Source organism: Urocitellus parryii, chromosome 2 (genome assembly GCF_045843805.1).
Source record: "Urocitellus parryii isolate mUroPar1 chromosome 2, mUroPar1.hap1, whole genome shotgun sequence".
NCBI classification, from domain to species: Eukaryota; Metazoa; Chordata; class Mammalia; order Rodentia; family Sciuridae; genus Urocitellus; species Urocitellus parryii.
Window position 1 is genome coordinate 80,793,917 of NC_135532.1, and position 288,358 is coordinate 81,082,274.

The 288,358-nt window shown below is 35.8% G+C and overlaps 5 protein-coding genes, 1 non-coding gene and 1 pseudogene across 11 annotated transcripts; 2 read left to right on the forward strand and 5 right to left on the reverse strand.

Annotated features, from left to right (window-relative positions):
* Positions 1-29,370: 29,370 nt before the first annotated feature.
* Positions 29,371-36,932, forward strand: Sap18 (Sin3A associated protein 18). Its single transcript, XM_026394936.2, has 4 exons — positions 29,371-29,499; positions 29,689-29,798; positions 34,169-34,291; positions 34,652-36,932. The coding sequence occupies exons 1-4, from the start codon at positions 29,371-29,373 to the stop codon at positions 34,806-34,808; spliced, it is 519 nt and encodes a 172-aa protein (XP_026250721.2). The 3' UTR covers positions 34,809-36,932.
* A 3,664-nt stretch (positions 36,933-40,596) lies between these two features.
* Positions 40,597-59,715, reverse strand: Ska3 (spindle and kinetochore associated complex subunit 3). Its single transcript, XM_026394961.2, has 9 exons — positions 59,613-59,715; positions 52,231-52,292; positions 51,962-52,127; positions 50,783-51,194; positions 48,323-48,405; positions 45,989-46,074; positions 43,867-44,070; positions 41,785-41,912; positions 40,597-40,647 (listed from the first exon to the last, which is right to left on the reverse strand). Exons 1-8 carry the CDS (start codon positions 59,713-59,715, stop codon positions 41,787-41,789), a joined length of 1,242 nt encoding a protein of 413 aa, XP_026250746.2. The 3' UTR covers positions 40,597-40,647; positions 41,785-41,786.
* A 154-nt stretch (positions 59,716-59,869) lies between these two features.
* Positions 59,870-60,767, forward strand: Mrpl57 (mitochondrial ribosomal protein L57). 2 transcript variants are annotated; one of them, XM_026394937.1, is made up of 2 exons: positions 59,870-59,954; positions 60,172-60,767. In XM_026394937.1, exon 2 carries the CDS (start codon positions 60,177-60,179, stop codon positions 60,483-60,485), a length of 309 nt encoding a protein of 102 aa, XP_026250722.1. In that variant the 5' UTR covers positions 59,870-59,954; positions 60,172-60,176; the 3' UTR covers positions 60,486-60,767. The 2 variants fall into 2 exon arrangements, with proteins under 2 accessions (XP_026250722.1, XP_026250723.1); XM_026394938.2 differs by having other exon boundaries at positions 59,881-59,954; positions 60,169-60,767.
* Positions 60,768-69,015: 8,248 nt separating this feature from the next.
* On the reverse strand, positions 69,016-147,692 carry Zdhhc20 (zDHHC palmitoyltransferase 20). Of its 3 annotated transcripts, XM_026394924.2 has the most exons (13): positions 147,424-147,692; positions 115,746-115,772; positions 111,799-111,902; positions 105,496-105,616; positions 96,861-96,930; positions 95,671-95,703; positions 94,804-94,924; positions 87,851-87,983; positions 82,020-82,146; positions 77,499-77,585; positions 75,985-76,100; positions 74,392-74,468; positions 69,016-72,801 (listed from the first exon to the last, which is right to left on the reverse strand). In XM_026394924.2, exons 1-12 carry the CDS (start codon positions 147,539-147,541, stop codon positions 74,431-74,433), a joined length of 1,095 nt encoding a protein of 364 aa, XP_026250709.1. In that variant the 5' UTR covers positions 147,542-147,692; the 3' UTR covers positions 69,016-72,801; positions 74,392-74,430. The 3 variants fall into 3 exon arrangements, with proteins under 3 accessions (XP_026250709.1, XP_026250710.1, XP_026250711.1); XM_026394925.2 differs by lacking the exon at positions 74,392-74,468; XM_026394926.1 differs by lacking the exons at positions 69,016-72,801; positions 74,392-74,468 and adding an exon at positions 76,461-76,505 and having other exon boundaries at positions 76,021-76,100.
* LOC113187223 (U6 spliceosomal RNA) lies at positions 78,204-78,305 on the reverse strand. Its single transcript, XR_003301391.1, has one exon. It is a non-coding gene; the product is annotated as a U6 spliceosomal RNA (small nuclear RNA).
* On the reverse strand, positions 80,861-81,198 carry LOC113187186 (large ribosomal subunit protein eL30 pseudogene; annotated as a pseudogene).
* Positions 147,693-169,044: 21,352 nt separating the features above from the next.
* Positions 169,045-278,564, reverse strand: Micu2 (mitochondrial calcium uptake 2). 3 transcript variants are annotated; one of them, XM_026394916.2, is made up of 13 exons: positions 278,319-278,564; positions 238,678-238,819; positions 220,616-220,666; positions 215,070-215,101; positions 214,753-214,828; positions 209,074-209,121; positions 207,937-207,980; positions 195,252-195,317; positions 178,462-178,559; positions 175,023-175,194; positions 171,306-171,414; positions 170,571-170,728; positions 169,045-169,699 (listed from the first exon to the last, which is right to left on the reverse strand). In XM_026394916.2, exons 1-13 carry the CDS (start codon positions 278,526-278,528, stop codon positions 169,595-169,597), a joined length of 1,311 nt encoding a protein of 436 aa, XP_026250701.1. In that variant the 5' UTR covers positions 278,529-278,564; the 3' UTR covers positions 169,045-169,594. The 3 variants fall into 3 exon arrangements, with proteins under 3 accessions (XP_026250701.1, XP_026250700.1, XP_026250702.1); XM_026394915.2 differs by having other exon boundaries at positions 207,937-208,019; positions 278,319-278,563; XM_026394917.2 differs by lacking the exon at positions 220,616-220,666 and having other exon boundaries at positions 207,937-208,019; positions 278,319-278,561.
* Between the last annotated feature and the right edge of the window lie 9,794 nt (positions 278,565-288,358).

A 288,358-nucleotide genomic window follows, 5' to 3' on the forward strand; every position in this document is an offset into this window, starting at 1 on the left:
TAATGATGTTGAATGTTTCTTCACATGCTTATATCTTCTTTTGTAAAATGTTTATTAAAATCCTAGCTGGGTATGGTAACACACGCCTAGAATCCCAACAAATTAGGAGGCTGAGGCAAGAGTATCGCAAGTTCAAAGCCAGCCTCAGTAAATTAGGGAGGCCCTAAGCAACTTAGCAAGAACCTGTCTCAAAATAAAAAATAAATGGGCTGAGAATGTTGCTCAGTGGTAAAATGCTCCTAGGTTCAATCACAGTACCAATAAATAAATAATTATCTTTTGCTCACTTTTCTATTTTTTCATCTTGCTTAACTCTCTTATAAATACCAGTATTTTATCAGTTTTTAAAAAATGTTCTACAAAGACCATCACATCATTGACAAATGATTACAGTTTGGGCTTTCACTTTCCAATATAACTCTCTTATTATTTTTCTTACCTTATTTCATTATCTACAACTTCTAGCAAAATGTACTCTCACTATAAATTATAGTAAGTATGTTCATCATGTTTCTGACTTTAATGAGAAAACTTTATCATTTTATTATTTTGTTTATTTATTTTTGGGTAGTGGGGATTGAACTCAGGGGCACTCAACCACTGAGCCACATTCCCAGCCCTACTTTTTCTTTTATTTAGAGATAGGGCCTCACTTTTTGCTGGGGCTGGCTTTGAATTTGCGATCCTCCTGTCTCAGCTCCCTGAGCCACTGGGATTACAGGTGTGCACCACTTCACCGGCTTGTCTTATTATTAAATATGATATTTCTGTATGTTCCTGATGGCTATGCTTAACTGTGGGAGGCCTACTAGCACGTGACCATGTCTGACTCCCCTGATGAACAGTGTGGCATCCGGCGGTCACGCTGTGATCTGGATAGCCCCAGTCTTCTAGGATGTGAGCGACTGTGTCTTCGTGCATGGGTGTGCCTTCCTATATCCCCATGGGTCGAGCTATGCTCACCTGTTCCTGTGTAATATTACCCCTTACCCTGTTTAGGATAGAATGTTCCATGGAAACATCCTTTGTGTGTCCCCTTCTCTTACTCTGCCCTTGGGTGTGGCCTACCTAGATGTCAGGGCCTCACATATGCCAGGTAAGCACCTTACCTCTAAGCCACAACCCAGCTCCAAAATTTTTTTTTTTTTTTTAATTTTGAGACAGGGTCTCCCTAAGTTGCTCAGGGCCTTACTAAGTTGTTGAGACTGGCTTTGAACTTGTGATCCTCCTGCCTCAGCCTCCTGAGTCTGCTGGGATTACAGGTATATGCCACCGTGCTCAGCTGAAGTAAAATATTTTTAAACTTCCCACCTGATCAAAGTAATATATGTCCATTGTATGAAATTTGAAAGTTACAGAAAAGAGTAAAGAAGCAAGAAAAACATCATCCATGGTTCTACCAACCCGGGGCAACTACTGCTAACCCTTGGCATATTACTTTAAACTCTCTCTTCTTCTTTTTCCATAGATTGAATTACCTCCCCCAAACCCACCCCTCCACCAGGGATTTAACCTAGCAGTGCTCAACCACAGAGCCACATCCCCAGCCTGTTTTTTTATTTTTTATTTTTTTAAGACCAGGGTGTTGCTAAGTGGCTGAGGGCCTCGCACAGTTGCTGAGGCCGGCTTTCAATTTGCGATCCTCCTGCCTCAGCTTCTGGAGCCACCAGGATTACAGGTGTGCCCCAGTGTACCTGGCTTGAAATACCTTTATTATTTTTCCAGATAATATTAGATCAAAGATTAAAACATGAAAGATAAATCCTCCCTTGGACTAGTTTTTGATTCCAAGGAGACCAAGAGGGCCAAAAAGAAAAGTACAAATCAAGGAGCTGTCCCACTAAGAACTAGGGAGGTACTAGAGTCCCATGATAGCATAAGACCCCCCAGAGCCAAGGCATGCAAATCTTTGGGCTTAGACCTTCCTGCAGCTTGGCCGGTAGGTGTCCAGGGGCATTGTTGGTTTTTGGCTGAGAGAACCCCTCTCACAAGAACGTCAGGGCTTTCCAGGAAGGACTCAGAGGATTGTGAATGGTTCCAGGTTCCCACCAGTATTTCATAGACTTCTTGCTCTCTGTGGATAACATTTGAGCCCACCCTTGGGAGTGGCTGACTGTGATCTATAGTCTGGAAAAAAATGATGAGATAGGCTTAGATCTTGAGAACATTCCCTTAAAATATCAACCTGAGATGATATTACTCAGGGCTTCAAACAAGGGAGAATACATCTCCCCAGACGAGAGAGGAGAGGCTGCCACAGCTGTCAAAAAATAATTAGTGAAAGTGAGAAATTTGGAGTACCCACATCCCTCCAAACGTGCCCAAATGCCCCATCTCAATTCAGAGTCCCTGCTTTCTTCATCAAATCCACCAAGTTTACAAACAACTGGCAGGCAGTGAATTCAACATATTCCATACTTGTATAATCCACTGGTTCCATTTTCAGGTCTTTTGCAGGGGCTATTGGAAGAGGTATTAGCTCTGCAGCTACAAGAAACAAAAGGTTGCAGTTCTCAGGGGCTCGGGAGGCTGAGGCAGGAGGATCGTGAGATCAAAGTCAGCCTCAGCGATTTAGCCAAGACCCTGTCTCTAAATAAAATATAAAAAGGGCTGGGGATGTGGCTTAGTGGTTAAGCATCCCTGGGTTCAATCTCTGGTACAAAAAAAAAAAAAAAGAAAGAAAAAAAAAAGCAAGAGTTTCTTTTAGGGTAATTATTGAAGAACTCTGGTTTTCTGATTGTGCCTCAAAAATTACAAGCTCTGAGCTTGAAGTTTTCTTTTTCTAAGCTTTTTGTGCAGCCTAAATAGGTGTCACATGCAGGGGCTCAAACCCAGTAAACAAGGTTGGGGCTCAGCAGGTGGAGAAGGATGCAACATGCAGTTAGGGTAGTAGATGCGCTTTATTCAGAGGTAGTAACAGCCTCCAGCTTCAGCTTTAGCCCCGAGGCAGTTCCATTTTAGCCGTCTTTTAGCCCTTATTTTGTCCCTAAATCCATAGGCCTTTTTAAGAAATGGGTTTTTTTTAGTGTAGATGGACACAATATCTTTGTTTATTTATTTATTTTTATGTGGTGCTGAGGATTGAACCCAATGCCTCACATGTTCCAGGCAAACATTCTACCACTGAGCTACAACCCCAGCCTCTCCATAGGCCTTTTTTATATGCCAAAGGCGGCATGCTGCCAATAGATTACATAAGGGGGTGCATGCTCACAGGTTAATGTTTATGACCTGAAGTCTAAAGCTGAATCAGAGTGTTTCTGGCCTTGAAACCATAACATAACATAGCTGATTCCAGCCCTGGCTACCCACTATAAACATCACACAGCAAAGTCTCAACGAGGAAGCCTAACTACAGCCATGGGGGGCCTGCCCCAACGATAGGCAAGCTTACTCTCCAGTCCTTGTAGGCCCCATTCCCCTCATTGTGTCTTTTGGAGGTAGAATCTTCATGCTCAATAAAAAAGAGCAGTAACCATTCTAGATGTTTTAAACAGAAAGGGATGTCATTTACAGAATCAGATACTTTAAAAACTGTTGGAAGCCAGGCACGGTGGCATACACTTGTGATCCCAATGGCTCAGGAGGCTGAGTCAGGAGGATGGCAAGTTCAAACCCAGCCTCAGCAACTTAGTGAGGCCCTAAGCAACTCAGCAAGACCCTAGCTCTCTAATAAAATATAAAAAAGAGCTGGCGATGTGTCTCAGTGGTTAAGTGCCCCTGGTTCAATCCCTGGTCCCCAAAACAAACAAACAAAAAAACTGTCAGAGGCTGTCAGCACGCCCAAATCCCAGCAGCTTGGGAAACTGAGGCAGAAGGATCATAGTCCAAAGCCTGCCTTAGCAATTCAGCAAGTCCATAAGCAATTTAATGAGGCCCTAAGCAACTTGGAAAGACCCTGTTTCAAAATAAAACAAACAAACAAACAAATAAAGGGCTGGGGATGTGGCTCAGTGGTTAAACACCCTTGATTTCAATCCCTGATACCCGCCCCCACCAAAAAAAAAAAGAAAAAAGAAAACATGCTGGAAAGACTAAAGAAACAAAAGGCAGGGAAGCAGGTGTTAGTTAGCAGGTTCATCATGGCAGCTGAGACCAGCTCAGGAAACTGCCTTGAGAAACCCCTTGTTTCCTGGTCAGGACCCCTCACAGCGGTTACACCCCTAACAGCAAGAGCAGGGTGCCTCCTCGGGAAGCCTGGGCTGCAGCAGAGCCTCAGATGGTCTTTGCTCCTCACACCACCCCTGCTCCTGGCTTCTGCATTTCTTTGCTCTTCAAATAACTCATGAGTACCTGTCCTTGGCAGAATGAAAGTCCTACAACCTAGCACCCAGGCATCCTAGGAAAGCAGCCACTAATGGTGGTGGGAGATAAAAAGAAGGAGAGAGGCTGAGGCTGGGGCTGGGTGGTAGAGGGCTCACCTCGCTCGCACAGGGCCCTGGTTCCATCCCCACATCCTCAAGCACTGGGGGGGGGGGGGAGACAGTGGGGAGGGGAGAGAAAGCCCTATAAAGTCTCCCACCCGAGCAAAAAAACCTTTATAAGTCAGGAATTCGGCTTTCTTAACCCGCTCTTCCTGTGGAAAGCCCCTGCCCTGCCCATTGTCTGGTGTTTCTCAGTGATTGGTCCACAGGCCAACTTCGTCCCACCCAAACCTATCAAAAAATATTCTCTGGAGGTGACCTTAGAGGGACTTTAAGTACATTTACTACCCAAACTAGTGGCAGTCCATGCTGTCTCTGAGAGGCTTTCCTTTTCTTTTGATGGTAAAGCTCAAGTTTCAGAAGTGTATTGTTTGGTGCAAAGTCCCCAAACTCACTGAGCATGTGTCTGCCCACTCGGTGGGCTCTGCCCAGAGCAGCAACTTGAGTGGTAAGTGTGTATATGTGTGTGTGTGTGTGTGTGTGTGTGTGTGTGTGTGTGTGCATACAAAGCAGGAAGTGCTGGCTGCTGTCGCTCCCTCTGTCTAAAGACAGACACAGGGTTCACAGTAGGGTCCCAGCTGCTACCTAGTCACAATTCATATCCTCTGTGTAAATTATGAATCACTCTAGATACCATAACAGAGAAAAAAAATGAGCGGAGTTACAAGCTAGGTGTTATTAAAGACCCAGAGATTATGGGAGAATTATGAAGAAAAATATACTCTTTTAATTCTCAAGCTGAATCATTTTTCAGGACATGAAATTAAAATTTAAAATTGTAACAACAACAAAAATAGAGGCATTTTATCCTACGCACCAAAACAGAGTAAGTAAAAAAAATGGATCTTAAAAATTCTTGAGCCTAGTCCTGGATAAATAAAGAAGAGGTCATGTGCAAGGCCTTGGTAGCCTTACACAGAAATTAGCTACCTTCTCCAGGTACAGTGAAACAGGTCTGTAATCCCAGCAACGAGGGAGGCTGAGGCAGGAGGATCAAATGTTTGAGGCCAGCTTTGGAAACTTACCAAGTCCCTATCTCAAAATTAAAAATAAAATGAACTGGGGATGTGGCTCCGAGGTAAAGTGCCCCTGGGGTCCATCCCTAGTACAAAATAAATAAATAAGGAAAGAAAGAAAGAGAGAGAGAGAAGGAAGTTGCCTAACTTCTTGCATTTAAAAACTTGTACTTTCCCCAGTCAGTGAGCATGAAGCTTGGGTAGTGATTCCCAGTCCTGGGAGCTCATGCAGCTGCCCAGGCCCAGGGTTCCCCCCAGATAGTTTCTTTTGTTCAGCTGGTTTTTATTGGTGTTGTTTAAAGTTTCTTAGGTGATTCTAATGGACGACCAGTATTGAAAGACCTCTGGTTTAGAAGTTTAAAAAAAAAAAAGCATCTAAATGAAAAATGCCACTCACTGTTTAGATAAAATAGGTCTCTTAATCATTTTCCTATTACTACTTCACTGCAGGTACAACTCCGAGAAATAACCTGGCGGCTCTTTCTGGTGAATCACCCTGATGCCAGATAAAGCTGTTTTCACGGGGCCTCTGACTACCACCTGTTGGTCTCCTTTCAATAGTCCAGGATTACAACTGATCTCTGTGACTTTCCTTAGTAAACAGCAAGTGTGCCCATTAGAGTTATTGTCTCTCCTGGTTGTTCGTTTCTAAATATATTCTGTATGCAACCTCTTTCCTTTTTCCTCTCTTTTCTTGGCTCAGAACAGAGTGGGTTTTGTTGGTTGCGGTGGTGTTGCTTTTTGGGAGGAGTTCTCTCTCTGTTACCCAAGCTGGCCTTGAACTCTTGGGCTCAAGTAATCCTCTGCCTCAGCCTCCCCAGCAGTTGTGGGACTTACAGGTGTGTAGTCCCACTGAACTAAGCATTTTGGAAGAAATTGTTTGAAAGAAGTATTTGTCTGAATTTGTACTTGATTGCCACAAAGGTAAGTCACAACCCTAGAGAGAAAGACTCAGCAGTAGGGAAACCAGCTCAATGGAAATGAGTCCTCAGATGTCCCTACCAGAGCACATTTCCATCCAATAGGTAAGTGACTGCTTCTGTTCTAAATAAATTGTCTTCTTTCTATAACATGCAACATTTTAAAGTGTGACATAATGTTTAGTCATAGAATAAGAAAACACTGTGACCACCAGTTTGGTATTTAAGATATGAATATGAACAAGGGCACTCATAGCTGCTTTCCGTCGTCTTCTGTTCACTGTCTACAAAGTGGATAAATGACTCAAGTGGTCAGTGCATCATGATTGGCCTAGTGTAGTTGTAGTTATGCTTAAAATGCCCCAGAGGCACCTTGAAGACAGAGACACCAAACTTTTAGCAATCCTGTGTTTGTAGACTCTCTGGGCTCCAGGAGATGTGCATGCCAACCCTTTGGAATCGATTCCGGTGCCACAGCTGTGACTTTCTGCTCTTGTTCTGGGAGACAAGTCTGCATATCCTGCCCAGCCTCCCTGGGTGATTGCTTGTCTCCCCGCCAACCCCCTGCACTTCCCCACCCCAACCCACCCGACATCTGGATCTCTAGATGCACAAGTTGTTCTTGAATTCACCATCCTCCTGCTTCAGCCTTCTGAGGAGCTGGGATTACAGCTGTGGCCACCACACCCGCTTGATGGCACATTTTTCAGGCTGATTCAGTCAGCCTTTGTGGCAGTTTTGTGAGTTTTAACATCTTTTCAGGCAATGGCTTTTCTTAAATCGACCAGAGTTTTTCCTTGTTTGTAGTAAGAATCCCAACTACTACTACTGTCATTCTTATTCCATCTAAATTTCAAACTCACACCAGGGTCTCTATCAGGCAACCTGGTCTCTGCCCACCTCCCAGGTCTCAGCTCATCCTTTGTCCTCCCTACTGCACCCACCTGACTATTTTTCATCTCCCCACATTCGGTCTTGCTCTAATCAGCCCCTACCCAGAGATTGATCACCTTCTGCCTGCAACCAGCATCTCTCAGACCTTCTCCTGGCTTCCCCTTCTCAGCACACATTGCCAGGGCTGGGGATGGAGCTCAGTGACTTCTTGCCTAGCATCCTTGAAGCCCTGAGTTCTATCCACAGCACCGCCACCCCCTGACAAGAAAACTCCAAACCAAAAATCATTGTCCTATTTGTTCTCTGTCAAAGGTACCCTGGTTTGAAATTAAACACATGCACACTGTGTGTACATGTATCCCCACTGATTAATGATGGGGCTACATTCTGAGAAATGTGTCATTAGGTGTTTGTGTTGTGTGAACATCGTGGAATATACTTACCCAAACTGGAATAGCTGTGACTCCATAGGTAATATAATCTCATTAAATCACCATTGAATGTGTGGCCTATACTTGACAGAAACAGTCCTTATGTCACTGATTACATGTACAAATGGGTGTGCTGTTTATTTTCTGCCTCCTTGACCCAAATGTCCTTACCACAAGGGCAGAGAATTTGTCCTTTAAAAAAAAAAACAAAACAAAAAAACCAAAAAACCTCTTAAGCATATCATGTAGTAAGTTGCAGAAGTCCGGCTGGGCAAATAACCAGGAGGTGACAAGCAACTTGAAGGTTGAAGGGGAATTACTTTATTGCAAGTGAACTCAGCGGGAACTGAGCGAGAACTCAAAGTAGTGGGCACCTGAGGTAGCAGGAGCCGCTTCTCTGCCGGACAGCAGAGGTATATATACTTAACTAATTACACAATTAACATCATCTAGATACAGCAGTCAGCCAATAAAGAATCCTCACCATCTTAATGGCTCACTGGCGTTGCTTCATAAACCACTCCTCCTGGCAAAGTGCCAGGCACCATCTTGACTTGATTTGCATCCCCAACATCTCCTCTGTTTTGTTTTATTAAACAAGTATGTGCCTGCCTTAGGTTGTCCAATACTACATATGGTCCTTACCTGTCATTGGATGGTCTGACCTCAAATCGTCAGCCTACCATTATAATTGGATCTTACCCGTCTTTGACTACCAGCCCAACACACTTAGCCATACTTAGTGGATAATGACCATAGTGATTTTTACACCATAAACAACCTGTTACAAGCAGAAAGAGGAGGATACAAAATGCCACGATATCAAGCCATTGACGGCTGCAAGTGAGAAACCCCTGAAAAAACTGTACCACCGATGACACTGTCAGCAAAGATACCTTGGTACTATTACAATTTGTTGTATTAGTTCATAATGCATGTAAGTGATACACAGTCCAGGTAAGTTCTGTAAGCAGCTCAAAACAGAGAAGTTCATTAATATGTCTATTTCATCTCAAAGCAAATCAACTGTTTGATTGATATTACTTGTTGAGTTACATTATACATTGATGCATCAGTTTATACAGTTTGTATAATAGCTATCACAGAAGCTGCAGTGGCAGCAGCAGAAACAGCAACAGCTGTGATGATGGTAGCTGTAATTCTGAAGTCTCATTTAGTTTTTCAGTAATACTGGAAATTCTTCTATTTTTGTCTTAAGGTAGGAATTCTGGCAATAATGGCTAAAGAAAATTGTGCAGCATTCCAGCAAGCATTAAGAAAACAATTTTCTGAAAAATTTAGTATATTATTCTGAACAAAATTAATAGATATAATGAAAAGGAAAGGTGAAAGTAAACAAACAGGTCTGTTAACTTCCATTTTTGTTCACATATTAAAACAATACACAATTTAAATTAAACTATTTAAATCATGTGAATAAAAGATATTTGGATCCAATTTTTTCATGAGCACTCCTGATATATGGACATACGCACATACAAACTTACAACACATAACACAAGTTTGCACACATAGCACAATAGTAAAGGCCTTGTAGCTTTTCACAGGTGAAATCTCCATTGCAATGTTTAAAAACTCCACAGTTGATTAAAAAATAAAACTGATCAGAAAAACATTAACCTAGGTCTGTATGAGCTCAAAAAATAAAATAGAAAAATTCTTCTTGTAACTTGCTTATGGGTTTGAAGGTATTCCCACAAGTAAGCCTCAAGGTTTTTTGCATTTGAAATAGGCCTTAATGGTGCTATTATTCATTAGCCTACAGGTGTGGGAACCATTGTTGCAGATGTAAAGATAGCTAAACTGGAGTTCTGGATATCAGCTGTTATGGATTTTGAGCCAAATCATCTTCTTTTTGGTCTGTAGAAATCGCTTTAGTTAGTCTCTCTGGAATCCAAATTGGCTGCTGATCTCCCTGTGGAAACACACAAATAGACCCCCAACTCCAGACAATCACTGGGTCAGGACCTTTCCATTGTCCAGTTAGAATATCCTTCCAAAGTACCTTTGGATTATGTACATTTTTTGGACAATGTGCCTTTCCACAGCACTAAGTCCTGATGAATCCAAATTTTAAAAGTTTAATGTAAAAAGGGTTATGTTACATTTATCTTTGGGGGATTTATATCCCTTCCCAATTCCCTCTTTTTGTTTTAGAAAGTACATTTTAATAGTTTGATGTGCTCTTTCAACTATGCCTTGTCCCTGTGGATTATAGGGGATTCCTGTTATATGAGTAATGCCAAATGATGAGCAAAATTGTTTAAAAGAAGCAGAAGTATAGCCAGGGCCATTATCTGTTTTTAACTGTTTTGGAATGTCCAGAGTGGCAAAATTTTTAAACAGTGAGATATAATATCTTTAGTTTTTTCTCCAGTATGAAGGGAGCCCATTAAATATCCAGAAGAAGTATCAACTATAACATGTAGATATTTTAATTTTCCAAATTCTGGCAAGTGTGTGACGTCCATTTGCCATATATGATTAGGTATCAGTCCTCTAGGATTGATTCCAAGATTAACTTGTGGTAAAAAGGTCACACAATTTTGACATTGTTTTATTATATGTCTAGCTTGTTCCTTAGTTGTTTTAAAACGCTTTCGTAAAGTATAAGTATTAACATGGAAGGATTTGTGAAAATTCATAGCTTCTTCTAGTACAGAAAAAATATGTATATCATGTGTTGTTTTATCTACTAAATCATTGCCCAAACTAAGGGCTCCAGGCAATCCTGTATGTGCCCTTATATGTCCTATAAAGAATGGATCTTTTCTGTCCCAAATTAGAGTTTGTATAGCAGAAAACAAAGAGAAAACACTAGAGGAAGGGGAAATCATACCAGAATCTTCAAGGGAATTTATAGCATTAACTATATACAAACTGTCAGAAAGTAAATTAAATCCGGAATCTTTAAACATTACAAAAACTTGTAATACTGCATTAAGCTCTACCTTTTGAGCTGATTGTTCGGGTACTAAAAATGTAAAAGCTTGATCAGGGGTAATTACTGCTGCTGTACCATTATTTGATCCATCAGTGAATATATTTGGAGCATTCATGATAGGTGTTTTTTTTGTCATTTTAGGAAAAACTACAGGATGCGAGGACCAAAAAGACAACAAAGGATAAGATGGTAAGTGGTTATCAAATGAAACATTAGATTTGCACATGATTATTGCCCAAGAATTTAACTCATTAGCTAACTCATCAATTTGATCCATAGTATATGGAGTAATAAGTTTATTGGGAGAAATTCCAAACACTCCCTTTGCTGCTTTTATTCCTTTGAGTATTAATTGTCCTACAGCCTCAGGATACCAGGTAAGAATAGTGTTAGGAGAATAAGATAAATGTATCCATAATAATGGACCTTCTTGCCAAAATACTCCTGTAGGAATATTTTTTGTTGGTAGTACAATAAATAATAAAGGCAAACTTATATCAATTCTATCCAAATGCATATTTTCCATATATGTTTCAATGAGTTTTAATGTCTTTCTTGCTTCAGGCGTTAACATGCGGGGTGAATTTGGATCCAATGGACCTTTTAGGATATCAAATAAAGGTCCCAACTCTCCTGTTGGTATGCCTAAATAAGGCCTTATCCAATTTATGTCTCCTAACAACTTTTGAAAGCCATTAAGTGATTTGAGTTGATCTACTCGTATTTGAATTTTTGGTGGATGGACCATGGTTGAGGATAATAGAACTCCTAAATAATTAATCAGAAAATTTAATTGTACTTTATCTATTGCTATCTCTAGATTATAATTTTTTAGTAAGTTTGTAAGTGTGGCATAACATTCTAGCAATCTGTTTTTATCTTTGTGTGCTAAAAATACATCATCCATATAGTGAAATATTTGTAGTTTAGGATTTTGATTTCTAAGTGGCTGGATTGCTTTGTTAACATAAATTTGACACATAGTTGGGCTGTTAGCCATCCCTTGAGGGAGTACTTTCCATTCATATCTCTGATCAGGACCTTCATGATTCAGTGCAGGTATAGTAAATGCAAAACGTGGACTATCCTCAGGATGAATTGGAATTGAAAAAAAAACCCAATCTTTAATATCTATAACTAAAAATACCAGGTTTTTGGCAAAGCAGACAATTGAGGAATCCCCGATTGAGCAGGTCCCATGAAAATCATCTTGTTATTAATAGCTCTTAAATCTTGTAATAATCTCCATTTACCAGATTTCTTTTTGATGACAAAATTGGGAGTATTATGGGGAGATACGGAAGGTTGTATATGTCCCTCCACTAATTGTTGTTTGACCAGGGGCTGCTTGTATCTTTTCTTTAGTCAGGAGCCACTGAGGAAACCATACTGGCCTTTCTGATTTCCAAGTAATTTTTATTGTCTAAGTGACCCCTCCTGAAAACCCAATCCATGTCTATCTGTTTTTGATCTATTTGTATTGGTGCCACTATACCTTGTCCTTGTTCTCCTAATCCTTTTCCTTTCCTAAAACCTTGTCTAGCCATAATAGTGGGTGCATTTGAATTGATGTTATTTGTTAATGTTAATCCTAATTGATCTAGAACATCTCGTCCTCATAAATTTATAGGAAGATGATCCAATACATATGGCTGTATAGTTCCTTCACATCCTTCAGGATCCTTCCAATCTAATACCATTGCACTTCTATGGGGATTAATCGCCACTCCTAGGCCTCGAAGCATTTGAGTGGCTTGTTGTAATGGCCAATGTTTTGGCCATTCTTGACAAGAGATGATGCTAAAGTCTGCACCTGTATCCAGTAGCCCATTAAATTCATGTCCTTGAATATTTAGTTTTAGCATTGGGCGAGAATCTAAATTTAAAGAAAGCATAGCCCAATCTACACCTGTGGAGCCTAATCCCCTGGAACCTCTTTCTACAGTACGACTGGAAAATTTATCATGTAGGCTGGGTATTATTAATAACTGTGCAATTCTATCTCCTGGTGAAATTACTGATATACCCTTTGGAGAACTGGCTATAATTTTTATTTCCCCTTCAAAATCAGGATCCATTATCCCAGGACTTATCATAAGTCCTTTTAGAGTAGAAGAACTGCATCCTAATAATAAGCCTACTGTTCCTTGGGGAAGAGGTCCTTTTACCCCTGTGGGAATGATTTGAACTCCCATCTCTGAAGTTAGTACTGCTCTGGCAGAGGTGCAGATGTCCAACCCTGTGCTCCCTCTGGTTTGTCTAATGAGGGATCTAATGGATAATGTGTCTTGCGCACTACCCTGATGGTGTTGCTGGGTTCCTCCAGTGCCCCATATATTTGTGGTCGTGCGCCCCGGAGCATTGGGCCCCCCTGTCCGTTTTTTGGCAATGGAGTCCAATGTTTTCTTCTATGATATCGTGGGTAAACACCTGGTCCTTGTCCGTTTCTTGACAACGGAGCACCCTCTACAGTAGTCTGAGAACGGCACTCATATGACCAATGTCTTCCTCTACGGCATCGTGGGCAAATACCTGGTATTCTACCCCTTTGATATCCAGTTGCCTCCTATGGGGCAACTCCTTTAAAAATGTCCTGTTTGTCCACAATTGTAGCATGTTTTTGGCCTGGCACCTAAAGCCTGTTGTACTGCAGCTGCCAATTCTTGCCCCTGTTCATTAATGTCTCTGCATAATTTAATATATGTGTTTAAATCTCCATGTTTCCATGGTCTAATGGCCTCCCTATACCATCTATTGGCTTGTTCATAGGCTAGCTGTTTCACCAATGGCATCACTTGTTCTGCATCCCCAAAGACTCTGGCAGCTGTTTGTATAAGCCTGTCTACAAATTCAGCGTAAGGTTCATTGGTTCCTTGTATTACCTTAGATAAGTGACCTTGTAAATCTCCATGTCCTTGTAAAGTTTTCCATGCCCTAACTGCAACTGAAGCGATTTGTGAATATATCGTAGGATCATATCCAATTTGTTGTTGCGGACCCTCATAAGGTCCTCTCCTAGCAACATATCTAGATTTCTCTGAGGATAACCGGCTGTTGCATTTTGTCTAGCCGTCTCCATACAAAATTCCTGATTGGCAACCTTCCACAGCAAATATTGTCCTCCATTTAGCACAGCTTTGCACATGCTAACCCAATCTGCCGGCATCATATTCAAATTGGCAATGGACTCAACCATACTTACAGTGAAAGGGGCTTGAGGACCATAGGTTGTTACAGCCTCTTTCAGCTGCTTCACAATTTTGAAATCTAAAGCATGGTGAATTCGCTGCCCTTCCTCATTCTGAAATACCGGGCATGCTAATCTTCGAGGTCCTGTCTCAAGATCCCATCTATCAACCATAGGGGTTGAGGGCCACTCAGCATATGTTGTCTCCATAGGTGGAGCTGTAGGTTGAATACTTATGCCCTCTGGTGATAGAAAGGGGTTAGTAGCAACCGCCTGTTGTAACTTCTCCCCTGATAGCCCTTCCTCCTCTAAACTTTCTTCCCTTGTTTGACTAACTCGAGAGACTTCCTCTTTGACTTGATGTAAGATGTCTTCTCCTAGACTAAGCAAACAAGATTGTACCAACGTCCATAATGGTAATGTGCCAACTGGCAGAGTTCCTGGGCTTCCTTTTCTATTTTTTTAAAATCTTCACCATGATGGTTCCCTTGTGATATATTTAACAACCCCTCTTTAATGAACCATGGGCTACACCTTTGTATTGTCTTAACGTATGCCCTAACTGTTTTGATTTTACTGAGATGCCTCCTTCCTCTAGCAATTTACTTAAAGCCCTTTCGGTTTGGTTCTTACTAATTTTTAATTCCATGTTTCTGTGACGAAGATACCCCTCACTAAGATAATGCAAAACAAAACCGAGACAAAATGAAGCAAAAATGGAACAAAAATTCATTATATCAACCTTTGTATCCTCCTGAAATGTCCATCCGTCCTTTCTCCCTATCTGTTCCTCAGACACAAATAGTTTTTCCTCAGATGTGAGCCGCTTTTCTTCCATCCCACCCATCTCCAGGGACAGGCAGCTTGAAACAAAAATGAAACAAATCGACACAAGAACACACTGCCCCCTGAAATGGTCACCCATCTTCTCTTCCTGTCAGGAGCGAGCAGCTTACCTTGTCACTCACTCCTAGGCGTGGAGGTTCCCCGTACGGGCCAACCATATGCCGCAGTCCAGCTGGGCTAAATAACCGAGAGGTGACAAGCAACTTGAAGGTTGAAGCGGGAACTACTTTATTGGGAGTGAACTCAGTGGGAACTGAGCGAGAACTCAAAGTAGTGGGCCCCGGAGATAGCAGGAGCCGCTTCTCTGCCAGACAGCAGAGGTAATAACTAATTACACACAGCTTGAGTCAATTAACATCAGCAGTCAGCCAATAAGGAGTCCTCATCCTCTTAATGGCTCGCTGGCGTTGCTTCACAAACCACTCCTCCTGGCAAAGTGCCAGGCGCCATCTTGACTTGATTTGCATCCCCAACAGAAAGTGCTGGAAAATATTTATTTAAATAAGTGTCACATTCCTTTTATTTGATCTTCACAATAATCCTGTCAGGTAGCTATGTGTCTTTTTTTTTTTTTTAATCATCTCCATTTTTCAGAGAGGACATGAGACTTGTCTATGTAAAGGTAAAATTTCTAAGCTGATTCTAAGCTGCAAGAGTCTGAGTTAAAGTGTAAAAGACTGGGGATTGTAAGGTTTCTAAATTGAAAGGCTTGGGCTAAAAATAATAATAATAGGCCAGGTATTGTTAAAATTCCTCTGCTACCCCCGGAACCTGTAATCTCTGTAGCTGTTAGAACAATACCTGAACTGCCCAGTAAATATTTCCATTGATTCCCTGGTTGTTTATTAGCTAAGGGCTCCAAATAGCTCAGACGTAGGCATTGCAGGACCTAAACCAATCAGTTTGAATGTGTACCCCACTTAGGAGCACCAATCACCCCTGTCCAATCTGTTCCCGCCAATGTATGCACTAATCATGGCTCAGGGTTGTTGTTCAATTTTCCCGCGCCTAAAGATGATTTGTTCTGATGTATGCAAAGCCCCCCACCCTCTCCAAAAAGTGTACTTAAGCTCTGCTTGACCTCTGCTCTGGGCTCTGGGCTGCTCTCCCTTCCTGAGTGAGCCTTGAGCCCCAGCATGCTGGTTCAATAAAACTTCCCCCCCTGCAATTGCATGAGGCTGGTCTCTTGTGTGGTCTCTCGCTCCGACGCTCCGCCGGACCCTTACAGTCTACAGTTAAAAGAAGAAAGAGCCAGTCTCAAATTAGTTTCTATTTCATTATTTTTAATACCTTATGGAAAAAAATCTGATATTCTTTCTGCCATACTGTTCTTTATAGATGTTGAATATTTGAAATCTACTGAGATTTTAAAAAGTAAAAGATGGTATTTTTTTCCTTAGAAGTGTGCACTTCTTAGCAAAATAGCTAAGCACCAACTTCACTTATCACAATGTCCATATAGACAATGCCCACTGTACAAGCTGAGACCTGCGTATTTATTAGATTAAAGTGACAGTGCACGTGGAAAGAAGTGGATGGAGCTGGAAATGAGTGGCAGGATCAGCATCACTCGTGTTGGGCACAAAGATGAAAGAGAGGCATGAAGGCTGCGTTCCTGGGTCTGCCTATTTCTTCACAATAATTTGAAACTTTGTTTTGAGTCACTGGTTGGCCTCTTGTTTTTGATTGATTATTTTTTTCATGAAAACATGTATATATTCTAGAGCTCACCAAAACTCTTAGCTCTGCCTTTTTTGCTTCTGATACTTGCAGTGTAGAAGAGAGCCCATGTGGAATGCTTAACTGCCCAAACAGATAGGTGCAAGCTTTGACTTAAAGCAAGAGTATATTTTTTGTCTAATAATCTTAGATTTTTAATTGTGGTGATAGTGTTAACTGCTTTTAAATTAAACTGTTCGATAAAATGCAGACAATGATACTAAGATTATGTGGGAAAGAAAAGAAATTTTGACACATTTACAAAATTTAAAAATTAGATATGAAGTACAGTAAGCATACCTAATTTTCTTACAGCACAACTCTTGTCTAAAGATTAAAAGTAGACTACTCAGGAGGCTGAGGCAGGAGGATAGCGAGTCTGAGGACAACCTGATCAATTTAGACCCTTTTCCAAAATAAAAAGAGCTGGAATATAGTTCAGTAATAAAGCACTTGCAAAAGGCCCTGATTCTATTCCTAGTACTGGAGAGAGAAAGGGGAGAGAAGAGGAGAGGGGAGGGGAGGGGAGGGGGAGGGGGATAGGGGGAGGGGAGGGAAAAGGGAAAGGGAGGGACAGGGGAAGGGGAGAGACAACGTGGAACTATGCTTCTAAATACTGGAATTAATTTCACAATTATTTCATGAGATTCACAATATAAATTGTACTTCAGGAAAAATGTAGTAAAACAGATTTTGATTCAGCAAATGAATGTTGGTGAATAATCCGAATTACTTTTTATGATTTCTTTTACCTCATTGAATTGAAACTCATGAGCTAAGAAATATTCTCCTTTTTATTTTATCAAAGAAATTATAGAGAATTGATATGGTTTTTCCTTTAAATGTTTGATAGGATTCAGCAGTGATTCCATCTGAGCCTGGTGATGTTCTGGAAGATTTTAAACTATTGAATCAATATAGACCTATTCAGATTACTTTATTTTTATTTTATTTTATTTCTTGCAGTACTGGGGACTGAATCCAGTGTCTCACAAATACCAGCTAAGCCCTCAGCACCTGTATCACCTATTATTCGTGTGAGTTTGTATACTGGTGTAGATTTTTTCACTGGTGTACTTTAAAAAATATTACCTTTTAATTTCTTTTTCTTTTTGGAAAGTTTTAAACTATTGATTTAATATAAACCTATTCAGATTGCTTTTCCTTTTCAGTGCTGGGAATTGAACCTAGGGCCTCACACATACTAGGCAGTGATTTATACCCCCAATGCTTACTTTTAAATTTCTAAAGATAAATATGTATTTATTATGAAAAATTTGGAAAATATATTTTAAAAAGGAAATTACAATTATGTATTATCCTCTGACCCAGAGGATTTGGCTAATATTTTTAAATATTTCCTTCCAGAATGCCTGCATGGGCACGTCTTTAAAATATAGTTGAATTACTTTATACGTAATATTTCATTTTGCTTTTTCACCTAAGATTCTATTGTTCTGCTATTGATACAGTTTTATTCATTAAGAACTCTTAATAAACATTTCCTTTATTAGAAACATCAAGTTACATCTCTGTTTCAGTTTTCTCATTTAATAATAGTCCCATCTGATGGGTTAGTTGGGGAAATTAAATGAGGTAATACAGGCAGAACATGCAGTAACTACCTACAGTGTAGACTGTGAAAAAAATGATCACAAATTTTTCTCTGCTTTGCATGTATGCCCTTTTGCAATGTGTCCCAGCTATAGTTCCTACCAAGAAATGGTCTCCACTTTTCTTGGCATGGCTTGTTCTGATCAATAGAATGCTGCACAAGTGAAGTTGAATAGCTAATGAAACAAGTCTTTAAGATGCTTTGCAGCTTCTGCTCTCACTTTCTTGAAACCCTGAGGTTACAGTGTAAGAGGTAATTATCCTCTCTATCGCACCACAAGTTAGGCTTTCAGATAACTATATTTGTATGCAGGAAGCCAAATAATGTCAGCAGACCTGCCTAGCTCAGCCAAGCCCAAATAAAATGGCTACTGTCTTAAGCTTTCATGTTTTCAGATGTTTTGTTACACGGCAAACAAAAAAACCCTGAAAGAGTGATCAATAAATATTCACTATTATTATTACTATAAAAATTTTAAGGTGAGAATATGATACTGAGATCATTATGTTAACATACTAAAATGCCTTTAAGTCATTTAACACATTTTAGTGTCAAGTAGCTATAAGGCAGGTCCTTAGAATCTTATTCATGACAGTCAATATCAATGTCACAAAGACATCTATTCACGTTCATTTCCTAATCCCAAAGAACTGCAAAATTATTGCACAACTTTCTTCATGTGCAGCCTTTGAAGCAGGGCCAGAAAAGCCACCCAAGCCTTCCCAACAGTTGTTCTTTACAAATTTAATAGTTAAATGCCTAAAATAAATAATTTCTATTTCAATTGAATGAATATGCCCTCAGTATTTTGCAATGACTTTATTTGAACATGATTTGGCAAAGGTTTTCAATGAGTAATTATGACAACAGTGACTTTTTTTTTTCAGGAAGATTTCATGGAATCAATTAATCGAAGGCACTGAAGGAAATCATCAGTCTTTTAATTTGACTCTCTGGCCTCATTTCAAAAAGAGAATCTAAATGATGATTTCTACATGATGGTTATAATGGCTCTGAAATTTCTAATTGATTGATCAAGAATTCATGACCCAAGCCAGGCACAGTGATTCATGCCTGTAATCCCAGCAGCTCGGGTAGCTGAGGCAGGAGGATTCCAAGTTCAAAGCCAGCCTCAGTAATTTAGCAAGGCCCTAAGCAAATTAGGGAGACCCTGTCTCAAAATTAAAAAAAAAAAAATTAAAAAGCTGGGGATTTAGCTTAGTGGTTAAGCACCCCTGGGTTCAATCACCAGTACAAAAAAAAAAAAAAAAAAAAAAAAAAAAAAAGGAGGGGGTGTAAATCAGGCCTAGTTGTAATGTGCCTGTAGTCTCAGCTACTTATCTGCTGAAGCAGGAGGATCACTTGAGTGTGGCTAGAGTTCAAGACCAGACTGGGCAATGTTAATCTTTTCTTCCTGCTCTTCCTCCCTGCTCTGTTCATAGTCGCTCTCATTATATCAAAGAAGACATTTGGTATTTGTTTTTTAGGGATTGGCTAGCTTCACTAAGCATAATCTGCTCTAGTGCCATCCATTTCCCTGCAAATTCCATGATTTTGTCATTTTTTAGTGCTGCGTAGTACTCCATTGTGTATGACTGCCACATTTTTTTTATCCATTCATCTATTGAGGGGCATCGGGGTTGGTTCCACAGTCTAGCTATTGTGAATTGTGCTGCTATGATCATTGATGTGGCAGTATCCCTATAGTACGCTCTTTTAAGGTCCTCAGGGAATAGTCCTGAGAAGGGTGATAGCTGGGTCAAATGGTGGTTCCATTCCCAGCTTTCCCAGGAATCTCCATACTGCTTTCCAAATTGGCCGCACCAATTTGCAGTCCCACCAGCAATGTACAAGAGTACCCTTTTCCCCACATCCTCGCCAGCACTTGTTGTTGTTTGACTTCATAGTGGCTGCCAATCTTACTGGAGTGAGATGGTATCTTAGGGTGGTTTTGATTTGCATTTCTCTGACTGCTAGAGATGGTGAGCATTTTTTCATGTACTTGTTGATTGATTGTATATCCTCCTCTGAGAAGTGTCTGTTCAGGTCCTTGGCCCATTTGTTGATTGGGTTATTTGTTATCTTATTGTCTAATTTTTGAGAAAAGGGAAATTTCATGGAAATGAAGGGAGACCCTCATTGCTATACAAAATTACATATAAGAGGTTGTGAGGGGAATGAGAAAATAAACAAGGAGAGAAATGAATTATAGTAGATGGGGTAGAGAGAGAAGATGTGAGGGGAGGGGGGATAGTAGGGGATAGGAAAGGTAGCAGAATACAACAATTACTAATAGGGCATTATGTAAAATTGTGGATGTGTAACCAACGTGATTCTGCAATCTGCATTTGGGGTAGAATTGGGAGTTCATAACCCACTTCAATCTAATGTATGAAATATGATATGTCAAGAGCTTTGTAATGTTGTGAACAACCAATAAAAAAAAGACCAGACTGAGCAACACAGTGAGACTCCATCTAAATCATAAACAAATAAGGGGCAAAGTGAAAGACATTTCAATTCTCTGAAAAAGCAATATGATCCCTCATTTAATTTCTTGAGTTAAAATGTACTATAAATAAGGACAACCTAAGAAACCGGTTGCAAAGTGGATTCAAAATCTCATACTTTAGAGTCTATTTTAGTGGGAACAGCCTAGTAATTTACCCATCTGTTCATTCATATTCTTTAATAGACGTTCACTGAGTAACATCTATGTGCTAGGCTCCGAGGACTGGGCTAGGAGCCGGGAGGTGCAGAGGTAGGAACCTCTGCTCTCTTAGGGAGCTTACATTCTAGAAAGGGAGACTGACAGTAAGTAAATCAAAAAAGCATACTATGAGAACTACGTGGGTGACTGCTGAGAGGTAGAACTTTACCTTAAGGAAACCAGGAAATGCCTCTCTAAGGAGAGGACTTTGGTCATAATGTGGATGAGGACTGAAGGTAGGGCAAGGGTCTTGTTGGGAGGCCCTTTCAGGCTGAGGAAGTGAGAGTGGGAATGTCTTAGGGTGGTAGATCCATGAAGCTGCAGAGCAGTAAATTCTGGAAATGGTATGGCAGAAGAGGAGGACTGAGGGGTTTGCAGAACCTTAGCAATGAAATTGTTTTGTTTTGCTAAATTGCAATGGGATGATTTGAAAGTTTTTGATCAAGGAATTAGGAAATTTAAAGACACTACCCCTCCAGCGAGTATGAAAAGCTCTATAAGGGTGACATGGAAGATCAATTTGGAGCATCAGGGCCACGTGTTACTTACAGTGCCAATGCTAACCAGGCATGTTTGCTCACAGTGGAAATACAGAGATTTCCTAGGATGATAAAAAGCAACCTATCTTTGAAGTAAAAATAATCTACCAGTAGGCTTAATTCATCTAGAAATATAATGAGAAATTACGTATTTTTTTCTACTCTTGGTAACAAGCAGATGCTTTCCTGAGACTGTTCACACACACCTCTTTCTGAAACAGAACTCCATAAATATTGTGCTTATAAATTCTGTATACTCCATCTCCCACAGATATACTTTAGGCGTGTCATTTTAGGAATTTGAAAAGTTTTAATAATCACTCAGAAAGTGTCAAATACATAATCCATAACTTCTATTAAGAATCAGAAAATTGGGAGGCTGGGGAAATAGCTCAGTTGGTAAAGTGCTTGCCTTGCATACACCAGGCCCTAGATTCAATCCCCAGCACCACACACACACACCCACAAAAAAAAAAAAAAAGAAACAAAAATTGAGGATAGGAAAGACGGTGGAATGAGATGGACATCATTACCCTAAGTACATGTATGAAAACTTTGTGTACAACCTCAGCAATGGCAATGCCCTAAGCAACTTAGTGAGGCTCTGTCTCTAAATAAAATACAAAATAGGGATAGGGATGTGCCCTCAGTGGTTAAGTGCCCCTGAGTTCACTCCTCAGTATCAAAAAAAAAAAAAAAGAAAGAAAAGAAAAAAATCAGAAAATTCTATGAATGATATATATTCTGTGGCAAGGGTTGTAGCTCAGTGGTAGAGTGCTTGCCTAGCACATGTAAGGCCCTGGATTTGATCCTCAGCACCACATAAAGATAAATAAATAAATAAAGGTATTGTGTTCATCTACAACCTAAAAAGTTTTAAAATATATATTCTATTAAAACTTATACAGAGACACATTTTACATGGTAATCATGAATACTTTTTTTCCTGCAGGGGCACTTAACCCCTGAGCCAGGATCTCAGCTTCCCAGCCTTTTTAAATATTTGATTTGGAGACAGGGTTTCCCTGAATTGCCTAGGGCCTCGCTAAATTGCTGAGGCTGGCTTTGAACTAGCGATCCTTCTGCCTCAGCCTCCTGAGCCTCTGGGATTACAGGCATATGCCACTGTGCCTGGCACCATCCTTAATCTTAACAATGCCAGGCTACTAGCGACTGACTGAGGCATAGTATGTAAAATTTCACACTATATATTTAGGATTTTTAATTAAGATAATCTCCCTTTCCCAATTTATAATGTTCAGACATGTAAAAGAGGGAGTAGAAAAAGAAAAGTGAAGAAAGTTTGATGGCTTATTTTCATATACTTTAGAAGTTCACTTTTTTAATTTTTAAAATCATGATAAAATTTATAACAAAATTTATTATTTCAGTCACTTCCAGGGGTACAATTCCATGGCATTAGGTCTATTCACAATGCTGTACAACCAACACCATAATCCAGATCCAGAATTTTTTCAAACACAAACTCTACTCATTAAGTGGGAACTTCCCACTTCCCCCTTTGACCCCACCCCCCTTGATAACCTCTATTCTACTTTCTGTATATCTGAGTTTGCCTATTCTATGTGCCTCTGTTCTTTTATGTCTGGCTTATTTTACCTTGCATAATGTTTTGATTGAAACATAATATCTGTACATCTTTCTGGGGTAAGTCACAGTCATTTGATGCATGTGTGATGTGTAGACTGTGTGATGATCATCACCAGGGTAATCAGCATTTCCATGTCTGCAAACATCAATCATCTTTGTGTGTCAGGATTTTCATACTCTTCCTTTCTAGTTATTTTAAAATACAGAGTGTTTTAACCTGTAATTACTCTACCATGCTAAAATAGTGATTCCTCCACTCTGTTTTGGTCCCTCATTGAACTTCTTTCTGCCCTCCCCCTTCCCAGTGTCTAGTGACTGCTATCCATTCCATTCCTCTGCAAGATTCGACTTACTCGTTTCTCACAAATGAGAACATGTGTTGTCTTTCTGTGTCTGACTTAGGTCACTTAACATCCATGTAGCTACAAATAGCAGAATTCCACTCTTTTACAGTCCGTTTTGTAAATGTAGCACATTTTATTTATCCATTCATACATTGGAAGGCATTTGCATTAACTCCATATTTTAGCTATTGTGAATAGTGCTGCAATAACATGGAAGTACAAGTATCTTTTCTGTATAATTTCATTTCCTTTGGATATATTCTCAATAGGGCAGTTGGTGGATCATATGGTAGTTCATTTTTAGTCTTTTGAGGAGGAATGGCTTAACATTTTCAAAGTTTATCTGTGTTGTAGACTGTGTCAGAATTTCATTCCTTTTCAAGGCTGTATTATAGTCCATTGTGTTTGTGTTGTTTCATCTGTTGAAAGACATTAAGACTGTTTCTACCTTTTAGCCCTTGTGAATAATGCTGCAATGATCACTGATGTAAAAAAAAATCTGAGTTCCTGCTTTAAATCCTTTGGGGTGTATATTCAGAAGAATAATGCTTTTCTATTGTTGTAAATTCCAAATACTTATAAATTCCAAAGAAAATTGGAAAAGGTATATATATTTAAATATAATTTGTATTCAGAGTTGATCCAAAGAAGCCAAGTAGTAGACTGAGGGATGCTGATAAGCTACCCTAACCATTCTAAAATATACTTGCACTGGGCTGGGGATGTGGCTCAAGCGGCATGTGCATGGCGCTGGGTTCGCTCCTCAGCACCCATAAAATAAAGATGTTGTGTCCACTGAAAACTGAAAAATAAATATTAAAAAAATTCTCTCTTTCCTCTCTCTCTCTTTAAAAAATAAAAATAAAATAAAATATACCTGCAGTTCTACTGCCTCAAATGATTGGGAAATTCCATTTTGATAAGAACTGGTTATTTGGAAAGGTCCTGCAATGAGAACTTATGTCTAAGAAATGAAATCTTCCCAGTAAAATTTTCCTAGTTTATTTTCAGTTTCAACGTTTTTCCCCTAATTGATTGATTAGAGTGCCCTCGTGTGTCTGCATGCTAGTACTATGGAGGTTTTGACAAAGATTTAATATTAGAATCACAGAAATCAGAAGGGAATTTAAATATCTCTTTTAAAAAGTTGAACACGTCAGGTCGCATCCTAAGCACAATTTAAAAAACAAAAATGTTTGAAGGTGATCTAAATTGAACATCCAATAATGTCTAAAATGTATAGTTACAATTTAAAGAATGAAAAACCATATCCCTCCTGAGGGATATGTATTTCTAGTGTCTTAGAAGCCTAAAATGCCCTTCATTACATTGAATTATCTGAGCTTATACTTCAAGATGACACTAACCTGAGTTTTATCTTTCTCTTATTTCCCTTTATAGTTTTATCACTTGTGGCTTTTCCCCCCTAAACAATATTTTGGGGAGTTCTCTTTTGTGTATATGTGTGTGTGGTACCAGGGATTCACTGTGGTATTGAACCCAACAGCTCTTTGCCCCTGAGCTACACCTCCAGCCCTTTTTATTTATTATGTATTTTGAGACAGGGTCTCCCAAAATTGCCTATGCTGACCTAAAACTCACAATCTTCCTGCCTCAGCCTCCAGAGTCTCTGGGATTACAATCATGTCACCATGTTTGTCTAAGTTCTTTTTTTTTAAGTCATTTTTTAAATCTTTATTTTCATTTATTTATTTTTTATGTGGTGCTGAGGATTGTACCCATGGCCTCATGTGTGAGAGACAAGCTCTCTACCACTGAGCTACAACCCGAGCCCTAAGTTTTACAATTTTTAAGGTTTGCATGAATTGAATCCTATTGTATGTATTCCTCTAGGATTTTCTCCTTTTATTTAACGACTGAGCCACGTCGCAAGCCCATTTTTGTATTTTATTTAGACACAGGGTCTTGCTGAGTTGCTTAGGGCCTACCTAAATTGCTGAGGCTGGCTTTGAAATAGTGATCCTCCTGACTCAGCCTCCAGAGTGGCTGGAATTACAGTCATGTTCCACCTCACCTGGCTCATTCATTTACTTTCAAATCTTTAAGACAGTCCTTGTATGATAGTCCTTGATAGTTTCTAGTTGTCATGAAGAGATGTTAGAACATTATCCAAAACGTCACCTTGTGCTTATAAGCAACAATTTTTGTAAGGTACAGGAGAGAAATTCCCTTTTCTTCGTGTCCTTGCTTGTCAAACATCCTCGTTTGGGCCAATCTAGAAAAAAATGTTGTCTCATTGTGGTTTGAGGTTTGTGAGGTTGGGCATTTTTTCAAATCACTTGTGTTTAATCTTCTGCAAATGCCTGTCCATGTCTTTTGTCAATTTTTCTACTAGATCGTCTCTTCTCAATTCATAAGCATTACTTTTTCTTCAGGGGGGCTATCTTTTTAGAAAATAGCAAAGTATAGCATTGTGACAGTAAGGTAAACACAAAAATCTGCTCTTTAAGAGTAGTTTTAATTCACACAACTATGTAACCACCACTTAATTTAAAAAACAATATAATGTTGCCAAAGCTCTCCACTTGCCTCTTCCTTATCATAATACTATTTTACTATTTTTAAGGTTTGCATGAATTGAATCCTATCTTCTGAGTCATCATTCTGACTTTTGTGGTAATTATAATTATTTCAATACTTTTTTAGAGTTTCATCATATGAGAATCTTCCTGAACAATTTATTTTAGTATTGCCTGTTTTTGAATATTATAAAAATGGATTCACACAGTATATTCAGTTCCTTCTCCTTCTCCTTCTCCTTCTTACCAGGGATTGAACCCAGGGGTGCTTAACCACCTAGTCGCAACTCCAGCCCTTTCTTATATTTGATTAGAGAAAAAGTTTCACTAAGTTGCTTAGGGCCTTGCTAAATTGCTGAGATTGGCATTGAACTTGAGATCCTCCTGCCTCAGCCTTCCAAATTGCTGGGATTACAGGCATGTAATCCTGTGGTTTGAGGTTTGTGAGGTTGGGCATTTTTTCATATCACTTGTGTTTAATATTACACATACACACACACACACACACACACACACACGCCTGTCTCACAATATATTTGTTTGTTTTTGGTTACTCATACACACCATTATGTTTCTGATTCATGTTGTTTCATGCACCAATAATTTGTAAATTATTGTTCCTTTATAGTATTTCATTATTGTTTTGTAGTTTTGTGATTCCCCCCCCCCCCACCTTTTTACTAAAGATTGAACTTAGGGGTGCTTTACCACTGGGCCACATCCCCAGTGCTTTTCATTTTTTATTTTGAGACAAGTTCTTACTATGTTGCAGGAATTGATCTTGAACTTGCAACCCCTCTACCTTAGCTTTTCTGGTCAGTTGCTGGGATTTCAGACCGGCACCAGGCTCATTTAGTAGGTTTTTGTTTTTTGGTACTTGGTATTGAGCCTAGGGATGCTTTCCCACTGTTTTAGTCAGCTTTTTCACTGCTGTGACTTGACAAGAACAATTTTAGGAGAAAAGTTTATTTGAGGGCTCATGGTTTTAGAGGTCTCAGTCCATAGACTGCCAGCTCCATTCTTCAGGACTGGAGGTGAGGCAGAATGTCGTGGCAGAAGAGTGTGGCAGAGGAAAGTGGCTCAGATCATGGCTAGGAAGCAGAGAGAAAGACTCCCCTCACTAGAGACAAAATACATACCACAAAGGCATTCCCCCCAATGACTAACCTCCTCCAGCCATACCCTACCTGCCTTCAGTCACCACTCAGTTAATCCCTATTAGAGGATTAACTCACTGTTTAATTTAATTCACTCATAACCAATCATTTCACCTCTCAGCCTTCTTGCATTGTCTCACACATGAGCTTTGGGGGGACAACTCATGTTCAAACCATAACAACCACTGAGCCACATCCCCAGACCTTTTTTTTTTTTTTTGTATTTTATTTAGAGACAGGGTCTTGCTCAGTTGCTTAGGGCCTTGCTAACTTGCTGAGGCTGGCTTTGAACTCGCAATCATCCTGCCTCAGCCTCCCAAGCTGCTGCGATTACAGTGTGCATCACTGCCTGGCTTTCATTTTTTATTTTGAGACAGGGTCTCCCTAAATTGCTGAGGACCTTGCTAAATTGCTGAGGATTCTCCTGCCTCAGCCTCCAGAGTTGCTAGAATTACAGGTGTGCACCACCACACCCAGTTTGTTTGGTATAGTATGTCACAGTTGAGTTATTGCACTGCTAATAGACATGTGGCCTGTTTCTAGATTTTGTTCTTGAGAACTATACTGCTAAGCACATTCTTGTAATGTCTCTGGATACATTTGAGCAAGATTACACACACACACACACACACACACATGTGTGTATACACACACAAAGGAGAATTGTTAAAAGTATGCATACTTCAACTGTACTAAATAATCCCAACCTACTTCCCAAAGTGGGTATACCAGTTTACATTCTGACCAGCAGTATGTGTGAATTGTTTCATCTATCAACAGTTGCTACTGTCAGAGTTTCTAATTTTTTGCCAATTTTTTGGGAATAGTTTTAAGCCAATTAATCTCTATGGCTTTAATGTGAACTCCTGATTAATAATGACCCTGAACATTTTATATGTTTATTGGTCTTGGGGACTTCATTTTTAATGCACCAGTTCAGTTATATGACCCATTTTTGGACTGGGTTGTCTTTTTCTTTAGTTCTTACCTATTCTGGATAGTAACTTTTTTCCATGGCATGGCTCACAAACATCTTCTCCTGCTCTGTGGCTCATGATTTTCTCTCTTATGATGTATTTTGAAGGTTTGATTTTTCTTTTCCAGTTTTTTTATTTTGATTTTTTTAGTTGTTGATGGAGCTTTATTTATTTTTATATGGTGCTGAGGATAGAACCTAATGCTTCACATGTGCAAGACAAGACCTTTACCACTGAGCTACAACCCCAGCCCTCTGATTAATGAGTTTTGGAACATATATTCCTACCCACAGGTTAGGAAATCTTGGAAATATGGGAATGAAACCACCATTTGACCCAGCTATCCCTCTCCTTGGACTATACCCAAAGGACTTAAAAACAGCATACTACAGGGACACAGCCACATCAGTGTTAATAGCAGCACAATTCACAATAGCTAAACAGTGGAACTAAACTACATGCCCTTCAATAGATGAATGGCTACAAAAATATGGCATATATTCACATTGGAATATTATTCAGCAATAAAAGAGAATAAAATCATGACATTTGCAGGTAAATGGATGGAGTTAGAGAAGATAATACTAAGTGAAGTTACCCAATCCAAAAAAAACCACATGCAGAATGTTTTCTTTGATATAAGGAGGATGATTCATAGTGGGATAGGGAGAGAGAGTATGGGAGGAATAGACAAACTTTAGATAGGGCAGAGGGTTTGGAGGGGATGGGAGTGGGCATGGGGTAATTAATGATGGTGGAATGTGATGATCATTATCCAAAGTACAGGTATGAAGACACGAATTGGTTTGAATATAATGTGTATACAGCCAGATATATGAAAAATTGTGCTTTATATGTATAATAAGAATCGCAATGCATTCCGCTGTCATTAAAAAAAAAAATATATATATATATATATATATATATATATATATATATATATATATTTTCCAGTACTCTCTTGAATTTCGTGTGTGCTACATGGGGAGAGTCCAGTTCATTTTCTTTCCCAGTACAGACTTTCATCACCACTTACTGAAAATCATATTCTCCCCACTCTCTGCAGCGCCTCTGTTCATAGCCCAGAGGTCCGTTTGAATCTGTCATTCATTTCAGAAAGATCGACTTTTTGCTAAGCTGTTGCTGTTAATGCTTGTAATGTTCTTAAGTGTTTTGGGTTCGTTAAGGTATTCATCATTGTGCATGAAAACACCACTTTCACCTTAGTCCATTGGTGAGCGTTCAAAGTAAAAAACAGCTCGCCAACTAACCCCAGAGACACATCAGAAGCACTTCCCTCAGAGGCTCCGCCTTGTCCCAGACCGCGCTCTCCTTTCCCTAGGCTCAATGCGCAGACGCGCCCGTCTCAGGTTCCCGAGCCGCACAATGAAGTGCGCCTGCGTCTGGAGACGCCCCGCCCCATTCCTGGCGCTCTATAAAGCCTCGCGCTTCTCCTCGCGAGAGACTTCGTGCTCATGCTCGCTGCGGGGGTCGGAGGTCAGGGCGAGCGTCTCGCGGGCCGAAGAAGGAAGATGGCGGTGGAATCGCGCGTAACCCAGGAGGAAATTAAGAAAGAGCCAGAGAAGCCAATTGACCGCGAGAAGGTGAGGACCCCAGTTCTGTGGGGTCAGGGAAGAAGTGAGGTGGGCCCGGCTAGGCATAGAGATGCGGCCTGCGTGCGGAAGAAGGCGGTGTTTTTGCTCCCGGGGCAGCCGAGAGGCCGCAACGCCTCCTAGCTCCGGATTCACTGCTGCTGTTTTAACTTTTGCCCTTCTTTTTCCTTTCTCCTCGAGACATGCCCGCTGCTGTTGCGAGTCTTCACCACCAATAACGGCCGCCACCACCGAATGGATGAATTCTCCCGCGGAAACGTACCCTCCAGCGAGCTGCAGATCTATACTTGGTGAGCTCTGCGGGGGTGGGGTCAAGGAACCTCTGTCTCCAACCCGTAAGGTTCAGCCTTTGCTAGGGAACAGCTGATTTTCCTTCATCTAATTTCTCATTTCCACATGGGGCCTTTAGGGTGACTCTCAGAGGTTTTGACTGTAAGGTAAAAGGGGATTTGTGCATCTTGTAGTTTATATGATTGATATTGAAAGTTTGAGGTTGCTGAAAATTGACAGACTATTGCTATCAGCATTATGGCTGCCTGGTACAAAACCGATGTTTAGATCATTAAAATGCAGTAGCGCCCTTGAGGGATTCCCTTGAATAAATGGTGTTGCATGGTAAGGTGATGATGTTGAGCGATATTTGTTATGCTCAAAAATCGTTTCCATTTAATAACACTAGAAATGTATCACCACCGAAAACCTAGTGATATCTGACCTGGAGTTTAGTGGAAAAGCTTTTTGGAGTGTTTAGTGAAAACTGGCACCCGGATGTTTTATATCATTATACCTCTCCTGTGCCCTAGTCCAGAGTAGGACTTTACTGTAAGCCCGTAATTGGTGCATGATCTGAACAGTTGGTAACATTTACATTTTTGTGCATCTATCACTGCTAAAACGTTTTCCTTCCAACAGAAAGTGTATTTATTAAGCATTAACTTTCTGTAACCTCTCCCCCAGCACTTTAATTAACTTTCCATCTGTGTGAATTTGGCTATTTTAGATATTTTATAAATGGAGTTATTACAGTGTTTGTCATTTTGTGACTGGCTTATTTCCCTTACATTGTTTTTAAGTTTCACCCATTAGAATTTCCTTTTCAAGGCTTAATAGTATTCTATTGTTATGTGTACCCCATATTTTATCTACTCATTTGCTGAATGTTCAGTCTTTTTTTGCAGTTGTAAATGATGCTGCTCATAAACATTGGTGTATAACTATGTGCTTGCACACTATTTTCTATTCTTTTAGGTTTATACTTAGGAGAGCATTTTTGGAAGAGCTTGTTAAATTTATGTAGTAGTATGATTCTTTTACATCAGTGTCATTTAAGGGTAAAAGTTCCAGGAAGGTTGATATAACTTAACAGAGAAGAATTACTCAATAATGGCTTTATGGAAAACTTTTTTTCCAAGATGAAATTTTTTCCAGTAAATAAGGTTTCTGAATTTCTAGGTACTGTGTTGATGTTATAAAGAAAATACTTCCTTTCCTTATAATGAGTTCAGTTTATTAGAGGAGCATTTCATTCCTCTGTATCATATAAAATTGCATAGTACTTGCATAAAATCTCCACACATTCTTTGGCATACTTTAAGCGATCTTTAGATTTTATAATACATAGTGAAGTATATAAATAGTTGTTATAAACGGTTGTTCAAAGACTAACGATGAAAAAGTAAGTCTGTGTTCAGTATAGGACCCAAATATTTTTCTGAATATTTTCAGTTTGTAACTGGTTGAATTGTGGATGTGGAACCCACAGATAAGAAGGGCTGACCATAAAGTAGGCAGTCCCAAGACCAGGTAAGGAGAAATTGGTAGAAGAGGATCCTAACAGAGGCAGTGCTGTGTAGAGTTTAAAGAACTAGCCGACACTACAGAAGTAGTATATTTCCTGTGCTAGGTGCTCATTAAACAGGTTATTGGAAGAGAATTACACTTTTCTGTAAGTCATAGTTAAACCAGAAAACAGAACCAGTAGGAGAGAGAGGTTAAGAGGATTATTGCGGAGATTTGTCTTAATTGACTGTGGGGGCTGGCTAGACCCCTGGGGCATTAATTTGTAGGGCAGGCCCTCTCCAGAAAGAAAGGCTGAATCCTTGAGTATGAACATGAGCTGGCATTGGTTTCCATAGCCAGAATTTCTTAGGTCTATTCTAAAGGTCTTTCTACTGATTGAATCAGGTCTACCCAGAAGAATCAGGTCTACCCAGGTTATATAGGTTAGTCTCCCTAATTTGAAGCCAACTAGTTATAGCCTTTAATCACACCTACAAAATATTTCACAGCAACACCTAAATTGGAATTTGGTTGAGTAATTGGGGGGCTATAGCTTTGCCAAGTTGACACATAATACTGAGCCTCACAGTCACCCAGCAGACATAAGCTCCAAGGGAGCACTTTGGCATTCTCTATCTTTGTCCTCAAACTTTAGACTACTAGTTAGAGAGTAATACATGGCACTTCACTTGTTCCTCTGAGAAGATAGGCCACGGAAGGTGGAAAGCTGTTCATGTTGTCAGAAGTTATAAAAGATGTGAACCATATTCCCCAAGTTGATTGTAAGTACTGTGACAGTATAGACAATGTTTTAGAAGGAAAAAGCATGATTTCTGGTATATACGATTAGTATACGCTGGGTGTTCAAGTCATTGATACAGAATAACATCCAAATATCAGGTTTAAAGAAAAGTCACTCCCAAGACAGGGTCTGACCTCAGAGTTTATGCTTATATAAGAGGAAGGATAACTATGAATAACTGTGAATTTTTATCTGAAGTTTTGCCTACTGCTTCAATTTGACTTTATTTTCTTCTGGCAGAGTAAAATTAATTTTTATTAAAAGCATAATGTTAGCCCAGCATGGTGGCTCAACGCCTGTAATCTCAACCGCTCCTGAATTCAAAGCCAGCCTCAGCCAAAAGCTAGGTGCTAAGCATCTGTGAAATCCTGTCTCTAAATAAAATACAAAATAGGGCTGGTGATGTGGGAAAGTGCACCTGAGTTCAATCCCTGGTGTCCCCTCCCCTCAAAAAAAGCATAATGTTTATAGCATGAATTATATTTTTGTTTTATCTCAGCATTAAAACATGCTCGATATCTTAGGAATTTTTTTCCTCTAACACTATAATATGTATATGCATGAAAAATGCCTCACAATGATGTTAATATTACTCGTTTTTTCTTGATTGAGATTTGGAATATAATTTATTGCATATTTGCAAATGGCTTTTTCTCTTCTTTAAACAATAGGCACATATCGAGTTAGGAAAAGTCATGCACAGCTTCTCCCTGCATGGCTGCAATAGTTTGGCCTTGTCTGAAAAAAACAAACTTTGAAAAACACAGATGGGTTGGAGGCAGCATATATAAGGTTAAATAATGAGGTTGAAATTAAGCAACAGGCAGGGATGGAGGAAAAATTAGATGTTGATCTGTATTTAGGTAGAAAAAGAACTGTAACAGGAAAGAGGTGGGAAGAATTGAACAGGCTCAGGATGATGACCTGGCATCTAAATGGGTGATTTTTTTTTTTTTTTTTTGTACTGGGAATTAAACCCAGGGTGCTTAAAATCACTGAGCCACATCCCCAGCCCATTTTTGTATTTTATTTAGACAGGGTCTCTTTGAGTTCCTTGGGCCTCACTAAGTTGCCGAGGCTGGCTTTGAACTCAAGATTCTCTTGCCCTAGCCTCCTGAGCTGCTAGGATCACAGACGAGCACCATCATGCCTGGCAGGTGGTAGTATTTTTGATAGGAATATCAGAGAAAAGCATGTGTTTTGGGGAGAAGACTATTGAGTTCTGTTGTGCAGATATATTGAGAAAAATTCGGGAGCAATAGAAAATGGAAGATGATGTGGTCATCAGTATAGCTGAAAGCCAGTGCTTTGGTGTGGTGGTGATTTTTAGAGTACAGAGCTAAAATCAAATGAACTATTTGATTTGATTTCCCTGCTTGGTGCTGTACATCATAGTACTCATTCTTCACAACTGTCCAGTGTCTTTGTGCCATTTTCTAGCATTCTTCTGGCATTATTGTTTCAAGTCCCAAACCATTTTTCCCACTTGTCATGGAAGAAAACAATATAAAAATGTATACTGGATGTTTTTTATTTCTAAGATGCTTAAGATTTTTCAAGAAGGAAAAAAAACCCGCACATTTTTACTAAAATGCTTTCTTAGTACATTGATTCTAAAATGTTTTCCAGTTCCTGAGATTCTAAATGTGGAAGAGTACATGTCTTAGAAATGACAAAATACAATTATTTTGTGTATTTGAATTTGGACTAGCTGCTTTTAAAGAGGTAAATCACTGAATCATAAGATATTTCATAGCAATAGAAGATAGCATATGACCCTCTTAAAATCTCTTTTAGTATACACTTATTTATGTGTATTAGGCAAATGTTCTACCACTGAGCTACATCTCTAGCCTTAAGAGTCTGACTTGACTTTGTCAAAAACAACATTGAGCTAGTATAGGGAATATTTGAGAGCAAATAGTATTTTTAACTGCTTTAAAATTAACCTTTAATATAAGACACTGGCATTTTCTACCATAAGTCCCAACTCAGACACATGTAATAACTCATTGTCATTATCCTTGTTCCGTTATTGATGACTAATCATATGTAATTGTCATTTTTTAAAAAATTCAGGATGGATGCAACTTTGAAAGAACTAACTAGTTTAGTAAAAGAAGTTTACCCAGAAGCTAGAAAGAAGGGAACACACTTCAATTTTGCAATTGTTTTTATGGATCTTAAAAGACCTGGCTATCGGTAAGTAATTCCTCACTTTTAATTCTATTTTTTGTTATTGATAAGACTTTTATTTATTTTTATGTGGTGCTGAGGATTGAACCCAATGCCTCACACATGCTAAGCAAGCATTCTACCACTAAGCCATAACCCAGCCCCGGTTTTGGCATGTTTTTACAGATAGGGATAATTCCTTTAATGAATTCCTTTCAGTATTGTGGGAGGGAGAGTATTTATGTTATCTTAATATCTGGTTTAGCTACATTAGTACTTTAATTTTTGAACTGTTACAAGGTAGAGCAAATTCAATCCCATATTCAGTTTTGTAACACATACTCAATTGATTTATGGTCCAGTAACAGTTGATTTCTTTTCCTGCAGAGTTAAGGAGATTGGCAGCACCATGTCTGGCAGAAAGGGGACTGACGATTCCATGACCTTGCAGTCGCAGAAGTTCCAGATAGGCGATTATTTGGACATAGCCATTACCCCTCCAAATCGAGCACCGCCTCCTTCAGGGCGTATGAGACCATATTAAATTACATTTACTATCTCTCAAATTTATTTTTCAGCCAGTTATGTAAAATAAACTTACATACTCTTTCCTCCCCTGATTTTTGCCATTAAGCCTTTAAATTCTAAACAAATTGTAATGCATCTATTTAGGAGTTAGATTTGGATATACTATGGGTATAGATATTAATAGAAAGTCTGTATGTTTCACGCCTCTGTAAAATATGAAGAAAAGTGCTCTTAGCATTATGTGTACAACTGTTAAATATATATGTACAATCAGTCTGAATGTGAAAGTCAATGGAGGCATGGGAATAGGGTTTCATCTCTTATGAAGTTTATACAAAGTAGTGCAGGCGGCTCTTCCCAAAGGTGAAGAATAAAAATACTGAGATTATGAAATTTAGCATGAGTTTGGGCTGTAGACTAGAGTATGCAGTTAGAAAAATGACCTATGACAATGAGGCAGCAGAGGCTTTTTGGAATGGTATGAGCTTCAGCAAGTTGAAGGAATTGTGTTGGAAGACATGGCCTGCCTTGGTTTGGGTGCTAAAGAATAGTGTTATGGTGAGGATTTATATGCTTTAAAATGGAGGCTAGGACATTTTGAAGGCAGGAGCCAATATCTTTAAGATCTGAAAAACTGAGAAAGGGACAAAAAAAGAACCTCTTACACATCCTGTGCTGGGGGTTAGTGTATGATTTGAGAGGCATTATAACACAGTGATTAAGACCAATGTACAAAGCATTGAAATTCTGATTGTACCAGTAGCTCTGCAACCTTAGATGAATTACTTGAGTCAAGTGTGGGGGGGCAGCTGGTGGTGGTTTTCAATGGAGACACTAGTCTATAGGGTTATGAAAGTTAAAAAAAGACCTAGGATAGTGCTTGGTGGATTAGAAACAATAAATACTGGTTATTAGCCAGAAAAAAAGAACTTAGTTAAAACTGGAAAATTATCTTAATGCATTGTTTCTCATTTTGAAGTTTATGAACTAGATAAAAATGTGTAGAAAGCCTAGTTATTTTTAGTCTGACAGTAGAAAATTGAAATCCCCAAATGATAAAAGTGCTAAAAATGTGCAAGTAGTCTCAGTAAAGTTTTATCTTGTGCATACAAAATAGTCATTTAAAATCTGATTCTGTCAGATTGGTGTCCCTGTTACAGTGAGTCCAGAATTTCAGATGACTAGATCTTAGTGGTTCTTTGTTGTAGCTTACTCCAAACCCTTAGCTTATATATTCATTCAGACTAGATGGACCTGAGTTACTAACCTTTTGGAGAATAGCCATGATTATCTTCCTGTTTGTGGGACATGAAAAGGGGGATGATTTACTATTTAGATCCAAAGGGTGGGAACCACATTAAGGACCTTCAGAAGCCAGTTTTTTCATATGGTGTGATCTCTTATCTTACAAGGGCTCTCCTGTTAATTCATGTTATTTTCTCACTAGTTTTAAAATAAAGTGGTTTAGCTGGTTTGCCCAATTCTATTCTTTGTTGGTTCCAACATGAAATTTTTCCTTTAAAGATTTCAGTCTTTTCGGGGCTAGGGATGTGGCTCAGTGGTGGAGCAAGTGTGAGGCACTGGGTTCAATCCTTAGCATCACATAAAAATAAGTAAATAAAGATATTGTGTCCATCTACAACTAAAAAATGTTTAAAAAAATTCAGTTTTCTACCAAAAGCATAAAGTTCAAGAATATGCAGTGAGTTTGTTATTGGCTATACTAAGAATCAAGGCTTAGCCCTTGTTTTCCTGACTTTGCTAAGAAGGTATGGTTTTAAGTAGTAACTGAACTATTTTCTCAGAAATAGAAGTGGTTACCATTACAGCATCTTTCTCAGTTCTTTAGTGTCTTTCCTAACTGCCGCAATTGCTTATAGGTTTTCAGAGTTGAAATTTTTCCTTTAGAACGTGTGAATTACAGTACGCGACATTACCCATGTCTTTTTAGTGTCTAAAACTGGAATGGTTATGCCCATGCTCATTGACTCAGGTAATGTTTCAGAGATAAGTTGTGTGTGTGTGCATGCATGTGCATGTGAAGGGCAAGTATGAGTGGGGGGAGAAAAAGTGATTAACTGTTAGGCCACGTTGGAAAAATTTTAAACTCTTGTTATTCTTTAATAAAGAGCCAAACTCAGCCAATCTATTGTGTTCAATCAAACACAAATTCCAAACTTGGTTTTTGTGAAACTAAAAAGGGAACACTCTAAAACCAAGCTTGTCGTCATAATTATTTTACGTGCTTAGCTGTGCCAAATACTTAGGGAACAACTTTAACCAAGCATTATCTCATTTAACCCTTACAACTGAAACACAATGACCATATGGGTTCCATCTTAGAATGAGATTGATGCCTACTTCAATATCTCCAAAGTAGGTAGCCAACAACAATTTGGTTGAAACTTTTCAAGAAATAAGTGTTCTTTTACAGTTTCTTTTATCCTTAATTCTTTAGTCTGTCTTCCACTCACTGACATGGTTTTTGTAGTGGAGTTATCTTCAGTGATAAAATTCTGCCAAGATAGTCATTGAAAATAAATAGACCCGCTTTATTCGACTTTTATACAAACCACAAATCTCTCTTTAAGATATCCAGGGTTTCCAGAATGAGTGGAAGAGTAGCCAAATGACATCTGTCTGCTTTGTTTTTTATTGATTAGAAACAGACCATTCAACATGGCGTTTATTGTACCTGTTAGTGCATGTTCTCTTTTGTGCAGTAAGTTTATGACCATCAGTTGACATATGTGGCATCAGGGCCTTCATAGCCACCTCTCCAACCATTGTTCCTATGAAATTCTGCTTTGGTTCCACAGTAGGAACTTTAGTTGTTTTTCATCAACCTCACAGCCACTATAGCCAGGCACCCACCTGCTTAAGGGCTGCCGCCCTCCCCATCTCCAACCTCTCTGCCTTTGAGAGTTCTGGGTCAGTAAAATGAATTACTTCTGCTGGGTCACAGCTGCTTTCCAGTATTTCTGTCCCCTTCCTTTGTGCCTTTGGCTGTTCAGACTTTTTAACTCTACAGTTAAAATTACCCCAATTACAACCAACTAAGACAATCTTAACAGAATTTGATGAAATTAAAGCAATTTAAATTGTGAATGAGGTGAACTGCCTTAGGGATTTTTAAAATCTGAATTCTGAATAGTAATTATTGGGAAGTGGCAGAGAATTTACAATACTCCTGAATACTCTAATCCCTGTCCTCTCAGTCTTTCCAGTAGCATGACTATCTTAGGTACCAGGTGCTGTGGACCAATTACACAGATCAGATACAGATTTTTCTTTCCTCAGAAAAAAACTTAGTCTAGCAGGGAGGAAAAAAAAAAAAAACAATAAAAGGTGGACAGAAAAGTGTCATGAGAAACATTGCTACTGAAAGTAGGATAACAAGAGATGACATTTGAGCTTGTCCAACTCCTGAAAGACAAGTGGGAATTATACTCCAGAATAAGGATACAGCATGAACAAAAGAGGAAATGAGGTTATGCAACCTTATGTACTGTTGTCGGTTCAACACAAGGAGGTAGGAATGCCAAATGCTGTTAGGATGATCAGGATGAGAATTGGAGTAATGGCAGAGCGTTAAGGTACATCTGAGATTAAATTGGAGATTATCAGGAAGACCTGGGTGGGAAATGGGAAAGAAAAGTGAATCATTAAAGCATCAATTTCCTCATCTGAAAAGTAAAGTGCCTGCTTCAAATTTAAGAATTAAATAGTAATTCAATTATTACTCAGTAATTGTTTAATGTTATCACCAATTCATTCAATAAACATGCTAGATACCAGGGTAATGAACACAGCAAACAAGGTCCTAAGACTCATAAAGGTTGTAATTTAGCAGGGCAGAAAACATTAAATAAATGTATATTCAAATAAATACTACAGATTCTACCAAGTAATGTGAAGGCCAAACAAAAACAGGTGTTAAGAAAAAAACTTTCATAAAAGGGGAGAAACTGGGGGCTGTGACGCATGCCTGTATCCTAGTGCCTTAGCAAATACAAGGTGCTAAGCAACTCCGTGAGACCCTGTCTATACATAATAAAACAGGGTTGGGGATGTGGTTGGTCCAGTGCCCTTGAGTTAATCCCTGGTACCAAAAAAAGGGGAGGGACTCCTTCATAGTGGCAGGATACATAAAGTTTTTGATAAAATGACATTTAATCTGAGACCTGATAAACACATCATTCAGAACTCTTTCTTACAAGTTTGAAATAACCAGAAAAGTTCAGCTAGTTTAATCATAAGGACTTTTATGGATCATTTCACTGGAAAGTCCAGGGGTAGAGCTAGCTGGTGTTAGTTTGGTTGACCATGGGGGTCCTCACACCTCATTCTTCTTGTTAGGGGTCTTGTGTAGGGTGCCATGCTTGGCAGGCTGTTTCTATAGTAAAAAGCAGCTCCAGGTGTTCCTCTATCTCCAGAAAAGATATTGTGCTGCTCTTTTCTACTTTCTCTAGGCTCCTTTGCCGTCACTGACTGGCAATGCTAAGGGATTGAGATTCTGCTAAATGCTGGGTTCTAAATTCTAGTGTCTGCCAAGGTCCTGATGCAGGAAGAGTGGGGAAAACAAAAGATGGTGGTGGTGTGGCTAGGGTATCACACTGCAGGAGGGAGACATCAGCTGGAGTCAAATCAGGATACTGGATTTCATTTGAACAGTAATGTGAAGACATGTGCTTGAAAGATCCCAACATTTGAAGCTGGAAGCATCACTATTCTAAGTAACAAGCTAAGATCATGGAAGGTAGTAAAGATTCAGAAAAAAATAAATTTTGAACAAAATAAATTTGAAGGCCCAAGGCCATCATAAAACAAATGCATTTCCCTTACAGGCAAATGCCTAAATCTTTTTTTTGCTCATTTTTAAAAAGTCTTTATGCTCCATATCCCTCTCTAGTGGCACTGTTTCTCTTCCCCTCATTAACAAGTCCTCAAAAGAGCAGTCTAAAGCCATTGTCTATTTCCTCACCCCTGTCCTCTTAGATCCACCAGACTTCCCTCACTAGTACTTCACCAAAATTACTGTTGTTGAATCAACTTTGCCAAATCTAGTGATCAATCCTCAGTTCTCTTATTACTTGACTTGAGTAAAGTATTAAAGTAATTGACCACTTTTCCCAACCCCCTTATGCTGTATCACTCTGCCTCTTTCTACTCTCTTTCTACTGCTTCCTCCTTCAGCAATCTCATCTGGTTCTATGGATTGTTACAGTGAATGAAAAGCTGATAATAAATTTCAGTTATCAGCATACATAAAGTGCACTAGAGCAACTTTACCTTGAAAATAATATGTTGAAAACTTACACTATATTTAGCAAAAATCATACTTAAAACTGTAGTAATTCCTGGCCAAGAAATAAATCAGGTTTTAGTGACAATTTTCTGACAAAATTAACACAGGTCGTCAATGTCACAGGTCTTTCACATGACTTTCAAAACACAATTATAAGAAGGCAATTTTACCATATTGAATTTCTTAAAGCCGAGCCTTTCAAGCACCTAGTCATAACTGTCAACTAATTTCAAGTTTTTAGCTGATCTCCAAAGTATGGTAGGTCCTCCTTTCCTGTTGACTATAATTTGAAAAGTTCTTTGCTGTTTTTAATCAGATGGATCTTGAGCTTGATGGATGGGGCAGTTTGAATCTGCTAGGTAGTTTTAAAGGCTCCTGTGGCCCTAGCCAATGGTACATAGGAGGCCTGTGGGCCCAGGTCCAGACCTTGGAACCTTCCAGAGAGTGAGGTTCAGGATCTGCTGAGTGGCCAAGCTGGAGAGTAGAGCTTGAAAGATCAGCTGCCATGTGATAGAAGGAGCTGATGTGAGAGAATGAAACCAAAACCCTGTAAAACATGGGAGAAGAGAGAAGAAAAACACTGTAACAGTAGTGAATGTCTGACTTCAACTAAGACTTCCTTCCACCTTCACTGATGACAGTGCAATTACCTAACCTGGTAATTTCCGTCTTTTTCTAAGTTTCAACTGTGTTTCTGTTATGTACAAATAGCAGTAGTCTTAAAAGAGCACTGATTAAACAAAAGATATAAATGACTTTGAGAGTCACGAGATGACAAAATGGTAACAGCCACCTGGCCATAAGAAGATCAGGGGTGATGTGTAGCAAACTAGCATTTACATTTCTAAAATTACTTGTCCTATACCCTGCTATTACTTAGTCTATTCTGGTAGATTAAGTGGGGCAACTTAACATCAGTGACTGAACTAACTACATATCAATCAGACTAATCTTAAACCAAATCAAAATTTCATAAAAAACATATAATGACAAATATCCATATTCCTCTTTAATACTGATCAGTTTTTAAAAAGGAAAGAAAGAGAAGAATTAATAAATTGAGTCCATCTCTGCTTCTACCTCATTCTGTTCAGTTTCTAAATTGGATAGATCCACTAGAGATTCTACAAAGATACAAATAAACATTAATAGCTTCCAACAAGATAGATGACACAACACTGTGGATGCATATTTTAATAATTATAAGAGTTTGGGATTAGATTCCCACTGATATTATCAAACTTGATAATTTGGGAATCTGAGATTCAAGAATCACAAATTCTATGTCAAAAAGACAATAGGCTGGGACATAGCTCAATTGGTAGAGTGCTTGCCTTGCATACACAAAGCCCTGGGTTCAATCCCCAGCACCACATACACACACACACACACATATACACACACACAGTAGAGACAAGCTATTAGCCTAAACTAGCAAATGTTGATTCTGAACTATTTAAAAAAAATTTTTTTTAGTTGTAGTTGGACACAATATTTTATTTATTTATTTATTTATTTTTATGTGGTGCTGAGGATTGAACCCAGTGCCTCATACATGTGAGGCAAGCGCTCTGTCATCGAGCCTCAATCCCAGCCCGTAAACTATTTTTACTATCATTCTATGTTAGTTTTAAAATGTCCTCTCAAATAACACATATTTTCTTTAGAACAGTAGAATACTCACTTTCACCAGTTTTCTTTGTCGCCAGCATCTTGGGTATTCTGTCTTTTGTATTTGAGGAAACCTCTCCCGGGTGGCACTGCCTTCATTGCTACTGGAGTAGCTATGTTTGAGTTGCATTTTGACAAAATCTAAAACGAGCAAATTTTTTTTCTGTCAAGTCATATGAATAACATAACAAATATAGAAAATGTTAGAAAACATTCAAGAAAAGCCATGGAAAATTAAAGGTTATTTAAAACACTTATTTAGCATGCCTGCAGACATTCAACAGCAATGAAAACATTGAGATATTAGAAATTTAACTGGATGTAAAGGTTTGAAAGGCATTATCCTCATTAACTGAGGATAGAGCAAGTAAGAGCAAGTAAGCCTTTACAAGCTGAAGCTGTTAGGAAAAAATCTGAAACAATATTTAAAAGAAAGCTCATCAGTTATAAAGATCATAAAAGTAAACTCTGAAATGTCAGCATCCTTTTCCCACACAAAGAAGTGACATTAAAGCTGGGCATGGTGGTGCATGCCTATAATCCCAGTGACATGAGAGGCTGAGGCAGGAGGATCACAAGTTCAAAGCCAGCCTCTGCAAAAGTGTGGTGCTAAGCAACTCAGTGAGACCCTGTCTCTAAATAAAAATAGGGCTGGGGATGTGGCTCAGTGGTCGCATGCCCCTGGGCTGAATCCCCAGTAAACCCCCTGTCCCCCAAAAATAAGTGACATAAAGGGGTTGGGTTTGTAGCTTAGTGGTAGAGTGCTTGCCTGGTATATTGAGGCACTGGGTTTGGTCCTCAGCATCACATAAAAACAAAAGAATAAAATAGTTATTGTGTCCATCTACAAATAAAAAAATACATATTATTAAAAAAAGAAGTGACATTAAATACAAGGCTTTGTTCCTTTCAAATAGAATTGAGAAGAATGAACCATGGGAACATGCTATACTCATTTCTCATTCAACTATTGTAGGTATTGCCCAGAGAAGCAGAAAAGACAAGATAAGAAATAATTAAATATCTTATCCTGGGTCAATTCTGATGACATTTGGTTATTTTCCCAAGTAGCTCAATTCTGATGACATTTAGTTAATTTCCCAAGTGGTTATCCTTCTTATGGCTTTTCTTAAGCCAGGAACCTTTCTAGAGTAGTTACTGAGACTTCTGTGTGCCAGCTGGGCATGTTGGTGCAGGCCTGTAATCCCAGTGGCTTGGCAGGCTGAGGCAGGAGGACTGCAAATTCAAAGCCAGGCTCAGCAGCTTAATGAGACCTTGCCTCAAAATAAAAAATAAAAAGGGCATGCGGGCGCGGTGGCACATGCCTGTAATCCCAATGGCTTGGGAGACTGAGACAGGAGGATAATGAGTTCAAAGCCAGCCTAAGCAATGGTGAGGCACTCAGCAACTCAGTGAGACCCTGTCTCTAAATAAAATACAAAATAGGGCTGGGGATGTGGCTCAGTGGTTGAGTGCCTCTGGGTTCAATCCCTGGTACCAAAACAAACAAAATTCATGTGCCTAAGCAATACCAGCCAAACACTCTGTTAAAGAAGAGGATTGTCAAAGAAATCAGACTGGTTATTTAGTACAGTTGGCAGTTAGAAATCAGTAGTAAGACTAGTGGCAAATTGACATTCAAGAATCAGATATTTACATGTAAACCAGTGTTTCTTAGGCTGATGCCCAAGAAGCCTCAAGTTCAAGAAACTGATATGTAATTAATGATACCCTGCTCTGAAGAATTGAGGGTGAAAGACATTTCTGACTTTGTCTGCAACACTTCTAATGGAATAATGGTCAATGTGGAAATCATAGCTGAACAATATTGATAAGAATACATTTCAAAGGTAAAGACAAACATCCCCCATTGGTATAACATCCCTAAAAATGTGGGAAGCTCATTAAAATATATGGGAAGTCACTAGCTTATACTAAACTCAGAAACCAGGTGTTCTTAGGAGGGCCTATCTGCCTAGAATTTAGATTGTGTCAACACTAAAGCGCCAGCACATTAGCCAAATGACAAGACAGCTTACATGCAGTTTCAAGTCTTTAATATCAGAAAAAAAAAAAAATTGTCTTAAAAAATAACCTGGAGAATATCCTCTGGAATTGCAGTTATTTCTGGGGGCGTAGGTGTTCTAAGTAGATTCTCGTAAGAAGAAATTGTAGGAGAAAAGGGATCCATAAAATTCTCAAAGCACTCATCTGATTTTAAAACTAGTGGAGTGTAATCTTCAACTTCCACATCATTTGACGAACTATTTATTTTTGGTAATGGATAATTTGTGGATACCTAGAAAATAAAAATAAATCATTGAGTTATAGCAGTAATTTAAAAATTAAACAGTGATAGTTCTGTTGGGGCCCCTGAGTAAGCCCCCAAATGACCCTCTTCTTCTATAACTGTTCTAAACAAAACCGAAGACGACAAAGAAATGGCATAAGCTGGACAAAATACCATCTTCGTTACCAATAAAAGAACCAACGTAAGAACTAAATGGAATGTTGGCTAAACTCCAGATTTAGATGAAATGTTGCCATTTCAGGCAACACTAAACTGGGCCAGATGAGAATCCTAGCACTATAAGCAAGTGTTTCCACACCCCCTAGCAAACAGGCTCACCCCCAAGAAGAAGAAAGCAGATATGAAGGAAGCTCAACTTGCAGTTTTCATGCTAAATTAATTACCTGGGTAAATTCCCCAGGGCCAGAGTTATTAATAAAAAAAAGAAGTTAAGATTCTCAGGTCAGGGTGCCTTCCACATGAATAGAAACATGAGAAGTAAATTCATTGTAAATGGCAAGTGCCAGCAGACAGATAACCTGACACTTCAACTGATAACCCAGCACTGCGTTTGTCTACAGCTGCACTGGCCAATATTTAAGTCACAGGGGCTAAATAAATATAAATTAACTAAAATTAAACAGTCTTAAGAAATTAAAAATTAGTTCCTCAGATCAGTAGCCACATTTTAAAGCCCCCAAAACTACATGTAATTAGTGGCTACCATATTTAACATCATAGATTATAATTTCTATCACTCCACTTAGTTCTGTTGGATATCCCACTACAGTAGTGGTTGTCTAAAGTGTTCATACTGACTCTAAAGAATAATAAGGTTGGGGGGCTGGGGATGTGGCTCAAGCGGTAGCGTGCTCGCCTGGCATGCGTGCGGGCCCAGGTTCAATCCTCAGCACCACATACAAAGATGTTGTGAACTGAAAAATAAATACTAAAAAATTCTCTCTTAAAAAAAAAAAAAAGAATAAGGTTGGGCTGGGGATGTAGCTCAGTGGTAGAGCACCTGCTTAGACTGCGCGAGGCCCTGGGTCTGATCCCCAGTACCACAAAACAAAAATAATAAATTGATGTGGTTTGATTATAATAAATTTGTTACCTAGAAAAATTTGGAGAGGAAAAAAAAAAAAAACCATTAAAACACTCATAAACCTGTTGCCCAGAGAACTATATTTCTACTCATTCATTTTTTTTAAAAATGTATACATCAATGTGTTGTATAAACACATACATGTAATTTTTCATATGATTAAATATTTCTTTCTTTTTTTTTTTGATTAAATATTTCTTGAAAATACTCTTTAATCTGTTTTCATCTGGTTTTATGGAGATGCCTTATTGAGTTCTTATCTTTCATTTGATATTTTAAATTGTTTCCCTTTTTCGTATTTCTTCCTATAACTTGTTATGAATCTTTATCCTAGGTGGCTTTAGGACAAATTCTGACACATGATTAAAAGGTATAATTTTTTTTTTTTAAAGTTCTTGATCTATGCTGGTAAAATACCCTCAAGAAATGCATTGTAATCTCTCCTGATTTATCTAAGTTTCTACAGTAGACTGAAATGAGAACCTCTTGGGAGTCAGGAGAGGGTTATCAAGGAACACAAGGAATCTTTTAGGGATGATGCATATATTCTTTTTCTTTTTTGTGTTGGTAGTTTTATAAATGAATACATGTGTCAAAATATAATTCTGTACTCCAAATATATGTAGTTTATTTCATGTCAATTATTCCTTCCTAATGCTGATTTAAAAGTAAATAAAAATCCTATTTCTCTTTAAGGAAGGAAAACAAAAACCTAGGTTTTATGTGAGTTAGAAAACAAACAAAAACAGACCGTTGGAGTCTGGAAGTAGTATCTGAGTCATTAGGAGAAAGATTAGAGCTTTCAATTCTATAGGCATTTACCACAGCTGTGCTGTTCTTTGTGGAAGGAATTTTCAAACCAGGAGTGCAGAATGTAGGTGCCAATGGGGAATTTGTGCACTCGACATCTAGAAGACACACAAAATGTTCATGAAAATGAAGATTTGAAAACAAACAAGATTTCAACTTTTAAATGGTAAGTATTGTCAATATAATTTGTGCTTTTGTGTGTGTGTGTGTGGTGCTGGGGATTGGAATTCAGAGCACTGTGTCATTAAGTACACCCCCCATGTGCTTTACTATTATTATTTTTTAAATATTTATTTTTAGTTTTAGGTGGACACAATATCTTTATTTTATTTTTATGTGGTGCTGAGGATCAAACCCAGTGTCTCATGTATGCTAGGTAAGCACTCTACCACTGAGCCACAACCCCAGCCCCATGTGCTTTACTATTAATAACTTAAAAAATGTAAGTGTAATCTAAGCATGGTGGTACACACCTGTAATCCTACAAACTCAGGAGGCTGAGGTAGGAGGACTACAAGTTTGAGGCCAACCTCAGCAACTTAGTGATACCCTATCTTAAAAAATGGGCTAGGGATGTAGCTCAGTGGCAAATCACCCCTAGATTCAATCCCCAGTATTAAAAAAAGAAAAAAGAAAAAGAAAGAATGCTCAGCAGCATATTAAACACAATATTGAAGAAAAATAACTCTCAATCTAATGATCTTTACCCAACTAAATTATCATTCAAGAATGAGTTTAAGCCAGGAGTGGTGGTACATGCCTTTAATTCCAGCAGCTGGGGAGGCTGAGGCAGGAGGATTGCAAGTGCAAAGTCAGCCTTATGAAAAGCAAGGTGCTAAGCAATCAGTGAGACCCTGTCTCTAAATAAAATACAAAACAGGGCTGAGGATGTGGCTCAGTGGTCAAGTGCTCCTGAGTCCAGACACCGGTACAAAAAAAAAAAAAAAAAAAAGTTAGTTTAAACCGGGTGTGGTGGTTCACATCTGTAATCCTAGCAACTCTCAGGAGGCTGAGATAGGAGGACGGAAAGTGCAATGCCAGCCTCAGCAATTTAGTGAGAACTTGTCTCAAAAAACAAAAAGTGTTGGGGATATAGCTCAGTGGAAGGGTGCCCCCTAGGTTTGACCCCCAGTACCCACCACCACACACAAAAGGCAAAAAACCCAGCTAAATCCAGAAGAAGTGAGTGGGCTATAGCAAACAATGTAAGCTATAAATAAACTACTGCATTTTATTAAGTAATGGTAATGAAAATGGTAATAAAGATACTCTTGTGGGATAAAAACAGGGTCAAACCAAAATACAATAACTTTAATAAAGTTCCCTTTAACTAGATTACTTTTTTCTATTCCCCCAATAAACACATTACCTGTGATTTACTACAGGATTTTAATAAGCAGTCTATTCTTTAATAAATCCATTCCACTTTCAGTAGTAGTTCTTCATTTTCTAAAATGTTTACATACTTCATTGGGAATTGAGTTGAGCGTGATATGAGGTGATGGCTCAAAAAAATTTTTTTTTTCAATCAGCAGCTCTTTAATACAATCATGCTCTTACAAGGTGAGCTATAAGCTACTATGAGTCAGTTATATTTTTTAAACCTGTTTAAGCGAACAGTACTTATTAATTTAATAACATAATTTAATTACATGTCAGTGAAATTAGTACAATAAGAACTTTTCTGAAAATATGTCCAAAACTTTGGAAAGATCGGATAAAGATATTTTAAAACTCTACCAATAAATTTGGTATAGATCAGACAGCAATAAATAATTATTCAGAGAAATCATAAAACTCTAGGATTTATTTTGTATTTTCATAAAAAAAAAAAAATCAATGTTTTTCTGGGTTCAATCTCTAGCACACGCGTATACACACACACACACACAAAACAAACCTGCATGAATATTTTCTTTAAGTTATTGAACCATTAAAAAAAATTTAAAATGATAGCTGGTGTATTCTGGGTGTGACTTATGTAAGAAAGATAATGTATAACTCTAACCAATAGGTTCAAGCTAAACTAAAAAAAAAAAAAAAAGTACTACGGCTCTACATCAAAACATTGGTGAAAGAATACATATGTCTTAAGTTAAAACATCAGAAACAAAAAAGCTGACAAATACTAAACATAATCCAAAATAATACTAAAAACACACCAGAAAATTTTATATTTCTCTTGCATGAAATCATGCTTACCCTGAATGGGATGGTATTTTTATAAAATTCGATATTACAAATTAAAAAGATATGGAAAACTATAAAGTGTCTAAGGTGACAGAACCATTTCTTTTTAATACTGTTTAAGTTGTAGGTAAAAGTAAGCTTGATGTTTGCACTCACCACTTTTTTCCAGCTGCTGAATTATGGGGCCAGGGGTACCAGAAAAATTATTGGTCATGGGTTCTCTTTCTAGGGTCTTCTCACTGGTGTGGTTCAGAGGGAAATTATAAAGTAAAAAAAAATTAACATTAAACCTCTGGGATAAAACTTAATTCTTATTACATAACATAAATTTGGACTAGTTCAGTTCTCTTTTATGGACAAGATGCCCCATGGAACATTTTTCTTTCTCTTTTATTCTTCTATTGGGGAATGAACTTGGGGCATTTGACCATAGAACTACATCCCCAGTCCTTTTTCTATTTTTTATTTTGAGACAGTCTTTCTAAATTGCTGAGGCTAGCCTTGAACTTGCAATCCTACTCCCTCCTAATTCACTGGGATTACAAGTATATGCCACCTGCCTGGCCCTTTAAGAAAATGAACAACAAAACTATTTAAGTATCCATCCATCCATCCATCCATCGTCCGTCCATCCATGCCCATGGTTCAAAAGAGGTTAACAACCTCTGACTTAAAGGAAAGCTATAAATTCTCATTACTTCAAATAAAGGAACTGCATACTTCATAACTTCAAAATCATAAAGTAGAACTTTACACAGATACAGATTAAGAATTTGTTGCCAGGCACAGGTGGCCCATGCCTGTAATCCCAGCAGCTCAGGATGCTGAGGCAAGAGGATTACAAATTCAAAGCCAGCCTCAGCATCTGGAGAGGTGCTAAACAACTCGGTGAGACCCTGTCTCTAAATAAAATACAAAATAGGGCTAGGGGTGAGGCTCAGAGGTCTAGTGCCCCTGAGTTCAATCCTTGGTACCCACCTCCCCCTCAAAAAAAAACTTGTCATTTTTTTTCAAGACTAAAATTACTGGTAGATCAAGTGTATTTTCTTTGATTGTTTAATATATAAAATTGCTACTTCTACTTTTTAAGCAAATATTTACTTTTGATCTATCTATAATTTATTTTGACATGAGGTAAAAATTACTTGATCTTTTTCCACTTAACCAATTATCCCAGAATAATTTACTGAATAATCTTTACTTCAAAAATACCTTTATTATATATTTATATTATTTTGTCCTTAGATACTGTTTGCTATTTTTTTTTATTTATATTCGACAGCAGAATGCATTACAATTCTTATTTCATATATAGAGCACAATTTTTCATATCTCTGGTTGTATACAAAGTATATTCACACCAATTCATGTCTTCATACATGTACTTTGGATAATAAAGATCACCACATTCCACCATCATTAATTACCCCATGCCCACTCCCTTCCCCTCTAACCCCTCTGCCCTATCTAGAGTTTGTCTATTCATCCCTTGCTCCCTCTCCCTATCCCACTATGAATCAGCCTCCTTATAGCAAAGAAAGCATTCGGCATTTGGTTTTTTGGGATTGGCTAACTTCACTTAACATTATCTTCTCTAACTCCATCCATTTACCTGCAAATGCCATGATTTTATTCTCTTTTATTGCTGAGTAATATTCCATTGTATATATATGCCATATATTTTTTTATCCATCTATTGAAAGGCATCTAGGTTGGTTCCACAGTTTAGCTATTGTGAATTGTGCTGCAATAAATATTGATGTGGCTGTGTCCCTGTAGTATGCTGTTTTTAAGTCCTTTGGGTATAGACCAAGAAGAAGGATAGCTGGATCAAATGGTGGTTCCATTCCCAATTTTCCAAGAAATCTCTATACTGTTTTCCATGTTGGCTGCACCAATTTGCAGTCCTACCAGCAATGTATGAGTGTGTACACCCCACCCCATCCTTGCCAACATTTATTGTTGTTTGTATGCATAACAGCTGCCATTGTGACTGGAGTGAGATGAAATCTTAGAGGAGTTTTGATTTGTATTTCTCTAATTGCTTGTGATGATGAACATTTTTTCATGTATTTGATGCTATTTTAATCAGTGGCGTGTTCATTGTAACTCACATGGTTTTAATTAGCATTTCCACACTAATCACATTCAGATCTTTTAAATCTAGTACTGAATTCACATTAAGCTTCAAATTATTATTAAAATATTTAAGAGGAAATAAATATTTACAGGCACCTCAAAAATCAACATGCACACACATTGCCTTTTCCCACAAGCTGCAGGTATTCTTACCTTAGTTGCTTTCCCTAGCATCATCCCAAGGCAATAAACCAGAAATCTGGGGTTTATCCTAGACCCTCCGCTCTAACCAAAGCAATCACAAACTCTTATTAATTTTACTCCTTTAATTTTTTTCCGCTTTCCTATTTCCACAAATATCTTTTTTCAGGCTTGTATCATGATTCTTTCTATGTAGCCTCTCATCTAAAGAAACCAACAGTTTGTAGTTCATTTTAAATGAAAAATGTTTGAAACATTGCATCGAGGACAAAAATTAATAAATACAAAATATTTAGGAAATAAAATAAAAATGTACCTTTTAATAAAGTTGCTTACCTTTTAATATTCTTCACATTTTTAAGTCCCATTGTATAATCTTCATTTAAACAGAAAGTATGTTCAGAGATACCAAAATGTTCTACATTAAGAGTTACACACTCAAAATCATCCATTTTTAGAGCACATTTTGGAGTTTTTAGTATTTTAACTAGTGACTGACTGGTAGGTGGAGTTTGAATTTCAGGCTCTTCCTTATGGTTGTTTACTGCCTGTGGAGGGTTTGGTAAAACTTGGGATACCATATATCGCTCAAGTCCAAAATCCGAAAGTTGTGGACTACGTGGAATCTTCTTAGAAACGGAACTGCTTGGAACAGAAGGATCAAACATATCATCCTTCACGTCAGGCTTTTCAAAATTCTCACATTTAGCCATCTCTTGGGTAGAGTTAGTGAGTTCTTGCTCACAAACTAGGAGAAAGAATCAAAGAGGTAACATTCTGGTAACAGCAGAACAGAACATCTTAAATTCTATTTATTACAGACATGAAGACAATGAAGCATATTAAAGTTAGTCATTTGTTCATCTAGAAGTATGAGCAGAATAATAACAGCTAATAATTGAATGATGTACAGGCCAGGCATTGTTCTAAGCAAATTTTATGTCATTTAGTCTTTACACAATGCAAACTCATAAAGCACCCCTGCCTTACAAATGAAAAACTGAGACACAAGGTTAAGTAATTTGCCAAGATAATACAGCAAGTAGTGGCAGAATAAAGATTTGCACTAAGGTAATTTGGCTACAATATGCTATACTACCCTGCATTAGAATTTTAGAACTAAAAAAGGACTTTACTGATTTATATAGCCAAAATCGCTAGATAGAAAAGGAAACTGAACCAGAAAAATGAAATAGCATGCTGTAAAGTTTCTCAGCTATTTATTGGCAGAATCAACTAGAAATTATTCTAAGTTGTACTTCTTCATTTACTAAGGTCAGAGGTCTTTCATGTAGCATGATGCTGGTTCTCATTTAGCATGGTGAAAAAGAGAGCAAAACCCATTTTTCTATTGTGTCACTGACCAGCACATAATGAGTATTGAATAAATGTTTATGAAATGATATTCATATAACAGCAGACTTAGAACTAAAAACTATGGCCAAGCCTACAGTTGTTATCATGTTGCCTTTTTAAATATTAAGCCATATTCTATAAAACAAAAGTCAAACAAACCTGAACTTTCCTTGACACGTGGATTATATCCATACTTCTGGAAAAACTCTCTTATTTTTATGATATCTGTTGAATTTTTTTTCATCAATATTTTTGCTGCCTTTATGAAATCAATGTTTTCTTGACTTTCCAATCTTGCTTTATCAAGAAGAATATTAACATCATCCTTTCATGAGGAAAGAAAATATATTACAATTTCTCTAAGTTCTACTTAAGCTAAAAAAAAATTACCACAGAAATACAACAAATTAATATCCTAGGATTAATACCTTTAAAGTCTGGACTTCTGAATGAAGATCATGTAAAATTCCCACTGGATAATCATCAAAATCTTCAATACATATGTTGAAAGAAAAAAAAGTTCAATAAATACAAGAAAAATAAGGAAGAAAAAATTAAAAATAAAAAGATTAAATGTAGTTTCTTAAAATCCTTGTAGATATTTACTTATAATTTATCTCTTGTCAACTGCTAAAAAAAAAAAAAGACTATTCTTTAAAACCTTTATTGAACCATAACATAATACAGCTTTAACAAAAAATCTTAAGTATATAGCTTGAGGAACTTCACAAATTGTTAGCTGGATAACCAGCCCTCAGCTCAATAAATAAGAAAAGAAGAGAAGGGGAAGGGAAAGAGGATTACTAAAATTTTACAAGCCCTCTTTTAGTCCCTCTCTTCCCCTGTTGAGAGACACAGACAAGTCAAGATGGCAACTGGCACTTTGCCAAGAGGAGTGGTTTGAGAAGTAACACCAGCGAGCCATTAAGATGATGGAGATTCCTTAATTACTGACTGCTGTGTCTAGATAATGTCAATTAAGTTAAGCTGTGTATAATTAAGATGATGAGGATTCCTTATTGGTTGACTGCTGTATCTAGTTTATGTTAATTAAGAATTAAGTTAAGCTGTGTTTTCAGTTGTGCATATATACCCCTACCGTCGTACAATAAAGCGGCTCCCGCTACTGCTGTATCAATCTTCAAAGTTCCTTGTCACTCACCTCCCCCACCAACCCCGGTTACTTTGCTGCAGCCAGACTGCGGCAGATGGTGGCCCATCTGGGGAGCCCCGGGACACGGGGCGGGGAGGGGGGGGGGAGACACGGGGGGGGGGGAGACACGGGGGGGGGGGAAGACACGGGGGGGGGAGACACGGGGGGGGGGGGGGAGACACGGGGGGGAGACACGGGGGGGGGGGGGGAGACGGGAGCAAATCTGCTCATCTCTAAGCAGATAGGGCGAGAGGAAGAATGGCCATTTTGAGAAAAAGGAGACGATTGATACAGTATGTTTGTGTCTTGTTTTGTCTTGGTGTGTTGTGTTGTCTTTGTGACAAAAATATGGAAGGGGTGTTAAGTAAACTACTAAGGGAAGGAGGCACCCCAGTGGAACCAAGAGTAGTTGGGGCATGGTTGATAAGGGCCCAGGAACTCTAGTCAGGAAGAGGAAGAAGGTTCAGAGGAGGAAGGACTATCAAGAAAGGAATTGCAAAAGGCTACTACTGAATACTTTTCGTTACCGGAGGACACATGAAGCGGCGCAGTGGCTGCTGAGTGTGCGAGCCGGTCACAGCGCAGCAGGGACTTTCCAAGCGGTGGCTGGGACCGGCCCTTGGGGGGGGCCTCCCCCAGAGGACTCACCTGGCACCCCTGAAGTTTGGTCTTTTCCAATGTCAATAACTATAATGGTTCTCCCCACCTGGAGGCTAATGAGTAATGAGCACCATTAAGGCCTATTTCAAATGTAAAAAACATTGAGATAATGCACTAAATTGTTCACAAGGTTGTTTGCTTAGTGGAATGCTACAGGATTTTCTTTAGCCAGCATTGCCAGAGTTCCTGCCTTCGTCCCAGTGAAAACCGAGACTTCAGATCATCATAAGCTAGCTGCCTGCAGAACTTACCTGGACTGTAATTTACCTATGTGTTACTTATATGCATTGTGAACTATCTGTTGATGCAACGAATGGTAGTAGTACTGGGGTATTTATGCTGATGGTGTCATCCGTGGTACAATTTTTCCAAGGGCTTCTTACTTGGAGCCATCAATTGGCTTGGTATCATGGCATTTTGTATTCTCCTCCCTTCTGCTTGTAGCAGATTATTTATGGTGTTTGTGTAAAAACCACTATGGTCGTTATCCACAAGTGTGGCTGAGTGTGTTGGGCCGGTAGTCAAAGACGGGTAAGATCCAATTGCAATGGTACCAACCTAAGACAGGAGGCTGTCGCCTTGAGGTCAGCTCATCTGATGACGGGTAAGGACCATATGTACTATTGGACAACCTAAGGCAGGCACGGTCCCTAAGCCATATACTTGTTGTTTAAAAACAAAAGGGGGAAATGTTGAGCTGTGTTTTCAGTTGTGTATATATACCCTTACTGTCCTACAATAAAGCGGCTCCCGATCCTGCTGTATCAATCTCCACAAGTTCCTTGTCGCCCTCCCCCTTACTTTGCTGCAGCCAGACTGCGGCATTCCCCCCAAGGGTAAACCTTACTCGGAATTCTAAAACCATGAAGTGTTTTACCTGCTTATGAACTTTCTTTAATGAACTCAGATAATATGTATTTTTTTGTGATTGGCTGCCGCAGTCTGGCTGGGCACAATTCAGGAGCCACTTGTCAAAAGAAACTAACTTTATTTTTAAAACTACAAACGCCAAGCAAAACAGCTCCTCAGGAAAAACCCTCAGAGCCCACCTGCCACCACCGGCTTCCACACGCCTCTCACCCCCACACCAACCACCACCTCCCACAATCCTCCTGCTCTTGAGGCCGATTGGCTAGGTCGCGTGGGCGGAGCCAAAGAAGTCCCCCAATGAGCAGTTCCGTAGTCTGAAGGGCAGGGAAACAGCCCAATGAACATCACCGCAGAAGAGCCAATCAGCTAGATGTTGCTGGGGCCGCTGTGAGCCAATCATCAGCTGGCAGTCTGAAGGGCAGGGAAACAGCCCAATGAACATGACCGCAGAGGAGCCAATCAGCTAGATGTTGCTGGGGCCACTGTGAGCCAATCATCAGCCGGCAGCTGGAAGTTTGCTGGGGCCCCTTTGGCTGTGGCTCTCAACATCTGGCTTTTTTCATTCAACATTTTACATGACATTCCTCTGTTCTTATCTAATCCATCCATGTTCATTGCTAAACAATATTCCACTCTACAATATATCTATTCTATTGTTAAAACTATTATGAATATTCTTGCTTTGAATTTTTCTAGAACATCTTTTTTTAAAAAAATATTTATCATATGGTTCTTTAGTTTGTTAATTGCAGTGCTTGGGATTGCGCGTGCTAGGCAAGTGCACTACCACTGAGCCACATCCAGCCTTAGCATGTCTTTGGGGTAAAGAATTGTGCATATATTGGCAACAAAGACCTAGAATATGTGCTGTATTACAGGTTATACATATATTTAATTCTAGTACATAATGCCAGATGGTTTTCCAACTTGCTGTTACCATTTACACTCCCAACAGCAGTGGATGCCAGTTTCAGTTTTTACACATCTTTACAAACACTTGGTACTTTCCTCTTTTCAATTTTAGTTATCCTAATAGCTATGCAATTGTACTATATTGGGATTTAATTTTCATTTCCTTGATGACTAATACATTTGATGCTTTTTCATATACTTAATGACTATATGAAGATAATTTGAAGTAAGGCTTGAATTTTTATATGGTATTATCTGCCTTTTTCTTATTAATTTGTAGGGTTTTTTTTGGGGGGGGGGTTACTGGGAATTGAACACAGGAGCACTTAACCACTGAGCCACATCCCCAGTCCTTTTTTTTTTTTTTTAAATTTTGAGACTGGCTCTCACCAAAATTGCTTAGGGCCTCGCTAGATTCCGAGGCTGGCTTTGATCTTACAGTCCTCCTACATCAGCCTGCCGAGCCACTGGGATTACTGGCACATGCCACCATGCCCAGCTACTCTATACATTTTGGATATAAGTCTTCTGTCAGAAACATGTATTATAATATCTTCCACTCTTTACATTGCCTTTCCATTCCCTTTTTTTTTTTTTTTTTTTGTACTAGGGATTGAACTCAAGGGCACTTGACCACTGAGCCACATCCCCAACCCTATTTTGTATTTTTATTAGAGACAGGGTCTCACTGAGTTGCTTAGCACCTCGCTTTTTTGCAGGCTGGTTTTGAATTTGCCATCCTCCTGCTCCTCCTGAGTGGCTGGGATTGCAGGTATGCACCAGCACACCTGGCTTCCACTCTCTTAATTTTAATGTGTGTGGGGGGGGCAGGGTTGCTGTCAATTAAACAAGGGGTCACACACTAATTAGTTAAGCACTCTATCACTGAGCTATATCCCTCCTCTTTTTATTTTATGAAAGGTCAAGCTAATTGGCAAGGTTTGGCCAAGTTAGCCTTAAACTTGTGATCCTCCCATCAGCCTCCTAAGTAGCTGAAATTAAACACATGGGCCACCATATATAATTTCTTAATCCTAAAGTAGTCCTATTTGCCGAATTTTCCCTTTATGATGAATACTTTTTGTTTCCTACTTTAAAAATCCTTGCCAATGATAATACATATTTTTTCATGTTTTCTTTTAACAGCTTTATGGTTTTTTCTTTTGCATTTAGAGTTATAACCATCTGGAATTTTTTTTTTTTTTTTTTTTGTACAGAATACAGTAAGGATCAAGATTCATTCTTTTCTTCTATGTAGATAACCATCCAATCAACCTGACACTGCTTCCTCAAAAGACATTTTTGAGTTGGGAATGTAGCTCAGTGACAGAAGACTTGCCGAGCATGCATGAGGTTCAATACCCAGCACTGCAAAAAAAAAAAGATATCCTGTACTCACTGCACTGCACTGTCTCTTTTGTCATTAATCAGTTGGTCATATAGTGATTAAAAGTAGTTTTTAAAAGAACTCTATTTCTCTTTTCTGAAACACATTCACTTTGATGATCTCTTTCTTTAGCTGTTAGGAGTTCCCAATTTTCATTAGGGAAATGCAAATGTGCAGTGGCCCAGGCCTGTCAACCCTTATACTCTTGAGGCTGAGTCAGGAGGATGCTGAGTTTGAGGTTCGAATCTAGCTTATAAAACATAACAAAATCCCCTTCTCAAAAAAAAAAAAAATTAAAATTCCCAAAAAACCCCAACCATGATGAGATTCCACTTCATGCACACTAGAATAACTACAATCAAAAAGACAGATAATAACAAACAAATATTGGTGGGGATGTGGAGAAACTGTAACCCTCATTGCTGCTGATGCAAATGAAAATGGTGCAGCTACTTTGGAAAGCAAATTTGCCTTTCTTCATAAAATTAAATATAGGATTACCATGTAATTCTACCTCTAGATATATACATATCCAAAAGAACAAAAAAATGTGTTCATATAAAAAAACTTGCACATAATTTTTTTGTTTGTTTTTTTTTTTTTGAGAGAGAATTTTTTAATTTCGGCAGACACAACATCTTTGTATGTGGTGCTGAGGATCGAACCCGGGCCGCACACATGCAAGGTGAGTGCGCTACCGCTTGAGCCACATCCCCAGCCCACACATGTTTATAATTGCATTATTTACAACAGCTTGAAATAAAAACAACCCAAGTCTGATGAGCAGATGAACAAAATCTGGTATATCCATACAACTGAATATTATTCAGCAATAAAATGAAATACTGACACACGTTACAACATGAATAAACATGGAAAAATTATGCTAAATGAAATAAGCCACTATTTCAGTCACAAGAGACTACATGTTATGAGATTCCATTATATGAAATGTTCAGAATAAGCAAATCCAAAACAGAAAATAGATTAATGGTTACCTAAAGCTAGTGTGGTGGGTGGGGATATGGTTATGGGGAAGAATGGAGGCATGGAGGATTGTTTTGGAAGTGACAAAAATTTAAACTTTTTATTATGACAGTTGCACAAATCTGTGAAAATACTAAAAATCACCGAACTAATTCTTTTATAGTAAGTTCTATTATATGTAAAATGACATCTCAAAGATATTTAATAGCCAATCAATTTGAGTAGGGTGTGATGGTGCATGTTTGTAATCCCAGTGACTCAGGAGGCTGAGGCAGGAAGATACCAAGTTCAAAGCCAGCCTCAGCAACTCAGTTGGGTCATAAACTTAGCCAGACACTGCCTCAAAAAAAAAAGAAAAATAATAAAAAGGGGGCTGGGGATGTGGCTCAAGCAGCAGTGCGCTCACCTGGCATGCGTGCAGCCTGGGTTCAATCCTCAGCACCACATACAAATAAAGATGTTGTGTCTGCCGAAAACTAAAAAAAATAAATATTAAAAAATTCTCTCTCTTAAAAAATAATAATAATAATAAAAAGGTTTGGGAATATGGCTCAGTAGTTAAACACCTCTGGGTTCAATCCCAGGTACCAAAAAAAGTCAGTCAATTTGGGGCTGGGGGTGTGGCTCTGCACTGGGTTCATTCCTCAGCGCCACAGAAAAATAAATAAATAGAGGTATTGTGTCCAACTACAACTAAAAAAAATAATAAATATTTTTTTAAAAATCAAGGGCTGGGATTGTGGCTCAGCTGTAGAGCGCTCACCTAGCATGTGCAAGGCCCTGGGTTTGATCCTCAGCACCACATAAAAATAAATAAAATAAAGGTACTGTGTCCAACTACAACTAAAAAATAAATTCTTTTTTAAAAAGTCAATCAATTCAATGATTCATCAATGTAATCATAAAAGGTGAAATTGTGATCATTTTCTCTAATTACCACAATTTCATGTTTTCTATAATACATGTAATACATACCAACAGTAGTCTTGAGTGCTAGTGTTTGTGTTGGCAATATAATTTACTGGGGAAAATACAGACGTTTATTGTAACCGTGGACACTACAGGTAAGACAAAAGTCACTACACATGTATAAAGAACAATGCTAAATAGCTGCATTTTAAAAAAGAAATCAACTTTTTACATGGCTTTTACTGATAAGCACAAAACATGACTTGAAGGCACATCATGTATAAATGTGTGTACATTTATGAGCTCAACCTGGCAACTTAGGATTTTATTCATAAGGGCTGTTCTCTCTCTCACAATAACAGTAACTAACATAATAACAAGCTACTTTCATCACTTGAGAAGAACACTACAGTGGGTTGGGGTTGTGGCTCAGTGGTAGAGTGCTGGCCTCACATGTGTGAAGCACTGGGTTTGATTCTCAGCACCACATATAAATAAGTGAATAAAATAAAGGTCCACCACCAACTAAAAAAATAATAATAATTTAAAAAGAACAGCACTATGGTTATCCATGGAACTAAAACCGGACACATCTATGCAATTGAGGAGCATAAGAATAAATCACGTCCCATAAATAGTTCAATTATTATGTGTCCATTAAAAAAGAAATCATAAATGTGGCACTTGCATCCCGCAGAGCTATGTTAACGACAAACGTTGAGCATTTCGATAGATGCAGCATCTGCACCGGTATCACTCTCCAAGCACTTCTAGCCACTCTCAATAAATAAGCTCTTCGGTCAGTCGGTACATTTTTAGTAGCGGGTGCCCTTCTGGCCGCCGCCCGGGGCCGGTCCGAGTTGCGACGAAACTCACCAAAGCGGCTGAAAAGCGGAGACCCTCACCTGGCCCGGCCCGTCCGCCTCACTCACCGCTTTCCTCTCCGTCCAGGGCTCGCTGCAGCCGGGCCGTCTCGCAGTCTAGTGTGCTGGCCAGATACCGCAACTTGCAGTAGAAGCTCTGGATCGGGTCCATGGTGAGGGCAGATGAACAAGAACCTAGGCACCAGCGGATAAACCTACGCTCCGGATCCGTCCAAACCCGCCACTAATTTGAATCTGTAAATGCCGGAAACATCCTTGCTTCCGCGCAGGCGCAAAAGTCTTCTCTCGCGAGAGCTGAAGTATCACGAGAAGTTCCCGGGTGACCCCGAGAGGCTCACGTGCTTGCATATAGCGTTTGCTGGCCGCGGCAGCCGGGGCGCCAGGTTCCTGGTGAGTGGCTGGGTTCTATGGGTGTGGGGAGAGGCCTCTTCCTCCACTTTAGACTGTGGTTCCTGTCGCTGTGTTGCGGGGGCGGGGGTGGGTGCGCATGTTTGGCCGCCAGGACTAGAATCGCCCGTGGCGTGTGAGCCCGGATTGCGAGCCCTCTTCTCCTCTGGCCCGGCGGTCTCCAGCTTGTGTCTCTAGCTCTGTGCCCTTTCCTCAGCAGACACCATGTTCCTCACTGCTCTGCTCTGCCGCAATCGCATTCCTGGAAGGCAGTTGATCGGGAAGCACCGGCGGCCGCGGGGAGTGTCTTTGTTGGCGAAGCAGAACATGATCCGTCGCCTGGAGATCGAGGCGGAGAACCACTACTGGTTGAGCATGCCCTACATGACGGCGGAGCAGGAGTACGGCCACGCCAGCGCGCGCAGGGCACAGGCTTTCGAGGCCATCAAGGCGGCCAGCACTTCCAAGTTTCCCCCACATAGATTTGTTGCAGATCAGCTCAACCATCTCAATGTCACCAAGAAATGGTCCTAACCCTGAGCCATCATCCGCCCTGTCTTTACCTGATCCTGGAACAAAAACCAAGCAAACAAACAAAACAACCCTGTAGTTTCTATGTACATGTGAGACTTCAGGCCAGAATCTTTTTAAAACAAACATGAGCTTAGTCAAAACTCCTTGATATTTTAAAAAAACCTAATCACTGACCTAATGTGTTTTGTTTCTTTAACCTGATAGGGAGAGATCAGGGATTTCCTGAGTCATTAATGATATAAACTATTTTACATGGAAGCTTAATAAAACTACAAACTATGATTTGGGGTCTTGGCTTCAGTGGATCTGATAGGGCTTTATTGTGCAACAATAGTTTGTCTACCTTCTGTCAAGAATAGTTGCCTCAACTTAAACGGAAATATGTGCTTTTCCAGTTAAACATACTTAAAAAAAAAACCATGCTCTTAAAATTAGCATTTTCTGGTCCAGTACACACCTGTAATCCCCTGGACTGGGAGGTTGAGGCAGAGGCCAGCCTCAATAATTTAACCAAAAATAGAGGAGTGGGGGCGGGGGATGTAGCACAGGGGTAAAATGTCCCCTTGGGCTGGATATACACCTCAGTTGGTACAGTGTTTGCCGTGTTTGCATAAGGCCCTGGGTTCTAATCCCCAACACCACATAAACACACAAATCACCCCTGGACTCAAACCCAATAGTACATCTCCACCAAAAAAAAAAAAAAAAACATTTTCTTCTGGGATTTAACTACTAAAAGTAGACATTTAAGTGGGGTAAAAGGTATTTATCAGGATTGTTGTCATACCATATCAATCACCAGTTAAAGATTTTTTTAAGTAAGCTTTTTTTTTGGAATAAAGGTAAGGGGGGGGTTGGGGAGGGTATAATGGTGCATGCCTGTAATCCCAGTGGCTCAGGAGGCTGAGACAAGAGGATTTAAAGCCAGCCTCAGCAAAAGTGGGGCACTAAGCAACTCAGACCCTATCTCTAAATAAAATACAATAGGGCTGGTGATGTGGCGCAGTGGTTGAGTGCCCCTGAATTCTCTCCCCAGTACCAGAAAATAAAAAGTCTTCCTTATAAATTTAACCAAAAAGCATACAAAAATATATTCTATCACATGAAAATAGAACATACTTTTTTTAATATACACTATAAACAGTAATGCTAAATAAATGCATAATTTCCTTCTCCCTTCTATTTACTCAGTGAAAAGCAATGATAGATGTATTTATTTTATTTATATTTATTTTAATTAGGTATGTACAATAGCAAATGCATTTTTGATTCATTGTACACAATTGTAGCACAGCTTTGCATTTCTTTTGTTGTACAGGATGTAGCTGTAGCATAGCGTCACACCATATGTGCAGTCATACCTAGGGTAATGATATCTCATTCCATCATCTTTCCTGCCCTCATTTCCCCTTCCCACCATCCCTCCCCTTTGCCCAAAGTTTCTCTATTTTTTCCATGTTCTCCCCCATATGGATCAGCATGTACATATCAGAGAACATTTGGGCTTTGATTTTTTTGGGATTGGCTTACTTTGCTTAGTATGATATTCTCCAATTCCATCCATTTACCTGCAAATGCCATAATTTTATTCTCTTAGTGCTGAGTAATATTCCATTATGTATATGTGCAACAGTTTCTTCATCCATTCATCTACTGAAGGGCATCTAGATTGGTTCCAGTTTAGTTATTATTGTGAATTGTGCTGCTATGAACTTTAATGTGGCTGTTACCATAGTATGTTGATTTTAATTTCTTTGGGTATAGACTGAGGAGTAGAATAGCTGGGTCAAATGGTAGTTCCATTCCAAGTTTTCTAAGGAATCTCCATACTGCTTTCTGTTAGGGTTGCACCCATTTGTAGTCCCACCAGCAATGTATGAGTGTGCCTTTTTCCCCACTTGATTAATGTTATTTTTCAGAGTGGTTTAGCCCATTAGACAATCTAAGAAAATTGAAAATATTGACACTATTTCACATCTACTTCCAAAAATGTAAAAATGCTAGATGTTTTGTGGCTGAGGCTGTAACTCAGTAGAAAAGTGCTTGCCTTGCATGTGTGAGGCACTGGGTTCAATCTTCAGCACAACATAAAAATAAGTAAAGATACTGTATGTTGGGCTGGAGATGTGGCTCAGCGGTAGCGCGCTCGCCTGGCATGCGTGCGGCCCGGGTTCGATCCTCAGCACCACATACCAGCAGGGATGTTGTGTCCGCCGAGAACTAAAAAAAAAAAAATAAATATTAAAAATTCTCTCTCTCTCTCTCTCCTCTCTCACTCTCTCTTTAAAAAAAAAAAAAGATACTGTATGTTCATCAACTAAATAAATATTTTTTTAAAAAGATGCTAGATATTTTAATGAAGGGGCCCAAATTTAATCACTTTATACACAGGAGTGTTAACACAATGGTAAATGGTTCTAACATGTACGTTCTAGCAGGAACCATATTCCTCCCTCAGCTACGTTTTGCCCTCCCCTCCAACATGGGCCTGAGTAAGTCCAAGAAATGATGAAAAAAATTGCATTTCCAAAAGTGACTTCCAGAAGATAAGTGTTTCTTTCTAGTGAACAAAGATTATAAAGATTTTTGGTGATGTTTTTTGTAGTGTTGGGAATTGAACCTAGGACCTCACACATGCTTAGCAAATGCCCTTCCACTGTGCCCTTCCATTAAGCATACTTCCAGCCTGAAAACTAGTTTTTCAAATTGTATTTTTCTTACACATTGCCAAATCCTCCATATATCAAGAAGAGTGACATATTGCAAAGACATCATAACTTTTTCAAAAGATTGAAGGAAAAGCTTATAGCAGCTAGTCCATAGTTGATCAGTCTTCCAAATTGACTGTCATTATTTCTGATGGTCAGATCATTAGCCAACACTTCTTCCTCTGTACCTAGAACCCCAAGCAAGACCCACTGCAGTTTTAGATTCTCTCACTACCACTCAGGTGCTGCCTTGACATTTCAGATTCTTTTTTGTGAGGGTCCCAGGGTTTGTAGGTACTCCCATGTTCCTATCTCATGTAGACATTGGGAAAGGAGAGCTGGCTGCACCTCTATTCCTACCACTAACCCATCCTCTGGAACAGGTGCTTATCAGGCCAAGTTTGAACACATAAATACTAAGATACACTGCCCCTTTGTATGATCATATATATATTTCTACAGCTTGATAGTTTAGCTTAATGTCTTCAAGATCTTTCCTGTGGCGATATTTCAATTTATATGAATATAGCTAAACAAAACCATTAAAGGGCTTCATGTGATGAAGATGAACATTGATGAACAGTGTTTTTCCCTATTTTTTTTCCTTCTTGTACCAGGGATTGAACCCAAAAGTAAAAACCCCATCTCCAGTCCTTTTAATTTTTTAAAATTTTGAGACAGGGTCTTCCTAAGTTGTTTAAGGGTTTGCTAAACTGCTGAGGTTGGCTTTGAACTTGCAATCCTCCTGCCTGTCTCTCGAGCTACTGGAATTACAGGCACACACCACTGGATCTAGCCTTTTATTATTTTAACACACCTCTTAAAAAAAAAAAAAAAAAGCTTCTCAAACTAGCCTTCCTTTCTGTATAAATCCCCCAAAGTAGGGTTGCTACAGAGGTTATGTACAGTAAAAACTTGGACCCTTATTGCCCAATTCCTTTTTTTAAAGTTAGATCATTCTATACTCTTACCAAAAATGCTTCTATGCCTACAACATCAGCAATTATTCTAAGAAAAAATAATCTTAATTGCTTTCATATATTTATTTAATGAAAGTAAACATCTTTTCATATGTTGTACTAATGATAATTATTTTTTTGGTGTGAATTTTGTTCATTCTATATCCACTAAAGTAATTATTGTGGTTTTGGGGATTAAACCCAGGGCCTTACAGAAACTAAACATTCTGCCCGAGTTATACTTAGCCCCTCATTTTTTATTAGTGTACTGTTTTTTTTTTTTTTTTGTTACCAGCATTATACACCTTTCTTATCCCACTATAAAAGACTTTACCCTTATTTTCTTGAAGTACTTTCATCTTAAAATAATTAAGTTAGTGAGCCACCTGGCATTGTTTTGAAGTACCATTGTGAAAGACAAGGAGCTCTATTTTTTCCCAAATGGTTAGCAGTGGTCTGGCATCATATCTTTTCTTCACTGTTTCTTTTTAAATAGTATGTACATAGTACAAAAAGGAATATGAAGAAACAGAAACTTTCTTTTTTTTTGGTACCACGGATTGAATTTAGGGGCTATTAATCCCCAGGCCTCTTTAGAAAAAAGAATTTTTTTTGAGACAGGGTATTCCTAAATTGTTTAGGGGCTTGCCAAGTTGCTGAGGCTGCCTTTCAATCTGCAATCCTGCCTCAGCCTCCCAGTATTGGGATTATAGGCATGCACCACCCTGACCAGCTAGAACATGGTCTATTTCTGGTCTCCCTCTTTGGAGGCAACCTTCTTCATATTAACTGTATATCCTTTCAGATATTTAATTGCACGAACAACCATAAATTAAGGAGAGACATGTATGTCATTTGCAATCTTGTTTTGCTTCATCCTGCAATGAATATCCTAATATAAAATACAACATATCTATACAACTCCTAAAAGTAGAATTGAGGTGTCAAAAAATATGGACATTTGAAAACTTGATGAATGTTGCCAAACCAAAGTGCTCTCCAGAGACTGCACCAACATGAACAACTACTAAAACATATGAAACTTTGATCAATTTTTTTCAAATTTAGGAAAATTTTGTAGGTTCTGGAACTCACTTTATTGAGAACCTAGGAACACTACAGGAAAATTTAATAGATATGAAATTCATAACAATTCCTTTCTGATCTTGTGTTCATTTTGTGTGTGGCTACTACAAAACAAATCAGTCTTCAAGAATTTATTGTAAAAAAAAAAAAAAAAAAAGAATTTATTGTAGTTCACTTGAAGTATGTATAATAAACAACAAAGCAAAATAAGTAATAGAAATACAGTGTTCTAGGTAGCACTGAAGGTGTTAATCTGGCTTAGAGGCCAAGAGGAAGTACAACAGAAGGTTAATAGACATAGAAATCCTGGATAAAAACAATCTCCTTATATCGAGAACAGAGGAGACAGAGGATTTAAGAACCACAAGTGATGAATTACTGAGTATAAATATCACCTAAATCCTATCTGGTGGAAGGCACTTACAAGGTGGAGTCAAAGACACTAACATTAATGTTACAAATTTGTTAAAACACCCATAAAAATCTGTTGCATTGAAAAACTTAGTTCCTTACCTCAACATTGTAAAAGCTATATATGCTAAGCCTCAGGCTAGCATCATTCTAAATGGAAAAAAACTGAAGGCATTCCCTCTAAAATCTGGAACAAGACAGGGATGCCCTCTCTCACCACTTCTATTCAATATAGTTCTTTTTTTTTTTTTTTTTTTTTTTTAGAGAGAATTTTTAACATTTATTTTTTTTTAGTTCTCCGCGGACACAACATCTTTGTTGGTATGTGGTGCTGAGGATCGAACCCGGGTCGCACGCATGCCAGGCGAGCGCGCTACCACTGAGCCACATCTCCAGCCCTCAATATAGTTCTTGAAATACTGGCCAGAGCAATTAGACAGACAAAAGAAATTAAAGACATTAAGATAGGAAAAGAAGAACTTAAATTATCACTATTTGCGGATGATATGATTTTATACCTAGAAGACCCAAAAGGGTCTACAAAGAAACTACTAGAGCTAATAAATGAATTCAGCAAAGTGGCAGGATATAAAATCAACACGCATAAATCAAAGGCATTCCTGTATATCAGCGACAAAACTTCTGAAATGGAAATGAGGAAAAACACTCCATTCACAATATCCTCAAAAAAAATAAAACACTCGGGAATCAACCTAACAAAAGAGGTGAAAGATCTATACAATGAAAACTACAGAACCCTAAATAGAGAAATAGAAGAAGTTCTTAGAAGATGGAAAAATATACCCTGTTCATGGATAGGCAGAACTAACATCATCAAAATGGCGATATTACCAAAAGTTCTCTATAGGTTCAATGCAATGCCAATCAAAATCCCAATGGCATTTCTTGTAGAAATAGATAAAGCAATCATGAAATTCATATGGAAAAATAAAAGACCCAGAATAGCAAAAGCAATTCTAAGCAGGAAGTGTGAATAAGGAGGTGTAGCGATACCAGATTTCAAACTGTACTACAGAGCAATAGTAACAAAAACAGCCTGGTACTGGTACCAAAACAGGCAGGTGGACCAATGGTATAGAATAGAGGACACAGAGACCAATCCACAAAATTACAACTATCTTATATTCGATAAAGGGGCTAAAAGTATGCAATGGAGGAAGGATAGCATCTTCAACAAATGGTGCTGGGAAAACTGGAAATCCATATGCAACAAAATGAAACTGAATCCCCTTCTCTCGCCATGCACAAAAGTTAACTCAAAATGGATCAAGGACCTTGATATCAAATCAGAGACTATGCGTCTGATAGAAGAAAAGGTTGGCTCCGATCTACATATTGTGGGGTCGGGCTCCAAATTCCTTAATAGGACACCCATAGCTCAAGAGTTAATAACTAGAATCACCAAATGGGACTTACTTAAACTAAAAAGTTTTTTTCTCAGCAAGAGAAACAATAAGAGAGGTAAACAGGGAGCCTACATCATGGGGACAAATTTTTATTCCTCACACTTCAGATAGAGCCCTAATACCCAGAGTATAAAAAGAACTCAAAAAATTAAACAATAACAAATAACCCAATCAACAAATGGGCCAAGGACCTGAACAGATACTTCTCAGAGGAGGACATACAATCAATCAACAAGTACATGAAAAAATGCTCACCATCTCTAGCAGTCAGAGAAATGCAAATCAAAACCACCCTAAGATACCATCTCACTCCAGTAAGATTGGCAGCCATTATGAAGTCAAACAACAAGTGCTGTCGAGGATGTGGGGAAAAGGGTACTCTTGTACATTGCTGGTGGGACTGCAAATTGGTGCAGTCAATATGGAAAGCAGTATGGATATTCCTGGGAAAGCTGGGAATGGAACCACCATTTGACCCAGCTATTGCCCTTCTCGGTCTATTCCCTGAAGACCTTAAAAGAGCGTACTACAGGTATACTGCCACATCGATGTTCATAGCACAATTCACAATAGCTAGACTGTGGAACCAACCCCAATGCCCCTCAATAGATGAATGGATAAAAAAAATGTGGCATTCATACACAATGGAGTACTACACAGCACTAAAAAATGACAAAATCATGGAATTTGCAGGGAAATGGATGGCACTGGAGCAGATTATGCTAAGTGAAGCTAGCCAATCCCTAAAAAACAAATGCTAAATGTCTTCTTTGATATAATGAGAGCAACCAAGAACAGAGCAGGGAGGAAGAGCAGGAGGAAAAGATTAACATTAAATAGAGTCATGAGGTGGGAGGGAAAGGGAGAGAAAAGGGAAATTGCATGGAAATGGAAGGAGACCCTCATTGTTATACAAAATTACATATAAGAGGTTGTGAGGGGAATGGGGAAAAAAATAAGGAGAGAAATGAATTACAGTAGATGGGGTAGAGAGAGAGGATGGGAGGGGAGGGGAGGGGGGATAGTAGGGGATAGGAAAGGTAGCAGAATACAACAGTTACTATTATGGCATTATGTAAAAATGTATCGGATGTGTAACCGATGTGATTCTGCAATCTTTGTAATGTTTTGAATAACCAAAAAAAAAAAAAAAGAATGTTAAAAAAAAAGAGAAAAACTTAGTTCCCATTCCTGTAAATTCTGGAAGACATAGTAAAACATATATATAAGAGAACAGTATTACTAATTGTCGGTGGGGCTCCAAAAAGCCAGTCTATAAGAAATGAGAAAAGTAAAGCCATATTGATGTTATTTAATGAAAGTAAACATCTTTTTTTGGTGTCAAATCAGGCTTTTGGCCATTTAGTAGTTACCCTTCCTCTCTAGTCCCAAAATAATGTTTTGAATGGGGTAGGGAAAGGTTGGTTCATCTCTACTGGCCTCTATTGTTCTTGTGAACATTTTGAAATTTAATTATCCTGAGAACTGGGAATCAGCTCAACCTCAGAGCCTCCTGTTTTTATTTGTCAGTCCATATTAGAACTGAAGGGAACCCAAACACAGATGGCATAAAAGAATAAACAAGATAAAATCTATTACCTGGCATTTTAGCCACGACTCAATAACTTCATAGTGATGTGAAGATACTCAAGATCCTAAAGTAACTTCTGAAATTATGTTTAGTAAAAGCTAAATGAAACTCTTTAGGTATTAAACTAGTAAATACTACTTTATTGCACCGTGTACATATCATCTTAGAGGAGGTTTTCCTAAATTATTAGTCTATTTCTGTAAACTACTATAAGATTTTCAAATTGACCAAAATAATAATTATTTTTCTTATCTGGCAAATACCACTTTATAACAAAAACAAACAAAAAACTCAAAAACAAGACTGTACATATATTTATTTATTTATTAATAAAGTAAATATGATTTTTGAAAAAAATTGTTTAATTATTCTGCATAAATGTTAATGTAGGTTAGGCCATCCAAAAGACAGAGTCAACATTAAGTAATGGTCCAGGATTATACAAATGAGAAATAAATACAAGGTTTATGGTTCTTCATAAGACAACCAAGGTAAACTGTATTTCAAATTTGTTTCTATAAAAGCATTATTAAAGATCACTTTTAAAATAGAGTCCATCTTTTCTTTTAAATGGGCATAGACTCATCTGCAATCATATACAAATATAATTAACTTAGCTAGTAGCTTTCTTACTCTTTTATTACAAATACAATTCCTTGCTTCTTTATGCAACCCAACAAAATAATATAGGAGTCCATCAGAAAAATATGGACCTTTCTTAATCTACACTGCATTTTAAATTTAAATTGATAAAAATACAGTTTAGATCATTATGAAACATGGATTTCAGATTTACAGACTACCTGTATCTAATAGGTTATTAGATATGGTCTTTATTTTGGCTGAAATGCAAAAATATGATTAATTTCTTAATAACACATTAGTTAAAAATATTTTTCATTGACAGCAGTGCTAGTTCTAGAACAAAATGTAAGTGAAACTTACATGTAAGTTACTGTCTATTAAATGCCCCAAATATGCAGGTCCTTTGTGTATACATTTGCAAGACAATTGAATGGAGAATCTCACATCTGATCATCTTAAACGCTCCTGTAAACATAGTCAAAATTTGCTTTCTAATAGAAATAAAATTCAAGTAAACACTGTATATTTGATTCAAACTCATCTTACAATTATACTCACTTGTGACACATTGGATCATAACCATTGAATATGTAAAAAGTTTTTTAAAAAATCATTTTCATGTAAAGATGCACTAAGCTGTGTAAACATGTTCAACCACTAATATACTGCAGCTGCTCTTTGGTTTGGCATAGTGATATTTTGTCAGAGGACTCAGGTATCAAATCTTCAAGTAAGTCTGTGCACAGGTAAACCAAGACTTCTAATTTGTTTTTAATGGCAATGGCAAGACCTGAAATTCAACCTTGTTTTTCCTCAGTATCATCACAAATGTTCAAGTGTTGGAAGGATGAAAAATAGTAATAATTAGAAATTTTGGCAAGGCTTCATTTTGACCTTTCTCCTCAAACAGTTGATATCAGTAATCAATACCAGTTGAAATACCAAAGAGGCAGCCTTTTCCTGGTTCCTATACCACTGGTAGGCTCTTAATGAATCGTCAGTAAAATGTATGAATAAATTCAGCTAGATTATTTAGAATATGGCAAAATGTTGGCTGTAATTAAATCAAAGGTAACTACAGTAAAAGTCTTAAACTGAAAATTTCTGAAAAGGTGTTTGTTTACTATGCTATTAAAGATATTAAATAACAAATGAGAAGAATTAAGAAAGATTATAATTCCACAAAAGTGCCTGAATAGGTTAAAGGGGAAAATTAAGCTTTTGCAATTGTTAGCCAGGTGCATGCAAATCCTCTGATCTAAATATAGATATACAAAAAGGATCAGAACATTTCTGAAAATAGTGAAGTACAGATAAACATTTACTCATTCCTTATAATATGCAAACCACCAAACTGACATGTTCTTGGTTGGTAACTGATTTCTCTTAACTCTCATTCTAGTTTTCCAGAATTAAGATTAAAGAATTGAAATGAAGGTAGAAGAAACCATATTATAGGACTCCAAACTATTTTCAAAGCTTAATTGCTCCTTTGGTCTAAAGGGGAAAAAAAATTACTTTTTAAGATTTAATAGCCTGTGGGAATTAGGCAAATCCTTCAAAGTATAATCTTGGAACATCAGCTATAAAATTTATGCTAGATTTAAACAGTTATCCCTAGTATACTGGTTAACATTAGAAGATACTGCTAAAATATTTGTTAGAGGGATGAAAATCAAGGTTATTTTGCAAAATCAGGCATTGCAGAATGTTAGAAATCATCCAGTCCAAAATATTGAGGACCCATACTTCCATTTTACATATATGGAAATTACAGCCTCTGATACTTACTTAAGCTGCTAAGATTTCTCTCAACCCACCTACTAGAAGCAACCAATCATTTCAAGGATGTGTATCTGATTCAATAGTATAAATGAGGAGTAACATTTCTACATTATCTTTTAATATGATATTGTACTATTCTCTAGAATACAGCAATTCCTGTCATTTAAGTTAAGATTTTAAAAGGAAAAGTGTATCTGGTGAGAATAAACTGCTAATAAGAAGTCAGATTTAAGATTTTGCAGTTAAGAGTAGAATCCACTCTCAGAGTCTGGGACTTTTAAATGACTACTCAGCTTTAGAATTTCTTCCTAAAAGCAGTATTACTCTCAAGTACTGTTCCTACTTTATACTTTAAGTCACTATTCATAAGTTATAGGATCACTATAAAAAGTTTCAAAGAAAAATTTAGTTATTACTTAAATTGAAACTTAAGGGCTGGAGATGTGGCTCAGCGGTAGCGCGCTCGCCTGGCATGCGTGCGGCCCGAGTTCGATCCTCAGCACCACATACCAACAAAGATGTTGTGTCCGCCGAGAACTAAAAAATAAATATTAAAAATTCTCTCTCTCTCTCCTCTCTCACTCTCTCTTAAAAAAAAAAAAAAAAAAAAAAGAAATTTAAAAGTCAACTCAACAGCATGTTTTATTCTCAATACATTTAGCACTGAAAAAGAAAAAAAAAATTTTTTTCCCAGTGCTGGCAATTGAACCCAGGGCCTCATGCATGCTAGGCAAAAACTCTACTACTGCACTAAATCCCCAGCCCTTTTTATTTTATTCTGAGACAGGGTCTTGCTAAATTGCCTGGGCTGACCTCAAACTTGCAATTCTCCTGCCTCAGCCTCCCCAGGAATTGGGATTGGGTATACTAATACATCTGGCTTGAAAATATTTTTCAACACCTTACAGTATCCTGTCTACCTTTTTCTTTATTTTTCTTTTAGCCACTTCCATCTATCCCTATTGTGCCCAACTTTTCTATATCACAAATACCTTTGTGTCTCCCCTACCCATATAAATAACCCCTGACAGTTCAACAAAAAGTAATAAAAAAAGCATTGTACCCAAAATATTTCTTACACTTCCAAGATTTTTTTAAGCCTTTGGCATATACTATACTACATGGTTGTACTAATGCTTCTAAGCCATCAATAAATTATCCCCATGAATTCTATGTTCTAAATGATTAGATATCTGAATCATTCTGAGTGTTATTATAGCCAACAATAAAAATTTTATTAAAAATGTTGAAAAGTATAAAATAGTAATTATAAATTAGCAAATACTCAATAAAAAAGCAGTTATTTTCTTTCTCTTATACAGTACAAGCAACAGTAATTTGGATATTATTCACTTTCAGCCACCATTTACCCTAGATATACTTCATTTAAGACAAGTTTTTAGTTTGTGTTTTTGGAGTGAGAACCTATTGAATACCAAGAAATAATTCTAATATTGTAATTCAGATATCAAAAAAATACTTATGCACATAAGTGATGACAGCACATATTATAGCATGTCGTAACAGGTATTATTTTCAAAGTAAAATCAAGTCACTTTTGAGCTGTGAGTCAATGTTGCACAAATGGACACTTAAAATTAAGGCATCATTCTGCTTGTAGTGCTCCTGTGGATCCAGCGAACTGTACAAAGGCTTCCTTTTTTAAAAAATATATCTTCTGTTATACTCAAATTATTTCATTCCTTTGATCATTTTCTTGCAAATAAAATTGAAAATATCAGTCGACAATGTGTTTTTATACACCTATGAAAACAGAAACAATTGAATTAGTTAAAATTAGATTTTTTTATTTCTCAAAATATTAAATGGCTCTGTGGGCTAAGATATAAAGATGATACTATTATAAGATAGGAAATAAATTCTTTATTGTTACTAAATTTATTTATTTTTTAATTAAAAAAATTTTTTGGTACCAGGTACTGAACCCAGGGGTACTTAACCACTGAGTTACATCCCCAACCCTTTTTATTTTTATTTTGAGATAATATCTCACTAAATTGCTTCGGACCTTGCTAAGTTGCTGAGGCTGGCTTCAAACTCTGGATCCTCCTGCCTCAGCCTCCCGAGTTGCTGGGATTACAGGTGTGCACCACAGTGCCCAGCTAATGTTACTAAAGTTTTTTAATTTTTTTTTTTAGTTGTAGATAGATACATTTATTTATTTTTATGTGGTGCTGAGGATTGAACCCAGTACCTCACAAATGCTAGGCAAGTGCTCTACCACTAAGCTACAACCCCAGTCCCAACGTAACTAAATTTAATAAAGATTTTTTAATAAACAGTAAGTAGGGAATAACCCTTTCTTTTCCTAAGGTATCAAGATTAACAGAGGGGGATTCTTTTTTTAAAAAAATTATTTATTTATTTTAAGAGGGGAATTCTTATAGTACTTCCTGATGTTAACATGGGAATCATCAGATGAGGTATCTACCTTCACCTCTTCAGAGTTTGCTGTAGATGTGGGGAAGTTCCCACAGTGTCCATTAGAGAAACTTCAGCTAGTGATTCTCAACAACCGTAAGTTTCAGTCAGTATCCTGCCTACATTAAGAAACAATGTAGAAGCAGTACTGAACGCCTCTCCAGGAACAAGTGCTGTTCCATAGCTACAGCTTCTGGTGCAAGTCTATGTTTGCACATACACTTAGTTCCTCTTCAGACCACAGTCTACTCTGCCCAATGTGACACTCTGCCAAGCCATCCCAAGCTTGTGATCTCATTCTGTCCTAGGTCCTAGGCTCCAGCTCTACTTGTGGACATAGGCACCAGGTCTGCTGAAAGGACCTGATTAGCCTCTGATGAGCCTGAAATCAAGTAAGCTGATGCTCTGCTAGTTGAGACTCCAGGTGAGATACCTTTGGAAAACTGAACTGCTGGAAAGGAACTGGTAGTAACTGTGCACAGTTGTCCTAAGCAGTAAATTTGTGATAATTTGTTACACAGCAACAATCTGTTGTGTCTTTATAAAACTAAATAAATAACATCATGAACATCTTAAATCTTTTTCAGCCTGTAATCATTCTTCTCTGGATCAAATTGTGGGCAAAAATCACCTTTTAAAAAAAACTAATAAGGTACTGTTTACTGAAAAGTTAGTTGTCCACATACCAATCATAAACTATTTCTATTTTTCCTTCATTTATCTATCCAACAAATGTTTTTTTCACTGTGCTAGAAGTAGTAAGAGAAATGAAATTTTGGCATATGTTACCCTCCAGTCTTTCCTATACTATTGTATTGATATAATGAAAAAAAAAAGCAAATGTTTTGAGGTTATGAAATATGCAAATATAAACTACATTTGCTCAAGGATATTACCTTTATACTGTCTTACCTTGGTTTTATCAAATGGTTAGTTATGAACAAGTGGTACTCAATTTTCTATTGCCACTGTAACATGATTATTTGTCCCTGTAAGCACATAATTATATATGACATGAAAAAAATATTAAGTTCCTGGCTAAATGATAAAATTGATTACAGTAAAGACAAATATTATGTAAGCACTAAATATGTTTATAGCACAAACCATTTGCATTCTCTACATGAAGAAGTGAATAAAGAGCATTGTGTTAGAAGTCTAGTTTCATATTTAGCCCCACAGTATACAACGGCATTAAAGATGTTAAGCAGCAATAATTTAAAAGTCCATAAAATGAATTTTTCCACTTACACAAGATCCTGAAGAAGATTCTAAACTTACTAATTTAAGAAAATGTTTAAATGCTGCTAAAACCCAAAGAAATACTTCTTTCTAAAGAAGATAAATTCTGACAGCAAGTTTTTAGTATTATTTCCTAGAGTTGGTACAAATTGTTTTAAGATCTCAAACTTTTTTTTTTTTAACAGTGCAGGAAGACATGACAATATTATTATTCCTATTAAGAAATACCGCATAGTGGCGCATGCCTGTAATCCCAGTGGCTCAGGAGGCTGAGGAAGGAGGATTGCAAGTTCAAAGCCAGCCTCAGCAAAAGCAAGATGTTAAGCAACTCAGTGAGACCTTGTCTCTAAATAAAATACAAAATAGGGCTGGGGAATGTGGCTCAGTGGCTGAGTGCCCCCGAGTTCAATCCCTTATACTCTCCCCCCCCCCCAAAAAAAGAAACACCTCAGACATGTATTCAGCTAGTTAAGTAAACCCAGATCTGATTAAAAATCCCACTTCAATTTTATCAACTACTCTATAATTTATGAAGTGAGTCTTTAAGAAAGGTTAAAACAAGAGGGGGGAGGTGTAGCTAAGTAATAAAGCACTTGCCTAGCACCTGTATGGCCTTGGGTTTGAGCCTAGAACTACACAGAAAAATAAATATCTTTTATTTTGTGGGGGTGAGGAGAGTGTTGGGGGTGGAACCCAGGCCCTCATGCATGCTAAGAGAGTGCTATACCTCTAAACGTACATCCTAGTCCCCATATTCCTTTAAAATATTTTTGAGACAGGGTCTTGCTAAATTGCCTAGGCTGGCCTTGACCTATAGTTTCTCCTGCCTCAGCTTCTCAAATAGTTGGGATTACAGGTGGGCCTTACCACACTGGGTCCAGTGCACTCTTAAAGAGTACTATAATTTTTAAAAATTATTTTCAATAAGTATGAGCTAGAATCCTAAATAATAGTTATTTAGAACATTATTTGAAATAGCGTATGTCAAAAGGACTTTCCACACTACTGAAGAAATGTGTGGTTGGAAAACAAAAAAAACCAGCTGAATGCAATAAAAAACATTATACCTGCCTTTCTCTGCCCTCTTTCCTCACAGAAGCCGCCAATAAACACAAACATCCCATTTATAAGACATTTTATTACAGTTTCACATTTCAGTATTTCAAAATATCACATTGTTCTGTTTTTTCAACATTTATTAAATCTGTTGCTTTTCATTTGAACCAAATAGGTGAAGCAGTGTTTTCAGGTGAGAATTATTACCTGATCTGACAACACCTTCTTCAGCTCCATTCTCTAGCCATTGAGATTCATTGTCCAACAAACGGTTTTTTGATTCACTAAGTGGTCTGATAGGAAAAGGTTGATTTGAGCCAATACTGAAAAGAGGAACAAATAACTTAGTAAATTGTTTAATGCTCAATTAAGGATACTTAATAAATTAATAAGCAGCATATTAGTATTCCTTCTCCTAAATATGTGAGGGCAACTCATGAGATCTCAGCCATCTGAAAAAGCCACCTTGAAAAGGAAAATATGCCCACGGACCCCCCCACCCCAATGAAATGGCTCTCTGGACCCAAGAATCTGTATTCTAAAACTGCAAATGAAACAATTAGACAAAAGAAAAAAGCTTCAGAGGCCAGTCTGAAAAGTTTTAACACTATGTTAATCAGGTGCCATAAGGTAGTATGAGGACAGGTGAGGAGCTATGTCTGTGGCCAGTACAAAAAAATTACCTGTCATTTCCCAAGTTTTCTGCTTTCTACCTCGCCAGTTTAGATCTAAGGGGAAAAAATGATTTAGTGATTTAGCGTAGACTTATTTTTCTAGCTAAGAGAACCAGGGAAGGAGGGGAATGGAGGAAGGAAAGGAGGAAAAGGAATAAAAATTTATTTGGTGTCTGATGTGGGCCAGAGAGTGTGCTAGGCGCTATAAATGTGTATGTATGCACATCATTTTGACCCTTTCAGTAACCCCTGGAGGCAAGTCTCATTATCTTCATTTTACAGAGATAGAAACTGAGGCTCAGACAGTTTCAATGACTTGTTCAGAGACTACAATAAATGTTAGAACTCTAAGTTCTAAGGCCTTAGGTTGTAGGTTCTAAGGCCTATGTCTTCTAATATTAACATGTTAGCTTGGAACTTATGACCCCTCCTCCTCTATAATCTATTTCTGTCATAAATATGGCTCAACTATTTCACCTTGGCAGAATTTTCTCTAGATTCTTTAAAATTTCATTTAAATTGAACTATTTCACGGAATCGATGAAAATTTGCTTACCATACAAATATTATGAGAAAAAATTCCTTAAGATGAATAAGAAAAAAATGTTTGAATCCTCATTATTTTGATAGTATAGCTAAAAACCTACTTATCATAATAAAATGGTAACTAGTATAATGACTAATTTCTTTGAAGAATACCTCACTTTTTAGGAAGATGCATCATATTTACTTGCTTCCCAGTTTGCCCAGACATTTCCAACATTTTGTGATTGTCCTAGTTTTAAATTTTTTTTTTTCTTTCAGTAGTGGGATTGAACTCATGGCCTCACATGTTCCAGTAAAGAGCTCTATCACTGAGCCACATCCCCAGCCTGCATATTAGGCACATATACATATTAAACATCAGTTAAAAACTTTAAATAGAATTTTTTTTCTTATCTATGGTGGCTTACTGGATTATTGTTGTATATATTCATAAGATATGTATGTATAACACAAGTATACAGTTGTTTAGCAAAGAAAAACTTAGGGACAAAAAAAGCACACCTTCTGGAATGTTCACTTTGGCCTGTAGCAGCTTGTTCTGGATCCATCCCAACAAGGCGAGTTGGAAAACTGCAACCATCACCCAAACTGCATAATGAGAAATAGCGATAACCTGAATCATATTAAGTTATTCAAAGTGGTCAAATTTAATGTCTTTCAGGAGCATGAGAGAAAGAAATGTTCTTTTCAGAGAATAATTCCTAGGATTTCTAATTTAGAAGGCTTTGACCTCCATTGAAGGCTCTTTTATTTCTAACTATATGTAAATTATAAAAGAATCTACTAAGATCTACTAAAGATCATGATGCCTAGTTTACACCTCAAACAGAACTATTCAAGTATGTGGATAATTGAGTTTTCATTATAATCATTTAAGACATCATCCAGGCTAAATGAAATTCAAGATATAAGTTCCACATGTTTATTCATTCAACAACATTCATTAAACAAATATCTAGGGCTGGGGATATAGCTCAGTGCAGGACTCCTTGAATGGGTGAGTTCCTGGGTTGGTTCTCTAGTTAATATTGAGCACTACAAAACAATAAAAACCCCAATGTCATAGGTATCTGTTGAATACCTATGATATTCTGGGTAATATTTTATATATTAGGGTTTATAACAGTGAACAAAAGAAAATCTCCATCTTCAAGAAGCTTACAGCCAAAAAAGGTTAAGTTATATCTTACTTTCACTTTTTTTTTTTTTAATATGGAGCTTCATGAATTTGTATGTCATCCCTGTGCAGGGACCATGCTAATCTTCTCCATATCATTCCAATTTTAGTATATGTGCTTAACATACCACAACTGTATACAACAGAGACTTCACTTTTAGCCAAGAGAGAATAACTGGTAAATTTGCCCATAGTCTTAAACAGCCAGAAACTGGACAGCATACTAAATAACTTTTTAAAAAACAGAACAGGACTGTGGTCTCAGAAAGAAAAAAAAAAAAAATAAAAGAACTGAGTCCCAGCTTTTGGCCAGAACCTCATCATCAGGAGGGGAATCCAAGCAAAGTAAGGTAGTTACATTGCATTGAGGTAACAGAGATGGGAGCTTTGAGAAGCCAAGTGGCAAGAATTTATAAGACATAGCTGAGAAAGAGGAAGACACACAGAGAAATGGCTACAGATATATCCACATACTGTACTTGAATCTTTTGATGAACAGTACGCTACACAGGTGACTGGGAAAAGAACATTGGGAAGTGTAAGTTGAACAGATTCACAGTTTCCACAAGGAGGCAATAAAATTGACCAGCCAGAAAACAGAGATCTCACTGAACACATGGTTTTGAAAGAATCCCCACCTTTATTATAGCATTAAACTAGCTGCACAGAAAATGCTATGCTGGATCCATCCTAGTGAAGCTTAAAATAAATCTCAAAAATCCCAAACTGAGCCTGACATGATGGTGCATGCCTGTAATCCCAGTAGCTCGGGAGGCTGAGACAGGGGGATCACAATTTCAAAGCCAGCTTCAGCAATTTAATGAGGCTCATCTCTAAAGTAAATACTAAGAAAAAGGTCTGCAGATGTGGCTCCGTGGTTAAGCACCCCTGGGTTCAATCCCCAGTACCAAAACAAACAGCAACAACAATCCCAAACTGAAACAAAGGTACCCACCTGCCAAAACAAAATTCAATTCTTTATACAGACAATAAAATCTAGATACTCAGCAAAATAGCATTCAAAATGTCACCAGCCAATAGAAAGTTACTAGGCATAAAAAGCAGCAGAAAATGTGATCTCGCAGCTAAGGGGGGGGAGGTGGAGGTGCAAATCAATAGAAAACAATCAGAAAATCAGCAATTTCAGTGAAAGACTTCAAAACAGTGACTATAAATGTGAACTTAAAGGAAAAGTGGATACACAGAAAATAAATATGATATAAAAAAGAACCAAACTGATATTCTTAAGCTGAAAAATGCAACATCTATAATGAAAAGTTATTGGATAAGTTTACCAACACAGTAGACAATGTAGAAGAAGAGATCCATGAATTTATAGATAAAACAAGAGAAACTAACCAAGATGGAGCAAACACAGAAAAGAAGATGGGGAACAAGGATAGAACAGCAAATCAGAAAATGACTTGTGGGTCACTACAAAGCAATTTAACATATATATACTTGAGAGTAGGAAAAAAAAAGCTGTTGGGGAAAGGGAATAAAAGAGTGCAGTAGGCAAAAGAATAAAACCACACAAACAAAAAATATAAAACTACAACAGAACAACTAAAGACATAATCAATAAAAATTTTCGAATCTGATGAAAACCATAAATTTACAAATTCAAGAAGCCTTAAAGATCACTAGGTAGAATAAACACCAAGAAATATCATCATGTTCAAACTGCTTAAAACCAGTGGGAAAGTTAAAATTTTAGAAACATGGGGGTGTGCTGACAGTAATTTGCAAATTGCAGAATAAAGTAAGAGGTTGGTTGGGCAGAAACCATGCAAAGCAGAAGATAACAGAAACATATCTTTAAAGAAAGGGAGGGGAAAAAAAAACATGAATTCATTGATTAGAGAAAATAACAATTAGTCCTGTTCCAAACACTGGGAATAGAAAAATCTTGAACACATGAGACAATTCATAAAGTAAACAAAAGGAAGTAATGAATCTGAGTACATAGCAATAAGATCTATAAAAAAATGAAACATACAAAGATGGAACAAAAATGTACATTAACTAAGCTATGGAAAACCCTTCAGAATAACTCATATGTAGTTGATGTTGCTGCAGTAATAAGAAAGAAGATAAAAGAAAAAATGGTTAACAATTTTTCCGATATTGATGAAAACTACAAAACCAAGGCAAGAAGGTCAACTAATCCAAGCACAAGAAACACGAAGAAAATTAAACCAAGGTTTGCCATAATCAAACTTCATCAAAGTAATAACAACCAAAGAAAAGACACATTATATAGAAAGTGAAAAAGTAAGAGTAACCACAAACTTCTCAAAAGAAAAAATGCAAGTCAGGAGACAGTGAAACAACATCTATAATTCTATCAAGAAGAAATGTCCTTCACAAATGAAATCCAAATAAGTCATTTTCAGCCTCACAAAAAAAGGCAAGTTGGTTAATTAAGGAAAAACCCTATGACTCATACCAATCTGCCACACCAATTTCAAATTTCCCTCCCTTTTCTATAATGTCTTTGGTATATAGATGGCCTAAAAGAGCTGGGAATTATAGGGAGAAATGAAAATTCAATCAACTTGAACATATTTTCCTTTTACCCTTGAGGTAAAACTGCATATGTGTTTGGTTTTCTTTTTCTTTTTCTGAATGAAGTGTTTTTAAAACAAGCTCTGCCAAGTTTTATTAAAGAAAAATTTTACATGTTTTACTTTTCACCAGTGTGTTCTGGCATGCTTCCAATCATATAAGAATCACCTGGATCAATGATAGACAGTGTGCACACTCTGTAGTACTTTCCACATGCTGTGCCCAATTCAATATTATTGCCACTGTAGTGATGGACACCAGTTTTGGCCAAAATGGCATATTACTCTATTTCAGATTTCCTCAAAGTGGACAATTGTTGGAGAGGATGACCAATTTCGCTTTGCCCTGTCTGATCATCTTCAGAGTTTGCTTGTAGCCAAGTAGATACTTTCCTCTTTTCAAAACAAGATGGAGCCGAGAGTTGATCGACTCCAGAGACTTTTTTGTGGCCACCATCTTCCTGCCTTAGATGCAGGAGGGCCCCCCACCAAGAGCAGCCATCAAGATGGCGGGAGAGCTAGAAAGGAAGGTGTGTTTGGTTTTCTTTAAGAATGAAAAACACATAGTTCACATCCGTGATGGAATCTTTGTAGCTATGGGTGAGAGGTATAAATTCTTAAGAGTCTTTATTTTAGTTTATTTTCTTTCTTTTGACTTTTTTTTAGTTATCGAGGGACACAGTAACTTTATCTTTATTTATTTTTTATGTGGTGCTGAGGATTGAACCCAGGGCCTCACATATGCAAGGCAAGCACTCTACCACTGAGCTACAAATCCAGCCCATGTTTTCTTTCTTTTCTTTTTTTTTTTTTTTTTTTTGATGCTGGGATTGAACCCAGGGCCTTGTGCATGAGAAGCAAGAATTTTACCAACTGACTATATATCCAGCCCTTCTTTCTTTTTTAGTTGTCAAATGACCTTTATTTTATTTATTTATATGTGGTGCTGAGAATCAAACCCACTGCCTCACACATGCTAGGCAAGCACTCTGCCACTGAGCCATAATCCCAGCCAGAAGTTTACTTTCATTTGGAAGGAAAAAGTGATTCTTATTGTTTTACAAGTCATCTTTTTTTCCACTTTCCATTCAAATATTTGTTCAAACTTTCCTTTACTGTTTATCTAATAAAAACATTTTATATGCAATCAATGTATTTGAATTTTCATTTCAAGGCTTGTAAAAATGTCACAATGAATGAATGAATCTTAAGATATTTTACCAGAGATATTGATTACACAGACTCCATAATTTCTCAGAACTACATTTTATAAATTACCTTGTAAATATTGGAAGTAACCAATATTTCTTTTCATCACCAAAGACTTGTCTCCAGTTTTTACTGTATCCAAGGGAGAAACCATGTGCATCAACTCCATATGAAAATGTGGGTGTACGAAATGATTCTGTTAAAAGAAAAAAAAAAAAACTACATATATACTAATTAACCTATTTAAAAAATTATAATATAATTATTAGTGTCTTTGACAAGAAAAACTATAAAACTTCAACATAAAAAACTATAAATACCATTTAAATAAATACTTGAAGCAATTAAAAGAAAAACTAGAATAATATGAGGTGAGAGATATGGCAATTATCCTAATCTGATCATCATTATACTTTTCATACATTTATTGAAATGTCACACTATATTTCATAAATATACAATTACTATGTGTCAATTAAAAATAAAATATTTTTAAAAGATAAATTTCTGAAACTTATTTGGGAAAAAGTACATTTTTCATCAATCATATAAAATAACATGTCAAAATATAATTATCTGGTATTACTGAAAAATCTAATAAAGTATGTTATATCTTCCTTTACTTGACTTCTATTTTTAAAAGATACTTCCAACTTTACTCACCATTTATGAACTTCTTACTATGTTCCTGATATCACAGTATCAAGTATTTGGGACTCAAAGATAAAATGAGACAAAATTTCTATCAAAGAACCTACAGTCTAACAAAACTACATGTGAGAAACACTAGGGACACAGAGGTGAAAGAACCCAATTTTATCTAAATAGGGACCTATGTGGGTCTTGAGGGGTCTTGATAGAAGAAGGTGAAAGATGGAGATGGTGGCACTTGATCATGATTATCTTGAAAACCAAGTAAGGGAATGAAACAGAAGGTGGTTATAGACCATTATTTCAACCTTGGTTGTAAAGTGACATAGAGTGAGGTCTAGAGAAAGATAAATGTTTTATGAGTTTTATATCTTTAAAAACATAATGTGCTTCAGCATATTTTATAAGCTAAGGATAATGAGAAGAAGCCATGGCATTGGGAGAAACTGATGAAAGAGTAAAATTGAAGGAAAGGATCCCAGAAGAGATGAGAAGGTATTTAAAAATTAATTTTTTTTTTGTACTGGGGATTGAACTTGGAGGGGGGGGGCACTCGACCACTGAGCCACATCCCCAGCCCTATTTTTTTGTATTTCATTTAGAGATAGGATGTCACTGAGTTGCATAGTGCCTTGCTTTTGCTGAGGCTGGCTTTCAACTTGCAGTCCTCCTGCCTCAGCCTCCTGAGCTGCTGGGTCTAAAGAAAAATTTTGAACAAGAGAAAAGACATCTTTCCTCAAAAGTTATATGGAAAGTGACAATGAAAGGAGAAATGTTTGTAGAAGGCTAGAAAGGTGTGAAGACAAGAGTTCACTTATGACTTCTAATTTTTCTGCGAAGGACTAACAAATGGATAAGAAGAGTAGGAAGAATGGTGATAATCTGGAATTATATCATGGGTAACAGGTGAAGAACCTCACCAGAAATGCATGACATTACAGTCAAACAGATTTGAGGGTTCCAGTGAGATCTGAGACCTTCAATCTGTAATTATAATATTTTCTATGGAATTAAGGTTTCTTTGATCTGTCAACAGTCCTGCTATTCATGTGGATAAAGTAGATGGTTAGAAAACCCAGGTCATGGATTAGCAAAGGAATCATGGGAGAAACCTAGGGACAGAAGATATAAGATTGCTGTGAAGAGTTGCTGAAGTCATTTTATCATAGGATATAAAATGGCCAATGGTAAGAAATGAAACTAGAAGAGAAAGAAAATCTCATGAGAAGTGTTGGATAATGGAGCACTCAGTAACATAAAAAAGGCTACAAGATTGTAGTCAGAAAATGAAATACTGAAGTTTAAAATTTCATATTCAGAAGTTCTTCAGTTCCAAGTGATTCGATGTGTGCTTTATGGGAATAAGCAGTCAACAGAACTGAAGAAATTACTTTGCTTGTTTGAGATAACAGCATTAGTTTGAATATAGAAATTCATTAAACATGGAAAAATGGCTTTGTGGTGGGTAAGTGACAATTATGATGAAGGGCATAGATGATATAGCAGAATAAAGTACTCTCAAAAACAGAAGAATAGGGCTGCAGTTGTGGTTTAGTGGTAGGGCGCTTGCATAGCATGTATGAGGCACTGGGTTTAATCCTCAGCCATCGCATGCAAATAAATAAATAAATAAAGGTATTGTGTCCATCTATAATCAAAAAAAAAGGACAGAAGAATAAAAATCTGGATGAACAGTAGAACACTAGCCAAAGACACAGGGTTCGGGAAGATGAGACTATGAAGAAAACGGTATGCTAAGGCAATGTGTTTTTCAATGTGTGGTCATATAATCAATTTAGTTGATTACAAACTAGATCACAAAATGAGTGCCATGTACGTAGTTCACATTAATGACATTTTGTGAAATTTTTGCTTATTTATATAATTTTAAGTATTTTATATATGTACTAAGTCAAGATATACAATGATGTGTTTCTTACTGTGGTCACTAACAAAAAATTTTGAAAAGGTGTCACTTTAGCCCTGGCCACCAGTGGTTGAGAGGCAGAGCAGGGATACCCGTGGTAGCTTTATGAACACAGTGCTGCAAATGGTGTAGAGCCTGAAGCTACGACCTAAGGCCTGTATTCAGCCCCAGGTCCACTGTGCCGAGCCTACCATGGCCTTGGTGGCTGAGGGTAGGCGCCGTCTAGATGCTGCATATGGGACCTACTCTGCCTCTCATGTGTAAATTCCCTGAGGAACATGAATGGATAACTACAGAAAATGGTATTGGAATAGTTAGGAATCAGCATTTTGGCACAGGAAGTTCTGGGAAATGTTGTTTACCGTAGTCTGCCTGAAACTGGAAGAAAATTGAAACAACAAAAAGAGTTTGGTGCTTTGAAAAGTGTGAAAGTTGCCAGAGAACTCTTTTTCCTCTATCAGGAGAAGAAATTGAAATTAGTGAGGCACCTGAAGAAAATCTAGAGTTTGTGAACAAATCTTATATAAAGATGATTGGTTGATGAAGATAATACTGAGTGACCCTTCAGAACTAGATGACCTACTGAGCGAAGAAGCATATGAGAAATATGTAAAATCTATTAGAGTGAAAATGGTACCCCATTACTTCAGCATAGTTGTCTTAAATTAGTGGTAGAGAAAAGACTTAAAAAAGAAACTACTCTTAACACTGTAACTGGAAAAAGATACCCTGAACTTGCCAATGACTGCAGATAAACACAACTGTATCATTTTTACAGATCTTTATGATTTTTAGAGAGGCTTTAGACTCTGGTATCAGAATTCACATAACTATCTGTGGTAAAAACTACTACGGTGGGCTGGGGTTGTGCCTCAGCGGTCAAGTGCTCACTTAGTACGTGTGAGGCCCTAGGTTTGATCCTCAGCACCACATATAAAATAAATAAAGTAAGGGTATTGTGTCTAACTACAACTAAAAAAATAAATATTTTTTAAAAAAAGAAAGAAACAAAGCATGTATGTGGCCTGGGGCTTTAGTTCAGTGGCTCCTTGCCTAGCATGTGTGAGGTACTGGGTTCGATGATTAACACCACATAAAAATAAATAAAATAAAGGCATTCTGTTCATCTACAACTAAAATAAAAGTATGTACGTCAAAGATAATCTTGTTATAAGCCTTCTATAAAACTGTAACTTGCTTATATCCACTCCTGGATTTGGATCAATATACTTACTGATCTTCCCACTGGAAAAAACTGGGAATGGAGGAAAGTATTTGTTGTATAGTGTCAAAAGAACAATACTGTCTTAATTTTATAATATTCTGCATTTGCTGGTGTTATTTTTATACAGTCAAACAACAGGTTTGCAGCAAAATAATAAAGAAATATTCAACTTCAAATAAATTTTTTGAAAAAGATTATTCAGAAAGAACAGTGAGTTCCCTGGAAATTCCAATCCCTCAAATACTAAAAGGATGGGAAATGAAACAGGCTCAGTGAGAGCTGTAGCAAATTAAACTGTTCATTCCCCATCTATTAGCAGTTGGCTACTATTAAATTCTAAGATGTGCTTACCACTACCAGATTTGTCAATTTTAAAAAAGAATAATTCTGGTTTTCTATGTGAAATCACTTAGTTTTTAATTAATATGGGGGTTTTAAACTCTGAGCTTTGCATGTAGGCCAACTCTGTCATCTCTGATTAAGGGTAAGGCGGTATGAAGAAGACCAATAATTCTTCTATGAAGAAGACCAATAATTTAGTTAATAAATATAAGGAAATTTAGGGCTGGGGATGTGGCTCAAGTGGTAGCGCGCTCGCCTGGCATGCGTGCGGCCCAGGTTCGATCCTCAGCACCACATACAAACAAAGATGTTGTGTCCGCCAAAAACTAAAAAATAAAAAAAAAAATTTAAAAAAAATTCTCTCTTTAAAAAAAAAAAAACAGAATGAGAGAGAACTGTGATTCTTCCATTAAAAAAATATATATATAAGAAAATTTATTTACACAGAAAAGGAATGCAGACATGATGGAACTGGAAGAGAATTCAACAATGGAGATTGAGCTGGGGAAGAAAGGGCAAAGAAATCCTTACAATTGAAGACCACTGAAACTTACATGACCCAGTAACATAATAGATTAGAATGATCTAAATGCTTCTCTAAAATCTCTGCTCATTTTTCCGAATTAAAAACTATTTCCTTCCAATTCTCCTCACAGAGTTGAATTATTACCTTTGGACAATCAGATAGCACATGGTCTTTATTTTTCTATGAAACATTACAGAAACCACTATTCTTTGTCTTGGTACATTAGTAGTTACATAAATGTTTCAATTAAAACACACTAGGGGGGCTGGGGTTATGGCTCAGAGGTAGAGTGCTTGCCTACCATGTGTGAGGCCCTGGGTTCAATCCTCAGCACCACATAAAAGTAAATAAATACAATAAAAGTATTATGTCCAACTACAACTAAAAAATAAATATATAAAAAAAAACACATTAGGGTGGCTGAAATGCCATCTCCTTTGGTTAAAAATGTTTGTCCAATTACTTGAATACCTCACTGAATTTTTCCCCAATATTCTGATTTTTAAAAATAAGCAAAAAAAAAAAAAAAATGCTGATACTAGTGATACAGTGCATTAAGTTTCACTGCCAACTGACACAAAGATGGAAATAATGACACATCAAAAACACTATTCTTTAGCTTTAACTACAGAACATCTGCCAGTTAAATGTGTAATTGTGAGGGAAAATATAAAGAAATATGTTGTTGACGAGTTTTAGCTAAAAAGGTAAACTGTAATTAAAACATGTTTTGGCTCTCAGTGGATGAACTTCCTTTAAGCATGAAAACTTTGTCTATCTTTCATTGATTTGTTTTTTAAAAGATACTGTATAAATGTAGGAGGTAAGTTTTTTTTAAAAAAAACATTTATATTTTAGAAGTAGTTGGACACAATACCTTATTTTATTTATTTATTTTTATGTGGTGCTGAGGACCAAACCCAGGGCCTCGCACGTGTAGACGAGTGCTCTACTGCTGAGCCACAACCCCAGCTCCCAGGAAGTAACTTTTATTAAAATTTATAAAATAGTTTTATACAGAATGCATTACTGAAAGTATATATAAAAATCAATTTTACTTCTTCATCCTTCAACACAATGATCCTTCATATGTATTATATAATAAATGGATCCAATCAGTTTACTTAAACACAAAATTATTTGATAATTCTTTTACTCTCCTTCTCTAGATTACATATTCATTTGTGGTTCTTTTCCTAAATAGTTATAATTTATTTTAGCCTACTTACCTATAGTTGTTCTATTTTTTCCAACTAGCCAGCAGTGGTAGCTGAAGAGTGAAAGAACGCTGATGAAGAACATTGCAGACACAAAGAAAAGAAAAAGTACGTGGAATTTTGCACGTGTATCTGTCAATTCATTCTGAGGAAAGAAAAAAGAAAAGTTTGAGGATACTGAACCTCTAAAATGTAATGTATAATGTATTAGTTCTGCCTACAGATTGTTGAATGTATCAAAAAGCCAGATATGAAGGATAATTAAACAGGTAATATATATTCCAAAACAATAATTGTAAAAGCAAAGAATTGGTATTATCAAAGTAGGTTGCTTAAATGTGATGTCAGAGAGAGTCATTTAAAAATTCCTCCTAAAAAAAAAAATTTTAGGAATACTTATAATAAAATGAAAAGATGGGACTCTTCTATCCAATAATTTTCTTTTGTACTTTATATGTATATTTAACTTTTTTCAACATCCAGAATGTACAGGTAAATACTTGTACATTTATACTAAAATATTTATTATTTTAATAATACTGTAACTGAAACTAATTGTGATATATTTAAGTTTATTTTTATGCTTCTATAATCTGTTTTTGGAACACCACTTTGAAAGTGTCCATGCTTTTAGCTGCTCTGATTCCTACCTTTATAGGAAATTGAAATTTTTCATAAATACTACAAGGTATTAATGATTGAAAACAGTGTCTCTGTTATTCCTTCTTATAGTTTCATGAATTTTGGGGGGGGTGGGAGTGGTACCAGCAATTGAACCCAGAGGCACTTTTTATTTTGTGAGCAGGGTCTCACTAAGTTGCATAGGGCCTCACTAAGTTGCTGAGGCTGGCTTTGAACTTGCGATCCACCTGCCTCAGCTTCCAGAGCCACTGGGATTATAGGCCTGCGCCACCATGCCCGGCTCTCAGCTACATGCATTTTAATAGAAGCAAAGTCTTAACCTAGAAGAAATTAGCATCTATTAATAGGAGGAAGAGGAAACCTTTAAATGCTATTAATTCTTAAAATGAAACTATAGGCAAAACACCTTCTCAATCAGAACAAAAGGCTTCCCCTTTTGATTTGAAAAATAACATGAAAAAAAGTTATTTGCATTATTCTTTTTCATAAGTCTTTTTATTTTTTTTTCTTGTGTGCTGGGTATTGAACCCAAGGCCTTATGATACTCTATCACTGAGCTATATCTATACCCCCCATCCTTCATTATTGTGATATTTCTTTTTTTTTTCCCTCCCAAAGTAATCGTTTTATCTTTTAAACATATTAAGTGATTCTTCTATCTCACCATGTCATGAAACAAATTTTTATTATATACATTCACTGTAAATGTCATAAAAGAGATCATGAGAATGTCATGGCAACAATGTGTTTTACCTTTGGACAATTGTCTGTAGATTTCCTGCGGCAAAGCTTGTATAAATAGAGACAATGTATTAAGAAACCAATTTTTATACAAACACTAGGTTTTATAAATCCTGTAGGTTTTAAAGGGATTCTAAGATGTTGCTCGTAGTGTTGCTCTCTCACAACATTTTCTCAAAAAACACAAGAGAAAATATCAAGAACACTTAGTTCTTTAAGAACATTTCAGGTACCTTTAGATATGCACTTTTCTACTCAGTGTTTAAAATAAAACAGAGATCTGTCTAGAGAGAATAAAGCCAAAATATTTTTTAAAATATATATTTCTTTAAACTTCTGATTAACAAAAACTAGATGACTTCTTACCACCTTTGGTGCTACTATCTTGCTGTGACTGTGTTGACTCTTGCCCTCTACCATCTGGTGTCAGCTCAGTAATCAGAGTGACCGTCACTTTTACAAGTCAGATCATGTCACTCCTGTATTTTACCAGAGTAAAAGCCATAGTCGTCTTAACTTTCCAAGGCCCTTTCCCTTGGCCCACGGCTCACCTGAGCTTCCCCTTAGGTGCTTAGTCTACTCCAGCTACTTACAATAGTCTCCTTGCTGTTGCTCAAACATCCCTCAAACTTGAGGAAACTTAAGTTCCCTCAACCTGAAATGCCCTTCTCTCTGAAATTCTCGAATCCCCTTCAAGTCTTTGCTCAAATTCTACTTTCTTAATGAAGCCCACCCTATGTTTCTTTAAAAAGACGTAATTTGCCTATCACCTGCCGCACAAACACAAAATCAACAGATCCCTTACTCTCATCTCCTTTTATTATTTGTTTCCCTTTTCTTAAAAGTAAGCTCTTAAAAAACTATGATTCTTTGTTTTTTCACTTACATATCCCAACTTCTCAGAAAACTGGCACAGAATAAGTACTAAATAAGTATTTGCTAAATGAAGAAAAAGGTAGATTTGGGGGGGAATATTGGGGATTGAACTCAGGGGCACTTGACTACTGAGCCACATCCCCAGCCTTATTTTGTATTTTTTAAATTTAGAGACAGGATCTCACTGAGTTGTTTAATGCCTCACTTTTGCTGAGGCTGGCTTTGAACTCACAATCCTCCTGACTCAGCCTCCTGAGCTGCTGGGATTGCTGGCATGCACTACCAGGCCCAGCCCTAAAAACATTTCTTCTTAAATAACTGCTATTACATTCAAATGCTACTGAATTTTCTCACAGACAAATATGAAATTATGCAATTTTGACTTTAATTATCTGGCACTGAATCCTCTTTAAATAGGGACACTACGTATGGCTAATGGGTTGTAAACTGAACAAACATGCCCAGCAAAGCAGGACAACAGAGGCCAAAATCTGGGTACTAAGACCACAGAGTTGGGATTGGTGCTCTCCTTAAATCCATACAAAGGTATTTTAAGTGCCAACAGCCTCTGGTTTTGTTTCCTGTGAGAGGATCAGTGCTGGGGATCTCAATAGTTCTATCACTGAGCTATAACCTCAGTCCAACTCCCTGGTTTTAAATACCCAAACTTTAAAAGTCTAATGATGTTTAAACAAAAATTCTTCTTAAATTTATTAGATAATAACATAATTGTGCTCTGTGACTCAGGGCTTTAAATATGTTGACTACAGGGAGCAAGTAGACAGTGGATGCTGGGATGGACAGATCCAAGTGTCAATTCTGGCTTCTAATACTACTAAATAAGTGAACTTGGGTGGTTACTTAACTTCTCAATCTCAGTTAATAACTCTGAAAACCATAACTGATCCTCTGTATTAAACCACTTTTCTTGTTCTCTGTATTCCTGATGCTTTGCCTTATTAGAGTTTTGCTGACCTGGGGAGAGACCACCTTCCTTTCATATGCAAACTAACTAATCCAGAGCCCAAATTCCCAACCACCTCCTCCACCAGGCTTTTACACTACAGGGGGCAATACTCCTCTGCCCCATTTTTCAGGGCCAGGTCTATAAGACAACTAGAGATGGCCAATCTTAAATCTGTTTTTGGCATTCCCAGAGAAACCACAAAACAGGTTCTGGCCCTCCCTCTTTATGCCTCCTAAATAACCAGGCCCTGAGAGGCTTCCCATCAAGGTGTACCCTCTTTTGAGGACTATGAGTAAATAAATATCTTTGCAATGGCAACTGGCTCCTGACTTATGGGCCTTACTATACCTAAATTAAAAACAACAACAACAACAACAACAAAAGCCTCGCATTTTAAAACATCTTCACAGGGGGCTGGAGTGGTAGAGTGCTCTGCTGGCCTAGCCCTGGCCCTGGGTTTGATCCTCAGCACCACATAAAAATAAATAAATAAAATAAAGGCATTGTGTCCAACTACACCTAAAAAATAAATATTAAAAAAAAAATCTTCACAGGGTTTTTAGAAAGAACAAATGTGAAAGAAACTTTTAAACACAATAATTTCCCCTTCAAAAATCAAAGATTTAAATGTAAAAGTGAAAACAATAAAAAGTACCAGAAGAAAACTGGTGAATTTTTGCATAAACTTGCACTGAACAGGCAACAGTGAGAAATCATAAAAAGGCCATATTTATAAAAAAAGAAGAAATTTAATTTTGATTAAAACAAAACAGCAGATATCAACAAAAAATGTGGAAAAAATATTTATGACATGGGGTAGAAAAAGAATTAATATCTTTAGACATGCTTCATTATTCTCAATGAGTCCTTTGTGATACCTTGCAAATATCTTCTCCCAGACTTGCCTTTTCACTTCAAGAGGAGCTTTTTTTCTTTGCTGCACTGGAGAGTGAACCCAGGAGTGCTCTACCACTGAGCACCATCCCCACTCCACTCTTTTTTTTGAAACAGGATCTCACTAAGTTGCTCAGTCTGGTCTTAAACTTAGGATCCCTCCTGTCTCAGCCTCCTGAGTGGCTGGGGCAACAGGTATGAGCTACTGCATTTGGCTTTAAGAGCTGCCTTTTTTTTTTTTTTAATACCTTTATTTATTTATTTTTATGTGGTGCTGAGGATCAAACCCAGTGCCTCATTCAAGGTGAGCATTCTACCCCTTGAGCCACAATCCCAGCCCTAAGAGCTGCTTTTTAATAAAAACTTATTTATTTATTTATTTTTAAGGAGACTGGATTTTGCTCTGTTGCCCAGAATTATGAAAAACTCCAGGACTCAAGCAAACCTTCTGACTCAGCTTCCTGAGTAGCTAGGACTAAAGGCATACTATGGTGCCTAACTAAAAGAAATTCTTAATTTTAATGGAGTTCAATTTATACATCTTTTCTTGCATCATTAGTGGTTCCTATATTCTATTTAAGAAATGTTCATACACACCAAGATCAATAAGAAATTATTTGCTATATAAATATTTCAACCTACCAGAAAAAAATGGGCAAAGAACAAAAAAGAGATTTCACAAAAAAGACATGCTAATGGCTAGTAAACACATGCTCTTAGGCATATGCAAAATAAAAGGAGTTTTTATATCTTGTTCATAAATTAGCAGGCACTAAATTGAATAAAGGGAGAGGATAAAGATGGAATTACGGGACAGATATGGCTTAGGAGTAGTAATGCTCTGAGGCACAATGAATTGGAAAAAACAAATTCAAAGACATTTACTGAATGCTTTCTATCTCATCAAATATTTATACTAATTTAATCCTCACATCAATTCTATGAGATCAGTATTACTTAAAATTTTAATAATAAAAAAATAAACTAAAGTTTAATTATCTTAACTGGCTAATATTTACTGAACATCTGCTGTGTGCCAGGTAGTACTCTATATCAATGAATGGAGGAAAAAAACCAAAAACACCTTTTTTTCTTTTTTGGTATCAAGGATTGAACCCAGACATGCTTAACCATTGAGCCATATCCCCCCAACACCCTGGGGGGGGGGCACTTTTTTTTTTTTTTGAGACAAGGTATTTAAATTGCTTAGGGCCATACTAAATTCCTGAGGCTGGCTTTGAACTTTCTATCCTCCTGCCTTAGCCTCCAGAGCCACTGGGATTACAATTACAGGTGGGTACCACAGTACCTAGCAAGGCAAAAATTCTTGCTTTCATGTATCTTAGATTATAAAAGATGTTTGTATTTAAAGTAAGCCTGTTTCTTTTTCTAGTATACTACTTTGATTCTATGTTTAATAATTCAAAGATGACATTAATTTTCCTACCCCAGCAATTGATAGGTTTGTATAGGTTTTGTTCCCATTATATCAGATAAACATAGGAAGAACAATGTAACGAAAATAACATGACATTGATTTGAGACATCTTCATCATATCTATGTTGAAAAAAATAGCAACTGGAGATTAGGAACTAGGATTCAGCAGTGTTAAAGCTAGGGCTGAGGCGTGACTGTGAATGCCACAGAAGTACACATGACCACCAGGAACAATTAGAGATAATCAAGAATGTAGCAGCTAGGGATGGAACCTACATTTATGGGAGATGAGAGAAAAGTGATATAAATAATAGCAAGAAAGTTAGAGGTTTAAATGAAGGGAGAGAGTTTTATTGTATTTTAAAATCATTTCTAAATTTTAATAAATAGTACATGAACAAACAACAACAACAACAAATCAAACAATGCTAAAAAGCTATCACTGGAAAATAACAGTTTTCTACAGCACCGCCAACAGGCAGCACCTCTTCACATTTCTGGCATTTTCCCCCCACCCAAAGAACATAATTAAATACTTTAAAATATTTAAACTTTATTAATTATTTTAATTAGATTGCTATCTGTACATTGTATACAAAATTTAATGGAAAACTGTAAAAACCATGTCTCTCTTTCCTTATTGTCCTTCCAGAGGCAACTATCATTAGCAACTTTATCTATCTATTTATTTATTTATTTTTGGTGGTGCTGGGGATTGATATGAGGCCAACACTCTACCAACTGAGCTATATCCCCAGCCCCTATTAGCAACTTTTTAATGCTTTCTTTCAGAAGACAGTATATGCTTATATTTATTTTCATATATAAATGGGAGCATACTGTATGTGTTCTTTTGGGGTCTTTTTCCCTCCATATAACACATCTCAAAGATCACATCATTTGTCATAAAGAGCTTCTTTATTCTTTCTTAAGCTATACTACATCCTCTGTATAGATACATAATAACTTAATTAGTCCCCTGTTGATAAAACATTTGATTATTTTCAGCCATTTGCCATTTTTAAAAATGGTGGAAAATTTATACAGACAGGAAGCATGTTAGTGGGTGCCTGTAGCTGAGGATGCCACTTTTACTGTAAAACTGTAATAAGTCTCATTAAGTCCAAGAAAGGCAATTATTTCCTTAAACTTGATATGCCTTTATTACAGTGTGGTTAAGTACAATTTGGATTACTAAAAGAAACTCACTATTTGTGGTGTAACGTACCTTTACTTATGAATAAATGTGTATAAAAAGGTAAACTGTAGCCCTGCCCTCTATACCATTATAAATTCTAGCTAGTAAAATTAATTATATCTACTTATAATGAAGAATAAAGTAATTCTTTAAAAACCCAACACCTTAAAAATATTTAATATATGTTTTAGGATAGAAAAAAGACTTACCGTCCAAAATTTTATAAAGTACTCTAAAACTGATATAGCCACGTAAAGGCAATATATTAGGGAATACAATAAAAACAGCATGAAGAATTTGTAATTAGAAAATCCCACACAGTTATTCACCCTAGAAGAATAAAGAAAGTCACACTATAAAAATAAGACAAAACACAAATTCATAGAAATAGAAAGATTCTAGAATGGAGGTTGTGAAGGGGAAGAGGGTGAAGGAAATGGGGAACTGGTTAATGAGAACAGAGTTGCAATTTTATAAGATTTAAAGTACTGGAGACTGTACAACAAGGTAAACACTAATGAAATATCTACTTAGGTATAACATGTTATTTTCTCACTTGTGAATAAGAACTAAATTCTTTCAAGTGGTTAAGACAGTAAATTTTATGTTATGTGTTTTTTGCCATAATAAAAAAAAGATAAGTCAGAACACTTAAATTATTATTACTTGGAAGTAGCCATTTGTGAAGCAGGAAGCAGTATCTTAACTATGGATATGTGTTTTTAATGAATTCTAGAAGAAATACAGGATTTTAATGTTAATTCTTAACACACTAATTTTGGGGGTTAATAACATTAAAAAATATTTTTAAAGAAAAATAGATAAATAATGTCCCTATGCATATAGGCAAATATATAAATAGATCAATCATAATATCTGTAATTAAATTAACATTCAAAATATAAAATACTGGGGCTGGGGGTGTAGTTCAGCAATAGAACATATTTGGTATGCATGGGACCCTGGGTTTAATCTCTTAGCATCAAAAAAAATTGAAATTGAAATAATCATTCTAAAAATTCTCTCCTCCCACCTTTCCACCCTCTTATGCCATTTCCTCCATTTTTTATACATACCAAGGACAGTGATGATCCATCTTAAGAATACATCTAAGAAACAAATAAACATAAGAAAATCCATGCAGAAAAATTCCCTATTTTGTCATAATTTTATTTTATTTGACTTAAAAATTTCCCTTTAAAACTGTATCTTAGAGAACCAACAGAGAAACATCAGGGCAGAGATAATTTCTGGTATGGCTACAAGTACTTCTATGGTAAGAGGTCATAAATTTTTTACACTGGGAAGTAAGCTGAGAATATCCAGTTACACTGTATCACATTAAATGACATTTTGCAATATATCAAAATACATTCTATTGTCATATATAACTAATTAAAAAAAGAAAAAAATAACATTTTAATATTAGATCTGAGGAAATACTTTGATTATTAGAGAAGTCCAGCTTGAAAATTTGCTGAAGGAGATAAAATGGAAAACAGATTATCCCTTTGTTATTTAAACATCTGCAGGTCATAAAAATAAAACTTTAGAATCAAATATGTAAAAACATTAACAGTGATGGGCTTAGACATGGTTATTTTTTCCATGTTTTATAAAACCCCAAATTTGCCCTTCTATTGGGATACATATTTTGTTTGTATAAAATTAGACTATAGATCATCTCAAATAATACAATAAATGAGTAATCTAATACCTAGAAAGTTAAGTAGTTTGTCTAACTAAAAGTAAAGATTAGTGTGATTCCCATTTAATGATCTTTCTTTTAACATACCACCTTCTCACTTATGTATTAGAACTAAATTCTTTGAAATTTTTCCAGTTAAGATGTTAGGATGATAACTGAAAACAACTGTTAAGTTATTTTGGTGTTTTTTTGGTTTTTAATATCAACATCAATTTAAAAAAGAAAAGAAAAGAATCAGAATAATCTTTCTAATCCAGGAAATAAAGTTTCTTTCTCAAGGGGATTATCAACTATTTGCTCATCAATATTACCTTAAGCACAAGCATAGAAAGCATACTTAAAAAAATCCTACAAACTAGACATGAAGCTTATCAAAAATTACTTCTAGGTATATTCTAGCTTATATAAATATTTTTGTTAGTTCTCTGTGCATAGAAAATAAAGGGAGAGGATGAAATGCTTTGAATAAGTATAAAATATGAAAAAAGTTCCCTCCTCTCACTTCTATCACCAATATTCAGTGCTAGGTTTAAATAAAAGCAAACGAGGAACACTTACTTGTCACATGCTGAGCAGTGATGTGCCCGATCAGGTTTAATCAACTGACATTTTTCACAATATCTGATAGCTACATGAAAGAAAAGGAAGATGCTGAAGAAGGTACGAGCTTAACTAACTTGAACACAAATCTTAACATTTTAAAATGAAAAACTTTGGGAAATCAACAACTAATAATTTTAACCTAAAGTAAAAATGGACTGGAAAGTTTCTCAAATGAAAATGTCAAGAAATAGAAAAGAACCTCAAAACTGTGTTATCCCAGCAGTTTTCAAATTAAAGTAAATCCAAAACAAATGTTAAATGCAGAGGTAAGCAGTGCAACTAGTACAAAACTCAGATTTACTAAGTCCTAAACCCAGTGTTTTTCCTACTATACCACAATGTCTAAGGTAAAATATCAAATTTATATTTTAAGGCATTCTATGGAACTTGGGTTTTGAAATTCTGAAACAGCTTTAATTAAAAAATATATTTTTTCTGTCATCCCTAATTCCAAACAGAGAATACATTTTTAAGAAAAAACTGTTTCCCACTAAATTCTAATATATGCTACTATTGCCCAATTCATACATTCATTCATTCAAGATACTGAGCACCTTCTAGCTGCCAGATATTGTTCTAGGCAAAAATTTCTGCCTTCCATCATAAACATACATTGGAGAAATGTATGGGGCTGAGAAAACTGGAAATCCATATGTAGTAGATTGAAGTTTAACCCCTATCATCACCCTGAATACAATTCAACTTAAAAGTGGATCAAGGACCTAGGCATTACACCCAAGATTCTGCGCCTACTAGAAGAAAAATAGGTTCAACTCTCCATCATGTTGGTTTGGGAAACGATTTCCTCAATAAGAGTCCTAAAGCACAAGAAGTAAAATCAGGAATCAATAAATGGGATGGTATCAAACTAAAAATCTGCTTCACAGAAAAGAAACAATCAAGAACGTGACAGAGAGCTTACAAAATCTTTGCCACCTGCACTTCAGATAGAGCATTAATCTCCAGGATATATAAAGAACTTAAAAATTAACACACATACACACACACACATCAAAACAAACACACAAACAACCCAACAACAACAACAAAACAACCCAAGGGGGCTAGGGTTGTGGCTCAGTGGTAGAGCGCTTGCCTAGCATGCGTGAGGCACTGGGTTTGATTCTCAGCACCATATACAAATAAATAAAATAAAGGTCCATCAACAACTAAAAAAAAATATTTAAAAAAACCCCCAAATGACCCAATCAATAAATGCACAAAGGAACTGAACAGGCACTTCACAGAAGAACTACAAATGGTCAACAAATATATGAAAAAATGTTCACTATCTCTAGCAATTACAGATATGCAAATTAAAACTACACTGAGGGCTGGGGATGTGGCTCAAGCAGTAGCGTGCTCGCCTGGCATGTGTGCGGCCTGGGTTCGATCCTCAGCACCACATACAAACGAAGATGTTGTGTCCGCCGAAAACTAAAAAGTAAATATTAAAAAAAATAAAAATAAAAAAAAAACTACACTGAGATTTCATCTCTCTCCAGTCAGAATGGCAATTGTCAAGAATACAAATAATAATAAATGCTGGGAAGAATGTGGAGGAAAAGTGGGTGCAAACTGGTGCAACCACTCTGGAAAGCAGTATGGAGATTCCTTAGAAAATTTAGAATGGAACCACCATTTGACACAGTTATCTCACTCCTTGGTTTATACCCAAAGGATTTAAAATCAGCATACTACAGTGACGCAGCGCCCTCAATGTTTACGGCAGCTCAAGTCAACAAAAGATAAGCCATAGAACCAACCTAGGTGTCCCTCAACAGATGAATGGGACCGAAAGCATTATACAGATTCAATACAATTCCAATCAAAATCCCAATGACATTCCTCATAAAAACAGAAAAACCAATCATGAAATTCATTTGGAAAAATAAGAGACCCAGAATAGCCAAAGAATTCTTTAGCAAGAAGAGTGAAGCAAGAGGCATCAAAACACCAGACTATATTATAGAGATATAGTAATAAAGAAAATGGCATGGTATTGGCACCAAAATAGACATGTAGACCAATGGTACAGAATAGAGGACAAAGAGACAAACCCATATAAATACAGTTATCTCATACTAGACAAAGGCACCAAAAACATTGGAGAAAAGACACCCTCTTCAACAAATGGTGCTGGGAAAACTGGAAATCCATATGCAGCAAAATAAAATTAAACATCTACCTTTCTTTCACCTTGCACAAAACTCAACTCAAAGTGGATCAAGGGCCTAGGAATTAGACCAGAGACTCTGCACCTAATAGAAGAAAAAGCAAGCCCAAATCTTCATCATGTCAGCTTAGAACCAGACTTCCTAACAGACTCCTAAAGCATAAGAAATAAAATCAAGAATCAATAAAATGGGATGGATTCAAACTAAAAAGCTTCTTTGCAGCAAAGAAAACAATCAAGAAAGTGAATGGAGAGCCAACAGAATGGGAGAAAATATTTACAATGCGCACATCAGAGCATTAATCTCTAGGATATATAAAGAACTCAAAAAACTTAACACCAAAAAAACCCCAATAGGAGCTGGGGTTGTAGCTCAGTGGCAGAGCATTGGCCTCGAACACATGAGGCCCTGGGTTCAATCCTCAGCACCACATAAAAATAAACAAATAAAAATAAAGATATTGTGTCCATCTACAACTAAATAAATAATAAATAAATAAAAATAAAAAATAAAAAACCCAAATAATCCAAGTGAGCAGACACTTCACAGAAGAAGAAATACAACTGATCAACATATATACGAAAAAATGTTCAACATCTCCATCAATTAGAGAAATGCAAATCAATATTACTCTAAGATTTCATCTCACTCTAGTCAGAATGGCAATTATCAAGAATTCAAGCAACAATGGGTGCTGGTGAAGACATAGGGAAAAAGATATACTGATTCATTTCTGGGAGGACTGCAAAATTTTGCAACCACTTTGGAAAGCAGTATGGAGATTCCTTAGAAAATTTAGAATGGAACCACCATTTGACCCAGCTATCCCACTCCTCAGTCTATACCCAAAGGCCTTAAAATCAGCATACTACAGTGAGGCAGCCACCTCAATGTTTATAGCAGCTCAATTCACAATAACTATACTGTGGAACCAACCTAGAGGCCCTTCCAAAGATGAATGGATAAAGAAATTGTGGTATACATACACAATGGAATATTACTCAGCATTAAAGAAGAATGAAATTATGGCATTTACAGGTAAACGGATGGAGTTGGAGAATATCATGCTAAGCAAAGTAAGCCAATCCCCCAAAACCAAAGGCCAAATGTTTTCTCTGATATGTGAATTCTAATCCATAAGGGGGGGAGGGGTAGGGCAAGGGAAGAATGGAGGAACTTTGGATTGGGCAGAGGAGAAGGAGGGGAGGGGAGGGGAGGGGAGGGGAGGGAAGGGGGTAGGAGGGAGATGATGTAATGAGATGACATTATTATCCTCTATGTGGGGATGACTGCACAAATGGTGTGACTACATCATGTACAACAAGAGAAATAAAAAGTTGTGCTCCATTGTGTAAAAAATAAAATTAAATTTAAAAAAACGATGAACAGATAAAGAATCTGTTGTATACATACATAATGGAATACTACTCAGCCTTAAAGAAGAATGATATTATGCCATTTGCTGGTAAATGGATGAAACTGGAGAATATCATGCTAAGTGAAATAATAGTCCTCTCAAAACAAAGGCCAAATGTTTTCTCTGATATGTGAATGCTAACCTACAACAAGGGAGGGTAGGGAGGAGAAGAATAGAAGCTCATTGGATTGGATAAAGGAGAATGAAAGAAAGGTAGGGAGTATAGGGCTAGGAAACACAGTAGAATGTATTGGACATAACTTTTCTTTGCTCATATATGAATACACGACCAATGTGACTTCACATTATGTACAACCACAGAATGGAATCCTAATTGGAATGGGTTGTACGCCAAGTATGTAAAATATGTCAAAAATACACTCTACTGTCATGTATATCTAAAAACAGTAACAATAACAAAAATCTCTGCCTTCATACAATTTACATTCTGTAAGACGAGATGAGGAGCCAGGTGTGGTGATACACATCTGTAATCCCAGCAGCTAGGGAGGCTGAGGCAGGAGGATTGTGAGTTCAAAGCCAGCCTCAGCAACATCGAGGCACTAAGCAACTCAGTGAGAACCTGTCTCTAAACAAAATACAAATAAAGGACTGGGGGTGTGGCTCACTGGTTGAATGCCCCTGAGTTCAATTCCTGGTACCCCTCTCCCCAAAAAAGATGAGGAATAATGAATAAGTTAAAATAAATAGTGCATTAGACAGTGGTAGCACAGAGAGCAGAGAAGAGGAATGGTAATTTTAGAAACATCTGAGAAAACTGAAATTGAAGTGAGTTCAAAATTGAAAAGAAACATATTAGTAAGTGAGACATATTACTATCTGGGAAAAAGGGGATTCTAACCAGAGCCTGATGCAGGAACATGCTTGGCCTGTTTGAAGAAGAGTGAGGAATAGAGATGTTCATCATAGCATTGTTTTTATTAAAACAAATAATTTGATTTAGAAAAATGGTTAAGCATTTTTTATGGTATATCCATACTGTGAAATACTATGCAAACAAACATTTTCCATACAAAATACATTTATTTTCCATTAAGAAAAACATAGCAGGCTCAAAATATAGTCACTCATATTAAGTAAGGGTTCACATACCAAAGAGAAAGGCCAAGTGAATAATAAGATCAGGATCAGAAATCAAGTATCCTATTTTCCCTTTCTCCTATATCCTCCACTAAACAATGTGACATTGTGGAAGTTGTAAAATTAACTGAGCTCTGGGTGGGAATAAATCAAATAGATCTTATAAAACAAGGATTGATGATGGATTTCCAAGTCTGAATTGAAGTAAAAGTTCTTGTCAAGGATGGCTTAGAAGAATGATAATGCCAAGGACAGAAATATAGCAGAATTTAGGTAGGGTGGGTGGGGGTAAAGGGTATTCCTTTATTCATTCAATGAATATTTAGAGAATTTACATGTGACAAATATCACTAGATGGCTAGGGGAAAAGGTGAACAAGTCAGACTTGCTTCCCACCCCTATGAGACAGCTAAGTTGCTGAGGTTGGCCTCAAACTCACAATCATCCTAAGTAGGTTTTAAATGGATGAATTTGGTTTTACATGAGTTTGAGTTTGGATAACAGGTCATGTAAGAACAGCTATCCTTAGAAAGATGGAAATATAAGAATGGAACTGTAGTTCAGTGAGCCACAGATAACTGAATTCAAAGGCACATGTCAAGGTGAATATGAAGTATAGATAATGGTTACTGAATTCTGTGGGACCGAAGTTTGCAGTTCTCCACCTGCCCCCTGAAACAACAGAAAGAATATAGCTAGATCACAGGGTGTTCTGTAAACATGTAATCCTTGTGTATAGCTGCAGCTTCACCCTTTGCCTGGCACAAAGCCAAGGTTTAGAATGTTTGTGTTAGTATAAGATGCCTGAATTTGTTCTAATTAAAGAAGAAAATTATGAGGCACAATAAATGAATGATCACAATACTGTAGTATCAGAACTCCATGATTAAAAGTGATAGCTGAAAGGACAGTACAGAAATAAGAATAGGAACAGGGCAACCTTGAGAAGTAGAACATAAAAACTGGGAAGAAGCAGCATTTAGGACTCATTTCTGAGTAGATGACAGTATGTCCACTTGGCTCAAAAAAGTACAAAGAGGAATTCAGTGCAAAGTCCCTCCTATCCCTGAACTTGATCCACAATTGCCCTTGCATGAAAGCAGCATCAATAATTTTACTAATCTCTGGTAAATGAAAGGTCCATTTCCTTCAATATGCATTAGGTCTATAATAAGAAAAAAGAAGAAATTCCTTCAGAGTTTGGAATTCTAGACAGTAAAAATGTAGCATAAAATAGTATTCAAGGGAGTGGATTCCACCGAAAGTCAGAAGAGAGGATATAAAACCCACTCAGGGACTTTGGCCACCTTACTATGCCTTATTTTTTTTTTATCTCCAAAAAGGTGTTGTGCAAGTACAACACCTCTCTCAGAGTTGTTAAAGTGCTTAGCACAATTCTGGTGTAATAATGGGTATTATTTGGGCTAGAAGAAAGCCATTATATAATTAATAAATAAAAAGTGGTAAAGTTTTAAAAGCAAAGTTTTAGTGTTGATGGCTCTTTACTTTTAGAAGTACATGTACTTCTCTGAAAACAGAGAAGTACATGTACTTGTTATGAACAGGATTTTCTGAAAACTACACTTACCCCAAATTTGCCTATGATCTCTGGGATTCATTAATTATCTGGAATCTTGGGTTCAAAATACCTTGTAGATCTATAACTGCTAATAATTATTGTAAACCATATTTTTCAGAATTAAATGTAAAAATGTAGCAAAATGTAATTAAAATTTGAGATAATTTACTAGAAATATTTACTGAAAGTAAAATCTGCTGAAAATTTATTATTACACACCAAGATATATACTCTATTTCACATACATGAAAAAGCTAGAATTGGATCTGCAGTCCATGTTATTATTATTTTTTATTTATTTTGGTACTGGGGATTGAAACCAGGGTGCTTTACCACTGAGATACCTCACTTCTTTTTATTTTGAGACAGCTAAGTTGCTGAGGTTGGCCTCAAACTCACAATCATCCTAGTTCAGCCTCCTGAGTTGCTAGGATTACAAGCATGTTCCACTGAGCCTGGCTTCAACTTTTTATCCTATACCATAATATATTAGTTATGTAAAAGGGACAGTATTTAAGTGCATTTTAAAAAGTCAGTCAAATAACCCCTTCTACAATTTTAGCACTTTAAACATCCTTGAGTCATAATTTGTCATAGCTACACAAAAGTAAAGATCCTTCTAGTTCTCCCTAGAGTTAGAGCACCTGGATTTAAATCTGTTTTTTTTCCCCCCAATATACAGTCTATATGACTATTATAAAATATAAGCTGTCCTCTTAAAATTCCTGTGCTAATCCAGGAATATTAGAAGATAAAATTATTGGATCATGAGAGTTGTATCCTAATTAGTCCATCCTAGTTTGAACAGACTGATAGTAATTGTAGTGAAGTGGGGCATGGCTGAAGGTGGTGAGTCACTTGGGATATGCTCTTGAAGGGTTCATTTTCCCTGTGGCCCTTTCCTTTTCTGTTTCTCAGTTACCACATGCTGAGTAGTTTATAGTTTTCCTCCATCATACCCTTCTGCCATGATGTTCTGACTCACCTTGGGCCCAGAATTGATGAGGATTTGGCTGACCATGGACTAAAACTCTGAAACTGTGAGCCAAAAATAAACATTTCTTCCTCTAAATGTTCTTCTCAGTTAATTTGGTCACAGCAACAGAAAGCTGACTAGCACAATGATCTTGAACAAGTTACTTCAACTGTCTGTCTTGCATGAATTCAGTTTGATGATACTGCAGTCATTCTGAGTTCTAACTACCTTGACTACCTCAGAGCAACTCTAACTGGTTTTCCTGAAGTTTCCATCATACTATAAATAGAAAAAAACATTAGTAGTATGTAAAGTTTTACAACTGGTCCAGGTGCCTGGAATGTGCCTGACTCTTAACATTAGCTTAAGATAAACCTGGTACTTTCCACCTTGGATGAAGTCACTTTGGCACAGACCAATAATACAAAACCCCCCATTCTTGACCCAACCTGTAGGGATCCACTTGATATTGCAGCTACCCAGGACCATGCTTCTGTCACTTAAATTCCCCAATAAACTGCAATCTGGATCTGCAATCCCAGATCTGCCTGTTTTCTTCAATCTTGTAGCACTTTGGGACTAGTACTCATATAGTGGGAATAGGTTGTCCAGAAACGGTGTCTTAGCTTCTTCATCTGCAAAATGGGGACTCTGGTATCTACCTTATAGGGCTATTGTGAAGTTTACATGAGTTTATATGTGTAAAGCACTTAGAAAATTGTCAAGTTTTTAATATCATCTAGTATTTGAACAAATTGATGAAGTATATAATACAATTTTTAAAAACTTTATGTATTTAAATGATCAGCTTGGCTACTCAAAATAGACTCCTATCATGAGGCTAAAAATCTTAGAAAAGAACACTGTTGTAACAGGCATGTATCTCAATGGAGACAGCACTGCAGAGGAACTCACAGCTTCATTTTAGAATACCAGCTTTTATAATCTTGAGTAGGTTTCTTCCCCTTCATATCTTTTACTTCTCATTTTTAACACATTCCCTTTTTGTTTTTCTTTTATTACTCGGTGATGACACACAATAGTCAAATTCAAATCAGAATTTCTAAATGACAGTTTACTAGGAATAATAACTGAGATTGAGTCTGGAGGAAAAAATAGAGAAAATATTTTACATTAAAGTGAACACCTTAAAAATTGTATTAATATATTCATATATTCATCTATATCTGAAATATAAACAGAAAATCTTATTCCAGCAGATATTGCTTATGGTAATCATTATATATCCACATAATAGTTAAACCATAAAACATATCCTGTCAAAATAAACACATTTGAAAAATCATTTGGAAAGGAAAGCTTAAGACCGTTTTTCTTACTTCTTGAAGCTGATGTGGTATAGATAGGTAAGTCTCTTGCTGCTCTTCTCAAAATTTGTTGTTGTCTTTCATGGCTGAATTCCTTTTCATAACGCTCCTTGTCAGAATTGGACAAGTAGAACTATAAAAAGAAATAATTATCAACCCATCAATATTGTGTTTCATTAAGAGAAAACTTACCTTCAAACTGACTTTCAAGTGTATTTTAATAAAACTACATAGATTAAAAAATATTTGCCTTCCCTATTAATAATGGCAAAGAAAATAAACATACTTCTGCATCTTTGCTTTTTATAGATAAAAAATTTAATTTCCTTCATCAAAAAGGCTTAGTACACTTTTTTTTTAATTAATAAAAACTTTGCTGTTTAAAAGTTACTGTCAAGAAATTCTATATTTTTGGAAGGACATCATAAGATTACTTTGGGTAATAACTGAAATCACCAACATGGAGTAACAATAATTTTTGGCTAAAGGTCATAATGAGTTAAATCATTCATTTACTATTTTTAGTCGTTCAGAAGCTAAGAAATAGTACTACTTTCTTCAGAATTGTCAGAGTATCAAGGCAATCTAACTCTCCTTTGCTCAAGGGAGATTCCTTTCCTTTACTGAGTTATTTCTGGTATTCCTTTCCTAGTGTTTTTCCCCATGATGTGGTCAGCCTCTGGTTCATTTTTTTAAATAACATTTTCTCTACCAACTAATTTAGTTGTTCTTCTTTTCATATGCTATCCCAGTATTTTAAGGACTACCTCCTTTTATGTCTTGATTTTAATGTAATCAAGGAAAACTTTGAGTTTCTACCAGTCTATTTCAGATTTGCTTTTGGCTTGAGACTTGCTTTAAATCATATTTTATATTTTAAATAGTAATGTTCCTCACTCTGTATTAATTTCTTTAAAAAGCCTAGGGAATCATAACTGGAATTTTACCTCTGCATATTTGTTCTACTCACTAACTCAAATACAAAACTTCCCTGTCTCTTACCTGGGCATAGTGGAGCACACCTATAATCCCAGCAGCTTAGGAGACTGAGACAAGAGGATCGCAAGTGAATTCAAGGCCAGCCTTAGCAACTTATCGAGGCCCTAAACAATGAAGTGAGACTCTGTCTTAAAATAAAAAATAAAAAGGGCTGGAGATGTGCTCAGTGCTAAAACATACCTGTGTTCAATTCCCAGTACTAAACAAAACAAAAATACCTTCCCTTACTCTTAATGCCCCAACACTGCCACTAGTTATTAGTTTAATAACAGTTATTTAGTTTAATTGACTGTTGTGTTATAAATAAAGCAATAGCTTGTCATAGTAGAGTTGGGAAAGTTATGATTCAAGAGGGTTAGGGAATTCTTTGAGATTTCAGAATTATTGGCATATCTGACATTAAAATGCAGGTCTTCTGTGTTCCATTCTAGTATATTTTCCTCACATAAAGGTTCTGGGTTTTTACAGATTGTTACCAGATCTAAATTAATAGTATATTTTATGAAGTAGAAGAGTCTATTTTAGATTACCCTGCTTGGCTTTCACAATTAAATGAACAGAACAGAAAGCAGTCAGAAAAGATTCACATGACCCCCAAAGACTTTAGAGACCACTTATCAACCACCAACTACCAGGCAGGGAGCTTCAGACATTTCTGACAGATTCATCTGGTCTTGAATACTTTTGGAGATAGAAAGAAAATCATATGGTATAATGTTAAAAATATACTTGGATAGGAAAGGGTCTGATCAAATTTTAGTTTCCTGTAAAATCTCAATAGACTCCCCTGGAGGAATCCATTCCTAGACTGTGGTAGTTATCTCAAATCTCCACTTGATACATTTTCTTCCACTTGACAACCATTCCTTCTCCTTAATAATTAAGGATATAAAATTTAAATCAAATGAAAATTTCTAGAGATATCAGAATTTTAATGGAACAAAACTAAAATTAAAATAGATTAGACTTTTGAAATTGGTACTGAAAGTCTTATTTTTCATTCAAAACTGCCAAACATAATTCAAATTACAAATGACATCACTATCTTAAATTCCGAGTTCAAATGGTTCCATTTAAATATGTGTTAGGCAATAGCTAAATTATGAAACCAACCTAGGTGCCCTTCAAAAATGAATGGATAAAGAAAATATATACACAGTGGAATATTACTTAGCCATAAAAATGCAATTAAGGGCTGATGTTGTAGCTCAGTGGTAGCATGTGTGAGGTACTAGGTTTGATCCTTAACATCACATAAAAAGAAAGAAAGAAAGAAAGAAAGAGAGGGAGGGAGGGAGGGAGGGAGGAAAGAAAGAAAGAGAGAGAGAGAGGGAGGGAGGGAGGGAGGGAGGAAAGAAAGAAAGAAAGAAAGAAAGAAAGAAAGAAAGAAAGAAAGAAAGAAAGAAAGAAAGAAAGAAAGAAAGAAAGACAGGCATTGTGTCCATCTACAACTAAAAATATATTTTTTAAAAAATGCAATTATGGGTGCTGGGATTGTGGCTCAGCGGTAGAGCGCCCGCCTCGCACGTGCGAGACCCTGGATTTGATCCTCAGCACCACACAGAAAAATAAACAAGTGAAATGAAAGTGTTGTGTCCAGCTACAACTAAAAAATAAATATTAAAAAATGCAATTATGGCATTTGCCGATAAATGGAGACTCTCATGCTAAGTGAAATAAGCCAATACTCCAAAACCAAAGGCCGAAGGTTTTCTCTGATATGCAGATGCTAACACACATTAAGGAGAGGTAGAAAAGAACAGAAGTATTTTGGATTAGACAAAAGGGAATGAAGGGAAGGGCAGAGGAAGAGAATAGCAAAGGCAGGAGAATGAATCAGACATTACTTTCCTATATTATATATGAATATGACCAGTGTAACTCCATATTCATGTACAACCACAAGAATGGGAAGTTTTACTCCATGCATGTATAATATGTCAAAATACATTCTACTGTCATGTGTAACTAAAATGGTACATATGTGGTACAGATATGGTACATAATACTCAATACCCATTGACTGAAAAAATTTAAAAAAATGTTTTATAACTTAAACTTTCCTAAATATTTAGTTATTTTTTTAATATCCAATCAATTCCCCTAAAACCAGATATTCCAAGCATTGCCGTAACCTCAGAGATAACACCAATCTCATAGCTTTATAATTACTTCTAAGGCACCATCTCAATCAGCATACTGTAAACTTAGAAAACCTTAAATTCCTGTTCTTGGCTGTCACTAGGGCTTTATTTGGTTGGTTCCTGAGAACTGAATAATTAACTAATTCAACATTTATTGAATCTGACACTAAGTGTCAGATTGTGTCTGGGGGAGGTACAGTGGTGAATACAATGGAAATACCATCCCCCTCACAGAATTTACATTTAATAAGGTGATAGATGTAAGTAAAGAGGCAATTACAGTGCCAGATGATAAGTTCCACAATAAGGTAAATGGAAAGTGTACAGCAGAGCCACCAGATAAAATCTTGGGCACTTATGTAGAGTGCATAAAAAGGCTTAAGGTCTGGACTGAATGCTAAATGGATGAAAAATGCCAAAATAACAATCAAAGAGGAATACATAACTTTAGAGAGTATTTATTATGTGGTAGACATTGTCTTAAGAACTGTACATATCTAGATAAATACACATATATATAACTAATTTATTCAATTCTTACATTCTGTGGGGTATGTACTACTATTACCCTCATTTACAGAGGAAATTCAAATTCATACAGCTAGAAAATGGCAGAGGTACAAGTTAAATCTGGACAGTTTGGCTCCAAAATTCAGAGTTCTCAGCCTGTATACTATACTGCTTCTCCAAAGTCTTACAAATTGTTTTCCCTTTCAACTTCCTATTTTCTATAATGGGAACTGTTTTCTTTTTACACATGCTATGTTTTCAACAGCGACAACTACTAGTAATTGATAAAATTAGATCCTTTTAAATTTAGAGTTAAGAAATGGATGGTATTTTGTAATTTAAGTTTAAGGATTGACTAATAATTACCAAAATGTCTAAAAAATATATTTGAAAAAACACTTGGGGCTGGGGATGTGGCTCAGTGGTAGAGCACTCAACTAGCATGTGCCAGGCGCAAGATTCAATACTCAGCACCACATAAAAATAAATAAATAAATAAATAAATAAAGGTATTGTGTCCAACTTCAACTTAAAAAAAAAAAACAAAACCTTAAGCTCAATTTATGGCTGACTTTAACTCTTAGAGCAAAAGTAAAATAAAAATATAAGCTAAGGGGCTGGGGATGTGGCTCAAGCGGTAGCGCGCTCGCCTGGCAGCGTGCGGCCCGGGTTCGATTCTCACACCACATACAAACAAAGATGTTGTGTCCGCCGATAACTAAAAAATAAATACTAAAATTCTCTCTCTCTCTCTCCCTCTCTCACTCTATCTTTAGAAAAAAAAAATACAAGCTAAGGACTATGTTTTTCTACTAACATTGAACGTACATGTAACATTATATATCAGTTCTATTCCTAGGGACCTATATAAAAGAACTATAATGTATATTTTCCATAAGACATGTACTAGGATATTTAAAGAAGCCCTATCTGTAATAGCCTAAACTGAAATCCTCCCTAAATGCCTATCAATAGGAGACTTAGCAAATAAATTTGTATTATATACCACAATTAAACAACAAACAATCATGAAAATAAATGATCTACTACTATACACACCGACATAGCTGAATCTCACAAATAAAATGCCAATGAAAGAAGCCAGACATACAAGCATATATTACCATGATACTATATATATACTATAACATGATTCTATTCATATTATGGACAAAATCAGGCAAACTTCATCTATGCTATCAGAAGGCAGAAGAATACTTTCTCACAATGTGGGTGGCTGGAAGGAAGCATGAAGTGACTGATGGGGTTCTGGGAATGTTCTGCTTCTTAAGAGTTGGGGATTACACAGGGGTATTCAGTTTGTTAAATTTCACCACATACACTTATGACATGTATACTTTTCTGCATATATGTCCTCCACTAAAAAGTTAAATAGAAGTTGATACTATTTTATATATTTTTATATAATTTTTAATGAATTGAAAAATTTAACATTCAAGGAAACAATATTACCATCATCATCTAATATCTGAGTACTAATCATGTGGCAGGTACTATGTTAAAATTTTTACTTGGATAAACCTCTCTTAATCCTCACAAACATTCTATAGAAATGGGTATAACTGTTAGCTCCATTTACTGATGAGAAAATTGGAAACTCAGGGAAATTAAGTAATGTGCTAGAGTACAAAACAAATTCAGATAATTCTAACTCTAGAGAATATATTAACCATTTTGCTATACTAAATTTTCAGTGAAGAATTAAGTTGGATACATCAAGACAAGAGAGAGCCAGGCACAGTGGCACACACCTGAAAGCCCAGCAACTTAGGAGGCTGAGGCAGGTGGATCCAGAGTTCAAAGCCAGCCTCAGCAATGGGGAGGTACTAAGCAACTCAGTGAGACCCTGTCTCTAAATAAAATACAAAATAGGGCTGGGGATGTGGTTCAGTGGTCAAGTGTCCCTGAGTTCAATCCCCAGTACCAAAAAAAAAAAAAACAAAAAAAAAAAGTAAGAAATATTAGAAAATGTTTATCTATATTATATTAGTTCAAGTGGAACCTCTAATTAGGAGGAAAAATTAGTCATAGTATGGTGTGCCAAGCAAGAGCCTAAACAACTTTTTCCTATAATCAAAGTACTTTCTTTAGTTCAATGTATTTATTCATGCCTAAGAAAATGTAAATAAATGTGGAGGTTTTTTTTTTTTTCCCCTTTCTTTTTTTTGGACCAGAGATTGAAACCAGGGGCCCTCAAATCCATGAGCTACATTCCTAGTACATTTTATTCCTTATTTTGAGACAGGTTCTCACTAAGTTGCTGAATCTGTCTTTGAACTTGCCATCTTCCTTCCTCAGTCTCCAGAGCTGCTGGGATTACAGGCATGTGCCACTATACCCTGGGTTAAATTTCTAAAAATCAACTCTACTTCCCTACTCAATTTAATGACTTTTTTACTCAATAACATAATTATTTAAGATACCACAGCATGTGAGGTAAGTATTATTACAGCTAAGCTATGTCAGTGAATGGTATCTGAGAGTAGGTTGATGATTCACATTCACAGTACAGAGTTACCAAAAAATTTTATGAATGGAAACAAAACAAATGCATTATGTACAGTTTTAACATAGGTAACACAAGGGAAAACAATTCCATAATCAGTTAAAGCATTTGGTAATTTACCAACATTAAATTTACCTCTTTGGAGGGGATAGCGGGAGATGTGAATACTGTCATCCAATAGGACCACACAAACATAACAAAGAACAGATGGAAAGCCACAAGGTAAACAACGGTCTTTCCTGGTAAATAAAAACAAATAACATTTCATTGAATTCAGGTGAAAACAGGAAAAAGCATTACATTAAAACACAGTATGTGGGTCAGGAGACCTAATCCAATAAAAAATTTAATTAAGACATACTAAAACATCAAATATATAAACTCTTTTATCTTTATCATGTAATATTATATTTGAAGAAATATTCTGTTCCTGAATTTAAGGACTATCAGACTGGTTTACAAATAAAGACCACAGCCAGAGAAGAGATTTGATTTTATAAAGTTGCTGAGGATTTGAGCTAAAAAAAACTTCCTTTATTCGCTATATTTCAGTTCTCCCTAAACAATAATTTTAAATGACTTAAACATTATTTAAAATGATCCATCACTATTAAACATTAAATCCAAGGAACTATAAACTGAAAATAAATAACTTATAATCCCCAAGAATAATAAGTAAAATTGAGTAACTTAATCCCTGTATTATTTGCAAAACGTATTCTAAATTTCATTTTGCTGTTCAACATAGGCTAGTAAGAAAAGTCACTCTAAATTTCTACCTTAACTGTTTCCCAAGTGGATGTAACATCTTTATCTCCAAATGTTAACTCGATGATATAACTTCTAAAGCTTTTTGTTGTGTTCTGGGAGTTTTTCTATTTGAAAGAAGTAGAACTAGTTTACAATAAGCAAGAGCTATGTACCAGGTAGCTGAACTGTTTTTCAGTTTGTAATGCAGCAACACAAACCCACTGAAGATAACAAAGTATAAAGTGTAAAAAGTCTGAAATTCTACTCATTTTTAAAGTTCAGATCAAATAGTATTTCTTCCACAAAAAGTCTTCTCCATTACTTTCAGAATTCATAGTTACGCTGCATTTTTCCAATCCATTTGCTTAGACTTCAATTAAAACCCCTTTTGAATAAAGTTAATTGCCTAATACTGATGAACAAATATATGCAAACACTTACAGTAGTGCCTGGTACATAATAAATCCTCAACAAATACTGGCTATTATTATCATTACTGTCCAAGTATCTTAATTCTTATTATAAAGCTAGCACTGACCTTCCTTTTCTTTTAGTCTGAGATTATTTTTCCTTATATTTTGGTTTTAAATAATGTTCATTCTTTTTAAATTAAAAAATAATAAAACTTGACAACCTTATTAGAACCCAGCCTTTTTTTTTTTTTTTTAATTGCACTGGTTCATTTCAGACACTGGACGCTGGGGTCACACAGCTAATTGATGCAGGGACCTAAGCCTCAAGTAGCTTCCCTTATCTTCTGGGTAATCAGTACAATTATTTTCAACTCTAATTTCTTCTCACTGTTTTCACTGCCAGTGCCTACGCTGCCCATCTCATTTGGATTGCTGCAAAAGTAAAACTGGTCTCCTTGCTTCCTGTCTCTTGCTTACATCTTCACAGCTAATGCTAAATGTGTTGCTCTAGTTTCTTTTCCCCCTGGACTCTGAGAATTCCTAGAAAGTAACTCCATCTGCGGGGCCAATGCATCCTAATAAAACTCTGGGATTTTATAGTCATCATATTCAACTTTTGCTACTCAAATAATCATTCCAACCAACTTAAAACACATATATTGTATGCTTTATTTCCAATCCTCACAGTAGTCTTTTACAATATTTTTTGAGTTCATAAACAAACAGTGAGGTTCAGAGAATTTAGTAATTTGTGCAATGTCACTTATTTACTAAATGATAATGCCAGAATTCAACCCCATATCTGTTTGATAAGAATCCAAGGTCCTTTTCATTGTCATCCCTGAAACAGAATTCTCCTCCACTTTTTTTTTTTTAACCATTATCTAAATGGTCATTCTACTTCTGAGCCAACATTTGCTGCCAAAATAAAACTCTTAACTACAACTTCTTTCTATTTTAAAGTGTGCTCTTTTCACTTCTGCTATTATTATTATTGACAATGAAAATTCTGGCTTCTCAAAATCTGCATTTCTCTATGCTTTCAGCACCCTCTAGCCCAAACCAAAATATAATGAACCCAAAGGACTCCAAATCATCGTTTCATTTGTTTTTTCTTTGGAAAAACATGAGGGAGCTTAGGCTTCTATTGTGACACCAACTATGAGGCCATTTATCAACTTACTCTCCGTGTTATCTTCACATAGTTTATTTTTTGCCTGGCCCCCCTATTCAACCAAGCTTGTCATTCCTCATTTAAACACTGTTATATAGCTTAGAGACAAATAGCAACACTAAGGTCCTCAAACTTCTTAAGCATTTACTTACAACTAAGATAGGCATGCAAAAAATATTCTTGAAATATTTTAACATTTAATATCTTTTTACATATTTCTGATCTATAGGACAATAAAGCAAACAGCTTACTTTAAAATATATTAATTCTCAGTTAAATAAAAAATAGATATTAAGTCTGTAGTACAATGTTTGGAATATAATAAGTATATAAAGATGGTAGTTATTAAATTATAACCAAGTAAATATAATATTCTTTATTATGTTAAAAAATGATAGAGACCAATGCTTTTAACTGAGTTCAATTCATGTGATTGTTAATAATTACTTGTATAAGCTATTGGTTACAAATAATAAATAGGGTAAAATTTTTGTTAACTAAGCATGTTAAAGCTCAAAGAAAAAATCTGAACTTATCAATCAAAAGACTGGGTTCAAAAGTCAACCTAACTATAACTGTAACCTATAATTCAAAAAAAAAACAAACATAAAAGTTTATAACAGGATTGTTTAAGAGACATGGTAAAAATAACCCATACTTTCAATATATAGGAAATAATTCTGATGTAACCGATAGGCCTACCAAGATGGACTCTGTTTCTTCCGTTACTGAAAAATTAGATTTAAGGGCAAAAATTTGATTTATATGCTTAATATCTAATTATCTCCAGTAACAAGAATAAATCTTTATTCATAATTTCTAACTGTCCAACTGTTTAAGAAATTCTGTTTTTTTCTATTAAAATTAATTTTTATTTTGAAATTTGATCCTCAATGGATTTCTGAAGTTTTCTTTTATTCTGGCAAAAGTGTAAGAAAGAATTTTTTCCCTCTAAGTATTGTCTCTTTGATTATTCATTATAAAAACTTTAATTTCTTTGACTCATAATACAATTTACAAACTTATTATTACTATTATTATTTCTAATTGGTCTATTCATTTGAATCATGCCTGCATCATCAAGGAACAAAATGTGCCCTTCTGAATAATCTGATGCAGGATTTCTCAAAATTACATGTGTATGAATATCCCTTTGAAACCTTATTAAAAGGCAGAATCTGATTTAATGGATGTGGAATAAAGTCTGAACTGCTCACACATGATGCTGATATTGTTTTATAGATCACATTCTAAGAAGCAAGGATCTTGGCAAAACCTTAATTGTTTATGTGACTCATTAACAATTTATAATCTTAAAGCATGGTTATTTTACTAAATATCTTTGAGTAGGAAAGTGCTATTTTCAACAAATTTGTAAGCAAGAATACCATCAATGAGATTTAGTCATAATAAAAGCAGAATTCCCTCTCCTCAACTAAAATTCATATTAATAATTTAAATAGAGAGTTCTGAAGAACATACTACACAGATTTCAAAATTTACCAAAAGAAGTTTGAGTTCTAGGAGCCTTACAAAATAATGGCTATCTCAATTTATACAAATAATACAAAATGAGAATACACCGAGTGGGAATAAACCCAATACTGCATCTCCTTTAATTACTTAAAATTTAAATATACAAATTTTCTTTTTGAAAAGCAAAAATAAGTATTCATTACTAAAAACTATGAGGAGTGCAATTAATATACTATAAGTCTTAAAATATAATACTATAAGTGCCTTACCAGTTTCTTCATTTCCAGAAATAGTAACTAGAATAGAAGAAAAAAGAGTGAATATACTTTAAACATTTTGTACATAAATTTAAATTCAAGTTGAATATTCATCTTAATATCATTTTCATAAACTTCAAAAACATTAAAATAATGTTCAAAAATTTTTTAATATTTATTTTTTTAGTTTTAGGTGGACACAATATCTTTATTTTATTTTTATGTGGTGCTGAGGATTGAACCCAGTACCTCACACATGCTAGGAGAGCACTCTACCACCTGAGCCACAACCCCAGCCCATCAAATTCTTTATCATCAACATTACAGTTACTTAAGAACTTTGTCAATTTTTTGCGGGGGGAGGGATACCAGGGATTGACTCAGGGGCACTTGACCACCGATCCACACCCCCAGCCTATTATGTATTTTATTTAGAGACAGGGTCTCACTGAGTTGCTTAGCGTCTCAAAATTGCTGAGGCTGGCTTTGAACTTGTGATCCTCCTGCCTCAGCCCCGCAAGCCACTGGGATTACAGGCACGCGCCACTGCACCAACTTAGAACTTTGTTAATTTTAGGTGCATTAACATAGTTATAGCTATGACATTTTCTTTAGCTCTTTGCTTAATGAAACCTTAAGAATGAACAGAACCATCCTCTATGGTACTCATAACTTATTCACTAGTCTGTGATGCACCTCACCAACTTCTTTGTGAAGACTATATTCAAGATAAATTTCCTTTTTAGGAAAACTGATGCTTGGCTGGGGTTGCGGCTCAATGGTACAGCACTTGCCCTAACACATGTGAGGCCCTGGGTTTGATCCTCAGCACCACATAAAAATAAATAAAATAAAGGTATTGTGTTCAACTACAACTAAAAAATAAATATAAAAAAAGAAAACTGATGCATATTAATTATATTTAGGGGTACACTGCAATAATACATATATATGATGAAGAATGATCTCAAATCAGGGTAATTAGCATTTCCATCTCCATCTTCTTATACATTTATTATTTCTTTGTGTTTAGAGCCTTCAAATTCCTGCTTTACAGTTCTTCATAAAACATATAATGGGTTGTTGCAAACTATAGTTATCATATTGTGCTGTAAAACACCAGAACTTACTTCTATCTAACAGTGTTTTGGTATCTGTTATACAATGTTCCTCTCTTCTCCCTCCCCCTCTACCTTTTCTAGCTTCCAGTAATTACAATACTACTTTCTTCTTTAAGATTAACTTTTTTAGCTTCTACATGAGTGAGAACATGTTTTATCAAATTTCTTTTTTTTTAAGATCTTTATTTTGTTCATTTAGGTTTTTTTTTTTTTTTAATTGTGGTACTCAGGATGAGGCATTCTAGGCAAGCGCTCTACCACTGAGCCACAACCCCAGCCGAGACAGACAAATTTCTTTTTTGACAGGAATAAAAAGTAGAGGAACTTATTCCTATAATTTTTAGAGTATTTTCTCTAAAAGCTAGGCACAGAAAAGTTAATTTATTATCTACCGCTTTTCTGCATTTTCCATCTTGTATTACTATTTTTTTTTAAATACCAGGGACTGAAAACCAGAGGTGCTTAACCACTGAGCCACATCCCCAGCCCTTTTTAATTTTTTATATTTTGAACAGGGTCTTGCGAATTGTTAAGGCTGGCTTTGAACTTGTGATCCTCTTGCCTCTGCCTCCCAAGTCATTGGGATAACAGGCTTGTGCTGCCATTACTGGTTGTTATTACTATCTTGATGAATACATCTAACAACAACTTCAGTCTAACCCTGACAATTCGGGAAATTATTATTTTTTCTTTCTTTCTGGATGGTCCAAAGTTCTAATGATTCTAAATCTATTTTAAATTTGTCAATTCTTCTTTAGTCCCTACCAATGCCTTCCTCAAATGCAACAGCTATAGCATCTTCCCACTATCAGTTTAATACGCCCTTACCATTAGCAAATAGGATAGTTTGAATACTCTTCAATACCTGAGTCACTTTCAGAATAAAGTGCAAAATCTTCAGGGTAGCAAACATTACAGGTTTGCCATAATCTCTATTGCTTTAGTCTCATTATGCCACACAATTTTATTTTCTATTTTGAGCAATTTCCTGAAGATACCAAGCAAGTTTACAAATGTGCTACCCATTTTCAGGGCTACCCCCCACCCCCAATATTTTATTAGTTGGTGGTGGACCTTTATTTATTTATTTGTGGTGCTGAGAATTGAATCCAGTGCCTCACACATGCTACGCAAGCACTCTACCACTGAGCCACAACCCCATCCCCTTCAGGGCTCATTTTGAATACTACCTCCTTTGTAAAACCTTCTGGAGATCCTCTTTAGGCAGGAAAAAACACTCCTTTGTATCACCACTGTTCACTCTTCCATGTCAGGCACACTTTATCACTTTACCATACCATCTCTCTCACTTTTTTTCCCCCTGATTACTGGTGACATATTTGTCTCACTCTACTAAAGAACTAAAGTGTGGAATCATACAGTAGAACAATAACAACCCTGGAAAGTTATAGTTCCATCTCACAAATAGGTAAACAAAGGCTCAAAATAGTTGAATGATTTGCCCAGGGTCACAGAGTATATGAAGTGTTGACATGATTTGAACTAAAAATTTGTTTGCACTTGTATTTCCTATAATGTCTCTCATTATTATTCCTTATCTCAATGCCTGATGCACAATAGCAATGCTTAAGAAATGTTTATTGTTCCAGGTACAGTGGAGCGCGCCTGTTATCCCAGGGACTCAAAAGGCTGATGCAGGAGGATTGCAGGTTTGAAGACAGCCTCAGCAACTTAGCAAGAACCTGTCTCAAAATAAAAAGGGCTGGAGATGTAGTTCAGTGGTAAAGTGCCCCTGAGTTCAATCCCCAATACATAAAAGAAAGAAAGGTTGGTTGTTTCACTGCCTCAAAATTCAGTTTTGACTAAAATCTCTTGATAAAATTAGAGAACACAACTATTTCCTTAACAAAACAAAATATATCTACTTCAATCCCAAGCCAGCATAATTTATAACACTAAAAAAATATTCCTACTAAAGTCAGGTACAAGTTTTTGATTACTTTTTTCTTTTAAATGTTGTTTTAACTCAGATATCTTAGATTTGTCAGGGAGGGCCTGGGATAGTTAGATCTTATGTATATCATTTGTATCCCACACAGCATTTCCTACCAAAGTGTACACTAAAAACATTATCATTTCCTTACTAGTATAAAAACTGAAAAGAAACAAATGTTACCACATTGTTGTTTTTGGTATAGGGGATTTAATTCTGGGCACTTAACCACTGAGCCACATCCCCAGACCTTTTTATTTTCTATTTTGAGATAGGGTCTCATTAAATTGCTTAGGGCCTTGCTAATTTGCTAAGACTGGCCTCAAACTTGCAATTCTCCTGTCTCAGTCTCCTGAGTCCCTGGGATTATAGCAGTGTGCCACAGTACTCAGACAAATGTTGCAACTTTTTTTTTTTTTTTTTTGAGAGAGAGAGAGAGAATTTTTTTAATATTTATTTTTCAGTTTTCGGTGGACACAACATCTTTATTTTTTATGTGGTGCTGAGGATCAAACCCAGCACCCTGCACATGCCAGGCGAGTTACCACTTGAGCCACATCCCCAGCCCATGTTACCACTTTTTGAAGCTAAAATAAGTTTATTTCTTGCTGGTCAAAGAAAATAAACTGAATAACTATTATAAACAAGAGGTCATAGTGTACGAAATCTGATATGCAGAATCAACACATTTCCTATCAAAAATCTGATAAGCAGAATCAACTCATTTTCTACTTCTTGCAATCATTAGAAGTGACAGTTGATCTCAAGTTTTACTTACAAAGGTGTCTAAAATATAAAATATATAAATGAAAGAAATGAGCAAGACTTACATAGGTAAAAACATTTTAATTCTTTGGAGGGACACAAAATAAAATGTAAACAAATGGAAAAGTAATGTTCTCCATAGGATGAGTCATCATTCAAATGTTAATTGTCCCTTAATCTGCTTTTTCACTTTTTTTTTTTTTTTTTGCATTGCTAGGATTTTTTGCAAATTTTTTTTTTTTTGAGAGAAAGAGAGAGAATTTTTTTTAATATTTATTTTTTAGTTTTCGGGGGACACAATATCTTTGTTTGTTTGTGGTGCTGAGGATCGAACCCAGGCCCCACACATGCCAGGTGAGCATGCTACCACTTGAGCCACATCCCCAGCCCAGCATTGCTAGGATTTAAACCCAGGTCCTCATACATGCCAGGTAAGCACTCTACCACTAGGCTTCATTTCTGGGCAAATCTTCTCCAATCATAAGTTTATCCCAATAAAGATTTTTAAAAATAATTTGATGGACTCTAAAGTTTATTTGTTTAAAAAAAAACTTGCATAAAGAAGTAGGAAAATGCTGAGTACAGAGAATAATGAAGTAAGACTAATCATGCCAAATACTAAAGCATGGGCTGGGGTTGTGGCTCAGGGGTACAGCGCTTGTCTAGCACCTGTGAGGCTCTGGGTTCGATCCCAGCACCACATAAAAATAAAGGTATTGTGTCCAACTACAACTAAAAAAAAAGTACAGTCATGTGGGGCTGGGGCTGTAGCTCAGTGGCAGAGCACATGCTACTGGGGCTGTAGCATGTGTGAGGCACTGGGTTTGAGTCTCAGCATCACATAAAAATAAACAAGTAAAATAAAGGCATTCTATCCATCTACAACTACAAAAAAAATAATTTAAAAAAGTACAGTCAAGTGTTGCTTAACAATGGGAACATGTTCTGAGAAGTAACAATTCCAGTATTATGTGAACATCGTAATATAGTGTTTTAATACACATCTAGATAATACGGGTCAATCACTATGTGGTCTTTTGATGTAATCAAGAGATGCAATAAGAGCCAGGTACAGTGCTTCATGCCTGTAATCCCAGCGGCTCTGGGAGGCTAAAACAGGAGGATTATGCATTCAAAGCCAGCTTGTCTCTAAATAAAATACAATAAAGGGCTGGGGATATGGCTCAGTGGTCGAGTGCCCCTGAGTTCACGGCCCAGTACCCCTCCCCCCCAAAAAAAGAGAGAGAGAGAGAGATGCAATAAGGTCAAGGTGGTGCACACCTATAATCCCAGAGGCTGAGGCAGGAGGATCTCGAGTTCAAAGCCAGCCTCAGCAATTTAGCGAGGCCCTAAGCAATTCAGTGAAACTGTGTCTCTAAATAAAATACAAAACAGGGCTGGAGATGTGTCTCAGTGATCGAAATGACCCTGAGTTCAATCCCTGGTACTCAAAAACAGAAAAAATTAAAAAAAGAGAGAGATACAATAAGGATGAGATATGTGAGGCTGTTACTGATATAACATGGTATACTGTTGGGTAGCCAAGATTATTTTGTAAGTAGGACTCTAAAAATATAAAAAGTATAGTACAAGCCAATCATGGTGGCACAAGCCTATAATCCCAGAGACTTTGGAGTCTAAGGCAGGAGGGTCACAAGTTTGAGGCCAGCCTCAGCAATTTATGAACCCCTATCTCAAAATTTTAAAAAGGTGTGGGGGAAGGCCTCAGGATAAAGAGTGCCCCTGGGTTCAATCATTAGTACTGTCTTCCCCCCAAAAAAAGCTACAAAATACAGTACATACATTAACCAGTAACATTTACCATTAGGAATTAGGTACTATATATAATTGTATGTGTTATCTTTCATATGACTGGGAGTACGGTATATTCATTTACACAGCATCACTACCATGTGACTGATGTACTGCATCAAGATATATTCATGGGGGCTGGGGAGGTGGCTCAAGCGGTAGCGCGCTCGCCTGGCATGCGTGCGGCCCGGGTTCGATCCTCAGCACCACATACCAACAAAGATGTTGTGTCCACCGAAAACTAAAAAATAAATATTAAAAATTCTCTCTCTCTAAAAAAAAAAATATATATATATATATATTCATGGCATGACATCACTAGGTGACAGGAATTTTTCTACTTCCTTATCATTTTTTTAAATCTATTTTTATTAGAGAATTATAGTTATACATAGCAGTTGGGTTCATCCCAACAAAATCATACACACATGGAATCTAACCCACTCCATTTCAGCCATCATTCCTCCTCCCATCCTTCTACTCCATGACCCCCACACCAACACCCCATGGATCCTCACCTTGCTCATCCATTATCCATCCTTGCTCATCCATTATCCATCCTTGATTGGTGCTTTCACACACATAAAGGTAAAATTCTCTGTGGTATATTTATATATGCACATAATGTAATTTTGTTAAATTCATTCTATATTTCCTCTCTTCTCCTTTTCCATATCTCTTCCTTCACTCTCAATCTCTTTCTTCTGGCCTTCCCTATATCTTTATGATATCAAGCCTTGCCCAGCCCTATTTTCTTTTCCTTAATTTGCTCCACATATGAGAGAAAATATCCAACCCTTGAACTTAGTTTCCACATATGATAGAAAATATCCAACCCTTGAGTTTCAGAGTCTGGTTTTATTTCACTTAGCATAGTGTGCTTAATTTCTATCCATTTACCAGCAGATGCCATAATTTCATGCTTCATTATGGCTAAGTAAAACTCTTATTGTGTGTCTATGTTTTTCTTAATCCATTCATCTACTGATAGATGGGCTGATTCCATAATGTGGCTATTGTGAACTATGCTGCTATAAACACTGAAGTGGCTATTATCACTACAGTATGCTAATTTTAGTTCTTCTGGATAAATACCAGGAGTGGGTTAGCTGAGTCATATGGTGATTTTATTTATAGTTTTTTGAGAAATCTCTATATTGCTTTCCAAAATGGTTATACAAATTTGCAGTCCCAGCAACAATGTATGAATATACCTTTTACCACCACATCCTTAACAGCATTTATTATTATTTGTATTCTTGATAACTGCCATTCTGAGTGGAGTAAGATGAAATCTTGGTGTAGTTTTGATTTACATTCCCTGATTGCTTGAGATGTTGAATAGTTCTTCATAAATCTGTTAATTATCTGTTTCTTCTGAGAAAGTCTATTTAGTTCTTTTGCTCATTTATTGATTGGATTTTTTTGGTGTTAAGTTTTCTTGAGTTCTTTATATATTCTGGATATTAATTGCCTATCAGAGGCAGCTCCCTTATAATTTTGTGAAACCACCACTGTGTATACAGTCTGTTGCTGACCAAAAAGTTATGTGGCACATGACTTTATCATAAATGCCCCAATTATTAAAATAGCTGTACTAGTTTGTGAATAAACAGATAAATGAAAAAGAATAGAAAGTCCTCAACTGGACTCAAATTCATATAGAAATTTAACATGATAAACAGAAAAATATTCAAAATTCTTGTAATAGCATAATAACTAATTTCCTTAATATATGAGTATTGACAAATCAAGAAGAGCTCTTTCTTTCTCTCTCTCTCTCTCTCTTTTTTTTTTTTTTTTTTTTTTGCAGGGGTGGGGGATTACCAAAGATGGAATCCAGGGTCACTTAACGACTCACCCACATCCCTGGCCCTTTTTATTTTGAGTCAGGCTCTTGTTAAGTTGCTTAGGGTCTTGCTAAATAGCTGGGGCTGGCTTTGAACTTGCTATCCTCCTGCCACAGCCTCTCAAATCACTAGGATTAAAGCCTGTGCCACCAGACCTGGCACTTCAAACATTAAAAAAAAAAAAAGATGCTCAACCTCATCCGTAAGACAAATCCAAAGTAAAAATAAGATTCCATTTTAAATAATTACATTGGTAAAGATCAAAAGTTGAGGGCTAGGAGCCGGCCGTGATGGCGCATGCCTGTAATCCCAGTGGCTCAGGTGGTTGAGACAGGAGGATCGAGGAGAGTTCAAAGCCAGCTTTAGCAAAGGTAGGGTGCTAAGCAACTCAATGAGACCGTCTCTAAATAAAATACAAAATTGGGCTGGGGATGTGCTGGGGGATGTGGCTCAGTGGTTGAATGCCCCTGAGTTCAATCCCCAGTACCAAAAAAAAAAAAAAAAAGTTGAGGTCTAGGGTTGTAGATCAGTTGTAGAACACTTGCCTAGTATGTACAAGGCACTGGGTTCGATTCTCAGCACTGCATATAAATAAATGAATAAAATATAGGTCCATCAACAACTAGAAAAAAAAATTGATAACATAGTGTTACCACATTCCTCTGAATAGAGTTCCAATTTAAAATTCTATCTGGCAAACAATTTTTGGTGATTTTTCTCTCCTAATTTCTAAAAAGGTATTCATATAGTTACTGGAAAAATAAAACTGTTCTGCATTTTAAAAACCGAGATAGACAAAACCATAATGGCCAGAGTCACTTCTTCACAGAGGACTTACCTAACCACAAGTGTGGGCTAAATAAATCTCTTTAGTATATATTTCCATAGCACCTTTTTACAACACTCCTGACACTCATAATTATTAGTTTACAATCTGTACTACATTTTAGATTTTTCTCTTGGAGATTGGGAATATTAAAACTTCACCAGTACTTAGAACAGTGTAAGGAATAGAACATATTTTCAATATTTAATTGTATTTCTAACTACAGAGACAAAGAGATGGTTACAAACAGCAAACACTGGGCTACCTGTAGAATCTCTCAAAAGGGATCCTGATACTTCCAAAAATTCTTTTGATGACAAAACCAAGGTTAAAAGAAATAATAAGCATACTAAGCATTTACACATGATCTTTAAAGGAATGATGTCATATTTTACTCTTGTCAGTAACTATACATAATCTCATATAATAGTGTTATTCATTCTTTAAATGGGTTGCCCAAGCTGGACCCAACCTATTCTCTGTAGTTTCCCAAATAGCTGGGACTATAGGCAAGCCACTGTACCTGGCTCTGGATCTAAATTGACAACTCTCTGTGTATATGAGGACTAGTCATGTCCTATTCTATTCTTCTTGCCTATCTCCAACTTACTGAGACTGAAAATGCCAGATATTCACTTTACCAATATCCTTGAATCTACTGTGGTCATGGGATTCAGTTCTTACAAATATGTATGTGTGGGGAAAGGATTACTGAAAAAAAAAAATCAACAAATCAGATTTAGAGGAAAGCCCTTATTCTCTTTATCCTATTTTTGCTCTGAACGATTGAGGATGTGCTGTCTAAATGCACAATTGCCAACTTTCAATCTATGAAAGGGGCCAGTATTTGTTAGATATGGGTTCTGGGTTGAGTTCTTTTTGTTTAGCACTTAAAAAAATGTGCTACTTCTTTCAGAATTCCATGGTTTTTGATGAAAAATCTGCGGTTACTCCAATTTTTTAAATTTATTTATGTGTGAGGCACTGGGTTCAATTGAAAAAATAATTTACTTAATTATTTTTAATGTGGTGCTAAGGATCAAACCCAAAGCCTCCTCACACATGCTACGCAACTGCTCTGCCACTGAGTTACAGCCCCAGACCTTCTATTTGTTTTATGTAAAATATCCAGGGTATTCACCTGTACATGGCAAGACTTCGAAGAAGTCTACTTCATCTTACCCTAGAACTACAATTCCCACTAGCTTGACCTTTAACTGCTGATACTGGTCTAATTCATGGAGGTTTCACAGCTTGTTTGTACATCATCAGTTAATGGACATTTGAGTTATTTTTGTTGTTGTTGTTGATTTTGAATAATTATTCAAGACTTCAGGGGGATGTAAATTTTCTTTAGTTGGGTAAACACCTAGGAATGAAATTGCTGGATCTAACAGGTATATTTAGCTTCATCAGAAAGAGCCAAACTGTTTTCAAAAGTGACTGTATTGTTCTATATTTCTACTTACAATGTATCAAAAGTTATAGATGCTATACATTCTCATGAATATTTGAACTGAGTTTTAAAATTCTAAAAAGTGAAAGTAGTAACTCATTGTACTTGTTTTCCTGATGTCTGTTGAGCATCTTCTCTTGTGCTTATTAGCCACCTCCTCTTATGTAGTTTATTTTTTTCTCTTATGACTCATGCTTTGTGTCCTATTTGAGAAATCTTTGCCAACCTCCAGTCACAGACTTTTCTCATTTTTTTCCCTATAAGTACTGTAAGTTTTATATTTAGATATGTAATCAATTTAAAAAATTAATTTTTTAGGGGCTGGGGTTGTAGCTCAGTGGTAGAGTGTTTGCCTAAAGTATGAATGTATTGGGCTGGGGATGTGGCTCAAGCGGTAGCGCACTCGCCTGGCATGCGTGCGGCCCGGGTTCCATCCTCAGCACCACATACAAACAAAGATGTTGTGTCCACCGAAAACTAAAAAAAAAAATAAATAAATATTAAAAATTCTCTCTCTCTCTCTCTCTCTAAAAAAAAAAAAAAAAAAAAGTATGAATGTATTTAAAGTGTTTTAGGGGCAGGAGTTGTGGCTCAGTGTTAAAGCACTTGCCTGGCATGTAGGAGGTCCTGGGTTGGATCCTCAGTACAGCATATAAATAAATAAATAAAATAAAAGATCCATTTACAACTAAAAAAATAAAAACAAAATTTTTAAATGTTTTGGCTATTTATATGCATTTCCATGTGTGAGACACTAGGTTTGATTCTCAGCTCCACATATAAAAAAATAAAATAAAGGTCTTTGACAACAACAACAAAAAAGTTAGCCATGTTGTGCCACCCTCCTTTGAAAAATATTAATTTTTTATACATGGTATTTTTTTTTTTTTTGCATAGAAAGGTTGAAAAAACTCTTTATTCTGTCTCATTGGCCTCTCATATCCAGTCTACCTTTCCTCCTTCCTTGCTTTCCTCCTTTTTTTTCTAAATTTTTTTCAGTTATTGATAGACCTTTGTTTTATTTATTTATATGTGGTGCTGAGAATTGAACCCAGTGCCTCATCATGCTAGGAAAGTGAGCTACCGTTGAGCCACAGCCACAACCCCCTTCCTTCTCTTTTTCAGTGATGCTTAAGATTGAACCCAGGGGCACTCTACCACTGAACTACATCCCCAGTCCTTTTTATTTTCAGACAGGATCTTGCTAAATTGCAGAGGCTAACCAGTGTTACTCCATACCATGTACAACCACAAAAATAGGAAGTTATACTCCATTTTGTATGATGTTGAAATACATTCTATTATCACATACAACTGAAAAGAACAAATAAAAATTAAATATAAATTGTAGGGACTGGGGCTTTTAACTTGAGATCTTCCTGCCCTCACCTTCCTAAGTCACTGGAATTATAGGTGTTAACCACTGCATCTGGCTTATATCCATTCTTACCTACCACACAGTTCATTACATGTAGTTTTTTTTTTTTTGTAGTTGTAGATGAACAGAATGCCTTTATTTCATTTGTTTATTTTTATGTGGTGCTGAGGATCGCACCCAGTGCCTTACATATTTGAGGCAAGTGCTGAGCTATAGCCCCAGCCCCATTACATGTAGTTTTAAATAAATTCTAAAAACAGACAGTATGAATCTTCCAACTTACTGTTTTTTAAAAGTATTTTAAATTGATTACCGATTACAGATTTAATTTGGGGAGAATGGGTATTTTGAAAAGATTATCTTACATTCTATAAATATATTTCTTCATTTTAGATTTAATCTTATTAGTACACAAAACCTTGCATATATTTTGTTAATCATCCCTAAAATGTCATGTTGATGCTATTATGAATAGTATTTTTAAATTTCAATTAAAAAAATTTTTTTAGTTGTTGATGGACCTTTATTTTATTCATTTATTTATATGTAGTGCTGAGAATTGACCTCATTGTCTCATACATGAGAAGCAAGCACTCTACCACTGAGCCATAACCCCAGCCCTAAATTTCAATTTTTAATTGTTCACTGGTATTATTCAGAAATACAATTGAATTTTATTTATGGACCTTGTATTTTGTGACCTTGTTAAATTCTAGTAGCTTTCAGTATAGTCTTTGGAATTTTTTATTAAATGACTAGTAATCAATGGTTCCCTACCCTGCACCTGTGTGTATGTGTGTGTATGTAAATACTTCTTTTAAAAAAGATAAAATGCCTCACAAATTTATACTGATATTTTGAATTTGCTCATAATCTCAAAATAACGAGACTAACAATGTTGACGTTAATATTAAAGTGTAAAAATTTTTTTTCACAAAAACTCTCTCCATTCCCTAACACTTACACTGCATCTACATCATCAAAGTATATATGTATTACAAATTTATTCTTTCTCGTAACCCTCATTTAGTCTTAGGACTAGATAATAATATTTAATGTTCATGTTAAGAGTTTAAGTTGTCCATTTGGTTGTCTGAATCTCAATACTCATTCTCCAACAAACTATAGTTTTATTATTACAGATACTATTAGAATTTTGTTTTTAGGCAATGATTTGCAAGTGAAGAAAAAAATGCATCACTACCAATCATATTTCCAGAATCCCACGTGAAGCTGACTTTTTTTTTTTTTAGTTGTAGATGGACACAATATCTTTATTTATTTTTTTATGTGGTGCTGAGGATCAAACCCAGTGTCTCATGCATTTAAGGCAAGTGGTCAACCCCTGAGCTACAACCCCAGCCCCGAAGCTGACATTTTTAAAGAGATCATGCCAGATGACTTGCAAAATGGCCTACAAATTCTAGAAGTCATAACACATCACACATTAGTACACAGAGAAAACTTTTTTTTTTTTTAAAGCACCACACTTGTGTTCCATTGTGTGGGTGTTCCATTTCATTATCAGGCTTCTATTGATAAGACATTTTGGTTGTTTCCAAATCTTTGCTATTACAACATGGCAATAAATACCCTTGTACATGTGTCATTTATTTGTGGAAGTGTAGACTTTTAACAGAAGGACTATTGGATCAAAAGTAAATCTGTCCCCAGTATTTTTAGCTTTTCCAAAAATCCCTGTTATTGAGATTTCATACTGCTATGAGCAATGCATGAGACTGCCTGTTCCTCTACAATTTACCCAACAAAGTAGTTTCAGCTTTTGATATTACAAAGTAAATTTACCTTGCATGTATAAGTGAGTGTCAGCTTCCTTTATAAGCCTTCTTCATTTTTTTTTTCTGTGACAAATTTTCTTGGGGGGGGTACTACTAGGGTTTGAACCCAAAGGTGTTCTTTCTCTGAGTTATATCCCAGACTTTTTAAAAATTTTTATTTTGAGACAGAGTCTATGTTGTTGAGATTGGCCTCACATTGCTATCCTCCTGTCTCAGCCTCCCAAGTTGCCAGGATTACAGGTGTGCACCACCACAACCAGCTTATTTATGTTATCCATTTTATCCTACTGGGTTTGGCAATTCTGAATTATAGTTAGAGACTTTCATTACTCTCATTTATATTAGCTTTTCATTACAGCAATGAATACCCAAGAAAACCATTTATAAAAGGAATTATTTTGGTTCATTGTCAGCCAGCTTCAATGCTGTAGGCCTGAGGTAAGGCAGTATATCATGGCAAAAGGACATGGTGGAAGAAAGGTACTCAGCTCATGACAGTCAGGAAGCATCGAAGAGAAAGGGACCAGGGACAACATATACAGTCTGAAAGGACATTCTCCCAAGTACCCACTCCCTCCAACTAGATACTATCTCAGACAGTTTCCACCACCTCCCAACAGTCCATTCAGATCATGGATTCATTAATGGGTTAATCCACTGATGAGGCTATTGTTCTCATGATCTACTCACTTCCTATAAGCCCCATCTATGAATGCTGCTGCATTGGGAGCCAAATATTTAACATATAAGCCTTTAATGAACATTCCAGACCCAAACCAAATACTCATATTATAAGATCATCCACTCCTTTTTTCTACTAGTGTTTGAATGTTTTCATTTTGAAAAATATTTATATTAAGCCCATTTTGAATGAACCATTCCACAAGTACAAAAAGTACCAGATGAGCCTAAAAAAAAAATGTTCATCTAGGTTGGTTCCACAATTTAGCTATTGTTGGTTCCACAATTTAACTATTGAAGGGACTCATCTATCCCTTCAATAGATAAGTGGATAAAGACATTGTGGTATATATATACAATGGAATACTCAGCATTAAGAGAATAAAATCATGCCATCTGCAGGTAAATGGATGGAATTGGAGAATATTATGCTAAGTGAAGTAAGCCAATCCCAAAAAATCAAAGACCAAATGTTTTCTCTGATATGTAGATGCTGATCCATAATGGGGGTAGGAGGGAGCATAGGAGGAATAGAGGAACTTTGGATAGGGCAAAGAGGATGGAGGGGAAGGGAGGGGGCAAGGGAATAAGAAAGATGGTGGAATGAGATGGACATCATTACCCTAAGTAATGAATGAAGACTGGTGTGACTCTACTTTGTATACAACCAGATAAATGAAAAATTGTGCTCTATATGTGTTCTATGAATTGAAATGCATTCTGCTGTCATGTATAACAAATTAGAGTAAATAATTTTTTTAAGAGAGAGTGAGAGAGAGAGGGGGACAGAGAGAGAGAGAGAGAATTTTAACATTTATTTATTTTTTCTTAGTTCTCGGCGGACACAACATCTTCGTTTGTATGTGGTGCTGAGGATCGAACCTGGGCCGCACGCGCGCTAGGCGAGCGCCGCTACCGCTTGAGCCACATCCCCAGCCCCAAGTACATAAATTTTTTAAAAAGCAAAAAGTATCAAATGGAGGGAGCTGTCAAAAGGATATAGAAATCAGATGAAAAGAGTTCCTAATTGGTCAAATCTGGGACAATCAGAGCAACAAAATGAATGTTAGATTTTAACCAATAAGAAGCCGAGTGCAGTGGCTCATGCCTGTAATCCTAGTGGCTCGGGAGACCGAGGCAGGAGAATGGCAAGTTCAAAGCCAGCCTCAGCAATTTAGAGAGGTGCTAAGCAACTCAGTGAGACTCTGTTTCTAATAAAATACAAAATAGGGCTAGGGATGTGGCTCAGTGGTCGAGTGCCCCTGAGACCAATCCCTGGTACCTGCCCCCCCAAAAAAGATTTTAACCAATAAAATAGAATCTATAACTGCATGCCAATGTAAGCAAATGAATCAAATGACAGTAGAAGGATAAATGATTCCTTACATTAATAAATGCAGAAAAAACTATGGAATTAGAAAATGACTATTTGTCAAATATTTGAAGCAAGAATACTCAAAGTATGCTAAAAAGAGTAAATGAAAATATCAAGGAACAGGTTATTTACCCCCTAAGCTACTTGTTGTCCAAGTTAGATTCCCTGAAATCCCATGCTGAACAGAATTTGAGGTGCAATGTATTTACTAAGGACCAAAACACATGAAAGAAAAGGTGAGAGAGCAGAATTGTCTTGAAGAAGAAATCTAACTGCAGTGCAGGTCTTGCTATGGCAACTGACAGGGAGTTCTAAAATGAGTGGTCAGGCCCCATCTCAGGTGCTGCATGAAGGCTGTATCAAGAAAGGTGTGACCTCAGGTGAGATGAGTCATGTTGAAAGAGCTTAGCACTTTCCACAATTGAGTGGCAGGTCCTTCCTTGAAGGCTTATTATCTTCATGGTGTATCTGAGCCTACTAGAATCTTCAAAAACTGCAAAGAAAAACTGTATCTTTACAGATGAAAGAAACCTGGCAATACCACATTAACTGGTATACTCAATGGTATACTCCAAATGGTATACTCAATGACACAGTATTACTTCTAAGATATTTTTGCTAAAAATGTATGCTCTGAATTTAATCATGAGGAAACATAGGATAAGCCCAAATTGAGGGACATTCTACAAAATAAGCCTGTATCTAGAAACATAAAACACAAAGATGAGGAACCATTCCAGATTAAAGGTCACTAGAGACACATAACTATAATATGTAATCCTTGACTGGACTACTAAACAGAACATGAAAGTAGAGGAAAACTGAAGTTTGAATAAGGTCTACAGAGAATAGTATGTTATCAATACTAATTTCCTGATTTTTATAATTCTATTCTGATTATGTGAGAAAATGATTTTGTTCTTAGGAAAAAACAATTTATAAATAAAAACCCATTATGTCCACAAATTATTCTCAAACTTTTAAGAGAATGAATAAAGGACAAAGCACCCAGGGCAAAATAACAACATTTGGGGTGTGTGGGTAAATGACATATAATTATTTGCACTATTTTTCACTAGTCTGATATTATTTTAAAAAAATAAAAATATATAAATAAGACTTTATCCATCTGTAGTTTATCCTGGAATACAGCATGAAACATAGGACTGATTTTATCTCTTACCAAATATTTACTCAATTGTCCCATCTTTTCCTCCATGATTTGAGGTGCTACCTTTATCATAGTCTAAATTCCTATAATTCCCATCTATTTCTAAACATTGTTTCCTATTCTTTTCTGCTGGCAATGTGTGTCCATGTTGAAGAATATACAGTTTTTAAAAAACAAATACACTAATTTTCAGAGCAGTTTAAAAAATATGGCAAAAATTGAAGGAAAGGAGAGACTTCTTATGTGTCTCCCTTACCCCTCACCCCGGGCCAAATCCCAGAGTTTTAGTAGCCCTGTGGTTTAAAATCTGGTGAAGCCTGCCCTCCTTATTACTCTTCTTTTTCAGGTGTTTTCTAGTTGTTCACCCACCGGCCACCTTCATATGTTCTTTAGTATCAACTTGTCTAGTACCAGAAAAAAATAATATTGGGATTAGAATTCACTTATACATTAACTTGGGGAAAACAAGCATCTTTGTAATGTTTATTTATTCAAGGCAACTTTTATTATTTCTAGGAATGTTTTCTTCTCAAGGCTCTAGCATATTTTGATTTAAGTATTTTCTGTTTTCAATGCTACTAAATATAGACTTCTTTTCCACTATATTTTCAAACAAAAATATTATATATGTGTGTGTGTGTGTGTGTGTGTGTGTATTTGATTTTATTTGCCTATTTTTATACTTTTGAGGTGGGGTGATATGGTTTAGATGTGAGGTGTCCCCCAAGAGCTCACATATGAGACAATGCAAGAATGTTCAGAGGAGAAATGATTGGGTCATGACAGGTTTAATCCAATCAGTGAATTAATCACCTGATGGGACTGAGTGATAACCAAAGGCAAGTGGGGTGTGGCTCGAGGAGGTGGGACATCGGGGGCATGGCTTTGGGGTACATATTTCTATCTGGTAAGTGATCTCTCTGGTGCCTGATCAACATGTGACCTGCTTTCCTCTGCTACACTCTTCTGCTGTGATGTTCAGCTGCACTTCCGAGCCCTGAGGAAAAGAGTCTGCTAAGTACAGATTGAGACCTCTGAAACCGAGAGCCCCCAAATAAACCTTACCTCTCCTACAATTGTGCTAGTTGGGTCTTTTAGTCGCAGCAGCTGAAAAGTTGACTAAAACATGGGATCTTGCTGTACTGCCCAGGATGGCCTCAAATTCAGAATCCTCCTGCCTCAGCCTCCCATGTAGCAAGTAGCTGGGCTTATAATAAGGCAGATGCTAGTCTGCTTGGCTATGTTTGCTGCCCTTTTACTCAATTCTTTTCTTTTTTTTGGGCGGGGCGGGGGGGGTACCGGGTATTGAACTCAGGGGCACTGGACCACTGAACTACATCCCCAGCCCTATTTTGTATTTTCTTTAGAGAGAGTGTCTCACTGAATAGCTAAGTTCCTCACTGTTTCTGAGGCTGGTTTTGCACTCATGATCCTTTTGACTCAACTTCTGAGCCACTGGGATTACAGGTGTGCATCCCAGCCTGGCTACTCAATTCTTTTTGTTTAGGTTTTCTGTTATTCTCTTGGCTTACTGGCCCTTCCCAAGTACTGGGAATTGAGCCCAGGAACCTTTTACCAGTGAGTGACATCCTCATTCCTTTTTAGGGCAGGGTCTTGCTAAATTATAAATTACCCAGGCTGGCCTCAAACTTGTGAGTCTCTTGCCTCAGCCTTCCAAGTAGCTAGGATTATAGGTATGTACCACCATGCTCAGCCCTCTTGGCTTTTCAACATACACTATCACAAAATTGGCAAAGAAATAGCTTTCCCTCTTCCTAATGTCTTATGCTTCTGATTATTTTCTCTTGGTTGAATGTTATAATTCTGTTAGTGCAGTGTTACACAGTAATGATCACAGTGAGCATCTATTTCATTCCTGGTTTTGTGCTGAAAATTTTAAAATTATCCATTTATTCCTATTTTATTAAGTGTTGCTCAAGAATGGATGTTTGGCTTTTCAAATACCTTTTTGGTCTCTACAGAAATAAGATATTTTTTCAAGTTGTGTTAATATAGTGAATTATAATAATGAATCTTTTTTGTCTACCTTAAACAGCCATCTTTTGTTCCTCCAAACTTCTACCTTACCTTTATCTTGATTGCTGCTTCTTGGCTCTTATAATTTAGTCTTCACTTATATTTTATTTTTTTCCTGAGTTAAGAAGGCTGTCATTTCAAATCTTCCTGCTCTTTGACTGTTTCTGTAGTACTTTTGGAATTTCTGACTTACAGGTTCTTTAATTCAGCAGCTATTTATATTTACATTTTATGCTTGGGTATTTATAATTTTAACTTCTTTGTTGACTTTTTTGTTTAAATGCATTTTCTTCTATTGAAAAGTGTTGGTTCTCATTTTCTGATTTTTTTAATCAGGAATTTATTTGGATGCTATTTTAATTATTGTTCATGCTGACATATATTGGATTTTTATGGACCTTCAATAGCAAGCAATCCCATATGGGAAAGACATATTTAAATAACTTGCTTAATTTCTTACTTTCTAAGAGCACCTTCCATTGCTTCAGTGAAATACAGTTAATAGACTAATTTTTGTTTGTTCTCTATTTCTTTGATACTATTTTGTTTGATATGATTTTGTTTTAATTTGTTGTTTCAGTTGGGTACTTATTTCTACCCATTCCTTCTTTCTCTTTACTATTAAGTCTTCACAGGCTACTTTCTGTTTCATATTGTCATCTTCTCCTCTAGAAAGGGTACTTTCTCAAGGCTACCGTCTCTAGTCCTAAATCGCTTCAAAGTCCCTTTCTTTGGACATTCAATTGCTATATTCTGACCTACCAGATTTCAAACCTGTTTTCAGAATTTCCCACTCAGGATGGTGTTCTCTCCTAAGAATGAATAAAGAATATACACTACATAGTCTGTTATGTTTTGCACAGTCCCCTCCTAATTTAGCTCTGGTATAGCCACCAGAGTACCCTTAGCAATGCTCAAATGCTATTCTTATTTGCATATAAACTGAGGTTTTAAAAATTCACTATATCCCAGTTTTGCATAGATTTGGGTTATGATTGATTTTATTTGCTCTTACTAATTTGTATAGTTTTTAGAAAGATTTATGAAAAGATCTAAATTGAGGAACTAAGTCAATTCCTCCTCCATTCATTTATAAGTTGGGGAAAATATATACCTCCTTAATAGAGTTTTATGATGATTAAAAAAAATATGGACAGACCACAATAAGTTACTAAGTGCATTAAGTGCACAAACAATAAAGATAATTATTACCATACCCTGGGTGCTTTCAATGGGGCTCAGAATTATTTAAAATATTAACTTCCAACTCTCATTTTTTTAAGAGTTAACATATTGTTAGCTACTCTATCAACTTACAGTTAGTCTGCGCTCTAAAATTCTGGTGTCCAAATCAGGAATACATAAGCTTCCCGGTTTCAAGCTGGGATTTTAGGCTCTCAACAGTGCATGGAGTTAAATAGTGTTAATTGTTATAGGGAATGTGTAGATTCAGACAGAAACTATAGTTAGTGTCATTAGTGTGCTAAGGCAAATGATTCACAAATCCAAGCCAATGAATGAGGCCACAATGAAACAAGAAACGTAAGTAAAAGAGAATTTTTCATAAATGATACTAAATTTAAAAGGGCAACAGTCTTTATGAGAATAATCCCTTTCACTGTTTTGATATTCAGATATACTTTTATGAAACGATAGCAACTTATGAGTACTTTTATTTTTAAAAATGCCATTATATCAGATAAAATTAGTAAATTTATATTTTATCCTCAAATTTCTTGTATTGGTCCATGAAACAGGGACTGCCTGAAATAACTATAAATATAAATAGCCAATAAATAAACTCTATAGAACATTAGTAGGTACATCTATCCCTACCTTCATCGAGATCTTTTTTCCTTCTTATTCTTCTTGATTAAATTTCCACCTATATAAAAATATAGGGAAAGGATTGTCTTATTTGCATCACAATGCTCCAAATATAAATCTGTGTAGTTAAGTTAAAGCAAATATGATGAAGGACTGCAAATAAAGCTTATAAATTATTAAATATTCTAATAAAGATATACAGTGGAAAGGGCAAAACTTGCAGAGTTAAACTTCGTGAATTTTAATTTTGATCCTACGTACTAACTGTATAAATATGAAAGAGATAATTAACTCCTGAGTCTCTATTTATCCATAAAATGATGCTAATAATCTTTCTACTAAAGGTAGAATTAAATACAACTAGTGCCTTATACTAGATGTTAGACACATAGTGGCATACATAATAAATGGCTGCCATATAGAACATTTCTGGCTGACCATTCAAGACAGTTTCTTCACTGACTAATGAACAGGCTGTTTGAAAGCCAGAGGAAACTTTGGTATTATCAATGATACTTCCCTAGGAGAACCTCTTGGGTCCTACCTGGGCAAGTTGAGAGGGAAAGAGATTATTTAATAGGAAGGGGAAAGAGAGAGAGTAGGAAAGAATGAATAAACTGTTGAATGAGGAAAGATGAAGTGACTTTACTATTTGTAGCTCGAAAATGAGTTTTTCCTTTTCTGATAAAAAGCAATATTTACTAGTAACACCACTTTCTTCAAAGGAGTTCCTGCACTTTGACCTCTCACCCCATCCTGACCCACTATTGCCACTAGACAGTTTTGTTACCAAAAACCAACAATTCTCTAAGTCAAAAAGGATTTAAATAGATTCCTTATTTTAAAAAAAGAAAAAGAAAAAAAAGCTTTAGAAAAATGCTGGGTTAAACAAAATAACTTACTGTTATGGTAGGCCTTCCTAAAACCTGTTATACGCAAATGAGAATTGTGAACATTAAAGATGACGACTATTGTATGAAGTCCAAATGTATTGGACCATGAATATTTATAGATCTTTTTATCCCCAGTGTCACATATAGTACCTGGAATACTAAACAATCAATAACTAAATTAATATGTAGATTTCTTAAGACCATGAGAGTATCTGTATGTAAAATTAACTGTATTATCTACAACACAAAAACATTCCAATTCTTCCTCTTCTACTAAAACGAGAACTGGCAACTATAATATCAATTCACTCATTCAACAAATACCTATTGAGAACACATGCTAGGCCCTATTTTAGATTCTAGAAATACAAAAGTGAACATGCTATTCACGGGAGAAACATAAATAACTGTATGTCAATAAGTATTATGAAAAACAAAGCAGGGTAACTGTAAGGAGATAGTGAAAGAGGAAGTATTTATTTTAAAGAGGCTTAGTCAGAATGCCTCTCTGAAAGGTGACTAAATAGTAAAGCTAGCCATGCGCAAATCTGGGAGGAAAACATTCTAGATTAAAAAAAAAGAAACAAAACAGGAAGCACAATAAATGGTCCTCAAGTAGGACTATGCAGACTTTTCATCTGCCTAACAGATAAAAAGCAAGGTGGCTTGTTTGGCTGTAACAGAATGAATGACAAGATGAAGTGGTGGGCCACAGCATCTAGAGCCTTGGAGGCTGTGAACAACTGGATTTCATTATGAGCAAGACAGAAAGTCACCAGAGAATGCTAAGTAGAGGAGCATTAATCTTGATTTTAATTTTTAAAGTCAAGGAGGATGGGGAAGGACTCCCTTACCAAGACCGTCTAGTCCACTATGATTTAGTATGCAATCAAAGTCATAAACACCCCCATTCAGCATATGTACTCAAGGTCATAAATATCTGCTTGAAAGCATGCTTTCACTTATAATCTGTTAGCATTGAGCCTTGTTGGGCCTGCACATAAAAAAAGGCCTATGGATGGGGCTGGGGTTGTGGCTCAGTGGTAGAGTGCTTGCCTAGCATGTGTGAGGTGCTGGGTTTGATCCTCAGCATCACATAAAAATAAATAAGTAAAATAAAGGTACATGTCCAACTACAACTAAAAAATAAAAATTAAAATTAAAGGCCTATGGAAAAAACCTAAGGGGCTACTGCTGCCTTTGAATAAAGCATGTCTACTATCCCAACTGTACCTCGCATCTCTTCTACCTGCCAGGATCTAGAATTTTTTTAAGAGTCTGAGCCCCAGCAAGACATGTGTGTTAGTCTTTCATTGCCATGACCAAAATACTGGACACAGACAAATGAAAGGAGGAAAGATTCATTTTGGCTCATAGTTTCAGAGGATGTAGCCCACGGTCAGCCAGTTCATTACTCTGGATCTGAGGCAAGGCAGACCCCCCTGGCAGAAGAATACTGCTCAGCTCAGGGTAGCCAGGGATAACATGCAGTCCCCAAAGGAAGGTCCCTGGGAATCATGCCCCATCTGCTTATAGTTTCCACCACTCCCAGTAGTCTATTCAGCGAATAATGGATTAATCCACTGATAAGGTTAGAACCCTCATAATCCAGTCATTTTCCAAAAGCCCCATCTCTAGACTTTACTGCATTAGAGACCAAGCCTTTGACACATGAGCTTTTGAGAGACATTCCAGATCCAAACCATAACACAGTGTATGAACGCTTCCTATTAGAGGTTATTGAATATGTATACATGTTATTTATCATCACTGTAACATCTTTCTATCTAATGTTTATATCAGTTATCCATAGAAAAAATGAATTATGGCATCTGAGACAGAAAAAAAATCTCTATAATGTCACATACCCAAAGACATATACTATTAACATTTTAGTATATTTGCTATTATTCCCTTCATGTACTAATGACATCCTAAGAAGCCCTCTTGATCATAAACAATATGTTCAAATGACTGAGAGCATACTGTGGGTCAGCAATTTTTACTGTCCAAGGTATTTAGGAACCTTCTGCTGCTGCCTTTTAGGAGAAAACTACTTATTTAAACAAGACTGAAATCTGTGAGTCCAGATTTCCTTTATTCTTAGAATGCAATAAGGTTAAGAAGATCTTCAGAGGACTTTAATATCTGTGTTTTTACATGCTGTTCAATTAATATGTTAGTGAAAATTAACTCTTCCTATGATTTCAATGTGTGGTTCAAAGTTCATGTTAGTAAAATGAAGCAGTGGGAAGAATAAAAGAATGTAAAAGAAATGTTTTTAAACAGTTAAAAAAAAACATTTTCAAGACCTGTAGATCATTTTTTTAATATTTATTTTTTAGTTGTAATTGGACACAATACCTTTATTTATTTTTATGTGGTGCTGAGGTGAGCATGTGCCAGGTGAGCACCCTACTGCTGAGCCACAAACCCCAGCCCAAGATCTGTGGATCTCTACAACAAAGAAATAAAAATATTAAAAAGAACACATTAAAAATAAAAGTCACTTTTATTTTTAATGTGTTCTTTTTAATATTTTTTAGTTGTAGTTGGACACAACACCTTTATTTCACTTGTTTTTTTTTTTATGTGGTGCTGAGGATCGAACCCAGGGTCTTGCACGTGTGAGGCGAGCCCTCTACTGCTGAGCCACAACCCCAGCCCCTCTTTGGGTGTTTAGATGCCTATTTATTCAAGAATATGTTACAACTTTGAGCAATACCTCAATCTGTGTTGCTTATATGCTTATAGGAATTGTATTATGTATTACTATTCTTAAAACAGCAAATGAGGGTGACAAGGAAGGCTCCCTCCCTTAGACAACATACCCTCTCACACACATACTTCTGACACTACCAGCAGCTTATAGCAAAATAGGGTATAAGTTTTGGTAATATGATCTTCAGATAGTCAGTTAAGGAAAAAAAAATGAAAACTTAGTGAAACTTTGGGAGAGAAAACACAACTTTAACAAAAATACCAACTCTTGCCAAAAAGGGAAGGCCAGAATAAGTGTACTAGTGGCTATTAAATCTTTTCTCCATCCCCAATAGCATTTGAAAGTCCACTCTGCCAAAACCTTATATTATTCTGTAAGCTAAGTACTATTATCATACTTTATAGCAAGAAAACAAATTTGTAAGGCAAAATAATTTATTAAGATCATTCAAAACTAATTAAGATATAACAAGGAGGCTAGTGTGGTAGTGGCAGAGTGTAGCAGGCTTCTGTATGTATCAGGAATATGTATGTGGGAAGGTATGTTCTTTAAGGGAGGGAGTCCTCCTAGTCATCATCATGTGAAATTTTGTAAGAAGAGTGTATCTGACGCTTTTCCTATTAAGCATCTAAGCAACACAGATTTAAGTGCTGCTATAATATGTAACACATACACCAGAACAGATGGCACTTACACTTAAATGCTGAAATAACACAGCAAAAATAAAGGCAACAATAGTTTTACAGGGAATAGATTTCTTTTAGATAAAAAGAGTAGAAATGAATTTAAGAGAAGAAATAAGAGAAAGAGTTTATTATGCCTGCAACGCTATAGTAAGGCTTTTAAATTAAAAGAAAAAAAAAAAACAGCCAAGTTGTGAGGAGTGATATGTCCGGTGCTAATTTAAAAGGGAACATTCTGGCTATTTTCTAGAGAACAGACTGGGATAAAATAAGAAGAGATGTTACAACCATAGTATAATGGATATAGGTGAGAATGTAAAATAGCAAACCATCCCAAACAGTAGTGCTTTTAAACAGAACCATTTATTATTTCCTATAATTGTGAGGGTTAGCAGTTTGGGTCCTAATCAGCTGGGCTCTTTCTACCACCTGCTGTCATCTAACACCTCACCTGGGGCTAGAGCCTAGGAAGGTCTCATTCACACATCAGAGGCTTTGGCTCTTGGCTGGCCTCTCAATCCAAATGATCTCTCACTCAGCAATCTACTCTGGATTTCCTTACATAACAGAATGTTCCAAAGAGATAAGGCAAAAAATGTATTATGTCTTGAGGCTTAGGATTTAGGACTCAATATCACTTCTACTTCATTCTGCTGGTCAAATCAAGTACAAGACATGGCCAGATTCAATGACTGGGCAAAAAGACTACTGATGTGAAAAGGTGCAAATTATTGCAGACATTTTTACACAAGGGCTTGAAGAAGTATAATTGTAGCAATGTACTGAGAAGCAGCTGGATTTTAGTTCATTTACAACACTTGATGATTAATTGGATGTGGGATGATTTTTTTCAGTGAAGAACCGTGAAGGATGCAACTATTATTTACTGAGGTAGGGTAAGAGGGGCAGCTTCAAGAGGGGGAAAAAAAAATCAAGAATTCTGTTTTGGACATGTTAAATCTGAGATGCCTATTAGACTCCAATTAGCATACTACTATTTCTATTCCATAATGTGGAAGTGGCCAAGGTAGAAGCAAAGCTTATTTGCAGGACTAAGGCATATAATTTTTTTCAAATAGTCTGACTTGGTTTCTAAGTTTTCCAACATCTTTACCTTTTATATGTCTTGTTTTTCAAGAAAGCAGTAGAGAGCCAGTCGCTGTGGTGCATGCTTATAATCCCAGCCACTTGGGAGGCTGAGGCAGGACTTCGGGTTCAAAGCCAGCCTCAGGCAAAAGAGAGGCACTAAGCAACTCAGTGAGACCCTGTCTCTAAACAAAATATAAAATAGGGATGGGGATGTAGCTCAGTGGTTGAGTGTCCCAGAGTTCAATCCCCGGTACCAAAAAAAATAGAGGGGCTAGGATGTAGTTCAGGGGTACAGCATATGCCTAGCATGTGCGAGGCCCTGGGTTAAGTCCCCGCACCACCCAAAATAAATAAATAAAAGGAAGCCGTGGAAGTCCTCAAGAAGATTCAGTTCATATGGAAGAAAATACATTTGGATTTGTGTGTGTGTGTGTGTGTGTGTGTGTGTGTTTAAGTATATATTTATAGAGTACTCTTAAACCAGATTGCTATATGGTAAATAACTCACCAGTAGCTGTAAGGAAAAAAACTGCTATCCAAAAAAATAAAACAAACAAAAGGCTTGGGCAATTGTAGAATGCAAACAAAGAGATTTGCAAAGCACTACAGCTTTCAAAGTCAAATTATCTAGAAAAATCATTACATTTTACAATATGAAAACAAATAGGAAATAGCAAATTAATAGTTAAAAGATTCTGATTCATATTTTAAATTTTTTTCCATAATTATGCCAACCATTGTAGATGAGATCTAGGGAACCAGATTTTTAAAAGATTATCAGCATAATTTGAAAGAATCATTGTTTCACAATCCAAAAGAAAGAATATAGAACCAGTCAGCCATTAGTAGCCTTTAAAAGCAAAGACTATAAAATACATGTTTTGTAGGTATAATTATTATTCTGGATGTTCCTGTATTCTAAAATTCCAACATGATTCAAGAGAATTTTTATAAGAGTATGACGCTATTCAATTTAACATATATTAATTGAAAGTCTACAAGCACGGGGCTCTCTAATGAATCAAAGATGACAGGATGCAACCATACTACAAATCTTATTATTCAAGTACTTAAACATGGTAAGAAAGTTCATACTTTTTTTAATATTTATTTTTTGGTTGTAACTGGACACAATATCTTTATTTTATTTATTTTTTTTAAGGTGAGGCTGAGGATCGAATCCAGGGCCTCCTATGTGCCAAGAGAGCACTCTACCACTGAGCCACAATCCTAGGCCCCATACTTTTAATTTATATTCTAATTTGACTTATAAATGTAAGTATACTAGAAATATATTTGTGCAAGTATACTAGAAATATATTTCTAAGTAAAACTGTAAATATCTTTAAAAATATATTTACACAAATCAAAACTACTTTAAGATATCATCTCACTCAAGTCAGATGGCAGCTATTATGAAGACAAACAACAATAAGTATTGGCGAGGATGTGGGGGAAAAGGTACACTCACACATTGCTGGTGGGACTGCAAATTGTTACAGCCAATATGGAAAGCAATATGGAGATTCCTTGGAAATCTGGGAATGGAACCACCATTTGACCCAGCTATCCCCTCTCCACAGACTATACCCAAAGGACTTAAAAACAACATACTACACACAGCCACTTCAATGTTTATAGCAGCACAATTCACAAGAGCTAAACTGTGGAGCCAACCTAGATGCCCTTCAGTGGATAAATGGATTTAAAAAAATGTGGCAAAAAACACAATGGAATTTTATTCAGCATTAAAAAAGAATAAAATCATGGCATTTGCAGGTAAATGGATGGCGTTGGAGAAGATAATGCTAAATGAAGTTAGCCAATCCAAAAAAACACAAATGCCGAATGTTTTCTCTGATATATTTTCACTCATAGTAGGGTAGGGAGGGGGAGCATGGGAGGATTAGATGAATTCTAGATAGGGAAGAGGGATGGGAGAGAAAGGGAGGCAGAAGGGGATTAGCAAGGGCAGTGGAATGTGAAGGACATCATTATCCAAAGAACATGTATGAAGACTCGAATTGGGTGTAAATATATAAACAAATTTGAAAACTTGTGATATGTATGTAATAAGAATTGTAAAGCCAAAAAAAGCAAAGTACATGTATAAAGGCATGAATTGGTGTGAACATACTCTATATTCAAAGATATGAAAAATTGTATTCTATATGTTAAATAAGTATTGTAATGCATTCCACTGTCATGTATTTAAAAAAAATAAAATCAATAAAACTAAAATACACACACACACACAAATTAGAACACAAAGTGGAAAATAAGGGGGAAAACACTGAGATATACTATAACACAGATAAACATCAAAAACATGCTCAGTAGGGAGCTGGGGTTGTAGCTCAGTGGTAGAACACTTGCCTAGGATGTGTGAGACACTAGGTTCAATTCTCAACACCACATATAAATAAGTAATAAAAATAAAGTTCTATCAACAACTAAAAAACAAAAAAAACACCACAAAACAGACCCAAAAGACCAGTTATTGTATTATTCCATTTATATGAGATGTCTCGAAAAGGCATATGGATCCCGAACATAGACAGTGGTTGCCTTAGGCTGGGGGAAGAAAGACGGAGTAACTGTAAATGGGCACGAGGGATCTTACTGAGGTCATAGAAATGTTCAAAAAAAGGACTATTGTGATTACTACACAACTTCATAAATTTACTAAAAGGCATTACATTGTACATTTTAAATGAGTGAGTTTAATGGAATTTGAACTATACCTTGTTAAAGTTACTTTACAAACAAACCCCCCAAAAAACCCAGGAGGCTGGGAATATAGTTCAGTGGTAGAGTGCTTGCCTAGCATATGCAAGGCCCTGGGCAATCCTCGTCACTCCAACAAAATCAAAAAAGTCTAAAGGAGGCTGGGGTTGTAGCTCAGTGGTAGAGCTCTTGCCTCATATGTGGAAGCACTGGGTTCGATTCTCAGCGCCACATATAAATAAATGAATAAAATAAAGTCCATCAACAACTAAAAAATATATATATTAAAAAAAAGTCCAAAATAAATTTCACAAATATATGAAAGCTGAAATTGTTCATCTCCAGCTGACCTAAACCACTTTTAGGCATGAAGTGATAACAAGAGATGGAAATATGATCTATAAAAAGAAATAAAAGGCACTAGAAATGGTAATTAGATGAGTACATGTATTTATCTTCATTATTTAAATCTTCACAAAAATTGTTCAAACAAAATAAGCAATATAATGTGATGTTTATTACACAAAATACATGACAACAACATAAAGATTAGGAAGGAAGAAACAAGTGTTTTTATAAAGTACTGTTTGTGAAAAGGTGTATCACTTGAAGGTAGACTATATAATATATAGTTTTTTCAGTTATTGAAGCTAAAGTCATGCTATAAATATGAGGCGACTACTTAAATAACAAAAAGAACGACAGATAATAAACTAACAAAGGAAGTGAAATAATCAAAAAATTTGAAAACATAAGTTCGATTAATTCAAAAGAAGAGAAAAAAAGGGAAAGAGAACAAAGAACAAGTTGGGCTAGGATTGTGGCTCAGCGGTAGAGCGCTTGCCTGGCACTTGCGGAGCTCCAGGTTTAATCCTCAGCACCACATAAAAATAAAATAGATATATTATGTCCACCTACAACTAAAAAATAAATATTTAAAAAAAAAATAAATGACAAGCCAGCCCAGTGGAACACACCTGTAATCCCAGTGGCTCGGAAGGCCACAGGAGGATGATGGTGAATTCAAAGCTAGCCTCAGCAAAATTGAGACATTAAGCAACTTAGTGAGACCTTGTCTCTAAATAAAATACAAAATAGGACTGGAAATGTGAATCAGTGGTCGAGTGCCCCTGAGTTCAATCCCTGGTACCAAAAAACAAAAAAATAAACAACAATAACAAACAAATCACAGTCTTAAATTTAAATATATTAATAATCACATTAAATGTAAGTAGTCAAACACCTGAATTGAAAGGCAGAGATTTTCAGATTACATGAAAAGGAGGAAAAAAAAGAAAAGCAAGACCCAAATAGATGCAGCTTAAAAGAAACATACTTTAAATACACAGGCATAAACAGGCTAACAATAAAAGGACACAGAAAGATATACCATTCTAGCACTAATCAAAAGAAAGGTTAATGACATGTTAATATCTGCCAAAGTAGATTTCAGGGCAAATATTGTGAGGGATAAGAGAATCATTTCACAATTATAAAGGGACCAACTCATCAAGAGGACTTAACAATTCTTACTATTTTATACACCTTATTACAGAGCTGAAAAATACATGATGCAAAAACTGATAAAAGTACAAGGAGAAATAAATACATGATAATCATACCTATGTCAATAATTTAAATAACAAATAGAAAAGATTTAAGTAACATTACCAATTTGCCTCAATGATATTTATGAAGCATTATGACATAAATGAATTCCCAGCAACAAACAGTAAAATACACTGCTGATTACAGAATATATCTTTCTCAAGTGTATACAGAAACTTGAATACATTTTAAAGGCTTTAAGTCTCACAAAATACAAAAGCTGGTTCTTTGGAGATCAATATAACACTTCAGAATCAACTATGTGAACAGAGGATACTCAATAATGGCACTTGTTATGTGTACCACTCTAAATCTGAAGATGTTGTGAAGAAGACACAAGGATATAGACTCAGGTTACAGTCCCACTCTACATATTTCTATTTGAAAAAAAGATTAAAATGTCTACCCTTGGACAAACCACACAGGTCTTCTGAGTAATAAATTTCCTAGAAAATAATGAATTAGACCAACTCTATAAACTCTAAGATCTTCTATATGCTAAAGAAGAGATACAAACCTACTTTTAACAGCTCAAAATGACCCAAGTATTCAGATAAAAACTCTAGAAATCTGAATTAGCACTTTCCTCAACATTAACCAGGTTGACCAGAGAGGAAAAGTTGTTCAGTTCACCCATAACTAAATATTTTCAAACAGAAGCTTTGGGGGGAAAAGCTAACAAGGTATTTCAGTCTTATTTAAAACCAAAAACTAATAGTATTATTTTATCTTTTCTGTTTATCACTCACCTAAGATGGCCATGTTAAGTGTATCTATTTTATCCTCAATATTAACTCCTAATAAGGCTGATATTGTGCGAGCCTGTGCGTGTCTGTGTGTGTGTGTGTGTGTGTGTGTATATAAACAAAATGAAGAAATAGCAGAGCCTGCACTGGAACGAAGCCCTTTTGATCATAAACAATTTGTTCAAATGACTGAGAGCATACTGTGGGTCAGCAATTTTTACTGTCCGAGGTATTTAGGAACCTTCTGCTGCTGCCTTTTTGGAGAAAGCTACCTTACTTAAACAAGACTGAAATCTGCAAAAGTCCAGATTTTCTTTATTCTTAAAGGCAACCTATTCAAACCAGTATGTTAAATCCTTGAGGTGTGCTGCAATCCTTTTTCCTAGGAGTCAGGTGAAAATCGGTGCTAAAAATGGAAGATGGCAAAAATAAAGAAGACCCCCAAATTGAAGACAGTGAAAAAAATACACCGGGCTGGGATGTAGCTTAGAGGCAGAGCACTTGCCTAGCATGTGTGAGGCCTTGGGTTCAATCCCCAGTCCCCAATACCGCAAGGAAAAAAAAAAGAAAAAAAGCACGTCAGAATAAACAGCCAAGGAAAAATAAATAATGTTATTCTCCCATTCTGTCTTCATTTTATAGGTCGCAGGATTCAGACTTGAAAGAAATGAACTTTAAAATGGGTCAAGAACCACCCAAAATCAAAAGCTGGAGCTCACTCATCCTCCAGGTCAGAGCACCAAAAGACACACCTCCCTTCCCCCAACCCCAGCAGCCGGCTTTACAGGTGACAAGCGTCTGGCGCTGTTTGGAAAAACAACCTGGAAAGCATAAATTTGTTTTTAAAAATATTAACAAAAGCAAAAATAAGGGCCACACACACACACACACACACGCCCCTAAACCTACGAAGGTCGACTGGCCCCGTTCGGAGAAAACGCATTTCTGAACATTCCGTCATAGAAGACAGAAGGATGGGCAGCCCCTGAGCGAACGCTAGAAGCAGGAAGCCGCGGGCCAGCTGGGCCGCACCGCGGCCCGGGGCATCCAGGCTCCCGAGCGTCAGGCGCCGCGGCTCTAACAAAGCAGCAGGCGCGCGGCCTCGGCCTGCAGCCGGGTCCTGGCGACGCCCCGTGCCCCCGCCTTCCGCCCGCGCCCTCCGGTACTCACACGCGCAAAGCTCCACCACGTACGCGTAGTAGGACCAGATGATCACGAAGGAGATGAAGAGCACCGGCACCCATCCCACCACGCGCTGGCAGCAGCGCCACACCGTCCAGGGCGCCATTTTCCGCGGGCTACGGTGAAGCCCCGTACTCGCCTCGGTAGGGAGACTCCAGATCTCCGGCGGCGGCGACGGGGTTTCTCTGTCCGGCTCCGGGCCAAGATCTCCCGCCTCTCCGGCAAGGGTAATCAAAGATAAAGTCCGAAGCTTCTCCTCGTCTCCGCCCCTCTCAGCCCTCGGGCTGGTCCCGCCCCCACTCCACATCCTGTCGCCCCTCCCCCCGTCCCTCTCCCACCCCCTCCCCGCCCGAAGCCGGTCGCCTCAAGTCTCCGCGCTACCGGGGCGGGGCTTATGCAGCCGGAGGGGATGGGCGGGCCCGCCGCTTGGGACCGCCCACGGGGCGTGGCGGGTTGGGGCGGGCGGGGAAGTGGAGAGAAAGAAGTGGAAATCTAGAGGCTAGGTAGTGGCTGGCGGGTGTGTGTGTGTGTGTGTGTGTGTGTGTGCGCGCGCGCGCGCGGGTGTGTGTGTGTGTGTGTGTGTGTGTGTGTGCTTTTTCAAATATGACAATGCTGTGTGTGTGTGTGTGTGTGTGCGGGTGTGTGTGTGTGCTTTTTCAAATATGACAATGCTGTGTGTGTGTGTGTGTGTGTGTGTGCGGGTGTGTGTGTGTGCTTTTTCAAATATGACAATGCTGTGTGTGTGTGTGTGTGTGTGTGTGCGCGCGGGTGTGTGTGTGTGTGTGTGTGTGTGTGCTTTTTCAAATATGACAATGCTGTGTGTGTGTGTTTGTGTGTGTGTGTGTGTGCGCGCAGGTGTGTGTGTGTGTGTGTGTGTGTGCGGGTGTGTGTGTGTGCTTTTTCAAATATGACAATGCTGTGCTGTACCATAGCATGCAGATGAGGAATGTATTCACTATAGGGTTCCCCCGGTTATTCTGTGTATCTCTGGTAAAGAACCCCTGGGCTGGGCTGGGGGTATAACTCTATGGTAGAGGTCTTGGCTAGCATACATGAGGCTCTGGATTTAATCCCAGTTACAGCTAAAATAAAATAAATAAAAAATACCTTTACTTTGAAATAATTCCATCCATTATTCAAGCAGAACTTATCTTTTGGAAGATGAAACCTGTAGGAGCATGTGATTTAGGATAGAACCATTACAGAATCCATCAGATTGATTTCAAACTCATACTCAAGGTTGAGTTGTGAAAAAAGATGCAGGTAAATGGCTCTTTCCCTGCTTCCCCCAAAAGACTAATGACATTTCAAGAATTTATTTACAACTGGAGATTGCTGAGCGATGACTATAATCATACTAGAAGCATCATTGTGAAGACATCATAATGCAAGGTCAAAGCATGAGAAGTTTAATTCCAGTCAGCCACCTTAATACCAGTTCCTGCTACTACTATGTTTGAATTAGTCTTGAGATTTTAACTAGCAACTGCTTACTAAAGTTTCTAGGAAGAAGACTTGCCCACTTTTGTAGTGTGATGATAAAAGCAAGTAATGATTGTTTTACCTCTGCACAATATTGCTTGAAATAATAAAGCATGGTGTCTCCAGTTTTATACCTTAAAAATCCTGTTAGTGACAAAGTTGACACTAGGTTCTGGACATTAAAGTGAATTACATACAGCTCGTTTTCCAGAGATATTGCTTAGAATAACTAAGCTTTAAGATGCTATTTAGATTGACATGGAAGAATATAAAGCCCTTTCTCCTCCTACCACATCTACACAACAGAATCATATTAAAGCTTAACATGAATACCATGTCATCCAGAAGCTCCTTGCCTGCTGGAAATAATTTCTATTTGTTATGCCATTTTGTTTATAATGCTAACTAAGAAACTATATAAGCTCCTTTCCTAGAGCTGCTGTACCAAAGTACCACAAACTGGGATCTTAAAGCACCAGAGATTTATTGTCTTACAGTTCTTGGAGCTAGAAATCCTAAATAAAGGTGTTGGCAAAGCTGTTCTTCCTCTGAAACCTGTAGGGAGGATTTGTCCTTGCTTCTTCCTAGCTTTTGGTGGTGGCTATCAGTCCTGGGCATTCCTTGGCTTGCAGTTGCATCATTCCATTATCACCTGGCATCCTCTTCCCTGTGTCTATCTCTGCATCTCTATTAGTACTGGATTAAAGGTCTACCCTATTCCAATATAACGTCACCTTAACTAGCTACATTGATAATGTTTCTATTTCCAAATAAGGTCATATTCTGAATTATGAGGAGTTTGAACTTCCAGAGACATTTTGGGGACATAGAACACAAATTTAGTTTTAATTTTAATCGAAATGAATCACCTTGCCTCCTACTTTGTAAGGTTCTTGAAGGCGGAGTATTTTTTACATATCCCATTTCCCCTGCAGTGTCATGCAAGTAGGAAATATTTAGTAAGTAATTGAATAGACATTTGAAGGTTTTTGTTATCTAGATGTTATTCCCGACTTTTGGAATCACCAGCCAAATCACACTACTTTCTGATTCCAAAATTACCACTGGGTGTCTAAAAAGGTTTTGATTTTTAAATGGAATCTATAAAATATTTCTGATCTATTTCCTTGTCCTAAAGTCATTCCAGTGAAGATATATTTTGGGGGAGGTGGTAACATTTTCATTCTTTTGGGAATGTTTCTATCTTTAGTGTCTACAGACATGAGTTATTCAATGTTCTTTTTCTTAATATATATTTTTTTAGTTGTCGATGGACCTTTATTTTATTTATTTATATGTGGTGCTGAGAATAGAACCCAGGGCCTCACACGTGCTAGGCAAGCACTCTACCACAGATCCACAACCCCAGCCCCTTCAATGTTCATTTGCTATAAGCTAACATTTAAACCCCTTTCTTTTCCATGTTGGGCCAGTGATTTAACTCCATCTCTGCTACTGATTGTAACAAAAGGGAATCATTAGGCAGAGCCATTATGTAAGCAGAATTACATTGTCTGACAGTCACTCTGGCCATGGTGAGAAGAATGGATTGGAGGAAATAAAGTCTAGAAGAAGGGAGGCCAGTTGAGAGGCTGCTGTAGTCATATAAGTACAGGTTGATCATGGCCTGAAAAAGGATGGTGGAGGTGAAGGTGACTGAAAAGAAAAGGCTGCTTCAGATCAGCTTTGGTGCACCACTATGCCCCAAAACAGCAATGGCAGATAAAATGGAACACCTAAAAGACAAATGGAGATTCTGTCCTGCATTCCCAACCTCTGTCCTCTCCATCCCCCAACAAAGGAAATAAAATATTGTGCTGATCCATCTCTAGGATTGTGGCTTTCAGTGAAGACTGAAGGACTACAGACCCTAACCCAAGAGGGCCAAGCTGTCAGCTGTTCTGGTGACTAAGCTCTGATTTTGCCATTATAACCACCAGCCAGGAACCTCTAAATACCATTTTAAGTTCTAGTTCTGTACTAAGGAATAATAAGGACAAGTAGAGGCAATTATGAAGCCTTATGGAGGGCTTTTTGAAACCATGTAGATACAGATATGGAAAAAACAGAGAAGAAAAAACAAATTTACAAATTTTAAAAATTAAACTATAGTTCCAAAACACATGAAGAAACCCAATACTAAGGACACAAATAGGGGCCAGGGTTGTGGCTCGGGGATAGAGGGCTCGCCAGCGAGGCACTGGATTCGATCCTCAGCATCACATAAAAATAAATAAAATAAAGGCATTGTGTCCAACTACAATTAAAAATTTATTTTTTTAAAAAAGGATGCAAATAAAAATCAACAATCAGAACTTGAATCCACATGACACAGAATTAATTACAGGAAGTAGCCTAACAAAGACTTTTACAAACAGTATTTGGTATGCGTACTCAAAGAGGTAAGTGAAGAAATAACTTCTATCTAAAAACATGAAAATTTGAAAATAATAGACAAAAAAAAATGGAAAAAAGAACAGGTGTGGGCTGGGGTAGAACACTTGCCTAGCAAGTGTGAGGCACTGAGTTCAATATTCAGCACCACATAAAAATAAATATATTGTGTCCACCTACAACTAAAAAAAATTTTTAAAAATTAAGAACAGGTGAATTTGAAAAATGACCATTTGGAAAACTCAAAAATTAGGGTGTAGCTCAGTGGTAGGGCCTAACATGTATGAGACTCTGGGACCTAAGGTTAATCCTCAGCACTACCTGATCCCTATTCTCTGACCTTCCTCTTTTTTTTTTTTTTAATTAGGATTTTTTAATTTGTTCTTTTTAGATATAATGACAGTGGAATGTATTTTCACATATTATACATACATGGAGTATAACTTATTCTAATTATGATCCCAGTCTTGTGGGCTGATCTTTCTCTTATGTAAATCAAAAGACCCTCACTTAAGACATGCCCCTGATGGGCTGGGCACAGTGGTGCACACCTGTAATTTTAGTGACTCCAGAGGTTTAGGTGGAAGGGTTTCAAATTGGAGGCCAGCCTCAGCAACTTAGTGAGCCCCTAAGCAATTTCATGAGATTCTATGGCAAGATAAAAAGTAAAAAGGGCTGGGGAAGCATATCAATACTAAAGCACTCTAGGGTTCAATCCCCAGTATAAAAATGATTTTTAAAATTCTAAAAGAGGTGCTGGGAGGAAAGGAACATTCTTATCCCAAAAGACACAGAAATGCTGAGAAGAATTGAAATATACAGGCCTTGTAAGTTTCCTCCAGTTTATTCCATTAGATCATATCCTTTGCCTTCCAGTCACACCATTGCATGACTGTCCATAAAAACATATTGCTTTCCCTATTTCTTTGGGTCTTTGTTTCTGAAGGCTGTCACATAAAGCATAATAGTAAGTAAATTTGTAGGCTTTTTTTTCTTGTTAATCTGTCTTACTATAGGTACCTTAATGAGGAAATTTGCAATGGGTGAGAAATCTTTTCTCCCCTACACTACCTACAATAAAAACATTCTGTGTCTTGCTTTAGGACCAAATGAGTACTAACTCATTTGTGGAAATGCTATCAACTTGAAAGGCAAGCTGAGGTACACTGAGAATGAGAACAAAGAGTTTTTCTGAGTCAATATGAAGATGATTACCCCAGGGAGGGTGGGGGGTAGGGGACAAATATCCACTTAGAATCAGTGCTTTCCCAAATGGCATCTTGGGGGCGTGGGAGGTAGTTTTTTTTTATTTTAATTTTTTTTGTGGTTATAGATGGACAGAATGCCTTTATTTTATTTGTTTATTTTTATGTGGTGCTGAGGATTGAACCCAGTGCCTCACACATGCTAGGCAAGTGCTCTGCTACCAAGCTACAGTCCCAGCCCTGGGGGCTAGGTTTTTAAAGATTAAGAAAAAGAGAGATTATAGCAAAACTGGTTGTTAAAATTGCATTCATCAACAAAAATCACAGGTCATTGATTGGTGATTGGTCATTTATATTATATATCCCAGGTAAGAACTGTGATAGGGCCTGGGGACAGAGCTCAGTGGTATAGCACTTACCTAGTGTGCAAGACCCTGGGTTCTATCCCTAGCACCTTTCGGGTGGGGACCAATAAGGAAAAGGCTGTCACTGAGGATATTTGTTACCTTTATGCTTTAGGGAATCTGTAGAAACCTGCATTGCTAGGTCAGAATGACCTAGGTGATTCAGTCTCATGCCTCTTGATTCCCCCAGACTAACTTTGTGTGTTTATGTGTGACATTTTAAATTCTTTCTCAGTAGAAGTCCATATTCTTGGGAGGACAGAGAGTAAGCAGGAGCAGGAGCAGTTTGGGGGCAGAATGAAGGGGAAAGAAGAGAGTTGGGAGCACTTTCAAAAAGCAGAGGCTTGGGGTTGGGGCTGTAGCTTAGTGGTAGAGTGCCTGCCTAGCACGTGTGGGGCACTGAGTTTGAGCCTCAGCACCACATAAAAACAAATAAACATATAGTGTCCATCTACAATTTTAAAAATATATTTTAAAAAAAGCAGAGGTTTTAGATCTTGCTTCCTCCTTTGTTTCACATTTTGCCAGCAGCTCTTGCCTGAATTAGCTCAAGAGTCTACTGCCTGCTGCCCCCACCCACCGCACATGGACACTACCCCACTATCCATCTCCCCTCCATCCACAGTCTGCTCCACAAATTCATCCATCCCTTCATTTTCTCAACACCAAACATGTCCTGATCACTGCACTGGGGAAAAGAGACAAAATCTTTCCTCTTAGGCAGCTTGTTTTTTTGTTTGTTCTTGTTTTCTTTCCTGTTTTATGCCATAGTCGGGTGAGCCTTTAGAAAATACAATCTGCTTTATACACTTGGATGATTTTAATGATGTTTAACATGACTGCAAAAGGCTCTGCAGCTCTGCTGTCCCCTACCTCCAGCCTCTGCTGCACAAACTTCCTTCCAGAATTGCTCTAGGCTTGACCCCATGGCTTCCTTTCTTCTCCTTGAACCTCTCTACATACACTTGCTCATGGATATTCTTCCATCGGTGCACTCTGCCTATAAAGTTTCCTCCCCTCCTAATCCCTTCTCAGACCTGGCTCTGTCAAGAAGTCCAGCCTGGCACAGCTGATTCTAAGGGGGTAGGTCCAAATCCTGGTGGTAGACCAATCTCTCCTCTCCAGATCATGACTCTGCCAAATGTAAAACTAACATTCCCCACTACCTATTGTTTAAATAGCAGAAATACTGTATGCATTAGTAGAGATGATTCCAGCTTATGATTTTTTTCTTTTTTAATCTTTTTATTTTTGAAATAATTTTAGATTTACCGAAGTTAGAAAAATAGTAGAGAGAATGCCTATAGTCTTCACCAAGCTTTCCCAAAAGCCATTTTATATAAGCATGATGATGTGCTTATCTAATCTAAGAAATAAATGAGGGTACATTATTAGCTAAACTACAGACTTTATTAGGATTTCACCAGTTTTCCCACCAATGTCTTTTTCTGTCCCAGGACCTCCCATTGTGTTTAGCCATCCGATCTTTTAGCCTCCTCCACTCTCTGGCTGTTGTTTCTGTCTTTCCTTGTTTTGTATGGAAAAACACTTTGGAAAAGTACTGATTAGAGGTACAGAAAGACAATACTGCATGTTTTCATTTATATGTGAAATCTAAAATGATCAAACTCAGGGAAGCAGAGAGTAGAATGGTGGCTTCCTGGGATAGAAGGGGGAATGGCTGGGATAGGGAAGTATTGGTCAAAGGGTACAAAGTTTCAGTTAGTTAGACAAGAGGAATACATTTTATCCATTTATTGTACAGCACGTTGATTATAGCAATAATAGTGTATTGTATGTTTCAAACTGCTAAGACAATAAATTTCAAATGCTCTTACCCCCAAAACAATAAGTATTTGAGGTGATAGATATGTTCATTAGTTCATTCTTTTATTTGTAGGTCATATGTAACTATATTTTGTCAATTGGCAATAAAAAAAGATTTTAAAACCCCCTCAAAAGCCAAAGTTCCTTTAGTAAAAATACTTTCTTCCATTGTTACAAAGAAAGAACTATATCAGAGTATGAAACAATTCCTGGGGCAGGGGAGGGGGGTAATTTAAAGGCCCTGCGCAGTGGCACTAGCCTGTAATCCCAGCAGCTCAGGAGGCGGAGACAGAAGTTCAGTCAGCCTCAGCAAAAGCAAGTTGCTAAGCAACTCAGTGAAGCCCTGTCTTCTAAATAAAATACAAAATAGGGCTGGGGATGTGGCTCAGTAGTGATTGTATGTCCCTGAGTTCAATCTCCTGTAACACCCACCCCCCCTAAAAAAAAAAGTAATTTAAAAAGTACTCATTGTGGGGGCTGGGGGTTGTGGCTCAGTGGTGGAGCTCAGTGTGAGGCACTGAGTTTAATCTTCAGCACTACAAAAAAAAAAATAAATTAATTAAATAAAGGCATTGTGTCCATCTACAATTTAAAAAATTTAAAACAAAATGTATTTTGTAGACTGTCCCTCAGTTTGGATTTGTCTGATATTTTCTCATAACTACATTGGCTTATAAATTTGGAAGAAGAAAAATCACAGAGGTGATGTGCCTGTCTTATGATATTGTGACAGGTTGTACGTCATGTGGACATGACTTTTTAATGGGTAATGTTAACCTTGATCACTGGGTTGAAGGTCCAGTGTCTGCCATGAAGTTACCATTTTTTCCTTACTCTACATTTTTCATTAGAAAAAAAAAAAGTGATTAAGTCAAGCTCTACTCAAAAGCAGAGGAATTAAATTTCACCTCCTGGAGGGAGAAGACTGTTCAACCATTACATTAATTAATAAGAATTTAGGGAAGAGGCACTTTGAGACTATCAAAAATCCTGTTTCTCTGTAAAATTTCACCCACTGCTTTTAGTATCCATCAGTGGACCCTGGTTGCACCACTGTCTTTTCCCCCTCCCCCCTCCCTCCCTCCCCCCTCCCTCCCTCCCTCCCTCCCTCCCTCCCTCCCTTCCTTCCTTCCTTCCTTCCTTCCTTCCTTCCTTCCTTTTTTGCTATAAGGTTATCTAATGATCTGTTTCCTAACAGAGGAAAGGCATCTAAAAAGAGTTCAGAGATTTAGTTGACATGGTGGAGCCATAAATACCCAACTCTGATTACTACTTGAATTTCTGGTTTGGTTAGATTTATTGTTTTTGCACTTCTGGAAGTCTGTCCTCAAGAAAGCTTCCTGGCCACTTATTTATTGATCAGTCTAGGCACATGTTATTGACTGCATTTAGGCTATGGGGAGAGTCTGGCTCAGCAGCTGCCAGTGGAAACACTGATTGGTGTCACAAATCATGTGGAAAGCAAGGAGTTCAATGACCAGAGAATAGCAGGTTTTTCAGGAACAAAGCTGCACTGTCTCTATTGCTGTGACATCTTTGTAAGATCACTTTGGATTGAGAACTGATCAGTTCCCAGTAAACAAAGGCAGAGTGCACATGCATCCCAGACACTGAGAAGGGCAGATGACATGCTGTTGAGTGTGCTGTTGGGTGTTGGGACTGCCTTTGGAACACAATGTGTTGTACTATTACATATCCTGTCTATGGTAAATCCCTGTATGATAACTTAAGTACTTCTCCTATGTATGATTATTCAATTAAAGACGGTAACTTTCCTTAGACTGTAAGCTTTTTGAAGGAAGGACTAGTTCTGTTTTATTCACCATTGTGAGCCCAGCAGATTGCCAGGCACATAGAAGGCATTAATAGTAATTGAATAAATGAATGACAAGAAACTTGGAATTACAGATGTTCATCTTTTTTCTGCAGTGTACTCAACCTTCCCATAACTTTAGTCATGGAAGCAGTCTTGTATATAGTGCTTCTATTCCTAGTAGTATTAGAATAGTGTAATGTTATATTTATATTATTAGGTAAAAAGGTGTTTATCACTGAACCACACCCCCATCCCTAGAACAGAATTAAGGATAAATTTACTTTGAGGTTTGAGGATCTCAGGAGAAATAATTTAATTCTTTCCAAGGGCAACACCCCAAGTTACCTAAGTAATTCCCATTAGGGCTCACTTCTTAAAACTCCTACCACCTCTTGACATTGCCATATTGGGGACCAAGATTCCAACTCATGAACCTTTGGGAGACAGACCACATCAAAAACGTTAAAGATCTAAACAACTTCAAGGACATAGTGGGAAAAAATACAGACTGTGGACTCAAGGAGATTTGGATTCATATCCCAGCTTCATCACTTACTAGCTAGTAATATTGTAGAATTTATCTAACCTCCCTGAGATTCAGTCTCCTTCTATATGATGGGAATAATTGTGTTCTTTTCATAGCATGTACTCTGAGGATTAAATTTTATATGTAATGTATGCATATATAAGGGCAAAGATAACATGGAAAAATAGGGCTGGGGTTGTGGCTCAGCAGTAGAGCACTTGGTAAGCATGTGCGAGAGTCCTGGGTTCGATTCTCAGCACCACATAAAATAAATAAATAAAATAAAGATATTGCATTCAATTACAACTAAAAAATAAATATAAAAATATGTATATATACATTTACATGTATATGTGTACTTTATATACCTATATGTATACATATATATATATATATATTTGTGTGGTGCTGGGTATTAGAACCCAGGGTCTTGTGTATGCAAGTCAAGCACTCTACCAACTGAGCTATATCCCCAGCCCCATATATGTATATTCTAATATGTATGTATGTGTCTGTCTATCTATATATCCCACATATTTGTATTTCTATTTCCTGGCATATGGTCATTGTATCAGAGTTCACGTTAAGTATTTTAACAGCAATAACAATGAAAGTAATTGGTTAAATATATATTAGGAAACTTAAAAATCAAAGAGGGCACTGTAATGATATGGAGAGTGTCACTGCTGGAAGCACTACCACTGCCAGGGCCTAAGCATAAAGGAAGGAAGTTGAGGATATTAAAGTCCAGAAGCTTGAAGGAATAGCCCAGCCTGCTCAGGGAGTAGAGGCTGGTACTGTCTCCCTAGGGACAGGGTGGCAGGGAGGAAACATAATGAAGCTGGTTCTGGCAGTGCCCCCCCCCCCCCAAAAAAAAAGCCAGAGACTGGTACCAAGGGTTGCAGAGATGAAAGCTGGGAATAAACACAAATCACAGTGACAGTACACAGCAAGAGTGAGCCTGTTTCCGTTCTCTAGGCTTATAACTTCCCTACTGCTCTCTGTGATCAGAGCCTAGCATGCTGCCAGGAGGCAAGGGGAACAGAGTATTGCAGGGTCCTTGTCCCTGCATCACAAAACGTGCTGTGTATGGAGGGGAAGGGTTGGAGCAGAAAGACAATAGCTTAGTGACCAGCAATATTATGTAACTTATTTTATTCATTCACCATTTAAACAGCTGCCTAGATAATTATACAGTAGTACAATTATAGCACAATTTATCCATTGTCATGGTGCCAGACATTCATATTGTTTCCAGATTTTATTATTTGAAATGATGCTGCAATGAATATTCTTTTAATTCTCTTTGGTTGGTTCATCAGAATTTGTAGCTGGGGAGAGCTCATACAACATTTTTCAAAACATAAAGAAATTAACATATTTTTAGGAGATAATATTAATAGTCTTTATTTTCTGGGAGTTACTTTTAGGGGTTACAAATATTTTTTTCTCCCAGTACTGACTATTTCTCCTAAATATTATGTAAATTCAGATGTTATAAACAGAATACTTGCTCTCATTTCATTCTCTTGGAAACAAGAGCTCTCCTGGAATGAATACTAGCACCCAGCAGAGTTCATCAGACCAAGCAGGTTTCAGTAAAAAGTTGCTACTGACAATGCTAAAGACACAGCCTCACTAATAACAAGGTGTTATCTAGAGATTCCAAAGGTTAAGTTCCTTCCTTACCAAATACAACCAAACAGCACTTGCTAATGATAAATGTGGTAAAGCTTTGTGCTTATTTTTCTAACTGGTAAGTATTGAACTAAGGTATTTCAGTCCAAAGTCTCTCACATATTTCCTTTTGTGTTATCTTTGAAACATTCTGTAATTTTCTGTATGTCTTTCTTATCCTGTGCTTGGGTTTTCTGTTAAACATTCTCAGGGTCCAAGCAAGATAAAAAGGTTTTGGAAATGCAAGAGTGCCATCTTGTGGACATTTTGTATTTAATTATTTTATTTTAAGTCAACTGTAACATGGCTCCAAGTGATTTGCAAGATCCTTTTGTGGTTTTTCCTTGCATTTCAGCCTTTTGTCTCATCAATTCTAAGACACCCCAGTGGTGTTACTGTCAATTTGCACTCCAGATTTTGAGGATATGCAATTTCTATTAAATAAAACTTATTACCTTACCTGTATTATGCTGCTTTTTTTTTTTTTAATAGATCTGAGTGCTTATTTGCATAAAATTGACTTTGTAGTTTGCCTTGTACTTCCCCAGGGGAATATCAGGAAAACGTATTCACAAATCCACTTAACTGTTAGAATTTAGAGTTAAATATTCACTGTTTAAGAGGCAGAGTGGGAAAATATGGGATTAATCAAATCACAGGTGATGCCAGTTCTTCAGGGGCCAGGAAGCCTCCTTTTGAGCAAGGAAACTTCTCACCTTAACTGGCTGGAATTCAACCCAGGTGCTCAACATGTGCATTTGTTGATGGTGGATCTTTATTTCTTTGGCATGAAATGCTCAAGGCAAAACCCCTGCAGGGCACTACTTTTCCTCCTTTCCTCTTATCTTTCTGCTTATCCATTACAAATCAGCAAGAATGTGGGGCACTCTGCCAGCTCAGAAAAGGAAAACCCAGATTCAAAGGGCTGGCACCTGAGGGTCTTGCTGGCCCCTCTCTGCTCATCTAAATCCTATTCTCATTGCTTAGACATAATATCTAACATTGTCTAACAGTGGTCAGAGAAGTGTGAATTAAAACAAGATACCAGTTCATGCTTATCAGATTGGCAACAACTGGGGCTGGGGATGTGGCTCAAGTGGTAGCATGCTCGCCTAGCATGCGTGAGGCACTGGGTTCGATTCTCAGCACCACATAAAAATAAAATAAAGATATTAAAAAAAAAAGGATTGGCAATAAAACAAACCGGGAATACCGGTTTGTTTTGTTTTATTGGACAAAGAGTATCCCTGTGTACTGCTGGTTAGAAAACAATCTGACAATCTTTAATGAAATTAAGTGTGTATTCACCCTGTGATTCAGATGCATAACTGTCTAAATGCATAATATCATGTCTGCATAATAAATGTTCAAAACATGTTCTAGGAGGAGGAAAAAAACCCAAAATATGCAAATTGAATTAAAATATTTTGAATAGCTTTCAAGTGTACTGATAAAGGAAGGGTTAAGTATATAGTTTTGGGAGCAATTTGTGGTGTCTTTTTTTTTTTTTTTGTGACCATGCAGCCAATTATATTTGCTGTAAATTTTGCTTCATATGTTTTAAACTTACTATTATATTTTGAATATCTATTCATGTTGCCCCAATTCCTATCCATTTGTGTGTGTGTGTGTGTGTGTGTGTGTGGTGCTAGGGAGAGAACTCAGGGCCTCTCACATGCTCAGCACATATTCTATCACTAAGCTACATCCCTAGCTTTAAGGCAGCTACTTTCTTGAAAGTTTTCCTGAAACTTATTTGTGACTTTCACCCTGAGCCTTTACTGATGAGTGTAACTTTATCTCCTTGTCTCTAGAGAATGCAAACTAGTTTTAACCTATAGCGTTTCACATTGGAGAGTAAGAACCTAGTGTGTCTGCTTAGCACCTTTGCCTTCTTCAAGGACTAGTCACCACTTCTGTTGGAAAGTGCTCCTCCCCTGCCAGACTCCTACCACGTGGGGTCAGGAAGCTGTCTTGTTCTTATAAACCCCAGTCCAGATGGTCTAGCCAATTGGCGAATTAAAAAAAAAAAAAAAATTCCTGCTCTCATGGGACTTATAAACCAATTATTGACAAATTAAAAAGTAAAAATATAAACTGGTAGGTGATGATAAAGTTCTATGAAGAAGACCAAAATAGGGCAAGAGGATGGAGAGTAACAGGATTGATTGGTGTGTGATGTTCCCTTTGATAAGGATAACTTTGAGCACAGACCTGAATGATATTGAAGATAAGTCCTACCAAAGATTCAGAGTCAGAACATAGGCCAAGTGAATAGCAAGGGCAAAGGCAGGAGAGAGTCTGAGGGTTCCAGGAAAACTAAGATGGCCACGGTGGCCACACACGTCCATATAGTTGGCTCCCTACACCCATGGCTTCCACATTCATGGATTTACCCAACTATGGATCAAAAATATTTTTAAAAACTTCATCTGCTTTGAGCATGTACAGACTTTCTCTCTTGTCATCATTTCCTAAACAATATAGTGTAACAACTATCTACATAGCACTTATACTGTATTAGATATTATGCATCATCTAGATATGATTTCAGGTATACAGGAGCATAAGTATAGGTTCTAGGCAAACAATATACCAATTTATAGAAGGAATTTAAGCATCTGCAAGTTTTGGTATTCATGGGAGTCCTGGAATAAATCATCTGTGTACACCAAGAAATGGATCTCTCTCTCTCTTTCTCTGTATGTGTATATGTGTATGTATGTGTGTGTGTGTGTGTGTGTGTGTATATATATATATATATATATATATATATATATATAAATTTTAGTTGTTGATGGATCTTTATTTTATTCATTTATTTATATGTGGTGCTTAGGATTGAACCCAGTGCCTCATATATGCTAGGCAAGCACTGTACCACTGAATCACAACCCCAGCCCCAAGAAATTGCTATATATATATTTTTTTAAATTTAAATTTTTTAATTAGTTATACATGACAATAGAATGCATTTATGCACTTTGATATATCATACATAGATGGGATAAAATTTCTCATTTTTATGAGTGTACATGTTACAGAATCATATTGGTCATGTAGTCACATATATACATACATATAGCAATAATGTCTGTTTCATTCTACTATCTTTCCTATCCCCATATCCCCTCCTCTCTCCTCCCATCACTTCCCTCTACCTAATCTAATAAGGTAATGCTATTCTTTCCTAGTGCCCCCCCACACCATATTGTGTATTAGCATCCACATATTAGAGAAAACATTTGGCTTTTGGTTTTGTGGAATTGGCTTATTTCACTTAGCATGATATTCTCCAACTCCAACCATTTATTGGCAGATGCCATAATTTTACTCTTCTTTAAAGCTGAGTAATAGTTCATTGAGTATATATATGACATTTTCTTTATCCATTAATCTATTGAGGGACACCTAGGTTGGTTCCATGGTCTAGCTATTGTGAATTGAACTGCTATAATCATTGATGTGGCTGTGTCACTATAATATGCTGATTTTAAGTCCTTTGGGTATAAACCAAGGAGTGGGATAGCTGGGGAAAATGGTGGTTCCATTCCCAGTTTTCTGAGGAATCTCCATACTGTTTTCCATAGTGGTTACACCAATCTGCAGTCCCACCACCAATGTATGAGTGTACCTTTTCACCACATCCTTGTCAGCATTTATTGTTGCCTGTATTCTTGATGATTGCCATTCTGAAAGGAGTGAGATGAAATCTTTGTGTAGTTTTGATTGGCATCTCTCTAATTGCTAGAGATGTTGAATGAACACTTTCTCATATATTTGTTGATCAAATAAATGTTTTTCTTCTTCTGTGAAGTGTCTGTTCAGTTCCTTAGCCCATTTATTGACTGGGTTATTTATTTATTTGTTTTTTTAGTTCTTCATATATCATACAGATTAATGCTTTATCAGAGGGGCATGTGGTAAAGACTTCTTTGAATCTGTAGGCTCTCTCCTCACTTCATTGTTTCCTTTGCTGAGAAAAAGCTTTTTAATTTTAATCCATCTTATTTATTGATTCTTGATTTTATTTCTTGCATTTTAGGAGTCTTGTTAAGGAAGTCAGATTCTAGGCTGACGTGGTGAAAATTTGGGCCTATTTTTTCTTCTATTAGGTGCAGGGTCTCTGTTCTAGTGCCTAAGTCTTTGATCCACTTTGAGTTGATTTTTGTGCAGGGTGAGAGATAGAGGTATAAGTTCATTTTGCTACATATGGATTTCCAGTTTCGCCAGCACCATTTGTTGAATAGGCTATCTTTTCTCCAGTGAATGTTTTTGGTACCCTTGTCTAGTATGAAATAATTGTATTTATGTGGGTTTGTCTGTGTTTTCTATTCTGTACTATTGGTCCTCCAATCTATTTTGGCACCAATACCATGCTGTTTTTGTTACTGTAACTCTGTAGTATAGTTAAGATCTGGTATTGTGATGCCTCCTGCTTCACTTTTCTTGCTAAGAATTGCTTTAGCTATTCTAGGTCTCTTATTTTTCCAAATAAATTTCATGATTGATTGTTTTTTCTAGTTCTATAAAGAATGTCATTGGGATTTTAATAGGAATTGCATTAAATCTGTATAACGCTTTTGGTAGTATGATCATTTTGACAATATTAATTCTGCCATTATTCAGGAGCATGGAAATCTTTCCATCTTCTGAGTTTTTTTTTTTTCCAATTTCTTTCTTTAGTGTTCTGAGTTTTCATTGTAGAGGTCTTTCATCTCTTTTTTTTTTTTTTTTTAAGATTGATTTCTGGGCATTTTATTTATTTATTTTTTTTTGAGGCTATTGTGAGTAGTTTTCCTAATTTCTCTTTCAGTGGATTCATCACTGATGTATAGGAGTGTGTTTGATTTTTGGGTGTTGATTTTATATCCTGCTACTTTGCTGAATTCATTTATTAGTTCTAGAAGTTTTCTAGTGGAAATTTTTGGATCTTCTAGATATAGAGTCATGTTATCAGCAAGTAGTGATAGTTTGAGTTATTCTTTACCTATTTGTATCCCTTTAATTTCTTTCTTTTGTCTAAGTGCTCTGGCTAGAGTTTCAAGGATGATGTTGAATAGAAGTAGTGAAAGAGGACATCCTTGACTTGTTCCAGTTTTTTAATGGGAATGCTTTAAAATGTTCTCCATTTAGAATGATGCTGGCCTTGGGTTTAGCAAGTATAGCTTTTACATTGTTTAGATATGTTCCTACTATCCCTAGTTTTTCTAGTGTTTTGAACATCAAAATGTGCTATATTTTGTTAAATGCTTTTTCTGCATCTATTGAGATGATCATATAATTCTTGTTTTTAAGTCTATTAATAATGATGAATTACTTTTATTGATTTCCATATGTTGAACCAACCCTGCATCCCTGGGATGAATCCCACTTGATCATGGTGCACTATCTTTTTAATATGTTTATCTATGTGACTTGCCAGAATTTTATTGAGAATTCTTGCATCTATGTTCATCAGGGATATTGGTCTGAAGTTTTCTTTCCTTGATGTGTCTTTGTCTAGTTTTGATATCAGGGTGATATTAGCCTCATAGAATGAGTTTGAAAGTGTTCCCTCCTTTTCTATTTCATGGAATACTTTGTTCTTCTTTGAAGGTCTTGTAGAACTTGGCTGAGAATCCATCTGGTCCTTGGCTTTTCTTGGTTGGTAGGCTTTTGATGGCGTTTTCTATTTCATTACTTGAAATTGATCTGTTTAAAGCATGTATGACCGCCTCATTCAGTTTGGGTAGGTCATATGTCTCTAGAAGTCTGTGGATGTCTTTGATATTTTCTATTTTAGTAGAGTATACATTTTCAAAATGTTTTCTAATTATCAAGAATGGCTATATTTGTGACATAAATTTTATTTGATATAAATCTTGTTTTACATGTTTTAAACTTATTATATTTTGAATATTTACCCATGCTTCTCCAGTTCAATACCTAGTATTTCATAGCATGCACTCATCACATTTTCTGTTTCCTTAGTGAGGAACATTTGAGTTACTCAAATTCCCTCTACTGCAATCAATACTGAGATGAACTTCTTTGAACCTCATGGGATTTGAACTTATTTTTCTAGGGGCATCTGTCCAACAGTGAGACTTCTGAATCACAGGGTGAACACATACTTAATTTCATTAAAGATTATCAGATTGTTTTCTAACCAGCGGTACACAAGGGGTACTCTTTCTCCAAGTCTACACTAATATTTGATATTACCTGAATTTTATGTTTTGCCAATCTGATAAGCATGAACTGGTATCTTGTTTTAATTCACACTTCTCTGATTACTATTTAGCTCAACTATTTTTATTAGTCATTCAGATTGATCTCCTGTCTACTATCTCACCTCTCCATGGTGAATGATTCAAATTTATAGTATTACCTGGTTCTTTTTCTCTTTTCCTTTTATCTTCTCTCCTTTCTTCCTCTCCCCTGCCCTTTGCTCCCCTCCTGTGTCCTTCTCCTCCCTCCCTTCTTTTTTTGAGATGGGGGTGACGGGTGTCTCATAGTGTTGCCCAGGTTGGCCTCAAACCCCTGGGACCAAGTGATCCTCTTACCTCAGCCTCCCAAAGAAGCTGGGATTATAGGCATGAGCCACTGTGCCTGACCTATTATTTTTCTATAGAGGTCCTTGTTTATTATTATGGATTTTGGATGGCACTGACCCTAGAGTTTTAGAAATGTATAGGGATTTATTTTGGGGGTTCTTCTAGAATAGAAGCAATAGAACATATTGATTGCAAGTTATTTCAATACAAATTCCTTTAAAAATTATATGTTCATGTTTTATCTTAAAAAAATAAATGCAGAGGAAGTTTATTTTACCTATGGAGTCTTACTTCAGAATAGTAAAAAGGACTTCTGTAATTTGGATCTTAAGTGTCCCCTAATGCTCCATCTGTTATAAAGGCTAGTGCTCACCTTGGTGTTATTAGGTGGTGGAACCTTTAAGAGGTGGTGCTTAGTGGGAGGCCTTTTAGGTCATTGGGGTGTGCCTTCAGGGGGCATTGTGGTACCACCATTTTGGTAAATTAAGACCAAAATAAGTATCCAAAAATAAATGTATTGTCATTTAAGATTTTTTTTTTTTTAAAAAGAAGGGCATTGTGGGACCCTGGTTTTTTCCTTTTCCTCCCTTTCTCTTTCTGGTGAAGAGGTGAGCAGTTTTTCTCCCTGATGCCCTCCCCATCGTTACCATCCCCCAAAGGCCTAAAAACAATGAGTCTGCCTGATCTTAGACTGGAACCTAAAAACTGTGAGCCAAAATAACCCTTTTCTTTTTATGAACTAATTATCTCAGTTATTTGTTAGAGTAACAGAAAGTTGACTAATACAAGAATACAAAGCTTTTGTTAAAAACAGTTGTGGGGAAGATATTGGGTGTCTTTAGGCTGAGAAATAATTCAGATATTGACCTTTTGTTGGCTTTTGATGTTTCTAAAAACTTTGTATTTTAATCATCTACTTGTTAATTTTTATCTATGTTGAGATGTATTTCATATATAGTATAGTTCACTCATTTCAAGTGTATAATTGAGTGGGTTTGGTTTACTACATTGTTAATTTTTAAAAATTGTAGTATAATTGACATATTTGCCATTTTCACATTTTTAAATATATTACAGTGAAATTGTATTCATCATGTTGGGCATCTGTCACCAACTCCTGTTTCTGAATATTTCCATCAATCCAAACCAAAATTATTTAACCATTAAGCAATAATTCTCCACCCTGTCAACTTGGCAGAATCTATTTTGTCTCAGGAATTTATGTATCCTAGGTACCTACATAAGTGGAATCATACATTATTAGTCCTTTTGTGTCTGACTTATTTTACTTCTCAAGGTTCATCTAATAATGTGTAACAGAACCTCATTCATTTTTATGAACTATCAATATACCATTGTATGTGTATAGCACATTTTGTTTTTCCACTTTTTTAATTGCATGATACAATGAACACTGGCATCAAGTACTTGAGTCCCTAGGAATGGAATTGTTGGGTCATAAGAATATGAGCTTACAGTGAAAATCAGTCAATCAATTAATGGGGCAAGAGAAACATCCCTTACAGATGTTAAAGGCTAAGCCCTTGAAATATGTTAATCTGCATAATTGGGAAAACTCTTCCTTTACAGCATATGTTTTAGGCTGACAAATGGCCAAGAGCTTTTATCCTATTATTACCAAAAACTTTTGCAGATTAAGAAACATCAAGGGGCTGGGGTTGTGGCTCAGAGGTAGAGCACTCACCTAGCATGCGTGAGGCCCCGGGTTCAATCCTCAGTACCACATAAAAAATAAAATATAGGGACTGGGATGGTGGCTCAGTGGTAGAGTGCTCGCCTAGCATGCATGAGGCACTGGGTTTGATCCTCGGCACCACGTTGAAAACAACAAACTAATGTATCCACCTAAAACTAAAGATACATAAATAAATAAATATTAAAAAAATAATATATATTGGGTCCACCTATAACTAAAAAAAAAAAAAAAAAACCAAACCCAACATCAAGCTGGGCGTGATGGTGCATACCTGTAATCCCAGCCAATTGGGAGGCTGAGACAGGAGGATCGCGAGTTCAAAGCCAGCCTCAGCAAGGGCAAGGCCCTAAGCAACTCAGTGAGACCTGTCTCTTAATACAAAATTGAGCTGGGGATGTGGCTCAGTGGTTGAATGCCCCTGAGTTAAATCTCTGGTACCCCCCCCCCCAAAAAAAAGAAACATCAATTTGTGGCTCAGTGATAGAGCTTTTGACTAATTTATGTGAGGCACTGTGTGTTCAATCTTCAGCACCACATAAATAAAATAAAGGTATTGTGTCCACCTACAACTAAAATTAAAAAAAAATATTTTATATAAAGGAAACATTGGGCTGGGGTTGTGGCTCAGTGGAACAGCACTTGCCTAGCACGTGTGAGGCACTGAGTTTGATGCTCAGCACTGCTATAAAATAAAAGGTCCATAAACAACTAAAAAAAAAATTAAAAAAAGAAACATCAATTTGCTCTAATTGCAAATCGATGGAGGACTAATTGTAAAGTTGGAGACTTATACTTTCTGATATCACTACTTCCCTGAAAACTGCAATAATCAAAACAGTGTGATAGTGTCATACAGACAGATATTCTTATAATCTTATAATATTACTGGCATTAATTTTTATTTTTGGTACAGGGATTCAACTCAGGGGCACTCGACCACTGAGCCACATCCTTAGTCCCTTTTTGTATTTTATTTAGAGACAGGGTCTCAATGAATTCCTTAGTGTCTTGCCTTTGCTGAGGCTGGCTTTGAACTTGTGATCCTCCTGTCTTGGCCTACCAAGCTGTTGGGATTATAGGCATGCTCCACTGAGCCTGGCTGACGTTAAATTATTTTGATGCTCAAACAGTACCAGATTTGGCTGGGAAGGTCCTTCAAGTTGGCTTTGTTCATTTGACTCCCTGTTTTTTCATGAGCCCTCCTTTTTTTTTTTTGGTACTGGGGATTTAACCCAGGGGTGCCTTAACCACTGAGCCACATCTCAGCCTTTATTTTTTTAAATATTTTTAGTTGAAGATGGAACATAACATCTTTATTTATTTTACTGTGGTGCTGAGGATCAAATCCAGTGCCTCACACATGCTAGGCAAGTGCTCTACCATTGAGCCCCAACCCCAACCCTTTATTTTTTATTGAGACATGTGCTAAGTTACTTAGTTGTTTAATTCACAAAAGATGTTACAGACCAGGCCATGGCCCTGGAATGAGCAGTTCTCTATAGAGGTAAAACTGGTTTTAAATACATTTATTTTATTTACTTCTTTTTACGTGGTGTTGAGGATCAAATCCAACACCTCGCTAGGTAAGTGCTCTACTGCTGAGCCACAACCCTAGCCGCAAGAAGCATATTTATTTTTTTTTAGTAAATTTTATTGATTATTTATTTTTAAAAGAAGTAACCATTTTACACAATTTTATATTTGCTTTAATGCCCGTTAATTTCTAGTATCACTTTAAACATTTCCCACAACCCAGAATATTTCATGATACCCTGATCTTGTGATCAAAATTCTCCCCAACCACACTTTTTAATTTTTTCCTCCCAGTGCTAGAGATCAAACTCAGGGCCTCCAGCATGCTAGGAAAGTGCTCTACCGCTGAGCTACACCCCCAACCCTATACTAGTTTTTAAGAACATAAACTAGCGAAAGTGACAAGGAATTAAAGTATTTACATTTTTAAAATGTGGTATTAAAAATATATGTAAAATAAAAAGCATCTGCATATTTTGTATGTGTGAATATTTTATTCTGCTTCCAGATATAAGATACAAACATTTTTTACATGTTATTTTTATTAAAGACACCAAATGTACAGCTAACTGAAATAAAACAGACATGAGATATGATACAAATGAGAAAAGTCTCAAGTTTTAACTTCATTTACCCTATTAGGAACATCACAACTTCTGAAATCAACACTGGCCTTGTGAATCAAGTACTTTTTTCCCATAAGCACTTATCCACTCTTCCAGAAAGCGTATCATGCTTTTGTGCCTAAAGAATCAGTGAAGAAGTAAGCTTTTCCATCTTCCCAAAGCACTAAATGTTACTTGGAATTAGGTCTTTGGACAGAATCCAATATCTGATTTTGTAAAACAATATTTTCCTTTCTAAAGAGTTCTTTTCTGAAAATATATCAAGAAATTATTGAATTAGAAAGCAAATATATGGCATCTCTATATTACAAAGGAAATCAGTGAAGACTTAAAAGTAAGAGCAGCAAGTATTTTTTAAAAAATATCAAATTTTGGCATTTGGAGCAATATAATTGCCTTATTATTATTTTAATTTAAAAAAGGCCATTTCCAGCTTGTTTCCAGGCTTCTTTTACTCCTTTAATGCTTTCTTTTTTCACACATTTCCAGTATTCTTGTATACTCTGTTGTTGTGGCACCTGTTGACCAACAGTAAAATATACAGTCATTTTCTTCAAGGATAAACATTATTTCATGTGAGCTTTATGGTTTTGCTTATTTCCTTCCCACACTCCTCCCTAGAAAAACTGAAGGTTTTAATGAAAATCAAATTTACTAATTTTCCACAAACTATGTTTGTTGCAGAAAACTGAGCTTGCTTTTCTAAGTTGTAAATGAATAGCCTTATCTGCAAGAACTTGGACACTGTATATTCTATTATCCTCTTTCTTCCAGCCTAACTACCTCCCTATGTACCATGTAGATTCTCTTTGGAACCTAGTTTTGGAAACCTTTGCAGATATCTTTCATGAGTGCTTCCAGGAGCTATTAATCTAAATAAATTCCAAGTTTATTTTATAGACCAATAGGTGAAGATGAGTGAATAATTATAATAGCTAATATTTATTTCATGTGTCTCAGTTTTGGTGCTAAGTATTTTACACTCAATTCTAATAATTCTTTCTGGTAGATTTTATCAGTATTCTCATTAGACAGATGAGAAATATGAGTGGAGGCTCAGAAAATTAAGTTCTGCAAAATTCAGCATTTAATAAACAATAAAGCTAGATTTGAATCTAAAGAGGTTGTATGACTATAGAGCCCAAAGTCAAATCCTAGGCTATGATTTCTGAATAGTGGTATCTATTAGGTTCAAATTTTTTTTAAAAGCAAAGAAAAATGCTGAAATTCATTTTATGAAAAAGATATTTCAGTGTTTCAACTATAGCTTATAATTGCTTTATAAATGGTTAAAATTCCATTTAAGACTGTAATTTGCCCATTGATAATAACATTATCAATATTAGTAACATGTAACATGTAGTTTTTTAAAAACTCAAAATATGTTACCCATAAACCTCGATGCATCCTGTTTTTTAACACCCCAAGAAACTCTTCATGGCTAAGGCATTCATCATCATCCAAATCAAAGATCTTGAAGACCGTGTCCAAAATATTGTTTGAGAGCTCTTGTCCTGTTGCTACTTTTACAGCTCTCTTAAACTCCGCTTTAAACAAACAAAAAACAACCCATCAAATAGGTGAAACAGTGTAAGTGGAATTAATCTAAATTTTCTTTATATGAGAAGTAAAACGAAATCTAAGGTTTTATTATTTGGGAACTAAAATACAAAAATACTCATAATGAATTTATTCAAATAATGAATTTGGTTTAGAAATGACATAAGAGTAACTGTAAGTCTAAGTAAGATATTTTAATTTAATTGAAATGTTAGCCGCATATTTAAATATTTCCTTTCCTTTTTAGGAGAATGAGAAACAAAAGCAAAACAGTAACTGTTGAATAAATCTTTTGATATTGTAAATCTAGAATAACTATATAGAAATAAAAGGAAAATTATTTTGCTGAAAACTGGTTTCTTGATTGGTATCATCTAGTTGAAAAACAGAAATAGTTTATGGATGATAAAAATTAAATGATTCAGGGGCTGAGGATGTGGCTCAAGTGGTAGCGCGCTCGCTTGGCATGCGTGCGGCCTGGGTTCGATCCTCAGCACCACATACAAAGATGTTGTGTCCGCCTAAAAAATAAATATTAAAAAAAAAATGATTCATATATCTTACCTAGTCTGACAGGTCGATTAGCTAAGCTAAACATTTGCATGGCAATGGCAAAGTCTTCCAAGTGGGTTGTAAAATGGCAAAATGACTTGAACTCATCCAAACTAATGCTCTAATAAAAATAAAGAGGTTTTATTACAATTTTATAAAAACATTAAGCAATCTTATGAATATAATTGTGAGTCATCTTTTCTATCATAAAGCTTATAAAGTTAGATCTAAGCAAGCCTATTAAAAAGTTGAAGATGCAGAATAATACTAGAATTAAAGGTTTTAGAATTTAAGAACAGTGTGAGAATAACTAGTAGGGCCACTCTGTGACTGTATAGACTGGAGACTGTGTTAATGGGGTCTCCTCGAGTTATACAGTGTAAACCTTGGGGTGGCCCTGAATTATGGACTGAATTCATATTATGAAGCCTTAATCCCCAATGTAACTTTATTTTGGCGACAGGGCCTGTAAAGAGATGAATATATAATAGGAATTGAGCCCTAATCCAATAAGACTGGTGTCCAATAAGAAGAAGAGATATCAGAGCTCATTCACTCTTGTGAATACTAGGTCTCCTTATGTGTGCACAAAGAAATGGCCATATGAGGACAAAAAGAGATGACGCTGTGAGCAAGCTATTACCAGATAATAGCCCTGCTGGAGTTTTGACTTCCTCTTGAATAGAGAGGAAATACATTTGTATTGTTTAAGCTGCTCAGTTGGTGGTATTTTCTTATGGTAGCTCAAGGAAACTTACACAGTCTGTTAAGTGGCCACTTCTGCTTAGTTTTTTTAGTGAACATAGTACTGAACAAGAGAATTTAGGTTTGGAGATAGACTTAGGTTGAAATTCCAGTTTTGCCACTTACTCTGGTGATCTTAGAGAAAGTTTTAGGTAAGTAATCCTTTAGGAGTTAGGTAATTTGACCAGGTCTATTAAGTGGAACAATTAGATGTGGACCTCTGTCCATCTGACTTCAAAATCTATGTATTTCAAATAAAAACAAAGGTCTGGGGATATGGCTCAGTGGTAGAATGCTTGCCTAACACGTGTATAGCCCTGGATTCCATCTCCAACACTATGAAACAGACAAATAAAAACCCCAAAGAAATCCCTCAAAACAAAACAAAAAAATATTAAAAGATAATTTTTCCATTAAAAGTAAAAAGTATAGGGCTGGGGCTGTAGCTCAACGGCAGAGCAGTTGCTTTGCATGTATGAGGCATTGAGTTTGATCCTCAGCCCACATAAAAATAAAGACATTCTGTCCATCTACAACTATAAAAAAATTAAAGTAAAAAGTATAAAAATTCATAACTTAAAAATAACATTTTTCGGGCTGGGGATGTGGCTCAAGCGGTAGCGAGCTCGCCTGGCATGCGTGCGGCCCGGGTTCGATCCTCAGCACCACATACCAACAAAGATGTGTCCGCCGAGAACTAAAAAATAAATATTAAAAAAAAAAATTCTCTCTCTCTCTCCTCTCTCACTCTCTCTTAAAAAAAAAAAAAAAGTAACATTTTCACTATTTTTAGAAAAGTGAAGGGAACTTGTAGGGAACTTCAGGATGATGTTCTTTGCATATGTGTGGTCTTACTCAAGTTTCTAAAGAAGTAATATGAACGTGTAGCATCCTTAAAGAAAAGAGGGATGGTAAAACACTATGTCCCTTAATGTCCAAATACATAATATCTTGAAGGAAACTGGCTTTTTCTTATGCATACTGAGAACTGGGGCTAAAAGTTAGTGTTATCTGTAGAAAGCTACTTGCCTGCATGTACATCAGGGTAGTTACTCCTTGGGATACTGGTCAAACTAAGTAAGCTAATGCTGATTATGTCACTGCTTCTATACACTAACATATAAACTCCCTGAGTGAGAACTAGTGTAGAACTGAGGGCATTGTGGAAAGGATATGTATTATTCATCCAGCTGGCTGCCACTGGTCAAAAAAGGATGAGGGAGAGGAGAAACTATTTGGCAAAACAATGAGGGACAGAGGTACTATGTGTTCAGCCAATTGCTACTGAACTCTTCTTGAAGCAGTCACTAAACTCTCATAAGCTTTTCACAGTAAAACATATGTCTTGCTGCGCTCTGGGCACTTTCTTTGGCCTTTCTGCAACCTACCCTAATGTTCTGGCTCAATTTGGCTGTGAACATCATAAAAATTCAAGCAGTACAAAGTATAAATAATGAAAAAATTTTGTTACTCTTCTAATCTTCAATTCCTTTTCCCAGAGATAAAGCACTGACACCTGTTCATCCTACCAGAAATATTCTACTTGTATACTATTTCACGTGTACATACACATACACAAAATCTTGTTTTACAGTGGGAACATCCTCTTCACACATTTCTAGACTTTGCTTTATTTTATTAATAGTCTATTAATCAGGGGCTAGGGTTGTGGCTCAGCGGTAGAGCCCTTGCCTAGCACATGTGGGATGCTGGTTTCGATCCTCAGCACCACATAAAAATAAAATAAAGGTATTGTGTCCAACTACAACTAAAACAAAATATTTTTTTAAATAACCAGTTAATTTGTAACTGCAGTAAATCTAGGATGTTCTAAGTAATAAAATCATTCTATTTATAGACCTATTAAAGAAAGAGTGGCCATTATAATATGTATGTATGTATATATATATATATATATATGTATGTATATATATATATACACACACACACACATACATATATATATCCCATATATAATATAGATAAGTTTTCTTTGATAGCCATCAACATTAGAAAGCTTTCTTCATTTTTTTTTTTTGTTTTTAGTTGTAGATGAACACAATACCTTTATTTTTATTTTATTTTTGTGGTGCTGGAGATTGAACTCAGGACCTTGTACCTGCGAGGCAATCACTTACCAAGCTATGTCCCCAGCCCTTTATTTATTTATTTTTTTAATGTGGTGCTGATGATTGAACCCAGTGCCTCATGTGTGCGAGAGAAGTACTCTACCACTGAACTATAACCCCAGCCACTGTTAGATGTATTTCTAATTGTTATATATTTATATTTCAGTTATAATGGGATCTTTTATTATGTTTAATATTTTCTTTCACATTAGAAATAATGTTTTTAAAAAAGTTATATAAAATTATATGTCTGCCGCAAAATAATTTTTGGAACAATACATAAAAGTATTAAGAGAGAAAGTAAAAATCACTTGGAATCTCACTACTGCACAGTAATCATTACTAATAGTTTGGTGGTCATCATTCTATACTTCATACACACACCCCATTACATTTTCTATCTTGAAATTGGTATCTAGGACAGGTACTTCTAATATATTAGCACTGCAATAGGCATTTACTTGAATTATTGTTTCTAATGATTTTTTTGACTGGATTCTCTGGGCACAAAATCACATCAAGTGGAAAGACAACTGTTACCTTCCAATTTTTATACTCTTTAAAAAAATAACCTTACTTATTTGCAATGGCTAAGGTCCTCCAACATATATTTAATAACAGTGGTAAGAGGAGATTCTTGTTCCTAACTTTAGTGGTAATGTAAACTCATGATTACTATACTAATTCTGTCTTAGTAGTTCATTCATAGGAAAACAGTATGTGCAAAATATTCTTCAACTTAATTTTATAGTTCCATAAAAGAACAATCTTGGTTAACTTAGAAGTTACTTTAATAAAAAAGAAAATGCTAACTTATTTCATCTTTATCACATGCAAATGAAAAGGGCATACGAACCTCTCCTGCTGACAACCTCTCTCTAACGTTTTTCCAATAAATGTCTTTATTTTCAGTGTTAGTGAAAAAAAGTAGCCACTCTGCAAAGTCTTCTTTTCTCATGAAACTCAAACCTTTAGAAAACTGAAGGAATTCCATTTCTTGAATCTCTGTTTGTAAATTTTCTGTAAATCTAAATATTAAAATACAAAAAAATTGATAAAAGCAATTAATAGCATTCAACCATAATATTGTAAATAGTACTTCAAAGTGCCTTCATTATTCCCTCCTGATTGACAGGTGTCTTGATATAGTGAGCAGTTATAGTGTTAGTGTTATAAAAAGGGTTGTGGGGAAGAAGATGCAGAGAAGTTGGTAAGGTTCAATGCCTGCTTCATTCAATCTCTGATTTCCCATACTCAATTTATTTGTGTAAATTATATCTGGCAATATACATTTTGTGTGTATGTGTGTGTGTGTGTGTGTGTTTTAATTAGATGTTGATGGATGTATTCATTCATTTATTTATATGTGGTGCTAAGAATTGAACCCAGTGCCTAGCACATGCTAGGGAAGTGCTCTACCACTTGAGCCACAACCCCAGCCCTGGCAATCTACATTTTGATAAATATTTTAAAATTATGTAAATTGTTTTGATATATCCAAAGAAAATAAAATTCCATGGAAAACAATTTTTCCAATATAGAAACATTATCAATGATCAGACAAGTTTAAGGGGCACTGCTTTTAGAATGTTAATTATAATTAATAGTTTCTAAAATTTTTCAGATATCAAAATTTATACGTAACCAATGGCTTTGAATTGAAAGATCTTCCTAAAGATATCGATAATCTTTTGGACAATAACGTATGTCTATATGATCAACATTCCTTTCTCATAAAAACAACATGGCACATTGATGAAACTTTCATCAATAGCTCCTGGGAAAGGTACAAGTTGAAAGGATATCTGAATAGGACCCAGAAATGCTGCACTTGTTTTATTACTAAATCATGTGAAAAGTATTATTATTTCTATGAATTTTAATATGTTACAGATCTCTTTACTTTTCTACATGTTAAAATTTCTTTACTGTCATGTCACAATTTAAATAAAAATAAATGGGGTGAAAAAAGAGGTACATTCTAATGCAGTGGGAGAAAATTTGTCACTGTAAACAATTATTTGCTTTAAAATTCCCTCCAAACCTTAAAAACTTGTTTTATCTTGGGCTTCTTCCTATGTGGTAGGCAAAAGTCTGTTATCTACATTTTCTGGTAGTAGTGGATATACAAATTTTTAAATGCCATGTTTATTTATGGGTCAAAGCAGAATATTATCTAAAACTGGAAGCATTTCAAGTTTGCACTGATAGATCAGACATGAAGCAAAGAGACCTGTCAGAGGCTGCTGCATTACTAGAGGAAAGGTGATAGTGACTGAATTGTAGTAGTAATGGGTATAGAGAGAAGTAGAAGAATCCAAGAGATTATTGATGAAAAAAGAATTAACAGTATTTGGTGACTGGATAGAGAGAGAGAGAGAAAGTGCAAGTGAGAGTGATAGAGACACATAGATCAAAGACAACATCTTATTTCTAAATGGAGCTGATGAATGGTATGATACATATTCACTGGTTCTAGTAATAAAAGGGAAGAATACCTATCTCACCTTACAAGGACAGGCAAGATAATATATATAAAATGCTTAGAAAAATGCCACACATGTCATAAGTATTCAACAGTAGCTGCTAACAGTGCTGTAACCATCTTTTCATTTTCCTCATTAATTAAGCCCAGGCAGACTTCACTTTTTGATAGTCTGAGCCACTTTCTTGCTCATATTCTCAGTATGAGCTTTCTTGCTTATGTCCCCTTGGGCTTCTTCAACTGATTTGAAGAACATCATACAATAGCTGCACATATTAGTATCTGTTTAAATTCACGGTCTTCCTCTTTAATGGGGTCCTTCCCTGCTCATTTGCTCCCAAACTTCAACACAGGGAGCACTAAATGATTTTCTGCATTACCAAAATACCTCTTAATCTATGAAAGCATTGATTACAATGCATTTAAATGTTTCTGTATGACCCTATAAGGGACTGTTCCCAATGTTTGAAACATGGCCTGACAAATAGTACATAGTACGCATTCAATAAGTCTTTATTAAACTCCACTGAGTTGAACAAGATGCAAGGCTTGTGTTTCCCAAATCAGTGTTTTCCCTACCATTCTGTACTGCTTTCTGATATCTGTTTTAGGACTTTGGTTAATGGAGTGGCACAAGGAGGCACGTATCTTGTTTTGTATGGAGATACTCTCATTGGGAAGAAGTTAAGCAGGATCCTATATTTAAACATTCATGTGTGTGTATATGTATATGTGTGTGTGTGTGTGTGTGTGTAAATATATATATATATATAATTATTCTCATTCTACAGATAATGAGAAGTTAAATAAGTTGTTTAAGAATAATGTTCATGTAAAGTTTTACTGAAATTTGGACATGTCTGTTTGTTAATGTATTATTTTTGGCTGCTTTCACACTACAAGAGTAGAGTTGTGCAATTGTGACAGAGGCCATATTTACCATTTGGCCCTTTGCAGAAAAAGCTGGCTAGCCCTTGTGCTAGAGAATCAGAGACCATGTGGAGCACAGCTAAATTGTTTCATCAGAGGTAACCTTAGAAGAGATCACTATCAGCTAACCTATCAGCAGACTGCAAAAGAGTAAGTCCAGTCAAGACCAACCTAACCTGGCCCCCACTGGAATTACATCCAACTGACCTGAGGACTAATGCGCATAATAAATGGTCTGTGTTTTAAGATGGGTTGCTTTGTTTTGCATTAAGAATAAACTGACACCAGGGGCATGTCTCTTAGTTGCAAACACAAAATTACTAAAAAGAATTATTATATTCCATAAAACAGATTACTTTTTATAATAGATTAGAATATTTTGAGCATAAGTAACTTTATGCTTCATAGGTTCATTTCTCAGAGACAAAATGCCATTTAGACCCACATAGAGTAGTTTTTGGTCTGCAGTGTTGAGAAATGAATATATTCAGTTTCTTCATTTCTTTTTTTCAATATTTATTTTTTAGTTTTAGATGAACACAATATCTTTATTTTACATTTATGTGGTACTGAGGATCGAACCCATGCATGCTAGGCGAGCACTCTATCACTAAGCCACAACCCCAGCCCCAGTTTCTTCATTTCTTATGCATAACATTTTTTTCCCCTTGTACTGGGGATTGAATTCAGGGGTACTTGAAAACTGAGCCACATCCCCAGCCCTGTTTTGTATTTTATTTAGAGATAGAGTCTCACTGAGTTGCTTAGTGTCTTGCTTTTAACTCATGATGGTCCTGCCTCAGCCTCCCAAGCCCCTGGGATTATAGGCATGTGCCACGGCACTTCATAACATTCTCCTAAATAAATACATTTATATTACCTTCGAAATTCTTTATAGTGAAGTTTTCTTTCTCCTCTTTTTCCAAAGAAGTACATCTGAAGGGTTGTGTTAATTTCAGGTTCTTTCATTACTTGTTCCTATAAAAAATTAAATAATTTCAAATAAATACTCACAAGGACAAAAAATGAAACCTGTAGACTAGAACTCTTGGTATAATGTCCAGAAATGATTCTTGCAGGAAAAAATAAAAGGTGAAAAAGAGCAATGTAGTCATTCCTTCTGTATGTTACTTTGCCTGACATTATTACATTATCATCTTTGTTCAAGCAGGAGAAAAATAGTAAAGACTAGAAATACAAGATGGACTTCATCAGGAAGCAAAATCTTAGATCAGGCCAAAATGGGGGCTTAGAACAGAAAAGTAAATATCATTTCAAAATGTGATGTCTAGACATTTTCTAATATCACTGAAAATTAAAGCAGGAGTCTTTGAGCTTCAGCTGAACCTTAGAAATACTTGCAAACACTTGTTTTTCCTAATTACCAAATCAATAGGTGAAAATTTGAGCTGGGATTGTGGCTCAGAGGAAGAGCACTTGCCCAGCATGCATGGAAGCACTGGGTTCAATCCTTAGCACCACATAAAAATAAAATAAAGATATTGTGTCTACGTATAACTAAAAAATAAATATTAAAAAATAGGTGAAAATTCCATTAAAGGTAATAAATGAAGTAGATTGTGTTATTTATTAAGAAACTGAAGAAGAAAGAAACAAAGGAAAATAAAACCACTAATAAATTTATCAGCAGCAAACAAACACCAAAAGGGGGTACAATTTTAAGTGCTCTTTGGAAACAAGAGCAGTCAGAGAAGGAAACACTAATATCAGGTATAGAATCTCCATCATGTCTCCTAATTCTACCTCTATAACCTACTTCTCATTAATAGAAGAGAACATGAGATTATTGCATTAAAACCTTCAATTCAGCGAAAAGTAGGTTAATGGGGTGAGAAGACAGTCCTCAGATAAGTTAGGGAAAACCTCCAGTAGACAACTCCTACCCAGCTGGGAGTGACTTGAGCAGCATTAGGAAGGGCTTCAAGGGCTTACAAGCTCCTAAATCACTCTGTTTAACTAAGGGAATAAAGTCCTCAGGGCCGAATATGCCTTGGAGGGGTAGAGCAGGTGTTGGATATTTAATGGGATTAGAGAGAACAGAATCTACCCTTTTTAAAATGCCATTATACATGTACTCTTTTTTTTTGCATTACAATTCTTAATACACATATATACAATTTTTTCTCTCTCTGTTTGTATATAAGGTATGTTGACACCAACTTCAAATCTTCTTACATATATTTTATATAATGATGAATCTACCCTTTCATTCAAGCTCTGCATTTGGCTGAGGAAACTCCTCTATCCCTACAGTCTACACATAACAGCTGATCAAAATGCAGTACCTGCAGGCTGGGGGAAAAAGATAAATTAGTTCCAGGTAATATGGGCAAGGTATCAAAGAGAATCTCATCCATGTTCTACCAGAGTATAAGCCTAAGGAAAAACATATGGCATGGCAACTTAGCAAAGGCACTAGAGCAGGAAACAGAAAAAGAACAAATTAGGCAAAAGGTGAAAAAAACTCGCTGTAGATAAGCACACAACCCAAGGAATAAATACATACTTCCCATGCATTTGTTCTCATACTTTTATTAAAAAGTCTTAGCTCTTTATTGAAATTCTAAGTAATGATACACAAAGATCCCTGGTATCATTTATTCAGTTTCTTCTAAGGGTGACATCTTATTTTTTTTTTTTTTGAGAGAGAGAGAGAGAGAGAGAGAGAGAGAGAGAGAGAGAGAGAGAGAGAGAGAGAGAGAGAGAGAGAGAATGAGAATATTTTAATATTTATTTTTTAGTTTTTTTCGGCGGACACAACCTCTTTGTTTTGTATGTGGTGCTGAGGATTGAACCCGGGCCGCATGCATGCCAGGCGAGCGCGCTACCACTTGAGCCACATCCCCAGCCCCTAAGGGTGACATCTTATAAAACTATAGTAAAATAGCACACCTTCATATAGTCAACAGAGAGACTTTCCTTCCTCACTTAATCTTTTATAGCTTATAGCAACTTCCCTCTAGCTCCACCCTCTAACCTCTAAAAACTTTTTTTTTTTTTTTTCTGTTGCTGATGATAGAACTTAGGACCTAGCACAGGTTGGGCAAATGCTCTACCACCGACCTGTAACTCCAGCCTCTCTAGCAGCTATTAATTCCCCATATTTATAATATAATCATTTCAAAAACATTAACAGGTTGGGATAGAACTACTACTTGCCTTGTCTAGCATGCATGAGGCCCTGGCTTTGACTCCCAGCAACAAGAACAAGAAGCTATAATACAGTACATAACGTGAAATGTTGGCCTTTTTTTTTTTTTTTTTTTTTTTTTTGGTGCTGGGGATTGAATGCATGGTCCTGTGCATGCAAGACGAGCACTCTACCAACTGAGCTAAATCCTCAACCCTCCCCCCCCCCCCCAGCACAATTCTCTGGAGATTATCTAGGTTTTTGCTGGTTTCTTTTAATTGCAGAGTAATATTTCATGGTATGGATTACCATACTTTTTAACCATTCACCTGTTGAAGAACATTTGAATTGTTTCTAATTTTAGACTATTACAAATAAAGCTGCTAAAACATTTGTGTACAGGTTTTGGGTGAACACAGGATTTCATTTTTGTGGAACAAATACTCAGGATTTTTCAGACTGGCAGTATCACTTTACTTTCCCACTAGCAAAAGATAAGTAACCTGCATCTTTGTATTTTTTTTCTCTGCATCTTTACAATCTTTGGTGTTGTCAGCATTTTAACATTTTAGTTATATGGATTAGGTATGTTGTGATAATCTCACTACAGTTTTAACTTGCACTTCCCTAATGATGGTGCTGAGCATCTTCTCATGTTTTGTTTCTGTTCCTGTGTATTCCTTGGAGAAATGTCTATTCAAGTCCTTTGGCTGCTTTTTAATTGGGTTGCTTTTCTGGTATTGAGTTGCAAGAGTTCTTTAAGTATTCTGATACTAGACCCTTATTAGATATATGATTTGCAAGGTTTTATAGGTTGTCTGTTTACACTTCATAGTGTCCTTTGGTGAACAAAACTTTTGATTTTGATGAAGTCCAATATCTTATTTTTTCTTCTGTTTCTTTTTTTTCATTCTTTTTTTTTATATTTATTTTTTAGTTTTCAGTGGACATAGCATCTTTGTTTGTATGTGGTGCTGAGGATCGAAGTCGGGCCGCGCGCATGCCAGGCGAGCTCGCCACCGCTTGAGCCACATCCCTAGCTCTTTTTTTCATTCTTAAGCCATTTGTTTGTCTCTCAAAAGATAATTGCAGTTTAATATTAACATATTCTTTTTTCCTACTATACCTAATATCTTAATCTTAATTATTTATTTTAATTAGGTATATATGATAACAGAATGTATTTAATTCATTGTACACAACTGCAGCAAAACTTCTACATTTCTATGGTTGTACACCATAAGGCAACACATCATATGTGCATGTACCTAGGGTAATGATGTCCATCTCTTTCCATCATCTTTCCTGCTCCCATACTCCCTCCCCACCTCTCCCTCCCCTTTGCCCCATCAAAGTTCCTCCATTTTTCCCATGTCCCCCGCCCCCATTATGGATCAGCATCCACTTCAGAGAGAACATTTCGTCTTTGTTGCTTAGGGATTGGCTTACTTCACTTAGCATAATATTCTCCAACTCCATCCATTTACCTGCAAATGCCATTATTCTCTTTTAGTGCTGAGTAATATTCCATTGTGTTTATATAACAGTTTCTTTATCCATTCATCTATTGAAGGGCACCTAGATTGCTTCCGTAGTTCAACTATTATGAATTGAGCTGCTATAAACATTGAGGTGGCTGCATTACTATAGTATGCTGATTTTAAGTCCTTTTGATATAGACCAAGGAGTGGGATAGCTGGGTCAAATGATGGCTCCATTCCAAGCTTTCTAAGGAATCTCCATATTGCTTTCCAGATTGATTGTACCAATTTGAAGTACCACCAGCACTGAATGAGTGTGCCTTTTCCCCCACATCCTCGCCAACATTTATTGTTGTTTGTATTCTTGATAACTGCCATTCTGACTGCCATTTCTGACTGAAATCTTAAGAGTAGTTTTGATTTGCATTTCTCTAATTATTAGAGATGTTAAACATTTTTTCATATTTGTTGATGGAATGTATATCATCTTCTGAGAAGTGCTATTTCTTGTTTTTAATGTCATATCTAAAAAGCCATTGTCAAATTCAATATCATTCCTATATATATATATTTTTTTTTTTTGGGGGGGGTGTGGGGATGTGGGGGTGAGGGTGGGGCTGGTAACTGAGAATTGAACTCAGGGGCACTTAACCACTGAGCCATATCCCCAGCCCTATTTTGTATTTTATTTACAGACAAGGTCTCACTGCGTTGCTTAGAGCCTCACTGCCTCAGATCCTCCTGCCTCAGCTTCCCAAGCTGCTGGGATCACAGGCATGCACCACTGTGCCCGGCTCCTGCCTATATTTTAAAGGAATTCCTTAGCTGTAGTCCTTATTTTAAGGTATTTAATCCATCTGAGTTTTCTTTTTTCTTTTTGGTGTGAGGAAGGAGTTCAACTTCAATTTTTTTTCCATATAGATATCCAGGTGTACTAGCTATTGCTGAAGATACTTTATTACTGTTTTAGAATTGTAAATAACATTGTATTTAAAATTTTGGTGTCTAGATATTCATTGCTAGTATACATAAATGTGCTTGATTCTTTATACAGATGGTTTATATCCTGTGAACTTCCTAAAATCAATGATTAGTTACTGTTCTATTTGGTGGGGGGGCATAGGGATAAATTCCTCAGGAGTTTCTAGAGAGACAATGTCATCTACAAGTACAGGTCTTTTATTGTGTTCCCTTATTGTAGTGATTACAACTTCCAGCACTATTATTGTGTAAGAGTCATGAAAATAAATACCCTTCCCTTAGGGGACAGGAAATAAGTTTATCATCATGTTAGTTTTTTTTTTAATTGGTGCTCTTGATCAAGTTGCCTATATAGAATTCCCATTTTTATATATATATATATGTGTGTGTGTGTGTGTGTGTACACACATAGTTTTCAAAAAATTTTTTATTTTATTTATTTATTTTTTATGTGTTGCTGAGAATTGAACCCAGTGCCTCACACATGCTAGGCAAGTGCTCTACCATTGAGCCACAATTCCAGTCCCTCCCATTTATATTTTAATGAGCCCTTTTAATATAAAAAAACCTAAACATGAATGACTGTTAAATTTTGTCAAATGCTTTTTCTACATAGACTGTTAAAATTGGGTGATTTTTGTTCTATAGCCTTTAAATATGCTAGGCTACATTGATTGCTTTTGGAATACTGAATCTTTCTGGAATAAGTCATACTTGATCATGATATATAATTTTTTTTTACTATCTTGATGAATTCAATTTGCTAATTCTTTTTAAGGATTTTGGTTTCCCCATTCACGAGGTATATTGGTTTGTTATCTTTCTTAGTTTAACTTTGTGGTTCAGGGGACTGAACCCAGGGCCTCATGCATGCCAGGCAAGTACTGTATCACTGAGTTACATCCCCAGTTCACTCTGCTCCCCACCTTTTAACTGACTCATTCTGGTGTGGGTATTAGGATAATCCTAAATTTACAGGAAGAATTTGGAAGTGTTCTTCCTTCTATTCCTCTTAATTCAATAATTCTTCTGGAGGCCTGGAGATTTCCTTTTAGGGAGTTTTAAAATTAAAAATTAAATTTCCTTAAAAGTTATTCATATTTGTATTTTATTAGGTGAGTTGTGGTGGTTTGTGCTTTTTGAGAAATTGGCCCATTATCAAAGGTGTCAAATTTATGTGTAAAGGGCTGGGGTTGTGGCTCAGTGGTAGAGCGCTCGCCTTGCACGTGCAAGGCGCTGGGTTCAATCCTCAGCACCATATAAAAATAAAAAAAATAAAATAAAGCTACTAAAAAATTTATATGTAAAACTATTATCCTTTTGATGTCTGCAAGGTTGGCAGTGATAGCTCCAGTTTCATTCCTGTTATTAGTGTTTGTTACTCGTTAGAGGTTTGCCAATTTTATTAATCTTTTTTTTTTTCCCCCCAATATGGGGACTGAAACCAGGGCTTCATGAATGCTAAGGCAAGTGCTTTACCACTGAGTTATATGTCCAGCTTCATTTTACAAATCTTTTTTTATTTTACTTTTTAGTTGTAGTTGGACACAATACCTTTATTTTATTTATTTTTTGTCATGCTGAGGATTGAACCCAGGGCCTCACATGTGCTAGACAAGTGCTCTATTGCTGAGCCACAACCCCAGCCCTTATTTTACTAATCTTCTCAATGATCCTGACATGTGTTTCAATGATCTTTTTTACTGCTTCGATTTTAAAAATTTCACTGATTTCTGATGTTATCATTATTATTTACTTAATTTTCAATATTAAATGTACATGTTTCATACTACAAATTTTCCTCTCAGGAATGCTTTGGTTGTATTCTACAAATTTTGATATGCTTGCTTGTTTCAATTTTCAGTCAGCTAAAGTATTTTTTAGTTTTTCTTAAGATTTCCTCTTGGGGCTGGGGTTGTGGCTCAGCGGTAGAACACTTGCCTAGCATGTGTGAGGCCCTGGGTTTGGTCCTCAGCACCATATAAAAATAAATAAATAAAATAAAGATATTGTGTCCAACCACAACTAAAAAGTAAATAAATATTTTAAAAAAAGATTTCCTCTTTATTAATAAATGAATTCAGCAAAGTAGCAGGATATAAAATCAACACCCAAAAATCAAAGGCATTTCTGTATATCAGTGACAAATCTGCTGAAAGTGAAACTAGGAAAACCACCCCATTACAATAGCCTAAAAAAAAAAATGCTTGGGAATAAATTTAATGAAAGAGGTAAAAAAACCCTCTATAATGAAAACCAATCAAAATCCCAATGGTATTCCTTATAGAAATAGAAAAAACAATCATGAAATTCATCTGGAAAAATAAGAGACTCAGAATAGCTAAAGCAATCCTTAGCAAGAAGAGTGAAGCTGGTGGCATTAGTATTCCAGACCTAAAATTATACTACAGGGCAACAGTAACAAAAACAGCATAGTATTGGCACCAAAACAGACCTACAGACCAATGGCACAGAATAGAGGACACACAGTCTAACCATATAACTTCAGTTATCTTATATTAGACAAAGGCACCAAAAATGTACTGGAGAAAAGATAGCCTCTTGAACAATTGGTGCTGGGAAAACTGGAAATCCACATGTAACAAAAAGAAATTAAATTCTATCTCTCACCATACACAAAACTCAACTCAAAGTGGATCAAGGACCTAGGAAATAAACCAGAGACTTGCGCCTAATGGAAGAAAAAATAGGCCCAAATCTCCATCAGGCTGGATTAGGCCCCAACTTTCTTAAAAAACTCCTGTAGTTCAAGAATTAAAACCAAGAATCAATAAATGGGATGAATTCAAACTAAAAAGCTTTTTCTCAGCAAAAGAATCAATGAGGTGAATAGAGAGCCTATAGAATGGGAGCAAATCTTTACCATAAGCATATCAGAGCATTAATCTCTAAGATATATAAAGCACTCAAAAACCTAACACCAAAACCACAAATAACTCAATCAATAAATGGGCCGAGGAACTGAACAGAACTTTTCAGAAGAGTATATACAATTAATCAACAAACATATTAAAAATGCTCAATATCTCTAGCAATCAGAAAAATGCAAATCAAAACTACTCACTAAATCAAAACTCTCTCTCACTCCAGTTAGAATGGCAGCTATCAAGAATACAAACAACATAAGTGTTGGCAAGGATGTGGGGAAAAACTCACACTCATACATTGCTGGTGGGACTGCAAATTGATGCAGCCAATATGGAAAGCAGTATGGAGATTCCTTGGAAAACTTGGAACCGAACCGCCATTTGACCTGGTTATCCCACTCTTCGGCTTATACCCAAAGGACTTAAAAAACAGTATACTACAGGGACACAGCCATACAAACACTTATAGCAGTACAATTCACAATAGCTAAATTATGGAACCAACCCAGATGCCTTTCAGTAGATGAATGGAGAGAGAAACTTTGCCATATATACACAATGGAACATGACTCAGTATTAAGAGAGAATAAAATCATAGCATTTGCAGTAAATGGTGGAGAATATAATGCTAAGTGAAGCAAGACAATCCCAAAACACCAAAGGCCAAATGTTTTCTTTGATATGAGGATGCTGATTCATAATGGCAATGGCAGGGGAGCGTGGGAGGAATAGAGGAACTTTATATAGGGAAAAGGGGAGGGAGGGGAAAGGAAGGGGTTAAGGAATAGGAATGATGGTAGAATTGAATAGACATCATTATCCTAAGTACAAGTATAAGACATGAATGGTGTGAAAATACTTTTTGTATATTCAGTGTCTCGAAAAACTGTGCTCTTTAGGTGTAATATGAAATGAATTGTATTCTGCCATCATGTATAACAAATTAGAATAAAAAAATTTCTTCTTTGACCCATGGATTATTTATTTAGACGTGTGTTTAGTTTCTAAGTCTAAGCATTACTCTCGTCTGTTATTGATTTTTTAGTTTGATTTCATTGTGGTGAGAGAACACATTTTGTAAGGTTTTAATTCTAGTAAATTTGTTGAGGTTTGTTTTGTGGCCCAAGACATTCTTACTGTCTCTGTTCATATGTACCATAAACACTTGCAAAGAATGATTATGGTTACTAAAAGAATGGTTATTCTGGGAGGAGTATTCTACAAAAGTCAATTAGATCTGGTTGGTTGATGGTATTGTTCAGTTCTTTGTCTTGGGTGATTTTCTGTTGTTCTACTTACTGACTTGAAAAAGAGTTGTTATAATCTCTGGGGTTGTGGCTCAGTGGTAGAGTGCTTGCCTTGCATGTGTGAGGTGCTTTTGATTCTCAGAACTGCAAGGAAAGGAGAAAGAAGAAAGAAAGAAAAGAAAGAAAAGAAAAGAAAAGAAAAGAAAAGAAAAGAAAAGAAAAGAAAAGAAAAGAAAGAAAGAAAGAAAGAAAGAAAGAAAGAAAGAAAGAAAGAAAGAAAGGAAGGTCCATGGACAATTAAAAAGATACTAAAAAAAAATCTCCAATTGTAATTGTAAATTTGTTTATGTCTACTTTTAGTTCTATCAGTTTTGGCATTTCATATTTTTTAAGGCTCTGTTGTTTGGTTATATACACATTTAGGAGTAGCTATCTTGTCTTGATGTATCGATGCTTTTATTGTTATGTCACTTTCTGTCTCTGGCAGTTTGTTTTGCTCTGAAGTCTACTCTGTTATTAGCCACTCTTATTTTTCTTTGATAGATGTTTATATATTTTTTCATCTTTTACTTTCAAAGTACAGGTGCCTATATCTTTATATTTGAAGTAATTTATTGTAGCATATAGTTGGGTCATGTCTTTTAGTCCACTCTGCTAATTTCTATATTTTAATTGGTACATTTAGAATACTTATATTTAATGTTTTTACTGACATATTAGGGTTTAAGTCTGCCATTTTATTTTTTATGTTTAGTTTGCTTTCTTTTTCCTGCCTTCCTTTGGGTTACTTAAATATTTTTTAGAATTTGAATTTTATTTATAGTGTTTTTGAGAACAAGTTTTTGGATAGACTTTTTTGTGGTTACTCTAGCTATTGTATTATTGTATCCTTTACCTTCTCTTTTATTCTCCCACAGGATATCTGTGGTCTAATATGCTCTATCAACTACTTATTTTCCTGTGTTTATTGATCAGTGACATATAATTGCAAATCAAAATGTAGTCTACTGGTGTGACAAATGTTAGCAGTTTGAGCAAAGTAAGAAAAGTTATACTTTAAGTTCCTTTACTTTCCTTGCCTTAAATATTTCCCCTACAGTCATTTACATCAAATTAGTCAATGTTATAATTTTTGCTTCAATCTCAAGAGAAGTCTTTTGTATTTACTCCTATTTTTGCTTAGTGTATTCTTCCTTTCTGATGCTCCAAGGTTTTTTCTTTTATTGTCATCTTTCCGTTTAGAGAATTTTATTTAGCCCTTCATTTATCGTAGATCTATTGCTGACAAATTCTCTCAGTTTTTATTCATCTAAGAATGCCTTAATTTCAGCTTTATTCATTTTTGCAGTACTGGGTATAGAACCCAGGACCTCACATATCCTAGGCAAATGCTCTACTACTAAGCTACATTCCCAGGCTGCTGCTTTATTCTGGAAGGATATATTTTGGGTGTGTGTGGGGTGGTGGTGGGGGGATTGAACCCAGGTGCACTTAACCTCTAAGTCACATATCCAGCTCTTTAAAAAAAATTATTAGTTATTGATGGACCTTTATCTATATGTGGTGCTGAGAATCAAACCCAGTGCTTTACACATGTTAGGCAAGCACTCTCTATCACTGAGCCACAATCCCAGCCCTCTCCAGCCTTTTTTATTTATTTCTTTTATTTTGGATAGGGTCTTGCTAAGTTGCTTAGGGCCTCCCTCACTAAGTTACTGAGGCTGCCTTGATGTGCCATCCTCTTGCCTTAGCCTCTTGAGTTGCTGGGATTACAGGCATGTGCCACCATATCTGGGCTTGAAGAGTGTTTTTTTTTGTTTTTTTTTTTTTAAGAGAGAGAGAGAGAGAGAGAGAGAGAGAGAGAGAGAGAGAGAAGAGAGAGAAGAGAAGAGAAGAGAAGAGAAGAGAGAGAGAAGAGAAGAGAGAGAGAATATTTTTTTTAATATTTATTTTTTTTAGTTATTGGTGGACACAACATCTTTGTTTGTATGTGGTGCTGAGGATTGAACCCCGGCTGCACGCATGCCAGGTGAGCGCGCTACCACTTGAGCCACATCCCCAGCCCCTTGAAGAGTATTTTCACTAGAATTTGGATTCTGTTTTGACATTTTTTTCCTCTTTAGCACTTGGAAAATATTGTGATACTTCTTTGTGGTCTCCATGGTTTCTGATGAGAAAAATAAACATGAATAATCAAAGAAAAACCAAGTTGAATTAACAGTGATTTTTTAAAATGTGTTTTCCTACCAGATCGGCAATGATAAGAAAGATTATTCTAAATGAGCCTTTTTATTCTCCCACAGGATATCTGTGGTCTAATATGCTCTATCAACCACTTATTTTCCTGTGTTTATTGATCAGTAACATAACTGCAAATCAAAATGTATGATCTGTTGGAGAATACATTTAGCCCAAAGCAAAGTTAACATCAAAATAGTCTTTGAAGCTCTGTAGGAACAAATATGATTTCTGTCAAGTATTTTGAAATAATATACAGCTCTCAAACTGGAAACCTCCATATTCAGAACTTTTCCTCCTAAGAAAAAAAGGAGGAAGCAGAGTAAATGTGTGTTTTAGACAACATGACAGGGAAGCATTTGAGCACATAATGCAGAAGTAGTCTTTTTTTAGAATCAGAGTTTAAAAGATGTTAGTTCTGTAGAGAGTTATCATTTGGGTTAGATTTAGGACTAATGAATATCTTTTTGTTTGATGTTTTGACATATGAATTAGCCAAGGATGCCTGCCATAATGTAATGAACTCATTTTCTACTAATAGATATTTAGACTATTTCCATTTTTTAAAAAATATAAACACTGCTGTGAGAAATACTGTTCTTTATCTTTATGTACTTGAATTTTAAGTCCACAGAAATGAAACTTCTGGGTCAAATGGTATTTGCATTTTTTATTAGATATCTTTTTTATTAGATATTTTATTAGATATCTTTGCAATTTACTTTCCTGTCAAGAGTGCCCATTGGGGCTGGAGTTGTGGCTCAGTGGAAGGGCGCTTGCCTCATATGGGTGAGGCACTGGATTCGATTCTCAGCACCACATATAAATAAATAAAGATCCAACAACTAAAAAAAATTTTTTAAAAAAGTGTTCACTGACATTTACCTTAGAGAATATAGATTAGTAATCTTTCTTATCATTGCCAATCTGGTAGGAAAACACATTTAAAAAAATCACTATTAATTCAACTTGGTTTTTCTTTGATTATTCATATTTATTTTTCCACTGAGATATTAGTCATTAAAAAAATAATAATAGTCACATCTACCAGAATTTTCCTCTCTGTTTTTAGAACATTACCTGCCTCAAAAACAAAAAACCTCCTACCTCAACAATCTAAAACATTAGTTTCTTATAGTCCTTTTATAGTATCATTCTTGACATTTAAATTTCTGATTCATCTGGAATTTATTCTGAAATAAAAAGTGACATAAGCTCAGTATTGTTTGGTCAGTTAGTCCATTAGTCACCGACGAGGATGTAGTGAAGGCCCAGTATGTACCAGGCATTTTAATAGTCCTTGAGGATTCATGGTTTTCTATGACTGTGAGACAGGTGGGCAAGTTATTAAAAACAGTAAACATACAGGAGCTGGAGGTATAGCTCAGTGGAAGAGCACAAGTTTAGCATGCCTGAGGCCCTGGGTTCAATCTCCAGCGCCTGGAGCAGGCACACACCCCTTCTCCCTCCTACCCCCACACAAAGTAATCACAGCATGAAAGTACTAGGAAGATGTATAGGGAGTTATGGGAGTATGAGATAGGACTTCCTTAGGAGCTCAGGCAACGTATCCCTAAGAAAATGCCATTTAAACTATGATTTGAAACCTTAGCAAAGTTTAGTAAGAAAGAAGTGGGAATAAACATTCCAAACAGGGAGCATGTGTAAAGGCCTGAATGTGCAGAAAGCATGGTGCTCTACGGCAAAGATGTAGGAAGCAAAAGTAAGTATAAAACAAACTCTTTTATCTACTTTTTATCTAAGAGATTGTAATGTATTAACTCATTTAATCTCCCAAATTTCCCAATGGAGTAGACTGGTAGACAGGTATGCCCAGGGTCACATAGCTACTAAATGTTGAAAGCAGCATTAGAACCTAGGTAGTTAGACCACATACTCTGTTGCAGAGGAAAGTGGTACAGCAACAGGCTGGAGGAAGGTCAGAGACAGATGACATAGGCTTATAAGGATTTTTCACAGGGCTGGGGATGTGGCTCAAGCGGTAATGTGCTCCCCTGGCATGCGCGGGGCGCTGGGTTTGATCCTCAGCACCACATAAAAATAAAATAAAGATGTTGTGTCCACCAAAAACTGAAAAATAAATATTAAAAAATTCTCTCTCTCTCTTTAAAAAAAAAGGATTTTTCACACTGTTGAAAAATTTTTATTATGTTACTGCTGATGGCTAAAATGTATATATTTATGAGTACCATGTGATGTTTTGATCCATGTATGAAATACGTAGTGTTTGATTGAAGAATTAAGTAGTAGTTACATTATATTTGTGCTTAAGTCATTCCTGGCTACAGCCTGAAAATGCAAAGACAGTGAATACAGGGAGATCAGTTAGGAGGCCACTGTAATATTCAAAGTGAGAAAATGATAGTGGCTTTCTCAAATAACAGTAGTGGAAACAGAAGAAAAAAACATGGATTTGGAAATATTTAAGAGGCAGAAGAGATTGGACATAGTGACTTAGCTGTATAGGAGGAACAAGGAGATGTCAAGAATAACTTCTAGGTTTTTGGATTATCAACAAGTAATTTCACAGTATTTTCCCACCAATTTAAAGTGCTACCTATATTACATATACTAATAATTGTACGTATTTGCATTTATATTTTTAACTTTTATTTCTCACGATACCACTTTATTTGGATAAGTACCTCTAATGAGAGGTACTTGTATTTTTCAGAAAGTTTGTGACTGTTCTCTCATGTTTATTCTTTATGACTTTAGAATCATTTTGCTAAGTTTGAGCATATCACCTTGTCCACATCCACTTTCTCCTTCTCCAGTGTTTGTCAAAAATAATGATCAGGATGCCTGCCATTAACACTATTATTTAACATATTTTCCTGTTAATTTTGTATAATATATAAGATTAATATTAGAGATAAAATGACTTTATACAACCAAGAAAATCAACAGAAAAAAAATCAAAATCATGAGAAAATTCAGTAAGGTCCACCAGAACACAAACATTAAAAATCAAATAGACTTCCTATTTAGTAGTAATAATTTTTCCCTTGAGGGAAAAAAGAGTCTACATAACAGTAACAATACAAAGTTCCCTAGGTTTACCCTTACAAAATGAATTTTGATGAAGGAAAAAATTAAATGTAAAGAAATGAAACCAGAACTAAGAAAGAATATAGGTTAGTATTTATAGTGAATTTTGACAGGGATACACTTTTAAGAAATGAAAATAATTGGATTAAAAAAAAACCACAGAGGGCTGGGGATATAGCTCAGTTGGCAGAGTGCTTGCCTAAAATGAACAAGGCCCTGGGTTCAATTCCCAGCACTGCCAAAAACAAAAACAAAAAAACAGGACTACAGTTAAAAAAAAAAAAAAAAAAAAACAAAACCCATAGCCAAAACATGATACTCAAAACTAATCTGAAAAATATCTGAATACTTTTGACAGATCTTAGTTTAATATCTTTAAATATAAAATACTTGTAAAAGTATATGTGAAACAAAAATCTAAGGCAAATTTCCCCCAAAAAGACAGAAAAAGAAAACTTGCAAAATAAGAAGTACAAAAGATCTATAGTTATTTGAAAAAAAAAAAAAAAAAAGATTATGTGAGATACCTTCTCCTACCAAACTGGCACAGATTAAAAACAAAACAAAATAAAGAGATCGATCCTAGAGAGATTGTCAAGAGATGGCACTGTCAATTGTTAAAAAACCTTTCCAGAAAGGAATCTGGCAATAGGTATCAAAAACCTTAAAAAATATTCATGCCTTTTATCCAAGAATTTCACTTTTAGAACTCTATCCTAAATTTATGTGTTTAATAGATATTTATTAGTATTTATTTATTTAGGTACCAGGAATTGAATCACTTAACAACTGAGCTACATTCTTGGCTCTTTTTATACTTTGAGAAAGGGTCTTGCTAAGTTACTTAGGGCCTCCCTAAATTGCAGAGGATGGCTTTGAACTTGTGATCCTCCTGCCTCCTGAGTAGCTGGGATTATAGATGTGTGCTATTGTGCTCAGCTTTATTTTTTTTGAGATGGGGTCTTGCATGTTGCCCAGGATTATCTTGAACTCATGGGCTCAAACAATCCTCTTGCCTCAGCTTCCTGAGTAGCACCATGACTTCTAATAGCAATACTGTAAATATTTTTTTTTTTTAAATTTGGTGCTGTGGACTGAATCCAGGGCCTTGTACATGCTAAGCACATATTCTACCACTGTGCTATACCTTCATTCCAGAAACAATCTTAATATTCTGTAACATAGAGTATGGGAATGTAGCTCAGTAGTAGAGGACTTGCCTAGCATGTATAAGACCCTGGATTCAATCCCCAGCACAGCAAAAAAACAAAAACATTAATTGAGCATATGATATATGATTTGTGTTTTACCAGGCTTCATGGACACAACCCGTGTAAATAAAGAATTAATCTTACATAAGAACACGTCTAGACTTTGTCCAGGGCCACTGGTGGTTCCTAAGGCAAGGGTGTCTGGGGTCTTGAACCACATCAGATAGTCTAACAAGGAGATTTAGGGTAGGGATTTTGGGTAAAGGGGTTCAGCCTTATTTCTGGAAGGGCTGGATACTAAGGTTCAAGTATGTTGGCAGCCAACTAGGTTTATAAGGTTGACTCCAGTAACATCTCTGGATATCAAGGCTTGAGTGGGCTTCCTTAGTTGTCACGAGTCCATACATATCATTAAACAAACTATTATATTAAATGACAATGTGCTATGATTGGGGACATTCAGGGTATTATGAAAACATATAGGTTATATACATCTAGGAAAAGGATATAGCATTTAAAAACTTAGATGTGAGACAAAGAAGTCCAGTATAGGATTATTCAAAGGGAATAAAATGTAAACAAAAACTACACTGCAAATAATTTTACAAATTTTGAAACAGACATTCTCTAAAAGATGATATACTCTGGAAATTTAAGAAAATTTCATGAAAAGCATAACATGTAATTATGATTAATAGAAATATTATTAATTAACAATTTGCTTACATGCATTTCATTGGGAATGAAAATTGGTTCATATTCTATAGAAGTTATTAGTTAATCCTGAGCAAGTGTGTCAATAACCTTAGAAATACTTATACCTTTTGAATCAGCAACTATGTTTCTGTACACACACAAACACATATGTAATGGTGTAATTATGGGATTATTTATTTAGTATTATTTTAATATGCAAAGATGAATACATGTTAAATGTTTTCCAAAAGAGGATTGAAACTGCTATACCTATACAACAAAGTAAATATAGCTATTAAAAAGAATGAGATATCTAGATATATTAATAGAAAAAGAAAAGTGTGGAGCAATGTATAGCATGCTACTGCTTTTATAAACATGAAAAACAGATATAGATCTATTTATTAAACTAATTTTACATATGTGGTTTATATGCATAAAATTTCTCTTGAGGAATACACAAGAAATTTATAGTACTCTTCTCCTTAGGAAGAACTGGGCAGAAAGGGGCAGAGGGAATACTGCTCTATTTATATATTCTTGTGTACCTTTTGGAGTTAGGACCATGTTAATATAGCATAACTATTTAAAATATTATTATTTACAACTTATCAACTATTTGTGAATACTTATTTGAACAACACAAGAGAGCAACTACTATAAATATTGTCTGTTTGTAAATATTTAGATTATGAATGTACATACCTGACAGTCTATTTCATTAGTTTTCATTGTCTTTAAGTCATCTTGTTTACTTATGATCTTCTGTAGCTAAAAAGATTGCAAACATGATTTTACATATGTATTTACTGGATTTTTCAAAACAATCTAAAAAAATGGATAAGTTGTTATTATAAAATATATACTAGCTATTTGTTAAATATTAATTAAAATACTTTTTAATAAGACATTTTTGACCATGTAGGAATCAAAGGAGAAAAATGGATAACAAAAACATGAGCATTTATTAGTAATAATTTTCTTCTAAGAAAGCTAGCTTACTTAATAGATACATGTTCTAAAGTCAGCAGTTATTAAAAAAAATGTCAAGATTATCTAGTACTACTTTCAAGAGAATTTCTATTCATAACAATATTTTATATCACTGATACTTTATAGCCACATTTTCAAGTATATATCTCTTAAAAAGCTATATATGTAGGGGTAGGAGGGATAGTAGAATGAACCAGACATTATTACCTTATGTACATTTACACTTTACGAATGGTGGGATTCTACATCGTGTGTAACCAGAAGAATGAGATATTATACTTCATTATATATATATCAAAGTGCATTCTACTACTGTCATGTATAACTAATTAAAACAAGTAAAAAAAATAAAAAGCGAAATGTAAACATATATAATATATATATTTTCTCAAACACACACAGTGTGTTTTTCCTTCTCCTTTTATGTACTTACAAAGCATTAAGACATTTTTATTAATTATAAAGTCATAAAAAAAGCCTTGAAACTGAGTACATTAAAAAACCCACCTACCTTTCAGAATCATTTGTATAAATCTTCATATGGAAAGCAAATTAAAAAAAAAAAAGATTTAAAAAAATCAGATGCAGACAAAATCCCTAACTATGAATTCAAATCAATTAGGAGACAAATTTTCCCTTAGGTTATTTAAGTTATTAAATTGCTGCAATTAAATTCCAAATTATCTCAAATTTAGCCACCTAATTATACTTGTTTTAGCCAAATGCTTTATGTTCAGTTTTCTAAATCTTTTACCCATTTGTAAACGCTCCCTTCCTACTTAAGTAGTTTAGGGAAAGGAATGGAAAAACTATATTTGTTTCACTGTTTTTTAAGTTGACAATCAAATGATTTAACACTAAGTTCAATACCCCAATATTTCTCCTTCTACTTACTGCTCCTACTTCTTTTTGAAGTTTTGCTATGCAAAATTTCAAATACAAAGTGAACAGAATTTTATAATAAACCATATATAATTATAACTCGGCTTCAGTGATTATCAATACATTCTTGGTTTATCTATACTTCTACCCACTTTGTTCCTTTCAGTTATTTTACACTCTTCAGAAAAAAATTAGAGATACTAAAATATACAAATCTTAAGCCATATAATTTTCATAGTTTTGTGTGTCTTTTTCCAATTAATCCTTTCTCCCTGTATCCCCATGAAGGCAGTTCTGATTTTGCTTCTTCCTAAATTAGCTTCACCTAGTTTAGAAATTCAAGTTAGTGGAATCACATACTACATATTATTTTGTGTCTGTCTTCTTTCATTCAGCATCATGGTCTTCAGATTCATCCTTGTTGTTCATTTATCAGTAGTTTATTTTGATTCACTGTTAAGCTGTATTACATTGTAAGTTCATTTACCTGTTGACAGGTGTTTGTGTTGTCTTCATGTTTTGGCTACTGTGCATCAAAGTGCTATAAATGTTCTTCGACAACTAAGCTGAACTTTCTCTTGGATAAATACTAACAGGGTAACAGGTCTGTTTAACTTTATAAGAAACTGCCAAACTTTTTTCCAAAGTGATTTTCAGTTCCTTCACATCCTTGTTATTTGTTATGATCATTTTGGTTAAGACTAATTTATCAGTTTCATTTTATTGCTTTTAGGGACAGGGATGTAGCTTAGTGGTGGAAAACTAGCCTAGCATGTTAGAGACCCTAGTTTTCATCCCTAGAACTGCAAAAACCAAATTACCCCCAAAACAAACAAACTCTGCCTCCCCTAGAACATAAAGATATTTCTGTTTTTACCCAAAAGCTTAGTAGTTTTAGTTTTTTGGATTAGATCTAGATTCTGTATCAAATATATTTTTACATAGGCTAATTTTTTCATATGTATTTGTTGAAAAACATTTCTTTCCCAATTTACTGATTTGGTGCCTTTGTTGAAAATTAAGTGACCATGACCTATAGACTTTATTCCACTTATCTACTTATCTGCCCTTAGGACAGTAGTACAGTGTCACTGATTATCACCATATCTTCATAAGTCTTGAAGTCAGCTAGTGGGAGTTATACAGCATGTTCATATTTTATTTTAAAATATTTATTTTTAGTTGTAGTTGGACACAATACCTTTATTTTACTTATTTATTTTTATATGGTGCTGAGTATCGAACCCAGGACCTTGCACATGCTAGGCGAGCATTCTACTGTTGAGCCACAACTCCAGCCCTCCAACATGTTCTTATCAATATTATTTGTTTTAGGCCCTCTATGTTTATATATATCTTTGAAATCACTTTGTCAACATCTACTTTAAAAAAAAAAAAAAGCCTGCTGGGATTTTGCTTGGAAAGTTTAATGTATAGACTAATTTGGGAGGAAATGACATCTTCACATCAAATCTTCTAATCTATTAACATGCTATGTATCTTTCTTTCTTTAGGCTTCCTTGAGTTTCTATCAGCAACATCTGAAGTTTTCAATGCATTTTTTTTGTTAATTTGTTTCTAATTATTTTTGATATTTGATATTCTACTCAATTAAGAACTGGTCTTATTTTCGTATTCTTTTTTTTGTGTGTGTGTGGTACTGGGGATTGAATCCAGAGCCTTGTGCATGCACTCTACCAACTGAGTTATATTCCCAGCCCCAAAATCAATCTTAATTTAATTTTCTGACTCTTTGCCACTAGTGTATGGAAATATATTTAATTTCTACATACTAATCTATCCTGAGATCTTTCTAAATTCAGTTATAGTTTGAGAAGTCTTTGACTTTTTTTTGTTGGTTTATTAGAATTTCCTTAAGGTTCTACCTCTCTTTCTAATCTTTAAACCTAACATTTTTTTTTTCTTGAATTGCTTTTATTTCTAGAACTTCCAGTAATGTGTTGAGAAAAGAGGTAAACAAAGAGCGAGGTGTGGTGGCACACGCGTGTAATCCCAGTGGCTCATGAGACTGAGGCAGAAGGATCATGAGTTCAAAGCCAGCCTCAGCAAAAGTGAGGTGCCAAGCAACTCAGTGAGACCCTGTCTCTAAATAAAATACAAAATAGGGCTGGAGATGTAGTTCAGTCGTCGAGTGCCCCTGAGTTCAATTATTGGTACTCCCCCCAAATCTTTGCCTTATTCCTACTCTTAAGGAATAAGTATTTCACCCTGTGGTATATAATCTCATTTAGTCAGTGCTGGGGATTGAAGCTAGGGCTTGTGTATGCTGTACTTACTGAGCTATAATGCTAGCTCCTCATTAAACTTTTTATAAATGCTATCAGATTTAGGAAGTTCTCTTCTGTTTCTCCTTCACTGAGTTTTATCATAAAAGGGTTTATTTTGTCAAATGCTTTGTGCATTAACATGACCTTACTGGTATTTCCTTTATTCTGTTAATATGTTGTACTGCACTGTTTTCTCAACCATTAAACTCATTTAATACTCCTTGTATAAATCTCACTTATTATATTTTTTTATATAGTATTGGATTAGATTTTCTCTGTAAAGTATTTTTATACTTTTGTTCATGAAGAAAAATGGTACACAATTTACTTTTCTTGTTAGGTCTTTGCCAAAATTCAATTATCAGAGATATACTGGTCTTATAACACGAGAAGAAGTTTTCTTTTCTTGTGAATTTTCAATTTGGCACTACATCTTTTTTAAATGACTGACAGATGTTACCAATGAAACCATCTGGACATGAACATTTCTTTTTTTTAATAATTTTTTTTTGTAATTGTAGATGGGCAGAATGCTTTTATTTTATTGTTTATTTTTATGTGCTGCTGAGGACTGAACCCAGTGCCTCACGCATGCTAGGCAAGCACTCTGCCTCTGAGCTACAGCCCCAGCCCACTGAACATTTCTTTCATAATAAATTTGATTTCTTTGACAAAGACTATTCAGACTTAGATTTCATCACTAATTAGTTTTGTTTTATGAGGCATTTGTTCATTTCATCTGAGCTATCAAACTTATAGGCATGAAAGAATTAATTGTAATAGTTTATAATACTACATTTTGAACCTATTGCTATCTGTAGAATTTGTGGCATTATCTCCTTTTTAACTTTATTTTGTATTTTATTTAGAGACACGGTCTCACTGAATTGCTTAGCACCTTATTTTTGCTGAGGCTGGCTTTGAACTTGTGATCCTCTGGCCTTAGCCTCCCATCCTCCTGCCTCAGCCTCCCAAGCCACTGAGATTATAGGCATGCGCCACAGTGCCCGGCTCCTTTTTTACTCTCAATGGTAATCTGGATCCTTCTCTTCCTCCACGTTTTTGATAGTAAAATTTATCATATAAATAACAATTTAAAAATGATATTATTCATAAAATACTAATTACAAATTTTTATAGAAAGTTCAAAATGTTTTGCTTTTATAAGATATTTAATGTAGTTGTTACAATCATTAATCTTATTGTCAAATAGTTATAAACAAAATAAAACAAAAAGGCAAATAGAATTACTTTGTTGAAATAGAAAAAATTTCCCCTTGGTACTAGGGATTAAAACTGAGGTCACTTTACTATTGAGCTATATCCCAGCCTTTATTTTTTATTTTGACATAGGGTCTCACTAAATGTCTCAAACTTGTGTTTCTCCTGCCTCAGCCTCCCCAGTTGCTGGGATTACAAGAGTGCTGAAATAAGAGTTTTTAAGGAAGTTTATTCCAACACGGTAGAAATTCAGAGCAGCAAAAGGTCTGTTCTATCCAAGTGGATTCTGTCCTAGATAAATCTTGCCATGGCAGATCTTTCTATAACATTTCAGTCTGGACTCAAAGTGAGGGTTCCTTCGAGGTTCTTTGTGTACTATGAAGAGTATAGTGTTGTACACTCAGTTCTGTACTAAATTTCCATTAGAAAAAGCATATAAAGATTTTCCTCTACAGACCTAGGTCAAAAGGTCTCTCTGATCTCCTATGGGTTTTTTTTTAAAAAATTTTCTTTTAGTTGTAATTAGACACAATACCTTTCTTTTGATTATTTATTTTTATGTAGCACTTAGAATAGAACCTAGTGCCTTGCTACTGTTGAGCCACAACCCCAGCCCCTCCTAAGGTTCTTTTTAAAATGGTGGTACATGACACTGATTCAAGATGATAAGCTACCAAGTGTCTACTATGTGATCAGTGTTCTTCTGGGAAAACAGTGGTAAATGATAGATAATGTATATGCTCCCACTGAACTTACATTCTAATAGGCTAGAGAAAATAAACAAGCAAACAAAGTCACTTCAGATAACCTCAAGTGCTATGACTAAAATAAAATAAATGCAGGGTAACTGGATTGAGAGATTGCGGAGGAGGGGTTACTGTTAGACTGATTTATTCCAGGTATTTTTCCTGAGGGGATGACATTGGGGCTGAGATATGAATGATTAAAAACTATTAAAGGAGTGGGTAAAGGAAGAAAATGTTTCTGGTGGAAATAGGGGTGTTATGTTAGACAAACAAAAAGATGACGAAGTTGTTATATGGAAGTTATAAAAGATTCAGGAGGGTATCTATTTGTAAATACAAATTCTGAATGATTTAGAAAGTACTGCCAAATTGACTACTTAAATTTGTGTTGGTTTTATTTTCAATTTCAGGCTGAAAATGAAGTATGTAGAGTTTAATCTCTGGAATAAGATACAAAATCAAGAAGAATAAATTCTACTGAGGGTTTTTATATTATTTAGTAATAACTCTAGCAGATATATTTAGCATGATAAAATTATAAAACACCATCATATTAAGAATATAGACTTTCCTACCCCAAAGGACCACCTAAGGAACAATTTATAACTGTGAATAGACTTGTCTCTAATCTAATTTTGTTTAGAGAAGCTGCATTTAAACCCTGGCACTCATCCCACATAAGCAGATGAACCATCATCTATCAAGGTAAATATTAAATGGTTAACTACTACTGGCTTTGATCACTGTCAGCTATGTTTATTATTACCTGACAGAGAAAAATTCATGCAGATTGCTATTATTTTATGAGTTCTTGGGATAAAGAAGTAAGCAATACACGTGCAATGTAGTTTTTAGATGCGGATATTAATAAAATATATATGTAACCACAAAATACAAAAATAACAAACTGAGGCAGTTTGTATTTTAGGACTATATCATGGGACTTTGCATTAATATATTATTTTCACATTTGCTGTTCAAATCACTTTGTTACATTTATTCTGTGTGTGTGTGTGTGTGTGTGTGTGTGTTTTGGTACTAAGGATTGGAGCCAGGGTGCTTAACCACTGAGCAACATCCCCAGACCTTTTTTATATTTTATTTAGAGACAGGGGTCTGAGTTGCTAAGTATCTTGCTAAGTTGCTGAGGCTGGCTTTGAACTCACAATCAATTTGCCTGCCTCAGCCTCCCAAGCCACCGGGATTATAGGCACACACCACTGCGCCCAGCTTCCATTTATGTTTTGAGTATTAAAGTAGTTCTTATGACTATTTTTGGCATTTATGGTGTGGAACACACAAGTAAAATTTACGGGGGAAGCATTCAGAATTATTAAAAAACCCCTGTTCTTTATGCTTTTCTGATCTGAAATGAAGAGTTTCTTTCAAAAACATTTCAAATATAAGGTGCTACATATTTAATTTACTAATATAAGGATTATGGAAATGAGATCACTATTCAAGTAACTAATATGAATGTAATTTTCTTCTCAATGCTTAAAAAAAACCCCTGACATACATATCATACTCTATGAGTTATCAAGCTTAGTGTTTCATTTCTATGATCAGCAAAAAGAACCTTTTACAGGCTTACAAGATTGACTTTCATAATTTTAAACTTAAAAAAAAAATCAGTGATGTAGCCTAACATATTATTTTCTTGTTTTCTTAATTATGAGCTGTTCCTGAGATTTTTCAAACATTTAGGGAGAAACCAGCCATGTTCAGAAACTGTTCTATAACTGTATTAAACTGTTATGTAAAAAAAGGTTTTGAAAAATCTTAAAGTAGGTATGAGCAGATGCAGAAGCTATACACTAAGGAAAGACGGTGTACTAAAAAGGCACACTAACATTGCTGTGTGAATATGGAAACAACATACCCTCTACTGCCTTTTTTTTTTTCTTCAGTTTAATGTTTAGTACCTTTTTTATCTATAGGCTTACGACTGGGCCTCCTCTTCCCACCAAAACATCTGTAAAGTGCATCAAAACTGTGGTTTTAGTTAAGTATGGCAGTAATATCTGGGGCTCTGCCAAGTCCACTTTATAAAATTACCTCTAATTTTATTAGTCTGTGGATATAAGATTTCGCTCCCTAGGCCTGTCTTTCTCAGGAATAAAACCAGAAAGCTCACCCAAGTCTAGGGAAATTAATGGTACGTGCAAATTCTAACAGGTTAATTAACCTAAAAGAATCTCACCTTTATGCATTATGATCTTTCCATATGAATTACCTCTACCTGAATAATGTAAAAAATCTGTTTCTTGTCCCTGAAGCCCTGAGATAACTAGAAAGTAATGGTACTGGTATTTCAGGTTCAGCTTGTGCAAACACATCTTTTTCCTTAGACTTAACTTAAATAACTCCCTTTAATTATTAGATATTGCAAAAGAGTATTTTTTATCTATAGCTACCAGTTTTGCACTTCCATTCACTCCTCTTCAGCTCTTTGTTTCTTGGTATTCATCCCTACCACTCTTTTTGAAATGATTTTGTAATGCTTCCTACTGACCTACAAAATTTAAGGGGTTCTCTACTCAGTCTCTATCCTATTAAGCCACTTTTAAAAGAGTTTAGTTTAAAAAAATTTTTTTTAAAGTTGTAGTTGGACACAATACCTTCGTTTTATTTGTTTATTTTTATGTGGTACTGAAGATTGAACCCTAAAAAGAATTTGTTTTTAAACACCCCCCCTTTTTTTTTTTTACTCTTTTCTTTCCAAGATTTGATTACCGTCACTCTGCTTACTATTTTGTTCCTTGTCGATTTCATTTCTTTGCTTTTCAACCTCAGCTTGAACCTTGTAAATGAAATTGTTCCAGGACTGGTCTTACTCTTTTTCATTGAACATTCTCTCATTTTGAGGCCATATAGTCTGATGATTTAATTACCACCTCTATGAAAATGTTTCCCAGTCCTGGCTGAATTCTTGGTGAATCTCCAGTCAGTCAACTATATTTGTTTCTCTATAGGGATGTCCTACTAGTTTATCAAACTTAACATTTCCAAGTTCAGAGTTAAGATCTTTCTCAACCCAGTCTTTCTCTGAATTCTCCTTCAAATGAGGCAGGCAGACATTGAGGAAAGAGCAGAATTCTAAAACTGGATGCCCTGGTTTCAAATTATGGCTGTAATATTGACTGCATATCAATTTGCTCATCTTTATTTTGTGTATGTCAGATACAACCAATCCTTAATCAAGTACGACTCTTCTCTTTGATCAATGAGTGCTATCATTATTCCTAGTAGGTAGTCTGGGAAAAGGATTGCCTACTAATTTTGCTTTTCCCCTCATTAATCTAAATGGAAGCCAGGTCCTACAGAAGCTATTCCATAATAAATCCTGATTGTATTTCATCCTTCCCAAAGTTGTAAACTCTACTATTTCAATAGCATAGGGAGGCTCCTTGCCTTCAATCTCATCTAACTCATTTTCCATACTGCAGCCAGAGATGGCTTTTGGAAGACTGTGATTAACTCTTAATTGTTAAAATATTAACAAAAGTGTGATTAACTCTTTATTGTTAAGTCTGTAATAACTTACTGCTGGTTTTTCCTGACAGTAAGTTCACATAAGAGATCCTACTCCTTAGGTATAAACAGCTGAAAGAGGTTCACACTTTAGCTATGCTGTACAACAGCAGCAATGCTGCTACAAAAGTTTCAAATTTTGTAACACTAAAGTCTCCAAGAGAATATAAATAAATAATAATAATGTTCTTTTTAATCACTCTTCATATTTTTCTGCTTTCTTCAGCATGAATGCAATTGAATTCAAAGATAAACTTATGTCTGTCTAGTATTTCCTTTCCTCCTTACTTTTTGAGTATTATTTTTTTTTACTTGTAGTTCTGAGTAAAAGCCATAATATCTGAAAATTCTTGGTTCTTTCCATTTAGTCTACTCATATATGTATATTCAACCCTTGGAGGAATTCTAGGCTGCTTTTGATAGGATAAACTTTATTCACTCTGCTTCTTTAGCAATATCTACATTTGCTAGCATTTGCTCACACTGACTTTCTAATGAAACAAATATTTTCACAACCACATCTCTTACATATATATTTTTTAATACATTCATATATTCTTCAAGTAGTTAAATAGTATGGTTTTCTCTATAGCCTTCTACTAAATTTAACTTCTACCACTTTGAGAAAATGAATTCTGTAATAAGATTACTACCTTTTTGGGGGGACTGGGGCCGTAGCTCAGTGGTAGAGGACTTGCCTCGCATGTGTGAGGCTCTGGGTTCAATCCTCAGTAAAAATAAAATAAATAAATAAAGTTATTTTGTCCATCTACAACTAAAATTATATATATATATATATATATATATATATATATATATATATATATAAAAAACTACCTTCTTATCTGAATAGTACAGTGAAACTTCATATATCCAGAGGTATATTTCATGTAACTTCAATCCACTGGAATTTCTTAAGCTTTCTTTCTTAAGCTGCAAACCCAGGAGTACAAAAATCTTTTCAGCATTTAGAATGGTTGTCATAAAGGACATGTAATAAAATTTGTGTAAAAAATTTTCTCAGTCTATAATCTTGAAGCAGTGCTGACCAAAAGAAATATAAGTTTTCTAATATAAGTTTTCCTATACTACAGAGGAAGGATTCCAAGTTCAAAGCCAGCCCCAGCAATTTAGCAAGGCCATAAGCAACTTAGTGAGACCCTGTCTCTAAATAAAAAGTTAAAAAATAAAGGGTTGGGGATGTGGCTCAGTGGTTAAGTGTCCCCGTAAGCCCCAGTACCATTCCCTCTGAAAAAAAAAAAAAAAAGAAAAGAAAGTAAAACAAACAAAAGGGTGAAACTAATTAATTCAGATTATTATTTCATCAAATATTAATATAAAAACAAGAATATTTTACATTTCTTTCCTCCTCCTTCCAAAGCTAATATATATTTTATATTTATAGGATGTCTCAATTCAGATTTCCACTGGAAAAACTTAAATCTTTATTTAGATTTTATAAAATTTACAATTGAAAAAGTAGATTCACATACCCAACTTGTTTCATACTAAGTTTCCCAATAACTAAAGTAAATGTCAGTGTTTCAATTTAAATTTTAAATTAATTAAAAAATTAAAAACTCAACTCTCTCAGCCATACTAGCTTCATTTAAAAGGCTCTGTGCATTTAAAGCTGTTGGCTAATCTCAAGCAGGTTTGCACTCTGGCTCCTGGAAGTTAAGCTTAATATTTGTGTAAGTTTTGTGTTTGCACACCAATTATGCTTACTGAATTTGCCATTATAATATTGCTCTTATAATAGTTGATTTTATTATTACTGTAAAATAATATGTTTTTCTGGAAACACTAGAAAGTTAGAGGCAGAACTTAATATTTGGAGACATTGAGACATTGGATTTCTTTTGTGACCTACACCAGAGTAGGGCTGGGATGTAGCTCAGTGGCAAAGTGTTTGCCTCACATTCGCAAAGCCCTGGGTTTGGTATCCCCTAACTCCTGTTCCAACCCCCCCCAAAACCCCAAAAACCCAAAACCAAAAAAAACAAAGCCCCAAACCACCTGATACTTAACACAAACCAGAAGAGCCTGAAATGAAAGTATTAAGCAGAGAGACTATAATTTTTTTTGAAGAGTGATATAAACTCCAAATAAATAAAATTAAGTCTCTTAAGTCTGGCAAGGCTCTATGTTAGAGAAGCACAGCATTATTATCTGGCCCTGCCTGACCACTCTGCAGTGCCAAAGAACATGCTGAGATTTCTGCACCTGGTCCTGTTCTAGGGGGCAACACTGTGCTTCACTGAGTTTATGTTTCTTGGTTAAATATGAAAGTTCTGTGTCTATTTTTCAATCCTTCCCTTGTCCCACCTCTGTGTGTGTGTGTGCATAAGAGGCATTTTAGTTTCTTCCTATCTGTAGCCCAATCTTAAGTAAAACAACTACTTACATTTCTGAGAAATGAGACTGAAGAGAGGTATTACTTTTCTTTCTTTCTTTTTTTTTTTTTTTTTTGTGTGGTGCTGGGGATTGAACCCAGGGCCTTGTACAGGCAAGGCAAGCACTCTATATCCTGAGTGCTTAACTGAGCTATATCCCCAGTCCTGAAGAGAGGTATTTCTTGAACATTATAGTTGTGTGATAAAGGTACATTGCTACAAAAGTGCTTCTAATTGGTTAGGGTAAGATTATACAGGCAGGAAAAAAATATAGGAGTCTACATTCAGATTGATTTGCATTACAGTTACACATAAAAATGAAATTCATTGTGATATATTCGTATGTGCATACAGCATAATTTGGTCAGAATGCAGTTCCTACCCTTTCCTATTTCTTCTCTCTCTCCCTCAATCCCCTTTAACCACTTCAGTATTCTCCTATTTTCGTGAGATTTCTTTTGTTAAAATTCCTTATGCATATGAGAGAAAATATTCATATTTTCTTGACTATCTGAATATGGCTTATTTCACACATCATGATGTTCTCCAGTTCTACCCATTCACTGGCAAATAATATAATTTAATTATTCTTTATGGTGGAGGCAATCTCCATTCTGTATGTATACTAGATTTTCTTTATCTTTTTATCTATTAAGGGAGACACCTTGGCTGGTTCAGTAAGTTGGCTACTATAAATTGAGCTGTTGTATATATTGGTATGCATGTAACACTTTAGTATGCTGATTTATGTCTTTTGGATAAATACCAACAAGTGGAATGGCTGGGTCATATGGTCAGTCCATTCCTAGTCATTTGAGGAATTTCTATACTGCTTTCCAAAGTAGTTGTACAAATTTGCAGTACTATCAACAATGTATGAGTGTACCTTTTTCCCCCTATCCTCTCCAGCAATGAGTGGGATGACTTCAAATTAAAATGCTTCTGTACAACAAAGGAAACAATTAAAAGAGTGTGAAGAGAGCATCCAAACAATGAGAGATCTTTGCACCTCCTTCTCATATAGGGCATTAATATCCAGAATACATTACAGAATTCAACACGGAAAAAAAAAACAACCCAAATCAATAAAGGGGCAAATGAACTAAAACAGACCTTTCCCAAAAGAAGAAATGCAAATGGCCAACAAATACATGAAAAAACATTCAACATTCTTAGTGTAGTTTTGATTTGCATTTCTCTGACTGCTAAGATTTCATCTCATCCAGTTAGAGTGGCAACCATAATTTTGATTATTTTAGAAATGAAAAATTATTATACAAGTATCAAGTGTTTTATGAAAATCTAAAATAACTAGCAGCTATTTACTTACCTTAAAAAACTCCTTTTTCTCAATCATCTCATTGCCATCTGCATCTAGCATTTTAAAAGCAACATGAAACCCAGTATGAGGTTCTGCAATGAAGTAAAAATGAGTAATTATGTAAATGTTGGTGAAATGCAAGCTATTTGCAGATAATGCTCAAATCTGAAACAAGCCACCTGAGACTATATGAGTAAGTGCTTAAACTGAGAAAACAATGTACTCTTTCTCAATTTTCAAAGGTGGATATTTGGTGTGAAGGCTTTCCCCCTGCTTTGTCTAGCACTTTTTTCTTGGGCGCTTCTGCTCCACAGCTCTGCCCTTCAATGCAAAATTAACTGAGAACTTTATTTTGTTAGCTTATGTATTTATTAAGGATTTATTTATCTATTTGTTTATTATTACTTACTTATATATTAAGAATATAAGAACTTTATTTCTTATATTCTTATATTTTCTTGGCTATATTACTAATGATGATTACTTCTCTTTCTCAGAGTAGTTTAAAAAAAATCTTTTAACTTTGTAATCCTTTCAAACTTAAAGAAATATTGTAAAGATAGTAGAAGAGTCCTCACAGATTTGCCACCCAGCTTTTTCTAAAGCCAACATCTCACATAACCATAGCACATTTATCAAGATAAAGAAATTAATATTGATATGCCATATGAAATAAACTAAAGACTTTATTTGAATTTCATGTTGCCCCGTTCCCCATACTTATGCTACTTTTCTACTCTAGGATCAAATACCATGCTGCATGTAGTTGTCATTTGTCCTTACTCTTCTCCATCTGCAGAAGTTTCTCATTCTTTCTCTGTTCTCTATGACCTTCACACTTTAAGTACTGGTCAGGAATTTTATATGTAATGCCAGGTGAAGGTTTTTAATGTTCACAAGTGAAGGTTAACTACGACTCATGTGTTCAACAAGGCTTCTATTTAGGAAATAAAGTTCTGGGATGCCATGGTGCACGGGAGGTAGAAGGGATAATCTAATATAGTGTTTACATTTTGTAGATATAGAAGCTAAAGTTAATGCACCAGTATTTTTTAATGATTAAGACATAAATGTCAAACTTCAAAAATACTGTTTGGTAAGAAGAGAGAATTCACAAGATTGCTGTAAAAATTATGGGATACTTACTAGTGAGGATTGTAAGCAAGAAAAGATACTCAGTATACGAAATTAGCCCTGAAAGACAGAAAGTAAAAACATACTAAGAAACACATTTTAGATGGTTTAATAGTATCCTCATGGAGGTGTTAATAATGAAACTTCACCTAAGTAAACAACAACAACAACAACAACAAGACTCCCATAATTTTTACTTTAACTCTCCTAGACATAGAGGAAAATTTTTATAATAGAGTTGAAATACAGTCCTCCTGCTTGGAGTGGGGGGGAAAGACCTGTTTTATCAAGTTACTAGTACAGAGGATGTGAGAACTGTCAAGCAGTGCTCAATTAAACACTATTTCTGAGTATGTCTATGATGGTGCTTCTGGTTGATATGAGCATATGATTAAATTGGTAGATTCAGTACAGTAGCCTGCCCTCCCACATATGGGTGGGCATTATTTAATCTGTTCAACAAAAAAACAGAGGAAGAAAGAATTCAGCTTTTTCTCTCCTAAGCTCAGACTGAGGTTTACACTATAGATTCCCCTGATTCTCAAATCTCTTGGCTTGGACTAAGTTACACATCCAGCTGTCCCAGGATGACTCTATTTTTTTCCCCTTTAGAGGTAGGTGTTGATTGGCCTAAGTCAATCACTCATTCTTATAATGCAGAAACAGGTAAGTAGCTCTGGCCCAAGCTAGTGAGCTGGGTACGTTAGCCTGGTGCCAGGGCCTGGTTTCGGCACAGGCCATGATCTAAGATGGGTCACTCAGAGGTTACCATAGATTTCTGTTGAGAATGCTAGATCACTGACTTATGTAAGAAAGTTCCTAAACTTAGGAATGTTGAGGAGATGAAAAGAGTACCTGAAAACTGCCACAAAGCCAGCATTTCAAAAAGGAGAATGTAGTCATTTTTTAATTGGCAGGCCTGAATAATGTTTTCACATTTGTCCTATAGTTTCCAGCATTATAAGAAATTTTGATGATTACATGTCCTCCATATAATTTTACACGTTTCTCTAACTTCTCTATTTCCTACAAACTGACACTTAGATCCAGAGGTGTGCTGAGATTCAGGTTTTTTTTTTTAAATATATTTTTTAGTTGCCAATGGATCTTTTATTTTATTTATTTATATGCGGTGCTGAGGATCAAACCCAGAGCCTCACATATGCCAGGCAAGTGCTCTACCCCTAAGCCACAGCTCCTGAGATTCAGGTTTGATTTTTGTTTTTGTTTTGTTTTTTGTACTGGTGACTGAACTCAGGAGTACTTTACCACCAAGCTACCTACAATCCTTTTTGATTTTAAGAGATGGTCTTGTTAAGTTGCTCAGGGGCTTGATACATTGCTAAGTCTGGTCTTGAACTTGTGATCCTCCTGACTCACCCTTGGGAGTTGCTGGGATTATAGCCTGCGCTACCATACCCAGCAAGAATTCTTTTTGGCAAGAATTCTTCAGAGATGATAATTTATATTTCCATTAAGAGACCAAAACACAGAAAATGCTATATACCACTAATAAGTACTATGTTAATCAGTTTTTCATTGCTTTAAGCAAAATATCTTAGAGGAAGCAAAGTTTGTTTTGACTCATAGTTTCAGAGGTCCATGATCAGGTCAGCCTACCTCATTGCTCTGGGTCCAAGCTGAAGCAGAACATCATGGCAGAAGGGAATGGGGGAAGAAAGCTGCTCATCTCATGGTATCCAGAAAGCAGAAAAAGGTAGGAGCCAGAGGTACAAGATATAATCTCTAGGAGAATACCCACAGAGACCCACTTCTTCAGCTATGCTCCACCTCCCTATAGTTCCCACTCACTTAGTCTGTTCAAATTGGGATAAGAGTACAGATCTCATAATCATCCAATCATTTTACTTCTGAACACTCCTGCATTAACACAAATCATGTCTGATAGTAACAGTTAACAGTTAAGAAAAAATGTGAAATCATTTCCAGATTTAGATAATCACAGATACTGTAGAGGAACTAATTTTTAAGGTAATCTTTGAATGATCCAATTGAGGAGAGAAGATGGGTTAAAAAGGTTTTTTTGTTGAGATGAGGTCTCACAAATGTTGCAGTGACTGTATGACCAATGTAATTCTGCAACCTGTACAATCAGAAAAATGAGAAATTATACCCCATTTGATTCAAATGTATAAATTTGAATCAAATGGGGTATAATTGTACTGGTACTGTCATGTGTAACTAATTAAAAAAAAAAGAAAAGAAAAGCTAGTCTTTTTAACAAATGGAGCTAAGAAAACTGGAGATATATATAATTATTTTTTCTCTCTTACCCTGAACAAAAGTCAAATCAAAATGAATCAAAGACTTAGAAATTAAACCAGAAACCTTGCAATTAGAAGAAAACAGAGTGCTGGCATTGACTTCCTTAACGAGAAACTCAAGAAAACTCAAGAAATAAAACCAACAATAAATAAGTGGGATGCCATCAGACTAAAAAGCTTCTATATAGCAAAGGAAACAAGAGTGTGAAGAGACAGCATACAGCATGGTACAAAATTATATCAAGAATATATATCAATGATTAATATCAAGAATATATAAACTCAAAAACTTTAATACTTAAAAAACATGTAATGAATAAATAAGCAAAAAGAATGAAACAGACATTTCTCAAAAGACAGAGATGGCCAAAAAATATATGAAAAAATGTTCAACATCTCAAGCAATCAAGGAAATGCAAATCAAAACTACACTCAGTTCATCTCACTCAAGTTAGACTAGTACCACCATTCTGGAAAGCAATATGGAAATTCCTCACAAAACCAGGAATGGGCCAGGCACAGTGGAGCATGCCTATAGTTCCAGTTAATTTGGGAGACTGAGTAGGAGGATGGCAAATTCGAGGCCAATCTCAGCAACTTAGGGAGACTCTGTCTCAAGAAACAAAAACTAGGAATGGAAACACCATATGACCTAGCCATCCCATTCCTTGGTATTTATCAATAAGAACTAAAATCTCCATAGTATGTGTTACAAGCCATCTCAATGTTTATAGCAGCACAATTCACATAAGCCAAATTATGGATCAGTCCAAATGCCCATCAATAAATAAAAGGATTAATAAACTGTTGTATATATACACAATGGAGTTTTACTCAGCCATAAGGAAGAATGAAATTATGGCATTTTCTGGAAAATGGATAAAAACAGAGAACATTATATAAAGTTAAATAAGTCAATCTATGAATTTGTTGAAATGAAACTAACTGCTATGTATACCTATAACGCTCTAATAAAAAATATAGATACACACATACATACAAGTGTTTTGGGGCTGGGGATGTATCTCAGTGCTATAGTGATAGAATACCTGCTTAATTAGCATGTAATTTGATCCCCAGCATCACAAAAAGAAAAAGTTGTCAAAAGGAAGTGTTTTGATTAAAAAGTAAAAATCAGATGATGATAATCCATGTTTTATTATGATGTTATAAACAGCTGATGCATTACTTCCAAAATTTACTAAAACATTACTGCTAAATGGATTTGATTTTGTTGATAACACCAATTAATCCTAACCTGGGAAAAATCTATATAAATTACTGAAAACTTTTAATTGAAAAATATTAAAATAAAATTTAGTCCTTATGCTTTCATTACACAGAACCCCTAACTAAAATTGCATTCTGAAATAGAATAGTTTACAGTTAGCATATAATTAGTTTTAGATGAGTATCCATTATTTTCTAGAGAACATTTAGGCAATATACTGGGCAACCAGGAATATAAAAGTGACCGCATAAATTTTTTTCTCTGAGAATTTATGATTTAATTAGCAAAGATTAGTATAACAAAATGCAAAAATGAGAAAGAGCACAAACTCTAGTCGATTTGGATATCAGTTTCAAAGAGTAGGGTAGCTACTGAGTAGGAAGGAGTTTAATGGGTGATGGGAGTATGGATGGTGTTCCATATAAAAGTGATAGGCAGCACATAAAGGAACTACCAGTATTTAGGAAGGTTAAGGCACAGGAGAGGGCTGCATGGGTATTTCTTTTCTGAGTAAAGGGTGCTTCTAAAGTCTCTTAATCACTTACCTCATGTTATGTTTTGGATATGGAATAGCCCTCAAAAGCTCATGTATTAGGCAACAAGCAATGTTTAGAGGTGAAATTCTTAGATTGTGAGGACTGTAACCTCATCCATCAGTGGACTAATCCATTTGATGGATTAATAATCTGAATGGACTACCTAGTGATAATTGTAGGTAGGTAGGGCATGGCTAGAGGAAGTAGGTTACTGGGTGTGTGGCCTTAGGGACTATGTCTGTCTTTGGTCTCCTCCTCTCTTGCTTTCTGTACTTTTGAGCCACCATGAAAAGTTGAGCAGCTTTTCTCCACCATTCCCTTCTGCCATCAATTTTATGCCTGTAAACAGTCAACCATGGATTGAGACCTCTGAAACTACTAGAGCTAATAAATGAATTCAGCAAAGTGGCAGGATATAAAATCAACATGCATAAATCAAAGGCATTCCTGTATATCAGCAACAAAACTTCTGAAATGGAAATGAGGAAAAACACCCCACTCACAATATCCTCAAAAAACAAAACAAAACAAAACAAAACAAAACAAAAAAACTTGGGAATCAACCTAACAAAAGAGGTGAAAGATTTATACAATGAAAACTACAGAACTCTAAAGAGAGAACTAGAAGAAGATCTTAGAAGATGGAAAAATATACCCTGTTCATGGATAGGTAGTACTAACATCATCAAAATGGCGATATTACCCAAAGTTCTCTAGGCGATATTACCCAAAGTTCTCTATAGGTTTAATGCAATGCCAATCAAAATCCCAACGGCATTTCTTGTAGAAATAGATAAAGCAATCATGAAATTCATTTGGAAAAATAAAAGACCCAGAATAGCAAAAGCAACTCTAAGCAGGAAGTGTGAATCAGGCAGTATAGCGATACCAGATTTCAAACTATACTTACTACAGAGCAAGAGTAACAAAAACAGCATGGTACTGGTATTTGCTAATGGGTCAAGCACTTCCAGCTGTGATATCCAATGGGCAGTTCTCTGTCCTAGCTTATTCAACTTCATTAATTTACTTGATATTTACTTATTTGACAGCTCCTTTTTTAATATGTTCTCCTCTTGGCCTCTGTGGTAAAATTCTCCTGGTTCTTCTACTTCTTGGATCTCCTGGCCCTGGTTTCTTTCATGAGCATTTTATCACTATCTATTCCCTTATATGTTGGTGTACCTCTGAGGCCTTCTCTTCTTCTTTAGACTCATGTCTCATCCTTACTTTTCTTATTCCACCTCATCTCCTCTCTCCAGTTTTTAATTAACAATGATGTTTTAATAATTTACCTTAAATTGTTCAAAGAATGAGAATAACTTTTTCATTTTTTATTTTTTAAATCAATTTTTAATTTTCATTTATTTATACATACATATATATTTTTAGTTGTTTATGGACTTTTATTTTTTATTTATTTATAGGTGTTTCTGAGAATTGAACCCAGCACCTCACACATGCTAGGCAACCGCTCCACCAATGAGCCACAACCCCAGCCCTTATTATATTTTTTAAAATTTATTGTTTTAAAAACACCTGTTAAATAACATGGTACAAATCTCACACCTTAGTTCTCTAATAATATGTCAGTTAAATTATACATGCAACCAAAAAATGAACAGCAAATTAAAATTACCTTTATCACCAAGGTCTCTAAAAAAAGTTGATCCACAATTAGCTGTACGGATTCCTGCCAGTACCTCCTCGATATCCTATAAATACATATATTAAAATCTTTCAATTTGATTTATAAAAGTTCACTATCTTTTTTAAAAAATATATTTTTAGTTGTAGGTGGACAGAATACCTTTATTTTATTTTTATGTGGTGCTGAGGATTGAACCCAATGCCTCATGCATGCTAGGCAAGCCCTCTATCGTTGAGCCACAACCCCAGCCCCAAAAGTTCACTATCTTACCAAAAACAAACAACACTTCCCCTCTTTTCCCTTACCTTTTTTGCCAGCTTCTTGACTAAAGTTTTACCTGGAGCAAAGAAGAAACAGTATTTAGTACTCATATTCCTTGATAAAACTCAACTGGCATTAATGATTCACAAGACCAACAACTGAATGCTTCTAAAAAGTTTGCAATTTTTAGTCAATATCCTTAAATCAAAATTATGAGCTAAAGAATTCTAAGTATAAACACAAAGATGCTATATTTTTTTTTACAAGTCAATTCCTTAACCATCCTATTTCATACATATAAAATCTTCTTTGACTTATCTTAGCTGTCTGCATCAGGCATTAATCCTTTTTTTTAAAGTATTTTTTTAGTTGTAGATGGACATAATACCTTTATTTTATTTTTATGTGGTGCTGAGGATCAAACCCAGTGCCTTCCACTTGTGAAGTGAATACTCTACCACTGAGCCCAGCCCCTCAGACATTAATTTTTGCCACACATAATTTCTTTCTTCACATGATTATTAAATCAATCACTTTTTGCTTTCATCGATTAAAAAAGAAAAATCACACTTATGTTTTAGAAAGCTACCTTGTTGGAAACCTGAAAAATCCTTTATGCTAACAACTTGCCAGTCAAATTTAAAAGGCTAGCCAACATGACTGTCCATGCTGAGGTGATATTATTTTTCACAATAACAGAGATTTCTTTCAGGTTTTTAGCTACTTCCCCCCCCCTACCTAAAACGTTTTTTTTTTTTTTTCTTCCTACAGTTCTGGTGATTGAGCCCAGGGCATCAGGCAAGCCAGGTAAGTATGCTATTACTAAGCTACATCCCCACCCCATAAAGCACTATAATTCCAAAATAACTACATTGTTTCTTTTACACATATAGAACAGTATTAAACATTTTGTCTTTTACAGAAGTCATGGGCTTCACAAACTTCACCTCTTGTTCTCAAAATTATTGTTATTATTGTTATTGGGTACTGGAGATTGAACTCAGGGGCAAGTGCTCTACCACTGAGCACAACCTTAGCCCTTAACTTTTTTTTTTATTTTTATTTTTTTGGTACTGGGGATTGAACTCAGGGGCACTTGACCACTGAGCCACATCTCCAGCCCTGTTTTGTATTTTATTTAGAAACAGGATCTCACTGAGTTGCTTAGCACCTCATTTTTGCTGAGGCTGGCTTTGAACTCAAGATCCTCCTATCTCAGCCTCCTAAGCCACTGGGATTATAGGTGTGCACAACTGTACCCAGAGATTTTGTTCTCAAAATTATTATACAATTACAAGATCTGTAAAAATTCAGGTGACAAGTTAAAAAAATGAGCGCTTTTAGATGTGCCTTTTCTGTAGTTTCGGTTGCTTAACTCAAGACTATAAATTACTAGGGATGAATTCTATTACAATTGTTGTTCATTAACTGTTAAGATTTTGTTTTTACATTCATCAAAACACTAGTTGTGAACATAACTATATAGTTTTTAGAAATATCTATGACCATGTTTGTGAGCTAAGGTGTTAACTATTTTAGGACACTTTTTATTAACTGTTAAACTATTATGTGCCAGCCAATGACAACTCTATAATTTCTTTTTTTTATTAATTTTAAAAAATTTACATGACAGTGGAATGCCTTACAATACATATTACATATATAGAGTACAATTTTTCATATCTCTGGTTGTATACAAAGTATATTCACACCAATTCGTGTCTTCATATATGTACTTTGGATAATGATGACCATCACATTCCACCATCATTTCTAACTCCATGCCCCCTCCCTTCCCCTCTGCCTTATCTAGAGTTCCATTGTGTATAATATTATAATATAATATAATATTCCATTGTGTATAAATGCCACATTTTTTAATCCATTCATCTACTGAAGGGCATCTAGGTTGGTTCCACGACAACTCTAATGTTAGGCATTATCATATTATTAGATTATCAGATAGAAAAAATACTATTTAATTTACAAATCTAAGTGTTTGTGTGACAGGTATCTTACCTATCTTTATATATGTATATGTATTCTAGTTTTTTAAAGAGAGATTAATCTTTGCACACTACTCAGAAGGCATATGTCAGGAAGCAATAATTGACATTTTGAAGGTAGAAGAGGACTGAGAATTTGAGAGAGCTATATAGATGGTTTGTAGGGGGTTTTAAGAAATAAGATGATTTCTAAGAGGTCTTATGTTTGCTAAACCAATCTAGGTCTTTTAAAAATCTTTGTGCTTAAAAAGAAAAAAATTCTTCTCCTTGAAACTGAGCAAAGAAAGAAGGCAACGTTTGCTTCTTTGCAACTAGAAGGCCAGCTATCAAATAATTAAGCCATGGCTCAAGAGGCTGAGGCAAGAAGATGGTGAGTTCAAAGCCAGCTTCAGCCACTTAGTGAGGCTTTAAGCAATTCAGAAAAACTTGAATAATGTAAAATATTTTAATATATAAGAAAGGGCTGGGGACATGACATGGCTCAGGGGTTGAGTGCCCCTGGGTTTAATCCCTGTTAACAAACAAACAACAACAAAAAAAGCCAAAAAATTCAATATCATGTAAATGTCATACAACAATAAAACCATAAATTAACAAAATAATATAATGCTGGATTGTAGGTAAGAAATAAATTATAAAACATACTGAGGCTGATTCCATATCTGTCTTACTGTTATACAATACAGTGTTTAGCATTTAATCATTTGCTGAATAAATAACTGAAAAAAATTAAAAAGATTTCATGTCTTCTTATCTGGATTCTAGCCTTCTGGTGGTTATTAACTTCATCTTACATTAGAAAAAAAAATAACAAGAGGAGTTAGGTCATGATATCAACACTGGAGGATTTGTTTTCTCATATAGATTTTTCAAAAAAGCAACTGAGCTCCATGAAAGTAGATTTCAGCTCCTTGTACTTACTTTCAACTCTAAAGAGAACCAATTAAGCATGATATTATAAAGTGGGTCCTGCTGGTTTTTTTAAACTATAATTCGAAATAGTAACAATGTCAATTATAAGATGTTTGATACTTACATATGGGAATCTGATTATAAAAAATGGAGAAACTACATAATGCAGCTTAGTTTGTGAAAAGCATTTTCAAGTGGAAATCAATTAGAGAAATGATGTTAGTAAAAAGTTTGGCAGCACTCTCTTACATGAACTTCATTTTTAAATTAAGGGGAGAAAACGGCAGAAAATACCTATTATCTTTCTTTGTCCTAAGTCAATACACTTTCCCCAAAGTAAGAAGAAGGGATGTGGTGTTTCAAATCCAGAATGGTCTGGGAGGGTTTTTTGGTAGATGGTTATCTACTTTTATCCTACCTGTTCAGAAAGGGAATTTAAGCAGCAAAATAAGTGGTCCAAAGTCTGATCCACTACACCAGGAGCCATGATCTTTGCCCTCCTGACAGCAATAACAAGGCAAGGTCATAAGTATTTGGGGGCCACTTTCTCTATTTAAGAAGAAAATCCATCTGTAAACAATCTAATTTTTTTGTGTGGGGGGTCAAAAGAAGAATTTCTGCTTCTTTGGCTATTTTCACATCCACACACATTAAAAAAAATTCAATCATTACCTTCATACATTTAATTTGTGTGTGTGTGTGTGTGTGTGTGTGTGTGTGTGTGCGCGCGCGCGCGCGCGCGCAGGGCAGAGGAAGAACTCCTACTTCTTTCTTTGGTTATTTTCATATTCACACATTTAAAAAAATTCTGTCATCATCTTCACATTCTTTCTTTTTGTGCACTCATATATGGAAATATCTAAAATGGGAAAAATAACAAAAAAGGTAGACATAAAACTGAGGCTATAAAATTTTATTGTATTGATATGAAATAATAAAAATACATTGTGGGTTGGTTGATTATTTATTTATGTTTTTGCAGGAGGGGGGCCATAAAGCTTTAAGCATTATGATGAAATTTTGGCTCATCAAGTAGAATGTTTTTAAAGGTGTCCACTTATTCTAGAGATTCCACCATGTATTTTCTCCCTATTTTTAGAGGATTTTAGATATAAAAACTATGTATACATAGCTTGTTACAGGAAAGTAGCCCTTTTAATACTGAAAATAATACTGCATTTGTATATATTAGGTATTGCTACAGGTTAAACAAAGCCTTGCCTCTAGTCAAAATAGTCATTTGATAATCATAATTATAAAATTATTACCAAAAGTATTTTTTAAAATATTTTTTAGTTGTCAATGGACCTTTATTTTGTTTATTTTTATGTGGTGCTGAAGGTCGAACCCAGTGCCTCACACATGCTAGACAAGCACTCTACCACTGAGCCACAACCCCAACTCCTACCAAAAGTATTTAATTCAATTTCATTATGCTAAGGTAAATAGTTTTTTGACCCATAAACATTCAACAATAGAGATATTTTCATCATTTTCTAAATTTTTCATAAATATATAGAATAATTTGACATTAATATCAGAATTAGTGTGTCAAAGTTGATTACTTCAATACTTGTTTTTATTCAGTCATAACTATTGTGGAAACCAAGGCAGAAATGACGCATTAACAAAACATCTCAACTTTCTTGTATCACTAATAAAAGTGGCAAGTAGGAAAAAAAAAGAGGGAAATTTAATGGTGCTACTTTCTTTACACAAAATACATGGCATATTTTTGCTGCAATATTTAAAAAAGTGCAAAAGCATTCTCCAGTTGTATATTTTTTTTTCCTAGAGGGAGACAAATGGTGAACTCCTAAAATGCCTAAAACTGGCTTCCTTGCCAAGTAGGGTCTTGAAATAACATTTAAATGGTTTCAAGAGATAAAAAAGAGACCCTGTTTTGCAACTGTAAGTAATGTGAAACAATTAATAAACAATATTAGACACAGAAAATTAATTATAATTTAAAAACTGATCTAAAGCTGGGCATGGTGGCCCACCTGTAATCCCAGTGACTTATGACTCTGAGGCAAGAGGATCATGTTTGAGGCCAGCCTTGACAATTCAGTGAGACAGTCTCAAATAAAATAAATAAGTAAATAAAAAGGGGAGGGGATGTATGTAGCTCAGCGGTACAGCATCCCTGGTTTCAATCTTCAGTATCACAAATAAATAAGCAAAACCCCAACCTTACCTAAAGATGAAATACAGAAGCTAAGAAATTACATCGCTTTCTCCTTCTTGGGGGGAATAGATAAAGGAAAGCTTCTCCAAGTAAGGGTTGCTTAAGTCAAGATTTGAAGGGTTAGTAGGACTGGACAGTAGGTCCTGCCACTCTTTTCTGTGATGACAAAGATGCTGAGGTAAATCCTCTTAATGATTTCTATTTTCCTGGGGAGTAAGGGGTTGGTAATTTGCTAGAAAGTGGGATAGGCATAGGTATAGAGACTTTCAGAAACTCAGCATGATGGATCTGAGATTGCTATTCTAAAGAAATAAATTGATTTTGATTTTTGTATAGTGATGCTATATCCTGTGACTCTGATAAACTACTTAGTACTTATAGTAGCTTTATTATCTATAGATCTTTTAAGAATTGCTACACAGCAATCATGCTGTCTACAAATAAAGGCAGCTTTATTTCTTCTACTTATATCTGCAAATCTTACCTTTTTCTTGCCTTTCTGTCCTGGCTAGGTCTTCCAGTTCAATGTTGAATACTAGAGAGAACAGCCAGCCTTTCTTAGTTGCTGATCTTAAGCACACAGCATTCAATGTTCCATTATTAAGAATAATATTGGCAACTGGATTCATATATATATATATATATATATATATATATATATATATATATATATATATATACTGTCTTTTAGGACCCAGTTTTTTTTTAAAAAATTTTTTAGTTGTAGATGGACACATATCTTATTTATATCTTATATCTTTATTTTTATGTGGTGCTGAGGACTGAACCCAGTGCCTCATGCATGTGAGGCAAGCGCTTTACCACTGAGCTACAATCCCAGCCCTAGGACCTAGTTTCTTAAGAACCATAATGTCACTCTACTCATACTCTATAAGTTGAGGTAGTCAAAAAGGTTCCAGAGGAAGAAACACAAACTGTACTTCTTGATGGAAAATGACAAATTTCTGGAAGAGCATGCGGGGCCAGAAATATTACTCTAGTCATTTTTGAAAATACAATCTACTATAGTATTTAACTGATTTATCTCCTCATATGGAATATTCTTCCTTTTGTTCTAATGAAATTCTATCTATTCTTCTCAAACTTCTTTGAAGTCCTGACTCTCACTTCTCTCTCTGATGAAACCTTACTACCCTTAAGATAGTATAATACCTAGATCTTACACTAGACTGTGAATTCTATTACTATAATAATAGTATTTGTTTTATTCACCATTGTGTACCCAAGGCTTGACAGTGAGACCAATAAAAATTATAATAAAATTATAATTTTAATAATTTGTACTGATATATTTATTATTAATTATTAATCTACTCAATTGTGCCAGGAATTGTGCTTGGTTGAGTAGTGTGTCAAATAAGACAGGTCCCAATGCTGTTACACATTAATAGAGAAACTGTACATAAAGCAAGTGTGTGTGTGTGTTAAGACAGTGGCAAGAATAGGGCATCTGCAGTTTATTTCAAGTTGCTGACTTGAGATGCCTTAGGTATTTCCTGGAGATGCCGAAAAGAGGCAAATACATGGGTCTGGTGATTAAGTAAGAAGTCTGGTCTGGAAATAAAAAGATACAGATATCAGTGTTTGGGGAACAGCGATATCACTGATGTGGATAAGATCATTAAGGAAGACAATAAAAAATGAAAGAAGACTGCTTGAAGACAGAACCTTAAGAATTAACTTTTAAATAAAGACTGGAGTTAGTTTTTTTTAATTTTATTTTTTGTAGCTGTACACAATAACTGCATTTTATTTATTTATTTATCTATCTATCTATCTATCTACCTATTTATTTATTTATTTATTTTTATGTGGTGCTGAGAGTTGAACCCAGGGACTTCCATGTGCGAGGCTAGCGCTCTACCACTGAGCCATAACCCCAGCCCCAAGACAGGAATAAGTTTTATCCCTAAAACTAAAGAAACTTGAGGGCCCACATCTTATTTATTGCTTATATCCCAGGGTATTTATTATAAATACCAGACTGATCTGAGTTATCTGTTGTATCAGATATGTTTACATATCTACAAACTCCAATCAAAATCCAGTCATTGTAAAGCACAGAGTTAGAACATGTTACTTTTGTAGCAGCCTCTGTTCTATAAATATATTATAGAATTAACTGGGAACTAAATGAAATGCTTCAACTGTGAAAGAGGAGAGGCTGGTATGCTTTTGGCACTAAATAAATCTTTTAGGTAAATGCCTCTTGATGCCATATTCTACAATAGTATAAATTGGTATAGATTAATGATCTTTAAAAAACAAATAGTAAACAGTTCTTTTGGTTTCTTATTAAAACAGAAAAAAAACCATAAAAAACTAGAAGCCATATGTTTATGACTATTAGAAAGAAGAATCCAAAAAAAAATTTTATTTTTTTCCTATTGAAATTGGGAAGATGAGTCATTTTTTTGTATTAAATGCTTTATCTTGTTTTACTTTTTATTTGTTATATATAAATCTCATAAAGGAGGATTAAACTTGATGGAATCCCAAAGAACCTCAAATTTAGAATTATTCCACAGGGGTTATTGGAAAAGTAATAATGTGTTTTGGGGTTAGAGTATGAAAATAATAATTATTTTAAAACTTTTATTCTATTACAGTCTTTCCTGTAACTCAGCTGTTCTTTTTAGTGATTTTGTAAATAGATTCATATAATACACAGTCCTCTGTGCCTAATTTTATATCATTCAGAAAGGAAAGCACGGGGTTAGAACTTCTTACCTTTGCAGAAGTCTCTCAGCAGTGAAAGCAGAAATGAGTAAGTTGATAAGTAGAAGTGTGTCTGAAGAATACAAGAAGAGAAGAGGCAGATTCTTTCTAAATCTCCCCTAGGTGGGTGGTGGTGGTAAAGTCCACCTCCAAGAATGAAAATGAGATTCTATGCGCTTTAAAAACCTGCTCTTTTCTAACTGGAATATGCATACCTTCCAGTTGGGGGTAGGTTAGTGATTAGCCAGGGACAATTAAGTTTTAAGTTATCTGCCACCCTGTGGTTTGACAAATAAGAAAATCTTTCTTGGGCTCCATGCCAGATATGTGTGTGTGTGTGTGTGTGTGTGTATGTATGTGTGTGTGTTTACAAGAAATCCCAGAGTAGAAATCATTTGTGGGGAGTGACTGGAAAATTGGATACTTCTGTATAGTGTTCAAATGCTGTGAGAGAGCCAATGATGCCCATGATACTGGTATATCCAGGTACTAATTTTCTGTTCAACCGGAGGAAGGGGAAAATGGGATTTCTTAGTGTTCTTGGAGGCCTACACGGCTAAATTTTTTTTTGGGGGGAGGGGTCATCAATTTATCACAAATTTGTGCTTTTAAAACTTCTGAATATGTAAGAACTATCTGGCTCCTACACATTAGTTGCTTTCCTTTTTGAATTGTACTACATAAATGTTTTAGTTTACCTATCTGCTTAGATCCACAATGAGTTTTCAGATATTAGAAAAGAATATAAAGAATCATGTTTTTATTTAGGGTCATTCTTCATTTATTTTCTGAAGTATAACAATTTTTATTTTTATTTTTTTGAGATGGGTTTGCTATGTTGCCCAGGCCAGCCTTGAACTCTGATCCTCCTTCAGCCTCTCAAGTAGCTGGGATTACAGGTATGTTATCACATCTGACTAAAGTATAATAGTTTTAAAATGAACATTTTCCATTGGGATCAAGGTTGTTTCTGTGTGTGTGTGTGTGTGTGTGTGTGTGTGTGTGTTGGAGAATGAACCTAGGGCCTCAAGGCATTCTAAGTGTGTGCTCTACCATTGAGCTTACACCCTTAGCCAAAGATTAGTATTTATGTAGCTTTACTGCAACATATTTATAATCCATAAAATTCATCCATCTAAACTGTATAGCTCAGCAGTTTTTAGAATATTCAAAGAGTTGTGCAACCATCACCACAATCTAATTTCAAGATATTTTTTATCTTCCCCAAAAGATTGAAAAAGTCTTTAACAGTTACTCCTCCTCTTCCTCTAGTACTCCTAGGAAAACACTAATCTACTTTCTGTTTCTCTGGATTTGCCTATTCCAGGCATAACATATAAATAGAATCATACAATATGTGGTCTTCTGTGCCTAATTTTAACCCTTTTCAGAGTCAAGTGTTAATGCTAACTGGTTAATCTGAATATGATGTCTGACTTGCTTTCTTCACTTGTTTTATTACTTGCTTACTTCCAATAAAATATCCCATGTTGCAAGTATAAATAGGGGTCTGTGTTAGACTGGGTTTCTCTTTCCAGTCACTCACTGACATCTATTCTGTAGCAACTTTTGCTTACACACTTGGCTAGTAATTAAGAGGTTAACAGAGGCTTAAAACTATGACCTCACTCTAGGGGACAGAAATTATGGAAGGGATCCTGGATGGGGGAAAAAAGCTTTCAAGGAACTGAAACTAAAATTATAGCCTAATAGGCAGTAGAACACAGTTTTTTAGAGAGTGGGGTAGCACTATCTTTTAAGTTTTCTCTTTAACATTATTATCAATAATGACAGTAAGGTTTAGCGGCATACACAGGAGCTACAAACATCTGCTTGTTCTATTTTAGAAAATAGTTAAGGTGGGCTGGGGTTGTGGCTCAGTGGTAGAGCACTTGTCTAGCCTACGTGAGGCCCTGGGTTTGATTCTCAGCACCACATAAAAAATAATAAAACAAAATAAAGATATTATGTCCATCTACAACTAAAGAAATATTAAAAAAAAAACCCTACTCTTCTTTACCCAGATACTTTTTGTTTTCCAAAGTTACATAAATTCATTAACTTTTTGTTTTCAGCTTTTAATCATTCAAACTTAGGCTGAATTGTCTTAAAAATAGTACTTGGGCTGGGGATGTAATTCAGTGGTATATATAGAGCTAGCCTAGTATGCTTGAGGACCTAGGTCTGAGCCCCAGAATGCAAAAACAAAACAAAACAAAAACTTGTTTTTGTGCCTCAAATACGGAAATAATATTGCTCATTGTGACATCTTTAAAAGACATCGAAAATAATTAAAAAACTAAAATCACTCGTAATTAAATAATTCAATAACTGCCAATATTTTTGCATTTTCTCCTAAAAAATACATAAAACTAGGTAAAATTTCAGAGCTTCTTATGTGCCAGCCCCCCCATGTTTTACCTGTACTATATTACTGAATATTTATAACACTATTAGCACTATTACTAGTCAGTACTATTAGCACTCTCATTTTATTTGGATGGAAACCCAGGCTTGAAATGCTTAGATAACTTTGCCTACAGACACACTAGTACAAAGAGGTATGGCCAGTAGTCAAACTCAGTTTATGTCCTACTCTGGGACCTGTACTTTCAATAATACTCTTTAATTATGCCCATTATATTTTTTGCTCATTTACACAGGGTGACTCTAACCATTCTTTGATCCTACTGGGTCCTGTGATTTATATGATTCTACCATCTTTTCATTATTCCTTACTTCCTCATGTCATAATTTCCCACCTGGCTGTGTTTCCATGGTCAAGATTATCTTTCCTTTTTTCACAGGTTCTTGACTAATCCCAGCCCTACTTAAAGTCAAAACTCTGCCTAATCCATGCTGACACCTGTGCAGCTGAAAAATAGCCACAATCATGCTGAAGTTCTGAATATAATTTTATATTCAGAACTAATAACCTCAAGCGGAATTTAATGAATCTATTGGCAAACATTATGTTTCTCAGTCTATCTTACAGCTTTAGAAGGCTATTTCTGTAAATCTGCAGTATTTCCCCTTTCTTACTCTCAGCTGATGACTGCTTCCCATTTCACTGGGGAAAAAAAAAGAAAAAGAAACAGGATTGAACAACTTCTACATACTCTAATCAGACATCCTTTTTTGAAAAAAAAAATTTTGAAGTTGTAGATGGACAGCATGCCTTTATTTTATTTATTTCTTTATTTTATGTGGTGCTGAGGATCGAAAAGTGTCTCATACGTACATGTTAAGACAAGCGCTGTGCCAATAAGCTACACCCCAGCCCCAGACATCCTTTTTGATGAGCATGGAATGTGGATGGTTAAAGAATGAAGGTCACTGTAATTTAACTATAGCCTATAAAGATAAAGGAATTCAGTAGGAAAAAACTTAAAAGAAGGGAAAATGGTTTTAGCTGGAAAATCAAAGTCTCAAAGGAGCATGTTTCTATGGTTTTTAGTGTACACAATGGAGGATTCCAATGCCTATCAAGGAACCAGGGAGAATGATCAGCCACTACCCACTTGAAAGTACCTTGGAGAGATGGTTTTTACATAGCCACATCTATTGCTATTAATAAAGTGTATTATTTGCAAAAGGCCAAAAAGATAAATACCAGGTAAAAATGAATTTAAGGTTTAATAATTCTTGGATTGTTTTGTATCTTTCTCTTCATACACTAAGACCATGGATCACTGGGTTGGCCCTGTTTTTCTTTGTTTTGTTGTTCATCATGATCCGTAGGAATGCAACCAAGATTATTATTTTTCTTATCCATGATGAAAAATGAAGATGAAGCACATCATATGCATAAAGGATGTATTATGTAGCCTGCAAAATTACTGAATTTTTGATTTGGCTAAATATCGTCTGATAGTTTAATTGCATTCCAATGAATAATAAAAGCAGAAAATGCTATCATCTTTAATCATGGTTTAGTTTAGTCCTTTGAACATAATTATAAAGGCAATAGTCTTTTTCTGCTAAATCTGATATCTGGTTGTGGTCACAAGTAGTTTCTGTTTCCTGCACTTGTCCAGTGGAGTCACACTTTTTTTGCTTGTCCCATAAATTTGTTGGAAACTAAACTTTTCAGATAATGTGGTAACTCTGGGAATTAATTTTTCCTGCCCCCTGGGGTTTGTTCATGTTATTTGCTTGTTTGTTTGTTTATTTTAGTGACAACTATCCTTGATCCTACTCACTGGAAGTGTTAAAATCTCTGAGGATGCTCTTCAAGATGGCATAGTTTTGGGTATATCTACAGTCACCATGGAATGACAGTTTCGGAAGCTTTCTGGGTCTCCTTTTCTGTCCAAGATGTTGAATTCCACTAAGTGTCTGATTATCCCACTGTTTTCATTAATGTCTTGGGACATAAAATGCCCTAAAGATAATCAAATCAAACATGGGTTCCTCTGAAGGAATAATTCCCATGGTTGGTGTTTCTTATTTGTTCTGATCGAAGACTGGTTCCTTACAGCTGTCTCCCTCCTTCTGTAAAGTGGCCTGTCTACAATTTAGCCTATTATCCTACTCAATCTATCAATGTCCTCCCAATTACCTTCCACCACAATGTATGCCTGTTTTTGAAAGTAGATTTAGGCTTGAATTTCTCCATTTTCTGTTGAAAATGAAGTCAGTTTCTTTGGGAAGAGAGAGGAGTTATTTGTTTTACCCATGCAAAGTTATTTGTTTCTCCCATGCAAAATCTCTGAAGCCAGGGGTCTGGAGCTGGAAGTGTGGATAACAGTGCACTTCTTTTTGAGTGATGACCCCATTCTATGACGTGGCTGGCATTAATCTCAGGTCTTCTTGACTTGCCTTACTTAGTGTGAAAACACTGCCTTATGAGTTGAGACAAGAGCAGTTAGGTCCCCAGTATTCTCAGTGGCACAGAGTCAAGGCAGGACCTCCATTCCACAAGTGAGGACTGGTGAAAGAAGGGAACTTTCTCTTCTCAGCTGCATTCTGCAAAACTTCGCTGCTGCAACAAGTAGTTTAGGGGAGGATACAAAAATTCTGAAGCTCTGTTCCTCCCCGGAGAAAAGCCCACTGACTGGGGCTTGGTGGAGAGGAAACCCTGTGTTTTTGGCTGCTGCAGTTTGGAATGAGTTTCCACCTCACTGAGCTGGGATGGGGTTGAGAAGGGTCAGACTTAGTTCAAATATCCCAGATTCTCCCTTTTATTACCCAATTTTAGATTTTTTTGAAAAGACATTTATAATTTGCTGTATAACCTTAGAATCATTTCCAGAGACTTTAAATAATATTATTAAGTTTTTTTTCACCAGTTTCAGTGGGCAGCAGATCCATAGAGCGTCTCATGCTGCCATGATGGAAAATCATTCTCCTCCATTTATTCCCTTTTACTAAGTAAAATTCCATGGTATGAATATACCAAAGTTTATTTATTCACTCTTTTACTAATGACATTTGAACAATTTCCTTTTTTTTTTTTTTTGCTAATAAAATAATACAACACTGCTGCTATGAGCATTCTTATACATATGTACTCCTACACAAGGGGCAAGTGTTCCTTTTGGGTATAGAGACCTGGGAATGGGAATATAGGTAAAAAATTGTGGTAATGTTTAACTTAACAAAGTAGCTTCAATTTATATTTCCAAATAACAGTGTATAGAAGTCCTTGATGATGTCATCAACAATAATTTACATCATCATCAGCCTTTGTTAGTAGACTTAATTGTTGCCATTCTAACAGGTGTAAAATTCTACCTTTTTGTAGTCACTAATAAAGGTAAACATGTTTATGTTCACTGTTCTTATGTTGCCTTTTCTGTGCATGCCTATTTTATCTCTTCTGTCAAAAAATTTTTTTTTTTTTTTTTAAATTAGGTTGTGTAGAGAAGAGATTCTCTTTATCTCCCTACTTGGTTCTTATGTAGACTTTTTTCTGTTGTTATTGTTCTGGGGTTGGACTTAGGGCTTTGTATATGCTAGGCAAGCACTCTGCCACTGAGCTATAGTCCCCAGCCCTTATATGGGCTCTTTGTCTGGATCTAGGAATTGAATTAATAATAGAAGAGTTGATTAAGACAAAGCATCAAGTTTTACTAAAATTACATGTACTGAATGGAGATCCTCACAGAGTGATATCTGAAGAAGTGACCAAAGCAAAGTAGTTTTATAGTTTATAGACAAAGAATAATGAATCTGTAGGGACTGGGGATATCCAGTCCCCAGCTGGTAGTGTCTGCTTCACATGCACAAGGCCCTGGGTTCAATCCCTAACACCACCACCAAAAACAAACAAACAAACAAACAAAAAAACCAAAAACAAAAACAGAAATTAAAAAAAAAGAAGAAGAATGACTCTATGAAAGAATGACAGGACAAATGGATCTTTGGACCAAGGTCATTAAGAGATGTATTTGGTGGGGGGGGGATATAAAGAACTCAAAAAGCTAAGAACCGAAAAAACAAATAACCCCATCAACAAATGGGCCAAGGACCTGAATAGACACTTCTCAGAAGAGGATATACAATCAATCAACAAATAAATGAAAAAAAATGCTCATCATCTCTAGCAATCAGAGAAAGGCAAATCAAAACTACTCTAAGATATCATCTCACTCCAGTCAGATGGCAACTATTATGAAGACAAACAAAAATAAGTGTTGATGAGGATGTGGGGGAAAAGGCACACTCATACATTGCTGGTGGGACTGCAAATTGGTGCAGCCAGTATGGAAAGCAGTATGGAGATTCCTTGGAAATCTGGGAATGGTACCACCATTTGACCCAGCTATCCCTCTCCTGGGACTATACTCAGAGGACTTAAAAACAGCAGTACTACAGGGACACAGCCACATCAAAGTTTATAGAGAACAATTCACAACAGCTAAACTGTGGAGCCAATCTAGATGCCCTTCAGTGGATGAATGGATAAAAAAATGTGGCATATATACACAATGGAATTTTACTCAGCATTGAAAAAGAACAAAATCATGGCATTTGCAGGTAAATGGATGGCGTTGGAGAAGATAATGCTAATCGAAGTCAGCCAATCCCCCAAAAACAAATGCTGAATGTTTTCTCTGATATATTTTCACTCATAGTAGGGTAGGGTGGGGGAGCATGGGAGGATTAGATGAATTCTAGATAAGGAAGAGGGGTGGGAGGGAAAGGGAAGAGGCAGAGAATTAGCAAGAATGGTGGAATGTGATGGACATCATTATCCAAAGTACATGTATGAAGATATGAATGGGGTGTCAACCTACTTGTAATAAAAAAATACATGTATAAATACATGAATTGGTGTGAACATACTTTATATACAAAGATATGAAAAATCATGCTCTATATGTGTAATAAGAATTGTTATGTATTCTGCTGTCATGTACTTAAAAAATAAAATCAATTAAATAAAAAAAGAATAATGAATCTGTGAAAAAATGACAGGACAAATGGATCTTTGGACCAAGGTCATTAAGAGATATATTGGGGGCGGGGGGGGATTTGATATAGAAGTTAGTGGAAATAAAGGTGTCTGGAAATTCAAGGAGTCTGTTAATAGGGGCTACAATGAATCACCTCAATTACCAGTCTGGTGATCAAGGCTATTTTCTGGGCTTGGTTTGTGAAGAACACCTCTTCTAAGACTCTTTTATGGCTTGCTGCATGTAGGAAAAAACAGGCCAACAGCCCTTCCTGTAGTTAGTTCTTCAAGTGATTTCAGCTTGAAATAATTAATATAACATTCAGCATATCTTAAGACATCATGTCTTTAAATCCTTCATTTGCCTGTCTTTTAAAAATTTTAATTCTATATATAAATGTTGTCCTGACAATTATATGTGTTATGATAAATTCTGCCAGTTTTTGGCTTGTCTTTTCAATTTCTATATGGCAACCTGTGATAAACAGAAGTTCTAATTTCAATATAGTTGAATTTTATCAATCTTCTATGTTAGTGTTTTTATGCCTTTAAGAAGGCATAACTCTTATTGACCAGTTTTTCCTTTCTCCAGTGATTTAGATTTACACTTGCCATCACTGTCATATAAGTTATATTTATGCTTTTCTGTTCTGGCTAATTTGTTCTGTTGGTAAATTTGTCTACCCCTGTGCCAATGTCACATGATATTAATTATCTTTATAATAAGGCTGGGAGGGTAACTTCCCTATTTTGTTTCCTTCCCATTTCAGAGTGTCTTAGCTGGTTCAGGCCCTTGTTTTTCCATATAAATGTTCAAATCAGCTTGTCAAAAAACACAAACACACATATTCACCCACCCTACTTGCATTATCAAAGAAACTGCAATTAGTCTACAGTTAAGAGCTTAAAAACTAGGGTTTCTAGGCTCATTCATGTTTATAGAAATGTGTTTTTTTCTCATTTATATATTTAATTTCCCTCTAAGTTCTGCATTCATTCCATCATGCAAATTTTGATAAGATATTATCTTCATTTTTCATTTAATTAAAATATCTTTAAATTTCCCTTATAATTTCTTTTTTGACTTGTGTTATTCAGAAGTGTGTTGTTTAATCTCCAAATATTTTAAGATTTTCAGCTGTTACTGATTTCTAGTTTAATTCTATTATGGTCTAAGGCCATATGTTGTATAATTTTATTATATTAGAATTATATTATTATTATAGTATATAGTTATATAGTTATACACAGTAGTTGGGTTCATTTTGACAAAATTATACCTGCATGGAATTTGATTACAATTCTTATTCTTCCCCTCTCTTTCCCTCCTCTCCTCCCTTCCCTTACTCTTCTTCTATTCTATAGACCATTCCTTTTCTTGTTTATTTAATGGATTGATACTTTCTCAATATACATAAAGGTAAAATTCCTTGTGATATATTTCTATATGCATATAACATGATTTTGTTTAAATAATTCCATATTTTCTCCCCTTTCCCATCCTTCTGCCCTCCCTCTTGATCTTCTACTTCACTGATCTTCTCTTTATGATATCCGATACCTGCTACTCTCACTTTATTTCCCTTACTTTGTTCTAGCTTCACATGAGAGAAAACATCCAACCCTCGATTTTCTGAGTCTGGCTTAACTTCACTTAGCATGATATGCTTCATTTCCTTCCATTTATCAGCAAACTCCATAATTTTGTTATTCTTAATGGCTTAGTCAAACTCCACTGTGTATAGATACCACATTTTCTTGATCCATTCATTTATTGATGAGCATCTGGGCTGATTCCATAATAGCTATTGTAAATCATGCTACTAAAAACATTGAAAAGGCTATAGTAGTATACTATAGTATACTAATTTTAGTTCTTTTGCATAAATACCAAGGAGTGGGATAGCTGGGTCATAAAGTGCTTTCATTCCTAGTTTACTGAGGAATTTCCATATTGCTTTCCAGAGTGGTTGTACTAATTTTCAGTCTCATAAACAATGTATGCATATACTCCCCCCCCATCCTCGCCAGCATTATTATTATTTGTCTTCTTGATAACAGACATTCTGACTGAAATAAGATAAAATCTTGGTGTGGTTCTGATCTGTACTTCCCTGATTGCTAGAGATGTTGAACATTTTTTCATATATTTATTGCTTATCTGTATTTCTTTTGAAAAATGTTTAGTTCTTTGCCCATTTATTAATTGAGTTGTTGTTGTTGTTGTTGTGTGTGTGTGTGTTAAGCTTTTTGATATTAATCCCTTATCAGAGAAGCAGCTGGCAAAGATTTTCTCCCATTTTGTAGGCTCTCTCTTCACACTCTTAATCTTTTCCTTTGCTGTACAGAAGCTTTTTAATTTGATGGCATCCCACTTATTGATTCTTGATTTATTTCTTGAGCTTTAGGGGTCTTGTTGAGGATGTTGGTCCTTACACATGATTCCCATTCTTGCAAAAGTTCCCATTTATGGTCTATCCTGGTAAACGGTTCCAGGTTAGAGAATATATATTCTACTATATTTGGATTAGATCCAGTTGATTGGAGGTAATGTTTTGTTCAGATATATCCTTGGTTTTCTGCTTGATTTGCCTATTACAGAGAGAGAGAGAGAGAGAGAGAGAGAGAGAGAGAGAGAGAGAGAGAGAGAGCGCGCGCGCGCGCGAGAGAGCGAGCCCTTGTAGTTTCTAAGGATATGTTTATCTCTCTTTAGAGTTCTATCAGTTTTTACCTAATATATTTCGATGCTCTACTTACTGTTAGGTGTGCACATACTATGGATTGTTATGTATTTTTAGACAACCATCCCTTTTAAAATCATTTTGCAATGCCCCTTTTTATTGCTGATAATTTTCCTAGCTCAGAAAATCTGTTTTGTCTTAAAATAATTATAGCTACTTTGGCTGGCTCCTTCCTTCCATCCTTCCATTCTCCTATCCTGGTACTAGAGATGAAAGCCAGGGACACTATACCACTAAGTTACATTCCTACATTTTCTAATTGATAAATTTAGATCATTCATATATAAAATGATTATTAACATAGTCAAGATTAATTACACATCTGTAATGTTTTCTATTTATTACCCTTTTTTGGTTTTCTTTTTGTCTTCCCTTACTTTCTGCCTTCTCTGGTTTTTTTTTTTTGAGACAGGGTTTTATTAAGTAGCCCAAGTGGGCCTTGAATTTGTAATCCTCCTGCCTTAGCCTTCCTGCTGCTGGGATTACAGGTATATGCCACTACCCACCCCTGGCTACACCAGCTTTCCTTCCTTCCTGTACTGGGGACTGAACCAAGGGGTACTTTACCACTGAGTCACATTCCCAGCCCTTTTTAGTAAGTTTTTATTTTGAGACAGGGCCTCACTAAGTTGCTTAGAGCCTTGCTAAATTGCCAAGGCTGGTACTGAACTTGCAATCCTCCTGCCTCAGCCTCATGAGCCACTGGGATTATAAGTGTACACCTCTACACCCAGCCCAGTGTTGTTGTTGTTGTTCTTCTTCTTTTCTTTCTTTTTTAAAAAATATTTTTAGTTGTAGGTGGACACAATATATTTATTTTTATGCAGTACTGAGGATCGAACCCAATGCCTCACACATGTGAGGCAAGTGCTCTTTCTACCACCGAGCCACAACCCCCAGCCCTCCAGTGTTCTTTCGATTATTGTTAGTATTGTATATCTTTCTTTATCCCTTCACTTTTAATCCAACACATCTGTAATGTTTTCTATTTATTGCCCTTTTTTGTTTTTCTTTTTGTCTTCCCTCACTTTCTGACTTCTGTTTTTTTTTTTTTTTTTTAATATTGGGTTGAACCCAGAGGTGCTTAACCACTGAGCTACATACGCAGCCCTTTTAATTTTTATTTTGAAACAAGATCTCACTAAGTTTCTTAGGGCCTTGCTAAGTTGCTGAGGTTGGTCTCAAGCTTGCAAGCCTTCTGCTTCAGCTTCCCAAGTTGCTGGGATTATAGGCACGTGCCACCATGCCTAGCTGCCTTCTCTGGTTTTAACTGAGCATTTAACATAATTTGATTTTTTTTCTCCTCTTAGCATGACAATTCTATATCTTTAACAAAATTTTTTAGTGGTTGCAATATACATTTACAACTAAAGAACACTTTGAAATAATACAATAATACTATGTCACTTCATGAATTGTATAAGTATCTTTTTTTTTAAATATTGATGGACCTTTATTTTATTCATTTATTTGCATGTGGTGCTGAGAATCAACCCCAGTGCATCACACATGCTAGACAAGCACTCTGCCACTGAGCCACAACCCCAGCCCCACGTATGAGTACCTTTTAATAGGGTATTCCCTATTATTATTTTGAATGAACTGCTATGTTAGTTCTCTTCAGGACAGAAAAATAAATAAATAAATGATTTGACTTCATCTAATTCTCTTCCTTTCTTCATGTGGATCTAAATTCCTAGCCTATGTTATTTTCCTTTTCTCTGGAGAACCTGAAAATTTCTTATAAAGCAAATCCTATTGATATTAAATTCCCTCAACTGCTGTTTGTCTGAGAAAGCCTTTATTTTGTCTTCACTTCTGAAGGATAATTTCACAAAACATAGAATCTAGGTTGGTGGATTTTTCTTTCCATGCTTAAAATATTTGATTCACCCTCTTCTTGCTTACGTGATTTATGAAAAGAAGCAGAATATAATTCTTTTATTTATTTATTATTTATATATCACAGCGGAATGCACTACAATTCTTATTTCATATACAGAACACAATTTTTCATATCTCTGGTTGTATACACAATATATTCACACCAATTCATGTCTTTATACCTGTACTTTGTATAATAATGATCATTACATTCCACCATGATTAATAATACCATGCCCCTTCCCCTCCCACCCTTCTGCCCTATCTAGAGTTCTCTATTCCTGCCATGTTCCTGCTCCCTATCCCACTATGAATCAGCCCCCTTATATCAGAGAAAAGATTCAGCATTTGTTTTTTTGGGATTGGCTAGCTTCATTTAGCATTATCTTCTCTAACTTCATCCATTTACCTGCAAATGCCATGATTTTATTATCTTTTATTGCTGAGTAATATTCCATTGTGTATATATGCCACATTTTTAATCCATTCATCTATTGAAGGGCATCTAGGTTGGTTCCATAGTTTAGTTATTGTGAATTGTGTTGCTATAAACATTGATGTGGCTATGTCCCTGTAAGTCCTTTGGGTATAGACAGAGGAGAGGGACAGCTGGGTCAAATGGTGGTTCCATTCCCAATTTTCCAAGAAATCTCCATACTGCTTTCCATATTGGCTGCACCAATTTACAGTCCTGAAGGATATAATTCTTAACCTTATTTCTCTCTAGGTAAAGTGTTTTATTCCCTGCTGACTTCTTTCAATACATTTTATTTTCCTTTAACTTTCTGCAGTTTAATATGTCCAGGTATTTTTTGATATTAATTCTGCTTGGAGTTTGGTAAGCTTTTTGACTCTGTGGTTTACTGTTTGTTGATTATTATTATTTCCATATGCCTTCTATTCTTTTTCCTCTTTCTTCTGGTATTCCCATTATGTTGTACCTTTTGTAATCATCCATAGTTCTTGAAATTTCTGTTTTTCCTCTTTGCTTTTCAATTTGGGAAGCTTCAATTGACATATCTTCAAGCTCACAGATTCATTCCTCATCCATTGATTATACTGATGAGCCAAAGACATCCTTCATTCCTGTTATAGTTTTTGATTCCAACACTTCTTTCTGATTTGTTCTGTTTATTCCTCTCTGCTTACCTTACAGTGTTGGTCATTTTTCCATTACTGTGCTGAAATAACCTGACACAATAAACTTATAAAGGGAAAGGTTTATTTTGGCTCACGGTTTGGAGGTTTCAACCCATGATCAATTTAGTCTCATTTCTTTCAGGTTTGTAGTAAGGCAGAACATCACGGCTGGAAGTACATAATGGTGCTTCCAAAGCTGCTTAATGGTGACAGAAAGTGAAGAGATAAAGAAGAGGGGCCAGGGTCCCAATATCCTCTTCAAGGGCATGTCCCCAATAGCCTAACTTCCTTCCACTAGACCCTACCTCCTAAAGGTTCTACCACCTTCTAACAGTGCCTGAAACACACGTGCCTTTGGGGGAACATTCAAGATCTGTTTTTGAACACTGTGCACTTTTTTCATTAGAGCCCTTAATATATTAATCACGGTTATTTTAGATTCCTGGTCTGATAATTCCAAAATGTCAGTTGCATTTTCATCTGGCACTGATGTTTGCCTTGTCCTTTGTGTACTTTTTTCTTTCAGCAAGGTTTGTGACTTTTTCATTGGGTCAGACATGGTGCATTGGGTAAAAATTACTGAGGTAGAAAGACTTTTTTGTTTATCTGGCTAGGATTAGATTATTTTTACTATTTGCTGTATTTACATAGAGGGCTCCACTGATGTGGTGGTAAAGTGTATGGATATGTTATATAGCCTAGATGACCAGCTCTCAGTGTTTTAGTAACTAAAACTGTGCCTTGGGCAATGCCTGTAAAAAAATCCTTTTTAGTTGTTGTTGTTTTAAGACAAGAAGGCTAGAAGGGGCTGGAATTGGGAATTTTTATGTTCTCAGTCAGCGGGGCTGTGTAGTAGTAGACAGTCTATGGAGGCTTTTGTTAAGGAGAATGAGATGCTTTGGGAGGATATTAAAAAATGGCCATTTTCCCCATCCCCTGAAAGAAGGAAGAGAGGTTTTTTTCCCTTGGATTTTTCTTCTGAGAACCTGTTAGGGCTCTCAAAGTAAAACTCAAAAGAATATGGGTATCTTTACAGCTAGGTCTTTAGGAGCTTTTTATCAGTCAAGCTGGTCCACACTCAGGTAGTAGTCAATTACCCTTTAATATTCTTGCCTGACATTGTTGCAATGGTGGGTTCTGGGTGGTTTCTGCTCTGGGCAAACTCTGATTCTCTATATCTGCTTGTCTGTACTATTTACATCAATGTGCCCTCAATTTTCTGACAAATCTGAGGAATTGTTGATTTTCTATCTTTAAGCCTTTTAATAATTTTTTTTTGCTGGGCGGGAAACACAAATGTCTGAGTTTATCAAGTGTTAGGGAGATTAAACTACTTTTTTTTTGGGTACTAGGGATTGAATCCAAGGACACCTAACCACTGAACCACATCCCCAACCCGTTTTACATATTTTATTTAGAGATAGGATTTCACTAAGTTGCTTAGGGTCTCACTAAATTGCTAAGGCTGGTCTTGAACTCATGATCCTCCTGCCTCAGCCTCTAGAGCTGCTAGAATTACAGGTGTGTACCATTGCGCCCAAAGATTAAACTACTTTTTAAAAGAACTCTTTTCGCATCTCATTATTTACTTAGTGAACTTACTGCACTGATGTAGTCAATATTTAGGTCAATATTTTTTTTTTAAGTTTTTGATATATACTGCTAACCTTCCCTCCAAATAAGCCAGAGTAAAATAACCTAAACACATGTTTACCAACTTATTTTCCTACTCACAAACTTTCATTGTTCCCTCACTGATTCAAGATGAAGCCCACAAATCCCTGCCAAATACACATTGCTCTGAGGATCAGAGAGGATCACTGAAATCTTTGGCCCTTATTTGTTTTTCATTTTCATCTCTCATTACTGCCAAAAGTAATCCTTTAGTTTTGTGATTGGTAAACTTATTGCCCCTAGCATATATTATGATGTTTTTTCAAATCATCCCAAAGTATTTATTATGTCTTTCTAAGTCCTCTTTATCTTTTCCAATTTGATCTATACTTCTCTGACTGCTCATCTTGCCCTCACCCATTTCAGTTGTTGCATAGATACCTATTTATAGGGAGTACTACAGAGCACCTTGAAAGTTTTCCATAGACTACTTCTGCAACATATGTGCACAAATCTGTTCTCTACAAAGTGAAAGGGACTAGTTTAGATACAGAATTAAGAATTTGATACCACTTGGAATAACTGAGTTTGTTGTTTATGAAATAAAATTATATAATTATAGGTTTTGAATTTTAATTCCCATTATATTTCTTCAAGATTTTCTACCCATATCATGACTAATGACTCCATTAAGTGGTTCTCCTAACATCTCTAATCTATTTTTATTTGTTTTTGCCAATTAAAAACATAAATACCACCAAATAATTAATGGATGTTAATTATTAAGAATAAATTTAGAGGCTTTTAAAAACTTATGTGTTTTTTCCTCCATAGAAAAACCCATAGACAAAACAACATTTCTAAGATAGATAAATATAAACATTTGCACTTGAAAAATCCATAATAAGTAAATGCATGGTACAAAGAATGACAATTAAAATAAAGAAAAGCTGTTGCCAACTCTGAAAAGTAGGTTTTCTAGCTCTGCGGTTTATTTTTTAAATGTAAAAACAAAAAGCAAAAACTCACGTTCCATTTGCTCAAACATTACAGAAAAGAGGAAGTCTCGTGGTGTCATATAATATTCTCCTTCATGTTCTAGTGAAGAAAACTGCATGAACCGCTGTTTACGAAGAGACAGTTTTTCTATTGCTCCACAGTCAACATTTTTCTAAAGGAAAAAAAAAAAAACTTTTAAGATTTTTATTTTAGTAAAAAGAAGTAATTAAGTTACTTCTAGAATAATCTTTACAGAGTAATTTTCATGTGTAGGTTTGACAACCCCCAAACCTTTAAATCATTCATTTAACAAATAATAAGTGCCTATTTTGTACTGTTTTAGGCACTGGAGATAGAGCAGTGAACAGACTAATTTAAGCGAAGTTACATTACAGAAAGGGAGAATGACAGGGAATAAATGCAAAAAATAATGTTAAGATGGTGAAAAGTGATATGAAGAAACAAAGAGGAAAAGTAGGTGTAAAGGTAATTCTTTAGATAGAAGCTCTTTCTGAAGTGATGGACATTTAAAGAGGCTAAATGATGTGGGATTCATGAATCATGAGTTTCATGGGTCTCTCTTGAGGGAGAACATTCTAAGCAAAAGTCCACGAGGTAGGCATATACTTGGTGTGCTCAAGAAACAGCAGGGGGACCAATGTTACTAGAGGAAAAAAGGGAGTGGCAAAAGGTAAGTTCAGAGAAATAGTAAGGCAACAGATCATGTAAAGTTGTGTTTTCATAAGGAAAAACGATATCATTTGTAATAAACAACTCTGCTTTCAGAAATACAAGGGAGAAACCATACACAGAAAATGCTAGAAGAACAAAGATGTATAAATATTGTTAGTGTTAGAGTCTATCTGAGGCAATAGGACATAGATCTTGACCAACTGCTGAAAAGAACAATAATGAAATCTTTCTTGCTAACCTTTCATTGAGCACTTATTAAGTGCTAGGCACTTTTACTAATTTAGCATTTTATACAGATTATTAGTTAATCTTCATAATAACTCTGATAATAGATATATAGTAGACATGGAAACTGATACAGTAGATATAGCAGAGCCATGCTAAAATATCAGGTCTGTTTGACTCAAAGGGGTTTCAATCTCTTCAGCCACCACACTATCCTCCCAAACATGACTGGGCACTGTGGCTAGGCAGACTGGAGGAAGATGATACAGCAGTTAACATGGATACCGATGTCAGTGCAGGAATCCTGACACAAGAATGTATTATGAAATGTCTGTGAAATCCAAAAGCAGACTTTCATCATGGGTTGCTTTCCTAAGGCAATGTATGCTCTTAATTGGACCACACATTCTTCCTGGACCTACTTCTCACACTTAGTATTAATCCTATGATCTATCCTGACACATGCAATGTTTAGTGATTGCTAATTAAATAAAATTGAGAAAAAGATGAATTTCAGTTGCGTAAAGCTCTTCAAATTCAAAGCCATCAACAGCTCCTTTTGGGCTGATCTAAGTCTTTTAATTAATATTAATTCTCTTCTGAATCAGACAATAGGTTGGTAGTCATTTTTAAATACCTTTTTGCATTCTGTGAATACATATTCTCTACCAGGATACAGGACAAATACAGGTTATTTGATAATATTGCAAAGATCTGTACCCAAACTCAAAATCTTTAGCCTTTGTTTCTTTTTCCCCTTAAATTTATTATAAAACGTCTAGGGGATGTGGCTCAGTGGTTAAGTGCCCCTGATCAATTCCCTGTGTCCCTTGGGGGGGAAAAAATCACTAGAAAACAACTAAAGAGGCACGTCTTAATTATAAGAGTCGATACTCATCCCAACAATTGGAAAACTGAATTCTATTAATATTTTCTGAATATTTTACACATGAGGCAGATATGTACATAGTAAAAATTGATATCTGCACAAAGAAACAGAAGATTGTATTTTAATAAACCGTTATTAAGCATCTGCAGAATAACAATGGTAAATAAGACAAAAATTAATTCCTATGAGAAAGTACTTAGTGCCTTAGCAGTGAATTTACAGAACGTATATAGCTAAGATAGTAAAGAAAGAGTGGGTTAGAGTGTTTTCAGTAAAGGACATAGAATGTGCAAAGTCCTAGATAATTAAAGAGGATGAACATGGGCATTATTATATGAACATTATTAGCTTAGAGACTGTTTATATTTATTATACTAATGTTAATATACAGTCTATTAAGAGATTAACAAAATCGAAAATCTATGCAGAAAAAGCATTCTCAAATTCTTAAAGGTTGGCTCTTATATACTTTCTAATGCTGAAGTTCAAGACTTTAAAATAAAAAAAAGAACGGAATTCTTTTTGTATAAATAAATTCTTCTTTCCAAACCTCAACCAACTAAAGGGATCAACTACTCATTTGAGACCCCTCTTCTAGTGGTCTCATAACAAGATGAATCACTGACTCTGTTTTTTTTGTTGTTGTTTGGTTTTCATGCGGTCCACTACCTTGTACTAATCTTACTCTTTCCTGGTCTTAATATTCACCCCCACCAAGAAGTAAACACACAAATCTCTCATCTTTCATTTTTTAAAAAAACCTAACATTAATTAATTAATTTAATGTAGTGCTGAAGATTGAATGCAGTGCCTTACACATGGGCAAGTGCTTTACCACTGAGCCACAACCCCAGCCCCCTCTCATTCTCTTAAACCAAGACATGAAAATTGTTTTCTTTCTTTTCAAAAATCAACATAAAGTAGATCAAAGAAGTTACCATAAAAGTTAAAAGTATAGAACTGAAGAAGAAAACAGGGGAAAGCTTTATGACACTGTATTAAAACATTTTAAAATTAATACATGTTAACTGTACATACTCATAGATATACCATTTTATTTAACAAATTTGCATTTCATATATGAATTCAGAGTACACTGATTGCATCCAGCCTCTCCCCTGCCAGCACATCTCCAGTAATCACTATTTTATCTTTAAGACAACTCTTTTTGGTTTCCATATGAGAGAGAACACAAAGTCCTTGTCTTTCTGTGTCTGACTTACTTAATTTAACATAATGTTCTCTAGTTCTATCCATTTTGCTACAAATGGCAAGATTTCATTCTTCTTTATAACTCAATACTACTCAATTATATGTATGTATATATATAGATGTATCTATCTACATATATGTGTATATAGATGTCACATATAAAAACTATTCTGAAAGAAATCCTTTTATTTCCTTCTAGAAGGTTTAGGCCCTAAAAATTCCTCTATCTCCTGTTATTTCCTATATGCCTATATGTAGGTATTTGTAACTCACGTAGGATTATATTCTTGAGGAGTCATGAAAAGAATAAACTGTTCAGCAAAGTGTCATTTTATTGATTTAGATGATTGGGTAGTATGTCATCCTTTTCAATTTCTTCTCTAGTGAACAAGAGAAGGTGGAGAAGGTGAAATTAAAGCTCCCTTTCACTGGTTAATTTCTAAGACGAATCCTGTCAGAATTGAAGACCATGAATTTGTAGTCTGCATCTACTATACCATTAGTAGATGGTGTGGTATAAAACCTTAACTTCAACCTTTCTACCAGCACTCTCTCAATTCCATTTAATACAACAGCTTTTAATTCCTCCTGCTCCCTGGTATAAACAAACCTTTTCTACTACCTTAAAACCTTCTGACTTCCATTGCCAGCACCAATAATACCTCACCTTCTCCTAATCCTCTCCACTGTTCCTCACACTCTTATTACTGAATACAAAATAATCCCTCAGAGGTTATTACCATAGTTGATTTTAATCATACCACTTCCCTTATGAAATATGTAGTAGATGCCTCAAGTCACCATACTACCTCTCCCTCTTTAACCTCCATCCTCAGTAGTAAAACATGTGTACTTAACTATTTACAAATTCCAGAACACTCTATGCAGAGACAAAACATATGAATTAAGGAGGCAACTGTATAGTGGTAATTACACACAGTAATAGGTAGTGTTTATTAAGTATATAGTATACATAATACAAATTGCTAACAGCTGTATACAAATGTTCTCAATCTTCACAATGGCCCTAGGAGCAGACACTGTTTTTATCAACCTCATTTTATAAAGATTATTAAGGTTAACTAGCTTGCCAGATTAACATAGCAAGTACATGACACCAAACCAAATGACAGAACAGGTAGTATAACATTAATCCCAGTCTCATCCACTTCTTACCCTAGTGTTTCTAAGAAAGATATAAATTAGAAAAATAGAAAAAGCAGTGTGGGTATTGACAGTTGAGGATGTTTTCGTGAAAATAGTAGGATTTAAGCTAGACTCTAGAGAATAAATAACAAAGAGTAGAACCAGAATTAGCCATTATTTAGGTCCTGGACTAAGTGTTGTCCATTTCCTAAACGGTATGCATTATTTCTCCCATTCAAATTTAGGGTAAGTAGGATGTTCTGAATATGTTTCTTTGCCACCACAACAAAATTTATGTAGAGGAAAAAAGCATTGTTCTGAAATTACCAAAATCTTTCTAATTCCAGGCTGATGAACCAACATAGTTTTATTTGGGTCATCTTTATCACACAGAACTTGAATTTTAAAAGTCTATATTAAAGGACAATAAGAATAGTCAATATGTATTTATATATTTATGCTTATCACATACCTATGGTTCATAGAATTTGGCAAATTAATTTGCCAATGATATTTAAAATCCTTTGTAGGGCTTATCTTGCTTTACTTTATTTTAATAACCATTTTTTATCAAATATTAGATATACTGGATGAATCTAATGGTCAAGAATGCAATAACCCTAATATATTCCTTAAAGGAAAAAAGATGCTGTATTATATCATCTCTAGGAATGTACTGTAATAAAAACCAAGTCATTTTTGTCTAATTTTTCAAATAGACTGTAAACCCTTAGAGCATACATTACATTTTGGTTTCACCATACTGTGCTTTGCACACAATGGAGTGTAAGTGATACTAACATGGGATTTTAAGAGTTAAAAGGGAAGAGATCATCTACTCAGTAGCTCTAGGCAAAGGACCAGAAGTCAGTTGAGTTCCACTCTATGCTTGAGTTAACTAGTTTACAACAAGTGGCTATGTCCAAATGCTGCGAATTTATGGCACACAGTAATGAATGCAAAATTAAAAAGCATAGTTTACAACCAGCCTTTGGTGGAAAATGTAAACTTCGTCTTAGCCTCTTCTTTTCCTTTCTCTGTTTCTTTCATCTGTAGGCTTTTCCTGATGACATGTGTGCACACTCTCCTTTTTTTATTTTCTGTTGTTTCCTTCCTTCCTTTGCTCATAGGTTTCAGGTGACTTTTTTCATTATTGCTGCTGTTTTCATATTCTGTAAACTAATCATTGTTTTGGGGGATACTGCTTTCCTTTTTTTCCAATTTCTGCCTTTTCTTTCCTTCTTTTTCTTTTTTAAAATATTTTTTTTAGTTGTCAATGTACCTTTATTTTATTTATATGTGGTGCTGAGAATCGAACCTAGTACCTCACACATGCTAGGCAAGTGCTCTACCACTAAGCTATAATTCCAGCCCTGCCTTCTCTTTCTTAAAGTGGCATATTTGTGGTAGGCTGGGTTTGGTAAATCAAGCTAGGCAAAACAAAACAACAACCAAACTGTTTGTAGTCTTAAGTAAATACAATTAGAAAGTAGTTTGGAGAAGATGAGAAGGCATATCAAATGTCAAAACATCAGATATATCTAAAACAAATACAAATGCCTAGCTTAGGCAGAGAAGTTCATTGATTCAGTCTCAAACATTTAAGAATCTATCATGTGCTATTGTTCTGGGAATCATTAGATGGATACCAGGAAGTATCAGCTCTTGTGGAAATTACAAAAAGAGAGTTGGACAACAAATAAACTGTTAAGAACCCTAGCTCTGAGGTCAAATTGCTTGGGATTAAAATTTACTTCTGTCATTTACTAGGTATGCAACCTTGGATCAATGATTCTCTACATTAGTTGACTCATGAAAAATGAGTAAGCTGGAATAAAACTGCTTAAATTCTAGCTCTCTCACTTGGGCAAGTCCTATTACCTTCAGTTAAGTGATCTGTAGAATGGAGAAAATAATAGTATCTATCTCAGAATGGTTTTTTTTTTAAACAAGTCTTCAATAAAATAATACACACAAACCCTTGCATAATGCCAGCACATTAAGTTGATCATTAACAACATTAACAAAAGTTCTACAAAAGATATATACAAAAAATGTATATGTGTGTATATATGTATGTATGTATGTGTGTGTGTGTCTGTGTGTGTATATATAAATATAAAAAATTCTATGAGAGGGCTGGGGTTATGGCTTAGCATTAGAGCGCTCACCTAGCATGTGCGAAGTCCTGGGTTCGATCCTCAGCAACACATAAATAAGTAAAATAAAGGTATTGTGTCCAACTACAACTAAAAAATATTTTAAAAAATTCTATGAGAATAGTATCATTACAGGATTTCAAAGGATAAATAGAAGTCTGCCAAGATAGAGAACAATAGTAGAGCAAACTATACTAAAGTTAGTTCTGAGGTGTGAGTAGCCACATTCATGATGTAGATAGTCTTTGGGGTGTAAGACAAAAATGGATGGAAGTGAACTGTAGAATACTGAAAAGATCATCAGGGATTTTGACCTTTTCTCTTGTTAATCCATACAACTGCCACAATATATGTAAGAAATACAGAAATAGGATATCTGACACCACAGTTCATCACTTACTCAATCTATATTAACTTGGTTATTTAGTTTAAAAACCCAGCATATTAAAACATTAAATTATAAATGCTTATTCTCTTCTGGTCAGAACATGTTTTTTTGGAAAGCACGGCTTTTATATCTAGAGGTTCATTATCTCCTGCAATATTCCAGGATATTGACCTCCATGTCCTGAGAGTCAGACTCACACATTTTGAAAACTGGGAATCCTGTATGGTACATTGAACCAAGCCACAAAATAGTGAAATATTTCCTCGCCTCTACCAGTTAATCACTAATAAAGACAATATTACATATAAGAGGTTGTGAGGGGAATGGGAAAATTAACAAGGAGAGAAATGAATTACAATAGATGGGGTAGAGAGAGAAGATGGGAGGGGAGGGGAGGGGGATATTAGGGGCTAGGAAAAGTAGCAGAATACAACAATTACTAATTGGGCATTATGTAAAATTGTGGATGTGTAACCGACGTGATTCTGCAATCTGCATTTGGGGTAAAATTGGGAGTTCATAACCCACTTCAATCTAATGTATGAAATATGATATGTCATGAGCTTTGTAATGTTGTGAACAACCAATAAAAAAAAATCACTAATAAAGGATGCAGGCAGAGAAAACTTATATATGGTTTAAAAAAAAACAATTTTGGTTTCTATAAAAGGAGAAACAAATGTTATCAAGTGTCCTATTACTGATTCCTAAGACCAGAACTTCACAAGAAGTCCTCCTCAAGATTTTAAAAGGCTAGCTGAGCAAAACAAACAAACTTACGAGTAATTATGATTTCTTCCTTTTGCTTCTTCATTGGTTGAGATACAGAATCTCAAGGTTTAGTTCAATTGATTAAAAAACTGTTTTTGAAACCATGAATATGAAAAAGCCATGCAAGAAAATGAAGTCCTTCATTTGTCTGTATACACAAGAGTAGGAGAAAGTAAGGTGGCTAGGAAATTCTGGGCCTCCTGCATCACTTTTTCTTTTTTCTTTTTTTGTAACTGAATGCACTGCACAAAATGGAATACTTTTCTGTGAGTTAGTTACACATGAATTTTTATTTCATACAGTGTTTTGTTAACTCATCAGCATTAGACTGGTCCTGACTACACCATTCTACTCTCTAGATACTGAACAACTTTTCTGTGTATTTATTGCAACCGATTATATATGATCATAACCTGATTTGCATATTCATTCATCAAATGTTTATTTCCAAATGTAAGGGAGTTTTTTTTTTCTGCCAGAAAAACATTTAATAATCTCATGCTGAATGTATTAGGCCAGCAGAACTGTAGCAGTGACGCTTGTTTCACCTCTAAGGCCCTTCATTTTCCACAAGGGTAAGCTTTCTAAACTTTATTTGATACTTGGGTCATATTTATAATACTCTTTGGGAATTTGTAATTGGTCTTCATGCAGATTAAAGTTGCCTTGTTCACTACTCTTCCCACATGAAGTATCAGGGAGAAGGAGGCCTTATCTGGTCCTCCAACCCCTCTGTTTTGACAGACTGCTGAGAATACCTTAGGACTTCCTATGATTGGGGATTTCAATTCCCAAAAGACTGATATAATTCATTTCAGGTGCAGAAAACTTTGTCCTAGTGCTATGCTTCAAGTCTAATCAGAAGCAACCTGGAAACAAAAAAGATAGATACCTTGACTTGAGTTAGGATGGATGGGTAATACAGGGATAGAAAGAAGTAAACTCTAATTGTAAATTGATTAAAAGAAACAAACCAAAAAGTTACTCCAAGGATTGTTTTGTATCATTTTAAATTCAGGTAGTTAAACAACTATTCAGGATTCCTTCAAACTCTCTCTAGTAAGTTTGAAGGTGGGGGGTATATCTGAAAAGTTTGAGGGGAATGGTGACACAGAGACCTTGCTCATTCTTAGAAGAAAAATAGGGATAAGCCAGAGTGATGTCACAAATTTGTAGTTGAAGAAGAATCAGTGAAAATTCTTAACTGCATAAGACTATATAATCTATTATATTAAGTATAATTCCATACTTTTTACTTAGGACGTTAACATGATTGGTAATCTTTTTCCTTTTAAAACCAAATTGAATTTAAATGTTGAATAAATGTCTTACAAGTTAATTAGCACCATTTGTTTCATAACCCTTTGCAATGTGTGTTGGTACATTTTATGAAGATTTTTTCCTGGCATTTTTATCCCATTTTAAACTTCTGCAAATTTTCAATTTTTGCTGAAAATACAATATCTATTCCATGGTAACCTTCATTATCAGCATGGGATGATTTTTATTGAGCACAAGGTATTTTTGAATGTATCTGAAAATATATAAATACTAGAATCAAATACACCAAGGGCAGAAGGGAGATCTAATAGCCTGATAGTGAGGCAGAAGAGAAAAATAATACAGGCAGACATGCTATCAATGGTCTGAATCAATCAAATTTGTTACAACTCATTAATGGTTCCTTGGTATATTCATGGTGATGATCTTCAGTCACTGAGAAACCAATTATGTAGAGAATATTCTGCTCAAAATGTAGGAAAATGTAAAATATAGTTTTAAATGTAAGTCTTTCATAAGAAAAAAATTTCTTGCTTAAAATTGACACGGCACACCTCTGACTCCACTGATGCAGTAAGTCAGCACTACTGTAAGATTTATTAGACATCCAAAGTACTTTGAAGAATGCATGTTACAGAAGAGTACCAATGTTATGTTTATATAAACTTAAAATGATTAGAGATGTGAGTGAAAACAGAATGTCTTTCAAAAAAATACAAGTAGGCATAGTTTGGAGTTGTTATAAACACTATTACATGTCAAATAAAACTAAAACACAGGATGCAAATGCTTTCATCTTTCCAATAACATCAACACACACTTTTTAAAGAGCTTACCACTAGTTTAATCCTAGTCATAATGAGACACCACAGGAAAAGCATCTATATTCAATGTGCTGACACAGATTTGGCTATTTCATTTCAGAAAAATGATTGTTGTTATCTTTTATCTTCTAGAGTTAAATCAGTTGCTTACAAAGACTAAAAAGGGGGCTGGGGATGTGGCTCAAGCGGTAGCGCGCTAGCCTGGCATGCGTGCGGCCCGGGTTTGATCCTCAGCACCACAAACAAAGATGTTGTGTCCGCCAAATACTAAAAAATAAATATTAAAAAAAAAAACAAAGACTAAAAAGTATCATAAGGCAAACTGCAATTTTAAGCAATATATTAAGGATACAAATTTCAGTATAAATGTTGCTGCTTATGTTTAAAATCCTTGTTAAGTACCAAGGATTGTTTCAGGGCTATGAAGAATGTATCAACAATCTCCAGGTATTATAAGATTTGATGCATAAACCAAGTTTTTAATTTATCCCATTGGCCCTTTGGATTTTTGTTTTTTACTCTTAATTTATATAAGAATATATAAGAACTCACTTGGAAATAAAATCTTGGAAAAACCTTTCTCTATGCTGGGTTTCTCAAAAATAAGTAAATAAATAAACAACATTAGGTACCTTCCTGAAGAGCGTTATCTCTTAATTAAATCAAAAGATCATATATACATATATATATATTTTTTTTGGGGGGGTGGGTGGGTGGGTAACAGGGACTGAACCCAGGGGCACTTAATCACTAAAACACATCCCCAGCCCTTTTTATTTTTTGAGACAAGGTCTCACCAAGTTGATTAGGGCCTTGCTAAACTGCTGAGGCTAGATTTTGAACTTGTCATCCTCCTTCCTCAGTCTCCTAGGATGACAAGTAAGTGCCAGCTCTCAACAAATTTATGAGAGCAGTAACTGAAAGTTTTTAAAACATACCCTCTTCCCACAACCTGGCAAAAACAACATCAAAAAACAATAAAAAACAACAAAACCCCAAAGAACTAAAAAGTCATGCTGAAATTTTAAACTTGTTCTAGAGGACTTTTTTGGGTACTGAAAATTTGGACCAAACTGAAAGACAACACCCAGACTGAAAACCAGTTTCTTCCTCCAGAGAGAACAATGTGATATAATGAAAGGGAAGATAAAATTCTGAATTGCCTTAGTGGTTAGGGCTACCATGTACAGTGGTGTGTATTGTATGATTCTAAGGAGCACCACTGACTGAGATTGTAGTGATTATGATCATCTAGCAAATGGCAGTAGGGTGTACTGAGAAATGAGTATTTGTTTCTAATTTGTACAAAGGGACCATATGGGCTAAGGTAGCTCTGTTACTGATACTTCCTAATGTGCAGGGGCTGGGTAAGCCACAGAAAAGTACAAAATGTCTTACTTGAAGTTTTTGATCATTCATTAAACTTGCTGACCAGCATCAGCAAGTTATATCTTGATTGGGCAGAGCAAAATACTCTATTTATGGCTATACAAACCTAAAACCTAAAACTATAAGGATATTTCCCTGAACTTGAAGATACCCCCAAATGGGGGAACAAAATGAAACAAAAAGCCCATCCCCATGGGATGGGATAAATCCTAACTTTGTAGAACAGACAGAATTTCCAAACAGCAGATGTAGGCCACAGACTTCTTCCCAACTCTCTCAAATCCTTTAGGCAGCTGAATGACTGAACAGTTGATATATCATTTTCTTCTTTAGCTAATATTTTAATAGATAAAAAAAAGAGCGCTCAGATTAAAACTGAAAAGAGTAAAGAATATATATTCACATTATTTTTTGGCTACAATGTCAGTTTAAAAGCCTATGCAAAATTTTCTGGGGAAAACAAAGGCAAGAACAAGATGCAACAAATAACAATAAAAACCACATTCTAAAAGAATGGGAAAAATTTAAAAAATCAAGGAGGCAATGGATTTTTTAACACCAGAGAGCAAAGATGCAAGAGAAATATTTGAATAGGGAGCTGTCCACGATAAATACCACTATAAAACTTAAAATACTCTAAATAAACTGTAAAGATTAGAATCAACACTACAGAAAATATATGTACCACCTGAAAATATATACTTATACAAAAATCACATAGAAGGCATAAGAAAAGCAATTAGGGAGAACATTCACCGTGTAACTGACCCTAAAGACTCAATCTACAAGTAACTGCTGTGCTTTAGAAAGAGAAAGAAAATAAAACATCTATTAATTTGTCACTGCCCTATGTGTACGCATCTTAGGTTTGTGTAATCCTGAACCTCAGGAGAGACTGATCAATTTTAGTCTCTTTTAAGTTTTGGACTATGCTGCTCTTATTGCTGAATTCAACCTTTAAAAAAACCTGTTCTCTCAGGAGTTAATACCAATAAATAAACAGTAGAGAATTAGATTTTACTTGAAGATTTATCCTTATATATTATGTGGGGAAATAAAAGTAGTGTGGGTTGAGAGGTAACAGCATTGAAGCTATTCAACTTAAAAGACTGGGAGAGAAATTTTTTGTCCCTCACTCCAACCTGTTTGTGGTAAACAGCACTATTCCAGAAGGAATGAAATAAACACTATTAATCTTAACTTTTATCTGAATAAAATTTCATAAAATATTTCTACAAATCTTTTCTGTTGGCTAGTGTATACAGTTACATATAAATAACCAATGGACTGGCATGAGAAGCAGCTGCTTGAGGAAGTAGCTCCTCAGGAAGAGAGGAAGGGTATGGAATGCAGTGGCTGAGATCAAAGAGCAGCTAAGGGACTGTTGATGGCTCCGTTATCTTAAGCCTACCCCAAACTGCATTTAGAGCCTTCCTAGGTGGAAAGTGGTGACTGGGGGATGAAGTCCTCCTATTATATGCTTCTCAAACCTGCATCTAATATGTGGGAAAGGAGGAACAGAAGAAATGTTGGGATTTGAGGCTACACTGAACATGTGAGAACCATCCACATGGTTCTAGTTATATATAAAATGCTCCATGGATTTCAAGGATTACTTGTAATGCAGTAAAAAATGTGACAAAGGAATTAAGAGCAGTGAGTGATGTGAACTGGATAAAAGAGATCTTTGAAAGCTGATGACTTCTGTTAAAACATTTCACTAGTTTATTGCCTTTAAAGCAACAGGTGCTTCACCATTCTGTCTCTACTTTTTATCCATGAAGTGACAAATTGGAAAAAATTAGTTCTCTGTTCTTTGTTGAACATTCTTTTGTCTCTGCATTTCTCAGGAAGAAAGTGGGAAAAAGAAAGGGCTTTCTTTATAATGTTATGGCTTCAAAATGTTCACTACATATAGACAAAATATAGTAAGACCTTCACATTTGTGGTCTTTATTTTGGAATTTCTAATACTCTGGATAAAATATAATTGCTTTGTTTTTGAACTTTCTGTGGTGTGATTGAAAGAATATCTTTTCTTCTAAAAGAAAACTTTATAAATGGAAATTTTCACTCATTAGACAGAACTTTCCAACTTTTTTTTCTGAACGAGGGAGATTTATTCTATATGAAACAAAAGACTGCTTAGACTAAATTAGAAATATTTACTGCATATACTATGCCTTATGATAAACTCTACAAAATGTCACAGTATTAGCTAAGGAGACAAAGATTTCCTGGGAAACCTGGCAGCTCTGGAAACTATTCTCTCTTGACGCTTATGAGTGCTGTCTGATATAGTGATGGTCCATTCTAGACATCTTTCCAGAGGCTGGAAGGGAGGAAGGGTGGCTTTTCTTAGATGAGTATGGTAAGATGAAACAGTATATGCTTATATACAGTATTTTTCAAAAATCCCATAGAGTTTCTTTCTCTAGAAGAGTGGCCACTGTCAGAAGATGCTGATGAATTAGGAAATAAATATCCACTTTTTTAGTAATGGCTTTTTCTTTCCTAACTAGCTCACTAGGCAGAAGACTCATATTCCCTTCCTGCATTGCTACCAAGAGATATGTCATAATTACATGTTTTTGTTTATGCTCTAAATGAAAAGTTAGAATTAGGTTTCAAGTGATTACAAACAAACAAACACACACAAAAAACCCCCAGAGCTTTAATTTAAAGTCTCTCAACATCCCTTTCCCCAAAAAGCATCATCAGTATCATTTACTGCAAACTTAACTAAGTAACATTTTTCTTAAGAAATGGTTTCAGTTACTTTAGCTGGTTTCCCTATACAGGAGAAGGTAAATACTACTTTGTGAATTCTTTCTGCAATTATCCAACATTAAATTACTTAATAAACATTATGTGTTCTCCTATGACCAAGAATCCTATAGAGATAAAATGATAAATAGAGAGCATTTGCTTTCTGGAAAGGCATTACAGAAGGTGGTGTTAAGAGTAGAAGTATAAAAGAAGCAAGGAGCATTTAGCAAATGTGTATATCCCAGAAGGATAAATGCTTAACTCTGATAATTATTTTTCTATGCTATTTATCAACCATGACATTCTGATTTCTTAGTTTTCACAATGAGATGTGCTCCAGACCAATACCTTTCAAGATTATATAATTAAATTTGAATAACAGATCTGGAATCAATCAATTTATCTGGATTATAATCTCCCCTCTTCGGGCAACTGAGAAGTAGATACAGAGAAGTAACAAAGAACTTTTGTGATAGAAACTATGATCTAATTTCAGGAATCTATATAACCCAAGCAAAAAGACTTCCAGGAAACAGAACTTTAAGGAAGCCTGGAAAAAGAGCTACTATCAGAGGGCTGACTTCATAAATGGAGGCTGTACTAGGAATAACAACATTTAGTACATTATATCATACAGTATGACACAGTATGAAGCAAAGAAGGGATGGCTTAAAGGATCTCTCTCTTCCTCCCATCTCTTCTTGAGGAACAACTACAGTCTATAGCTGTCTTTCATAGGTACTATAGAGGGAAAGCAATTTATTCACAGATTATTTTGTCCTGCTTTCCCCCCATGATCTCACATTCTGTGACCCACTCAGACTGTCATATTCCTATCCCCAGAAAATGGTTGGCACCTCAATTACGCCCTCAGCCTAAAGGAAATGCATACAAAAATGGCTTTTTAAAGCTTGTTGAATAGTAATGGCAGTTTGTCCCTCTTACAACAAATCTCTAAGCCCTTTGCAATAATCCTACACAAAATTTGGTTAAAGACTGATTGTTTTGATAAATCTGCAATGTATGTTGATTATATATAAATGAGAATTTTATCTGAAACAAATAGAACACACTTTTATAAAACTTTCAGATAAATGGAAAGATACTTAAAAGTTTGAATGCAGAGGCAGATCTGCAAATTCTTATTAAAAACAAAAACTATTTCATTTTAAAAATTTCATTGGTAATATTATTTTTCAACTGGTCTTTATACAAAATAAACATTACCCTAATTTAAAGTGATAGTCTTAGTTCTGATTATTGCTCATTTCCTGAAATGGATCTGAATTGCTGGGGTGTCCTTAGCTTCAGGATTCACTTGGCTAACTTTGATCAACTTCAGTAAACTTTTCCAGAAGACAGATTAATCATTTACTTGCTTCTCATTGCAATTATGACACTTTACAAGGCTACAACAAACATGTAAATAGTTAGTTGCTTCTTGTCCCCTTTTCAATTAGACTTATTTTAAAAAGATAATTCTGATAGTTATCTTCTCTAGGAGACCTTCCTGGAATACCCATTTGAGTTAGCTGCTTCCCCTGTGAAGATACAGAATCTCAGTAAATTTTTATCCACTCTAATGACACTCTACTGGAACTGTCTGTCCCTTACTATACTGAATTACTCAAGAACAGAAAATATCTTTTTTTTTGTCCCCATGGTTAACACTATCAAACAGTTCTTAAAAAGTGTGCCACAAATGAATGGACCTTTATAAAAGGGAATCAATTCCAAACTCATAGTGTGATATTAAAAAACAATGGCAAGTTTTGTTTTTATGCTTATATATTTTAAATTTTATCAATAACATCAAAAATCTTCAGATACATAGCTATATCCTCTGTTATGTGCAATTTCACCAAGAAGTACACACATGAACACAAAGACCCTTTACTTTCCTTTATTGCAACCACAAATTACTGCACACTGTTAATTATTTTAGAGTTTAAAAGATGCCTTCATAAGAAGAGAAAAGAGGTAAATCTATCGACAGGTGGCTATGTTAATTGTTCCAAAGGATACTGCCTTGTTTTTCGCCTGGCATGAACCTTTCAGAAACAGAATCTGCTCTGAAACTAGATTACACCAGCTGTTTCACACTCTCCTGTAAATCTGAATGAATTATCTGATGGATTTCAGGTCTTCTACCATGGCTGGTTTAGGTTTTAAGAGATTTTTTTCCCAGCTTCATTTTGGAGTTCATTGAAAAACTGAAATCCAATATTGCTAAGATAAAATTTTGCTATCAAAATATATTTGTAGGAAATAAGCAATAGATGTGACAAGTATTTTACCAAAATACACAGTATACCAGCAAAAAAAATATGCTAAGATGGGTGCCATTCATATTCTTTTGTAAATTAAATCACTAGTAAATGAAGTAATACAAAGATTACATACTATAAATACATAATTCAAAGAGTAACGCACAGACAGGATTATATAATATTTAGGAAAATTAATTTCTTGTTTAAGCAAGCTCTGTTTTTTTTTTATCTGTTTTTATGAACAAACGTAGAGAAATCATTTAAGACCTGGTAACCATTTGCCAAATCCTGTCTGCTTTTACTTTATTCATATATATACATATATATTTTACTTTATTCATATATAAATATATACATCTAAAATATATATTCTAGATATATATATATATATTTTAGATGTTGGTAGACCTTTATTTTATTCATTTATTTATATGCAGTGCTGAGAATTGAACCCAGTGCATCACACATGCTAGGCAAGCGCTCTACCACTGAGCCACAATCCCAGCCTGATACTTTATTCTTCTCAAAGTATTTCATGATAAGATGCCCATACTCTCATTTAGTAGTTTCTAAAGGATTTGTAAGAATGAAATTTTTTAAAATTCCATAACAGCATTTGCTGTATAATCCCTGAAAAACCAGACAGATGGGTTTTTTTGTTTGTTTGCTTTAAGGTAGCACCAAGCACAACTACTGACTCAGTGAAACAGAATTTTCTACTTTATAGCTTTTAACTGCTCCCACTACTAATTCCCTGAGTCACTTATTCCCTTCAACTGTCTCTGCCCTTTTGTCTTTTATAACAGTCGGTATAAAATGGGGAAATGTGAGTTCTATATGTTAACAACTCTGTGAATCACATACCAAGTTAAGCATGTTCCCAGGCAGCATGAGGTCTGTACAAAATATAATGTTCTTTAGGTGCATATTAAATAAAAATCTTTATTTTGACCCCCCCTGAATATTAAAATCTTCTTATACAAGAAAAAAATCAGTGAAAACCTGTAGTTCATAAGTTGTTATATACTTATGTTAGAGGTAAGCATAGACAGCTAGTATTTTTCTTTTAAAATTTATTTTGTGAATCTACTCCTGTGGTTTTATATAATCAAGAGAATAATCCAAGAGTTTGCAAAGAGAGTAGAACACATATCTGTAGCTTAGTAGAGTCACTTCTGAAATAATTCAAGCAACTCAATGCTCCAAATCTGAATTGCCAGGGAAGCATCAAAAGGTAACTTGAATATTTGCAAGTTTGGATAGATTTTATCACTTTGTGTAGTTTAAATTAGTTTCAAAACATTTATGAGCTACTATTTAGATATTTTCTTAATTTATAATTTGTATAAAACTTTATGAAAGCAGTATGTGTATATGTATATACACATGGCCAATATCAACAATGATTCTGTGAACGTATAATATAGGCAGACTTACTCCTTAGGCTGTGAGAACTTGAATAACCCAACCCAGAGGCTAAACTGTAAACAAGATAAAACCTGAAAAAGTTCCCTTGAATAATGAGGCTTGGTTTTAATAGACAAAGATGTCTTTTATTTATTAAGGTGTAAACAGAACAAGCTAGTAAAATAAGGCTCACAGAATGTGCACTGGGCTAGAATAGTGAATGTACAGTCAGAACAGAAGAGCTGCTAAGGGATAAAAGGCAAACATCACAAATTATCTGATTTGAAGGAAATACCATCCAAAACCTTGGAGTAACACAATGATGTGATCAAATCAGTGAAGTGGAAAATAATTTCATATATAACATTTAAAACATCTTATAATGGGAAGAAAGATAAATATTAAGAACCAGGAAGGGACAAGGATGTATTCTAACAATTAAGTGCAGAGACTCTCAACCTTACACTACATAATTGTACTTCTAGTGTTCACAACTTTATGAAATCATTTGGGAAACATATATGCATTTTTTTGAAGAGAGGACATATAACTTTTATTATATTATCAAACAGATTTACTACCTATTCAATGATTAAGAAAGATGACAAAATGAATCAGGCAATATGAGTGACAGCATAGTAAAACACAATAATGATTAGTAAAATAAAATGCCTCAATTTTAAACACTGGGCATATCTGAATACTGTATATAGCTTTAAATAACAGATAAATATTAGACCCAAACCCTTTTAGATTTGTAATAGTAGAGATCTCTTTTAAAATATTAAAAAGCTTCCAACATGACTAAGTAGGAAATGTGAAATCTATTCATTTCAGGTCTTCTAAAATCATTTTATATTTTCCACCAGCTAAAGCAAGTTAATTAAAATTAAGAATAAATACAACTACTGTTTAGCCAGAATAAAGCAAAGTGCTAAAGGAAATCACTGCTACATAATAATTTCAAGGGCTGGGAGTATGGCTCAGTGGTAGAGCACATTCTTAGTACCCAAGAGGACCTAGATTGAATCCTCAGCACCAAATAAATAATAAAAATAAGAAATGAAAGAACAAATGAATCAATCAATATAGTAAATAAATAACATAAAAGTAAGGGAACAAAATGCCCCAAACTAACCAAGATACTCCAATAACAGAAGGCATCAACATCACAGTGGAAGAAATGTCAGAGAAGGAGTTTTGAATGTACATAGTTAAACTGATTTGTGAAGTAAAGGATGGTATAAGGAGTGAAATCAGAAAGAAAATACAGGAAGTGAAAGATCACTTCAATAAAGAGATAAGGGATTCTGGAGAGAAAAAAGGAGGAATCCTTGAAATGAAGGAATCAAAAAACCAAATTAAAAATTCATTTGAAAACATCATCACGGACTAGATCACTTGGAAGACATAGAGTTTCAGACAATGAAGACAAAATATATAATCTTGAAAACAAAGTCGACTGTGGAGAAAAGATGTTAAGAGACCATCAATAAAACTTCAGAGAATATAGGATAACTTGAAAAGACCAAATTTAAGATTTACTGGGATAGATGAAGGCTCTGAGACACAAACCAAAAGAATGCAATTTTTTCAATGAAATAATAATATCACATAATTTCCCCAAACTAAAAAATGAAATGGAAAAAAAATTAAGTACAGGAGGCTTATAAGAACACAAATATACAAAATTACAACAGACCCACAACCAAGGCATGTTACAATGAAAATACTTAACATACAGAATAAGGATAGAATTTTAAAGGCTGCCAGAGAAAAACAACAGGTAGTATACAGAGGGAAACCAATCCAGATCTCAGCTGATCTCTCAAGCCAAACCCTCAAAGCTAGGAAGTCTTGGAATAATATATACAAACTTTTGAAAGAAATTGGATGCCAGTCAATAATACTATATCCGGCAAAATTAAGCTTCCATGATATCCTTCCATGATAAATAAAAGTTAAAGAATTTGCAACTAGAAAGCCTGTACTACAAAACCTACTCAATAAGATATTTAATGAAGAAGAAATGAAAACTTAAAGTGAAAATCAGCAAAGGGAGAAACTATACTGAATGAACAAATTAAAAATCAGAAATAAATCAAAAGGACAGGGAACAGAAATCATATCTCAATAATACCACTGAATGTACATGGCCTAAACTCATCAATCAAAAGACACAGACTGGCAGACTCAACAATATGCTATCTCACAGGCAAAGACATCCACAGACTGAAGGTAAAAGGATGGGAAAAAATATATCATTCACATGAGTTTTGCAAACAAGTAGGGGTTTCTATGTTCATATCAGATAAAGTGATTTTAAGCCAAAGATAATCAGAAGGGACAAAGGAGGACATTTCACACTGCTTAAGGGAAATATACATCAACAAGACATATCATAAATATTTATGCTCCAAACAAGGAAGCATCTATGTACATCAACAAACACTTCTCAATTTCAAGAAGCAAATGGAGCACAACATAATAATACTAGGTGATTTTAACACAACTCTCTCACCACTGGATAGTTCCTCCACACAAAAACTAACTAAATAAAGAAGCTATAGAATAATAATAATAATAATAATAATAATAATATTCTAGATTAACAGATATATATAGAATATTTCATCCATCAGTGACTGAATACAATTTCTTCTCAGCAGCACATGGATCCTTCTCTAAAATACACCTCATCTTAGGCCACAAAGTAACTCAGAAAATACAAAAAAAAAAAAAAAAAAAAAAAAAAAATATATATATATATATATATATATATAATATATACCTTGTATCCTATCAGAACATAAAGGAATGAAATTAGAAATCAACAATAAAATAAAAAATAGAAGCTACTCTTAACACCTGGAAACTGACTAATACACTACTGAATAATGAATGGATAGCAGAACAAATCAGGGATGAAATTTAAAAAAAAAACACAGGTAAATGAGAATAGTGATACATCATATAAAAATCCCTGGGACCCTATAAAGGCAGTGCTAAGAGGAAAGTTCACTGCACTGAGCTCATTCATTAAAAGAAGAGAAAGTCAACAAATAAATGACTTAACATTACATCTCAAAGCCCTAGAAAAACAACAAATCAACACCAAAGGAGTAGAAGACAAAAAATAATGAAAATCAAGAGTGGAAATCAATGAAATTGAACCAAAAAAAAAATCCAAAAAATTGACAATTTTTTTTTTTTTTTTGGTGTTGGGGATTGAACCCAGAGTCTTGTGCATGTGAGGCACGCACTCTACCAACTGAGCTATATTCCCAGCCCAAATTGTTGGCTCTTTGAAAAAAAAAAATCAATAAAATTAATAAACCATTAACCAAGCTAACAAAGAAAAAGAGAAAACTCAAATTACTAAAATTCACAATGAAAAAGGAAATATCACAATGGACAGTATTGAAATACAGATGCTACTCAGAACCTATTTTGAAAATTTATACTCTAATAAAATAGAAAATCTTGAAGATATCAACAAAATTCTAGAGACATATGACCTACCCAAACTGAATCAGGAGGACATACAAAATTTAAACAGATCAATTCCAAGCAATGTAACTGAGATGCTATCAAAAGCCTACCAAGAAAGAAAAGTTCAAGCCTGACAGATTCTCAGCTGATTCCTACCAGATTTTGAAAAAACAACTAACACCAATCCTCCTCAAATTATTACATAAAATAGAAAAGGAGGGAACCCTTCCAAACTCATTCTATGAAGCTGGCATCACCTTGACATCAAAACCGGACAAAGACATCAAGGAAAGAAAATTTCAGACCAAAATCCCTAATGAACATACACAGAAAAATTCTTAATAAAATATTGGCAAATCGCATATAAAAACACATTAAAAAGATGCACTGGGCTGGAATTGTGGCTCAGTGGTAGAGAGCTTGCTTACCATGTGTGAGGCATTGGGTTGGATCCTCAGCACCACATAAAGATAGATAGACAGATATAAATAAATAAATAGATGTGTTGTGTCCATCTACAACTAAAAAAAAAAAAAAAAAAGGATAGTGCACCATGATCAAGTGGGGTTCATCCGAGGGATGCAAGGTTGGTTCAATATATGGAAATCAATAAACATAATTCATCACATCAACAGAGTTAAAACAAGACCACATGATTATTTCAATACCTGCAGAAAAAGCATTTTACAAAATATAGCACCCCTTCATGTTCAGAGCAGTAGAAAAACTAGGGTTAGTAGGAAAATACCTAAACATTATGAAAGTTATATATGCTAAACCCAAGGCCAACATAATTCCTAAATGGAGAAAAACTGAAAGCATTCCCTCTAAAAACTGGTATAAGACAAGTTGCCCTCTTTCACCACTTCTATTAAACACAGTCCTGGAAACTTTAGCCAGAGCAATTAGAAGAAAGAAATTAAAGGGATACGGATACGAAAAGAAGAAAGCAAACTATCCCTATTTGCTGACAACATGGTTCTATATTTAGAAGACCCAAAAAACTCCACCAGAAAGCTTCTAGAACTCATAAATGAATTCAGCAAAGTAGCAGGATATAAAAATCAACACCCATGAATCAACTGCATTCCTATACACCAGTGATGAATTAACTGAAAGAGAAATTAGGAAAACTATCCCATTCACAATATCCTCTCAAGTAGATTTGGGAATCAATCTAACAAAAGAGGTAAGATCTCTACAATGAAAACTACAGAACACTAAAGAAAGAAATTGAAGAAAGACCTTAGAAGATGGAAAGATATCCCATTTTTCTTGGATAGGCAGAATTAATATTGTCAAAATGGCCATACTATCAAAAGTGCTATATAGATTTAATGCAATTCCTATTAAGGTTCTGATGATGTTCTTCACAGAATAAAAAATGCAGTCATGAAATTCATTTGTAAAAATCAGAGGCCCTGAAGAGCCAATGCAATCCTCAGCAAGAAAACTGAAGCAGGAGGAATCACAATACCAGATCTTAAATTATACTAAAGAGTTATAGTAACAAAAGTGGCATGGTATTGGCACCAAAACAGATATGAAGACAGAACAAAAGACACAGAGACAAACTCACATAAATACAGTTATCTCATATTAGACAAATGTACCATAAACATACATTGGAGAAAAGACAGACTCTTCAACAAATGTTGATGAGAAAACTGGAAATCATATGTAATAAAACGAATTTAGACCCCATCTCTCACCCTGAATTCAAAAACTGAACTCAAAGTGGATCAAGGACCCAGGCATTATATCAGAGAGCCTGCACCTACTAGACAAAAAAGTAGGTCAAAATCTCCATCATGTTGGCTTAGGAGCCAAATTCCTCAACAAGACTCCTAAAGTGAAGAAGTAAAATCAAGAATCAATAAATGGGCTTGTATCAAACTTGTATCCTTTGCAGTATGGCAGTTACAGCTCCATCTATGGGCACCCACTGAGGCTAGGTACAAAGGAGTGTTATACCACCAAAGAGCAGTTCTTTATCAAACTAAAAAGGTTTTTCACAGAAGGGAAACAATCAAGAACATGAAGAGAGAGCCTACAGAATATGAGAAAATCTTTGCTACTATTCCTCCAATACTGTATTAATCTCCAGGATATATAAAAAACTTAACACTGAAAAACCAAATAACCCAATCAATAAATGGGCAAGGGACCAAACAGACACTTCACAGAAGAAGTATGAATGGTCAAAATATATACGAAAAAAAAAAGTTTAACATCTCTAGCAATTAGAGAAATGCAAGTTAAAACTACACTGAGATTTCATCTCACTCCATTTAGAATGGCAATTATCAAGAATACAAGTAACAATAAATGTTGGTGAGGATGTGGGGGGAAAGGTACATTTATTCATTGCTGGTGGGACTGCAAATTGGTACAACCACTCTGGAAAGCAGTATGGCAATTCCTCATAAAACTTTGAATGGACTACCATTTGCCCTTGACATATACCCAAAGGACTTAAAATCAGCATACTATAGTGACGTGGCCACATCAATGTTCACAGCAGTTCAATTCACAATAGCTAAGCTATGGAACCAACCTAGGTGCCCTTCTATAGATAAATGGATAAAGAAAATGTGGTATATATACACAATGGAATATTACTCAGCCATAAGAAGAATGAAATTATGGCATCTGCCAGTACATGAATGGAACTGAATACTATCATACTAAGTGAAATAAGCCAAAACCAAAGGCTGAATGTTCTCTCTGATATTTGGATGCTGACTCACAATAGGCGGGGGAGGGAGGTTCACTGGATTGGATGGGGAAATGGGCAGAAGTGAGGGTAGATGGGATTGGGAAAGACAATAGAATGAATAAATTATAACTTTCCTATATTCACATAGAAATACATGATTAGTGTAACTCCACATCATGTACAACCATCAGAATGGGAAGTTACACTCCAGGTATGTATGATATATCAAAGTACATTATATGTCATGTACAACTAAAAAGAACAAATTTTAAAAAAAGACCAAATTTAAAAAAAAAAGACAGAAAAGTAGTATTAAATAAATAATTCAAGCTTCTATCACTGATAAAATATGATTAGTGAGAAATGAGTTTTTGAAAAAGCCTGTCTCTGGTACATACTAATGATTGTCTTCATTCTATTACAATGGTTTCATTGTTAAATTCCAATGTTTTCTTATTATCACTCTTTCCTGACTTGCTGTTGAAGTATCTTACACTTATGAATAAGCCTTTCATATATATCTCAACTTGCACAGGACACTAGATCACTTATTATGTGATAATTAAATGAGCCTTTAGGAGGAGCTCAGCTGTTTGCTGTTTGCTTTTTCCTTTGCAGTATGGCAGTTACAGCTCCATCTATGGGCACCCACTGAGGCTAGGTACAAAGGAGTGTTATATCACCAAAGAGCAGTTCTTTTGACTTGTTCTTCAGTCCTGGAGCAATTCTAGAAATTCCCAGGACCATGGGTTTCAACAGAGGCAGAGAAGCCTTACTAAGGATCTGCTTCTGATTTAAGCTGGTTCTTGTTGTTCTCTCTCTTTTTTTTTTGTACTATTGAATCCAAAGGTGCTCAACCACTGAGCTGAGCCACATCCCCAGCCCTTTTTATCTTAAAGCAGGGTCTCACTAAGTTGCTTATGGCCTTGCTAAGTTGCTGAGGTTGGCTTTGAACTTGCAATCTTCCTGCCTCAGTCTCCTGTGCTGCTGGGATTACAGGCGTGTGCCACCGAGCCTGGCTTAAGGTGATTCTTAACTGGGCAATTATGACCAAATTAAACTGAAAATGATTTTGTCTTTAAAACATCCAGCAGTGTGATTCAATCTCTTGGCATTTACACTACACATACAAAAACACAGGAACCAACCCATGAATAGCTTCCTGTTATGTATTATGTTTTAACTGTATATACTAGGGAATGAGGAAATGATGTGATAATCCCAAACAATAGATATATTAAATCATCCATGTTTTGTTTTAGAATCCAGAAGAATTTAGAATAATATCTAGGACAGCTTGTGAAAAAATCCTGTGCTTTCAAATTTAAGGTTCATTATTCCTAATTTTAAAAATTGCTTGCGTTTCCAGGATACACACTAGTCAAATGATGACGACAAAGATGCTTGAAATCTTAAGATATGAGACTTCTAGTAAATAACATATAACATATATAATATATATGGGGAGAGTTTTAAGGTTTTATAAGGCCTTATTTCTTAATAATAATCACAACTTTTACTCTATATACCACACATTCATGGAACTTTCATGAATACCAATGACTAGGCTATATTAAAAATATAATTCATTAAATATTACTTTTATATTGCAATGGTCTTGAAAGCTGAAAACATTTGATAATCTTATTAGGAGAATATATTTGGTATTTATTTACTCAATTTATACTATGAATATAAATTTAAATTTTACATGTGATACTATTAGTAGTTTAGGTAATATTTATGCAGATGTAATTCATAAAATCCCAAAGTTCAGAGTAACAAAAGCACTTATTTGGATATATTATCTACTTAAATGGTTTATAGAATAAGATCAAATAATAATAAATTTTTACTTGGGTTCAACTAAATAAATATCATTGCAAAAGGAAGATTAAATATTCTCCAGCTTTTACGTGACAGTTTGTTTTTCTTTTCTCCTTGTCCCCTCTGAAAAGTACCTCCACAGATTTACAATTGGATATATTAAGTACTCTCCTATTATATTAGTAAGGAAAGTAAGACAGTCTCTCATTCATGCAGGACAAATAGTTATGCCAAAAGCACAAATTACATCTAATTACAAGGTATAACTTTTTCATAATCTAGCCATTTATACACTTTGATTTTTAACTTCCATTTGGGTTTATTAACATCAAAGCTTTGTCATCACTTATCTGTTTCCACAGACATTTTTACCTGAGGCAATAAAGCTAAAAAAATAACTCCTCTGCATTCTTGCTTTAGTGTTGTAAGAAAGCTTTGGTCTTCACTGGGCTTACAATGTTTCATGGTTATTAAACTTCTGTATGTTGCTATAAAGTTTATTGCCCTTGGCATACCACTTTTAAATATAGTATCATTAAACCCAGTGCACTGCACACAAATACCCTAGCAGTATGCCCCAATAAGTACCTAAGTTTTACCTACTGTTTATGTTTTAACATCGTTTTTCCCCAAAATAATCACCACAAATATAGGCAGCTTGAAATAAAAGAAAGCAATGCCATATAACGTTTAGGGCTCTAACAGAAGATTAAAAGTTCCACCTTACTAATTAGAATTTTTAAATATTCACTGAAATGTAATAGAAAAAGAGAATTTCCTAAGTGAATACATTTTTGTTTTGACTGTTTAAACATGATGGTCAGCCTTCCTTGCTTTTATTTAAAAATTGTGACAATTTATTTTAGTCATAAAATGCAAAATATGAATTCAAAATAGGAATTTAAATAACATCAAAGAAAAAAAATCATCTTTGGTATTCTCTTAATATTTCAGAATTTTAATAATTTTAAAATTTAATGCCTCAATATATTACTTACATTAAATTCATAATACCAAGATTTCTGAAAAATAATGGGTTATATTAATACTTTACAGTAATATTTAAAAAAACAAAACAGGGCTGGGGGTTGTGACTCAGTGGTAGAGTGCTTACCTTACACATATAAGGCACTGGGTTTGAACCTCAGCACTACATAAAAATAAACAAATAAAATAAAGGTATTGTGTAGATGGCTACAACTAAAACTCTTATTTAAAAACAAACAAAAACAATAGGAGCTGGGGATATGGTTCAAGTGCTTGTTGGCATGTGTGAGGCTCCTGGTTTAATCCACAGCACTGTAAAACAAAACAACAACATCCCAACAAATATAAAAATCCCAGCTCACCCAAAAAAAGCCCAAACCAGCTGACTCACTACAAGAAAGCTATTAGAAGTTGTGGCAGTTGCACTACATTTATCATACTTGTTGCATCCAAGCTTTCATAACTCATGAAAGTTATCCCCTGTTCCCTAACTTTATGGGTCACTCTCCATTAGCAGTTATTACAGATTCCTCTGAAATGGCCAAATTTCCCTGATTCTACTGCCTTATTTTCCATAGCAATTCACAATTAGGTTTTGTTTTTAATAGAAGGAAAGTATGGAATGGGTCTACAGACAGCTTCTAGGATTAACTAACTATACCTTCTACTTTCATTCCCAATGAAATGGAAGAAGTATCCTTGCTGCTAAGAAATATCAAACCTTTCTACTTGTGGCCTTGACTCCATATATCTCCTTTCTCAAACAAAGCAACCTGTTATTATTCTCCCTTGTCTTGTAATAATTTGTCTTCTTTTGACATCATTTTATCAGCATTCAAATGTTCTTTTTTATCTGTTAACTTGAAATAAAAACAAAACATAACCTGTCCTTGGTCTCTTGCCTCTTGCCCATTTTTGCTTTAAAAACCCTTTACAGCAATACTTCTTAGAAAGAAATATCTCTACTCACTTCCTTTGCTTACTTCACAGTCTCTCCTCAAAATATTCAAATTAGATTTCTGCTGCCATCATTTTATGGGCCCCTGTCTTGTCAAGGTCACCAACAATTTCCCACTGCCATACCCAAAGCTCAATTTTTTCCTATCACCATCTGAGTGGCAGCAGATGTGAACACTCCTTCATTCAAGTTTTCCCATGACCATATGATGATATTACACACATCTAATGTTTTTTGGTTAGGCAAATATCACATTTTAAGAGATGAGACATTTGTTATATATGACTTTTTCTATATTTATTTCAAAGTTGCTACAATATACTCATTATGAAATAGAAGAAAACACTTTTATTCAAGAATCAGTTATGTTTCTGAGCAACTGGCTACTAGGAAGCATGCAAAGAGTGTGTTCCCCTTTTTGAACCTGCTGCTAAATTTAAAATCAAATTATGACTTGCTTCAAGAGTAATCAGAATATTACAGCATATATTCTAATTTTCTTTATGGCCTATATTTTTACTCTCATTTTCCCATCTTTTTTTCCATTTAAGAAGTGTAATCAGAAATTTTTCAAGACATTCTAAATTTTTCTAATACTAAGGTCAGCATAAATATACAAACATTCAAACATAGTAAAAGGGAAATGCCAGCGTTAGTAGTTAGTAGGGATGATATTTACTTTTGTCTTCCCAGTAGCTATTCTTCCAGGCATTTTTTCTCCTTTTTCCAATTATTTGTTTGACGTTTCAGAGACTATGATTTACTGTATCCTATTATTATATCTGTCATTTTGTGTTACCTAAGCCAAAATCCCTCTTCTTTCAGCTCAGCTAATAAAGCGTTGGCTGTACCCTCCCTTCCTAAATCCCCTTTGCCAAAGACAAGGGAAGGAGGGTACAGCATTTTCAAGGTGTAGCTTGCAGAAGTGTGGTTGCATGTAGAGATCAAATATTAAAATACATCGTGGTGGTAATGGATTGAAGCACTATGGGTAAAACTGCAATCCATGAGTCCAAACAGATATAAATGAATAAACAGTGCAGAAAAAAAGGCTCAAAGTATTTCTACAAGAATTCTTACTAATCAATGATTCTGAAATACTTATTAACTTTATAAGAAAGAAACTTGGCAGATACCATCTTATCATGTAATAATAGTAAATATCCCCAGTAGAAATTTACATGTGTGCCTCCTGATACGATGCATTTAAAAGAATACAGTAAAATACATAAATGACAAGAAAACATCACCTAATCCTAAATTGAGACATTCTACAAAGTAAATAGCCACTGTTCAGAGATAGGTGAAAATTCTTTAAAACTGTAAGCATGCATAAGATTTACAAATGGATTAAAGCATGGAGGAAAGGTACATTGGATTTGAACTGAATTTAGTCATTTTAAGCACAACTTTAGCTAAGCACTCCACTCATTCATTCATCCATTCACTCACTCATTTAACAATTATTTACTGAGTACCTCATATCAGGAAGTATTCTAAGTGTTATTAATAAAATAAAAAATAAAAAAGCCAAATAGTGATGTGTAAGAATTTTACAGTGGTAGTTGTAAGATATTCATAACTAAATGTGGGATTAAGGTAGATGGAATTTCAATGAGTCCTGGATCTTGACTTTCCTTTTTGACAGATTCAATGAAGCCAGACTTAGAACTGTATAGTTGGGAGACAACTGATTTTCTCTCAGTATGAAGACATTTAACTCAAATATGATAATATAAAATTCAGCATTTATAATTAATTTCTATAAAAGAATTAACTAAATAAACTATCACTAAAAATTAATCTAAACATGTCAATTAATGATGTGAGACAGTGGCTAGAAGATGATATCCTACTATATTTTTTTCCTTTATAAAAGCCTCAAATCCAAATGCTAGGCAGGTTATAAAAATAAGTAAAATATAAGAAGACTCAATAGACTTTTAAGTCAGTCTTGATAATCAGAAAGAGCTCAATACTATTTATTAATCCTCTAATTATGGTATTTTATCTACCATGATTTGACCATTATGAAAAAATAGCACTTTTTCTTGACTACTCTTGGCCACCTTCACTTTTCTTTCTCCTGGGCACTGGGGAATTCTCCTTTTGATCTAAGGGAGATGCTGTTCCTTTTTTGAGAGCTATGTCCATGCCCGTGATTTCCCTTCTCCTAAGGATGAAGATTTTGTTAAACAACGAATGTATATCAATAGAAGTAAAAAAAAAAAATTATAATTGAGTTCTCACATTCTCAGACAATGAGAACAAGGTCATGCCTGCCACTGGGCAGTATGTATTGAGATTTCAGATATGTTTAAAATGTTATGTGTTTGATAGAAATATCCTAAAATGAATGGAAATGTAAAACTGTGACACTCTAATGAAATCTACTTTTAAAACAATATTTAAGAGTTATTTGGTATTTTTATAAATAGTATTTAAACATTCAGCAAAATGCTATGGTTCAGAATATAAAAAATAGTTTTGAAAGGCTAGTAATGCTGGTAGAGACACTAGATATCCTTGTAAGAAAAAACACAAATGCTAATTAATGGCACAAATCAAAATACTAATAAAAGTTAAAGAGGATTAAGAAGGCTTCATGGAGATCAGATCCATGGATGTAATTAGGATGGTCAGAAGGAGATGATGACTCTTTTCAGAGAGAGCTGATAAGCAGTAATTGAGAACAGAAACCAAAAGTCAGCATGGATGTCAGTCTTAAAAGTAAGAAAAATGAAATTGTTCTGAGATGAAAACATTAGAACGTTTCTAAGAGTTATGACTGTTGCTGTAATACAAGGTTCTAATAAGTAATCTAATATTGCTACAGTCTGCCTCAAACCTATTAAAATGTTTAATAAAAGGTGAGGCGCTTTAAGTCTACTAAAAATAATTATAATAAGAGATTGGATTAAAGGGCAAAAAATCTCAACTTAGAATATTTACATAGATTCACTTTAAAAATATTTTTCTTCTTTCTTCTTATTTAAATAAAAGCGAGCAAAATTAAAACATTAAAAAACACGCAAACATAAAATGCCAACAAAGATTACATGCCAAACATTAAAATTAAACTTGATAACTAAAGTGGAATTGCAATTACATAAAAAATAATTTTATTTACTTCGGAAAAAAACACAATACCTCAATTTACAAAGTAACCTCTTAGGATATCAAAAGTGATTCTCTCACAACAAGCCACATTTTCATAAAGTATGAAAGTGTAAGTTTTGCGAAGTATTGTTTTAAAGCATGTTTTCTGAAATGCTTTCTGGTCATAAAAGAATCAGTCACTTACTAAATTTTCTCACTAAGTTTTACTGAAAATTGAGACAGTGGCTAGAAGATGATATTCTACTATATTTTATTGTAATACCTGATGTGTACTGAACTTTAGGGCAAAGATCACTAGTTTATAATCTAATATTATTTAAGTTTTATTAGCATTTTCTATATGTAAAACATATAAAAATGGGATTTCTTAAAGGTTGACTATTCAATTTTGTTCTAGATTTTAAGAAAATTCTTTGATAGAATAGACCTGGAAACCACAGCTGACCCTATGAGTTTTTTAGATCTGCCATAAAAAAAACAAAACAAAAACACAAACTGAATGGTTTATCAACAGAAATTTAGCATCTCACATTTCTGTAGGCTACAGGTCTAACATTAAGGTATCCCCATAAACATGTTTCCTCCGAAGGGCCTAAGAAAGGGCTGAAGACTCTTTGACTCTGACTTAGACCACTCTCCTAGCTTCTGATAGTTCTTGGCTTGTGGTAGCACAATTTCAATCTTTACAGGGTGTTTTCCTTGTGTATGCATGTTTATGCCTAAACTGCCCTTTTAAGGACACCAGGCATAATTAATCAGGGGCCCAATATATTCCAGTATAACTTCAACTTAACTAAAGCATTTGCAATGATCTTATTTCCAAATAAGTCTCATTCTGAGGTAATAAGGGTTAAGATTTCAACATAAAAATTCTGGGGGAACACAAATTCATGACAGTTTACTCTCTGCTGTGCTCCAAATTCATGTCTTTCTCACATGCAAAATACATTCATCCCATTCCAATATCCCCCAAAGTCTTAATTATTCTAGCATCTGAAGTTCAAAACCTTAGCTACTTATAATCAACTGAGTCTCAAATCTCATAATCTACATCATCCAAATTAGCTATAGAGAAAATTCTATTCCTTTTTGTCAACTTGTGAAACCAAAGAGCAGGTTCTATGCTTTCAAAATACAATGGCAAAACACATTGGAAAGATATTCCCATCTCAAAAGGAGACACTTGAAAGGAAAAAAGGGAGTCACAAGGTTCACACAAGTCTGAAATCTAGAAGGGCAAATTTCATTATTTTAAGGCTTGATAACAAACAACCCTTGTGGCTCTATATTTCCTTGAGGGTTCATCAGGGTGGTGGCCTGCCCTCAGTCATTCTTCCTTTTTCTTTCTATAGAATTTCTGAAGTTGCTCTCTTTCATATTTCATCTCTTCTGTGTCCCTTTAGTTATATCTGGCAGCATTTCTGCTGAGCTGGTTGAATCTCTGCAGAAAAAAGCTGTCCAAACACATCTATATGTGTAGGTCACACTTTTCTCATTTTTAAATAATTTGTACAGGTCAATAATTTTCCAAATATTCAAGTTGTTACCTTTTTTGTGTAACAATTCTTTAATCTCTCTCTGCTCACATTTTACTACATTAAGCAAGGATAAAAATGGGCAGAAATTTCCTCTGCTAAATATCTAATTCAATCACTTACAAGTTACATTTTTTACACAACAGGAAATAATGCAAGTAGGTTGTTGACTACTTTATAACAAGGACTGTCTTTCCCCCAGTTTCCAATAATTATTCCTCATTTCCATCTGAGATCTCACCAGAAACCCCTAATAATAGTCTGTTACAGCAGCATACTACTTCCTAGTACCAAAATCTGTTTTAGTTAAGGTTCTCCAGAGAAACAGAACCCTTAGGATAGATAGATACGTATAGTCTTGCCCTCCCCCGCCCAGGGGAAAAAAAAAAACCCAAGAGGAGACATATGGTGGAGCAGGGAGGGGGGGATAAAGGAAAGAGATATTTAAGGAATTGGCTCATATGATTGTGGAGATAGGCAAATTTGAAATTTGTGAGGTAGGCTGGCAGGCTAAAACTTGAGTAAGAAATGGTGTTACAGTATCGAATCTAAAATCTGCAGTGCAGGCAGGGAAGGCTGAGAATCCAGTCAGGGTTTCTATGTTGCAGTTTTGGAGGTCAAATTCATTTTTCCTCAGGAAACCCCAGTCTTTGCTCATAAAGCCTTCTAATAATTGGATGAGACCCACCTACATATGGAGGGCAATCTGCTTTGATCAAAGTCTACTGATTAAATGCTAATCAAACTAAAAAGTATTCTTACAGTTATTAAATTTAAACTGGTGATTGATCATTCAATCAGACACCATAGCCTGGCCATGCTGACACTTAACATTAGCTATCACATTGAACTTACCGGCTTTCCTGTCATCAATAAAGATATGTCTCATAACCATAAAAATTCATAATTTCATCGATGTTGCTATAGTTTGGATAGCCCTTTCTTAAATTTTTTTATTTTAAGTCAGGGTCTCACTAAGTTGCTGAGGCTGGCTTTGAACTTGCGATCCTCCTATCTCAGCCTCCCAAGTTTCTGGGATTACAGATGCATGCCACCACACCCAGCAAAAGTTCCTTTTATTGGGCAGTAAAAGAATTATTTGATAGCTGCAGAAATACAAAGGACAAATTGGATCATATCAAGTGCCCACCTATCTTTAGTTCTTCGTATAATGCAAATATGAGAAAAGCTTACTTTGTTCCCTTTATTGTATGTAAGTAGTCAAGTAGGGATTTCCCTGTCCCACAAGGTGAAACTCTCTTGGACTACACCAATTATCAGTGTATTAACTCTCAGCCCCTAATCCACCCTTCTTTCCTCTGCCTTTCCAATCTTGCCTCTCTTTCCTGTCTCCACTCTTACAATTCACTTCCTCACCTTTAAAGCCTGAGTCAGCCACATTCAGATTCTAATGTGGCTCACTCTTTACCTAAAATACTTTTCATAGTAAATCAAAATCCTTCTCTCCCTAAGAGAATTTATAGTGAATTGCTAAGGCACAGACCTTGTTATATTTATATCTTCAGTTGGTGTAAGCAATATTATACAAAGTATGTACCATGAATTTAACTACAACATGAAAATACAGTATTTATTAGTGCAGTTGGTTTTTGCCATATGTTGGAACTATTCTCCAAATTTAAAAATAAATCAGTCAGAGGTTTACCAGTTGAAGCATCTCAATAATTGGAGTAAAAATGCAATTGATTTTATTAATGCTCTAAAACTGATATTTAGTATTTTTAATGATAGTCAAGGGCAAGGCTTGCTATATAAAGATACATGTAAATGTTAATAATATTAATTAAAAATTCAGTCTCACCAGGAGTTAATATGTGAAATATGCCCATCTTTTTTTTTGGTACTGGGAATTGAACTTAGGGGCACTTGACCACTGAGCCATATCCCCAGCTATTTTGTATTTTATTTAGAGACAGGGTGTCACTGAGTTGCTTAGGACCTTGCTTTTGCTGAGGCTGGCTTTGATCCTCTTGCCTCAGCCTCCTGAGCCACTGGGTTTACAGGCATGCGCCATGGCACCCAGTGAAATAGACCCATCTTTAAACTTTTGAGACAACAGTAATAACTACTATTAAAATTAAGATTTCATTAACTCATTTAGTAAATATTTACTATACCTTCTATGTAGCAAATACATAGTAGTCCTTTGGAATATAGCAGAAAAGGGCATGGTCTCTCTCTCTCTTTTTTTTTTTTTTTTTTTTTACTGGGCATGGTGTGTCTAGTTCCAAGTGTCTAACTGAGTATATTTAAGACAGTTAATAGCTTAGCTGATTTTAAATGATCTTATATACTGATTATTTAGTAGTTCCATAAATGCCAAACAAACTGAAGATAGACAAGGTCATTCTGTTAAATAATAAGTTCAGTTCATTTATTTTGCTAAACATTTATTATGTGCCATTATGTGACGGCAAATGTTCCAGACACCAAAATACTGGCATGAAAAAGACAGTCGAGAGTTCATTCTGGGGAAGACAAAATAGAAGAGTAGAAAAAATAACTCCAAAGAATAGTAAGGGGGAGGGAAGGGAGGAAAGAAGGAAAGAAGGAAAGAAGGAACTAACGAACCAACCAATCAACCAATGAGCCCAACTAAATAACAACAAAAAATGTTAAGGAGTTATACATACAAGTGTAAATAAACCTATCAAAGAGAATTGAATACAAATGAATTTATATAATAAGGAATTTGGACTTATTAAGAACATGGAATACAGCATTATACACCAAGATATGCAAAATATTTTTACCTTTTTAATAGCAGTCAACAAATTTTCTGTAGAAAAGCAAATAAACAAAAACTTCTCATGAAATCATGAAGTTACAGTATTCAATAGTACATATTAACTAATGCCCAAAATGCAAGAATTTGGGGAATAAATGAAATTAACAAGTGAATAAGAACAAATAAAATATTATCACTGCTGTCAACTATAAACTACATCAACTGTGAACTATATTATACTTTACTTTGGCCTTATTTTCTTCTTTTCTCCCCCATCCCCCCAGTTTTGGGCCCTATTATTACAATGATTTATATGTAACACAAATGGTTCAGAAAAACTGTATTTTTACTCTGACCTTAAATGCTGTTGAAGGTTTATTTAATGACAAGGAGCTTTGCTTGTTTTCATTAGTTTTGGTTTACTAACGTATTTTTTCTAGCTTGCAACAACAAAATACAATGATAGCCATAACAACTTTGTTGTAACTTTCTATTGTAATCCCTCCCCTACTGAAATAATTTTTTTTTATTTTTTAATATAACATAGTTTGTTAAGAATGATGCTACCTTTTCATAGCAGAATGGATTAAATGATACTTTCTTTGTCTCAACCCTTCTGCCATTTTTATTTGATTTTACTAAGCATGAATCACATATGACAATACTGTAATGACAGTATATTAAAATCTTAAAATAATTTTCAAACATTATTACATGTTTTAGAGGAAGTTTACACAGAGTAATTGAAATGTTGATGAGCTCTAAAGTAAGTTCCAATAAGGATTTTTTTTTATAGGAGGCAGTTTGTTGCCCACTATATATTTCTGAAACAATACATTTTGTATAAGACTTCTGTAACTCAGACTCCTTACAAATCTATCTTTTTGAATTCATCTACTCATCTTCCATCAACTTTCCTGAATTATTCCAATAGCTCTGTAACTCCAGTTCTTAATTCATTCCTGAGGTTGGCTTTGAACTCAGGATCCTCCTGCCTCAGTCTCCCAAGCTGCTGGGATCAAAGGTGTGCACCACTGTGCCTGGCACTGTACTTCATGCATTAAATAACATGGTATGGTGGCAGTTTTAATAAGTAATTTAGAAGTGATACTTTGAGATATCTGTAACTATGATAGGAAGATATCTGACACTTCTATTGATGACAAAGTTGATCACTATAATACTATGGTAGTTTGTTGCCTACATCCATTATTAAAGAAAACTTTAAATTATAGGTGAATGAAAACAAAAATGCAACTTTTTTTTTAAGCTCCTAGATCCCTTGCATTCTATGCCTGGATCTGGGGTGGAGATGGTAGTGGTGGGGCTCCATCAGGCTTTAAAACTACTGAAATAGTTCCCTACTGTCCTAAAGGTAAAATTCCTGTCACATGGCGATTCCCAGTTACTACTCATATCCATCTTTTGCAGCTCACTTCCTGCTGAGTTAGTTTTTCTTTCAGACCTCTGGAAAGCTATCCCCTGTGCTAGCAACACTCTTTCTCTTTTCTTCCTGGCAAATTCCCAATCATCCTTCAGGTGACCATTTACATATCATTCCTTTAGGACATCAAGACTTTTTAGGTGCTTTCCTAGTACATACCCATAGCATCCAGCACTTATACATACCACAGCATTTATGACACTGTATTAAAACCACCCTCTCCCAAAGAACTAAACAGACAATTCTCAAAAGAAGAAATAAAAATGGCCAACAAATATATGAAAAAAATGTTCAACATCTCTAGCAATTAGAGAAATGCAAATTAAAACTATACTAAGATTTTATCTCACTCCAGCCAGAATGGTATTTATCAATACAAGTAATAATAAATGTTGGTGAGGATGTGGGGAAAGGGTACATTCAGACATGGTTGATGGGACTGCAAACTGGTGCAAATACTTTGGAAAGTAGTATGGATATTCCTCAAAAAATTAGGAATGAAATCACCATTTGATCTAGTTATTCCACTCCTCAATATATATCCAAAGAAGTTAAAATCAGCATACTACAGTTATACAGCCATATCAATGTTTATAGTACCATAATTTACAATAGCTAAGCTATGGAACCAACCTAAGTGCCCTTCAACAGATGAATGGATAAAGAAAATGTGATATGTGTTGCCATTTACTGGCAAATGTTATAAAGTAATTTCTCTTATGGCTGAGTATACTCCGTTATGTGTGTGTATATACATGGAAGCTAACATTATCAGAGACACATGTGGGGGGGGGGAAAGAAAGAAAAAGTACAGTGGAGTAGGCAAGGGAATGAAAGGATAGGAAAAGGAAAGACAGCGAAATGAATCTGACATAACTTTCCTATGCACATATATGAATACACCACAGTGAATTTCACCGTTGTGTACATCCACAAGCCTGGGATCATAATTAGAATATATTCCATCCTTGTATAATTATATTAAAATGGATTATACTATCATGTATAACAAGAACCAATTAAAATAAATAAATAAAACTGTCCTCTCCCATTAACTGAAAACACATAAGCTGTCTAATTCCTACTTCTTTCATATAGCCTGGCACATAGTAAGATTTCAATAATTGTGGAAAGAAGAAAGAAAGGAAATTCCAACTTATTTACTTTTTCTGACCTGGAATTATACCCTTAATTTCTATTTGACCATCACAAGTGCAAGCTGCTAGTTGCATGGGAATCAAAAAAGTGTAGTACTCTATTTCTATATATTCACAATTTATACTGGAAAAATTATTTAGTATGATGATTGAAAGTTAAGAACATTATCACTATTATTACAGATCCCTAGGTGATAATAAGTAAAATAACAATCAATAATAATACTGATAAATAAAATTGTATCAAGAAATGAAAGATTATTAATCAAAACCAAAAATATCTATCTCAACTATGCACATATGCTCCCAAAGTTGTGGTGGTGAAGGATTAAGAGGACTCTCCCTTAGGGATATCTATCAAAATCAGTGAGGTAGACAGAGTTTTCAAGTTATAGATATACTGAATATCACATTATTCAGTCACTGTTGTTGAGAGGAAATGTCTACTGTGGCAATCAAAGGATGAGAGCCACTGTTTTAAACTGATCCAATAAGCACATTAAGTAACTGTTCTTGAGGCTGAGTTGTGGCTCAGTGGTAGAGTGCTTGTCTGGCATGTGTGAGGCATTGGGTTTGATTCTCAGCACCACACATAAATAAAAAAGTAAACAGAATAAAAGGTCCCCAACAACTAAAAAAATATATTTTTTAAAAAGGTAAATGTTCTGCCACAAGACTTTACAAGACAATTGATAAAAGTGGTTTCTGTATCACTTTAGCTAAGCTGAAAGTCACAAAGTTGCAGGGGTGAGAGAGAGAGAAAGAGAAAGAATACAAAGTACTGTGGATGATGGTATGAACTTTTAGGGTCAAGTCAGGAATTTAAAACAAAAATAGGCTAGAAGTGTGTCAGAAAACAATACAAGACAAGATAAATGGAGAGAAATCACTGTACAACTGCTAAAAGGGGGGGGGAGGAGAATTCAACTCATCTTCTGGGGACAGTCTGAATCACTTTGGTTGGAAGGTATCCAAGTAGTAACAGGTCAGAATATGACTATAGAGGTTCTGAGCAATCAAGTTTAGAAATGTTGAAGGCTGGGGATGTAGCTCAGAGGGAGACACTTGCCTACCAGGCATGAGGCCCTGGGTTCAATGTTCAGCACTAGAAAAAAATGCAGATTTTATTCTAGGCAAAATGGGGCACTAATGGTTTGAAGAAGGGTACATTGTAGGATTAAACTGTGGGGAAGATTAATCCAAGGGTTCTAAATAGGGTGAATTAAGAGATTGAGAAGGGAAGCAGAGAAACCAAGGATGAATCATAAACAGAACTGCTTGACACAAGATTAGCTGACAAGAAATCTATGATAAACTACAAGACGGATTCTTCAACCTTCAATGTGCTGCTGAGGGTCGAACTCAGGGCCTCACAAATGCTAGGCAAGTGGTCTACCACTGAGCCACAACCCTAGCCCCGCTATTTGGTATGTTAAATATATTATCAGCCAATAATTAATTCTATTTTACAAGTTCTGCTTTCCTCTTTTTGTTATATTTGTTCCTTAAGATTTTCATTACAAAGGCACAATGTAAACATAACAAAAATAAAACAGTACTTTTAATTTCCAAAAATTTCACATATATACACTTACACTTTATACGGTATCAGCAAAATAGTAGTGTTTCAAATGTTTTACATGGCAATATCATTTACCTTCAAGTAGGGAACTTGATCTTTACCTTTAACAGATGGAGGTCTTTTCTGCTTAATATTCACGGTCCACTAAAACATTAAGTTTTATAAAAATGTAATAGGATTTCTTAAGAGTTGATAATGAAATCTGGAAATTGTTAACCAGCTAATCTTTAGGGTTAATATTTGAAAAAAGTCATCTACTAAGACAACTTCATGCTATACAAAAGAGCGATCCTAAAATTTTTAGTTATAAAGTTATAAGCTATGTTCGGGTGGGGTATATGACATGCACACCACCTGCAAATTCGAATGTCATTTCACTGACCAGGGAGGGAGTGAGGGGCGAGATGTACCCAGAAATCCTGCTATAAGAGCCTTGGACTTAAGACACGCCCACACTTCTATCCACCAAATTCACGGGTTTGAAGGTGATGGGTTTGAAGTCGGTTGCCTTCACCTTCCCTGGAATCCTCCCTTGCGTGGCTGTGTATGGCTTGCCACCGGCCTCGAATGTTCTCTGGGGCCACGGCCAGAAAGAAGCAAGTCCCACCTATCGAGAGACCCCGCGGGGATGTCAGAGGGAAGAGCCTGGGTAGCCTAGCTGAAAAGGCCCGTCGCATACCTGTGCTAAGGCGGGGGGGCTGCTGTCGCGAGCCGCGACATTCAGGCGGCCGTGATGCCAGGCCGCTCCTGCCCCTGCCAGGGTCACGCCGGCGACTGCTGCTGCCAAGGGGCCAGGGCTTGGCACGGCTCGGCGGCTGGCAGCGAGTCCCCTCCGCAATCTTTCGCCCCAGGCCGCTAGCCGAGCGCTTCTGCCCGCAGCCGCCGCCATCTTTGCGGAAGCACTAGAGCGCCGCGCACCGCACCACACCCCACCTCTGATGACCTGCGAAGTCTCGCGTTGCTTAGCTATCGCGAGATGTAGGCGGCCTCAGCCTCGTCTCGGGGTTCTGATCCTTGGGTGCACCTAGGGAAGCAACGCTGGGAGCAGCGAGAGGCTATCCTGGGTACAGGGGCCGCATTCTTTGGCTCAAAATGTCAAAACAGTTCTAACAGGCTTTCCTAATCCAAGCAAAACAAGGTAATACCATCATTGTGTAGATTAGACAATCTGGCTAAGAGAAAATGGATCAAGGACTAAGGGTTGATAATTACAGTGATTCAAGGAACTTCCATTAAGTAGTCAGTCTGATGTAGAGTGTGACCTTTTTTGTTTGTTTGCAAAACTTGAAGATGGCGGTGATTAAATGGCCATAGACTTGGCACCTTTGACCTATTTAAAGGACAGCTAGTCATCTTTTGGATCCAGGAGAATGCTGTGTTTGCTGGGCACTGTGGAAGTTGGAGAGGACACTTATTTGCAGTATAAGATAGGCACTTATGACAATAAGTGATTTGTGGTCAACGATGGGCATAATCTTTATAGTAGAATCACATCCCTGATGTGGTTAGGTTGAGGAACTGAAAAATTCTGCATCTTTCATAACACTATTTGTTCCAACTCCACAAACCTGCCTATGTTAAGAACAACTTTTAAAAAAAATTTTATAGTTGTAGATGGACAGCATGCCTTTATTTTATTTATTTATGTGTGGTGCTGAGAGGATCGAATCCAGTGCCTCACACATGCTAGGCAAGTGCTCTGCAACTGAGCTATAGTCCCAGCCCAAGAACAACTTCTTTTTAAGTATTAACTCATATTTATTGTACAAATCAGTGGATTTCACTATGACATTTTTATACATGAATATATTGTGCTTTAATACCATCCACTCAGCCCCCCCTTCTCTAATAATAGTAGTCCCTCTTCTGTTTGCAGGCCTTTCTTGGAGTCTCCACATGTGAGAGAAAACATAGGATATCTGTCTTTCTGTGTCTGGCATATCTCAGTTAACATGATGATTTCCAGTTTCATCCATTTCCTGCAAATAACATGATTTCATTCTTATTTATGGATGCATAATATTCCATTTGGTATATACACACTATTTTCTTTATCTATTCATCTGTTTATGGCTACTAAGGCAGATTTCAAAACTTGGCTATTGTGAATAGTGCTGCAATAAAGATAGGTATGCAGGTATCTCTCTTTGGGGTGCTGATTTTATTTTCTTTAGGCATATACCCAGGAGTGGTATACCTGGATCATATGATAGTTCTAATTTTTTGAGGAACTTTCATACTTATTTCCATAGTAGCTTAAGAATTTCTTGACAATCAGGATTTATATCATGATATTCAGAAATTTACATGAGCTGCAGATACTTTTTAAAAAATTTATTTAGTTGTAGATGAACACACAGTATATTTATTTTTATGTAGTGCTGAGGATTGAACCCATATAAGGCAAGCACTTTAGCACTGAGCTACAGCCTCAGCCCCTGCAGATACCTTTTTTAAGCCCATTTTAAGTAATATCAATCAGCTTGCCTAGCCTCTGATAAACTATACTTACTTTTTTTTTTGTATCGGGGATTGAATTCAGGGGCACTCAACTATTGAACCACATCCTTAGCCCTATTTTGTATTTTATTTAGAGACAGGGTCTCACTTCATTGTTTAGTAGCCTCACTTTTGCTGAGGCTGGCTTTGAACTCTGGATCCTCCAGTCTTAGCCTCCCTAGCCATTGGGATCACAGGTGTGTGCCACTGTGCCTGGCTATTGTACTTACTTTTAAAAAATGTGTTCTATTTATGCCACTTTTGTAGCAATCAAATTTTAAAATTTATTTTTTAACTACAATAAAATACACAAAACTTTATCATTTTAAGCATTTTAAGGTCAGTGTCAGTAAGTTCAAATCACTTCATTGTGCAACTCCATCTCTAGGACTTATTTCATCTTGCAAAACTGGTAAACATTTTAAAAAATGATCTCTTCCCCATCTGTCTTGTTCACTCCTTCCTATACTCATAGTCCTAACTGTTCTTTCATTTATGCTAAATCAAATCCTATCCTGGCCTTTTAACTTTGATTTTCTTATGAACTCCCTGACAAAGAACTTTCAGACAATCACTATTTGCTGAATGCTCAATTTAAATTTTGTTCCAACAGTGCTTGATGGTAGCTATTATCCCACTTTGGACTGAAAGCCGGCATCAGATGCAGCAGCACACCTACTCCATGTTCTTATCACCAGGAACCCAGATGTTTTCCCTACTGCAGGTGTGGATGAATACCTCAGTCTTGTTTGTTCTTTTGGTGAGACAGACAACTTGGCTTCATTTTGTAGCGTCTGATCCTTTATTCTTTGCTCTTCACTTTTCCTGAGGAAATTTAATTAACTCCTTGTTCAGTCTCTTAAAGGTTCCAGGCTATTACAGTCCCTACTAGGAAATGTAGTAATGTGGAGCCCACCCAAGTCAAAGGTGCCAAGACTTCTGGTCATATAATCACTGCCATCTTGAAGTTTTGCAAAGCAAAAATAACAACAACATGACAACAAAAGGCTGCCACACTAAATCTAATTTGACCACTTAATGGAAGTTCCTTGGATCACTTCGTTGTTATCTATCCTAAATCATTGCTGCCTTCTTCTTGGCCAGCTTATCTAAATTTACCTGGAGTCAGAGATGCCTCACTTTTTTCCCAGCTGATGAAACCACTCTCAGTGTTTCATTCCAGGCAGGATGTAGATGGACTCAACTTTCAGTGTGCAGACTTGTAAAGCAAACTTCCTGATTTGAATCCTGGCTTTACCAGGATGATCACTGTGATCTGGGGCAGGTTAATCACTCTGAGTCCCAATTGTTTCATCTGTAAACAGCTCTCTCACAATTTGGGAGATGATCACTGATTTGGGGCAAGGCATTTAATCTCTGAGTCTCAATTTTCTCATCTGTAAACAACCCTCTCACAGTTAGGAGTGAGGCGATTAAATGGCATAATTTATATGAAGTGACTAGCCTAATACCTGACACGTGGTGGTGCTCATGACAGATAAGAGTTTATCTTTTTCAAGGTTTGGCTTACTTCTCCTCTGTGCTCACAGATGAGCTTGAGTGAATATTCAGGATTCCAGGCTGCTAGCCCACCTTTACTTGACACTTCCTGCTGTTTCTTTCTTTTCTTTCTTTCTTTCTTTCTTTCTTTCTTTCTTTCTTTCTTTCTTTCTTTCTTTCTTTCTTTCTTTCTTAAAGAGAGAGACAGAGAGAATTTTTAATATTTATTTTTTAGTTTTCTGCGGACACAACATCTTTGTATGTGGTGCTGAGGATCGAACCCGCTACTACTTGAGCCACATCCCCAGCCCCCTGCTGTTTCTTATCTATCCTGACTGTGTAGACTTTGGTCTGTTTTCATCTCTGCTGACTTTGGTAATTGTTGGCATATGTTCTGTTTTTTCTGGATTATTGAAATCTAGCTTGTCTCTGTCCTCTGGTGATTATAGGACTTCTGGATATGTTTCAATAACTTGTGGATGTCTTATCTTGTAGTTTATTCTTGGCTTCCAGAAACTACAGTCTTTACCTATTTACTTCAAACTGTGTAATTCACAGTTCCTCTACCCACTTGATGATTCCCAACGTCTAACATTCAGTCATGATCCCAAGCTCAAAATAGATGCATATTCCTATTAGCTCATTTGACATATTTTAAAACATTCTCCCCCAGTTTGACATACTTGTGGATGATAATGTCTTTTTCTTTTTTTCTAGCACCTACCAAGCACAATGCCCAGCACATGTTAGACACCCCATGAATGACTCTATGAATAAACATATAGTACAAGAGAAACTCTGTGGTACTCATTTCCAAATTTTTGGCATCATATGTTAAAAAATATATTATTCCTTTGGAGCAATTTATTTTTCAAGACCAAAGCCTCATTTTAAATCATTGTCTTTTGCTGAAAATCTCTGAACTTACTTGGAAAACTGCTTTGTAATTTGTTTTCACATTATGTGCCCAGGCTTCTTCTATAAGTCCCACTTAAAATTTAATTTTTTCAAACTTTTCTTCTGCAGAGGAAATAAATCTTTTAATAGAACCAATCTCTAGCCAGCTAACCATTCTAAGTATGAAAATTTCCCTGACAGCTGCTGACATTTGTCTAAGCACATTGACTATATTGGTCTTTTTGGGCTCTGGCTTTGTTCATTTCTTCCTCACCAGCTGTAGAGAAAGTCCTGGGCTGGGATGTATTTTCAACCATGCAGTTTATAAACTAATTCCCAAATAAGGAGCTGCTGCTTCTCAAGAAAGCTATAAGATCTATCTAGGCTGTTTTAAATATTAACTAAAGAAAACCAGAATGGAAACATGGATAGTTTCAAAATATCAGTCTTAATTCACTAACTCTGTGCCCTTTTCTGTGAAAGGAGGACAAAAGTGATATGTCAAGAAAACTATCCTCAAGGAGCTTTATTCCTATTGGAGGGACTAGGTCTGAATTTCGAAACAATGCCAGGTAGTCTTTAACTATTGGGCTGCACAAAGGAGGAAGGGTGTGGAAGGCTAGAGCAGTGGAAAAAAGCATGTAGGGAAAAGAGCAAATCTGATATGGATCTTATTGGAGTCCATGGGAGGTTCCAAGACAGGAGGAGAGATGGGGCTGAGAGTGTAGGGAGGGCTAGTTATGGTGTGTGTTTACCAGGCTTGGAGTGTCTTGGTAGCCAGAAGGTGCCGTGCAGTGATTTTTCACAGCAGGGACAGTCATGCACCACTTAAAAATGAGACACATTCTGAGAAATGCATTTTTAGACGATTTTATCATGTGATCATCAAGAGTGCCAGATAGTTTAGTCTTCTACACACCTGGGCGATATAATATATACGGGGTATATATAGCCTGTTGCTCCCAATGTCATGATGAACAAAACAAAATGAGATTAAATCATATGCAAGAGAAAATGATTCAATGAAGAGATGTGTGAAGTACAAGATATTTGAAGCTTCTGCCAGTGTAATAGGGCATACTGTTTATATTAAATTTCCCTAGGTAGGAGTAGCACTCTAAAATAACAATGAAAATATAATAAAATACATACATAGGAGCTAGGGCTGTGGCTCAGTGGTAGAGTGCTTGCCTAGCATGTGTGAGGCACTGGGTTTGATCCTCAGCACCACATAAAAATAAATAAATAAAATAAATGTCTATCAACAACTAAAAAATTAAAAAAAAATGAATACATAAACCAGTAACATAGTTGTCTTTATTATCAAATGTGTACTGTACATAATTGTGTGTGTTATACTTTTATACTACCAGCAGCATATAGGCTTGTTCACACTAGCATCACCATGAACATGTGGATAATGTGGGGCAATATAGCATCCTTTGGCTACAACATCACTAGGTGATAGGAATTTTTCCATTACAATCTTATAGGACCATTGTTGTACGTGTGGTCCATTATTGAAATATCCATGTACATGATTGTATATGGAACAGGTGTCAGTTCCTTTGACACTTTGCACATTTGACATTGGACTCTTGATGTCTCCTTTCCTGCATTCCCATCCACCTGTGGCTGATCTCCTTTGCATCTCACACATTCTGTTCCATGTTTGTCTTCTGCCTACCCAGACTTTATGTTGGCTTTTCTTATACACTTATTCATGGGCTTCTTCCCACCTTTGGGCAACCAACACTTTGATTCCCTGAGCATTACTGGTCTTGAAAAACAGAGATCAACTAGTTCTTACTAAGACAGTATTTTTGTATTTCCATTTTAAAAGAAGTTATGAATTCAAATGTGTTTTTATCTTAGCATATGTGGGGAAGATAAACAAATTTATAGTCTGATTCTGAAAGATTGCTTACTGTTATAGTACAGAAGAGTGCACATTAAGATTGATTATCTTTGGTGGAGGAGGAAAAAAAATCTCAGAAAGATGTGTTTTGGACATTGAATTCAGTCCTGAATTAATGGAGTAATCAGCACATGAATGGACACTATAAAGAGCCACTGCTTAGAATAGACAGAGGTTAAACTATATTTGTGGTGGATAATTGTGTAGTGGAAGGTATGAATCACTCTCAGAGGCCCTAGATGAGTCAAAAGAATTGCTAATTATGTCTTTCTTTGCAGTTTGGGGCCATGGGTAAAAATATCTGGGGATCATGATTGATACCAGCATGTGTAGAAATAGGTCAAGATGAAATCTCACTGACAGTGAAACAGAATTGCCCAGAGGAGGCTTTTCTGTGTCTTTCAGATCCTCCTCTGGTTCTCATTCCCTTCCCATCATCCCAGTTTACACTCTCATTACCTTGCACTGTGATGATTGCAAGTGTCTCTTAACAGGTGCCTTTACTTCCTGTCTTTTTCTCCTCCCAAGCATTCCATAGGTGCATGTCAGCTCAGTCTTCTTAAAACATTTCTTTCACCACACATCCATTAACTGTGTGATTTCACTTTCCTAGGTCTCTGTCTCCTTGTCAGAAAATGAGGAGATTGGTTTCGGTTTATTTTTCCAGTTCTAAAATTCTTATTCTGGGCCACTCCAAAGTGGCTTTGCTTTTTCTTTTTTCATTTGACAAACTGTATTGAGTGTGAAATATGTGCTAGGCATGGTGCCATGCCTTGAAGATGCAAAGAGAAATAAGATTGAGTTCCCCTCATGGTGCCCAGTTCTAGGATGAGGTCCCACATGTTGAAATGTGCTCCCTTTGTTTAAAACATTAAAAAGTACATAGTCTCAGGTTGGGCATATAGCTGGGTCGTAGAGTACTTGCTTAGTGTTAAATCCCCAGCCTTGCTTGTCCCCAAAATTATGTACTCTCCATTTATATATGTTTACTTGTTTCTCAAATCTATACATTTACAACTAAATGTTAAAACATAGTAAAAATTTATTTATTTATTTTTTAGTTCTGGGAATTGAATCCAGGGCAAGTGCTCTCAGTACAAAAATTTAAATTTTATATGAAGATGAAATTGTTTTCATAAAAATTTAAATTTTATATGAAGATGAAATTGTTTTCACAAAATAAAATTTAAATTTGTCATTAGAGGTTCAATTAATGTTTTGGTCTCTTTAACGACGTTAATACTATTATGGTGAGATCAATGTGATCAAATTGGCTTCTTTTGCTTGGAAACATTTTCTGAGATAGATAAACAGCGATCTCATATTATGTTCAATTAACTTAGACATTAGTTTTGAATGACTGTCATAGCTCAAAATACATTAATCCAAATGCAAGGAGTAAATTGTTAACTGAAGTAATGAAATCATAATAGGGAATAATTTCTGCTTTTTATTATGAAAAATGCTGAATATAGAAAAAACTAGAAAGTTAAAAATGTTGAAAATCTATGCATTATACATCTAACCCAACTTCCACAATCACCAACTCATGGCTAGACCTTCTCCTTTTTACCTCAACTAGATGATATTGAAGCAATCTCCAGAATCACATAATCTTATTTGACATATTTCATCATGCATTTTTACAAGATGAGAACTCAAAAAAAGAAAACTTGTATACCATTTTTTTGGCTTTTGTATTTTTTTTTTAAGAGAGAGTGAGAGAGGAGAGAGAGAGAGAGAGAGAGAGAGAGAGAGAGAGAGAGAGAGAATTTTTTTTTAATCTTTATTTTTTAGTTCTCGGCGGACACAACATCTTTGTTGGTATGTGGTGCTGAGGATCGAACCCAGGCCGCACGCATGCCAGGCGAGCGCGCTACCGCTGAGCCACATCCCCAGCCCCAGGCTTTTGTATTTCTTAAATAGACACATAAAACTTTATTCAGGAAAAAATTATATAAATTGAATAAAATGCTAGGAAGTTGGAGTAACACCAAAGTTATGGGAAGAAGATTAAAAGTTTATTGTATAAATGTTGCATAACATTTCCACATTTCAGGGAGAGAGGGATCTGTTTTGTAATTAAGTATAATTACAAAAAATAGTAAAAGCATAATGTTTGAAGTTGCAAAAAGATGTTTTTGAAAAAAACATTTAAGAAACAAATGTGTATTTCAGGAGAATTTGATTATTTTCAAGTCAGTTATAATATCTCCAAAGTTCTGGATAGCTCACCAAGAAAGAAATTTCTTTTCTTTGTTTCTTTTCCAAGTAAAAAAAAAATGTCTCAAACAAATCAATGATGGTGACCAGAGAAGAGTTAGGGAAGATAGCATATCCAGGTGAGCAAGGGGAAGGGAGGGGATCAGAACTAAAAAAAATCTAAGGAAATGTTCCTTGCCAAGATTTCAGCATAAAATTTCAAGTCCATGATATGTATTCATAGTATCAGGACATCCAGAATATCATAGGCTATTCTTAACTGTGCAAAAAACTAAGTTATTTAGTTAGCGCAAAAGCTTTGGTATTATGTTATCATTCCCTAAAAGAAAAAAAAAATTGCATGTCATTGTTCATTCCTTTCCTCCCCAAATCAGGTCCACCATTTAGTTATCTTTCGGCTTCCTCTAAGGTAGTACCACTGCCCTGAGTTTATTTGTCTGACAGCAGAATCTGAATTCCCACAGAAATTACTTTCCAATTGACTTGGTTGTCCTAATTTTGTTTTGTGCTTCAGAGACTCAGAGAAATATGCTGAAATGGTCACCATTCACTGATTGTCACAGAAATGACAATGATTACAAGGTAGGAAGGATGTTGAACGCCAGACAAGGAAGATGAGGTCTCAGTGCAACAGGTGACCCTCTAATAACTCACAAAGTAGTCTGTACCTTGTGTATAAGCAAGTCGATGGCTGGGGGTATTGATTACTGCTACCTACTTAGCTTGCAGATAAATGATGCAGGTAGCTTTGATTCAGTATAGCTCATCAAAGGACCACATCCTCTGGTCATGACCATGTGACCTGTCTCAGTTGTGAGGGCTTCAATTGCAACTTTGGGGTGTTGAAGGGTGGGAATGAGAAGTTTCAGATGAGAGAAAAGACCTATCAACCAGGATATTTTTGACAGAGACAAAGAGAAGTTGCATAGAAACTATATCATTTGAGATCTAGAAATGCAGATATATCAAAGATATAAAATGCTTCCTTTAAGTGAACAGGTGAAAGTTCTTGAATTAATAATGAATGAAAATATTTAACACTGAAGTTGCTAAGAAAGAATCTTTTATATGTGAAATTGTGAAGAAGGAAAAAGAAAATAATGATAGTTTTGCTGTCACACCTCAAATTGCAAAGTTATGATCACAGTGTATTATAACTGCTGAGTCAATATGGAAAAGGCATTAAGTGATAGGTTCAGTATTATCGCAGTTTTAGACATCTGTTCTTGGGATGTGTCCCCCAAGAATAAGGAGGAGCTACTGTATTAACAGTTCCATCTACCATTTGGGAGACATTTTTGTTGGAATTTGGTTCCTAAAGTCTCCAGGTTAATTGACATCATCCATTTGTTCTTTTAGACTGATTAGACTTAAAACTCACCCAAGATCTTTCTTTTGAATATTTTCTAAGTGGGTGTGGTGCACATCTATAATCCAAATTGAGGCTCAAGCGAGAGGATCACTTAAACCCTGGAGTCCAGCCTGAAATCTGGTAAGATCATGGTCAGATTTTATAAAAGTATAGAATAAGAGCTTTTTTAGATCATGCAATTACATCGTTTTTTGGCAATGAAACCTTGTAGGGATCCAAATATCTCAAAAATACACCACAAGCACAAATTCCTTCAAAAAGCAGTAACTTTCTTAACCATTAGTGAAACATCACCTTGGCCTTGAAGAGA

What these genes read in the sequence shown, in the direction of transcription:
- Sap18 (XM_026394936.2), top strand. Translation starts at nt 29,371, where the DNA reads ATGCTCGCTGCGGGGGTCGGAGGTCAGGGCGAGCGTCTCGCGGGCCGA. An exon ending in AGCCAATTGACCGCGAGAAG is followed by an intron (nt 29,500 to 29,688) that starts GTGAGGACCCCA and finishes TTTCTCCTCGAG; the next exon opens with ACATGCCCGCTGCTGTTGCG. An exon ending in CTTAAAAGACCTGGCTATCG is followed by an intron (nt 34,292 to 34,651) that starts GTAAGTAATTCC and finishes CTTTTCCTGCAG; the next exon opens with AGTTAAGGAGATTGGCAGCA.
- Ska3 (XM_026394961.2), bottom strand. Translation starts at nt 59,715, where the DNA reads ATGGACCCGATCCAGAGCTTCTACTGCAAGTTGCGGTATCTGGCCAGC. An exon ending in CCTGGACGGAGAGGAAAGCG is followed by an intron (nt 52,293 to 59,612) that starts GTGAGTGAGGCG and finishes TATGTATTGAAG; the next exon opens with ATTTTGATGATTATCCAGTG. An exon ending in TTCCAGAGGATATTCTCCAG is followed by an intron (nt 41,913 to 43,866) that starts GTTATTTTTTAA and finishes TGCTCGTTTTAG; the next exon opens with ATTTTGTCAAAATGCAACTC.
- Mrpl57 (XM_026394937.1), top strand. Translation starts at nt 60,177, where the DNA reads ATGTTCCTCACTGCTCTGCTCTGCCGCAATCGCATTCCTGGAAGGCAG.
- Zdhhc20 (XM_026394924.2), bottom strand. Translation starts at nt 147,541, where the DNA reads ATGGCGCCCTGGACGGTGTGGCGCTGCTGCCAGCGCGTGGTGGGATGG. An exon ending in CGTGGTGGAGCTTTGCGCGT is followed by an intron (nt 115,773 to 147,423) that starts GTGAGTACCGGA and finishes CTTCTATTCTAG; the next exon opens with TTACTATTTCTGGAAATGAA. An exon ending in CAAAGTGAACATTCCAGAAG is followed by an intron (nt 76,101 to 77,498) that starts GTGTGCTTTTTT and finishes TCCTCTTTTCAG; the next exon opens with TATTGGCTCAAATCAACCTT.
- Micu2 (XM_026394915.2), bottom strand. Translation starts at nt 278,528, where the DNA reads ATGGCGGCGGCTGCGGGCAGAAGCGCTCGGCTAGCGGCCTGGGGCGAA. An exon ending in GCCCCCCCGCCTTAGCACAG is followed by an intron (nt 238,820 to 278,318) that starts GTATGCGACGGG and finishes TTTTTCCTTTAG; the next exon opens with AAAAATGTTGACTGTGGAGC. An exon ending in TAGAGACCTTGGTGATAAAG is followed by an intron (nt 209,122 to 214,752) that starts GTAATTTTAATT and finishes TCTGTCTTTCAG; the next exon opens with GGCTAATTTCGTATACTGAG.